The sequence below is a fragment of the Alligator mississippiensis genome, chromosome 2 (assembly GCF_030867095.1).
Source record: "Alligator mississippiensis isolate rAllMis1 chromosome 2, rAllMis1, whole genome shotgun sequence".
In the NCBI taxonomy this organism is placed as follows: Eukaryota; Metazoa; Chordata; order Crocodylia; family Alligatoridae; genus Alligator; species Alligator mississippiensis.
This window is the reverse complement of record NC_081825.1, coordinates 114,120,260-114,408,617: the sequence shown is the minus strand read 5'-3', so window position 1 is coordinate 114,408,617 and position 288,358 is coordinate 114,120,260. Positions and strand designations below refer to the sequence as shown.

At 41.5% G+C, this 288,358-nt stretch overlaps 6 protein-coding genes across 18 annotated transcripts; 5 read left to right on the top strand and 1 right to left on the bottom strand.

Annotated features, from left to right (window-relative positions):
* Nucleotides 1–5,564: 5,564 nt before the first annotated feature.
* On the top strand, nt 5,565–20,603 carry SLC25A31 (solute carrier family 25 member 31). Its single transcript, XM_006263427.3, has 6 exons — nt 5,565–5,805; nt 7,799–7,926; nt 11,469–11,586; nt 14,498–14,652; nt 14,948–15,073; nt 20,212–20,603. Exons 1-6 carry the CDS (start codon nt 5,589–5,591, stop codon nt 20,407–20,409), a joined length of 942 nt encoding a protein of 313 aa, XP_006263489.1. The 5' UTR covers nt 5,565–5,588; the 3' UTR covers nt 20,410–20,603.
* Nucleotides 20,604–28,902: 8,299 nt separating this feature from the next.
* On the top strand, nt 28,903–73,676 carry HSPA4L (heat shock protein family A (Hsp70) member 4 like). Its single transcript, XM_006263426.4, has 19 exons — nt 28,903–29,102; nt 33,854–33,911; nt 36,491–36,631; nt 39,656–39,778; nt 41,793–41,892; nt 44,840–44,973; nt 45,955–46,199; nt 46,277–46,353; nt 48,652–48,803; nt 49,752–49,858; nt 50,323–50,456; nt 56,287–56,489; nt 60,941–61,042; nt 61,695–61,835; nt 63,132–63,257; nt 64,575–64,682; nt 65,972–66,091; nt 66,607–66,768; nt 67,374–73,676. Exons 1-19 carry the CDS (start codon nt 28,996–28,998, stop codon nt 67,566–67,568), a joined length of 2,535 nt encoding a protein of 844 aa, XP_006263488.1. The 5' UTR covers nt 28,903–28,995; the 3' UTR covers nt 67,569–73,676.
* Nucleotides 73,677–123,174: 49,498 nt separating this feature from the next.
* On the top strand, nt 123,175–144,457 carry PLK4 (polo like kinase 4). Of its 2 annotated transcripts, XM_006274002.4 has the most exons (16): nt 123,176–123,383; nt 123,724–123,819; nt 125,337–125,432; nt 125,524–125,638; nt 128,712–129,708; nt 131,540–131,640; nt 133,257–133,630; nt 134,552–134,656; nt 135,255–135,357; nt 136,948–137,097; nt 138,085–138,215; nt 139,027–139,118; nt 139,627–139,762; nt 141,260–141,394; nt 142,372–142,478; nt 143,290–144,457. In XM_006274002.4, exons 1-16 carry the CDS (start codon nt 123,354–123,356, stop codon nt 143,387–143,389), a joined length of 2,868 nt encoding a protein of 955 aa, XP_006274064.1. In that variant the 5' UTR covers nt 123,176–123,353; the 3' UTR covers nt 143,390–144,457. The 2 variants fall into 2 exon arrangements, with proteins under 2 accessions (XP_059578061.1, XP_006274064.1); XM_059722078.1 differs by lacking the exon at nt 142,372–142,478 and having other exon boundaries at nt 123,175–123,383; nt 143,290–143,401.
* A 783-nt stretch (nt 144,458–145,240) lies between these two features.
* Nucleotides 145,241–165,851, bottom strand: MFSD8 (major facilitator superfamily domain containing 8). Its single transcript, XM_019494477.2, has 12 exons — nt 165,672–165,851; nt 164,917–165,008; nt 162,491–162,534; nt 159,609–159,849; nt 159,206–159,319; nt 157,829–157,973; nt 155,791–155,849; nt 155,107–155,215; nt 153,253–153,387; nt 152,490–152,593; nt 152,146–152,405; nt 145,241–149,178 (listed from the first exon to the last, which is right to left on the bottom strand). Exons 1-12 carry the CDS (start codon nt 165,752–165,754, stop codon nt 148,978–148,980), a joined length of 1,587 nt encoding a protein of 528 aa, XP_019350022.1. The 5' UTR covers nt 165,755–165,851; the 3' UTR covers nt 145,241–148,977.
* A 146-nt stretch (nt 165,852–165,997) lies between these two features.
* ABHD18 (abhydrolase domain containing 18) lies at nt 165,998–213,242 on the top strand. Of its 6 annotated transcripts, none has more exons than XM_059722074.1 (14): nt 165,998–166,115; nt 177,611–177,727; nt 179,649–179,757; nt 183,541–183,625; nt 185,037–185,137; nt 189,531–189,609; nt 189,689–189,775; nt 191,354–191,379; nt 193,837–193,975; nt 194,958–195,047; nt 197,854–197,955; nt 200,634–201,012; nt 207,531–207,693; nt 208,607–213,242. In XM_059722074.1, exons 3-14 carry the CDS (start codon nt 179,666–179,668, stop codon nt 208,641–208,643), a joined length of 1,380 nt encoding a protein of 459 aa, XP_059578057.1. In that variant the 5' UTR covers nt 165,998–166,115; nt 177,611–177,727; nt 179,649–179,665; the 3' UTR covers nt 208,644–213,242. The 6 variants fall into 6 exon arrangements, with proteins under 6 accessions (XP_059578057.1, XP_059578058.1, XP_059578056.1 ...); XM_059722073.1 differs by having other exon boundaries at nt 165,999–166,115; nt 210,502–213,242; XM_059722075.1 differs by lacking the exon at nt 189,689–189,775 and having other exon boundaries at nt 191,362–191,379; nt 193,832–193,975; nt 210,502–213,242.
* Nucleotides 213,243–216,619: 3,377 nt separating this feature from the next.
* Nucleotides 216,620–282,915, top strand: LARP1B (La ribonucleoprotein 1B). 7 transcript variants are annotated; one of them, XM_019494433.2, is made up of 19 exons: nt 216,624–216,956; nt 235,286–235,347; nt 236,216–236,275; nt 239,585–239,750; nt 242,530–242,673; nt 246,464–246,607; nt 246,907–247,075; nt 250,857–251,001; nt 254,232–254,406; nt 261,903–262,075; nt 262,763–263,137; nt 266,499–266,622; nt 271,765–271,967; nt 272,429–272,535; nt 275,100–275,260; nt 277,490–277,634; nt 279,260–279,369; nt 279,502–279,629; nt 280,832–282,915. In XM_019494433.2, the coding sequence occupies exons 1-19, from the start codon at nt 216,776–216,778 to the stop codon at nt 281,075–281,077; spliced, it is 3,018 nt and encodes a 1,005-aa protein (XP_019349978.1). In that variant the 5' UTR covers nt 216,624–216,775; the 3' UTR covers nt 281,078–282,915. The 7 variants fall into 7 exon arrangements, with proteins under 7 accessions (XP_019349982.1, XP_019349978.1, XP_006274063.1 ...); XM_006274001.4 differs by having other exon boundaries at nt 216,625–216,956; nt 271,765–271,973; XM_059722068.1 differs by lacking the exons at nt 216,624–216,956; nt 235,286–235,347; nt 239,585–239,750; nt 242,530–242,673 and having other exon boundaries at nt 271,765–271,973.
* The last annotated feature ends 5,443 nt before the right edge of the window (nt 282,916–288,358 follow it).

The window sequence follows — 288,358 nt, the reverse complement described above, 5'->3', positions numbered from 1 at the left end:
GTGCTGCTCAGTTTCAACTGCTGATCTATTATCTACTGTCCCCCACTCCTGTCCTCTTGCCAAACATGAATCTCTTCAAACAAGGAATAATGACATTTTAAATGACTTTATCTAAGGGTGAGGACAGATATAACACTTGAACCATTCCAAGAATGTTATTACTTGGGACCTGCTTTGCAGTTGTCCCTGGACAGAAGTGTCCATGCTGCTGAGGGTCCTAAGTAAACCCCACTCCTTTTAAGGATTGTACTGTCGTCAATACACCAACCGGGGGGAGTAGAGTTTGAAGACCATCAGGGGTCAGTACAGGCTCCCCAGAATTTCTCCAGAGGGAGAGGAAGACCGGAACTGGGGAAAGGGGTTGGAGTGGAGAGTTGGCCAGGTGTTGGGGGCCTGTGTGGACCCCTACTTGTGGTTCCCAGGTAGCTGGGTCTTCTATTCCCCTCCCCTCAACAAGAACTCCTAGCCATTCAAGTACTGTACCTTGCATTGCCAGCAATTGCATAGAGATGTGTGTGCAGGGTGAAACCTGCAGAGCAGGGCTGGCTGCAAGAGCGCAGCACAAGAGGTTGAAAAACAATTAACAGTCAAAGGGTTAATTCACTTCCCACTGAGCATGGAATTGACAGGCCTTCTATTCTATTAAGTGCCCATTTTGCAATGGCTTTTCCTCTACTACCACCACCACCACTTAGTTATTGATAGGGGTTTACTGCTACAGGCACAACCATTCACCCACCACAAGCAGGGTGCTACAAAGCACCACCTCCTTTCCCACAACCTGGATTTCCTGCTGATCCTAAATAAGCCTGTAGTCAGTAGATCTTTGGGCTGTAGAGTCCTGGTGGCATCCCAGAGCAGCCCCATTGCCATGCATTGGTTTGAGGGGGGAGGAGCAGTTCAGCTTGGGACACCTGGAGGACTGAACAGACACTAGGCACAGAATGCTCTTTCCACAGATAACATTAAACCAGTTCAAGGAGGAGCAGCTCAAAACAGTGACTGATTTTCTCAGTGTGCTTTTGAAATGTTCCGAGAAGTTAAAATCAATCTACAGTGGTGTACGCATCTAGACTCCTGGGGTTTAAATTGTATTTACGATGTTCTAAGTGTTATGTCTGTCCATTCCGTAAGACTCACACAAAAGAGATTGAGGAAGGCTATGGATAATAAAGAAGTATCACGTGTTCCTGCTGAAATCCTTGCTGCTGGATGTTTTATCTGCCAATGCAAACCTTCACTGCAGGAGTTCTGTAGAACTTCCATAACATGTCTTCCTGCCGTGCAGGAATATCTGTAAGCTGTGCGGCACAGAGATCTACCTTCCTTTTTTTCTGTAAAGTATGTCGTATACCATAGAAATAGTAATAAGTGGCATTAAGCTCATGAATGAATTGTCAGATTCTTGTAAACTTTTGAAAGAGAGATGCTTTGTGTGGCTTTGTCAGTTGAAGTTCCATAATCAAAGCATCAAGAATAATAAATTCAACATGCCTTTAGTTCAGTATTTTCCCCCCACTGTTTACATCTGATGTTAGTTCAGCATCTGAAATCTCTCATACAACTTAAGAAACAGATGCAGCAATTGAAGGTATGAATAGTCAGAGGTCATATAACTATATCTGTATACTGTCTGAGGTTGTGGTAAGCAAAACCATGAGATTATGTTAATTAAGGCTCAATGAATAACGGACTTCTATGAAGACAGAAACTGCGGAAAATAACAGTTCTCACAGTGGCTGGGTATTGTTAAAGTAAATGTTATACAGTGAACTAGGGATTGTTTCCCTTGTCAAACTATAAGCAACAGAGCTCCTAGATATCCTAAAGCGGGTTTTTAAACCTAGTGCCCCAAGAATTGATACAACATCCGGTTGATCAATAGCAGAAAGGCTTTAATAACAATACCACAACCAAGCTTATAAAACCAAATGACAGAAAAAGACTCCTTCCCAAAATAAAATAAGCTACTCCACAAAGTCCTAGTACACATTTAGCAGCAATAATGTTCTCTCACCAATGCCGGTGAAGGCAGCTGGTCCAGTCTTGCAGCTTTCACCAAGCAGGATCTGTTGCTGGTTAAGCTGGGTGCGATGTAGCAGTGATCTCTCTCTTCTTCTGGAGTGTGCACTTTGCTGGCAAATTCTTATTTGCAATATAGTTCTTATACTGTTTAATTGTATAACTTCAAAGCATTTTTCCTTGATAGTTGGCTGATTAGAGTCCAAACAGGGAGGTAAAGGTGTTGATCATCATATCATAACTATTAATTGCCTGGCTCCTGTTCTTGCATTGTCTAGGTATAAAACTTGTTTATCTCTGCAGACTCTGTAATTGTGGGTCAATTTACAGGTGATGGGCCTGAGCAGTCAGATAGGATACTTAGAGGTGCCACCAAACCTGTTTTGGGGAATTTGTATATCAATCCGGGTGTAGGTTGTAGCCGTGTTGGTCTAAAAATCATGGACTAAATATAGACATTGGATTTATGACACACCTGCCTGACATCTGACTCCCCAGGTATCTCTCCACTATTCATCCCCCTTCTCTCTCTCTCTCCCCACTCCCCCCCCAGCCTGTCTCTCACCCATTGACTCCTCAATCTACATTTTCACTGACTGCCTGTCTTGTCTGCATACCAGCCCAGCCACTGGCTTTTTTACTTTTCATTCCATCCAGGAAGAGCACACACCAACTGCTGAAACTTCCTTAGCCTGATGAAGGGTTTTGGAACCTGAAAGCTTAATAATTGTTTTCCAACTATTTAAGTTGGTCTAATAAAAGATATCAGATTCACCCAAAGAACCTTGTCTGTATATCAATCAGGCACATTTGCAGTAGCTTGTACAGGTGATGGTTTGTTTTTCAGACTCCAGTCATACATTGAATGGCTCAGACATTTTTAACACCCTGTATCAGGATGTATGCTGGGAGAAGTGTTTGTCACGTACATGATATCTTTTCTGTATCTTTTACAATTATCTCTTAAGATGCATAATTAGACTTTTGTTTCCTTTAGCTGCTAGGTCAATTGAAATGCATATGTAGTTTTCTTGCCTTTACTGGCTTCCAAGACACACACACAATGAGCGTGTCAGTTCTCTGTCGATCATTCTCTTGATTTGACATAATCTAGCACAGAGAATAAAACCAATTGAGGTTGCTCTATTTTGTATGGTCCCAGCTGCCACTTTGTACTTTTTGTGCAAGATGCACTGTTGTTTTGATTTGGTCACAAAGATTTTATGTGTAGGCCTGGCGGAGCTGCTGCTGCATTCACCGTTAACAAATACCCACCCTTACAATTCAAAGGGGTCTGAACCTCCATTTGAAATTTCCAAAGGGGTCTACACCCCCCATCTGTAATTGTTTAGGGGGTTGCAAATGAAAAAAGTTTGAAAACCACTGTCCTAAAGACAATTTTCTAGGTATTAGTGAGACCACAGAAAAATTCTGTTTACCCTCTGTAGCTTACGATGGATAAATGATAAACATAGATCTAAAATCTTCAGAGTTAAAATCAACTGATGGAAAACTACAAATAGGGCATAAACTTTTATCAACAATATAAAACAAAACACTGCAGAATTAGTCATTATATTTTCAGACTCATGATGGAAATGCAAAAACATAATCATCCTTTGACACTCGAGCCAGGAAAATACTTTTCAGTCAAGTGCTCTCATCTGAGCAAAACTACAGGACTGTGAAAACAGTAAAATGATTGAACGTGATCATAGTGACAACATCACAGCTAAAATGATTTATGACAGTAAACACAAGAATCACTAAAGAATTAGGCACCAAACTGATTTACTGACTCCAGTACTAGGCTTACTATTCACATTATAGCCTGTATTTACACTTTGCCCTACAATAATTCAGATCTGCTTAGCATATGCTAAGTGCTATTTTACCTTTTTTTTAATATGCACCGTAATAGATATTGCTCCTCTACCTCGAACATGGAGAAAATATGCTTGGGTGCTTCCAAAAATCCCACTGAGAACACTGGGCCAGATTTTTAGAGGTCCATCTAAGGATGTAGACAGCCACCGAGTCCATTTTGAAACTCCAACTAGTATCCCGTATTTATCTTGCCTGACACATTTAAAACAACCAACTCCTTGTGCTTCAGTGCCATGGAAGCAGCCAAAAGCTGGATTTGAAAAATCCCCATTTGTCCAAATGCCATTTGAACTCCTAAATAGGCACCCTAATGGCTACTGATGCTACTCCAAGATTTAGCCAGTGTTTTTGAATTTATTTCATGTTTGATTTCTACCACATCTCAGTATAGTGCTTTATTGGCACTTTTTAAAACCCATTTCCCTTCCCTCCACTATTTCTGAAACTCCTTTATTAATTCAGGTGCTTCTGAGGTTATTGTGCTTGTCATGACAGGCTGCAGGGTGTCCACCAAAAGCACTGGTGCAGTGCCTCCAGAAACCCTGGAGTACAGTGAGGCAAGGACATTTTGACACCTAGGGGTAATCTTACACCATTTACGCCAATGGTAATGTTTCTAATGACTTTAAGGAGCAAGAAGTTTCTTTAGGAAATGAGTAGCACTTACACAACATAGCATCATACACATAGGCAACGTGTAGGGAGGGCATGGGGTGGGGGCATGTGCCTCTGCCCTAAAATTGGCCTTTGCCAGCCGGGGAGTGGGGAGCACTGGCCAGTGACCCCCTGAGACGCGCCAGTGGCACTTGCAGTTTTGCTGGAAGCACTTCCAGGGTCAGCAATTGGCCGACTGGGGTATACCCTCCCCCCCCCCATGGTCAGCGATCGGCAGCTGGTGCCCCCCAGAGCCAGGAGGCATGAGTCGTCCATGATCATACATGAATGACTTCTTGAAAGCTCCCATAGCTGAGAACCCAGCTGTCCTTGCAATCCTCTAATGGAAACATATTTTTGAAAAAACAAACACTGTTGGCTGCTTTCAAAATTCCACTTGTTGTCTGAAAGGCCATTTAGGTAACATCTTGAAAGGTCATTTAGGTAACATTTAAATCCTGTGCACAACCTCCAAAGGAGGCCTTTGGAAAATACTATTGCCAGTGACACCTGGGGTGCTGGAGGCAAAACTCCTACAAAGACTAAATGTAACTGCAGCTCAGACGATTCTGCCCACTCGATTACGACTAGATCAGTGGTCAGGAGTATGCAGAACCGAGGCTGCAGAACAAATGGCGTGCCCCCTCGAGTCAAATATGTGTATGTATAATGTTGAAACTGTCTTGAGCTAAAAGGGTGCAGGGAAGTAGGCCCTAAAACAGGAACATTCATTCAGGGGCAGAGTTACGGTGACTGGGGTGCTGCCAGGCCTGAGTGGCTGGGAGTCCCAGCTCCTGCTGCAGCGCTGTGCACCCAAGGGTGTAATGCAGGTGGGTTTTCCCAAAATGCCCATGATCTCTTCAGCTGCTCCCAGCCCAGCCCCCAGGGCTCCCCCACTGTGCTCTCCCTGCCCTGGGGCTCCTGATGGGGCTGGCTGTGATTGGCTGGTGGCTGGCAGAGCCTGGGAGGTCATGTGACCCAGCGGGGCGGGGCCATGGCAGTTGGCGCCTCAGCCCTGCAGCACCATGCAGGCCTCGGAGGGGAGGCAGCTCTTCGACCCCATCTCCTTTGGGAAGGACCTGATAGCTGGGGGCATAGCAGCCGCCATCTCCAAGACCACCGTGGCCCCCATTGAGCGGGTGAAGCTGCTGCTGCAGGTGCAGGCCTCGTCCAAGCAGATCCGGGCCGAGCAGCAGTACAAGGGCATGATCGACTGCTTCGTCCGCATCCCCAAGGAGCAGGGTACGCGCCCTCCCCTGCCCCGTGCCTCTCACGCTGCCCTGCCTGCGTCCCTCCCCCGATGGGTCCAGGGCTGCAGCCATGTGTCCCGGCTTCCCCTGCACTTCAGCCTCCTGTGCCCTGGGGGGCTGCTGCAATGTCTGCTGCTTCCTCCTCTACCTGGGAGTTGGCAGCTGCAAGTGTGTGGAGCAGAGAGCAGCAGAGACACCTTCCTGGCCTGCTCTGTGCTCCGCCCCATGGCAGGACCCCCACACCTCAGGCAGACACCGATACCACAGGCACTCCTTCCCCCAGCCCACCATTCCCTCCCGGGATTTTGCCTTCAATGCTTCTTCCTGAAACAGAGGAACCCTCAGCCCTGTCCTCATTGAAGCAATCACTATGATTTCACCTTGGTGGTATTTGAGTATTTTATCAGTATGTTTTCCTCGAGAATGTGTTTGCTTTTGTTATCAATGTACTTGCATTAAAGTAGCTTCCAGAAGTCCTGAGGTATCATGTACACATGCTCAGAAATGGTCACTGATCATATTTTATGAAGCCAACAAATAATAGAAACTTGGAAGGGACATTTGTGCAATCCACAGATAGATATATTGTCCATGTGCTGTAACAGTAAGACTTACAGGTTGCATAGGACATTTCAGGGTTTGGTTTTTTTCCTTTTCATCGTCTCTCTTTTCCAAGAGATACAGCTATCTGACCTCTTCATCTTAATACCCATAGAAAGAACGTTTGAAATAAAGGAATTCCTTGCCTAAATATCTGAGGGTTTCCCTTTTTCTGAATGGACCTGTATCTCCACCTCACGCCAACCATTAAGTGAGACGCGTTTGAACTGGTACAAAATAGCAATGAATGTCAGTGAAACTGATAAAATGTCATGCGTTTCACTTGCCCCTTTGTTGACAAAGCCATAGCAACAGTTGAGGTGTCATCTCTGGATCTTTTAAATAACCTACCCATGACCTCCCAATGTTTCCTATGCATCTCTTAATAAGTTTGTTGAGCTCCCTTTCCATAGAGCAGACAGTTTGGGGGCTCAGATCTGAAATACCATAAACACTTGCTGAAATCCAGCAAAATACTTAAGCATATCCCTGACTAGGTAGACAGGGATGATCCTGCCTTAAACCAGGGGTTGGACTAGATGACCTCCTGTAGTCTCTTCCAGCTTGACTTTTCTGTGATTCCATGATGCTATATGCTTCACTTTTTAAGTCACACAAGTAGTCCCTTTAACTCCATATTGTGACCAACCAGCTGGCAGTAACGCCAGCTCTCCTGACCTTTGGTAGTTTTTTATGATCAAGCTGAAATGAAAAACCCAACTTTTACTATTAAGATTTTTAAGATAATCACATGAAAGTAGGTGGGGGTGCCAGCTCCAAGTATTTTTTAATGTTTGGGGCTTTAAATATATTGATGGCTCATCCCATCCCTCCATAAAATTTACCATATTGTCCAAAGGGATATTTTTAAGGTATAAAAGGAACTTGATTATAAAGTGTAATTATGCATACTGAGTTTCCAATGTGCTGCATAAACTACTTTTTTTATATGAAGCCTGAGCACCCCCTATAGTGACTACAATACATACATGGACACACATGAAGTAAAAAAACCCCAGTTGCTATGTTTATATCCCAGTAAAGTATGATGATGAGATTTTTATACATACAATGTGTTTATATCCCCAATCTTATTTGAGGTAAGAAAGTTAAGAACCTTTGCCATTTCTAAGCATTATTTATCTTGCTTTTATGGGTTTCAATAGTTGAGATTTCCCATCACTGACAATTTATGAACATATGTGTCTGTACGTATAAGAAAAGATCTAGATTTAAAATGCTAAATCATTAAAAAATACAGAAGAACACTTTTGCCCTTGTTACAGTTCATCTTACACAAGAAACAAGAGTGATGTTGTATAAAATATTCAGTATAATCTGAACTTCATAAACACAATGCAATAACCTATTTTTTCCATTTACAGGATTTCTCAGCTTCTGGCGTGGCAATTTAGCAAATGTTATCCGATATTTTCCAACACAGGCTCTAAATTTTGCTTTTAAGGACAAATACAAACAGATTTTCATATCTGGAGTGAATAAAGAAAAACAGGTAAGTGCACTCTAGCATCTGTTTAATAAATACACCAGTCATGGTGTGGCATTCTCTGGCTGCTCTCTTCCACTAAGGGTCTGTCTTTTAGGGCCTTGCTACATGTTCAAATCAAAGATATATAGAAACCAGCTCTAGAGTTGTTACACATTTTCAAGAACTAACTTTGTAGCTGGTTGGCTCAATAGTCATTTTTATGGTGTGAGAATTACTTTGTAGGTTGTAGTCAACCTACATTTATTGTGTAATTCACCGGTTAATTGAGTAATATATGTAACGTATAGCAGGAGCTTTAGTGTCAACGTGTATATATATAATTTGTTAAGCAATCTGTTTTGGATTCCCTCATGATGAAAGGAACTCTATAAAGCAAGCGTCATCACTTTGAATAGTAAATGAGGAACATGTACCTAATTGTTAAATGATCCTTCAAATCTGCTCACACTTATTGTTTAGAATTACTTGATATGAGCTGTTAAGACTGGGATTTTAAAAGTCTTTCTGATTCAGGCACCTCTGTCCTTCAGGCTCTTTTGACAATCCCAATGAAATCTCACACTTAAAGTATTAATTTAAACCCCGGTCCTCAAAACATTTATGCTCATGTGTCACTTCACTCAGGTAAAGTCTCACTGCAACTACTTGCATATGTAAAGTTGAATTTGTGAATACTCGTTAATATACACTATTAGAAAAACTATTTATGATTATAGCAAAGGTCATTGCACTTGATTAAGATAGTTTTTTAGATTTCTGTTTTAAGGTCTACTTTCTTGCTACCTACCAAAGCTAGACAAATGTTTACAAACTAGTTCAAATGTTTTCAAAAGTTTATTTTCTAAGTCCAACTTCTGGACCATACACTAGAAAGAAAGAATTAAGATCTAGGTCTGGGCTCAAAAGGGTTTTGCATTGCTAGATGACACAGCTCCATTACTGCACACAGGACGACTGCCTGTATTCACACACAGCTCCTTTGCAGGCACCCCACCTGGAACTAATACAGAATCGGGCCTAAGTTGTGAAAGGTTTATCTAAGTACATAATGTATTATACCCATGTATTATGTCCAGTTCAGCAATATAAAAAGCGAGTATTAGATATCTAACTTGTTTCACATAAACATAGCTAAAACATCCCATTGATTTATGTCTGTTCTACATCACTGTGTTAGGGTTTCTTAACAAGGCTGGTTATATACATAAAAAAATGGAGTTCCCCACTTCTCTTCCTGCCAGCTTTTTCTGCATTGCCAGAAACAATTCCTGCTGCAGGGTTTCCTGTTGATACTTACTTGCATGAAACCTGAGAGTCATTAATCTCCAATTCATCTCCTTGCATTCTATGTTAATTTTTAATCAGTTCTCATCTGTTTAAAGAAATACATATTTAAGCAATCTCAGTTTCCAGGTCTTCTTTTAGCAATGGGAAAAAGTGGAGCATGCTTGGTATAAGTAATTCTGAGTTTACAGTTCCTTAAATCTCTGTTCCTTCACACAGTGACATTCCCAACTGGCATACATTTGACTGCTCTTGCTTTACAAACATTCTGAAAATAAAAATGTGCTTCGTTTTCAATTCTGTGCAAATTAGGACACTTTAACAACCAGCATGTGTTTGTTTTTGAAGCTCAGCCTCTTGGGTTGCTCTCTGAACAATTACTGGGTTGCAGGAAAACCTGGAGGGAAGTAAGATTACAAGCTCTAAGCCATGTCTAGAACTCACATTTTACCATCCCCAGCAGCAACATCCTAAAGTTCACGGTGCTGCTGCGCTGCATGCATACTAGGCCCTCATCCAGGAGCGGAGTAGCTATTGAGAGCACTCTAATTAGCACTCTTTTCATGACAGTGTCAGTCATTTCAACCAGCGCAAAGCTCCGCTACTTCCAGTCGGGGCAGTATGCATGAAGTAGCACAGCTTATTTGAGAGCACTGCTGCTGGAAACTACATTTTGATGGTTAGACACAACTTTTGTTTTCTTGGTGGCTAAATTCTGCTTAAAATATTTACATATCAATTCAAAGTATTAGAGGAGGCTATGGGCATTAAAACAGCAGGTACTTAGCTGGTATGAACTAAGATAGGGTTGCAGCTCATATGGATATATTTGAGATAACTTAAACCAGCTACAGGGTAGCTACAGCAGCACAGAGGCAAGTGCAGGTTGGAAGACCCACCTGAAAAACTAGGGAAAGCACTCAAGCAGTTAGTCCATGGGGAGCTCTGAGGGTAAAAACAAACTTTAGGTTCACCTGGAGGCTGATTGTCCCAGGCTTTGAGTTGCTTTCAGACAGGTGCTGGACAGCTTGAATGGCAGTTAACTCAAATTACACCCCCACTGTCCTGGGAAAAAGTGGATACTTCACAGGTACTTTAAAGTTTACAATAGGCTTGTAGGTCTGTAGGACCCTAAAATAAAAGGCTTTGTCCCAGGACAAATCCTACTTCTGTTTTTACCCTGAGCTATTGCAGGTGCCACTGGTACCTGTGCTAAATTAAAGCTGTCTTGGGTATTCTAATATAATAAGGGGTTTAGTTCGTCTGTCTGCCTGTGCATAATGCTCTTGGAGCACTCGGACTGGTTGTCTGTAAACAGCCAATCAGAGTCCTCCGCAGAGAGAAAGGCGGCAGTAGTGGAACACTGCCATGATGGTGGGGATAGAGGGATTCGAGCGCTGCTGGCTTCACCATCCTCCCCTCCCCCCCGGCGGGGTGCTGGCAGAGGGAGACAGAGGGGATGGCGGGGCACACTTCCCCCCCGCCCTGCTCCTGGGAGGCGGCGGCAGCGCAGGGTGATGTCTCTACCACAGTGGAGCAGGCCAGGCGGATGCCAAGCGAAGGTGGTGGCAGTGCTTCATCCCTGCCTGTCCCCCTTCCCCCCATCATTCTTGACGGGCAATTCGCTAGTGTTTACATAAGCTGCAGTCCATGCAGTGATTGTAATGTAGATATTTCCATGTAAATCAATAGAGCTACTACTGAAGTTTACATCAGCTCAGCTGGGAATCTGGTGCAAAATGTTTTGCTTTCTTTCTTTCTTTCCTATTAGCTTCTTCCTACCCACTGAACACCAGTCTATTATTGGTGTTCATCTGTTGACTTCAAGTTGATCCAGGGGACACTATTTCCTTGGGGTATACCAGCTATGCACCATTAAGGTGATGCATAGATGGTAGATCATTAAAAAAGATCCGAAGTGAAGGCAGTGCCTAGGACCAGACTCTGATACACTATAAAGTCTTTTTTGTTTTCTGTTGGGCACTGTAAAAACAGAGCTAGAGAAGATCTTACACATTTTCAGCCACATTTATGATCTTACACATTTATGGAATGTGGTGACAGAAAGACAATCTTTTCAGATTGGTATGTATGAATTACATAGCTGCTTATTCTCTGAACCCTACGTAAACATATGTTGATTTATGTGTAAACTTTTCTGATGTGTTTTGTATGTTTTATTAATTCTGCTTATAGCCATAAGAAAAGTCAGAATTGTTATTCTATTTTCATAATAGTAAAAACTAATGTTTGTATTTCAGTTCTGGAAATGGTTTCTAATGAACTTAGCTTCTGGTGGAGCAGCTGGAGCTACATCCTTGTGTGTAGTGTATCCATTAGACTTTGCACGAACACGATTAGCTGCTGATATTGGGAAAGGTAGTAAATTATTTTAAATGTTTTTCCTGTATCAGCCTCATCTGTTTTTTCAGGGGGGGGGAGGGTTATATTTATCCTTATAACCAAATTAATACTCATCTGTTTGCAGTAGAATTCTTTCTGTTACTTAAAAGGTGGCTGTTGAATAGTTACAAAGTCATAACATTTTATTAAAAAGGTTGTATGATTATTAAAAAATTAAGAGTTAGGGAAAGGAAAGACTCCTTGGAGACAACTGTGCAATTTAATCCTTGGTTTTAAAGGGTTTATAGCCTTATATATTTGCTTAGTTTTTAAGTTTTAAATAAACTGCATTGGATTTGCCAGGTGCAGATCCCAAAAGTTGCAGGATTTCACTTCATAACACCATGATTCGAATGCACAGAGACTTCAGGGCCTGCTAGTCATCCTTTTTTCCAACAGTGGTGTTATGTCCAAAGGTTAAAGGTAAAATATGCCACTAGATATGGGTCTTACACATTCAAATTATTAAAATAAAGATATGTAATCAAATAAAAATGTTGAAACAAATTGTGTCTGATGTATATACCTCACTAGATTTTATTCTCAGAAGAAGATCACACACTTGTCACAGGGTTGTTTTTATCTTCATGTCCCAAATTATGACTTACTGTCAACAGAAAACCAAGAAAAATTCCTAAATAACACAGAACGAGCGACATCTTGTGTAAATCAGTTTTTCCATTCACTTCAGCGAACTTGTCATCATGTGAAATTTTAGAATTTGGTAGTGAGCAAAATGAACTCTTATTTAATGTGGTAAATGGCTTCAAGTATTTAAGAATTAATATTACTAATATCTAAATTAGTATTTTTGGTAGTGTGAGGATTCAGAATCCTGATAGAAGAAAGCTGAAAAGCAAACGCAATATAGCTATTTTTTAAATAAAGCTTTTTATATTGTATTGTGAGTTAAATTAAAATACCTGTAAGTTTGTAGCTTAGTGCTAGTATACCATCATGGAATAGGAAATGTTTGGGGTTCTAGTGAAGAAGTGGCTGGCTTCATTCCAGAAAGATTTCCCGAATTTCCTCTCTGCTTCATCGTCTTCACCTGAAAACCACTAGCTGTAGAGCAGCTAAGGGAATCATTTGTCTTCTGTGCACCTCCCAAGACTCCAGAACTAGGGACAGAAATTACTTTTAAACTGTTATAAGTGATTGGAAGCTGGTTCAAACTCTCACAGGCGTCTCTCGGCGAGGTCAGACTGCTGGGAGGGGCTTCCAGGGCGGCTCGGACTCGTGCGGGCACAGGGTCAGCCAACCCTCCTCCTCTGCGGGGCAGGAGGAAGAGCTTCATCTCCAACGGAGGGGGTCACGCGGGTAGGGGAGGTAGCCGCTTCGCCTGAACAGAAGTTTAGTGCACATTAAACATTAGACATCCGTAAGAACTACTTCACAGTTAGGGTGGCTAGGATCTGGAACCAACTTCCAAGGGAAATGGTGCTGGCTCCTACCCTGGGGGTCTTTAAGAAGTGGCTTGATGCCTACCTGACTGGGGTCATTTGAGCCCAGTTTTCCTCCTGCCCAGGCAGGGGGTCAGACTTGAAGATCTACAAGGTCCCTTCTGACCCTACTTCTACAATAAACTGCTTTCAAAATGGCCTAAATCAGTTTAAGATAAACCTGGATGGACACAGTATCAGATTTAAGTTAAACTGGTTTATTGGACTTCTGTCCCAGATCCCCTCCAGATTCAAGTTAACTTATGGCCCCTCAGCATCCCAGAATGCTTTGCACCTCCCCTGCAAACCCCGCTCCCTCCCCACAGGATGGGTGCACTAGCCTTGGACCAAGCTGTCTGTTCCAGCTAAGCAGAGAGGCATGCTATAGCACCCCCTGCTTTCTAGCCTGTGCCACTGCAGGCATGTGGCTGCATTTCCAGAATCAAAAGTGAATGTCTGTTGGTTCAATCTACACAGAGTAGACTAAACTGCAACAATTAAGTTGATTCAGCCTCAGGCTTTTTGACTATCTGTACTTAGCCCAGGTGACCAGCAGCCTTCTAGCTATCTTGTCCTCCCTTACCTGGTGTTGCTGGACCCTCCCTGGCCTAAAATTGAGGTGTTGTTTGAACCTGGTTTTCAATATGCCCTTGGTCTGACCAGATGGACTGTTTGGGAAAATCAAAGAATGATTCATGAGGTGTCCAGCAAATTTTTCATCTTCTTCACCAAATCCTGGAGGCCTAGTTTTAGTTTAGAAGGGAGTAAAGAAAGGAATTAATTAAATGTAAGTTTAGTAAGTAGAGTTAGGAAATTTTGTTGCAACTTGCAGTTATCATACAGAGCAAGTTAAAGACAGGAAGGGACCAGCTCTTAGGATAAACCTGGATAAGATTACCATGATATAACTGATGGACCCTACTACAGGGAGAAAAAGTGGCCTTAAACTTTTGTAGATGGAGCTACCCTTCACTTACCCCATCACATCATTTCAGACAGAGAAGGTCAGATGATTCAGAGGTAGACAAAACCTTAAGGGTTATGCTAAATGGGGCCAACCCTGAATACTAGTTATTTGGCATGTAGGTCATTTAGCATGATGCTGGGCACAAGTCAATGACTGTTTTATGGATGAAAGAGGTAGCTTTCCTATTCCATTATAGTTAAAAACTACCCACATTACTGCTTTGGTCAAATGTCAAATTTGTGGTGAAAGTAACATCAACTAACATGGAATAATGTCTGGGACATTTGAAGATTTTCTAGTTCTAGTCTCTAGACATGTCTGCAAAGTAGTACTTTTTCCTTTTCCAGTCAATGCCTCCATTCTATTACAGGCAAAAAAATGTGGGGGATTTTCCTATCTAGCAATGCATTTTGTCCCAAAATAATTGTTTAAAGCACCAATAGGAACATTAATTTACTGAAAATTTCTTTTATGATAGGTATGGCTGAACGGCAGTTCATGGGCCTCGGTGACTGTATTGTTAAAATTGCAAAGTCTGATGGACTTGTTGGTCTGTACCAGGGGTTTGGTGTTTCAGTGCAGGGAATTATTGTGTACCGAGCTTCCTATTTTGGATGTTACGACACCATTAAGGTAATTTATGAGCAAAGCACAAACTTGTCACATATTTAAAATCTACATCATGAGCTCATTAACGTGTAAATTATTTATCTATATTTTAATTTATTCCTTTATCTATATTTATACCATATTTAGGCAGCATAACTTATTTTAATTAAAGAAGACATATTCCAACTCTAATTAGATACTCCAACTAGATAATTTGTTAGATAATTCTAGCAAAGCAGCATTTTGCTGTACAAGTTTTGACATTAAAGTCAGATGATCAGAAATTGCATACTCATGTACTGTTTTTTTTCTTTTGCAGGGGATGTTGCCAAATCCAAAGCAAACCCCATTTGTTTTGTCCTTTCTCATTGCCCAGCTTGTAACTACATTCTCTGGAATACTATCTTATCCTTTTGACACTGTCAGAAGACGCATGATGATGCAGGTATGCAATGTTTTGCAATTCTTTTTATTTGAAAATCATATGTTGGATCAAAAAACATCTGAAATATCATGTAATGTGCCCTGTGTTCTTTTAGCATTCAAAAGTGCTCTAAACTTAGGGTGTGCTTGTACTTCTGCCGCTCTCCAGAATTTAGACATCTAATGAGTATACAGGGATTTCTGCCCATTCAGGATCCAGAGCATAGAGTCCCCTTCTAAGGATGGCAAACAAGAGCTCACCTTTTAAAGCTTGCTTTGATGGTAGTGGCAAGAGATGCTTGATGTCCTCTACCCTTTATAAAGGGAGTGTAACAGTTGATCACCTAGGTATAAGTGACTCTGGGATGGTTGATACCCTCCTCCCTCCTGTCAAATGCTAAGCCACTGCAGCCAAGAATACAGGATCAATAGATCTGCTTCTGTAATCTAATGGTTATGGCACTCAGGTGGAAAAGAGGATGAGCACCCAAGGACTGTCTAAAATAAAATGCAGAAGGCAGTCCAGGGTGGAAGTACCAGAACCCAAGTTGCCCCCCTCCATAATGAATGCCCTAACCAGTAAACTGCAGTCAGGCTTCCTCTTGGTCATCCACTGCCGCTACCAGTATTTTGGAGTGAAAGTGACATGTGCTATTTTGGAGTGAAAGATATATTTTGGAATGAAGGTGACTGTGGCTACTGCTTTTTTGTGCTGAATTCAGTGTTGCTGGTGTGCAGTCATACTCAGAGCATGCCTTCTGTTTTGGGCCCCTCCTGGGACTCTGGCAAAATTTAGGCTCTACCTTATATCTGCCTAGCATCAAGATTGCAACAGAGCTTTGGTGAGTGCCAGCCGGCTCGGATTGAGGTCTTGTATGAGTATGTGAAAGATCTTTGAAATCCAAAATGTGTAAGCACTGAATGAACTCAGGCACTAATGAGTTTTGTAACTGGTGGAGCAGGAACATTCTGGAGTGATTCTGGGTGCCTAAATTCTGCAAAATCCCATTTAGGTGCCTGGTTACCAATCTGGACCTGACCCTAGCATTAATGCAAAAAAAAAAAGAGAGATGAAAAATAATATTGTACAGAATGCTAATTGAAAAAATATTAAATGCTATAGTAACAATCCAGTGATTTTTGTCAAGGAAAGTGAAATAAGAACAGAACAAATAAAGAGATGATTAAGAAGGTCTGTGTACCTCCTGGTACTATATGCCATAAGACTCTGAAATAGGCTATTTATAGTGTTCTGGGTATTTTTTTTAAGGTTAATGGGGTTCTGCAGCTGTGGCTACAAGTAGAGTTGCTGCTATGTATGATTTCTGTGAAGGTGAAATTAACAGCATGCATACAGAATCAGTTTCTTATGGTGACAATCATGCTGATCAGGGAGGAAGCCATGCATCTGATGCTGTCTTTTCTGTTACTGAAAATAAATTTGGCTCTCAGGGCAACTTTCTGCAGTAAATGGGCACCATATGCATTCTGTTTCTAGTGAAAGTTTTTGTGCTAAAATGGGAAATCTTTCTCACCTAAGTTCCAGCCTCTTCTGCCTCATTCCTTTGAAGAGATTACAATAGATTCAGACCAAAATGCTGACAGTGCATTTTTGTACGCTCAAGAAGCCTCCAACAGTGACAATTCCCACCTTACACTGACACTTCTGTTAGAAGGAGCAATAGTGTTGCATGGTATGCTTTCCTAGTCAGGAAAACTGATCTTAGAAGATATACTGTGGGTGCAACTACATGTGCAATTAATGTGATGCAATAAAATTGAGAGAAGTGTGAGGCAGAGTCAGCTTCTCCCAGGCACAGGGTCTACATAAGACCCAGGACAGCAGCAATTTGAGCTGGGGCAGAGCAGGCCTCCAGCTGGCTGGGCTGACCAGGCACAACGTATACCTATGGTCAGCATCTACATGTTCATTTCAGTGCAGGAAAGTACTCCACCATAGGATAGTACTGGCCCTGACAGTACTATCCTATGATGGAGTTAATTTGTTTACTGCACCCTTAGATCAGCACACGTGTAGGCTGTAACTCATTAATGTGGAGCTAATTAGTCTACTCCACAATAAAGTGTGTGTGTTACTGCAACCGGTGGGCACATCTACATGAGACGTTTACTGCTCAGTTGACTAATTCGACTAATTACGCAGTAGGCCTCTTAGCATTTACACATGAGGTCCTATTAGGACTCACAAAACTAATAAACTCTGCAGCAGGGTAGGACTTGTAAATACAAGTGCTGCGGAGTTTTTTTGTGCGCAGCAGCTCACATGTAGATGCTGAGCCAGCTGGCTGGGGCATGAGGGTGCTTCAGTGTGAGGGCTGCCTGCCAGCTAGCCCTGCACTGAAGCACTCTCTTCCCCCAGCCAGCCCCCTGCAACACACTGAGCCCAGTCGGAGCAGCCCTGGGCTGGCAGACTGACCCCCACAGACCCACCTGCCATCCAGGGCTGCTGCAACCTGGCTCAGTGTGCTGCAGTCTGGATGCATGTTTAAACTGCATGCCCAGAACCTTTCCAGGAGCAATAAACTGCAGAGCAATTAATTCTGCATTTAATTGCTGCACATTAATGGGTCTTGTAGACATGCCCTGTGTGTCACAAAAATGTAAACTTAAAGAGAGATTTCTTCCTCTATGATTGTTATCTTTCTGCCATCTAAATCTGCCACAGAGAAGCATATCCCACCCACCCACCCACCCACTCCAGATGTGCACCTGCCATACCAAAAGTGAGGCAGTGAAGCTGCACTGAGACCACCCTCACTGCTGCTTTCATGCCTACCAGAGATGGGTATCTTGTACAGTCATGCCCTCAAAGTCCAGGGCCTTCTCTAGTCAGTGTCAATGCACATGATTATGTAACCCAGTACAAAGCAGGGGCAAAAGGCTCATATGTTGATTTCACAGCAGTTAGCCCTAACTCTAGCAGTGGATCCCTCAGCTCTGCCTGGCCCAAGCATAGGGGCAGCCCAGGCTGTGGCGTGTGTGGCCGATCTCACTGTTCCCAGGCATTCCTAGTGACCAGACTCCATTTCCCAGGCAGCCCTGGCAGTGGCAGCTCCTTCCAGCTGCTGCTGCCAGACCCAACTCCTCTGCCCCAGCATCCTTGCTCATCCATCCCACCACTGGGGATGGGAGCCACATGGGCAGAGCATGCAGCTGGAAGGTTGGGTTGGGGATGTGAGCCAGTGGAGAACAGTGTCCTGGAGTGAGATGGGTGGGTGGGGCTGAGATGACCTCAGGATTTTGGGGTGGTGACAGTGCAGGGCTGGGGCCAGAGCAGAGCCATAATCCACTGCACGCATGCCCCTGCAATGGGTGTGGGTTCTGTGGGAAGGGGTATGCAGGCAGCAGATCATGGCCCTGCTCCGGCCTCACCCCTGGCCCTGCACTGCCCCAGGATTTTGGCCCTGGCTTTAGATGCAGTTCTCTGCCTGCCCATGGCCCCATCCCATCCGTGGGGCTATACGCCCTGCCTGAGCAGCTCTCAGCCAGCCTCCATGGAGCCCCCGGGATCATGGGGTGGTGATAGCACAGGGCCAGGGCCAGGACAGAGCCATGATTCTGCAGGCAGGGACGTGAACCTATGACAGCTCAACCAAATTCCCTATGTGGCCCATGGACCCAAATAATTGCCTACCCCTGCTCTATAATACATCACTTGAGTACAGGGCAACAGAGAATCATGTCCCAATTCTGTTCTGAAAAATGACCAAGTTCCCTACTGAAAATGTATCCTTGTGCCCCCTGCCATCTCCCTCCAAATTGTTGATCCAGGAAACTCACTCTGAGTTTTAAGATTTGGTGATGTGACTGAATAAACTCAGTAAATATTGCAGAGTAGAGAGGTGCCATTTTTATACAGTCACTTCCTAGGATAACTGCTCCTTGAGAGTCTGTCATTCCTCATGGATTACTGGGAATGGAAAAAAATTGACTGTGACATTGTAGATAATAATTGATGGCATTACTGAAACTATCAGCATCAATATCATCAAATTCTGTGCGACCAACAATACTACTAGTTGTGTCTTCACTGCAAAAATAAATACACATGTAATTATATGGAGACAGCTAATTTGAGAAAGCTATCTCAAGGTAAACTTCTACTGGAGATAATGCATAGGTAGAATTGACATTAAGGTTTATCTCAGCACTGAGGGAAAGCTACAGGGCTTTGTTTTTAGCAGACTTTTATATCAAGAGAGCTATTTTGAGTTAGTTCTCTCATTATAAATGCTTATTTTTTTTATTGCATTGAAGACAATATCAGTGTTTGCCACCTATTTTACATAATCAAATCCAGAAAAGACTGCCCTTCCCTTTTCCTTTCCTTCAGTTGCAAGTACTTGTTCCAAACTCCAGGAAGGATGGGGTCCTCCTTTGCTTTGTTTGAATATGTTACAGAAACTACCCTTCTACACTGTATATCACATTCTGAATGTTCAGGGGCTGCTATGGGTCAGCCATTTCATGGCACACCCAGGCCCTCAGCCCTCAAAACTCACAGAATATGGATCATCCCCACTTTGGGTAGAGGAGTCTCTGCAGCACTTGAGGATAAGGAGTATGATGTGTTAGCTCAGTCTACACATTTTGAGCCACCGGAACAGAGGTTCTAGTCCTTTTTATCATCTTCATTGAGGTTTGATTTTATTCTGCGAGTCAGAACTCTGCCAGTTTTTAAATGATTTTTTGTGGCTATATATCTAATGGCTGAATTCAATTAATTACTGTTGCATTGAGGTCTATTGCTATAAAGACAATTCAGCAGTACTAAAGGAGGAAAAAGATGTATTGCACAAGTTTTGATAATGTCAGAGTGGTTCAAAGCACCCTTAGGACTGGAGTGGCCTCATTCAACTCCTGAGCTTTCAATTTGCTCAGTAAGGCTTAAAAGAAGCAACGCAGGATGGGTCACAGTCTTTCTAAATTTAGTTGTGAAGAAGTAGCTATCAGAGCATTAAATCACAGGAATATTGACGAGTTAGGGATCTGTTATTTGCAGGAGGTAAAATGAGAAAAAGGTGTTCCAAATAATTATCCTTAAATGTTCATCATTAGAGAAAAACAAATTTGCATTGTACTAAGTGTCCAAGTTTTGTTTAATGTACTGCCCTAATAGTTCTTTATATTTGCACACAGAGTGGAGAGACTGAACGTCAGTATAAAGGAACTATTGATTGTTTTGTCAAGATATACAAATTAGAGGGGTTTAATGCTTTCTTTCGTGGAGCCTTCTCCAATATCCTTCGTGGGACAGGAGGTGCCTTAGTGTTGGTGCTTTATGACAAAATTAAGGAAGTTTTTCATCTTGATGTTTCAAAGAGTTCATCTGACTAAAATACTAGGTGCACATCTATTTTGATGGTATAATGTACAGTGGCACAAGTCTTATTGTTTGGATAGCATGTTTTTCAGTTCCTCTGCTGTGTTTTTAATACTGTAAGAAATCACTTGGATGTGTTTCAGGAACACGCATGTGCTAAACTGAATATTTACTCTGATCTTTTAAAAAAAACTAAAGAGAGTTATTTGTTTTCCATCATGGAAAGGTGTACATTGTCTTCATTCCTTTCATTTTCAAATCGTTTTCAATGAGAAACAAACATCTATAATGCAGAAAGAAAGATAATCACCCATGACAGTGGTGCTTAACCCCTAGCCCGCAGACCAGATATGGCCCATGGAACCATATCATCCAGCCTGCGGGAATCCCCACAAGTCTGGAAACTTGGTGGTGGGGGAGATGTGGCAATTAACACTGCCACTGCTTCCTCATCACCAACTTTCCAAGACCTGCAGGTCAGATGACATGGCACATGAGGCCATGGGTGTGATCTGGCACGTGGTCTTATACAGGACTGGAGCTGGAGCACAGGGCTGGGGCTTCATACTGGGCCAGCCCTAAGTGCCAGATCAGATCCTGGATAGGTCAGCCCCATGGACCAGATTGTGCCCCAGCTGAGCCAGCCTCACACACTGGGTTGGGCTCTGGTCACACGTGTCAGAACCCAGCTCTTGGCCGGTCAGCCCCACATGCTGGAACGTGGACCAGCCCTGCATACTAGATCAAGCCCACAGATTGACCCCACACCACTCATCCAGCCCCTGGGGCCAAAAGGTTGTGTGACATATATTAGGGTACTCTTCTGACACTAAACATTACATTGAAAAATATAACCCCCCTTCCGGGGCTTTACCAGCAATCTGGGGATCCTGAGGGGGAATCCCCTCTCAGGAAAGTGGGAAAGTCTTCAGATAGAGGAATGGTTTGCAGTAGTGCAAATAGATCAGCCTGTGATAATTTTTGAAAAGGCCAGAGTTGGCTGGGATAACTAGTGAAATAGACAGGACCGTCTAAGAAGGGACATAACTGATATGCAGGTAAAGTGCTTATTCATGTTATCTCTTGGGCTGTTTGCAAAGCCTGAGAGGGAATTTAAAGCCACCCTTCCCTTAGAGAAAGTCTTCAAGAAGAACAGTCATAAGAGACCAATCTGCCATCCCCCTTCCAAGTGAGTTTCCCTGGCATCATAGAAAGTGGTTGGTGGCAGCAGCAGAAGCTCCCTGATACAAGGATGATTGTCAACATAGAACTTATTGGTAAGTCTGGAATGGTATCTTCACTCATAAGTGGATGATGGTGAAATTAGTTCATATGTACACAGGCAAATCAGCTGGACAAGATATGTTTGCTCGTTGGTGATACAATATTGCTCCTTGTGACATACTTCAAATACTACTGTCATGTTTATCTAATATAACCTAATACTTGTTATGATCCCATATTGTAAATTAAAAGATGCAACCAATTCCAACCAGTGGAATTCCTACCAGCCAAAGAAACCTGATCCAGAGACAGTGAATTAAGAGCTGTTAATAACAGCATTAAGTGAAATGTGCTCATGTGTATTATTGGAAATGGTACAATCAAACCGTCCATATTGTCACCGTGATAATCCCATACAAAGCTGAGTGCCTGCTGAAATCCTGATGCTAAAACATTTCCCTTGCAAATATAAGAATGGTTGACCTGACCTGAGCAGGAAGGGATAAAGAAAATAACCTAGCAACATATCAAAATAAGATTAGATGCATTTGTTCTCCAAAATAGATACTGAAGGGAATGACTGGCAAATATCTCACAACATGAGATTTTATATTGCTTATTTGAAAAAGAAAAAGCAACAGTTTTAGGGAGCACTTTTAATAATGAAACTTGAACATTTGTGTTGGTATCTAATTCATGTATTTGAATGCAGAACAAAAGTAAAAATGGAACCTGTTTAGGATCTTAATGCTTATTTAGAATACAAGTCAAGCTTATAACAAGACCTACAATGAGAAATCTAATGCACTATTCATGTAGGAAATGTACAATTTTCAATGTACAGAAATGTGATACTCTTCATTTGCCTTTTTAAATATTTTGATGTGATTTTCAGAAATTATACCAAATTTGTGAGGAGCTATGACAACTTTGGGACAAGAAGGAACAACCCACCAAAATAAACGACACTTGAGTAGTATTCATTTAGGTTATTAGTTTAATGGAGATTAAGGATAGAAGGGACTAATAGATCACCTGTAGTCTGATTCCCATGTATTACAGATAATTATGTTTCATTCAAGTACTGTATATTGTCACTGCCGTGCACTGCAGTGAAGGGTACAAGACCTTTGAAGGCCGTCAGGCGGGTACTTATGACGCTTGGAGTGGAATTAGGCACAGACGCTTATCGGTTGCAAAGCAAGATTATTTATTCACGCCGTTAAGGTGGTGAAAGATGGAGGTCAGAGATATTTGGTTAGTTACAGCTTAAGGTTTGAAGGTCGGTCTGTATGAAAGTCTTTCGTCGGGCAGATAAACGGAAAAAAATCGGGCCGGCAGGTCGGTGATTTACGTCTTAAGATTGGGTCGAGACGTGAGGGGGGCACTGGCAAGTGATTAAGTTGTCAGTTACTCTGATATGTGTGATCAGAGGTCTCCAAGGTTCGTACGGAGGTCCCCCTTCTTCATGGAAGTGAAGATGGGTTTTATTTGTATATTAGCCAATTGTTTTTCGCCACGTCATAAATTTAATTAGAATCGCCAATTGTATAGTGGTCTTCGCTAGGGTGTTATCATAGGAACACTCCCGGACACTCCCCTGTCATTCCGACCACTTATAATGATTTATATAAAGCAAAGAAGGCAAAAGTTTTTATCTCTGTTAGTGGCGCAGTAATAAATTTTTTTTTGACATGCGCAGAAAAAAACCCTGTTATTTTCATCTTGTTAGTTAACCCTTAGTTACCTTGTATAGACTAAAACTGTTTTGATTAATATATTTCTTGCTTGTGGCATGGGCAGTACTTAATTTGGTTGTGACATATATCAGGAGCAAAGGTTTGAGTACAAAAAATTAATGCAGTGGATGCATGCTACTGGCAGGTAACAGGAGAGATCAAGGCTGGGGAATTGGCTCCGTGGTCAGACCCAGAAGGTGGTGGTTGATAGAAGTCAATCGTCATGGTACCCTGTGACCAGTAGGGTCCTCCCAGGCTCTGTCCTTGGACCTGTATTGTTCAACATCTTCATTAATGATGTGGACATTGGAGTCAGAAGCAGACTGGCCAAGTTCGCCGATAATACCAAACTCTGGGGTAAAGCATCCACACCTGAGGATAGGAGGGCGATCCAGGCTGACCTTGACAGGCTCGGGAAATGGACAGATGAGAACCTGATGGTGTTTAACACTGAAAAAATGCAAGGTTCTCCACCTTGGGAGGAAAAACCTGCAACATCCTTATAGGCTCGGCAGTGCTACGCTGGCTAGCACTACAGATGAAAAGGACTTGGGGATCATGATTGACCACAGGATGAACATGACCTTTCAATGTGATGCCGCGGCTAGGAAAACGAGCAAAACGCTGGCTTGCATCCATGATGTTTCTCAAGTAAATCCTGGGACGTCATTCTCCTGTTGTATTCAGCCTTGGTGAGGCCGCAGCTGGAGTACTGTGTCCAGTTTTGGGCTCCACAATTCAAAAAGGATGTGGAGAAGCTTGAGAGAGTCCACAGAAGAGCCACGCGCGTGATCAGAGGTCAGGAAAACAGACCTTATGACAACAGGCTGAGATCTATGAGGCTTTTTAGCCTGGAAAAGCGCAGGCTCAGGGGCGATCTGATGGCCACCTATAAGTTTATCAGGGGTGTTCACCAGGATCTGAGGGAACAATTGTTCACCAGAGCGCCCCAAGGGATGACAAGGTTGAACAGTTATAAACTCCAGCACGACCGTTTCAGGCTGGACATAAGGAAGAATTTCTTTACTGTACGAGCCCCCAGGGTCTAGAATAGCCTGCCATCGGAGGTGGTTCAAGCACCTACTTTGAACGCCTTCAAGAGAAATTTGGATGCTTATCTTGCTGGGATCCTATGACCCCTGGTGACTTCCTGCCCCTTGGGCAGGGGGCTGAACTCGATGATGTTCCGAGGTCCCTTCCAGCCCTAATGTCTATGAAATATATTAAATCATCCCCAAATGCCCCCAGAATGGCAGGGAAGGATTAGGTGAGATGATCCCACATGATCCCAGCAGGTATATGGCAGCCCAAGCTGTGGAGGAAAGATAACCCCTTCTCTGTTCCCAGTTAATCTGACTTGGGGGAAAGTTTCTTCCTATCCTCAGATCTAGAAATCTGTGGGTGTGTCTACACGAGACGCTAAATGCACAGTAGACTAATTCTACTGTGCATTAGCTTATCACAACAAAAGCTGCACTATTGTGCTAATGCACAGTAGAATTAGTCTCCTGCTCATTAGCATCACTAAAAAGATGTGCAGTCACATCTGTGCAGTAGAGCTGGTTACTGCACATTTAGTTAGAACCTGTTATTATAGGTACTAAATTTAATGTGCAGTAACTATGGCACATTAATGCATGTGTAGACATTCCCAGTATGATTGTTAGCATGTGAGCAAAACAAACTAGCTGGGTACCTGCAAGGCTTCACTAAACTACTTCAGAAGACTGGCTCATTCTACTCAGTTTCCAGTGTCCAACCTGTGGCACCCCTTCTCTAGTCACAGCAATTATTACTGTGAAAGTCCTTTGGCATTTTCTTGTCAGTAACATGAATGTCTGCAAATACACCTACGCTGCAGAGCCCATTGTAAGGATACCCAACATAGTGTTAAATGAACTAGCTTGCCTAGTGGGAACAATCTAAACCTGGCATTACACAGCTCAGCATGAGCTAATTTACTCTGCTGAGAAGTGTAATATGCCAACACTTCTACAGTGATGGCTATGCCTCCTTTACATAGCTATATGGTACCCTCTGGGCTTGGCCTGGTAATACCATTCTGGATTACTTCACAGAAGACTTGGGTTTGATTTCTGCCCCCAGGTTGCCATCTCATGAATTGGGAGTACTGCAAAAACATTATGCGTAGCTGCAATGCCTGGAGTCAGGTCCAGTCTTACGATTTTTAACGCCTAAAGCTACCAGAGGAGAAAACTGAATTATGAGTAGTTTCCCCTTATGGTCCCGTTGCTAGAGACAGGATTTGACCTGGTTACTCTTTGTGATCATGATGCTAGAAAAGGAAATAGGTTGTGAATTGCTGTAGCTAACTATAAGCAGCAGCTTGTTGTGTTTGGGCTTAAAGCCAACCCTTGTGGCACTGCTCAACAATGAGCCTTATGGTTGCAAAGGGAGGAGTACTGAATAATTCTGAAGGAAGAGGTACCCATTGCTTCATGGCCAGAAGGATCCTGGCTGTGCTGTAGTAACAGGGATGATAGAAAGCAGAGAGAAATTAGGAGAGAATAACAGCTCTGACAGGAACACCAATTTATATTGTTGTTATGTGGAGTTTTTCTAGTGATGCAATAGCACATAACACCACATTGAAACATCGAATTATGTCAGACAATCAAGTTGCTATGTCAGAATGAAAACTGAAAGATATTTATGAAGCTTTGCTGTCCCACAAGTAAGTGTTGGAAAATGTGGGCTTGATCCTTTTCTGGAAAGTATCACAGAAAAAGCATAAATGGGGATCATAATAGTGTTACGCAGGTTGCCAATCACTCCCTATCTAAAAAAAAAGGAACATAGCAAAGAAAGATGGAACTTTTTGGCACTGAAATGTTTCCAGATTGCACTTAGCTTTACATAATTTCATGCGTTGTGATCAAAATGTTTTACTATGTGAGTGCTGTTCTGCAGCCAAAATGTGACATGAATTTAGTGCACAGGCAAGTGCAGAGATATCACAAAAGCATCAATAAAGGTGGCATTGACTGATGCTTTTGTTTGAAGTCTCAGAAGAATGAAATAAGTTAATATTTATGGAAGCCCATTCACCCTCAGAGCACAAGAATTTCTCAAAGCTGAAGCACATTTCAGACACAGACATATACATATAAAACAATGTGATGGGTCATTGTAACACATCTAGAATGACAATGTATGCAATGTACAGCACACTTCATATTTATTTCTTGAACTAGACATTGCTTCCAAGTAGTTGGCTTTTAGATTTTTATTTTACAGGGTTTATTATGAACGGAAGCTGGGACTCACACACCTGGATATGAGAGCTCTAATCACAGGCTGTTATAAAAAAGGGATGCCACCACTACCTATTCCTCCAACTATCCTTCGGAAGAAAGCAGTGGCCATGATTGCGTATCAGAGGAAGTCAAATCCTATTGTTGTATGAGGTGTGCTCTGAGAACACCTATCAAATAGAACCCATAGTTCTTAAATGGAAGAATGCTTATAGTTGCTAGATGCCAATTGGGCTTAAATGTGAACTAGGTATTAAATTGCTCAGCCCTGCCAAGGTTTGGACAATTCTGGGCATGTGTAGAGATGTGATTTTAGGAGTCTAGGGAAACTTAAAAGTAAAAAGTCAGGTTTAGGCACTCCCAGGGCTGGGATGCAATTAAGCAGATTAGCAGGAGCTTAGTTTTTTTTTGGACTTTGGCATCTAAATGCCACAGAAATCCAGCATTTGTTTTCTAAGTTGTTTCCTGGATGTGGCTCTTAGTCCTAAACCAACTCTCATTGGAATAGTTGGGAGGATGCTTAAAATCTACAGAACCTGCCCAGTACTTCGTAGATTTTGGTTTGTGACTCAGCTCTGTGTCCCACAGTAAAATAGGAAATGAGTACTTACCTCCTGCACTCTGCAAAGGTGCTGTGCGTATAAACAGAACTGACATTGTGTACGCACTTGGAGATCTCAGATGAAAAGCGGCTGTGTAACCTGAACCTATACATTACTCGTAATTAATGATGACATACAAAATTATATTAATCACACTTTACTTAGCCACCGTCACCCAGCAGTAATTATACAGGATCGCTGTAATTACAGCAAATTATATTATGTTGCCATAAATAATTATTTTTATTAAAAATAACCAGCTTACATATCACTGGGTTTCACATTATATAATGCATAAATAGTCATCTGGGTCACCATCCTGCCACTGGGACCCGCACTGCATAGTCTGCACAGGGTCCCCGCTTTTAAGTATCACAAATGTTAGATGCAAAAACAGAGGGGATGAGTCTCCCTGCCTAGGTAGGCAGCATCACTCAGGTCCATAGATTTGGCTTTAGGGAGTCCTGGTTAGATTGGTAAAGGGGGGGGGGGGTGCGGAGGGTTTCTTTCCTCTGAACCAAGGGGCATAGCCCTCTTACCAGAGACCTCTTGAGTGTATATCAACATTTCAAAGAAGCAGGACCCACTTTACCAGCTGCAGCTCCCACTCTACCTGTGGCAGGTTAAGGGGGTTAGGTCTATGTTGTGGCAGGGTTGATGGCAGGCTCATGTAGAGTTTATAGTTTGTAGGGATGGTTTGATCCTGCCTCAGGCAGGGGGTTGGACTAGATGACCTCTGCAGGTCGCAGCCTGACTTCTTTAGGACTCAACGACTCTATCCCCAGTGTTTTCTTTGCAAAATGCCAGAGGTGGGTAGGCAGAATCTTCTCAGCTGCACAAACATAAGTGCCAACTCCATGGGTGCTCTGGGGCTCAACCACCTACTGAAAAAAATTAGCAGGTGCTCACAAGCCATGGCTGTTTGGATTTTACATGTTAGAGCTCTGTGGCAGCTTGCAGCCATTAAAAAACCCAAAACCACGCTTTATCATTAAAAAAAGTGTATTACTTCAACCCAGCTCCACAGCATCTGTATAGATCAGGTGCTTCAGCAGGGATTTCGGGCCCTTTTAGCTAAAGCTGATTCAATCAGCTATTGGTAAAAGTGCCCCAAAAGCTCCACTAAAGCACACGATCTTGACAGACATCAGGTGAGCCAGGTTGAAGCAACACCCTGCCTCTTCTGGGGGTGTGCGGTGCTCCCCCGCAAATAAAAGCACCCGCTGGCAAAAACTGAAGTCGGGGCTTTATAAGTGTATATGTGTATAAGTATACGTGTGTGTTTAAGCGTATGTGTGTGTGTATGTGTATAAGTGTATGCAAGTGTATGTGTACATGTGTAGAAACAAGGTCAAGGTCCCACTGGGCAAGCCGGGATCCCCCGACACTAGCCCGGCTCCCACGCGCCCGACCCGCGAGAGCGACGCCCCGTTGCAGCAGAAAAAGGGCGGCACGAGCCGGTCCGAGCCCCGAGCGGGTAGGAGCACCGGCTGCGGCTGCCGCGGGGTGTCGCTGTGCAAGTCACCTCCCCCCGCCCCTTTCCAGATCTTTCTCGAAGGCCGGTCAGGCGCCGCCGCCGCGGGCCGAGCCGCTCCGGAAAGAGCCGAAGCCGGAGCCGGGCCGAGCGGCCTCCCCGCCCGGCACCCCAGCGCGCATGCGCCGCGCGCAGACACCGCCGGTTGGTGCCTGCTGCTCCGCAGTGGGGGAGCGGCGCGAGCAGAGCCGGGCCGGCACCAGCAGCACCAGCGCTTCCCGCAGCCATGTCCGTGGTCGGCATCGACCTGGGCTTCCTCAACTGCTACATCGCCGTGGCGCGCAGCGGCGGCATCGAGACCGTCGCCAACGAGTACAGCGACCGCTGCACCCCGTGAGTGTCCCCGCGCCTCGCCCGCCCGCGGCCCCCGGCATCCGCGAGGCGCCCGGGCGGGGGCGATGCCAGGCTCGGCTGCCCTTCGCCAGAGCGCCCGCCTAGGGCGCGGAGCCGGTGTGAACTGCGGCTTTGTCTCCAGCCAGGATTTTTGGGGTTGGGTTGTGGTGGGGGGTTCAAGCAGCACTTAAAAGCCGGTGTAAGAGACATACTTAAGAAGCAGCTCTTGTCTAGGGGTGGCCTCGCATAACCCTGCACAGCCAGCCCTGGCTTATGCTGAAATGACTTCTTCTTGCAGAACGCTTTGGGGGTGCTGTGGGCGCCTTGGCACTGCCCTACTTGTATGGGCATCTGAGGGGGTGAAGGCAAATGTTGTCCTAGCACAGAGAATTCACTCCGTCCCAGCCCAGGCCACGTTAGAGAGGGATGGGGGGTGTCCGGCAGGCACCTCTTACTGAGGCACGCTGGGATGCTTCCTATAAACTGAACTCGGTGAGCTGCTTTTTTGTAGAGGTTACAATCTCGGAGGTACAATGTTAGTATGTTCGTGCTGATTCTCGACATGCTTCATAAGTAGCGCAGTAAAGGTTTAGGAGAAACGCTTTCCCTTCAGAACAAAATAATAGAAAGCAAGTTCCCTAAAGGGGCAAATCTCAAACTGCGGAGGCTTTCCATAGCTAGCCTGAAACCTCGCTGAGTCGACTGACCTTGTTTTAGACTACAGCTCCTGGAGTATAGCTTGCCCAGAAAAGGGCCCTATGAATTTAGAAGCCCTCAGTGTCTCTGCTGCTTCTAAAGACGATTGAAAGGTAGGGTGTGAGCATGTTAGATAACACATGCTACCTAAATGCTTCCTTTAGGTACGTCAGCATCAGTTCCCAAATGAATGTTCCAAAACCGTGGCCTTTGTGCTTTACTTCACGGATTAGCAAGTGCTAAAGGGGTTTAAATTCTAGTGTAAGCAAGGCAGTGCAGGCTTGCCTTTATATCTCAGTGGAGGTAAAGCCCTAGTTTTGAAGATGTAAAGGAGTAAGTTCTTTATACTAGTGTTTTTCAACCTGTGGGTCACGACCGGAAAGTGGGTCACAAGAATATATGAAAGGGTAGAGGCAGGCTCTTCCATCCTGGATCTTCCCTGGGGCAGTGTGCCTCAGCCCCACCCCACTTCCTCCCTCACTGTGGGGGCCTTAATCTCCCCCCCACACCCCTTGCTGCCAAGGGACTTCCCATGCCTCTCACACCCACCCCCTGCCCCACTTATGGGGAGGGGGTAGTGGGCAGTGGGTCGGAAGTGAGGGGTACTGGGTCGGGACTGGTCATTGTTTCAAAATGGGTCCTGGAACAAAAAAGATTGAAAACCTCTGCTTTAGACCACAGTCAGGACAAATATTCTTTACCAGCTTGTCTCAAATTTTATGCTGTAACTGAGGAATGTGGTTCATTAGCATTCCAGCCATGACCTTATTGGAGTTACTACTATGTATGCAAACCTTCAGCACATACAGAATAGAAACAAGGATTGAAAATAATGTGCTTACCGATGATATGTAAAGCAGGGCTGTCATTAGCTCAACAATTTCTGCAGCATTAAGTCTTAGTGGGACTGGCAGCTCTTAGAGTTTTATTGCTTGTCTTGAAAATGTTCTGAATAGAGGTGCATCTATATATTGATCTATATTGTATCGGTGCTGATAAAATGAAAATTGACATTACTGGCAATTGGGGTTTTTTGGCTGATGTGGCCACCAGTAATGTCGCCAATAATTGCTGCGTGCATGTGCGCAGCTGCAGCATGCACATGGCCAGCTTGGAGAGCAGCATCTGGCTGGTAAGTCGGTTGGGGGGGGGGGCGCAAATCAAGACCCCCACAGAGAGGGAGGAAGTGGGGTGGGGCTGAGGCAGGCGCTGCCCAGCTGGGGCAGGGTGCAGGATGGAGCTACGAGTGGCTTGTTCGGTGGTGTGTGGGGGGGGTTCTGCCACTGCATGCACCCCCAGGGGAGACATGGGGGGGGGGGCATGTGCCCTCCAGATCTGTATGTGGGGTGAGGGTGGGCTGGCTACACTGGGTTCTTCCTGATGGGGTGGTTGGGCCGGGGTTGCACTCAGGGCAGGTGGTGGTGCTGGGAGTGGGGGCTATGGGCTGGGCTGTAGCCCCCACTCCTAGTGCTGCCACCGTCTGCCCCACGTGCAGCCCTGGGAAGAGCCTGGTGCTGCCTGCGGCAGCAGTCCACCATCCCCTGTGCACAGATCCAGGGGACACCCTCCCCCTTCATTCCTCCCCTGGGGGTATGTGCAATGACAGGAGCTGCCGCACACCCCAGATGAGCTGCTTGCAGTTCTGTCCTGTGCCCTGCCCTGGCTGGCCAGTGCCTACCTCTGCCCCAGCCCCACTCCCTCCCTTACTGTTTGGGTCTCGATCTGCCCCTCTCTCACACCCCTTCCCTCCCAACATCCTTAACAGCTGGATGCTGCTCTCCAAGCTGCCAGGCTGCATGTTGGCAATTGGATTGGTATTGGCTGCTATGGCTTATTAATCAGTTGTCGGTGTAGGCCCCAGAAATCTTTGTTGGCGCACCCCTAGTTCTGAACTGAATGCTTGGTAGGTGGGAAACGCACGCACGCATGCACACGCACGCACGTGCCTTGAATGCACAGCCACAGTGTCTCTAGGTGGGGAGCGGGGGACTTCCCCTGACATTGATCCAGTAATTTATGGGTGTTGTTCCATATCTCTGATACTCCCTCCAAACTGATTTGTGGGGTCTCGTGTATCAGCGCCACAGGGTCTTGTATATCAGCATTCCCATGCTAAAAATGGTAGCAGGGGCATTTGAACTAAAGCTCATTTGATGAGACTTAGCACAAGTGCCCCTGCCTCTGTTTTGAAACATGGGGACGCAGATGCAGGGGAGGCAGAGGCTGGCTGGAGCATGGTCATTACCATGCTCTAGCAGACTCGATTAATCAAGTCTGCTTTGTTGCACTAATTGCAGCGCATCAGAGCAGCCTCCATGCTCGTGTGCAGGTGCCCACAACGATCAACTCCTATACCAGCTCAGTACTGTCTGATTTGCAACTTTAAAGCAGTGTTTCATCACCTATGGGTTGCAACCCAAAAATGGGTCTCAAGAATATATGAAAGGGTTGCGAGCAAACTTTAAAAATGTTTTCTCCTTTAAAGAGAAAAACATGGGAAACTGGTTTTTCCCTTGCAAGATGTCAGAGTTCCAGCTTGCATGGGGCTACTTGCAGGGCCCCGTCCCCTGGACCACACACCTGTCCTCTGCCCCACAAACTGAAGGGCTGGGGCCTGGGAGTGGGGGGCAGTGAGGTGAACTAGGTTGAGATTGGTCATCAGCATTTATAAATGGGTCCTGGTACAAAAAAGATTGAGAACCATTGCTTTAAAGCTCATCCACAGAACTTGTTAAGTAATGCTGCCTCTTAACAGAAAAATGAAAATAATTTTTTAAGAATAAGTGCTATAATACCAAGAGTAAATCATAACTAATACCCATGTGTCCAGTTCACAATTGCCCTAAGGACTCTCATACAAGTTGTTTCTTTTCCATACTCAAATATGCCTCAAACATTTGTATACTAATCATAAACATATCTTCAAGACACATTGACTAGTTCAGTCCTAGTTCAAACAGGTAAACTATTTTTCATTGTTTAAAATAATAAATGTTAGTGGTATGTATGTAGGTACTCTGCAGAATTTTTCTTAAGCTTAATTATCACGTGGTTTAATACAGTCCATCAGAGGACACTGCGAGATAACATCACAGTGACATACAGCTTTCTCCTGAGAAGAAGCAAGAAGGCAGGAGAACAGTCACAGTATTGTTATTGGTAAAGCAGTGGACTGAGTTACATGACACCTGAGTTTTGTTCCTAGCTGCTTGCTCCAAGTCACCCTCCCTCCCTGTGCCCAAGTTTCTATATCTGTAAATGGGGCATAATGATACCATCCTTTTTTATAAAGTTTTTGAGGTCTGCTGGCAAGTGTTGGAGCCAAATATTTGCTAAAAAAAGGTGTAACAAATGCACATCTTAAAGAATATATTTTGTTACTGGAACATTAAATCTTTTAGGTTGATTGGGTGTCAACTTAAAGTTACTGCTACAAAGCCTTTCTTAGGAAGCAGAAATGGAAACATAACTTTTAGATTACTACATGTCAGCTTCCTTGTAAGTACTGTATTATTGGCTCTCTTTTTGAGGTCCCTATCTATGTGTTTTTCTTGATTTTGGCTGATTGACTTTGAAGTATGCTTATTATGGTTCTTGTCAGAAACAACATTTAAATTCAGTAAGCGCTGCTAATGCCTTTATACACCATGAAAAATTAACTTTACGAGTCAGGTTATAAGGTTTTATTTTGAACATATGGAATTGTCCTGAATCTAAACTAGCATCCAGAATAAAACTGATAGTTTACTACAAAGGAGGAGAAATATGGAATAGACTGACTTTTGAAAAACTCTTTTTAAAATTAATTTTAAGGAGAAGCAGATGGTCTGCCTGTTTGTAACCTCACTGAACTGTAAAGTGCCAAAAAATTCCATTGTAAATTTTTATGCGCCATGCTTAAATGGAACATATTTTTAAATATAAAAGATCAATATCATAGAAATGAACTGAAGTGTTTTCAAACTATTTAGGGAGTGCTACAAAATAAATATTTTTTTTTTTTCTCCCCAATACTACTTTTTGTTGCAGCTAAATTTCTTTCTTTTCTTATTTAGAGCTTGTATATCTCTAGGATCAAAAACCCGAGCCATTGGCAATGCAGCAAAGAGCCAGGTAAATGCATCTAAAATCTATTTTGTCAAATGACTCCTTTTTGAATTAAGAAAAGTAAAGTTTGACAAATCTTATTCCATTTTACATTCTGGGACTTTAAATATATAAAGTAACTCTTTTTCACTTGATTTTTTTTTTTTAAAGTTAGTAAATAGTTAATTCATTTCTGTTTAAAATTAGTCGTAACTTAGTCTTGAGTTAATGGATATCCATTCCCTCTTGAAAGGAGAATAATACAGGAAACAAGAAGGTTGCTGTCTTTCACTCCTCATCCACCCTTAGGGCAGGGGCAGGCAATTATTTCAGGTGGAGGGCCGCTTACCCAGTTTTGGCAAGCTGTTGAGGGCTGCATGGGTAGCCCCGCCCCTTCACAGGTGCCCTGCCCCCTGGTCACCATCTTGGGACCAGTGTCCGAGGGCCAGTGCCCTGCATGGGGCCCAGAGTGGGGTGTAGGCTAGCAGGGGTCTGTGGAGCTGGGCTGGGCTGCACCAGCAGGAAGAGTGGGGAGCTGGCCCAGCTCCATAGAGCCCCTGCCAGCTGGGACCCTGTACCCCTGCTGCCTTGCTCTGGGCCCTGCCGGCACACAGCCCTGACCCCCCCTGTTTGCCATGCTGGGCAGCGTTTGCCACTGCCATCTTTGTGCTGCCCAGTGTGTGAGCTCCTGGCAGGCAGCAGCAGCAAATGCTACCCAGTGTGGCAAGCTGGGGGCCCACAGCTGCTGCCGCCGTGCACAGCTCTGACGGGTGAGCCCGGAGCCAGTGTGGGGCCCAGGCTGGCAGTGGGGACAGGTTACAAGCTGGTGCTGAACGCGGGGAAAAGCGGCCTCTTGCCTGTCCTGTGGCTGGCACCCCGCGCTGCAGCTGCTTGCAGCTCACATGGGCTGCCTCTGCCTGCTCAGGACAGACCTGTGTGGGCTGCAAGTGGCTGCAGCAGGGAGCACGGGCCACGGGGCAGGCAAGGGGCCGCTTTTTCCCTGGGCTCAGCTTTTCCCCTGGCCCCTTCCCTGCCTGGGGTCCTCCCCCGCCCTCCCCCACCCCTTACCTGAGGTTGGGGGGGAGGGGCAGCCATGTGGTCCCAGGCCAGAAGCCCCTGCTGGGGAGGCAGGGCCGGGGAGGCCCTGCAATTGCAGTAGCCCGCCGGGCTTCCCCTGGGTCCTGCTACCCCTGGTTTCTGTCACATTTCACAAGAACCACGGACAGATCAATATTAATTTTCTTAACTTTTTAGGGGCTTGCGGCCCAGATGGAATGGCCTCATGGGCTGGATACAGCCCACAGTCTGTATTTTGCCTACCCCTGCCTTAGGGGATGAATATAAGTTGAAGTCCTCAAATTCAGAAAGGTGTTAAGTTTTCTTTTAGAGAAGTTTCTGCCCCTTACAGTTGCAAACACAACCTTTGAAATGAAACTGAAATAGCACTAACTTTGAGCATATACACCACTCTAATGTCTTGTGGTGCTGCTCATGGCTTTTCTAGGCAGCAGAATAAAGTGGACAAGACTCATCAGGTTTAGTACTGTTGTTCAGAATTCTGAACAGCAGTAAAACTAACATTTTTTGTAACGTTTTGTGGCTGATCCGGTTAACAAGAGAAAATCTTCCCTGGAACTAATTGCCGAGGAAGAAGCGCACCCTGCTTTTCTCCCCTCCTCTCCCCTAACCACCAAAAGGCAGAGAAGAGCCCCCTTACAGCAACCAATAATATAGGAAGTGGAAATAATGATACTAGAAAGCTGCAGGGCAAGGAGGAGTGATTTTTATCCTTCCTTTTCCTGGAAAGTGAGCTATCTATGAAAGTTTAACAGGTACGTCTGTTCCTAGGAGACAAAAAATTAGAGTTCATATAGGGGTGAGAAGTATTCTAGTAGAAGTGGCTGCTTTGCTCAGAGCAGTTTTACATAACTTAGCAGAACTCAGCTCTTGGTCTCTGCTGGAGAGAAGGGTCCTCTCTTTCATACTCATTTACATCTGTAAAGCTTTGGTAGTAAAAGGAAAGTTGAATTTATCAAGCTCTGTAATAGGGCACTTCAACTGGCCTACAACTTGATTCCAGGAAAACCAAATGAATCCATTCTTCTTTAAAATCTGTATTTCAGATTAACTAGGTTGAAATATGGGGCTAGAGGCTGGCTAAAGGGAGTGTCCATCCTAAATTGGATTTGCCCTCAAATGCAGCTTCTAACTTTGGAACTTACTAGAAATAATAGATTGATTTAAATAATCATTTTAAAGTAGCTTTGTGTAGTGTTGCGGTTAGTTATTGGAGTACTGTGTTAGGGCCTGATTAGTGTCTGTGTCCAAATAATGTTGTTTCATAGTGGCAGACTATATTAATTTTGCTAGTATCCTGCTTCTTGGTTTAAAAAAAAAATGATTTTGAGTCTTGAAGTGACATATATAATAATAACACCATGCTTAACAGACGTTTCATTGGGAAATGAGGAAAAAGGTACCAGTCCTGAACAATCTGAACTCAAGCCATCAGTTTTAAGCCTGAGCTAAGTAGATGGCTTTTTTTCCAGGTGGTCTTCTAGCATACATCTCATATCAGTAAATGAAAACAAATTTCTCTTCTGCAGATTGTCACAAATACTAAAAATACAATACATGGCTTCAAAAAATTGCATGGAAGAGCATTTGATGATCCTTATGTACAAACTGAAAAGATCAGACTTCCCTATGAGCTTCAGAGGATGCCAAATGGGAGTGTAGGAGTAAGGGTAAGTTTTACAGCTTCTGTGCAGTACCTCCAACTGTGATTATCATATAAGCACTTTTCCATTTGTGGCAAAATATGGCCCTTCATCAAACTTCCCATTCTGTTTCTTAAAATTATAAAGAGCACTAGATATTAGCATATGCATCCTGTGCTGTGGGGAGAAAGGAAATAGATGAGTTTGTGCTCTCTTACTGTTTGGTAACAAAATCAAATTGCTTGAAAATGAGGTTAAGAGCAAATAAACTTAACACATGTCCACTTTAAAAAAAATATCAAGACTATAGCTAGGTATAATCAACAGAAAAAAATAAGGAATTGGGTCATCCTTTTTTCCTTCTGAAATATGTGCATCTTTATCTCATTGTACTCTTTCAACTGATATGTAATACCTGCTACCTGTCTTGAGGTGATGATCAAAGACAAGGTTGAATGTAGTTCTGTGTAGTTAGAATTCCAGTCGCTGCTCATAGATTTGAATCTTAGTTTTCCAGCGTTAAACATAGTTTCCTTATGTTGGTTAAGTCCTCAAGTGTTTAGCTTTCTGTCTATATGTATTTGTAGGTTAGGATCTAGTGTGTATAGTGCACTGTTTCGCTTATATCATGCTGCCCTCTGTTTGATACCTAAAAGACTCTTCTATCCCAGCATCTTAACTACAGGAGTAAAACAGCTACCTATTACTGAGAGAACTCTCCTGCCAGAATTTTCTTAGTGTTGTATACATCATGTAGAGAGGGCCACTTCTTTATGTGGTCTCAATTCTGAACTTTTCTGGGTTGATGAAGAAAAGCTAGTTAACTGCACCAGTGCTGTAGTGAACTAAATAGATTAGATGCAGAGGAATTATCTAGGGTATTCCAGAGCCTACATACCTGTGGCTGGTTGTGTATGAGAAAAACAGGACTGATGGGAACCTCATGGGTCAGAGTCCACTCTGTTGCTGTCATAGATACCTTGTCTAATCCCTTCTTATAAATATAACCATTTTAAAGATAATTACGTGTTTTGCACCTGATACTGTGGAAGGTTGTTCCAGGACTTTATTCAGGTTCCGCATAAGCTTGCTATGTCATGAGGAAGATGATAATAACATTCTTTTTCCCTAATAGCTTTTGTTCATATATAGCAATGATTTTCAATGTTTATAGACTCAAGCTATCCCTCATTAGATTCAGGCCCCCTTTGAAAAATGCCAGGTCTAGGCTTTCATTTTTTTTTTTCTTTTGACTATGGAAAAACAGCAATTCCTGTGTTGCAAAGAACTCAAAGACCACAATAGATCAGAAGGGTTTTGACATATAAATTCCTATTTGAAATTTCTGGGTTTATTCTGTGGCTCCTGTTTAGTTGTTTGAACACTTAAAGCTAATACTGTATGACACTCCTCATCACTCTTAAAAGGATCTTATGGCACCCTAGTTAAGAATCAATGATATTAGGATCTTTGTTGTTTCACTTGGTTTGTCAATGGCAATGAATTTTATTTATATCTTTGAATAAAATAGGGTGCGTCTTTTAAAGTGTCTGACTTTTTTTAAACTCTTGGATCTACGGAACCCAAGTTCAAGAAACACTAGCATGATCATTTGTTATAAACCAGTGGGTGCCCATCTTCTTGTCAGACATGACCCAAATTAGCCCTGGGACCTCCCTGAGTGCCACTCTGATCCTTTCCCCTGCCCAATCTGCTGCTCTGCTTTCAGCTCTATGCTCCCTCCCTGATCTGCTGTTCTGCTTTTTGCTTCTTGTCCTATCTTCCACTGTTACCTGCTCCTTCCCCAGTCATCCATGTGCCCTGCAGGTTGCCTGTGTTACTTGTAACACACATGCCACAAGTTGGTCACCCCTGTTATAAACAAATTCAGCAAGATTGAAACCCTCTAGTTCAGTGGTTCTCAAACTTTTTTTGTACCAGGACTCCTCCTCCTCCCCCCCCCCGCCCTGCCAGAGTGTGGTGGCTGCAGCTGCTCTGGCTCATGCGGGGTACAGCAGAGTGAGTCCAGCCCTGGCACTGGCTGTAGGGAGGAAGGGAAGCCTGTGACACCCCCCCACTGCTCTAGGCTGGGGCTCCTGCTTTTGTCAGGCAGCCTGGTCACAGCTGCCTCCCCAACCCCAAGTAGCATTTGGCTGCCCCACCCCTGCGAATACAGGCACCAGCCCTGATGCCATTGCCCCCAAAGGGCCCTGATGCCATTGCCCCTGAAGGGCCCTGCTCCCTGACACAGTCTTGGTGTCTGGCCACCTTCCCCTAGTGACAGCAGGCACCCATCCCCTCTGCATCTGCACACCCACACACCTCCAACCCCCACTCGCCATACACTTGCATACATCCAGCTGCTGGGGCTGCTCCCACCACCCTGCTTGGCTGCACGCCAGTTATGTGCATGTGTGTGCGCAGATGCACATGCACCTGCTGCCTCCGTTCTCTCCAAGCAGCTCCTTGCAGGCTGGAATTAATTTATGAATCTGTGACCCTTTCTACAATGTATGACCCTTTCAAATATTATTGTGACCCACTTTCTGGTTGAGACCCACAGGTCTTCTCTAGTTTGATTGAACCTAGTGCTTCTCACTAGTGTGTGTGTAGCATGCAACCATTGTATTAGCTGATAATGAAGGCCAGCTGTGCTCACAACATAGTACAAAACATAAATGTTACTCCCTAGCAGACTTGAAATTTACATGTGCTGAAACCTGGAAACAATTTGTGACTTGCTAAAGATTCCACTTCCATTCCTTTGGGACAGTCCGGTTTATTTCATGACTTATATATGTGATGTATTTGGCTCCCTCCCATCTCTGAATAGGTGAGATTATTTTTAGCTCCTGTATAAGATTTTTGGGAGAAGCCCACCAAGAAAAGTGTAGACTAAAATTAGCAGAAGCTTTCTAGTTGATGCACAATGAGAATCTGGTTTCATTTAAGGTTTAATGATGACAAAACTTTGAGAAGATTTATCCTATAAATTGTGGCTTTTAAATGTGAAATTCACGTCTGTCCTGAAAATGTTTAACTTTGTTTTAGGTGCGATACTTGGATGAGGAGAGACCATTTGCAACTGAACAGATTGCAGGAATGCTGCTGGCCAAACTTAAAGAAACTTCAGAAAATGCTCTTAAAAAGCCAGTGGCAGACTGTGTGATTTCAGTAAGTCCTGTCATTTTACCAAAGGTTGTAGTTATGGATACATAAACATAGATTAGGACACCCTTTGTTGCACATTAACTGAAAAATACTGCAGTGCACAAAATATTTTTTTTTTTTTGTTACTCATTCACAGAAAAATTAGGTCTTTGCTAAAGTTTTTTCTTGTTGAAGAGAGTCTTCATTGAATAGTCCTTTAAAAAAATAAATTAGAGGTGCACCAATAAGTTGGTCTGATGTCAGATCAGCACTGATATAAAGAAAATTGATTATATTGGAAATCAGCCTGAAGTGGCTAATAATTTGGCCAATAAATGTCCGTGTGTGCACGTGCAGCACACAGGCAGTGAGGAGCACAGCCCGGAACCTTGGAGAGCTGTGTGCAGCTGGTAAGTCTGGTGTGGTGGAAAAGGAGGGGGGAGGGAAGGGGCATTGGTGGGGCAGATCAACACTCCCCCACAGTGAGGGGCTGGGGCTGGAGTAGGTGCTGCCCAGGCAAGGCGCGGCATGAGATGGAGCCATGCTCATCTTGGGGGCAGGAAGGAGGAATGGCTTCCACCTCTGCATGCACCCCGGGAAGGCACGGGTGGTGGTTCCCCTGCATCTGCGTGGGGCAGAGGGGGCTGCAGCTGGGGCCAGGGGGGCGTGCCGGGCTTTTCCCCGGGGAGGGGGCGGGTGCTGGGCTGTTCTGCACTTGGGGCACGTGGTGGAGGCTCTGAAAGAGGGACTACTGAGGTAGGGGTGGGCACTGCAGCCACCACCCATTTTGCTGTAGGTCCCACATAGCACCCTCTGCCCCCCCAGTTCCACCTCCTGCCCCGAGCACAGTGCAGCATGACTCAGCCCTATCACATGCTAGGAAGAGCCCAGTGCAGCCCCAGCCTGCAGCTGCAGCCTGCCCTTCCCCATGTAGATCTGTATTCTGTCCTGTGCCCTGCCCCAGCTGGGCAGCACCTACCCCACCCCCACTTCCTCACCATGGGGGGTGTTGATCTGCCCCCCCATGCCCCTTCCCTCCCCTCCCACCACAATAGACTTACCAGCTGCATGCAGCTGTACTGGAAATCAGATCAGTATTGGCCGATATGCCTCCTTAAAAATCAGCTATCGGTATTGGCCCCCAAAATCTCTCTTGGTGCATCTCTAAAAAAAAAAAAAAAAATCCAATGTGCTGTTCATTCATTCAGTACAAGTATGGGTTGGAAGATGCTTGTTTCTCAAGTAAAAAGTTTAGTGGACAGCACTGAGTGTTGGATTATATACTCCTAATTTCATACAGTATTATCTATATCTGAGTGGAGAAAACACCTGTGTCCGGGCATGGTTCAAGGGTTGGGGGTAGTCGTCTGGGTATCTTGTGGTTTGATTGAATGTTTAGTTTCATTCTTTATAGTGCATAACAGTACTTAAGAATAATATCTAAAACCTACGTCATGTATGTGTTTTGGTTCAATTTTTCCAGCAATGATAAATTACACTTGAACTATAATTGCTATGGAGAATTTTATTTGTTATTGTTGTAGGGGTTGGCGGGTGTAGACATGTGTTGGCTCAGATAAGCAAGCCTGGTGTAGTGATTTGCAGTTCTATGTAACTGTTGCAATACCTTCTTAAAACCTAAATCAGCTTAACTGCTTTCTAACATCTAAGCTTTAATGTAAGAATTCAAGAAACAACCTATTAGTAATTTTTAATGTTACAAATTTTTAAATCTAGTTCATACCTAAAATCCTTGGTTATTATGAGTCTGAATGTTAACACTGTATGTTAACATACAAGATTTTATGGTACTGAACCTTTCTCTCTTGAGAGTAATTGTGAAATGTTTTGTAAAAGTTCTAACAGTTGGAACCAGTCTACTGCATTAACTTAAATTACTTCTATAAACTTTCCCCAGTATTCACAATTTACAGCACTGTTTTGTGTTTTAATTTGTTTTATGGATATGTTTAACCCTTTGGATCAAAATTGATGTGCTATGAGATTAGCATAATGTACTACAATGTTGTTGAAACAGGTCCCTAGTTTCTTCACTGATGCTGAAAGGAGGTCTGTAATGGCAGCTGCACAGGTGGCAGGGTTAAACTGTCTGAGACTGATGAATGAGACTACAGCAGGTAAATTTGCTACTTCCTCAGGGAACCAAAAATAAGTTTAAATACTGTCTTAACAGCATAAGACCTTAAGTTGTAATGCTGACTCTTCAATACTTGTATTAGATAAATCATGTTGCAATAAAAGGTTAGTGGGTTTTTTTAACCTATCACACTATTCATAAGTTATTTGCATCTGTTTTTCCTCTTCTGAAAACCAAAGGAAATTACCTCTGTTAAAATAATTACTCCCTATGCTGGGTCCTCTATTTAAAGGTGCAGGGGACCTTTGAAGTACTAGGTTTTTCCATAATCTTTTGGACTCTGCAAAACACTCCACCATAAGGATGGGGGTTAAGTAGTGTTTTATTGCTCTGGTTTGAGATCAGCATATATGTCAGCTGCCTCCCCATGCAAAGTAGATTTGTTAGATGTTAAGGGTACATTAGTAATGGGTTGTCCAGCTAGTGGCTTGCGAGTACTTAAATTGTGACTCATGGGGCTTGTATGGGGTGGTTTCATCACCCTTTCCTTAGTGCTGCTCTGGAACCCACAGGTTGAATGCTGCCATTGTTTGTCTTTTCCACCATCTTGCCTGTTGCTGAATTTGGGGTTTTTGATATTATTGGCAACTAAAATCATTGGCAGTCCCACCTTTAAAGACATAATTAAACTTGGGTTCCTATATCACATTGTCTTAATCAGTTTTTGCATTTCAGGGGAACATAGCTGACTAAAACATTTGAGCTTGTTTGATTTTGTTGGGAGCTCAATGTATTAGAAACTTGGCTGTAAATACACAGTGGGCTTTTTGAATACCAGTTGCGTGTTCGAATGGATTGTTGCTTGTTGACACTTAGATTCTGAGAACCAAGAAAGGTTTGAAGAGCCAATCCCACCAAAATTAAATACTCGGTGTAAGAAATGTTAACAGCAAATTTAATAATAAAATGCCGAAAATGTACAAGGCTAAGTACAAATGTTCAAAAAGCTTCTGACAGAAGTGCTCTAGCTATTGTGCTTTGCTTAAAGCACTGTAAGAGTGGAAGTGAACTGAACAGATGTTCAGTGGGGCTAGGATGGGGGCCTTGGAGCCTGCCTGCACACTTCTAAGGAGACTGCTGGAGCGGACTCTCTCCCAAGCCCTCCCCCACTAGTGGACAGCTGTTAGCATTGGCTGGGGGCAGGGGACAGGGGAGGCCCTGTGACAGACCTCCTTCCCCCCACTAGATTGCTGAGTTGGGTCTTGGTGGGAGCTGGGTCGGTGCGTCAGGGGGCTCCGTTCCCTGGCCCCCAGTTGCCAGTGTGGTTAAAAGCTGGGGTGGGCAGTCTTGTGCTGCAGCTGTTGGCTGCAGCTGTCAAGAAGCTGAGGTGGGAATCGGGGGAGGGAGTCCCTGTACTGTATGGGTGGACCCACCTCCCTCTCATTGCTGAGCCAGGTCATGGTGAGGCCAGGTCTGCGTGATGGGGTCATTTTGCTGCTCCAGAAACTAGGGCGGTGGGTAAAGAAGTCACCTTGCTGCATGGACCTGACCCGGCTCCCTGAGACCCCTGCCAGCAAGCTTGGGGGAGGACTTACAGTAGTGGGGCTCTGCTTCCCCACCTCCTGCCCAGCTGTGCAGGGTAGAGACAGAGCCTTTTCTGTCTCCCCTCTGTGACAGCCTGGGGTTCGGGCTGGGCTGGCATTTGCCTGCATGAAGCAGACGAGCACCAGCTGAGGCTAGCAGACCACCCAGTGAGGGACCCCTGGGATGGCAGCGGAATGCAACCTGCGTTGCACGATGGATTGATGGATTGCACGATGGATGATTTGATGGATTTGATACAAATGTTCAAAAAAGCACTGTAACCTAAAATGCTTTATCGACCACATCCATCAAGAGTTAACTTTAGATCCACCCTTTTTAAAGTGTTTTAGATGTCATGAATGTCTGTTGTGTTATGGCTTTAAAGCACTTTCTGTGTACTTAACACATGTTAACTGTAACACCTGTACCAAGGTTTAAACAGTTTCTAAGTCCTAAATCTTAAAAAAACCTCTAACAGGTAGCCAATCTGTTAGGGAATTTTTATTTTATTTTATTTTTTTTTACCTAGGTTTCAAAAACTTAAGTTGCCAAATAGTGAGTGCCAAATACATTTGTGAGTGGACAATTCAGCAAGAAATAGTTTAACTTGAAGAGTAAAAACCCCAAAGTGGACCAAGTTTTTATACTCTGTTGCTTAGCTAAAATATAAAAAAAAGAAAATTTAGTAGATCTGGACGGAAAAGTATAAAAGCGTTCCTCTTAGGTGCTACTATATATGCTTAATCTTATCTAAAATTAATCTTGTTCTGAAATCACTAAATGTACTTCAGGCAACCTCCAACCTTTATCCCAATTTTGATCCATACATTTTACTTGAAATCCCTAAAATGGTTTACACTTTGACATTCTCTCACATGATAATTTCCTATTCTTCTCTTAGCAAAACTATTGTCAAGCAAATACAAGTAACTTTCTATACTGTCCTATCATTAAAGGCCCACTATAGTCTACATGCTTCACAGTAAGGTTGTCAATCAGACCATGGGTTCTTTTTATCCGAAGTGAGCCCGTTTCAGAATTTTCTAGTAGAGAATTTTTGTGTAATATTTTAAAGTCTACTAACAGGAAATTAATTGAAGAGGAAAAGTGAAAAATGCTCTGTAGCAATTCATGATTACAAAACAAGAAGAAAATAAAGAACTCAACCAGCTTCTTTTATTTAAAATGTTTTAACAATATGAAAACAATGAACTTAAATTCATTTTTACAAATCCTGATGGGCCACTTGAGTAGAGTTAATGTCATTGAAGTATATCCAGATACAGGAGGTGTTTTTGGGAGGAAGAAAATAGTCAAGTATATTTTGTCAATGCTATTATTTAAATATAAGAAAAAGTTTAAGGAAATGCTCTTAAGTTGTCTGTGATACCTGATTCTTACAGTTGCACTGGCATATGGAATATATAAACAGGATCTACCTGCCTTGGAGGAAAAACCAAGAAATGTAGTCTTTGTAGATATGGGACATTCTGCATATCAAGTTTCAGTCTGTGCTTTTAACAAAGGAAAACTGAAGGTAAATATGAAGCACTGTGTAGTGAAATTCCATCTTGCTGCTGTAATGATATTTTTAATTAATTGAGTCATTGCTTTGGAGGCTGTTCATTCAGAAATGCATTTTTTCTGGATAAATGTGCTATGTGGCATATACAAAACTGTACAGTAGAACATTGATTATTCAGAGTAGTTATTGTAACCATCATTTTGGTTGCTCAATTTTTTGGATAATCCAACTCTACAGAAGTGTTTAAAATTGTGCTTTTACCTACTGCTATGCAGCAAACATTGAAAAAAAGAAAAATGTATGGTACTGTGTAATGCTTTAAACTCTCAAAACACTAGGAAATAACTCAGACTCACTTGCAAGCAAAACCCAGCTGCGGGGTGATGGTTTTAATACAAAACTTTCTAGATAATTTTCTCTCTTCTGTAAATGGTTTTGAAATCATGGTAGACAAAAATAAAAAAATGCCTCTTGCTCAGGGGCCAGCAACCTGTGGCCAGTGGCAACATCGTATGTGGTCCAGCAGTGTGGGGCTTACCCTGTGCTGCTGCAATAGAAAACATTGCCGGTTGCTGCTCTAGCCATTAAATAACTATTCTTCATGGCATTGTTCCTTCAGATAACTGTAGAAGGAGCAGGTCTAGTTACACAACAAAGGAATCTCTCTAAATAGTTGTTGTTAATGAGCCTTAACATCCTACGTTTTCTACATGAGAATTACCAGTGTTCACTTCTGTTCCATAAACAGGAAAGTTATAGAATCATCTCCTCCATCTGACCTGATCCTTTTTTCCATCCATAGATGGGAAGGGGAGGGCAACTGACTTGAACTCTTTATGTAGGGAATTTAAGTTGGATTAAATCAGCAATTTTAAGTTTTTTATACTTGTTTTCCTAATTTGGGACTGTGTGTATAATATAAAATTACAAGAGCGTGTGTGTTTAAATAACAGTTAATACAATAAAACTGTCTGTCACTTCACTCTTACGTAGGTCTTGGCTGCTGCCTTTGACCCTTTCTTGGGAGGCAAAAACTTTGATGAAGTTTTAGTAGATTACTTCTCTGAAGAATTCAGGACAAAATATAGATTGAACGTAAAAGAAAATGCTCGTGCTGTTCTACGGTTGTATCAAGAATGTGAAAAACTAAGGAAACTTATGAGTGCTAATGCTTCTGACCTTCCACTCAATATTGAATGCTTCATGAATGACCTGGATGTCTCCAGCAAAATGAATAGGTACTGTGCCTTACTTTTGCTCCGAGTGAAATGGAGTACTCCCTAGTTCTGCTTGTAACATATCTTTTCTTCCACAGAACTCAGTTTGAGCAGTTATGTGCTCCTCTTCTAGCCAGAGTGGAGCCTTCCTTAAGAGCAGCAATGGATCAAGCTAGTAAGTAGAAGTTGTTGCATCAAGTGCTGTTTGTTGCTTGGCTTAATACAAAAACTGCTGCTGTGAATATCCTAGATGTTGAAATTAAAAATGATTAAAAGATTACCATCAAAGTTACAAATAGAAGTACTGACAGCTAAAATGTCAGTTGAATTTAGTTCTTTGTATATGTTATGTGGGGTCATATTAGAAACTACAGCATTCTTGATCAGATTTCTTCCTTATTCATTGTGCTGCACAACTCTGATTTACTGAGAACCTTTCATCCTGCTCAGTAAATGATGTATGGGTATTTTGTGGAGGAGGGATGGTTGCATTTTGCTTGGTTATAATGGGAATGTGCTCAGTGAAAAGCAAGCAATCTGAGACCTGGGGCGGAGATCCTGGTCTTACCATGAATATGCAAATAGCATTTTTTTCTGAGACTCTGTGTAAAACTAGGTAGAATTTTGCAGGGACAGCAAATGCTCCTTCTCTGACCTACTTCAAATGTCAACATAGTAAATAGAAAGAAGAAAAAAAATGTCTTGTATTTGGACTACATCAGTGCTACACAACCTTTTGGGCCAGCAGACCAGATGAGTGGCATGAGGCCTATCTGCAGGTTGGATCAGGCCCTGGGACCCAGTGCCACACCCTCTGTCTCATGCACTGAGATAGTACCTGGCCCTCAGAGCCCTGCTCCCTCCTATCCTCACATGCCAGGATTGGGTCCCAGGGGTGTTGGTATTGTTCCCTGCCTCCACTTCTTGCTGGGATTGGGTCCTGGGGTGCCATGCTGCCCCTGCCCAGCCCTGCACGCTGGAATCAGATGCCAGTGTAATATGCAGAGTCCCGGGCTTCTTGTGGATCCAGAGGTTTGGCAGTAGGGGAGCTGTGCCACTGCTCCCCACTGCTATATTTCCAGACACATAAGGAGCCCTACTGGCTGGAAGTTGAGCGCCCCTGGACTACATAGCTGAAGCAAAAAAATAAGACAAAGCATCTACTATAATAAGCTATAAAAGGAATGACTTGCCTGAGTTCACTTTGTATCAGTATGATCTAGAACTGCTACATTAGTAGCAGAAATATAGATTATTAATTGCTTATATCTTAATTGGCTTATATGTATTCCTGTGTTTCAGCCAGAAATTGGAAGTAACTTCATTAAAGAAGCTATTCCTTTAAAATCCTCCTTCAAGTGATTATCCATACAAGTTCTACTTTGTGCCCTGGGGTGGGATGGATGAGGGGCATCCAAGGTGCAAATGTGGGTCCAGCAGGCACTACTGGTCAGAATAACTTGATTTTTACATATGCACATAAACACAGTAGAGGTGGAATTTGTTGATATTTTATTTTGCTACTGTAAAGCAGCTCTCTTGGCTTAGTCTTGAGCTTTACACCTCTAGAGTAACAACCCAGAACTCCTTTAACCTGAGGAAGGGGCAAAGATTTTGTTTGGCAGTTCAGATCATTCCAACCTGCTGTGTAAAATTAGAGTAGTGACTGTTCAGAAGAGGATGGGATAAGTAATGAAGGTGGGGGTTTTGTTTAGTGATTTTGTTTTTCATTGCTAATCACAATATTTTAGGTGTTTTAGTTTGAAAAGGTTCTCTAAAAAGCTACTTCATTTACCAAGAGGTGGGAATTCCAACATGTATAATAATACAGTAGAACCTGGATACTTCATAGCAGTGGTCTCCAACCTTTTTGGGTAGGAGATCACTTTTTGAATTAAAAAGCAACCCAAGATCTACCCTACAGCGGCTGGCTGTTGTCCCATTGTCGTGGTGTCATCCGTCGTCTTCCATATGCGCCCCTCAGACTGAGATTTGACTGTCAGAAGCTCCACAGTCGACCAGTCAGCGGGGATCAACCAGTTCCCCTGGGTGCCCACTGCTTTAAGGGGGGGTGACCACTGCTTTATAGGGTTAGGTTCTGAAGCCTCCTGCAAAGATGAGGGCTTGTGAGCTGCCAGGGTATATAAAACCACAGCAAACAGTTGTGCTGGACTGCTAAGGTTCTAGTTGATTAGTGCAGCTTTTATTTCAAAGGGTGCCATTTCCTCAGTCAGCTATATGGGACTGCTGATGCTTTCCAGTTGAGTGAAGACACTATGCCCTTTGAAGTTAGAGCTGCAGCAATCAGCTACATGGCTTGTCCTTCTTTCTACAGACTGTGATGAAGTAAGTAGGCTGTGAAACAGCCCAATACAAATAATCCAGGTTCTGCTGTATTAAAACTGCATAGCAAAAAAGGTCAGCTGATAATTGAGGTTAATGTTTTGACTTATGGCTGTAATATCTTTTCTAGAACTGCAGCGTGAAGACATATACGGTATAGAAATTGTAGGTGGAGCTACTAGAATCCCTGCAGTGAAGGAACAAATCTCTAAATACTTCTGTAAAGATATAAGCACCACATTAAATGCCGATGAAGCTGTTGCAAGAGGTTGTGCACTGCAGGTATGGTCATTACAATCTTATTGTTCATTACAGTACTGATGGAAGCAGTTCACTAATCAAAACCAAGGAAGGTTACATTTTAAATAATCTCTTATGCCAGGGTTATAGTATTTGTATTAAGAATTCACGCTTGGCTGTCAATGATTATTAAGGAAAATAGCATGCCAGTAATCACAAGCTTGGGGTGGGGTGTATGTGTGTGTTTTTGTTCTGGTTTTTGCTATCTGAGCAGTAATGGATGCAGATTTGGCCTTTCACGTGAGCTCTGTAACAGACTTCTTTGATAACCAAGTGACTTAGCTATAGCTTCTTTGTACTAGTTTCTCTAAATTTGGAGCATGGGCCTTACACAGTGGCTCAAAAGCATCATCAGTGTTTAAGATGCATATTGATCATTGGTTAGCAATCACCAAGGAAATGCCAATCATTACTACTACTAAACAGATTTACCCCAATACTCTAGAGCAGAGGTGTCAGACTTGCCTGGGTCTGGATCTGGACCTCAGGGCTCTGTCCAAACTGGATCCATAGGTCTGATGGTAGCAATAGGGTCAAGCACGTGTCCAGCTGTATTTGTGTAGCCCTCTTTTGCACCCCTACAACTGAGAGCCATGTCCATTGGGACCTAGGGGCCCCAAATTCTGTGGCAAGCCACACCCACAAGTCCCACCCACCAACTTCAACTAGCCTGACAGGCTGGGTGCAATAGCTCTGTAGCCGAGATGTAACCTAGACCATATGTTTGACACCCCTGTTTTAGGGCTTTTCTAGCAGTTCAACATAATTGATAATGCTTAATATAAGTTACTTTCAGGGTTTGTCTGTAATTAATTAAAATATGTCTTCAGTAGCCAAAGTCGCCACGCTATAGGCTTCCTGTTCTTCTGTAAAACACAATGTACTTTTATGCTAGGCTATATATGTAATCAAATTCTGATCTTTTTCCAGTGTGCAATTCTTTCCCCAGCATTTAAAGTGCGTGAGTTTTCCATCACAGATGTTGTTCCTTATTCAATAACTTTAAGATGGAAGTCTTCTTATGAGGAAGGAACAGGGTAAGTTTATTTTGAAAGTAAAAGCCTATGAAAATTCTGTACCATGATGCTGAAAGTAATATAAACTTAATCTATCCAGCCTGTCTTTTGTGTTCTAATTTTGATGAATCTTTTCCTTTGCAAGTTTGACTGACTAATGCTGTGTATTTCCAAGTATCTTTATTCACTAGAAGTCCCATTTGCTCACAAAATTGTTTCCTTTTTCTTTAATGACATAACTTCAAAACCTTTTTAATGTATGTTGTTGGTGTACATTCATGACCATCCAGTTGTGGTCCACCTTTAGTATTAAATCTTCAAATCCAGTTTTAATTCTATTTAGTAATTTTCTGGGTCAAAGCAAATTCTTGAAATTGTTCATTTTATTAATTGGGTTGTATGTGCTCCCAACTAATATTTGTTGTAATAAACTCATTGGGCTCAGGTTGACTTAACACTCTTTTGCTTTCTTTTTTTTTCCTTAGGGAATGCGAAGTCTTTAGTAAGAACCATGCTGCTCCATTCTCAAAAGTGATTACGTTCCACAAGAAAGAACCATTTGATCTGGAGGCATATTATACTAACCCACATGAAGTGCCTTACCCTGATACCAGGATAGGTAAGGTTATACTATAGGAAAATAGTTTTCGTAATATTTCATGAATATTTTTTTTAATTATCTTGTAGTTTCATAGTTGGCAGGGTTGGAAGGGACCTGAGCAGATTATCAAGTCCGATCCCCTGCCATGGCAGGAAAGACTACTGGGGTCAAATGACCCCAGCAAAGTGTTCATCCAACCTCCTCTTAAAACCCCCCAGGGCAGGAGCCAGCACCACTTCACTTGGAAGTAGGTTCCAGATCCTAGCCGCCCTGACAGTGAAGTAGCGCCTTCTGATATCTAGCCTGAATCTACCCTCTGCCAGCTTGTGACTGTTATTTCTTGTCACTCCTGGTAGTGCTGGGGGGGAACAGGGATTCCCCCAATGCCTGCTGGTCCCCTCTGACTAGTTTGTAAACAGCCACTAGATTCCCCCTCAGCCTTCTCTTGTGGAGGCTGAACAGGTTCAGGTCCCTTAACCTCTCCTCGTAGGGCCTGCTCTGCTGACTCCTGATCATGCAGGTGGCCCTCCTCTGGACCCTCTCCATGTTGTCCACATCCCTCCTGAAATGTGGTGCCCAGAACTGGACGCAGTATTCCAACTGTGGCCTGACCAGTGTCGCATAGAGGGGGAGGATCGCCTCCTTGGACCGGCTTGAGATGCATCTGTGGATGCATAATAAGGTACGGTTGGCCTTCCTGACCGTGTCCCCACACTGTCGGCCCATGTTCATTTTGGCATCAATAACGCTCCAAGATCCTTTTCTGCCTCTGCACTGATGAGAAGGGAGTTCCCCAGCCTGTAGGTATGCTGCTGGTTCTTCCTCCCTAGGTGCAGTACCTTACGCTTTTCAGTATGGAAACCCATCCTGTTCTTATCCGCCTACTCCTGTAACCTGTCTAGGTCCAATTGCAGCCTATTCCTCCCTTCTAGTGTGCCCACTCCTCCCCACATCTTAGCGTTATCTGCGAATTTGAACAGGGTGCTTTTCACACCCCCGTCCAAGTCGCTGATGGAGATGTTGAACAGTGCAGGCCCAAGGACCGAGCCCCATGGAACCCCACTGCCCACATCCCTCCAGGTTGAAAATGACCCGTCCACCACCACTCTCTGGGTGCGGCCCTCCAGCCATCTAGTGACCCACTTGACTGTGTAGGTGTCGACACCACAGTCCCCTAGTTTTTTAATGAGAATGGGGTGAGAGACAGTGTCGATGGCCTTCCTAAAGTCCAGAAAGACTACGTCCACTGCTACACCAGCATCTAAGGATTTCGTGACCTGGTCATAGAAGGCCACAAGGTTGGTCTGACAGGACCTGCCTCTAATGAACCTGTGTTGGTTGACCCTAAGCATAATCTCCCTTGCTGGCCCCTCGCAGACATGCACCAGGATAACTCTCAAAAAGCTTGCCCAAGACTGAGGTAAGACTGACTGGCCTAGTTTCCTGGGTCCTCCTTCCTCCCTTTTTTGAAAATGGAGACCACACTGGCCCTTTTCCAGTCCTCTGGCACCTCACCAGAGCACCATGAGTGTTCGTAAAGCCGTGTCAGGGGTCCCACAATGACCTCTGCTAATTCCCTCAGCACTCTGGGGTGGAGATCGTCAGGACCTGCTGATTTTAAATACGTCCAGTCCCTCCAGAAGTTCCCTGACTAGGTCTTCACTGTCCCTAGGCCTGGGTGCGCCTCCCCCCTGGGACCTATGGGGGTCCTGTGGGGGGGGGTCGGTGACCCAGTCCCTGCTCAGAAAAATGGAGGCAAAGAAATTGTTGAATAGGTTAGCTTTGCTGTCTGGTGCAATGACCAGATTTCCTAGCATGTCCTGCAGAGGCCCCACATTACCCGGTACCTTCTTTTTATCCCCTATGTATTTAAAAAAGGACTTCTTGTTGTCCTTGAAACGGGTAGCTAGTCCCAGTTCCATCTCTGCCTTGGCCTTCCTGACCACCCCCCTGCAGCCCCGAGCAACCGAGGTATGGTCCTCCCTGGCAATGGGAGGACTATACCTCAGTATAGTCCTCCCAGCTGGGGGCTGCACAGGGCAAGGTGGCAGCAGGCTCTGCAAAATGACTCTGCTAATCTCAGGGCTGCAAGCATGTTGGGGGGGGGGCAGGCTGGGAAAACACGCACCCTCTGTTTTGTAAGATGAAAGTCACTGAGCCAGATGTTCTGGTATCCATTAAATGTAAGTTACGTAAGATTAAATTTGTAGCTCTTTGAGAGAGAGAGAGAGATTGGATATTTTCACTTAAAGCAGGTGTTGTAATTATGCAACTGCAGGTAGAACCTTCTTGTGGCAGTGCATGCTAAAGAGGTCTTATGGTTCCTGACCCACCCCCATCAAGCCTCAGTGCCTTAGTTAGAATAGCTTGTTAATAAAGTTACTGACTAGTTTTGATTCCTGCACTTTATGGGATCTGTGAACCAGTATCAGTGGAACTGAAATGGAAAAAGCTATATCATGATAGCTTCCTCCCGAGTTTTCCCATCACCTTTACATCTTCCACCAACTCTTCCGTGTTTGTCAGGACAAGATCTAAGGTAGCTGATCCCCTACTTAGATCCTCAGTCTTCTGGAACAGCAAGTTGTCCTCCACACAGATTATATCTGTGCTGTATCTTTTACTTTTTTAGATTCACACGCACAAATTCCAGTTTTACTACTGTCTTCCTCCTGAACCAAAGAACACGTCTGTATACATTTTTGACATGCAAGGCAACACTACCACTTTTTTTTCTCTCAACCCTGTCCTTCTAAAACAATATGTAGATCTCCAATGTTGACATTCCAGTCATAAAAACTGCCCATTAGGTCTCTGTGATACGAGTCAAATCATAGTTCTTTTCACAGGCTGACTTGCAGCTCATCTTGTTTACATATTTGCGTGCGTGCTTGCTTGTTTGCATACCTCTTTCATAAGTGTACAAACATTTGATTTACTTTGTGTTCTGCCTTACTTGTTTCCCGTTTGTGTCGCTTGTTGCTGTCCTATGGCTCTCTGGCCATTTCCCAGAGTTGAACTGCTGCTTCCAGTCCTTTCCCATCTGGATTGTTTGCTCTGTTGCTGCAGGGTTTTATTCACCATCATCTGTTGAACCTAGTTTTAAAGCCTTCCTTCCTAGGTTGGCCAGATGGCCAAAGATGCTCTGTCCATGTTTGGCTAGGTGGCTCTTGTCTCTCCATAGCAGTCTTTCTTCCCAGAACATCTATTGTGAAGTCTTTGGATTCATCAGTATTGACACCATAATCTCAGCCATTTGTTTACTTCTGTGATACAGTGGTCCCTGCCTGGGTACTTGTTATGTGGAAAGGATTTATGAGAACACCACTTGTGGTCCATACTTAATCCTCCTGCCAAGACCCTCATAGTCTCTTCTGGTCTGCTTATAGATTCATAGATTGTAGAGTCGGAAGGGACCACAATGGATCATCATGTCCGACCCCCTGCCCCTGGCAGGAAAATGGAGCAAGGTCAGATGACCTCAGCCAGGTGACTGTCTAGCCTCCTCTTGAAGATCTCCAAGCTAGGTGATAGCACCACCTCTCTTGGAAGCCCATTCCAGATCTGGCCACCCTTACTCTGAAAAATGTCTTCCTAATATCTAACCTAAATCCACTCTCAACTAGTTTACACCCATTATTCCTAGTCACTCCCTGGGGTGCCTTAGTAAACAGCGCTTCCCCTATTCCCTATTGACCTCCCCTAATAAATGTATAGGCGGCTACAAGATCTCCCCTCAGCCACCTCTTGTGAAGGCTGAAGAGATTCAGCTCTCTCAACCTCCCCCTGTAGGGTCTATCACGAAGGCCACTAATCGTGCAAGTGGCCCTCCTCTGGATCCTCTTGAGATTCCATGCGTCCCTCTTGAAGTATGGCGCCCAAAACTGGACACAGTACTCCAACTGTGGCCTGACCAGTGCCGCATAGAGGGGGAGCATCACCTCCTTTGTTCTATTAGTCATGCACCTGCTAATGTATGACAAGGTGCGATTGGCCTTGTTGATGGCCTCGTTACACTGCCGGATCATGTTCAGAGCTTAGTCATTTCTGGCAGTATGCCTCCATAGAGGAGCAGGAAAGGGTAGTGGTCTGAGGATGGGTAGCATCAGGTCCAGCATGCTGGATCTGGCTGGCAGGCTTGATCCAGCCAGTACTCGGGGCTGGTGCAGGAGCCCCATCCTACTGCAGGGGAGAGCACAACCTGACCCTGATCAGTCTGCTGGGGGAGGGGAGCAGCTTGGTACTGATCCAGATGCGTTGCAGGGGGGAGGACCCCAATCATGATGCGGGGCTGGGGATGGATGGTTCCAATCCAGGTGCACCAGGGTGAGGAACAGCATGGCCCTGATCTGGACATGTGGGGCAGGGTGGAGTAGCTTTGATCCAGACCTGAGGTGTAAGAGAGGGGAGGGAACAGAGCAACCCTGATTCAGATGCTGGGGGATGGGCAGGATGAAGCAGCCCCTATCCAGATGTGTGGAGGGCAGAGGGAGCAGCCCAGCCCCACCTGGATATGCAGGAGGGGGCGGCCTAGCCCTGTTTTGCTGCATGGCAATAGCCTGGGCAGGGCTGGACCATGCAGCGTAGAGCTTCCCTGCTTTCCATCTGCCAACTTCATCCAATCTGTGGGATCCCTTCAGGCTTTGTGTGCCAGATTTGGCCCATAGGCTGGAGGTTGGGCACCTCTAATCTAGACTGTTCTGCTCTGCTCTGCCCTCTAGGTCTTGCCTGCTGATCCAGTTTCCAGTTATGCTTCTTTTGCTCCCTAGAGGATACCTGGGCTTTAAAAAAAAAAAAAAAGCGGGGGGGGGGTGGGGAAGAAAACCCACTGACCATTCAAATCTGTGCATCCACAGACACACGATGTCCTACTCTCTAGCCCCCTCCTACAGCAGATTCTATAGCTCCACTGTTCAGTTAGCTAAATCAATCCCACTTGAAGTAAATCACTTTCGCAGAGCTGTGAATGCAAACCCTGTCAAACGTTCACTCCAAGAGAAGAAAAAAACCATAACAAAACAGGCAACCAGGTAATGTGCTGAAAATAGGTAGCATTTGTCTCGTATGCATAATATTAATCCCAGCAGCTGTAAGATCCAACTCTGCTCATTTGTGGTTGATGACCCTTTTTGGCATAATTGCAGTCATTGGATCTATTTGAAGCAACTATATCCATGTGGAATAGAGAGCATTTAAACTGAATTTGTAAATCTAATATAAACAATGGGTGTGAAAGTCTGAGGAAAAATCTGCTTAGCATTTTGGTAAGGCAGAATGAGATGGGAAATATTAATTCAGAATACTAGTGCACAAATAAAGCAGCTGATGTTAAACTTCCCATGGGTTATTGTGGCACTTTTGAAAAGAAAATAATACAAAATAAGCTACTAAAACTGTTTCAGTATACTGTGCTATAGACTATGGAACTGGAGTTGTAACACGGTAAAGACTGGAAGTATATAATTACAGATGAGTATAGTCTAAATCTATCATGTTTCAGAAAACACAGCTGAGCAACAATATTATGAAAATAGAGGTCAGAACACTGGCTTTACAGTAGCATAGGAATGCAGCTCTTCTTTCTTTTCTCTCTAAAAAGATCATAATATGTTGCAGTATTAACTCTTCTGCACACGGTGAATTGGATCATTAAGCTGTTACATGTTTAATGCAATATATGGTGTATCTTTGATAATATTTGTGTGTCCAACAATCACACTTTTTTACTTCCTGCCATTAATTTGAAACATACAAATCCAAAAACTGTTCCAGTTGCTGACTGACCGAATCTTTTGTGGAATGACTGGTCTTTTAAACTTAACCTAAGATTCTTATGTTGCTTGCCTAGGGCGTTTCACTATTCAGAATGTTGGTCCCCAGCACGATGGTGACAATTCCAAAGTGAAGGTTAAAGTACGTGTCAATATCCATGGCATCTTCAGTGTGGCTAACGCATCTATAATAGAGAAGCAAAGCATAGAAGGGGAACCCAATGATGTACCCATGGACACAGAATCAACATGTAAGAATCAACGCAAAGAAGACGAATTGGTATGTAAAACTGCAAAATTTTGATCCTGAGAATTTAAATTGTAAACATCTGGCTTTACTGATAACATCCCTATATAATACTTTGCTGCCAACTCACAGTAGTTTCCGCTTCAGCTTTCTTACCTGAGCAGCTTTTCCCCTTATGGGTATGCCACCCTGCATGACAACTCAAAGAGAAAAGGAGGATTGTTATGATACTAGATATATTTTGGTATCATGGTGCCATTATGAAATGGTGGACAGTAGGGCTGTGTGAAGCTTTGGTCCCTGATTCGATTCGATGGAGATTTGGTGGCTGAATCTGAATCGAATCAAGACACTCTTTAATCTCCCCAAATCGAATTGGAACCCTCCAAATCAATTTGGAAAGATTCGAAGATTCGGATGTAGAGACAGCTTTAAATGTTTTTTCTACATACTTCTAGGTAGCAGGAGCTCATGGAGTGTCCCACAGAAATACAGGGTGCTCCCCAGTGCGCTTGGCAGCAGACCCAGAAGTGGACCAGAAGCACTTCCGATCCACTTCCAGGTACACCGGGGAGTGTGCAAGAGGGCCCCCCCCATGCTCCCCTGACTCAGCGACTGGTGTCTCCTGGGCCTGAGGGAGGGGCACCCAGGGTCCCCCTGCGGCTGATTGCCGAGGCGCGGGGGGGCCTCCAGCACGCTCCCCAGCAGACCCAGCAGTGAATCAGAAGTACTTCCAGTCCACTTTCGGTTTTGCTGCTGAGCACGTGGAGGGTCCCCCTGCGCTCCTGTGGGTTGCTTCACGCGCCTCAGCATCACAGCGATCATGAGCAGCGCTGGCACCTCAAGGTATGTAGAAAACATTTTTAAAGCTGTGTCTGTGTCCAAATCACTGATTCTCCAAATCAGCTTTAAATCTTCAGATTAGGATTTGGCCGAATTGAATCGGTGACAGTGATCTGAACCAACTAATAGAATCACTCTCCCTGATTTGAGCCGAATCCGAATCGTATAGGGCCTGCTTCACAACCCCTAGTAGACAGGCGTAACTCCTTACTTCTGCTATGGTTACTTGGAGAAGGTGTCCCACAAACTATTTGCGTTATCTTGAAACAACTCAGATTTCATTGTTTACCTTTTTGTTTTTGGCGATCTACAGTCAGCCTTTGCAAATGTATCTTTTGATCCAGTGGTTCTCAGCCTTTTTTAGGCTTAGGGCATTTCTTGATAGACTTGAGGTATCCTGTGGAATGCCAGCTCTTAGTTTTCACTTGTTTTTTTGACTACACAAAAATTAAAAGCAATTCTTCTGTTGCAAAGAATTCAGTAAGACCACAACAGGGCAATATGTTTTTAACAATGTGGATTCTCTGGGTTTATCATGTAGATCTGTTACCCTTGACAGGATCTGCTGGGGCACCCTGGCTGAGAATCACTGATCTATTCCCAAAAAGAGTCCCCAGTGGATGCTAGGAAGCATACAATAGAGAGTGTTTATACTTCTTTCTGTATTACCTTAGACTAATTCTCGCTTTTACTGCCTTAAATCCCTATGAGTTTTCTACTGATATAATTAACTAATGGGAAAATAAAACACCTTATTTGCTGACTTCATTTAATCCTCCCTGGAACTTTAGTTTTTCACAACATATCACTATGACCTTCTTCATATTTCTTTACCCTTACTTTTGAATTTATTGGAGTTTAAATTGTACAGGATAAGGTTCTAACTAGTTTAGAAGGGACTTCCTAACCTAAACAGTTTTGATTTCTTCCACAGTATCCTCTTCCTCTTCGCTTTTGGATTATTGGGTTCTGCTTCCAATTAGATATCAGGCCACTGGTGACTACTCTTCAAGATGATGATCTAAGTGGCTACATAACCACCTTAACGTATTTAAAGGAGAAGGTTGTTAATTCAAAACAAATGGGACCAAAAATGCTGAATTCAAAATACATGAGTTTTAAAATGATTTAGGGGCCCTTTTTTGTCTTGTTAGGGCAATCTAAGTGCTAAACTGTCCTGTCAAACCACCCCCAGTTGGGATTGGGAGTAGCTTGTTGCAGTTGGGGGTTGATGGCATTGGCTAGTGCGATGAGTCAACCCCAGATCCTGCTAAACTGGCCCTGATCCAGGGCAGTTTGACAGGACCAAGGATGGTGGGTCTGCAGTGGACTTTGACAGGATCAGGGTTGTGGTTGATTGGCAAGACATTCTGGCACTTGGCTGGATCTAACAAGAGGAAAAAGGCCCCGTAGATCATTGCTGTGGCTCTGCATTAGGAACTCTTTGTGCTACATACCATGAAATCTGCTTGCTTAGTCACTGGGATAATGCCTCACTTTGTTATTATCATTTAGTAAGGTCTGCAAGTGGGTGAACTAAGTCTGTGATGTTAATTTGTATATGCACATTATTATGGATATGTGTATTTCAAAGTTGGTATTTTTTGGTCTTGTGTTTTTGAATTAACAAGGTTCTCCTGATCCAGGGAATCGAAAAAGGCGTTGCATTTCAAAGTAGCCATATTACAAATTGTCCATATCGTAAAGCAATACAAAAAAAAGTGTCCTGTTAGCTGGGGAGTGACAATAACTTTGAAGTATCCAATAATTTAAACTATTCATGATCAAACTAAGGAGGCTTTCCTGTATATCTAGACCAGTGGTTCTCAAACTTCTTAGACCCAAGGCACCCCTCAGAAAATGCTAACTTTTACTTTCAATCTTTTCTTTTGACTATAGAAAAATAGATCAGTTATTCTGTTGAAGAGAACCCAGAAAAACTGCAACAGGTCAACATGTTTTTGACACTGGATGCCTATTTGAAATCTCTGAGTTGATATTTTTTTTAATCACATGTGCATGTTTGCATACATAGTGCAAATATTATGTGGCAGCTTGCCACACCTTTAAATGGATATTGCAGCACACTGGTTGGGAAGAGAGAATGTAGATTGTATTTCCTTACACTAATGAGAATATCATGAGAGCATGGCTGATTGTGTTATCACTGAAGTGCTTAGAAACATTCCTTGATGACCTTCTCTATAATATGTCTATGTAGTGAGATCACACTGATTGCTCTGCAATTCCCTGAATCCTCCTTCTTCTTTTCCTTGAAAATGGGTGAGGTTCCTGGCAGCTCAGAAGGGGGAAATATAAATCTCAACCTCCGCAAGTTTTCAGAGAGACAAGCCAGATACTGGTTTAATAGATTCTAAGGTTGGAAGGGACCTCCAGTGGGCCATCTAGTCTGGCCCCCTGCCCCTGGCAGGCAAGAAAAAGGTCATCAAACCTAGGATCATGTGATCCTGCCAGGTGCCTGTCCAGTCTCCTCTTGAAGACCCCCAAGGATAAGGCGAGCACCACCTCCCTTGGAAGCCCATTCCAGATCCTGGTAACCCTGATCATGAAGAACTTTTTTCTAATGTCAAGTCTAAACCTACTCTCCAATAGCTTACGGCCATTGTTCTTTGTTTTTCCAGGGGGTGCCCTGGTAAACAGATCATCGCCTACTTTGTGTTGCTCTCCCCTTATGAATTTGTACACTGCCACAAGGTCCCCTCTCAACCTTCTATTGGAGAGGCTGAAAAGGTTAAGGTCCCTTAGCCTTTCCTCATAGGGCCTTCCCTGCAGGCCTCCAGTCAGACAATTGGCTCTTCTTTGGACCCTCTCCAAATAGACTTAAGTGATGACAAATAATTGTCTATTTCTAAGACTTCACATTTTAAAGTAAGGACTAGGTGAACTAAACATAAGCCTGTTACCCTAGGCTAATTTCCATTTTTTAAATTAAAATAAGAACATTACATTTTCAGCTACACTGCCCCACTCCCAAACTTTCAATAAGATGTCAATAACTTTTTATAATCTTGTCCAAAAACAGCTGTAATGTATTTTAAAAATTTATCAAAATCATTTATGGAATGTAAGACTTATTTTTCATATCATACCATGGGCTTTTACCATGGTGTGACTTTTCATAAGCCTAAAAGTTCCAATAGGGGACTGATAACATTGGAAACTAGTTTTATGAACTTTGGATTAGGCACAAGTCAGTGGAAATCTCTTGCAGTTAGATTTCATATTTGTGATGGTGTATTATATTTGACTGTAGCTCTGACTTCCAAAAAGGATATGTTCCTCCTGTCAGTGTCACTGTTGTGCATCTAGAATGGGACTATCCATACATCACATACTGTATTTAAAATAGACTACATAGCAAGTAGTGTACCTGCTATAACTGTCACAAAGCATATTGAACACCAGTCTGGTAACTACCAATTTCAGAATACTCTCACCTATGAACTTTTGTAGGCTTTTCTGAAATTTAAATAAAGGAGAATGCTATATCAATGCATGGGACTTTCATTATGAGTCTCTTAAGGCTATCCCTTAATGAATTGTTGATTATAGTAGTTTTCTGCAGTTGAAAAATACCTTGCAGCACAGCTTGTTTCAGTGATTAAACTTCTTCTTTTTAGGATAACATGCAGATTGACCAAGAAGAAGGCAATCAAAAAAACCAGGCTGACCAGCAGAGCCAGGCAGATGAAGAAACTGAACAAGTAGGGGCTGAAACAAAGGTTTGTATCAAGGGAAATGGAAGGTGAAGGGCAGTGCACAGGCAAAAACCTATGTAGCCATCACTTCTCCCTGCCCCCCTTTTTTATTGACCACTTACTCTTTCTTATTACACCAGTTACAAAGGCATGCTTAGGGGAAAAAAAACAAAGTAATTGTACCAATTGGGTATAGTTAAAAATACTAATTTTTCAGCTCTTTCCCTGTATCAAAAGTGGTTACTTGTATTAAATCACAGAAACAAGTTTATTTTAATATTACAGTATAGGGACATGCCAGAACAAGTTTTATACTGCTTATTTAAAATATGAGCTGAGTTCCCACAACTACTGCATGATCTTGACAGCTGCAAGCCAGAGAACTGTTAGAATTTTTTTAGAATCCCAGTTGTAGTATTTATCTCATTTTTCATTTAATATTTGTTACTGATACTCTTATTTTCCAGTAGGCATGGTTTTAAATAGATATCAGTGATAAGCTAGTACAAAGCTAATGTAGTAGTCTCTGAACAGTAGAAATATTTGACATACTCATTTAAATATGCTAGATTCTTGGCTATTCATTTTATCAGGTTCCCTTTCTAAATGATATCCACAGATCCAATTATAACAAACTAGACAGCATTTCTATTAAAATAAGTCGTTTTTTCTGCAGACAGCATCAGGAGACAAGCAAGATAATCCAGCACAGACAGCTAAAGCTAAAGCAAAGGTCAAGAGCATTGATTTACCTATACAGGCAAGTCTGTATAGACAACTGGGACAGGATATTATTAATAGCTACATAGAAAATGAGGTAAGTACATTGTACCTTAACTTCACTATTATTAATTGCATTCAGATTTCTGCAGTGAATTCCCCCTGTCCAAAAACAGTTGCATCCATAAACCTGTTTGTTTCTATGAATTAAATTATTTTAGATTTAGGCAACTTTAAAATCACTGTAACCTCACTTATTATTCAAATAAAAATTAACTGCTTAAAAAATTAATCAGTGCCATTACAGATTTGTTTAAAGCTTTTGTGTTTTCAAGGGCCATATATTCTTGCCAATAATTATTCAAAATGGGGAGTACCAGGATGTAAGTAGTGTCTTCCTTCTTCTGTTGTCCATTAATTGACTTCTAGTGGTTATTACATAGCTATGTAAACACCTGAGCCATTTTGCTGAGCATTCCACAGCCATCCTGGGCTCTGGGTAACTGCCACATTGCTCAGGCTGCTTGCAGCAAGTGGCTGGAAAGCTGCAAGCCCTGTTGTAAGTAGCCTGGGCTCTGGCTGGCAGCAGCTACCCTGAGCTCAGGCCAGCTGTAGTTGGAAGGCCACAAACAGCTGCACTGAACTCAGGAGGCCTGGCTGGGCCTGGCCAGGAGACTGCAAACAGCTGTACCAGGCTCTAGTTGTTCTCTGTGGCAGTGGCTGCATGCATGTCTCCAGGTGGAGGCTGGGGTGGGGCCAGGTTTGTGCTGCCTCAGGCCTCTGCCCCACTGTCCACCTGAAGGCAGACATGCACCTGCTGCACCACAGTCCAGCTGGGGCTCTGGAGCCTGGTAAAGCTATTTGCAGTCTCCCAGCTGCAAACAGCTGGCCTGCAGCTACCTAGCCACAGCAGGCTGCAAAAAGCTGCACCAGGCTCCAGACCCCAAGCACTGGCTTCATCCAATGGTAACTTCACGCATGCCTTCGGGTGTAGAGCGGAGAAAGAGCCAGGGCAGCGCAACTCCGGCCCCTCCTCTGCCATCCACTCGGAGACGCACATGCGGCTGCCACCAGCAACAAGAATTGGGCCCCTCACAGCCCCCCGCAGTCTGCCTCTGGCACTCCCAAGTTGAAGTGTGGGTCAGGGTTAGGGATGTGTTTGGAAACAGGTTGCCAACCCCAGTTTTAGAATGTTTTCAAAAAGCTGCAAACTGCAATTAAATTGAAACCGAGTTCATAGGTGCCTATATTTAAAAAAACTAAATAAAATGGTGGGGTGGAGAAATTTTCACAGATGATATTTCCTCCAGTGTAATAAAAACATAATAATTATATTTTAAATATGACAGCTTTACTATGCATAAAACTTAACCTAGCCTTTCTGTCCTTTTAGGGGAAGATGATGATGCAAGATAAGCTAGAAAAAGAAAGAAATGATGCCAAGAATGCTGTTGAAGAATATGTGTATGATTTTAGGGACAAGCTGTGTGGAGTCTTCGAAAAATTCATCACTGAAGAAGTAAGAGCCTAGATGTGCCTTTTTAACTAATTATTTATTGAACACTAGTGCCTGTGGGAGAAGCGGAAGTACTGCTACTTAATGACTGTTTCAGATTAATTTCTTGCATTAGCCTTTAGATCACTGATTTGTTGTCCAATTCAGTAAATTACTTGATCCTCTCTTGACAAATAGAAATAGTCCAGCTAAGAAACATTTTCCAGAGGGCTAAAACTAAGCAGGTATCAGGGCTGTATTATGCTGGAGTCCAAATATTATCAGGCTGAGTGTTTGCTTGTCTTCAGAGACAAAGAACATTCTTTAGTTGTGGGATCATGTTTGCTGAGTATATAGGAGCAATACTTCAGGTTCCCTTGAAGTATTTTAAACTTCACTAATTTCACTAGGCAGCAAATTTATCTTCATTCTGAAACTTCTTCTGGGCTTGGTATGTCTTTCAAGCGTAACTACATGTGGTAAAGACAACATTTTTGCTTTAGTCTAAGGGTGTCAAAGTGGCCACAGGCCAAGTGAGGGATGCACATGCAGCCCTGTTTTGCCTTTCCACCACCAACAGCCACTTTCATGGGGGCCAGGGGCCCTGAATTCTTAAGCAGGCCATGTTCATGGCCCCTAACACCTCTCCTTGATTTCCAGTTGCTCTCTATGCCAGGTGGGAAGGCACTGTGGGCTGAATCTGGCTAGTGATCCAGATGGAATAGCACTGCAGACTAGATTTTGACACATCTGGATTTCCAAGCCATTCCCTTGGAAACAACACTTAAAGTGTTTCTTGACTTAGTGTGGCATTCTTCTGTCCAGTAGCTAATTACACAAGTTGTCTATAACTCCCAGGCCAGCTATTTGGACTAATCTTTTAATATCTGTTGTTTGGTAAAGCCTGTTCCATTTGTTACTTAGTTATGTAACAGCCAACCCCATGAACTCTGTATTGTGCTGTAAAGAAACTCCTTGCTTTTCCTACCAAATAAAAGCCCAAGAATCTAATTTTTGGAGAGAGACATCTGAAACCAAATGTTGCTGGCCTGCTTTCTGTTATAACCATATTGTTGGAAAGCCCGTATTCCACAGTTGAAGGCTGTTAGCTGCATAATTATCTGTAGTCTAAATTCTTGCTGATCTCTTTTAAAATTAAGTATATGTATGCTGTCAAGAGAATTTGATAGTTTTCTTATACACAGAGAATAAGTGATTATTAGAAATGAAAAAATTAGCCTCAGAGTTGCAAAATGAATGTAAGTGTTGCATAAAGCGCATACTTACTGTGCTAGCTCTATAGAGTGGTCTTCTCTGAACTATTCCTCACTTCTTTTTTAGGATTCAAACAGACTGACCTTAATGCTGGAAGATACAGAAAACTGGCTTTATGAAGATGGAGAAGACCAACCAAAACAAGTGTATATGGATAAACTTCATGAGTTAAGAGTAAGATATTTCTTTTTCTAGAATATAATGTAAAAAACAGCTTGATTACTAATGGTGAAACTGTATGTATATTAACTATAGCAGACTTGCTAACACTATTAGTGACTGAAAAGTCTTGTTGAGATCTTGAACTAGATGCTCATATTTGCATCTGAATGGCTCCTATACAGTCATGCAGAATGGACAAGACTAAAATGTGGAGTCTAGATTTAGCAGCTGTCTAATGCTAGTTGTAGCTGTATTTAAAAACTGTTTTGTTCCTTGATTGTCAGGTCACTTGTAACAGTAAATTGGGGCAAGGATTTTGCCACAGGAATACTGCTGTCTATGAATTATTGGATGGAATGTACATTTTAAAAGGTTTTCTCAAAAACGAAGATTTCATTATTTTTGTTTGAATTGATAATGCCTTGTTTTCAGATGTCAGCCTTTAATTATGAAAGAGTAAAAGGCCATAATTGAAATCTTCATTAATGGTGCCAGTGGGGGTAGAAACCTCTATATTTCTAACACTGAGCAAGTTGTGTAACTTTCATAAAAATGAAACTTTCAGTACTTAACTCTTAAGTCTTACAGGCAGATAGTGAATTCTGAGAAATGCCCACGGCATTGAGTTTCTGTTGCATTCACTAGGAAACCAGATAGAAGTGTTGTGTGACTGTTATGTCTCAAAACTGGAAAAATCAAGACCTTTTAATGTAACTTTTTTACAGGATGTGTGTTTTTAAAAAAAGAAAAGAGAGAATCTGTAAAGATTTGGCTTTACAGCTGCTGGTCTCAAACCAAGGTCTTGCAGAAATAGCTACTTGAAATAAGCTAAAAATCATATCAGGTGCCCCCTGAGGAAGTTTGACAAGATTTTTGTGTCTGTCTACCTGTTGAGCAAATGGTTTTGTTGGAGATGGCCTGGATAAATACCTTGTAGCAAGGGTGAATGTATTTAAGATGCCATCTTGCACTGAGTAAGTGACAAATAGGGGAAACATCTTAATTCATCATAGGCTTCAGAGTTTTTCAGAACTTAGTTTTCCGCAATTTTTGAAGAAGGTGTAGGGCAGGGTGGCACCGTCGAAATCAAGTGGTTCAGAGACATGAGCTTCTGTAGGCAACAAACATTTTGTTAGATGCTAGCAGATGATGAAGTGGGTTATTGCCTATGAAAGCTCATGTCTCTGAATGAGTTAGGGCAGGGTGGCACCTTAGACTACTTCTAGTCTGAATTCAGAGTAACACAGCTAACCACCTCCCCAGTTTGTGAAGTATTTGTGTAAGATCTTTTTGTTTTACAGAAATTTGGTCAGCCTATTCAAGAAAGGTACATGGAACATGAAGAGAGACCAAAAGCTTTAAATGATTTGGGAAAGAAGATCCAACTTCTTATGAAAGCAGTAGAGGCATTCAGAAATAAGGTAGAAAACCCCTATTTGCAAGATGGAATACCCTTTCAATGCTCTTGACTAAGTTAAGCTGTAAAATGTCCAATGGCCGTTAAGTCCTTTGAAAATGGCACTTGAGTTGATCATACAAGTGCCTCTAAAAATACTGCTCTTTAGCCTTATAAAAAGTTTTTCCTTGTGTAATAAATAACATTTTGTTTTGTTTAATATAGTCTTATACCATTTTGAATTAAAATAAGTGCATTATTCCAGGAAGCCAGGCTTTGTAACCACTTCTATGAAATCTCATTTGATTTTTTTCCTCACAAAGATCAGAGCTGGCTTAAGCTAATACAGACTAGTTGGCCCTTCCCAATCATAAAGAAATCAAATTTATATCCTGTATATGTGTGTACCTTAACAACTGCTCGCCCTTGATTTATCACGCAAACTATGGCAGTGTTGTCTGTTGCAGATGGAATTCTTATGTGGGTTAGTACCATTAATTCGCTGTGCTGTTTCTTTTCTAAAAAAATGTTTTTCTTCAGGATGAAAAATATGATCACTTGGATCCTGCAGAGATTGAAAAAGTTGAAAAATGCATCAGTGATGCTATGAGTTGGTTGAACACCAAGATGAATGCTCAAAACAAACTAGGTCCAACTCAGGACCCAGTTGTAAAAGTTGCAGAAATACTAGGAAAATCAAAGGTAAAGACGCATAACAATATATACAAAATCCTTAATATAACCTGGAAACAAATATTTATGTCAGTCACGTTCTGAAGAGAATACAGACCTGGGCTGAAGCCTAACAAGGTGGGGATAGGTAACCTAGCTATTTCTTTCATGCAGCTAGCAAACCGTTTTCCTTGTGTTAGTGTAAAATCTGCAGGAATTTTTCATTTCAATTCCTTCATTGGAAAGACGTAATAGGGGAAATTGTATGTGTTCACATGCATATTCTTTTTATGATGTTCTATTAAATATTTCTGAATTGCCTTCATTGTTACAAATCTTAAATTACTGTAGTCATTTCACTGAGTCATCTGTTCTAGAAAGCTGATGGCTAGACGAAATGAAATCAGTCCAGAGTGTTTCAGCAAATGAAAATTGGGCAATAAACTTGCATTGCAAAAGCTTCAAGTAGAATAAGACACTGCAAAAGTGAAAAGAAATTCTATCTGAAGCCTCTCGTAGAAGAATGCTGAAATGTCTCTAGCAAGACTAAATTTGAACCAAGGAGTTCAAGTTTAGTCCGTTTCTCTACCAAGGCAGATTACTAATTTTTATTTTCTTAATTTTTGTAAAATTAGGAATTGGATAGTTTCTGTAACCCTATTGTATACAAACCCAAACCGAAGGTGGAGCCTCCTTCTGAAGGCCAAGCAAAAGCTAATGGTGAACACAATGGACCAGTGAACGGGCAGAGTGGTGCTGAAACAAAACCGGATCCAGCAAAGGACAGTTTTCAGCAGACCAAACCATCTGGGGAAATGGAAGTGGACTAAATTTTACATTTCTCTTTCACTTAATTAAAATAGTGCAAGTAACCAGAGGGTCCATTCTTCTTTTGTTTGTTACACCTTACAGATGCTCAGTTATTCTTAGCCAATTTTCTGTCATTTGCTCTTGCAGTAGTTTTGAAAGTGTTTTATATTGATTACACCTCCAGTGTTCATTTCCATTGATGCTGCTTATGTGGGGCTTTAGCTGAATGTAGATTGTATGTCAGTTTAAGCTTTCCCAATATATTTTATATCAAACGTACAGAATTGATATATATGGCAACGATCTACCTTATTTAAAGCTTTTATTGTGGATAAACCTCAGCTCCTTTATTCAGGAAAGGACACTGTATTGCACTATTGATGCTGAAGTGTAGATCTAATTGCATCTTTATTTTGGAAAAATATTGGAATTGAAGTGGCATAAACATTGTCACTTAAAGCACTGACCTTTTTCTAGTTATTGTACTGTTATAATTTAAATATTAAATTAGAGTTTAGCTGGCATACTAGTCCGTCTTGTTGATGTACCATGAGAACTGTTCAGTCTTTCTATAAACGGAGCATATAAAATTAGAAAAGATTTCTTAATTTTTAGAGTCTTGTCACGAACATAATTTTAGTTGTAATCAATACTAGTCAAATGGCTTTGCCATTTGCTAAAATTCAAACTAATGGTTTCTTCACACTTGTCTTGTACATAACCTACCTGTTCTCTTGATAAACTGCTGTAAAAGTTACTGTAGTATGAGAAGGTAAAGTTTTTGAGGACTGTTTAGATGGGTCTCGCTTCCAAACGTCCCTTTATTGCACATTCCTCCTGATTTTACTGGCTTGTTTCATACTGAATGAAACCTAAACTTGTTTCTTATCAACCAGCACATCTCTCACATTTACAGCAGAGAAATAATGAAAATAGAATATGGGAACAAACTGGCCTTCAGCTTACTTAATACTGAGGTCAGGTTTAAAGTTTATGGTTTGGGGTTTGAAACCTTTTTAAACAGGCAAAGACACCACACAAACGGTACAAGTGCTGTAGCTTCTGGCATATCCTATCAGCTGCAGAAGTAATGAGGTAACATGACATGCTACAAAATACCTGTTTGACATAAAACCAAGGTATGTAAATGTATATAACTAGTAAAACTACACCCTTGTCATATACTAGTAAAAGGCAAATGTGAGAGGATGACTATTTAAAAAAAAAAAAAAAAAAAAAGCAAACAATATGGAATCAAACAAAACACTTGTAATAATGAGAGAAACCATGCCTGTTAAATTAGGGCAATCAATTCTTTAGCTTTGAAAGTTTGTTCTGTAGACTTTTACCTGTTTAGTAAATAGATCTCTTACATTAAATTCCTAACTTAGTTTCAAAAGTATTGTAATTGAAAATGAAATAGGAGTAATATATTTTGTATCAACACTTGAATCCATCCCCTTAAATTGTTAAAAGTTCCAGCCATAACTTGGGTCCAGTTTGTGACGTTACTACATAGTCACTGCCATTTGTGGTAGTTAAATATTCATGGAACCTGAGGTTTATGTAGCACTTCCTAAACCAATACCAGTAGAAGGAGTTTTCCATAAGGAGCATTAAATTCTCCTGACTTCCAAATCCTTGCTGTCCCAGTACTGAGCTGCCTTTACACAGAGAGGTTGTTCCATTAATGACTAATGTTCATTCCATTAATGACTAAGATCAGACACGTGTTACTTTGACCCAACTCTTTGCCACCTCATCCCATTGTTTTATCCTGAATTCCAAACGTAAGTTATGGCACTTTTTATTCTGCAGGTTGTTGTGGATTGGATACTGGCAAAAATGTAAATGAATGTCATGTCCTGGCTGCAGTTTTAATTTCCTAGTTCTTACATTCCTTGGGATAATGAATTATGCACATCAAGATTTGCTATACTATGTAACTGATTGTAATTCTCTTTCAGGGGGACTAAAAATCCTATAAATATTGACTCTGCTCAGAATAAATGTTGAACAGAGCAAAAGAACAATCTCCAAGCTAAAAATATTAATGTGCATGCCATCTGCTAAATTTGGAGATGTAATAAATGTTGATATAATACAAAAAGCTGAAAATTTATTATATAGCTTGCATTTCAGAGATGTACACATCTTGTTTGCTAAAAAAAGGTAATACTAAGAAAACTGAATCATGTAAATATTTTATGAAGGGTAATTGACCCAGACTTAGAAGTGGAACCCCATCATTAAAGGGGGATGGTAATAGATTTTGTTAACTGTCTTGGACTTTGTTCATGTAGCTTTAAACAGCAAAATATTTTCCCCAATCATTTTGCTGAGGAGAGAATTTTATATAGTAGAAAATAAAGTCTAGTTCTTGTTATGAAAGAGCTACCATCCTTCTTGCTTTCAAGATGGCAAATGTTTGACTGCATAGACACTCCAGTCCTGTACTTAAAAAAAAAAAATCCAGCATGGTCTTAATACAATAGTGGTGACAACAGTTGGTGCATTCCAAATTGCTGGTGAGAAAGTGTTCATAAATCATGAACTGGTTATTGCTATTAACATTTATTATCTGATATATCACTACATTTTAATTTTGATTATAGTAATAAAATTAATCAAGGAAATAAATTCACTTAAAAAATGCCTACTAAGAGTAGTACTGGGTGGTTTCTGCCTTAGCCATAAATATTTGATAAAATACTGAATGTTATAGCATTAAAATTTGGAGACAGATTTTATGCAAAAAAAAAGGCTGAATTATCTAAGGACAATTAAACATGTGAAGTGTTGCATTCAAAACTTAGACATTTTCCAAATTCAGTGATAGGCAGAATGTTCAAATAATTTTTCTTGTCAGTTTAATGTAAAAGTCTGTCCCCTGGTGTCTGTCAATGCTGATAAAACTTCTAAACCAATTCTGCGAGTATAGATTTAATTTTTGCCAGTAAAATCATTATTCCCTTGGATACTGATAGTGTTTAACTAACGTTGCTGTGACTAGTCTTAAAGCAAAAATCTTTCTTTCTGGATTTCTTTGTACTTGTACTCTTGTCATAGACAATGTGGTATATCATTAGGGTGGTGCATTTTTCTGAACAAACAGTTACGTTTGTTAATTTATAGTCTAATATTTAAGACACAAATGCAGAAGTGTGATGACCACCTTGTATTTTTTTTGTTTTTCCAGGTATGTATCTGATCTCCTCCTTAAAAAATTTGAGTGCTTTCATTTGAGGGAAGAGGCAGTTGTAGCTACCTATGAATGGTATGATTTTTCTAGATTCAGTGAAAGCTATCTTTCATTGTTGGGGCCTTCAGTGGTCAAGGTCTTGGTTAAAGAGCTTTGGGTATTAAGTTAGGTATATACAATAATAACTTAGTTTTCTTTTATTGCTGTTTTATTGTAGCCAACTATGAACAGCAGAAACTATAATATTCTGGGAGGCAGAATTCCTGGTCCTGTATTGAACTGATCAAAGAAATCAGAAGCTTTGTTGTAAAATTTATTATGGAGTTACTGACATAGTTACTTAATTGATTATTTTAATTTTGAATTATTTCTTTACCAAATTTCATATTGCATCAGATTTTGAAGGTACTCTGCACTGATAAGATCTTTAAAAAAAAATTTTTAACTCTTACGTAAAAGAATTTCATGCTTACTGAATCTGTTTTGCAGACTACTTTTTATAGAAATATTTATAAATAAATGGATTCAGAACTAACTCTTTAAAATCAATTTTTAACTCAATTAAGCTGGCAAAGCTAATCAGAAGGTAGCTGAATACACTACCCTTCTCATTTTTTTTTCTTTGTAAACTGAATTTGGCACCCACCAGTCACAAGGGACTAACAAGAATTAAAGAGCCCTTCTTCTTCTCCCCTTTACATATCCTCTTAAATGGCAACAAATATTGTCCTTCAATGTAGACTTGTAAATTACAGCAGGAAACTAGGGCCCAGATCCTTCAAAGGGTATTGGATTACCATCTTCCACATAAATTTAGGAATTGAGTTGCCTGGTCTGAGTCTAAGTGTTCTCTAGACACCCAAATATGCTGCTGCTATTTGTGACACCAGATTTGAAGCTTAGTTGCAGATATTTGTGGCTTGCTAAATCCTTGGGTACCACTGCTACAGGTTAGTGCAAAGAATGGGTTTTGCTAGGTTCACTAAAAAGTGGGCGTTGCTAAATCTGGATCTTAGCTTTCTTGCTGTGGCCATTTACATTGCTCTTGCAGACCATTGGGTTAAACCATTAATCTTAGTTCTCAGTTTCATGAGTTTTTTACTGCAAGCTCTTTTTCCTAATAGTGCTCTTTTTTCCACCTATTTGTTATACTTGATATCCTCTATTTGAATTTATGAATCTAGCTCAAATATTGCATATTATTGCAATATTGCACTCCCTCTTTTCCTACTGTATAGAAATCATGTGAACAATGTCCTCTTCTCTTGGATTGGAAAAAATGCCTGGTCTGCCTTGAGACCCATTTTCTCTCTTTCCCCACCCCCTCCATTCCCTGTACAAAAGTATTCCTTCATTTATATTCACAAACCTCTTTCCAACCCTATTATGGGTGCCATGAATTTACAGTTTTACAAATCTTGAATTTGTGCACTGCCCTGCCTCCATTTCTTTCACAGATTACTCAGCCTTAACTGTAATTGTCTAAAAGGGGTTAGGGTTTATGAAAGGCAGTTTGTTGATTGTTTTGGAGAACCAGCATCTTCCATTGGGTTGCTGCTTAATTTCATTTGCAGCAACAGACAATGGTCAGGGTTGCTGTAATGCTTGTTCTTCATCAGGGCTTCTTCTAGATGGCCTCCAAAAAATGCCACTAATGAATCGATCCTTTACCTGAATTTCTACAAACACTTCAGAGGAAATAAGTTGATTTTTTTTAAATTTTCCACTACTTGAAGCTTTCCTTTATTATCTTTGTCCACACATTGTTACTGCCTTTTTCCTTTGACAATAAGTTCTACTTCATTCCTCTGTAAACTTTGACTTGTGTTTGAGCATGATAGACTCCTGTTCACAGTCTTTATTCTGTGCTTTGTTCTGCTTGTGAGACTTAAGGGAATTCTCTACTTTAAATGGCTGTCAATCCACTCTTAAAGAAGTAATCTGTTTTAGTTACAGACTGAAGGCAATATCTGGCAGTTGCTAATGGAAGCTTCTTTCTATGCTGCTCCACAGCCTTAATGTGGCTCAAACCAAGCCAGAGGAATTTTGCTACTACTATTCTGGTTCCTTTCTGAAAGAGTGTTATGCTTCAAAATTGAAAATGGAAAAACCTTTACAGAATATGAGAATATTAAACCCTGTTATAAATAGTGGAAATATGTTGAATATTAAGAACTTTAAAATTAAGTTATCTTCAATGCCTTTCCAAAATAAATTTCTTCCTTTAGGCTCATGAGGCAATGACTTAAAGCAACTGAGTTAGAAGAATATTTGATGTTTTTTTACCGAGCAATTAAACAACGCAAACCTTCCTCTTACTTTGTGTCTAATCATCTTTAGTTTCAAGTAAAATAACAAATTAGGATAACTTCTGATGATTAAATAGGAATTAGACTGCCTCATGAGTCACTTATTCTAAAGCTTGAGTTTTTTGTTTAAAGTCAGTTTTACCCAATGTAAACTAGAAATATTTTTTTTTTCTCTTGCTTTAGTTTGGTTTTGGGTTTATCAAGCATAAAATGGTGTTATGCAGGATTCATTGCAAAGAATGCATTTTTTTAATTCAGAATTCAGTTTGACCTAAGTACATCAGCTATCCACATTTAAGAGCTCAAAAGGTGTAATTAAGTGTGGTTTATTACAAGGTGATAGTCATTGAATGTTGCATATTTGGAATGCTGGTTTTGTTTACATATTTTAAACATATCTCAATGGGACAGGGAATGTGTTTAAACTTGAAGACTTACAGCAGTGTTAAAGTATGCAAAATGTTTATGTATGTATGTAAATGGCATTCTTAGTGACAGATCATGTGCAGATTGACAATACTTTAGTTTATTTTTGAATGGCAATGCAGATTGCCAACGGCAATGGTTGTGTATAATTATAATAAATCTATATATAAATATGCTACTTGAACCATAAATCATTACCACTTGACTTCATTTTTATATAGTGACCTTTTTAATTAGGTCATTCTTCAGTTTTTCTTCTTATTGTTTAACACTTGTCCTTCCCAGGATTAATGTTGGCAAAATAGTTAAGACTTGTTTGCGATCAACTTCATGGAACTTCTACAGGTGAAAACATGGTGGAAAGTAAAGTAGGATACTAACCTTTGTTTACTTATTATGTAATTTAGTACAAAATAATAGTGCTTACCTGGGCTACTTAAATGCAGGCTTTAAAAATACATTGGAAAAAATGCAGCTAATCTTATCTAAGACTGTACTAAGAGAGGTTTCATTTTCAGTCCATCTGCTGTTCATTACAGTATGGGGAAATCACTGGATATAAACAGCTTGATTTTTTTTTTTTTCTTCCCCTTCTTACATGCCTTTCTAGTGCAGTGGTGAGCAGCAGCAGGTTACCTGCACTGGCAGTAATATATCTAGGACCAGTAGCAGGAAGAAAGTAACTCATTTTGCTCTTTGGTGCGCTTGAAAGGTGACTCTTTTTTTTTTTTTTCTTTCTTCCCACTGAGTACTTCATAGGGCAGGGCCCTACAGTGGTTGAATAGCAAAGTGAGGTAGGGTAGCTCTCGGGTGCCGCAAGGAGACTCCCAAAGGCCACAAATACATGAAGTCTGCTACTGCAAATTGGATGTCTTCTGTATTTCACAATAATTAGCTTAGCTAAAGTTAATTTTGTGGAAGATTTACTGGTGCTGACTGAAAATATTTGAGACAAACTGAAGATGTGAGACACCCACTGTATGACCATCCCACAGCATACAAATGGCTGAAGTCATTCAGGAGCTTCCTTACCAGCACCAAATTTCTTGATCCCACATCAAGAAGACACTATTACAGATGTGGAACGAGAGGCTGGAAAAAAAAAATCTGACAGATTGGGGAATGAATATTCCAGTGGCTGAGTTCTTACCACCAGGGGCTGACAAACCATGGCAAAGATGGTCTCAACCACTTGCGCACCAGACTTGGATGCTTCAAGGAACTAATGAAGGAGTGGGGCTATGCCACTGGTTCAACCACCTGTGACTGCAGAACAGAGCCTCGGACTATGCGATACCTGCTGCAATGCCTGCTGCTTGAAGTCGCGTGTACAATGAAAGATCTCGCAAAGTACAATAAACCACCGCAAACGTGTAACAAAATGAACAAATGTGTAGAGACACAAAAAGAAGACAAAGTATTTTTGCATTGTGCAGTGATGCTTTGAGAAGACCAGGATGGTTGATCCTTACATGTTTTGTCTTTTTGTTATAAGGAACATGCAAACTTCTATACTGAAAGTTGGGGTGCTAATTTTTGTACATTTTGAGTCATACTGTGTCATTGACACCCATCTTTCTCTAAAGATGTGATTTTTACTTACCTGAATCATGGGTAATGTTTGTGGAATTAAAGGCTAAATTTAAGGTGGTGCCTCTTTAATTGCCTGCAATATTTTCCACAATCATTATAATTTGGTTCTTGCATTTTAAACTAATTTACAGTGCTTTATTGTCATTTTTAGGTTAGGAAGCAGCTGGCAAGAGAACCTTCCAACTGTAACTAGTATTTACTGACATTAAAATGGTTTGAGGTGCCATGTAACAGTTATGTTGGCTAGTTGGCTGTTTTTATAAGAACTAAGAACTGCATGGACATGGGATTAACCTGAATCAAGGCAAGTAATTGATAGCAGTTGACATCTTGTAGCTGCTACCAGTGGACCAAAGTAGCCAGTCTGCATTGATTAGAATCATAGGGTGTCTTTACATGTGCTCCGGGGTGGAGGGGGAAGGTACTTTAATTGGAGTAGCTCTGAGAGCTGCCCTAACTTAAAGCACCTGTAGCATCATGTGTATTTAGTGCCCCAAGCTTCAAAATGGTGGTGGAGGCACTTTAACTTTTGCTTGTTCTGAACAAATGCTGGAAGGCAGCTAGGAACTGGAGCCAGAGCCCCGTGCACTGGGGCAGCCTAGCTGAAGCTTCCTCTTGGCCTGGAGTAATTCAGTAGGAACAAGAAGAGCCGCTGCTGGAGGCAAGGGGAGCAAAGCAGCACTACAGCCGTACTGGGAGCAGCCCTGCAGGAAGCTGTGCACACTGGCTGTGGTTGGGCTGGCAGGTGCAGGCCAGAGCATAGTGCAGTCTGCTCTGCACGGGAGTGGCCAGGGCTCAACCCCATGCAGCGCACTGTGAGGACAGCCATGGGCAAGCTCTGCTGTATGTGCCCCATGCCCCTTCCTCCCTCCCCTCACCCCTGACTGGTACCCAGGCAGCTTCCCTCCCCCACAGCAACACACACATGTATGCGTGCATACCCTCTGCCCTACAGGCCCCCACGGGGCAGGGTCTGCCCCATAACCCCACCCTGTGATCCTGACCTCAGCTGCCTGTCTCAATCTTGAGTACCACTCCCTCCCCACCCATGGGCCCATCCCACACATGAGTTTTGGTGAGTTGTATTTGGGGGTGGGCAGTGCTGGTTTGGCCCAGAACAATTTGTCAAAACTCCTTATGTGGCCCCAGCTCCGAATAATTGCCTACCCGTGTTAGATTGTAACACATTTAAGTTAATGTCCCTGCTCTGATTTGAGCCACTACAGCAATGTTTATGCAGCTGCTTTATAGGTGTTTTGAGCAGTGCTAAAATGAAGACTATTTAACTTTGTAGTGGCTGGAGGTGGTATGCTTTGCAGGCCAAGCCAGCAGGGGCATTGTGCAGGGCTGCACAAGTGTACCACAGGGCCCACCAGCCCTCCCTGCTATTCTGAGCAAGCAGGTGCTCCACTGAACTGGGCAGTGGGGTTCTTCACCCCCCCCAACACACACATACAGACATGCACTCCTAACACTATGTTGTGCACAGGCATAGATGCTGTGGGCTTCTCTACTGTACTACACCAGTTTCCCCAGTATTACAAGCTGTGCTGCCCTGCCCTGCTCCTTGGGAGGGACAGTGGAGAGCTTCAAACTATTAACTGTACGTGCCATACAAGAATGCCAAGTGGCCCAATTATCTTTTGCTGTTGGTATAATAAGGAAACAGATACAAGGTTCTTTTTGAGGGGTGTATGCAGTAGCTGGGTTTTTTTAGACGGCATGCTATCAGAGGCAGCTCATAGGAGACATCTCCCTTAAGAAATGCAAAGGAAATAGATGCTATGGGGAGTCATGTCCTGTCTTGGACTCTACACTATTATAAAGTTACCTCCCCCCTGTTCCCCTGCACCTTTCACACATTGTCTGTTTCTTTCTGCAGGTTCCACATGTCCTGCTTTGGATCAATTTTTCTAGAAACTTGGGATGCTCCCATCGCCATGTTACCAGAACTGTTTCTGTTAACAATTCTCTCAGGGGTTTGCCTGCTCTAATTTACAGTTCATCTAGTCCCTTGAGAACAGTCCTGCATGCTTTGCTGCCTCATACAACTAGTAACCCCATAGCCCATCAGTTATTTAGAAAAAGGATTATTCACTCATCTGCACATGATTCTTCACCTAGAAATAACTATATTAAAAGCTCTTTACCTACTGGTGTATTTGAATTTAATTAGAGATTGTAGCTAGTGTCTGTTCAATCAAGTTACAGGATAGGATACCAAGCACTGGGAATATTGCATAGAAAGCAAGCCCTGTGCTTCATAGTTACATAGAAGCTAGGGTCAGGAGGGACCTGAACAGATCATCTAGCCTGACCCCCTGCCACAGGCAGGAATGAATGCTGGGTTCACAAGACCCCAGACAGGTGATCGTCCAACCTCCTCTTGAATTTGCCCAAGGTAGGGGCGAGGACCACCTCCCTGGGAAGTTGGTTCCAGATTTTGACCACCCTAACTGTAAAATATTGCCTTCTGATCTCTAACCTAAACCTGTTCTCCATCAGCTTATGACCACTGTTCCTCGTCACCCCAGGTGGTGCTGGGGAGAAAAGAGCTCTGCCTATTTGCTGTTGATCCCCCCTGATGAGCTTGTAGGCAGCCACCAGGTCCCCCCTCAGCCTTCTCTTGGTGAACAGGTTCAGGTCCTTCAGTCTTTCCTCGTAGGGCCTGTCCTGCTGCCCTCTCACCAAGCGGGTGGCCCTCCTCTGAACCCTCTCCAGGCTGGCCACGTCCCTTTTGAAGTGCGGTGCCCAGTACTGGACACAGTACTCCAACTGCGTGCTGCTGAAAGCAGTTTGTTATTTTCCATCTCAAGCAGGTGTCACTTATTAGGAAGAGTCCAGCTACTTTCATGGCCTTTTGGAGAAAGTAGCTGGGGAAGGAAGAGAATAGTAGGCAGGGCAGAAAGCAGTAGGACTCCAAGAAATAGGAGTATTTCCCTCCGAAAAAAGCCGGCAATAGCTTTGTATTTGTAAAACATATTTTCCTCCTGCCTTCTGTCAAACAAAGTCTTTGTTGTCCTTCTGGGAACAAACTGCACTAGGATGGACACAGACAAATTAAACATACCAGAACAGAACTTACACTAATAGAATTTTACTCCTGATTCCTTAAGAGTGAAGTCTGCATCAGATTGTATGAAATTAACCCTCCTTTAACGGTTTGCAGCACCTGCCTGCTATTTTAAAGTACACTCGGCACTATAATGCCAATTACACCAGTATAAGCATGTTATTAAGTTGCCTCTACAGACCATAGTGACCACCTTCCCTTAGTATGACAGTTTAATTTGGAGTCAATGAGCCAGCACCATGAAATCATTTTTGCCAAGTCTGTTTTAAGATTAGAGCAGCGAGAACTCAGCTTTTATTCAAGGAGGCATCTAATTTTCCAGTTGACTCTGTTTAAGCTTCGTTTCCAGACTTGTCAGTAGCCAAGCTAATCCTAGACCTACAGTTTTTAGTGCATGCGGTAAATGAACCCCTGCTCTCATTCCCATTAATTTAAAAAAAATGGTTCACATTAGTTTGGATCCTTGTCTGTGAAACAAATGAGGCAGTAAAAGGTCAGTGTGAATAATTTAAAAATGTTCCCAACTCTGCTGTTTGCCTCACTTTTGTCATATAGCACAGCTAGGGTTTGCTCCTGACTTGCCAAGACAGCTGACCTGGAACAAAGTGAAGTTTTAGTGCTTGTCTCCAGGCTATTTTATTACTGATGTTCTCTGGATCTTTTTGACTAAACATACCTAAAAAGGAACTCAGGCAAGACATGGTAAACGTCTCCCCTCTCAAGCACAGTCTATGCTACAGCTTCTACAATTGCCCTTAATCTTGCATTTAACTGATTTTGTTCGGAAGAGACCACCAGATCAACTAATCTGCCCTCCTTTATAATACAGACTTCAGACTTTTGCTTATTTACCTCCATATTGAGCCCTATAACCTGTTTGACTACAGTGTAATTTCCCAAAAAGGCATTCATTCAATCTGTGCAGAATCCAGTTTCCCTTGTTAGTCTTTTTCTGTGGTTGGTCAGTCTTATTGCTATAAATTGTGCTTTATGATCACTATTGGTGCAACTTAGAAATATGTCTGATTTCTGAAGCTTTTACTGTGGGCCAAAGAAAAGGAAGAGCTGAAATCCTGTCCAGCAAACAAAGAATGAATGCTGGAGCTGCATATTCCCAAACAGGAGCACTTCATGGTTCAATACAACATTGTACTGATGACTCAGATGCAAAGACCCTTCTCAGGGACTAGGCAATGGTCAGGTCCCCATTAGCAACAGTGTGATGGATCACTTCATCTGGATTGCCTTTCTAAGGGCCACAAGGATGTTCTCTCTGGCAATAGAAGGTCACTGTGGTGAGTTGGACGTTGACCAACTGAGCCAACTAGATGGTTGCATGCTTGTTGACTCTACCACCCCTCCCTTGCCCTCAATATTTTCCATGTTGTGGACTCCCTGCATTCCTCCTCCTCCCTATAGGCTCTGTATGGTGCTGCTCCATCCACTCTGTTTCAGGGACTCTGCAGCCCCCAGTGTCTCCTGCCAGGTTCTCTGTAGTAACATCATCCTTCTCCATTCCAGTCTGCTACTCTCACCTGTGCTTCTGTGTACTGCCATTCCCCACACTTTCAAATTAGTCTGCATTTCTTCTTTGCAAAGCTGTAGTTGCTGTGTGCTTCTATATCTTACGCTGAGGTCACCCAGGAGTTCACCCCAGGGATTTTCATGGAAACTCTTAATGGGTGCCAAAAGCCAGTTTGGTTCACAGACAACTGCACAGGTGTTTGAAGCTCTGTTAAAGCAATGGCAAGGAATCCACATATCTTGTATTTCCCCCCTTCCCACCAAACAACAATAGGGTTCTGGCTATTGATGCCTAGAACATTCCCTGAAATTCTGAAAATGATCAACATGGTGCATTCAAAGTTGCTGCATTACATGCATATAAAACACATTAGAAATACCAGAAAGGCTTTCATCAGCTTGGCCACTTAGAGAGACTTTTGAAGGATGTCCATATCTTTATTTCCCAAAGTTGATGGGAAGACTCTACAGCAAAAGAAGACAGGCCAAGCCAAAGTGTTTCCAATATTTTCTACATCTCTTAACTTTCTAACTCTGATGGTGGTTGAGCAGTGGAACACTAGAGAGGAAGAGGAATTTCCATCTTTGGAAGCAGGTTAGACAAACACTTGACTGCAGTGGTTTAGACAGGGATGATCCTGCCTTGAACAGGATCCTGAGGTCCCTGCCAGCCACACCCAGGCATTCTTGTCATCTCAAACTTTTTTTGGGATAAGAAATCTAAAAAAAGTATGTTAAAGAGAACAATGATCTCAGTTGTTCTAATTGCTTCAATAAAAATTCCAGCATGGGAACTGGTAGAAAAACTCTCCTTAAGCCTCCATATCAGTGTTACTACTTTCACATGCACTCAGACCTATTCCTCATTCAATTTATCTATAGCCAACATGTAGATCTAAAATACAACCCACCTGCCAAATCTGCCTCCCAATATTGCTTGAGTTTGTACTCTGCCCACTGCAAGTTCTCTCATCTCTTTCTGAATTTTTTAGGTAGCAGCCCCAAAAGCAAGGTATCTACAAGGGACTCATTAAAATAATGCTAACATAGCCAAATCATCTTTTGGGAGGCAATTCTGGTTTCTTGATTCAGCCAGATTTAATGGGACTGAAGAGTCAGCTAGAAAAATAATTATCTGGTCAATTTGTTGGTACACAACAATCCTGCAAGTACCCTCAATAAGCCAACTGCTTATCAAAAAGGCATGGGAGGTCATTCTCAGCAGTTGCTCCTTAGCTCTGAAACTCATTCCCTCTTGAGGCCTTTCAGAGCCTGAGCCTGAAGTGCTGTAAGACCTTCCTATTTTCAGCACACGGTTAGCAAGCAAAGCTAAGCCAAGATCATGTTTAGGGGGGCAGGGGGTCTCTGTTTTATGTTGTTATTCTAGTTCCCTTTAAGTTGTTTTGTTCTCTTGTCGCTCTCTTGCTTTATAAGTTATTCTTTTTTCCTATTGTAAGCCTTCATGAGCCTTTGCTGAGAAGGGTGGCATATAAATCAAATAAATAAGAATAGTAAAACCCTCAACTGTATCCTATTATGGAGTCGTCCATAAAGGGCAGGGCATGAGCATCATGGCTTGCAGTCCTTAAAAGACAGAAAGACAGTGGATATGGGGAGGAGTGAGAAGCAAGGAGAAATTGATAAAGTAAAGGAGTGGCTATTGCTTACATTTGGATGTATTTGCATCACCCTCAGTCAACATATATTTATAGAGGACCTTGTAGCTCACTACTGGAATATAGCCACCTCTAGGGAGGAACATGGTTACTGTTTAACAGTGCCCAGCAACATAACAGAAGAACATGGAAAATTATACCCGTCTTGCACAGCAGGAGGAATGTAGTAAGCAAAGTATAATCAACTAACTAGAAACTGACCAGAACACCAATTTACAGCTCTAACCTTGGGAAGAATGCATGAGATCTCCAATAGCAGGTTAGCTCTATGTTTCTGAATTAAAAGTTATTGATACATTTATGCAGCTCTCAGTAACATACAACAATGTGATACATAGAACTATGTGATAAAGAGGCACTGTGATTGAAGAAGGAGCAAAATGCCACTACAAACTGGCAAGTCCCACTCTGGTCCATGTCCCAACTGTAGATGTAAACCACACAGAAGGGAATTATCCTCACTGACAGCCATGGCAAACTGACCTTATACTGTAAGGACAGAGGGAGAGGGAGAGAGAGAGGAGGGGGGAGAGGAGAAGATGCAGTGAATATAAGTACCACAGGTTCCTAGCAGGGCAAACCACTTTGAGTAGCAAAGGGTGCATCTCCTTCCCAACATGCACAGCAAAACAGATGTTATGGTAACTGCAACTGAGGCTATAAGCAGACATTGCCAAATGAAGTGGGTCAGCTGGGATGTGTCCGGGCACAGTTGATCTGCTTCACTGGGTGACACAGACATTACCTCTTGTCCCACAGGGTCAGGCTCCTAAAACATCTGGGGCTTTAGGAGTCTGATCCTTACAGGACAACAGCAAATTGAATCCCAGGTTCCTGCTTCCAGAGATGTGCCCTGGGAATCCCCTGGCAGGGGATTCCCTGGGTGCCCCAACTTGTGCCTGTGCAAAAGGAGAAAGCCAGACAGGCACCTCCTGAGGCTTCAGAAGCCCAATATTGTGTGCCCTGGGAATTCCTATTCCCAGAGAATAGAGGCTTGGGCCTCTGAAGCCCCAGAAGTGCCTGCTCCTGGCAGTTAGAGAGCATATGCAGCTCCACGCTGCCTGCACTCTCCTACCATAAAGCAAACAAACATCCACTGCAAAAAAGCACAAATGTATACTATCTATTGTCATAGCCACAATCTTGGGCATTTGTGGTACAACAAGGGGTATGGATGTCTTTTTGCTTGGCCTTTGTGCTGCTATTTTTTTTTATAGTGACACATATGCAATATCTATTTCCACCCATAGGAGAAAGGGTTTGTATGAGAAAACAGAGGTCCTTACAGAGCAGAGGAGGAATTTTTATAGTAGCTGCCATGAATAAGACATTATGAGACCTTTTTTCAAATGCTACACTAAGATAAAGAATTATAAGGACAAATCAACATATTTGTTGGCTGGAATTACTAACCTCTAATACAGTGGTTTTCAACGTTTTTTCATTTGCAAGCCCTTAAACATTTTGAATGGAGGTGTGGACCCCTTTGAATTGTAAGTGTGGGTATTCACATACTTTTGACTGGTCAGTCATCTTTTACAGAACCCTTAAACAGCCTGAGGCCTCCTGGGTTCCACGGACAACAGGTTGAAAACCACTGCTTTAACACATGAGCATGTTAAATCCAGCAGTGGCCCAACCCTACAATCTGGTCCTCAGGGCCCATGGGTCTCTTCATGGGGCTGAAAATTTGGTGGCAGAGGAATAGCAGCAGCACAAATTTCTGCAGCTTTAGTATCTGTCACAGTAGTTAACACTGCCAAAGCTCCTCTTGCCACCAAATTTCTGGACTCTTAGGGAGCTTCATCTGTCAGATGACCTGGCTCCGTGGGCCAGAGGTTCAGCACCAGTGGTGTTCTTGAGAGTTAAAACTGCTCTACATGCAGCTGAATAATCCACTCCTGTCAATTAGTATTGACCCCATTTGACAACTATGACAATGAAGTCAGAGCAGTGAGATACTTGAAGAAGAAGTTTTTGTCATAAGAGGAAGTTTGTGGCATAAAAACTATAATAGTTTTTGCCTCTGAGATCAAGTTTCTGAAGTACAATAGTTCAGCATGACCTGTTCCAGCGTAAAATCTTGGAAATAGTCTATAAAGGACTGTTATTATTTTCAGCATTTCAAAGTCCTGGTCAAGAGCCCAATGAAAATTCATTACATTTGGTTCAAAGTACTTTCATTACAAGTTTACAAAACAACTTGCCATATGTATTTAGACTCCCATGTACTTCCCTAATTTCCTTCAGAAACCTTGATTTGATGCTTTTTCTAGAAAACTTTTTTTCCTCCAGGCTTGTAAATCAGTGCTTTAAAATAAATCTTTGATAAGTAAAATTGAAGTTTAACTCTAAGTTTACAGTATAATACTGAAATATTATTTAAGACTATTATGACACTAACTTATAATGCAATTTGTAAGTATCAAGTCTAATGTCTATCTGCTATATGATGGATTTTTATTTAAATTTAAAAATATCAGCATTTTCCTGTATGCCTTGCAATTTAAATAACATAGTGCACATAGCATAGAACTCTTGAATATGTCCCCAAAGGATGGACAAAGGAACAAATTTCAAATGAGAAACACCATGCTTTGCACTTACAGTCATTTTAATCCCAGATTTTTTTCACAAAAAAAAAAAAAGATCTAATGTAGTCTACTAATTTCTGTGTGATAGTTAAGGGACACAGAGGACTTTGTTGACTCAATGAAACACTCAACATTGCACAGTGCAAAAAGCAAAGGGACAGGAAGTGGAGAATACTGTTGCTAATTGAAACTACTTGGGGAATTTAGGAAGGCATATTTTTTTAAGAAACCAAAAAGCCAGGATAGTTAAGGTTAAGTTTTTAATTTATTATATTGGAATAGTGCCTAGAAGTTGCTCGTAGGATTAGGGGCCTACTGAGCAAAGCACAGTAAGATCAAAGCAAAGCAGGTTTGGAAGGGACCTCATAAGATCATGTAGTTCAGCCCCCTGCTCTGAAGACAGGATCATCCCAGTGAAGCATCTGTCTAACCTGCTCCTGAAAATTTCCAGGGATGAAGAGCCACAGCCTCTCTAGGTAGTCTGTTCCAATCACTGCCATAGGAATGAAGTTTGGCGCTTGGGGCAAGCCCTCAGTGACAGTCTGCCCTCGCCCTGCATACAGATCCGGTGGGGGGAACACATCCCTCGCTCTGCTTGCCCGGGAGTGCACTTAGCAGTAGGAGCTGCCCTTCCCCCATGCCTGCGCTCCACCCCGGTTGGGCAGCACCTGTTGGCACCCCTTCATTTCAGCACCCACGGCAGTCACCCCGCTTACCTGCTCTTGCTATGGCACTAGGTCCAATGCCTGACCATAGTGAGAAAGTTCTTCCTAACCTCCAATCTAAAATCTCCTCTGCTGCAGTTCAAGGCTCCTATTGCCTTACCTAGAGCACTGTGTCCAGTTTTGAGTCCCACATTTCAGGAGAGATACAGACAGATTGGAAAGAGTCTAGAGAAAAGCAACAACAAACATGATTAGAAGCTTGGGACACATGACTTATGAGGAAAGGCTAAAAGAACTAGGACTGTTTAGTCTGGAGAAGAGAAGCTTGATGGATGGAGTGAGCAGGGAGGGGGGAAGAGGAATTGTTTTGATAGTCTTCAAATACCTGAATGGTGATTATAAAGAGGATGGCAATAGACTATGGTCTATGATATAACTGTGGTCAGAGGAGGCAGGACTAGAAGCAATGATCTCATAGTAGTGTTACAGGTCACTGGGAGCTGCTTGAAATAGTATGCCACAACTTAAAATAAAAAGACTCATAGACATTAGGGCTGGAAGGGACCTCAGAAGATCATTGGGTCCAGCCCCCTGCCCCAGGGGCAGGAAGTCAGCTAGGGTCAAAGGATCCCAGTAAGATAAACGTTCAAATGTTTCTTAAAGGAGTCCAGAGTAGGTGCTTGCACCACCTCTGGGGGGACTCTATTCCAGGCCTTGGGGGCTCAGACAGTAAAGAAGCCTGAAAAGACTTTCTTGCCATTTCTACAAAATTACATGTATTGGGAATGAACAAACTGGAAGCTGGGTTCTGGACCTGGGGTAGATCCATGACAAGATTGCTTTCTTGAAACTGTCTACAGAAATAAGAAGCTGGAGAGCCACTGCCCCACTGAATTGTTAAGTTGTCTATGCCTGCAGCTGGTCTTGCAATAAGTTGTTCAGAGGTCAGAAGAAGATGCTAAGCGGTAAAAAGGCAAGTCTCTCACCACAGCATCCTCTCTGAGATAAGTAACAGTGACTCTCCCTCCTCTTCCCATTTCCTAACTACTGCACTGCCCCAAAGTAAACCCTGGTCTCCTGCATCCAGTGTCCACAGACTGCTGCAGCAGGTCCTATAGGGATCCATGTTGTCACCTCTTTCACCTGGACTTGCCCGCTGAGAGACTGGTTTTGATTCAGTTTCAGATACATTCTCCCTGAACTGTAATATTATATTAATATTTAAACTGTTTTTATTTCACCTGTCTCTAGGGACACTGGACACTAAAACTACAGTTCTCTTCCCTTCTGCCCTTCATGAAAGATGACCTTGTTGATTATTCAGTTCTGGTGGGGAGAAAAGAACTGAAATAGCACCTGAAATGTGCTATACTGGATTCTAGCAGTTTGCTTCTAGGGAGATAGATAAATAAGCATGTGTCAAAAGCATTGTGATACCATGTCCTTCAAACTGACTTAAGTGACCAGGTTCAGTTTAATAAAGCACATGTAGATGTCCTGCCTGACAGATTCATCCAGCTGTAGTTTTATATTGGCAGACAATTTTGGGTGCTGCAGAGAGTGAAATAGTAGGCATAGTATTCATTATTAGTACAACTGTGAATTTCAGAGGGTCACTTTATTGGGCTTTCGCTCTCCATTTTATCTCGGCCTCTACTTTTAAAGCAGTTTTTAATGTAAAATGAGCAACACTCCCTTGAGATGGGCAACTTGCCAAATGTATTCTCATGCCAAAGGGGTGTAGGTTGTTGCCATATTGGTCTAAGGACATAGGCAGACAAGGAACCTTGTCTTCTCATGCCAAAGGTGTTTAACATAACACTTTGCAAAACCATAGGATTGTGGAGACATAGATCTAATGTAGGTCTTAATCCTGTAAATGCTGTAGGACTGGGGCCCTGAAGCAACACCACCATATCTCCAGTCTCTGAACAAATAGTGTCTGAACAAATAACTTGCATCAAGGCAAAAGACAAGAAAAAAAATTAACACATTTGGTTAGGCCAAGAGAATCCACATTTCTTTTCACCCAGACATCCTTACATCACTATCAGTTTGTAGCATTGCCCTGAAAGTCAAAGACCTAGCATCTCTCCCCCACTAAATTGAAGGGCTTCAAATGCATCCTCCCAGGAGAATGTTCTTATCGCCCAACTCACTGTTAAACAGTAGGGACACTGTCAACCCACTGGGTGTGGGTGAGGGTGTGGGTGTGTAGGGTCCTCCAGCCCAATGATGAGGGCATATTTGGGAAGAGGGAATCAAGTTCCAGTCCTCCTCCTAACGTAATTTAAATGTTTAATCCAAAACTCTTTAATGCTAAAACAGGAGTAGACCACTAAGCAGGGATTGGATTTCCCCTTCCTCACCAAGTGTCCTAATTACCTGGCTAGACAATCATGCTCTGCTCAGCTTGCTTTCTCTTAGGCTGTGACCTTTTAATTCCTTTATGCACAGTGGTCCAAGCTTGAACAGGTGAGGCAAAGTGCTTAGAGTACCCTCAGCCTACCCTGGCTATAGTCTGGATGTTTGTTTGTTTGTTTGTTTGTTTGTTTGTTTGTTTTAAATGCTTACAAAATGAAATCCTACCTAATGATAAATGTTCACTTTTTTGTACTGCACTGAGGGAGAGGGAAGAGAAGCTATCAAATGAAAAGCATCAGCCTAGAATCAATTCTGCTCTCAGATATTTCTGTCAAATTCCAGAGAACTCACAAGCAGAATTTGGTCAACATTGTAATTCCCATTTTCTAAGCAACCAATGAGCAAATAAAATAATGTTTTGGTAAAAAGTCTAGATGTCACATAAAGGAGATGGAACAAACCCACATAACAGAACAGTGATTCCCAACCAGGGTGCCAGGGCAACTTGGGGTGCCACCAGACCCTTTGAAGGGTTTCACAAAGTGTGCGTAGATAAGTAAGGTGCGAGACTATAAGATAAGATGATGCTCAGATTTGTCCCTGCCTGGCTGATCCCCACACCACTGCCTGGCCTTTCTGCAAGGAGGTAAGCACTCTAGTATAGGCAGGGGGTCAGAATCAATGATCTGTTGAGGTCCCTTCCAACCCTAGCATCTATGAATCTATACGTTCTTTATCAAGTACAAAAATTGCATATTTTATCAGCAGATAAAATTCTGCATATGAACAAGAGACAGATTTGTTGAAATAATAAAACCATGCTTTAAGTGCTGCTTATGGTAAAAATCCAGCTGCTTAGCACAGTTTTAGAGCATGAACCATAGGACTTCTGGAATACCCTCTACTAACAGACAATACTACAGAGACAGAGATAATCTTACTAGCAAAAAGAAAATCAGAGGAGAAGATGTAAAAAACTAAAATGATCTCTTTAGGGACATACAATTAAGTTGGAGCACGGAAAGCCTATTATAATTCCACTGAGACTTCATTAGAAACTATTTTCACAGTTAGTTATATAATAACTAAAACACATTTTTCTTCTTTTTCCTTTATATTTTTTTTTACTCACGTTAACTTTGCAGAGTCAGCACAAAAGGAGTTGGAGTCTAATTTCTCTTCTTGGAAACCACAAACAAAATTACTTGCTAATCAGCTACCCCTGGACCCACAAGCTGAAGGCAGTGGGGACTGCACAGCTGTAACTAAGGGTCTAATTTGGCCTGCAGCATTTTTATTGCCAGTCATAGAGGGAACAGAGTCAACTTTACACTCTCTCTCAGAGTCCAGGGGGAGTCTTCAAAGCTTATGAGTAGACAACGCTTTTTTTCTTGCAAAACAAGCACATTTGAGATGGAAGTATCTCAAATATTAATGCAGATACTTAAGTTCACAGGCTGCAAGTTGTACGATTAAATTTAATGGCTTTATTCACACCTACATAAAATGAAACAAGTGTGCATGTTTTTATAAGCCTGGGGATAAAGAGACTGAACAAGGAGTTCCATGGTGCCTTTTCTGCAGTTGCTTTTCCGAGCAGAACTGTATTTAAGCCTCTCATACTCCTGTAATTTGGACTCAATACACAGTTTTTAGTCTAATACTCTACATTCCTTCTTTAACGTCTGAAAAATGGCTTGAATATTGTTGATGCTAACATGAATAAATGATACATGAGAATGGACTCATGGACTTCAGCCATTCAGCAACCTAGCTGGAATAAGGATTCCAAATGCAGCTATACCAGTCTGAATGGCTGGTATAGGTGATTACAGGACTAGTATGTTCTTTATTTCTTTCCTTGACCCTTTGACATACATTTACCAGACATTCATCATAATCAAAGCACTTTGGAGGAAAAGTCCCAGCCAGCAGGGAGCATTTGCTTTAAAAAAAAGCTTTGGACTCAGCTGAAGTCCATCATAATCTTTAGATGATGCTCAATGTTTTCAGTCTTGTTGACCTAGTCAGGGCCAGAAAAATCAGAGAAAAGAATACAAGATTTAAAACTTGTTCTTTTAAATTGTGCTGAAAGTGAATTACAAAAGCCCCACTTGCAGGGTTCAAGTGACGCAGGATAGGGACCTATGTTAAATGAAGCAGAAAGTCAAAACTGAATATTTCTACAGGTTGCATTCTAAAGTAATTTGGTTGAAAGAGCATTTCTTTCCCTTTCTATACATCTCAAAGGTGAGTGAAAAATTAAGTGACAGCTGATGGCTTCCCTTTGAGTCTTTTGATTTGTCTGAAGGCCAAAACTTGAGAGCAAAATGTATAGTCCTTTTATAGGTTTTTTTCCATGTCTAAAAATCTTGCCCTCCGTGTCCAACTAATTCCCATATTTACTCATAACCTGAGTACACCCAAGGGTGTGCCCTATTCTCAATTGGAGGGGATGGGTAGGCAGGATGGGGTGCTGTGAGAGGGATGCCAGAATTTCAAGCAGATCCCTCTTTCGTCTATAGAGTTAGCCCAAGCCCAAAGTTCTTAACTATATACAATTTATTAAGTTATAATATACATAAAAATAAAACTAAATATCATATACATATATTTACACAGTGAACACTAACCAATAACTAAGGTCAAACCCTAAATAATACTATTTACAACATCACAATACAACATTTCGATTACAAAATATAAGGCACTAACATGAATAATCTTAGTATTATCTATTCCTTAATATAGTCCCTGACCCATGGCAAGAGATAGTCCTCCTTCCAGTGGGGTCCCTTGTGGGGGGGTGTCCAAGAAGCATCAGGGGCTCCTTCTCTTAGGGCCTTGACTAGGCGGGGGGCTGCTCACACAGCCCATCTCTGAGTTTGCCCACCTCAGATGTCTTTCCCCTGTGGGCCCCAAGGGCCCAATGACTCTCACTCCCTCAGGTGGCGGTGGTCAGGGTGCAGCTCAATGGGGTCTCCTCTGCTGGAGCATCTCTCCAGGCCTCTCCTGCACTGCTGGGCTCTTCTCCACCCTGTGTCCTGCTCTGGGCACTGAGGGCTCAGCTCCTCTCTGCTGCTGCACCACTGCTGCTGGCTCCTGGGTGCTGGGCCTCATGCTACAGCACTACCATTTCCCCATGCCCTGGCTCGGCACCGAGGGCACAGGCTGGGTCCTTCAGGCTCCAGCCAGCTGTCCTCATGCTGGGTGTTTAACTTAAGCAGCCTCCGCTGCTCCCTGGCTCCCAAGGCTCGGGCCCGTGCACTGCCCTGCACACTGTGGGACCTGGCTGCTTACTGGGAGATGGGGCCTGAGCTGCCTCACTGTGGCCCACAAGGCCCTGCCGGGGTTGCAGGCTCAAGCCGCCGCTTGCAGCTCCCAAAGCCTGGGCTCTGTGCACCGAACTGTACACCGTGATGGGCCCGAGCAGTCTCACACTGCTCCCAGGGCCGGATCTCCGTGCACAGCCCCTGTGCGCCATCAACAGCCCGAGTGGTCTCTCACTGCTCCCAAGGCTGCTGCTCCAGGGGCAGCTTCAGGAGCCTTGGGCCTATTGCCCACTAAGGGAGAGGTCCTCAGCTTTTCTTGGCCCCGCTCTTCTCGAGTCCCTCGCTGCATCTCCCCTTGTGCTGGACACACAGCTCCTTTCATACACTCCAGGGCTCCGCCCCAAAGTCTTCCAGACCTGACAGTTTGCAGTCTTCAATCAGGTCTGGGAGAGCTCTGAATTTTTTTGACACCAGGCAATCCTGGGTGTCAAAAAAAAAAAATGCTGCTGAAAAAAAGCAGTGTGGCACACACAGCAGCAGCATGCCCTGCCAGAAAGGGAGCCTGGCCAGCCAGAGCCATGCTTTGGCTGCCAGCTCAGCTCTGAGCATCCAGATTGATGCTGCTGCTGCCTCAGGAAACCCACAGGAACCCAGGTAATGCTGCTGGGGGCAGTGCCAGGTGTTGGCCCCAGCCTCCCTTACCCTACCCAGGGCAACTTGCCAGGCACCAGAGCATGTGTGCAGGGGCATTCCCCAGGGAGAAGTAGCAGCGGCACAACTATGTGCTGCTGCTATTTGTCCCCAGGTTAATGCAGGTGCAATCTCGTCTGGACATGCCCTGAGACTGCATTTGGCTACTTTTTGTCAGTTGTGCCTTTTAATCCAAAATCAAAATAATTTCACCATATGCCTACTCTGTTTCTTTGCTCATGAGGAAATATAACAGGGATATCTGTTTTACTAAATTACCAAGCCATTGCAACTGAGCCCAGATTACAGCCACATTGATTTTGCTATACCTTTTCCCTCAGATCACAAGCCATTATGTAGGTGTTTTGTTTCTGCTTCCTGAATGATGTTGAAAGAAAAGAACATTATTATTATTGTCCATCTCCTAAAGAGGGCATTGAGAAATTTCACTTGTTTTGGCACATCAAAGTATTGATGTAAATCATTTGTAAATGATTTACATCAATACAAAAAGTAATTTGTGTCCTTACGCTCATATGACTTTATGTTCTCAGGAGGTAATGTCAGTAATCCAATTTTAGAAGTTAAAAGAGGCAGACACAAACTCAGATGTCACTGAGATGCCTGGTACAGTATGAACTGGAAAAAGTAACAAAATTGCAATTGGGGTTTCAGCCATGCATAGTATAAAGTAATTGATACTTTGTTCAGAGAGCTTTCACTGTGACATACTGGTGCTCTTCCAACTAGCTGATTGACCTCTGTTGACCTCTATTACATTACTAAATCTCCCCTATTACATTGTCTCAGGATCTAGATCACTAGCAAATTCAAAAGCTCATAAAAAAAATTGAAATAGTCCATAGTAATTTTAAACCAATATACATAGAGTGAATCACTGCTTAATTTTTCTTATAAGCATTTTGGAATGGCATCAAACAAAATTTTAGCACAACAGTTTAAGAAATACTGAATAAATATTAATTGATATAGCCAGGTAAAGCCAAATATTCAGAGTACAGTTCTGTTATTCAGAGAACACTGCCTTTCATAGATTCATATTTTGTAGAGTCGGAAGGGACCCCGAAGGATCATCGTGTCCGACCCCCTGCCCCAGGCAGGAAAAGGATCAGGTCAGATGACCCCAGCCAGGTGTCTATCAAGCCTCTATTGAAGACCTCCAAGTTAGGTGATAGTACCATCTCTCTTGGCAGTCTGTTCCAAATTCTGGCCACCCTTACTGTGAAAAATATCTTCCTAATGTCTACCCTGAATCTACTCTGTACCCATTGTTCCTAGTTACTCCTAGGGGTGCCCTGGTAAATAGCACATCTCCAACTCTCTGCTGTCCTCCCTTGATAAACTTATAGGCTGCTACAAGGTCTCCCCTCAGATGTCTCTTGTGAAGGCTGAAGAGATCCAGATCCCTCAGCCTCCCCTCATAGGGTTTTGCACGGAGGCCACTAATCATACGAGTGGTCCTCCTCTGTACCCTCTCCAGATTCTCTGCATCCCTCTTGAAGTGCGATGCCCAGAACTGGACACAGTACTGCCACTGTGGCCTGACCACTGCCACATAGAGGGGGAGCATCACCTCCCTTGATCTGTTGGTCATGCACCTGCTAATGCACGACAAGGTGTGATTGGCTTTGTTGATGGCTTCGTTACACTGCCAGCTCACGTTCATCTTGGAGTCAACTATGACTCCAAGATCCCTTTCAGCTGCTGAGCTGTGGAGGAGGTCATCCCCCAACCTATAGGTGTGCAGGGGATTCCTCCTCCCTAGGTGGAGTACCTTGGATTTGTCTTTGTTGAATTGCGTCCTGTTTCCTTCTGCCCATTGTTCCAACCTGTCCAGATCTACCTGTATCCACTCCCTGCCCTCCAGTGTATTAGCTTTGACTCATAACGTGGTGTCTTCTGAGAACTTGGACAGGTTGCTGTCCACACCCTTGTCCAAATCACTGATGAAGATATTAAACAACACCAGTCCAAGGACCGAACCCCACGGGACACCCCTGCCCACCTCCTTCCAGGTTGAGACCCATCCACCACCACTCTCTGAGTGCGGTCCCTAAGCCAGCTGGCCGCCCACCTGACTGTGTAAGTGTCCACTCTGCAGCCTGCTAGCTTCCTTATTAGAATAGGATGTGAAACTATATCGAAGGCCTTCTTAAAGCCCAGGTAGATGACATCTGCCTCAGCTCCAGTGTCAAGGCAGTGTGTTACCTGGTTGTAAAAGGCTATAAGGTTTGTTAGGCAGGCCTTGTAACAGTTGTTTTAGGACAGGGGCGGGCAATTATTTTGGGCAGAGGGCTCCTTACTGAGTTTTAGTAAGCCATCAAGGGCCACATAACAGGCAGCTCAGGGCAGATAAATATTAATTTTCTAAAATGTTTAGGGGGCCCCACGGGTCACATTTTGCCTACCTCGGTCTTAGGATCTACCTTCCTACCAGCCAAGAGACCAGCTGTATGGGAACACAGCACAGGGCCTACCATTACAAATACTTGGACTTCAAAAATGAGGCTGATCTACATTGGGGCTCTTAAGAAAATGCTGTTGTTTGAAGCCAGACTTTCTTCTCATGGAAGTTATTTCAACCTTGTGACATGAAAAGTTGACATCAAATGGTAGGTTTAAAAAAAAAAATTAAAATAACCTTAATTTGATATCAAACACTATTTTTATGACATTTTAATTTCCAGCAACTGAATGGATATATTTAAATATTTTACCATCTGGATATTTAGAATATTTAGAATTGTGTTTAACATGCACATCAGAATTAGAAAATGGGACAGTCAAGAAACATTTAAGGGCATCAGCAGACCTTCTCCCTTATCCACCTTCTAATATCAAGCCATCACTCCAGATCTTTAGCCCATGAACGACAGTGGCAGGAGCATGGCGGTGGTGAGCGGGGAGCTCCCACAGACACTGCCGGCACTATCGGTGGGGTGGAGGAGGGGAGCATGGCAAGCACTGACCAGGGGTCAGTGACCACCAACAGACACCGCCAGCTGTGTTGGCGGCAGGGTGACAAGCGGTGACCACCCGCACAGTGGCGCCTTTTTGCAGGGGGTGCACCGCCATGCTCAGGGGGTGCATGTGCACCCATTACACATCACCCCTGCTTTAGCCTACAGATCACAACACCAAGGAGAACGAGATAGAATTTGCTTCAGTAACCTACTTCTTTTTTTAAATTTTTTACCAAAGGGCTCCTGCTCAATTATGAGCCATACACCTCTTTCCACTTGTGGTCCTAGCTTCTCCCTCTGCCCTGGTCCATCACATTTTAAAAACAAAGTTTTTTCACTAATTATCAAATAAATCCAAAGAGCTTTTAAGGAGTAAATTACTGCTCAATCATTATTGTCATAGTTATTGGCAATAATTTAAGTATTTACAGGTGCCTGCATGTTGTCTGCTAGCCAGGGCCAGGCACTCACTCAACAGTTAGAGAAGTCCATCACCTGACATCAGGATTTCTTATGGCTGCAACCTGCACATTAGTACATACTTAGCAAGGACTATGAGCAACTGAACTGAAAAGGCTGTGAGAAGCTTTGCCTTCCTTTTTCTATGTATATCTGCAGAACAAGTTACATACCACAGTGATTCTCTCGTAGAAGAGATCTTATAGGAAAAAGTACACATAAGGAATTGCTCAGAATGAAGAGACTGAGCAGGCTTTTGCAACTCTTTGTGTCCCATCTCAGCTATATCATCTTTTAAAGCAGGGGTGGGCAATTATTTGGGCTGGAGGGCCACTTAAGGAGCTTCCCTGAGCTGTTGCAGGCCTGGGGGAGGTGCTGACTCAGCACAGCATGGCACGATGGGTGGGGTGCTGAAGTGGCACTGCAGGTGGGGGTGCTGACCTGATGCAGCAGCAGAGGTGAGGAGTGCTGACCTGGCACAGTGAGGGGGTGTTGACACAGCCCCATGGGGCTGGCACTGCCTGGTGTGGCAAGAGGGGGCAAATTGTCCTGTCTGGCCCCAGTCCATCCACTCCGCACCCACCACTGGGGTGCCAGACTGAGCAGATGGGGTCTCCATGGAGACCAACAGAGGACCCCCATGGGCAGGGCGTACATAGCCAGGCAGATGGGATGGAGCTGGAGCAGGCAGGGAGCAGGATCCAGGAGCAGGACAGGTGGACGGAGCCAAGATTGCAGTGTGGTGGTGGCTCAGGACCGGGGCCTGGAGCAGAGCAGCAATCTGTTCCCCTCATGTCCCTGTGACTGGTCATGCTATCACAGTTTCTGTAGGCAGGGATGTGAGGAGAGCTGATCTGAGCTGTGCCCTGGGCCCTGGCTTTGCCTATCACCACCCTGCAGTCCCAGCCCCTGCCCACCCCTCTCCTGGACACCACTCCATGGCCACCAATGGCTCCATCTACCTGGCCAAGAGCGACCTGCCTGCAGGGGTCCCAGTCCAGTCTCCATAGAGACCCTCCCCACCCCCTTGCTCTGTCTGGCACCCCCCTGTAGTGGGTGTGGGGTGGACTGGCAGACGCAGCTGGGCAGAGTGAACTACTACCACGGGTGCTGGTGAAAAGCCCAGTCTGGCTGCTGTGCTGCCCCGACCCTGCTGTGCACCGAGGGGCAGTGGATCCAGCAGGACACACCATAGTCCGGGTTGCCCCTGAGCCTGGGCCAGGCAGGCCGAGGGACCTGCCATGGGCCAGATAAAATCCCTTAGTGGGCTCGATTCAGGTGATGGACAGTATTTTGCCCACTCCTAGTTTGAAGCATATGTCTGGTTTCAGATTTAAAGAGAAGAAAACAATTATGTTTCTATCACTGAATCCCCAATCAAAGCTTTCCTACTAATTTTAAATTTTGGATCCAATTGTTCCCAGACTAGATAGATTCTGCTTTCTGTGTGAGTAGTCACACAGCTGCCCTATAAAAAACAGCATATATCACCTTAAAACATCTATGGGCCTGATGACTAGCACAGAGCTGGTCCATGGGCCAGATGTGTAGTGCAGGGCCCTCAGGGAATATCTTTAAGTGAGACAAGCTAATTTGTGACACTAAATTAACATTTCTTTTAAATTAACACAGTGAACACAGTATTTACAGTACATAAATACAGTTGCCATACTTGTTCATGACTGAATATTATACATTCAGCTTTCCTTTAATTATTTAATAAAAGAATAAGTATATTTATAAGGCATAAGACAAAAGCTGAAGATTAAAATATGTGAAGAAAAAGTGGTGAAACCAGATGAATTTTATACCCCTTGTTTAAAAGAATTGCGTATGCTGTCTACTTTGATTATAACTGACATAAGTATCATATCATACCTATAACTGAGGTGCACAGGCATTGTTTCATTGTTTGGTCTGGTTTGCATTAATGACTTCTTGAGGTCTCTCTCAGCTCTCCTTTTCAAAACTATAGTAAAGGTGGGAGAATTCAAAGAAACATATTTATCTCTTTCTAAAAATTAATCCTTCAGAAAATACCATGATTTTTATTTACCCAGCTAAAAGGCATTAAATATTGGCTATTTAAGAAACATTGATTCTTTACCCAACTATCAGACCTTTCACTTATATCAGTAGTAGTAGAAGTAGTTTACTTACAACTTTGTCAAAACAATACAATAAAATGAGCAATAAAAATTATATGAAATAAAACAACATTTATATAATGTATAGTTTTTGCCAAAAATATATAATAAAATTACCCATTCTACAAGTTTGCACAAAATTAAAACAGAACATAGTGTATGATGATATAAAAGAAAAGGTAAAATGAAGTAATGGACATAAAAAAAAGTCAATGAGATTTCCATTTGATTTTGGCCCTTATTCTTTGTTCAAGTAATAAAAATACACCTAAGGATCATAGGACAGGTTCTGAAGTGTTAGAAAGAAGACTGATTTTTTAAAAACAAAACCCATGTATCTTTAGGGATATACACACTGCAGCTATCAGTTCCTTCCATAGCCTCATTTGATAATGTTTCCTTTTTTTGTCTATTAAGTTTTTACAGTCTATTTTAATCTTCTTGATCTGTTGAAAGCTAGCACAGTCATTTTTAGATGTGTATTCCTTCAAGGCATCTATTAAATTATATTTAACTTTAAAGCAGGCCTCATCAAACCAGGTTTTGTGTCACCGACACTATTCTCAGCAAAGATGCTCTCTTTTGTGAGGAACATCTAAAATAACCTTGGCTGTCTCTTTTGTGAGAGCATTTTCCAACTATTGGACAACTGCTTCATATTGGGTAATTGCTTCTTCAGGTTTTTTGTACTTTAAGAATATGAGATAAGTGGCCTGAGAAGGTATCTTTGAATAGAGCAACACCTTTGTCTCGTAACTCATTGCTCCATTGAATTATTTTTTTATTGACTACTTCTAATTTGGTAGCTATTTATATAGTTTTTGGGGAAGGCTCTCCATAAGATTTCAGTCCTTTTGTGATCAAATATTGGAATAAACAAGAGGTTCATATTTCCTACAAAGTTAGGTTTGCCCTTTCTGATTCTGGCACCTTTTTAAAAGAAAATGTTTTCACCTGTTTAACAGGCTGTATTTCTTTAATTCCAGAGCACTTTTTAACTGTGAGTGCTTCCTTTATTCAGGGGTGTAGGTTGTAGCCGTGTTGGTCTAAAAGTCCTATGAAATGCTGCTTGCCTATATCCCTGTGGCTGGGAACAGACATTGCACACATCACCTTTTCAATCAAAGCTTAGCAAGCAGCTGAATATACTGCTGCATTTTTGCCATTGATCCAATTATGCAATCCCAGGATACTTGCTCAGACATATTTTCAGATGTCCCAAGATACACTGTACTTCCTATCCCATGAACCTTTTTTAGAATCTATCCCAGGACAACTGACATGGACATCTGAATGACTATACTTTGTCCCAGATGTGATATCTGTTTGTAGCCAGTGGGCACGTCTACACAAGACACTACTACGCAGCGGTTACTGCACTTGATTTAGTACTTGATTATACTACAAGCATAATCAAGTACTACATAAATGCACAGTCACTGGAGTTACTGTGCAGCAGCACCAGCAAACGCCTTTTCAGTGACACTACTGCACAGTAACCTAAGAGTACTGCACAGTAGCCTATTAGCACTGTTTGTGCTGTGACACACTACTGCACGCTATTATTCGGCAACTGTGCAGTTAGTGTCTTGTGTAGACGAGGTGTGTGTGTGTGTGTAAAGGACAAATGCTAACTAGAAGAATCAGATAAAAGCATGACGTCAGTTATTTTAGTGGTTGCTCAGTGATATAGGACTTAGTCATGTCATTAAGGAAGGAATTTTGCTTCAGGAAATTATATGAAGTCCTGTCTATGCTAGCCTTTAAACTAGTGTCAGCACTAATGCAGTTACACCCATTACTGGCAAGGACATACACAAGGTGTGTCTAGAGAAGGCTATGAGAATGCCTGGGCAAACTAGGAAGCCTTGCAATATGGTCTGCAGGACAAAAAAGAATTCAGACTGTACAGGCAGTCCTTGACTTAAGATGTTCTGAGTTACAATGAATGGCACTTATGATGTTTATAAATTAACACCTCGTTTTGATTTTCTGATGTCAGTTTTGACTTTACGATGCTTGATCTGATGCAACACCATGCCAGTGAACAAGTTCGCTGCGTCGCCCATCTCCCTGGAGAACATCTGTCCAAACTTCCTTGGACACTTTCTTTAAGAAAGCAGTCAAGACTCCAGAAAAACCTGCAGCCAAGACTCCTGAGAAGACTCCAGCCAAGAACCCTTCAAAAAGTCCAGCAAAGTCACCTCAAAGAAGTCCTTCCAACTCCTCCAAGACCGTTTCAGGCTGGACATAAGGAAGAACTTCTTTACTGTCCGAGCCCCCAAGGTTTGGAATAGACTGCTGCCAGAGGTGGTTCAAGCACCTACTTTGAACGCCTTCAAGAGGCATCTGGATGTTAATCTTGCTGGGATCCTATGACCCCTGCTGACTTCCTGCCCCTGGGGCAGGGGGCTGGACTCGATGATCTTCCAAGGTCCCTTCCAGCCCTAATGTCTATGAATCTATGAAACATGATTGCTATTTACAGTATAAATACGTTAATGTAGCTATATGATTGAGTACAAAATTCTGGGGTATTTTTGGTGAAAATAGGGTATCAGGTCTTGGTTCAGGAACCAATCCCCCATTTATAACATTGCTCCTATGGGAAAATCGGTTCTGAGTTACGAAGTTTTGACTTAAGATGAAGTTTTCATGAACCAATTGTGTAGTAAGTCTGAGGACTGCCTGTATTAGACCAAATATAAAACTTGGATAAGGTGAATTCTCAGAGACCAAGCATTTATTGAGAATCCATTTGCTGACTTGTACATTTGTGGACTGGTACCTAAATAGTTCCTGCTCATTCAACTCTCAGGGCCAAGAACAGAGACCTGCTTTCTTTCAGATACTCAAGAAGAAATGATCAACCTTCTTAGCTTTCAAAACCAATGATTAGATGCACTCAGATATGAACTGCAAATCCGTTCAGTCTTTGGAGCATGGGGGTAATCTGTAAACGAAAACCACTGCTAGGTAAATGGGTGGTGTGCAAGCATGTGCTCAACTGGAGTGCATTGCAGTAGCTAATGCTACCAATCTCAGTCTTTTCTTTGAGCATTTGAGCAGACTGAGTTAGAGTAGAAGAAGGGCACTCAGAGTTCCTGGCTGTCTTTTTATCTTTTACACAGCCAAATGAGTATAAGCATGGGATGCATGGATGAAAACTGGAATGAAAAGCCACAACCCTAACATCCAGCACTCAGGAAAAAAAACCAACTTGGATTTGGGCCCAAGTAAAGCGTGTCTAAGCTGCAAAGGGCAATGCTTTTGTTCCTGCAAACACTGGGATGTTGCCTTTAAAGAAAACACAAAACTGAAATACATATTTAGTGCAATTTGTTATGCTAATATACAATATAAACCAAGAACTGCAGTATTAAAAGACCACTGTTCACTACAAAATTCCAACAGTATATTCTAGAGTTTAACATCAAACCATAAACGGCCAGACTGAGACCATCCTCAATTAATGGGATTTACAGGCAGAAGCAACTTTTCCGTCACTTAATATTTAATGAATCAACAGCTTATTTATGAAATATTAAGTGATGGAAAATGACAAAACAAGAAGGTTGAGTTTTGACATTTCAATTGTAATTCTAAAAGATGTTGTATGTAAGGAAAGAGAGCACTTGGAGGGCATAATTCTTTTTTTTACTTTAATGTTCTAAGTGGAAACAAATAATTGTCTAGGTTTAATGAGGGAAGGTTTCTCACCAAACATATATTTTTCCTATAATAGCATTCTTCTTTTAGAAAAAAGAAAACTGTCACAAATATAGTCTTCAATTTTATGTTTCTGATCTGGATAAAAATAAAACAATCTACCTTGCCTGACAGTGTAAAAGAAAAGGAGAAGAATGGTTCTTTGTGCAGCATGTGTTGGACACTGCACCTGGATGCTTAAATGATTCTTGGTTGATTTCTTGACTGACAATCTTCTTCACAACACTGGCCAGCTACATGTGAAAACTAAAACTCATTCATGTAAGAAAAGTAACAAAACCTTGTGACAGATATTCTGATCATGGTCCTATTGAGGTGAGAATGAGTTCTATAGAACTGGATCCAGTTTCTTTCCTTTGTTGCTTTTACATAAGGATTCAGTAATACAGAAGTTTAGAACACTTTGAATTCCTTGCTGCAGTTACAGTGCTGTTGAAATATTCTTATCATTACACAAGCATGTTGCTAATTAGCTCATATTCATATTGCCATAAGAAGTTCACAAAGACATGAAGACCTCCTTTGAAATTCAGGATGTCAAGCTATCCTGTTAAGCAGGACTGAATAGGGGCCCTTCAAAGCCCTCACCTACCACACCCTACTCGGCTAGATCTTGTGAGTGTTGCATTAGAAGGTGATTCATTTCCTCCCCTCTCAGAAGCTGAGCATGTTACTTCCAGTATCCTTGCATGAGGATACAATGCCATATGCTAAAGATTGTGCAAAAGAAAACCTTAAGCCATGAGAAACCTGAAAAGCTTTACTGAAATGTCTGTGTTCAGTTTCTTCAAGGGCTAACTAGCTTCCCAATTTTTCAAAGGGTGACCTGATGATCTCATTTTGCAGTTTGTTTGGGTCTTTTTCTAAGGGAATGAAGGGCAACTTGTAGTCTGATGCCCCCTAAAATGCACAGTGTTACACCTACCATGTAAGAGGAATAAAAAATGTCTGATTTTTTTTAGATCACCCTGACCCAAACCGCACAGTAGGAATAAGAGATCAAGCTATGTCACCGCACAAAAGACAGTTTCTACAGACTACGAGCTGGTAATGAAGACTCCATCATTTTTGTTTAACAATCAAATCTTCCATTATTTTTATTCCTTTTCCAGACATGTATATTAACCCACCCAATAAATAAGACAGCAAGAAACATCTAGTGATCCTGAAAATATTCACAGGGACTAGGGACAGACATTACACATACACCAGTTTAAGTGATCAGAAACTGGCTTAAACCTGTAACAGAACTGACGTTCAGTGCACATAAACCAGTTTGAAAATGGCTGAAACCGGTTTGAGATAAACCTGGTTGAATGTAGGATTAGACTTAACTGATTTGGGTCAAACTGGTTTATGCAATGTCTGTCCCACACCCAACCTGGTTTAACTTAAACCAGAGTCCCACAGCATCCTAGATGCTTTCCAGCCCTGAAAGGCAAATGGATGGTCTTCCCTCTCTCATGGAAGACTGTCATCCTCATATCAAGAAACTGCTGCTACCAGCTCTAATAAATGGTTATCACCTCTGGAGCAAAAAGAAGTTACTGGAGGGAAAGGTGAGTTGTAATAAGCCTTAATAAAGACACTATCTTAATGAAGGCTTAATAATAATAAGCCTTAATAAAGCCAACGGTCAATGTTAAATCTGCGGTTTCTGGTGTCTAGTAAAGAGTTCCCAGGCCTGTCTTCTTGAATTATGGAGGTTTCCTTGGAGGACAAAGACTGCAAAGTCAGGGATGGAATGGTTATTTTGGGAAAAGTGTTCTCCTATCAGTGATAGATTTTTTTCTGTTCTTTATCATTTTTTAATGTTGGGGTTCATTCTGAAGCACAGTAGCTATTTGATTTCACCAATATTGTTTCTGTAAGGACATTTGATCCACTGGATAAGCTTTATTATGTGTTGTAGCAGATTAATTTTTGAGAGCCTGATTATTTTTTTGTGGAAAATGCTGACTGGTGGCAATGGAGAGATATAGTGGCAGGTTTTGCATTAGTTATTTTGGTAAAGTCTGGTTTCCTTTGGTAGCTGTTGGTCAATAACTGAAGTAGTTATAAATAAATAACTAAAAAAACCCAAGCATCAATAACTGGGCAACTAAAAAATCAAAGTATTGGAGTATCTCCTAAACTAGAAAATAAAAATGTAACCCATACTGCATATCAATCAAATATAGAATCCAGTGCAACCCTACCACACTCACCAGTACCAAAAATATTGAAGAAATTATCTGAGTTGTTGATGCTAGTATTTAACAAATCCTTGAGTACTGTGGAAGTCCCAGACAACTGCTAAAAATGTCAAGATGGAATAATATTTAGAAAGGGAAAATGAGATGCCCTGGTTTACTATCGGCAAATTCTCCTGACAATAATTGTGGTTAAGTTTGACCGTACCTGTCAAAATTGTGGTAAATTTGAGAGAGACAAAAAGCAGTACATAATTAAAGAATGGGTGCATGTACATGTGCTCTTAGTGTGCAGCAATAAACTCTGGTGCGTATCACGCTAGAATTTATTGGTCCCGAGTGCTGCATTTACATAAGCATCCAGGACCTCAGCATGTTGAGCCAGGTCAGAGCAGCCCCAACTGCTAGGGGTTTGGGGGGTCAGCCTGCCAGCCCGGGGCTGCTCCAACCCAGTTCAATGTGCTGCAGAGGGTCTGGCTGGGACACAAGATACTCCAGTGCAATGCTAGCCATCAGGCAGCCCCTGCACTGAAACACCTTTGTGGCCCAGCCAGCTGTGTCAGCGTCTACATGTGCAGTGCTGAGGAGTCAAAAACTCAGCTGGAATTTCTGGTGCTCAACAATTTTGAAGATCATGTCCAAAAGATTTCAAAGCAGGCAATGAAAACTGAACTACCTCAAATCAGTAACTTCTTGTGACAACACTGACCTAATCCACACTCATACATCAAGTTAGTACCACAGGTGGGTTGAGACCTCTCATTTCCCAAATCCCTTCTCTATTCCACTGAATAACACTGCCTCCCTTCATGATCATGCATCATTTTGTCATGTATACATTTATAAAAGACATAGTGAGTGTGGGACGTCTTCTAAGACTGTTATATATGTGATGCATTAACTTAGAGTCTGTTGTCTGAAAACACTTTGGTCTTTTCTGTGGTTTAACTGCCCCACATGTTTAAAAATGGTATTTTTTATTTAAAATATTGGGAAAGTATATATTGAAATATGGTATCAGCATTAATATATAAAACTATAAACAATCATACATTTAAAAGGAACAATTAGCAAAAAGTAGTCTAAGTATTAATCATATTCCTTCATTTTCCATTTGAGGTTTGTAAAAATTATATTATATCCCATGCCAGCCTGGCCACTTCTTGAAATTTCTAATTTTTTTTAAGCAATTGTATTCTATACAGAATACTAAAATAAAACCTGAGTGGTTTACAATTTAACTTGAGGACATCTGTCGTTTAAGTGGCTCATTTAAATTTTTTTTTTAAAGTAAATCTACTGTCTATTAAAAGTTTTTTGATCTTTAGCAGATTGATACCCCACTAGCTAGTAAGTCTTACTGAGAAGCTCTCTTACTTTTCATTGTTCAGAGAATCAGGAATTAAATCTTCAATACAAGTATATTTGAAAACTATAGGATGCTACTGTTTTGTAGATGCAGTGCCACGTATACTAGCATTAATTATTCACAGCAGCTTTTGCCAGAAAATCTATTATATTAATAATTCTAGCCATAGATCCCAATCTCCAAATTGCATAAATCATCAGAACTCAGATGAAATCAATAGAGTTTACAGCATGTGGGGATTTGGTCCATAGGCTTTGTGTTTCTTTTATGGATGACTTACTACAATTAAGTTTTATTAGGACATGATTTGCTAAAGAGACAATGGGCTAAATTCATCCCAGGAGTAATACCAAGGATAAATTTGGCCACATTTGTGACTATATCATACTTACCTGAATCCAAGATGACATCAAATTTAAGATGACCTCCCGAATTATTAGACTCTATACATGGAAAAATTATAATTGTTATAATTTCTTATGTATAGAATCAATTACTGATTAGATTCTGCCTACCCTATACTCAAATCCAAGATGAGGGTTCCCTCCATATTGAATGGGGGAAAAACCTTATCTTGGATTTGGGTAAATATTGTAAATTACATAATTTTATGTTCCTTCCTTCTCATGTTAATATCAGTGAATGAGATGCACAAATCCAGATCATTTCAGTACCTAGTTCTAATTGTCAGATAAAGACAAAGTTGATGGAATTGTATTGTCCCACAGTTTATCATTTGCCATTATGCCATTATTATTTTGGTTTGCTGGCCACTTAACAAGTTTTGGTGAGCTGTCAAAGGCTGCACACATCATATCTTTCAGATGGCATTTTAACAAATTAGAAATAAAAAAAAATCATATACTAAAAATAAAATCCTACTATAACATATTTTAATTTAATTTAAAAAATAATTGTTGTCCTGGTTTATTTTTTTGAGTAGTGTATATAGATGGGATTGCATAAAAGCTCAAAATAAAGTCTTATTCTTGTATATTGTGTGGGGAAGGGTGTGGTGTGTGCGGGGAGGGATGTGTGTGTAGGGGGCTATCTGAATGCTAGATCCCAGGAGCCAGCTGAATGCTGAAAGAGGGGAGGAGTGGGGGCAGGGACACATGCACCAGAGCTTGCCTGAGCGGTGTGATGCAGGTGTGATTTGCTCCCTCCTCTGCCCCCAACACACATCTGGCTCTTGGCTGTCTCCACAGTGCTCCACATGGGGCCGAGCTCTGCCCACTGTTGCCTGCAGTAGATTGCACTATGCTTCCACCTGCACCCACCCCCTGCCCACCAATCACACTACCCTGGCCTGGCCCTGGCCAGTGTGCAGAGCTTCTCCACAGGGCTGCTGTTACAGCTGCCTAGGTACTACTTGTCTGCTCCACCTCCAATGGCTCCTCCTTTTCCTCCTGCCCCTGCTGGGCCACTGTGGGCAGCAGGTAACACAGGGAAGCTGTGGAGATGTGTGCCAGGCAGCAGATGCCCAGCCAGGTGAAGGAGAAGCTGCAGCCAGGTGGCTCCTGCACCAGTGCATGGGGCTCCAGCTCCAGTTCTTGCTGCCTTCTACCCTCCCCACCCACCTGACATGATGAGCAACCACCTGCTTGTGGCTGAGTGGGCGGAAGGTGGCCAGAAGCCAGAGCCAGAGCCCCGCATGCTGGGACAGGAGCTGGCTAGTTACAGCTTCCCCCTACCTGGTTGGGCATGTGGTGCCCAGCAAGTGTCACCATGGCCGTTGCTGCTTCCCCATACTACCTGTAGCCTGGAGTGGCTCAGCATAGGCAGGAAGTAGAGGCGGAACTGCTGGAGGTGGGGGGAGTTGAACAGTACTCAGATGGCTGCAGCCGCACTGGAAGCAGCCCTGCTGGGAAGCTGTGTGCCTTGGCTGGGGCCATTGGCAACTGCAGGTAGGAGTGTGGCTTGGGCTGTCCCAGGCCGGAGACAATCAATTGGAAATTGCCTGCCTGCAGCCTAGATCTAATCAGTTGGTGGGCTGGATCTGGCCCATGGGCCATGTTTTGCCCACCCATGAAACAGATTGTTTGATAATAAGAAGTTAAATTCCTGGCAATCCACTGATTAAATAGTTACAAGTCTGTCTGCACCAGGGGATATAAATGAGATAATTTTCAGAGCATGTATTGTGTTTGGTGTCAGCAAAAGCTGCTGAAAATTCTTTTCTGTATCTGTTAAGACCAGTGAGTAATAATAAACAGGGAATAAAACCATATATACGCCAAATGTAAGAAACTACATACATAATAACCTTATTGTCACAACACAAGAAAAGCTGCATAACAACTAACAATTACAGATTGCCACTTGTAAAACTTAATTCAATGTTTGACAGCCAGTCCCTTCACAAGGGGTTTCTATGCTCTCAGTGTTGGTGCTTAGGATATTTACTGTAGGATCAAGTGTTGTCTCCATTGCGAAACCCCCACTGTATACTGATGTGTTCTATACCTGACTCAATTTTATTTGTAGTACCTGACTATTTCAGATCTTCTAGTAATAGTTTAATCTTAAAGTGGTTTGTTACTCTATAAATAAGAGTTTCAGGAAGAAAAAAAGTTTCAGGAATTTAGTTGTAGTAAACCCATAAAAAATGCTGAAATTATACGATTCTCAAACAGTCATAAATTATTATTACTGTCGAGTCTACTCCTTCAAGGTTCTTATCACCCTTTGTACCTGATAAGTGTATGCCCATTTTTTTGTATTTCTATGACCTCATATGTGTAACTCCTAATTAACAGGCATATCAATGACAAGACCCTGATTGCTTACAATGTATATTCTGACACACACACACTACATAATTAGTTATAACTAAATATTGAAACCAGTAGACATAGAAACATAATTAACTTACAGCAGAGACTTTTTTTACTTAATTTTTCAAATGAGATCAAGTTTTAGGCTATTTGCAAGTACCAGATTATGCACTGATGTAAAGTAGCATTTTTTTTAAAACAGGTCAATTGCAAGCAATTCTCAGCCTGTTTCTTGTATTTTAATGTTAATGAAATGATGACCTAGAAACTGTATATTTACTTGCATGAGACTGAATAGGCATGAAAGTGTTACTTGCAAGTCCCTCTTTCTAATCTATGTAAATGGCCTATAGCAAAATCACATGTAGCCTTAGTGCATTATAGTGTTAATTTATGACTCTACTCTTTGGCTTATAAAAAAAAGACATATAAAGAACACATAATGCCAAAATGTCTCCATTAAATTACATTTTACCTAGATTTCCACCAACCTTTTTGTCTCCTCATTTATATGTATCCTAAGAACCTGTAGTTCTTGTCAAAGAAAATCAGTTTTTCAATCAGTGGACAGAGGGCGCGTCTACACGAGACACTACTGTGCAGTGGTTCCTGCACATTTATTTAGTACTTGTATAACCAAGTACTAAATAAATGCTCAGTAACTAGAGTTACTGCACAATAGCACTGGTGAATGCCTTTTTAGTGATGCTACTGTGCCATATCCTAATAATACTGCACAGTAGCATATTAGCACTGTTGGTGCTATGACACGCTACTGCGCAGTATTATTTAGCTACTGAGCAGTTAGCATCTCATGTAGATGTGCCCAGTTTGAAGAAAGACTGACTTAAAGACTCAAATTCTGCCCATGTTTACATCTATGCAACTATGTTGACATCAAATGCCGGTGCAGTGATGTGAGAAAAGATTTGGCTTACAGCACTTGAAATACACACATCTGGTTTATTTTATACTGGAAGACTGAAACAATTTTATTTCCCCAGCAAAGTCTCTGTACTGCTGAATAGGACCCAGGGCTTGAGGTTGCACTGGAAATTGGCCAATGCAGCTGAAAGACATCAGACTTCCAGTGGGTTATTTTCACAGCCCAGTAATGCATGAGAAAGGTAATGTTCAAACGTGCAGCCAGTGCTAGCCAACACAGGAGCATCTCAGCCTTGTACCTCTTACTACGATTGTTGGCAGGGCAGTTTCTGCCTTGGAAAGACCCACAGAGCTTACAAACTATCTGGGAGGGGAGAGTTATAGTGATAGCCAAAGGAAGGTGGTAGAGAGCAAATTACCTATTTTATTCTCCTTGCCTTTTTAATTTATTTTTTCTCTCTGTTTAGCTAGTGCACTTTTTTCCTGTGCTGTCAAAATCACTGTAGCTGAAAAGACCCTCTAAATATCATTACAGAGTAGGAAAAATATTAAATAATTTTAAAGGATAAAAAAAATGCTTGGGCATACTATTTAAAGGCACTTTTAGAGAAACTGAAATGTTTCAAAATGAGTCCTTTCAAAGCAATTCAAACTGACATGTCCCCTGTGATATTATGCAGGGGGAAAGGGACTAGATATATTTTTGTTCTGTGATGCAGTGAACTACTAGTGGGAAGAGCCTCTCAGAAGGCCTCTAAAGCAGCTTCTCTCCTAGCACCAGAGAAAGAAGCCTGGTCTTGCCCTGATGTTTCAGTTTACATGCTGAAAGTTGGCCAGCAGAGGAAACTGTATTTTTGTTTATAACTGCAGCTGGACAAAAACTTCTGAAGGGGCTATGTGAAATCAGCGTATTTCTGCTTTCCAGGTTACAACCCTTCCCTAGCCAGAAACACTTTTTAGGAGCACTACTTTTCTGGAATAGCAGCTACCTTCCACAGTTTCCTACTCCTGGTACACTTCCTACTCTGGGCATCCTTGTATACCAGGAGTGTCAAACTCATCTGATCCGTTGGGCTGGATCCAGACTGGGACTCCTTGGAGGGTGGATCTGGCCCCACTTCCAGTGGTGGTGGGGTGAGTGGCATTAGGGAGCTGCAGGGTTAATGCAACTAGCATGTGCCTCTTACTACTGCTACATGTAGCCAGTGGGGCTCCATTCCCTGGATTTCAGCAGTGGGTCTTGCTCCCCTGTAGGAGCACTACAGGTCTGATAATGACACAGGTCTGCAGGCAACATGAGACTCATGGGCCATGTTTGACACCCCATCTTAATATAAATAAACCTAGGCAGAATTTAGCCTGTAGTAGGATGTTTTCCCTCTTTTTTCCCCCCCATCATAGATTCATAGATGTTAGGGTCGGAAGGGACCTCAATAGATCATTGAGTCCGACCCCCTGCATAGGCAGGGAAGAGTGCTGGGTCTAGATGACCCCAGCTAGATGCATATCCAACCCCTCTTGAAGACCCCCAGGGTAGGGGAGAGTACCACCTCCCTTGGGAGCCCATTCCAGACCTTGGCCACTCTGTGAAGAAGTTCTTCCTAATGTCCAGTCTAATCTTCCTAATGTCCAGTCTAATCTTCCTAATGTCCATCATCCAAGGAAAGTACAAGTTATTCTTGCTAGTCACAATATCCATTTCAAGACACTGGAGAATAAATTAAATCAAAAGTAAAGATGTGCTGACGAAACTTGTAACAGACATTTATGCTGTAGAAGTGTGTTCTCTGGACTTTCTGCCATACACATGAGTTGAATATTTTTTTATCCATATTTAAGCCCCAGTAAGTTTTCAAATCTTATGTGCTTTCCTGTACTATTAGCAAAGCTGCAAGGTGGTAACTCCCAATTGGTGCAGCTTCTCTAGTGATATCATTGGTGGAAGTGCTAAAGTAGACTTCAGTTACAGCAACAAAATTTGTAATACATGTACTAAGTGAGAAAAAAAAAGGACCAAAGGCACCAGCAGTTTAAAACAGGATATGAAAAGCAAATGCCTCTCTCACAACTGAGGTAAAATTCACATCTGGCCAAAGAGTCAACATAAGACCTAGCCACAAATTAAATCCTACTTATATAACTCACAAGGTTGCTTGCATGCCTTCTAGCCACCCATCCACCCAGCCACATTCTCTCTCTCTCTCTCTCTCTCTCTCAACCTTTAATATAGTAGCTAGGAATGGCATAGTCCATGGGAATATAAACAAACTGACAAGATAATAGATCTTTAAAATCATGCATCATGTATTTCAATACTGTTTTAACTCTGGAAAGAGAAACTAATCAATGATGCATAGCATCTGATGAAAGCAGACTGCATGAAAAAGAAATTTGTTACAAGAACATAGCTGTTTGCAGCATCAGTGAGACAGGAAATGGATTAGTGAGCTGTGGTAGACTTAATTGCTACTTTGACATACACAGAAAATTAAATGAACTACTAGAAGAGCACAGGCTATACAGAGAAACTATATAGATAAATGTGGGGGGAGGGGGAAGGGGGAATAAACATTCATGATACATGGCTGAATGACTTTCTCTATCATCTATGCTGTGAGACAAAACCTGCCAAGAATACTAAAACTTAAGTTCCAAGTCCAATTAAAACACATATGACAGATGGTGGATTAGTAGTTAACTCTTTGGTGTAATAAAAGAGGAAGATCAGATACGCCACACATTTTCTATTATCTCTTTGCTGTCTTATCAGAAGGACCCCATGTTCTGCTAGGGTATGATCTTTCCTTGGAACCTGAGGCTACAGAAGGAGAGCAGATGTAGCTCCCAGTCTTTCACCAAAAGCTCTCCCTACTTTTTCTGGCTGAGTGAGCAGCAATGGGGCCTCATGTCCCTCCTGGGCCACGAGCGCCCCCTTCTGGTCCAGTAAACTGCAAACACTACTCAGGACATATAGGTACCTTTCACTGAGGAAATTTATCTTTGCAGAGACAAAACTATTCCTCAATACTGAGTTTTTTATACTAATTTATCTTTAAAGCCTGTTACTAAATTCACAATCATATTTTATTCTAGTACCACAATCTGATTGTCTCAAATCATCCTACCAATCATCACAACAGAAATGTCATGTTCCTAGATACAAAAATGTAAAAATATTCTTGGCATACCATTCCCTTATACTGCATGTTATGTTAAAATAATATCCTAATTTCTGTCCATAATCAAAGAAATTATGTTTTATTTGCCGGGTTTATGGAATATAATGAGGAGATACAAGGAATGTGTCTTGTTCTGTTTATGAATTGTTAGAGTATTGCAGAAACTTACGTTATACTGTGGTGTTCTGTGTAGGGCAGTATGGTACTGTCCTAATCACCATTGTAGCTGTGTGCCAAACAACATATCAAATATATATATAATAACTCTTGTGTGTGGTTCATTTTTTCTCTCATCCTGACTCTCAGTGAGGAAATTGCTTGATATGTTGGAGTGTATCCAGTTAAAGACTCAGATGCCTAAAACAGGGTTTAGGCAGATGCATGGTCTAATTTGGTAAATCTGAGGGTGCCTATATGTGTACAGCAAGGCTTTTCCAAGGCAGTGTAATTACAGCGCGTTGGAGCATACATGATTAATCAAGTCTGCTGGAGCGTGGTAATTACCACGTTCCAGCAGACTCCAGTGTCACATGTATCAGCAGCCTTGCGCACGCTGAAAAATGGCAGTGAGAGTACTTTAGTTAAAGTGCCCCTGCTGCGATTTTTCAGCATGGGGACACTGATACACGTGATGCTTCAGGGGCTTTAATTAAAGTCTGTGCCCCCCCCCCCCCCCTCCCCAAGCACGTGCATAAACAATTCGAGATTCTAAAAACATCTGCTTAACTACTGATTAATTCTGGAGGGGATTATATTCAATAGCTGTACCCTGGCTTAACTGCCAAACCTTATCAGGACCGAGAAACTAGGCCTATGATCCCTGAGAATTATACCCATAGTAGTTTCCTGCTGGGTTTGAGTGTGCCACTCACTCTACATCCATCAAATTCTGAAATGAGCCACCAAAGTCCCTCTTGAAGCACCCCCTGGAGATTTCTGGTGCTGGGGCATTCTCCATGCAGCTTCCCTGCCTCATTTCCAAGCTTGCTGCAAGTGTGGCAGGAGCACATGGGCAGGCTGTGCAGCGGGGACCTACCCGGAGGGATTTGAGGTGTTCTCAGAACACACTTTATACACACTGACTGGATCGGGCTACTCCCCAGATTCAGTTATGGCAGATTGCTTCAGCAAAAGTAGCACAGCTGCAGTTTTCCGCATGAGTCTAGAGAGCTGAATTTGATTCCCTCCTGTTTGAACCTGTGGTGGGAGAAACCTCCCTAAGGTTTGTTGTCTAGCTGTAATTTGATTGACAGACAACGCGGGTAAAGAAAGACAGCTGTTTATTTGTTCGAGCAAAGACCATAAAGCCAGCAAAAGGCAAAATGGCCCCCCCTCAAGGGTGAGGCGATTTTTTATATTTATTATAACAAGGCAAGACTATATGGTTAACAAAAAGCAATACTTGGGCTGTGTTTTATAAATCTTTGTAACAGCATATTTTTATTAAGCTGAACTAGCACTTTTTAAAAGCTAAAAGTTAAGTAACAGTAACATTATAATATGTTAGCAAAACCTTATATAGTAGTAGATATTTTTTAAAGACACAACCAGTGTACCCAGAACAATGGTTTTCCTGTCTTATCTTATTTTTTGTTGTAGCTGATTTTTTAGCACACAGACACAGATTCACTTTTTAACTCAGAAAATGTTTGGTATAGTTAAAATGATTATATGACACAAGCAAAGGCTTATCTATTATTCTGCCTTGTGGTCAGCTGCATTGCTAGGCCACAGGTCATGCCTTGTATTTAGCTGTAAAGCTAATATTTTTTAATAATCCAAATTATTGTAAACCTAACAGTATGCTGTCAGGAAACTATTTTATTTCAGGGTAATAACAAACCTGCGCACTATAACTTTTTTTTTTTGTTTTAATTTTCCAGAGGAAATTTTGGAACACACTTTTAGGTATTTAACTTTTTGTGGGGTTAGGTTTTGATGATTGATGTTGGATATTTGTATAAACTGACCGTATATTTTTATTTGTCTTTGTATAAACTGTTGTCCTAGAGAACATACACACTGAAAACAGCACAACAGGCAGACTATAGTTATAACAATTCCGATTAAGCTTAATATAAAAGGTCTAAGCCATCTTGTAAGGGAAGGCAACCAATTAGTGAGCCAACTAAGAGATGTATCTTTGGGGATTTTAGCTATATCTTCAGCTTTTTGGATATGGACAGCTGTATCATTGAGGTGGGTTTGTATTATTGTGAAAGAACTGTTAACCCAAACGCAACATTTTGGTCCGATAACTGTATAAGCTCCCCCTTGAGCAGTGAGGAGAAAATCAAGGGCTATACGGTTTTGAATTATTATTTGTTGGAGTTTTTTTTGGGTGTTAGCCAAGGCAGCAACAGCCTTCGAGAGTTCTTTGTGACCTTTACTGAATTTATGAGCCATGATTTTTATTATAGCTTGTAAGCGTAGTGTAAATCTTTTAAGATAAGCAGTGTCTATTCCTGGGAGTATACCTGCTAAAGAACATCCGACTAATGTTTTTTTGGTAAGCGGAGTTTTTTGATATTTGTCTATTATATCATGGCTTTTTTGTAAATCTCTCGTTTTGTCACCTGCCCCGTGGAAGGCGCGTGGTGAAGGACGTAGAGGGTTTTAGCATTGTCGGATAGCAGATACCTTTTCCTTTGGCAGGGATTTTATGGTAGGCGTGGGAGCCACAGACCCAGTATTGTCCTTTTAAAGCAGCGAGGTTTGAATACTTAGGAGGTATTCGGCCCCCGTTTTTTAATCCTAGCACCCCGCGTTCACCCTTTGATTTAAAGGAAGGATTTGTAGTTTTATTGAAGAAGCATTGTCCCCGGGAGGTATCAGTGTATAAACAATATCACAAGGTATTATTTAAAGAGGAGATGGGGGTGTAGATAGGATTAGTGTCCTTGGTTAAATTTTTGTTGTTGTAGAAATCATTGTAAGAGCTGCAATAGGTAGGAGTTGCTGTGTTATTATTACGCCAGTCTCCTCCACTTGAACTAGTAAAATAGTGGTGACATATGCTTGTGTCTAAATTAATGTAGTCTGATATTGAGCAGTTTATATAGAAGCACCAATTTTTAACAACAGGCTTTATTAAAAGGAACTCCTGTTGACTTTGGTTTTAAGCTTGGTTATTAGAGGGGTTTAAAAGTGACTTGATGGGGCCCAAGGGGATGGGAGTCATGGGAATGCCTCCTTGGGTGTGGAGAGGAAAATGACTGCACACCCAACAATCACTTTGGTTTTCTGCTTTAGCGGCTCTCTCAACATATTGGAGGTATATATTATTATTAGAGATATGGGCAACAGTAGGTTTAAGAGTAGTCTTAGTCTGAGGAGACTCTGCAAATTGTCTGAAAACTGGGTGGCTAGGCTTTACGCAATATTTTGTTTTATAAGTAAATACTCGAACTTCTGCTGAACTATAGCAATGTGAGGGAGGATATCAACAAGCAATGTTGACCTTCCCGTCTATATCAGAGAGTTTGATTGGATCACTTATCTAGACAGGAAAACCTCGGGCACCAGGATTAGCACATCTGCAGCAACTGGCAGCTATAGCCGACCCCTGTGAGAGACTTATTTCTCCAGCAAAGAGAAAGATTAGAAATAACATAGTTATAAAAACCATATTATAACAAAAATCAGCACAAACAGTATGCACAACCCTGTAGCTCCAATAACTGATCTTCTGGGACATGTTATAGTTTTAAAGTGCTCGGTTTTAGCTGATCTAAAAGTGTCTAGAGGATGCAGTACTTGGAGTTTGGTGCTTTCTGGGCTGGGCAGGACCCCAAAAGGGTGACAGTTTATTAGTGGACCTTGGTTAGTTTGAGTTTTATATTATCTAACGGGCTGCAGGTCCAGGAGGTGTTTGTTTTTATTTTTTTTTTCTGCTTTTGGCTCACCCTTGTCGCGGTCAGGTGGGCGTCCAGTGCTCTCACGAAGTCCGCAGTCGTCGTCTTCTGGCTTTTCCTTTTTTAGGTTAGGGAAGCTCGCGTTGGAGCCGATCCTGAGCTCTGGTGAAACTTCTGTCTTTTTTGTATGAGTATAATGAATCCAGTTGTCCTTTTCTGCTACTTTTACGGCAGTGTGGGAGGTGAGGAGGACTTGATACGGTCCTTGTCACTTAGGCTCAAGGGGAGACCGTTTTTAAGTTTTTACATACACATAGTCTCTAGGCTGGATGTGATGTGCTGGGACATCGGCAGGGAGGGGTTGGCTTAAAGCAGCATATCTATGGAGAGATTTTAACTGAGACTGTAGAGATAAAATATAAGAGGTGAGTCCTTTATCGCCTAAAAGAGAAGAAGTGTGAGCCGGTAGTAAGGGGAAATCTTGGGGAACAGGGTGTCTAAACAGCAGCTCGTAAGGGCTGAGCTTTAGTTTTTTTCTGGGGGTGGTTCTGATGGACATAAGGGCCAGTGGGAGAATCTTAGTCTATTTTAACCCGCTCTCAGCACATAGTTTTTGAATTTTTTTTTTTAGGGTCTGATTTATTCTCTCTACTTGTCCTGAGCTTTTTGGGTGTCAAGGGGTATGGAATTTTTATTTTATTTTTAGGCAGCTGGCCAGTGTTTTGTTTATGTCAGCAGTAAAATGCGATCCTTGATCGCTTTCAATGATATGTGGAGGACCAAACCTGGGTATAATTTTATTAAGGAGTATTTTTATTATTTGTTGTGTTGTAGCTCTTCTGGTGGGGAAAGCTTTTATCCACCCTGTGAGTTGGTTAACAATTATTAGGAGGTTTTTGTACCCATTGTCTTTAGGCATATCAGCAAAATCTATTTGTAGTCTTTTAAAGGGAGTATAAGCCCAGGGGCGGGCTCCAGGGGGTCCTGATTTTTGTTTTTTGATATTAAACTTTTTGTATATATTATAGTGTTTTAAAAGCCTTTTTGTTTCCTGGTAGACTCCGGGTGTTTAGAACAGCCTGTTAGTGATAGTGGCAAGTTTTTTATAACCTAAATGCTCGCTTTGATGGAGTTGTTGTAGATAGGGTCTAAGGGCTGCTTTAGGTAGCACTATTTTTTTATCTGGCAATCGCCATATTCCATCTTTTTCACAGGTGGCTGCTGTCACTTTCCATCTCTGTTGTTCTAAAGGTGGTGTAGACTCGTATATTTTTGGCTCTAGCAATATTTTCAAATATGCCTTTGACTGAGGAATTTGAGCTTGGAATGCTAGGGCGGATAGTGGCTGTAAGGCTGCTGTTTGAGCTGCAGCATCGGCCAAGGCATTGCCTTTTGAGACTTGATCTCCCTTTTTGGTATGGGCTGGGCAATGCATTACAGCTATGGCTTTTGGCAACATTATAGCTTGTAGGAGATCATTGACTTGTTTAGCATTTGATATTTTAGTTCCAGAGGCTGTCATAAATCCCCTCTGTTTTCACAATTGTCCAGTGGCATGACAGATTTTAAAGGCATATTTAGAATCAGTTTAAATATTTACAGAGTGGCCCGATGCTAATTGACAAGCTCACGTAAGGGCAGTAAATTTAGCCGCCTGTGAGCTCAACTGCCCAGGCAGTGGTTCAGCTTTAAGTATTTTAAATGGAGTTATTACTGCATAACCAGTTTTTTTAACTCCATTGACTAATTTTGAAGAGCCATCTACAAAAAAATCAAGTCAGGGTTGTCTAAGGGTAAGTCACTAAGTTCTATCCTGGGTTTGTCTGAAAATGTTGCAACTTGAAGGCAATCGTGGGAGTCTGGTTTTAAGTTGCTGGGTAGAGGTAATAGAGTAGCTGGATTTAGGGTATTGCATCTCTCTATGACCAGGTTTGTAGCCATTAAAAGTGTGGTTTTATACTTGTTTATTCTCTGATGAGAAAAATGTTGAGTATTTTTCTGGAGGAGGAGGAGGGCTATTGCATGTGGAGCCTTTTAGGATAAGGGGGTATCCGAGGACTAATTCCTGGGCTTTCTCGACTATGGTTGCAGCTGCTGCCACTGTGTGAAGGCAGCCTACTCCCCCCTTTGCCATTGGATCTAATTGTGTAGAGAAGTAAGCTACCGGGCATTGGGTGGTGCCTAAGGGTTGAGTAAGTACCCTAGAGGCTACTCCTAGTCACTCATGGACAAAGAGCGTGAAAGGTTTTTGATAATCTGGTAGCCCTAGGGCAGGGGCAGAAGTTAAAGCAGATTTTATATTATTGAAACTACGGGTGGCTTCATGATCCCAAAAGACTGGCTCTTCTGCCTCTTTTGTAGTAAGCTGTACAAGTGGTTTGGTTAACTCTCTGAAGGCTGGAATCCAGGAGCGACAGAACCCCACCATTTCCAGCAGACCCCGAACTTGACGCTTTGTTATAGGCTTGGGAATATTTAGGATAGCTTGGATTCTGTCATCACTCAGGCGTCTTTGGCCAAGCTCTAAAATGTGGCCCAAGTATTTAACAGTGGATTTATAAAACTGAAGCTTAGTTGGTGACACCTTGTGGCCTTTGGCGGCTAGTGTAGTGAGTAAAAGGATGGTGTCTTGAATACATGCTTCTGATGAGGCAGAGCATAAGAGTAAATCATCTACGTATATTAGGAGGGATGAGGAGTTAGGAAAAGTAACATCTTGTAAATCTTTGTGAAGAATTTGAGAAAAAATGCTGGGAGATTCTATATATCCTTGGGGTAACCTTGTCCAGGTCAGTTGAGAAGAACCCCAGGTGAAGGCAAAAAGATATTGGGATTCAGGATGCATGGGGATGTTGAAGAAAGCAGAACAGAGGTCTATTATGGTATAAAAAGCAGTGTCAGGGGGTATTGTAGTTAAAATAGTATTGGGGTTAGGAACGACTGGGTGTCGAGGAATGACACATTTATTAATTTGTCTGAGATCTTGAACCAGACGATACATGGGTTTCCCGTCTGGACCAGGCTTGGGTTTCTTTACTGGAAGTATAGGTGTGTTATAGGGGGACTGACAGGGAATTAAAATTCTTTGTTTAGAAAAATCTTTAATTAAAGGCTTGAGTCTCTCAATAGCTTCTGCTTTTAAAGGATACTGGGGTATTTTAGGTGGCTCAAGATTGGTATGAATTAGAATTTTGACAGGATCTGCAGATTTTAGGAGTCCCACCGAGCTGGAGGTGAGGCCCCAAAGCTCTGGGGGTACCCTTTTTTTTTAGAACAAGGGGAAGAGACTGCAAGCTCAAGTCTTCTGTAATTGCAAGCACTGTGGCTATCATTGGGACCAGGGAGGACGGAAATGTTAGAATAATTCCGTCAGGTGAGCACTGTATGGTGGCTTGTAGTTTGTAAAGAAGATCCCGTCCAAGAAGGTTAACAGGGCCAGTTGTTAGAAGAAAAGAGCATTCTGCTGAGAGGGGGCCAATTTTTACGTTCGTGGGTTGAGAAAATGAGCAACGGAAGGGTTTTTTAAAAATTTTTATAACAGTGACTTGTTTTTCACTTGGTGAAAGATGTCCTTTGGAAATACTGGAAAAAGTTGTCCCTGTGTCTAGCAGGCACTCGTAGATGTGTTTTCCTATCTTTAAGGGTATTAAGGGATCTTGAGCACTGCAGTTTAGGGTGACTTCTTTAGGTTGGACAGAGGATAGTTGCAGAAAGTGGCATGTAGAATTTTCCTCATCACGTCAGTCATCACATTGGTTTTGAGCAAGATCTGGGGTAACAGCAGTGAACTGAGGGTTCTTGAATTTTTGATTTTCAGGGTTATTACTTGGGGATCTTTTTGGTCTTAACTTGTATTCTCTTTTTTAGTGTCCTTCCTGTTTACAGTAATGACACACGTTGGGCCCATACGGTTGGTGGGTACGGCCCAGTGGCCTAGGCACAAAGGGCCTCGGGCCACGGGGCAGATTGGTTCTATAGGCATTTGTGGGCTGTATTACTGCTGTCAGCATGCGAATGTTGGACTGATCTTTTTTATTTTTTTTTATTTTTATTTTTTATTTTTTTTTTATTTTTTTTTATTAAAAGTTTTAGTAGCAATGGCTAAGATTTCTGCCATGGATTTATCCTCAACACCCTCAGTGTTATGTTGAAGCTTTTTTCTAATATCTTCGCTAGCCTGACTTATGAACACAAGTCTTAACATAGGCAAAGTGGCAGGTGTCTCGGGGTCCATGTTTTTATACTGACGTATAGCTTTACAGAGTCTTTTAAAGTAGTCTGAAGGGTGTTTTTTGGGACCCTGAACAGTAGCTGTCACTTTGGACCAGTTTGTAGTTTTATCTCCTGCTTTTTTTAATCCTTCTAAAATGTTGTCTTTCAGCATTCGTATTGAATTTTGCCCCCTTTCCTGATTGTAATTTTAATTCGGATTTTGCCTGGGCATGCCATTAGGCATGGGGTGGTTTTTATGGGGCTGATCGGCTAGAAATTGGTCAGCATGGCGTAGTACTTGAGTCTTCTCGTCTGTAGTTAAGAGGCTTTCGAGAAGCTGCATGACATCTGACCAGGAGGGGTTATGAGTCATGAAAATGGTTTTGAAGCGCCTTAGAACTACTTTGGGATCATCTCTGAGCCTGGGGGTGTTTTTTTGCCAGTTTAAGAGGTCTGTGGTGGAGAACGGAGCGTGTGTCCAGTGACTGATAACTTTTTCATCCTCACCAGGCACAGGGTATTCTCTTAGAGGTAACTGAAGTGCAGGCTTAAACAATTTTTGACGTGTGCGATTTGAAATCGGAGTGGAACTGGAATCTGGAGAGGGATCTCTGGATCCCTCTCCAGATCCGGGACTCGGGGATTCCGAGAGAGACAATCGAGGTGATGCCTTCTGAAGACTTCCCAGTCCCTCGGCCGGCCCGGGGGCAATGTTTTGGGGTTCAAACATTGGAGGTGGTATCAATGGTAGGTTAGGGGGCCTAGGCATGGGTCTGTAATCATCTTCTGAATATGACGGTGGTGCAGTAGGTTTTGGATATAGAAGGGGAGCTAACAGATTCAGGAAAGATGCAGGGGTCTGGGAAGCTAAAGGTTTTAATTGCTTGCTAGCAATGTTGTCCCATAAATACCAATAACTAATTTGGCCAGGGTGGAGGTCCTCCAAGATCTTTCGTAAGGCAGCCAGGAGATTTAGGTTAAATGATCCATTTTCTGGCCATTGTCTTCCCAAATCTAACTGGGACGTATAAGACGTCCAATTAGTTAAACAGAGTTCTGCCATATGAGACTTGGACAGTTTCGCCCGTCCCTCCAAATGTTTTTAATTCTTAATCATAAAAATCAAGGGGTGAATCGGGAATAACTTTCTCTAGACCAGAACCCATGATTATATCCAAGCACAAGCAGTCTTATTTCTCTAAGTTCTACCTGCCTAGAAGCTGTTTCGTCCACGTACAACAACTAGTGTTCTCAGACCTCACTGGATTTCTCCGTGAGGAGGGGCGTCTTGAGTCCGAGACCCTAGTCATTGGCCGTTATAACAGCATTTCTACCTTATATCTGTGTCTTTCGCCTTTCGGCTAGGCTGCTGGCTCTAACAGCGTTTAAATCAGCAGACAGATACCGTCAAAGACTGCTTCCAGAGACCTCTAGAGGTAAAACCAGAAAACCAGAAACCAGATAGAAACCAAAAACATACCTGACCTGAGGTACTCGCCGGTACCGTTCCTTTACCCGACTTGAGGATCCCGCCTTATTGGTCCTGAGGGGACTGTCCACCTCCCGAGACTAACCCAATAGGTGAACTCACCTGGTGCGCGCTGGGGTGTCGGGGGATGGAGGTCTCCAAAGGCGCCAAGCTAGACATGTCCCATCTCGGGTGCCAAATTGTGGTGGGAGAAACCTCCCTAAGGTTCGTTGTCTAGCTGTAATTTGATTGACAGACAACGCGGGTAAAGAAAGACAGCTGTTTATTTGCTCGAGCAAAGACCATAAAGCCAGCAAAAGGCAAAATGGCCCCCCCTCAAGGGTGAGGCGATCTTTTATACTTATTACAACAAGGCAAGACTACATGGTTAACAAAAAGCAATACTTGGGCGGTGCTTTATAAATCTTTGTAACAGCATATTTTTATTAAGCTGAACTAGCACTTTTTAAAAGCTAAAAGTTAAGCAACAGTAACATTATAATATGTTAGCAAAACCTTATACAGTAGATACTTCTCAAGGACGCAACCAGTGCACCCAGAACAATGGTTTCCCTGTCTTATCTTACTTCTTGCTGTAGCTGATTTTTCAGCACACAGACACAGATTCACTTTTTAACTCAGAAAATGCTTGGTACAGTTAAAATGATTACATGACACAAGCAAAGGCTTAGCTATCATTCTGCCTTGTGGTCAGCTGCATTGCTAGGCCACGGGTCATGCCTTGTATTCAGCTGTAAAGCTAATACTTTTTAATAATCCAAATTATTGTAAACCTAACAGTATGCTATCAGGAAACTATTCCATTTCAGGGTAATAACAAACCTGCGCACTACAAACCCAGACTTTACAGGACAATGTCTTCAGGACTTTCCCACCTCCCAAATGACTGGGAGGTAGGAAATGGTTTGAGCCCTTTTAGCTGAAGGGAAGGTAACCCACACTTTTAAAAATTAAAATATATCTATCTATCTATCTATCTATATTTATACACATCCTCTGTCATAGACTTCCATTGCACCTTTTCTTTTCCAAAACACCTTAATAAGCCCATGCACCTGTTACAATAAACACGCCTGTTTGTTGTAACGGGTATGTGGGAGATGTGGGAAAAGAACCCACATCTCCCACATTTTAGGAAAGAGCTCTACCCACCAGGCTATCATACCAAAGGTAAGAGGTGGCTGCTTTCTCTCTTCCAGCCATGCTGTGGCAAGAAATGGTGAACCTGACTCAATTCTTCGAAAAAATAAGTTTCTGGCTTGTGAATGGACAGTGGGGCTTGCCTGCAGCCCTGACTCAGGCACCAAAGCTCAGGAAAAGGAAGGGGTTGAAGCACGCTCCACTGCTGGCCAGCATGAAGCTGCTCCCCTCTCAGCCTGCAGGACTTCTGGGTCACCTTCCTGAGACACCTGTATCCTTCAAATCCCACTCTGGCTGGAACCAGAGCTGTAGGGAAGGGGAGGGGATTGGGAGGATGACAATAGGAACTCCATGAACGTGGGGAATTTCCCAGCAGCTCCTAGCACGCACTGCATGGCATGGCTGCAGCTGCACTTCAAATAAAGCTCCATGTACAGCTCCTGTCTCCTTGCCCTGCCTGGGGGCCACCTGGGAGCCTAGTGCTTGCAAATGTGGGGCTGGAGCCCCTAACCTGGCTGATACTTCACAACCCTTATGAGGCTGAGTTGGTTCCTTATTCCCGGTTTCTTTCTCAAAGCTTCACACAAATACAAGTTGTTAGCCATGTATCAGACATGCCATAGGGAGAGAATTTAATCAAATGTATAGTCATGAATAAACACGGAAAATACATTCTAACATAGCAGTTCCCAAACTGTGGGGTGCAACCCCAAATGGGGTCACGACATCAGCAGATGGGGTTGCAGCTTGGTGCTCTCTCCCACCCCAGGCCCTGCCTGTTTGGCTGCAGAGGCTCAAGGGAAGGGCAGCAGGGTGGGGAGCCCCAAGCCCACAGTGGGTAGCCCGCATCCTTCCCCCCGCAACCCACAAGCCCTGTTCTGCCTGAGCTGCCTGGGGGGAGAAGGTGGAGAGGAAAGGACAAGGGTGGTGGGGCAGGGAGCCCCAAGCCCACAACAGGTAGCCCATGTCCTCTCTCCCCACCCCGTGGGCTCCATTCTGGCTGTGCCACCCAGGTGGAGAACATAAGGGTGGCAGGGCAAGGAGTGCCAAGCCTGCAGCTAGCAGCCTGCATCCTTCCTTTCCATCCCTCCACGGTCTCTGCTCTGGCTAGGCTGCCCAGGGATTAGGGTACAGGGTGGGAGAGTGGGGCACCAGGCTCCATGGCACTGAGGCTCAGGTGGTGCTGGGGTGGGGGGCAGGGGGCTGTGGACGCTGGGACACCTGGGGGGGGGAGGGGCTACAGATTGGGAGTGAGGGGCAGCACCAGGGCCCTGTGGGTGGGGAGTGAGGGGCCCTGCTGAGGAAAGGGGGTCATAAATGGGATCACGCTGAAGAAAAGTAAGGGAAGCAGGGCTAGAACATGTCCTATTCATGACTAACGACCTTTCATTGTGCGGAGCTCTGAGAAAGGAACCGGGAATAAGGAACCAGCTTCAGCCTGGGACTCCCCGCTCTGGCTTTTTTGTGTGACTGCAAACACGTAGCCTGGCACGTGCCACTCGAGACGCACACGGCTCCAGTAGGCAAGAGCCTGCTCCGCGCCCCGCCACCCATTCACTTGCCCATTCCCTATTACGCCACGCCGCCCTCCCGCACATTGTCTCAGTGCTGCTTCTCCACCCACACTCCAGCAGCAGCCTGGTGGCGGTGTTCCACCCTCGGCACTTGATTGGCCGGCCGTTCGCTTCTCCCAGCGCATGCGCAGAAGGCCCGAACGCCTCTGGCTGCCAGCCCGCCACCCTATACACATGCGCATCGACCCCACCACCCCACCCCCTCGAGCTGGCGTTAAGCGTGGTGACGTTAGCCGCAGCCTCATTCTGGGTAACGGCGCGAGTTTTCAAAATGGTGGCGCGAGGGGCGGGCGCTTCCCGCTGGGCCCCGCATCGCTGCCGCGGCCTGGGGCGGGGCGCGCGGCCGTAATGGCGAGCTCGAACCGCCGCCGCCGCCGCCGCCGCCGGGGAAGGAGGAGGAGCGGCAGCGAGGGCCGCGGGCGGCGACATGGCGGCCTGCATCGGCGAGAAGATCGAGGTGCGGCGGGGTCGGGCGGCCGTTGGCGGGGGTGGGGCGGAGGAGAGGCGAGGCGGGCCGGGGGCGGGGCGGCAGTTGGCGGCGGCGGGCTGTGGGGCGGGCGTTTCCATGGCAACGGGGGCCGCTGCGTATCCCCCGGGGGGGCGGGACGTCCCCTTGGGCCGGGCCGGTGCCGCTGCGCTTCGTGGAAGATGCCCCGGCGGCGGCGGAGTACCCCCGGCAGCGCCCGTGGCCGGGCGGGGGACAGCTCCATCCAGGTAGGGCCAGGCCGGGCCGGACCCATCGTGTCCCATCCCCGGGTCCCCCATCCTTCCCTGACGCGCGTGTTTCTGTGCTCCAGGACTTCCAGGTGGGGAACCTGCTGGGCAAGGGCTCTTTCGCTGGTGTCTACAGGGCCGTGTCCCGCAAAACTGGCCTGGAGGTAGCTATCAAGATGGTAAGTGCTGCTTCTGGTCTGGGGCATCCACACCGAACCCCCTCCTGGTGCAGCCTGCGCCTCCCAACTAAGCGGGCGGAGCTGCAGCTAGTGAGGGGTTAGGTTTGCGCGGTGTCGGGTCCGGTCTTGTGTGGGGCTTTGGTGATGGGTGTATGGGGTTGTTTGGAGAGGGATGATCCTGCCTCAGGCAGGGGGTTGGAGTTAGGTGAACTCTGGGGGTCCCCTCCAGCCAGGCTTCTCTGACTCTAAGCCAGCAGTTCCCAAACTGTGGGTCATGACCCTAAATGGGGTCACAACATCAGCAGATGGGGATGGGGGCTGTGAGTTTGGAGTAAGGGGCCATGCTGAGGAAATGGGGCCATAAATGAGGTCATGCTGAGGAAAAGCGGGAAGGACAGCTCCAAGCACTGGTGGTGTCCCCCTCCCCAAACCACCCCTTCCCCGGCTTTCCTCTCAGTGGGGTCCATTCAAGCCTTCTGTTGGGATTTGGTTTGAGAGTCAAGGATTGATTAAGGTGGTGTTACTGGACCACCTGGGTAGTTGAAATAGAGTTAGACCAGCTTTTCAGTGCAACATTTTCTTCAGGTCTGCCCATAAGAAGCCAGGCCAAGTAAGGGGTGAGGTAACACGGAGGGGTTCCGGTCTCCTTGCGTCTTCATCCTACTGAGCACGGAGCAAGGGTGCAGAGGAACCGGGCTTGATCTACAGCTGGTGCAAGCTGTCATGTTTTCATTTAAATCCTTTTGAGCAAAGACAGCCTATATCAGTTGAAGGTCAAGCTTTTAACACTGGCCCCAAAGAGTTCTCGTTCGAAAGACCTGACTGGTTTGATGCCACAAAGGTCTTGCACAGAGCAGCTTGCACATCAAGACTTCAGTTCAGGGTGGGCTGAAAAAATTTCATCCACCTTCAGATAATAACCTCCTTGTGATCCAGCTAGCTGCTGCTTTTGTCCTTTCTTGACTGGTTTTATTTTATGGGGAAAAATACTTGTTTTTATTTAATAATCTTTACCTGTTCATATTACTTTTTGGCATATTGTATGCCAAAGCTTCTAGTAGAAAATGTGCAACCTGTCAAGGTTTGTCTGCCTAATTTTTTTTTCCAGAGGATTTTTAGAATTATATAAATATGTAACTGAATGTGCCTAAATATTTACCTATGCTTTCATCTCTTTTTGTTGGCTTATCTTGATTTGCTTGTATAACTGCTTTTTTAAGTTACATTATTCCAAAGTGTTTACTAGGAGCAGTAAGTAGTTTTAAAAGCTTAAATCATACCATTATGCCAAGTCAAAGTAGAATTGTCCTTCACTCTTTTTAGCCTTTTATGAAGGCTAAAAAATCTAGGGAAAACTTACAAAAACCTTGTAAAAGTCAGTATGTTGCAATAGATGTGTAGTGTTTAATGGTACCATTCACAACGCTAGTTAAGTTCTAGAATATGATTTTAAATTTACTGGAAACTACATTAATTTGTGTGGAAGCACTATTATAAAATATTTTTTCCCTTTTCAGATAGACAAAAAAGCCATGCACAAAGTTGGAATGGTACAGAGAGTTCAAAATGAAGTGAAGATACATTGTCAACTGAAACATCCATCTATACTTGAGGTAAGAAGGGCCTTGAAGAGAAGGGAAGACTGTACAGTTTTGTATATGTTACAAAATACTTTTACTTTTTTACTCTGCTTTTATGTTCTAGCTGTATAATTACTTTGAAGACTGCAACTATGTGTACCTGATACTAGAGATGTGTCACAATGGAGAAATGAGCAGATATCTGAAGAACAGACAGAAACCTTTCTCTGAAGAAGAAAGTGGGTTTGTTTTCATGTAGTTGCATTTTGCTTATTGAGTACATATTTAATTTTGGTGCAAGTTTTGTTTGTTTTGTTTTTAGTTTTTGTTTTTTTTTTCCTACTTATTTCCTTTCAGACAGTGTTGTGTAATTTGTCTGCTTGTATAATGAAGTACTTTAAAAACAAGCATACATGCTTGAAATAAAAATTGACATAAGATCTTCAAAGTCGATCTTATAGTTTTTACATTAATTTTTGTTAAGGTAGAATGTGAATTGGTGACTGAACTGGAACCATCTCACTCCACAAATGTACTCACTGTGTGTAGTTGTACTTCTTCATTTCTAGTCTGTCTGGTACAGCCTCAATTCTAAGGTGGATGTGAAAATAAGGTGGCTGTTTTTGTTACTGAGGCCCATGTTTTAGCTACTGGTAGAAATCCTTGCTACTGGTGTTGAGAGAGAAGGGAGAGAGAATCCAGCTTGACTCAAATTTCAGGTTTCCAGGGCTGGAAGTTCAAAGCAAGCAATCTCCACTACATTTGTACACACTGTGCACACTGAATTAAAAATCATTGATGTTAGTTTTCATGTTGTCATTCCCAGAGTTGCTTGTTTGAATAAGTTTATGCCTTGGCAACTACTGTTGTTGTTGCATCTATTTTTAGACACTTCATGTTCTAGTTGTGAGGATTTTTTTAAAGTACCAGAACACTTTTAAGTCCAGTTTATTGTTCTTATTAAATCACTGCATCCTTACTTAGAGAGTTAAAGGCATAGCCCAGGGGTTCACCCAGTTACTTCCCTACACAGGGAAGGAAAGATCCTTGTCTAAACTATTCCAGCCAAATTTTGCCTGTCCTTCATTTAAAAATTCAAAGGGTGGAGATTCCACAATACTTGAATAGTACAATCTAAGATCCAGAATTAAATTAAATTAAATTACAACATGCTTTAACTAAAGTTAAAAAAAATTCAGGAACAACTGTCCACAGATATAAAGTAGTTTGTTCCATGGAGTGATAGCTTTTCCAGCTACAACTTAGTTTTTATATGATCTTTGTTCTCCACCTCTTCCTAAAATAGGATCAGAAAAAGAAAAACAGAGCATACTTGGGGGATGGGGCTGAAGTTCAAGGAAGTTGGTCACTGGGCTGGCTACTTTGTGCAGTCCTGAAGGGTGGCAGCTGGCGCTGCTTTCCAAACTATTTGTCTTTACTTTCACTGTAAGATGGAATTCAGGAGCACAGAAGAGTACAGTACCATATAAAGAAGATGTTACTAAACATTCTAAACTTTGGAATGGACTGTATTTTATCTTGTGGTCTAGAAGAATTGCAAAAATGCAAGTCATTCAATCTTTTAAACAGCTATTCTGACAAGCAAATAGACACCATTTCTTCTTAATTGTGTTGGCACTGCAAAGGCAGCTGAAATTAAGGTTGGTCAGGCTTAGTTCAGGGTAGATTTGATTTAAATCAAATATTTTAATCATGATTTAAAGCACAATTGAAATCATTGATCAGGAAACCTCAATTTAATTGTTGTTTTCTACAAAAAGTGCATTCTTGTTGTTTGATATCCTCTCTTCGCTGAACTTCTTGAAACTTTGCACTCTTGGAGAGAGGTAAGGGCTTGACTTTGTGTACACAAACTTGCAGAGAGCCAAGAGGGCTGATCAAGTCTGTTATCTCGTCTCCATGTACTGTTAACAAGGATGTTATCTGGAGACACATCCACAGATTGAGAACTGAAACTAAGCATCACAAAGATGCTGAATGGGATCTTTTACACTGAGCACTGAGTCCCATTGGGTAGAGTAGTTTTCTTTAATCTTTACTAATCTGTGGAGGAGCCTTTGGGAACCCCATAAGATTGGGCCCCTAATATAGTCCCTGGCCCGTTGTGACCTATTTATAAAACTTTTCTGAAAAGGTTACATGAATATATTGTCTCAACTAGTATGTAATTAGAAGCTATAATCCCTATTCCATGATGATATATTTGAGCTTTATCATATCTTAAATTTAAAACTATCTTTACAGAGGTTAATTTTTTTAAACAAAGCATCTTAAAAAAAAATTAAAAAAATATGATTAAAAAATGCAAGTTTTTAGTTTTGGCTTAGTTTTAATCAGACAAAATCATCTTGGACACTAAATAACAAAGGGTTAGATTTGGCTAAGATGGTGCTTTTACATAGCCAGGTTAACTGTACTTAAAAGTGGTCTAATGGTAAAGTTGAATTGTATTTCACATACTTGGGAATAATCCTGGGTTGCTCCAGATAAGTTTTTCTACAAACCACAGTCTTGCTGTATTCTGAAGTAATTGGAAACGTTTTCTTCTTTACGCTTTTCTGGCACTTTGCCTCACTTGCACACTAAGGAAGTGTCAGTTCTCATAGCCAAAATATATCATTATGATATACTACTTCATTTTGGATGAGGTCTGAACTCTTGCGTATTCCCTGCATTGTGTAATTACACATGAAATTGTAAAGCAAAGCTGTCCTAACTATGCTAGAATTAGCTTGTAGGAAAAGGGACTTACTGGAGATAATCACAGTTGTCACATTTCCAGTTTATTAGTGATATGTTACAGTGTGTCCAAATACCTACTGCCCTGCATTTATAAGCTGTATGTAACATGCAATAAATACATAAAGACCAGACTTGTGGAAACAATATTACCTTCCTGGTAATTTTTTAAAGAAAAAAGAGGAAAATTTTTAAAGAGTGCTGTCAATTTGGGGTTAGGTGAAGATACTTTCAAACTATACTCATATTCTACCATCACATTTTACTCTTCTGTGCATAAATACTAGAAATGTCTGTGCATAAATGTGAGAAATGAATAAAGATATGAATAAGCAGTTAGGTTTCATAGACTAGTAATTAAGTTGAACAGTACAGTAACAGCAAAAAGCTTCTACCTCATTAGCATAACATTTCCTTACAGTCAAGTCATTACAATAAAATTTGTAGAACATAACGGCCTAGGGCAGATAAGAGGCTATTTACAATGTCATTGTTGCCAAACCTGAAGTTAATAGCACTAAGTAACATATTATTTTTCCTGTATTTTAACAGCTCGACATTTAATGCACCAGATTATCACAGGGATGCTGTATCTTCATTCTCATGGAATACTACATCGGGACCTCACCCTTTCTAATCTTCTACTCACTAGCAACATGAACATCAAAATAGCTGATTTTGGACTAGCAACACAATTGAAAATGCCACATGAAAAGCATTACACGATGTGTGGAACTCCTAATTACATTTCTCCAGAGATAGCCACAAGAAGCGCGCATGGACTTGAATCTGACGTGTGGTCTTTGGGGTGCATGTTCTATACTCTTCTGATTGGGAAACCACCTTTTGACACTGACACAGTCAAGAACACGCTGAACAAAGTAGTATTAGCAGATTATGAAACGCCAGCCTTTTTGTCAGGAGAAGCTCAAGATCTCATACGCAAGTTACTTCGCAAAAACCCAGCAGATCGTTTAAGTCTTTCATCTGTCCTGGATCATCCTTTTATGTCCAGATGCAACTCAGCACGAAGTAAAGATTCTGGAACTGTAGAAGATTCCATGGACAGTGGCAATGCTACAATTTCTACAGCTTTTACTGGCTCTTCTAGCATCAGTATAAGTGGTTACATGAAGGAAAAGAAAAGATTCTTAGTGGGACAGCCACTTCCAAATAAACTTACTTTATTTCCTAAAAATAAGAATTCTAGTGATGCTTCCTCTGATGCTAGTAGCTCTTACAATATTTGGGGAATTCAGGGAAAAGAAACTGGCGTGACTGGTAGAGGACGAACAATGCAACTTGCTGAAGAGAGGCCACATTCACGTTACCTCAGGAGGGCCCATTCTTCTGATAGGTCTGGCACATCTTCCAGTCAGACTCAAGGAGTACCAAATAGTGTTGAGAGGTGCCATTCCTTGGAGCTGCTTTCAAAACCCAGAACAGGAATGATGGAACATATAGACAGCTATTCATCCACAAACAGCTACGGTGATATTCCTTCTATATTTAAGGAGAAGACTTCTAGTAGTTCCGGCATCCAAACACAGTAAGAATATCTAACTTGAAATTGGTAGTGGTCCTGAGAGAGAATTTTCAAGTTAATTGTTAAATGTATAACTTAAAATATGCTGTAGTAGAAAAGTGCATCAGCTTGCTGGTGCAAATCCATTTTCTTCTAGCTTCCAAGAGATGCCTCCTGTATGTTCTGGTGTCAGCGGCATGGTGCCATTGTAGTGGGAGGGCCTGCTCAACTGTTCCTGAATGTTAGAAGCTCTGCAAGCAGGGCCCATATACCAGCAAAAGAAAAGTGTGGTCTCTATCCATGTAGCTTGTTGAGGGGAGAAGGCAGGTAGGGGAGCAAAGCCTTGTCCAAAATCAATTACCATTACACTGGGTAGTGTTCTACTAACTATTTGTCCCTAGTACTCAGCCACTGATGCATGAGTGCTTTTGTTTCTTCAGAAAGGTCATGGCAGAGAATCTTCACTTCTGGAACTTTGTAGAAGACAGGAATGAGGGAAAACATTCATCCCTACTTAGCTTACATAATGCTCTGAAAAATGTATTTATAAATACTAAATATTGTCTTATACAAAGGATGTCAAACCTCAAATAAGCTAATGGGCCATAATACCTACAGCAGCTAGGGCAAGAAGTGAGAAACCTGGCCCAAAGGTTTCTTGTCGTCTGAGCAACCCACCTTTTGGCTGGCAGTTGTGGGGCTTCTTGCTGCAGCTGCTAGTTCTACTTTGTTGGCACTGCTAGCTCCGAGGGGGTTAATTCTGCTGCTCAACTCCCCCCACCTCCCTTTCCCACTGCCAACTGCTGGCAATTTTAGTTGCAATACAACTGAAACCCAGAAATTTGGCAGAGTAAAGAGGGGGAGGTGAGCAACAGTGGTGTTAACCTCCTATGTCATGGCAACCGGCCCACAGGCCAAATATAAACGTGGGTTCAGCCTGTGAGAAGCCCCATGGTGCAGACACCCCTCTGTATGTTTGACAGCCTTATCTTAAACAATAGTTAGCACTTTAGTCCCTATTTTGCTACTCACTTTTGATTTTTGCCTATTGACTATTTCAAAAAGAAATTAGGGGAACAGTTGATAAAAGTGCAAAAACTTTATTTGAGAAAAGCTGAAACATTAGTTTAGAAAATATCCAGTCAAAGTTAACTATGTGTAAGAGGTAAAAACACTCTTTTGGGGAAAGAAAAATTGCTGCCTCCAGTGCTTTGGGCTGCACGTTCAATAATAATATTGTGTGAACATGTCACAGGTCATTTTGATTCAGGCATAGTCCCTCCATCATTTGAGCCTGATTTGTGCCATTTGCCATAAGACTTTGATGGGAACAAGGGCAACAACTGTCCAGAAATAGGACCAGCGAGTGGCCTCTCTCATCTATGTGAGAGTTTCAGTCTGGATTAGTATGAGTCCTACCTGGCTTGAATTTTTTTAATTCAAGTATATCAGTTAGTTTTAGTATATCAATTAGGTTTATAATTGTATAAGACAGTTTATTTTTAGATTACATTCTTCAGATAGTGGTAGTCTTTACTAGATTTGCTTAGTGCACCTTGCCATGAAAATAGTCAGAATCTCCCTTGTTGAAGTTCCTGAATGCCACATGATTTCCTTAAACTGTACCAAAATTTATGACCTCTTCAGCTGGAAAGAATATGGAAACATGAGTGCATACAGTAAACTAGATTATAAATTCTGTGGCCATTCTGTGAAATAAAACAGCGTCATATTTATTAAGTGCCTTCTTGCACAAAGGGGTGTAGGTTCTTGCTCACACTTATTTTAATCTGGGCTTAATGTGTTTATATACATTAGTGCTTCTATAACAGACCAGAATTGTTTGTTTATTTAGATCAAATTATCTCTGTCCAATGAAGTCCAGTGTTGGTTTGTTAGAACAGAAGACCCAGACTGAAACAATGCAGCAATGGCTTGGAGGCATGCAAACAAATGGTATGCACTTGTTGAATGTCTTCTATATGTAATCCAGCATGGGCCTTGCCCCAGCCAAAGAAATACTGTTATTAAGACATGTTAACAGCTCATCTCTACTTTATAAATTAACTTATTTACTCACATGATGAAAAGATATAATTAAGCATAGTTAAATAATCCAGGACAGTGAAATATAATGATAGTATAAATGAAAGAGAGAGGATGTTGTCTAGCAGCTATGTTGCAACCAAATTCTTCTTCCTGGAGGAAAAGTGTAAGAGGAAATTTAAAAATGGATATGTCAAATCATATGGAGGGGTGGGGGGGCACACAAGGGAATTCTGCTCTGTACAGGTTTACTAATTGTAAATTAACAGTAACATACTATTTAAGAATAACTGCCTACAATGGAGTAAGTGGAGTTTTATAGTCAGGTTTTTCAGCATTCTGAAATGGTCTTTTTTCCCCCTGTCATTCAGGTTCCCAGTTTCTCTTTGGCAAGAATTGTTAGTTAAGCTTACTAGAAAAAATACAATTTTTTTTTTAAATTCTTTCCATGTTCAGTGCTGTCAAGAAATAGAATAGTTCAGTAGACTTTATAAATGGCTCTGACTGACAAATGGAAGTTACAAATCTTTTAACTGACCTAAGCTCCTAAAAACCTGTCTCCTACTTGGAAGTGGGAGATTTAGCATTTTTTTTTTTTTTATATATTTTCTTTTTACCCTAATGTGACTGTTCTGAGGATTAGTCAAAGAATGCCAGCTCTTATTTCTTAAGAGTCCCATTTATTTATGCAGGGGTTTAGGTTGTAGTTGTGTTGGTCTAAGGACATAGGCAGACAAGGTTCCTTGGGTGAATTTGATATCTTTTATTAGACCAACCCATTTATTTATGAGCATATGACATGAGAGAAACAGATGATGACTAGGGCTGCAGAAGGAAGGGTGGAGATAAAAAAACAAGAGACACAGAAGGGAAGGAGGAGTTCTTTGCCATGTATTGTATTACATCATGTACACAGACTGTACATAATAAAGGTGTAATTTAATCAGGGGTTTTAAATAACATAAAACCCACTCCAATTTTACTTTGTTCTGATAGTACTAGAGTCCATCCCTTCTAACCCTGGGGAATTGTAACCATATGATGTATGCCTGGAACTGCAGTATTTTTAATAAAAGCCAGCTTCTCTCTGCACTTGTTCTGTTTTCAAACCTGTATTGCTTTTATATTGCGGCAGAAGGGGTGTAGTTAATTGTTCTGACTTGGTGGGGGATGAGGTGCTGGATTCAATATCAAAACTAGAATAGCAGTTAGGTCAAATTTAAAAACAATCTGTTTCATCAAGTTAAGGTGGAAAAACAGCATAACTGCAATGCAAAATGTGAATAATCTTACTTGCAACTTACATCTTACTGAGATATTATGTATTAAAAAGTAGAATATTGTAGACATTCTAAATTAGAGCTGCAGCCTGTTCAATTATTATACGTTTAACCAGATAAAATTAAATTTCTTCTTAAAAAGAATGCATTACGGTGGTAGATTATATATAAAGTTTGCTCCATTGTTACTAAAGTGAAACTGACCAGTATTTCATTTAAATACACTGTATGTTGTTTTGTTTTTAGCTCATTTAAGACAGCCTGCAGATTCTATCAGTCTCGGTATCCAAAAATTCCATTTATGTGACCATCTAGATGTACAACAGGAAATGTCAAGAGACCTGTGGAACGATATAAAAGATAAAAAGAATCCTGATGTCTCCCTTGACAGTGCATGTCCTATAAATCAATTCAGTGCAAAGAAATATGCTTCCGGACTTCCATGTAAGCGGAGCAAAGCTCAACCAGCATCCACATTTGTTCTCCATCCAACTTCAGAGCAAAAAAAAGCCTGGGGCAAAGAGCCATTAGGACATCAGAAGCCTTCACTACGAAGTATTCTCTCTCCTCTCAGTGCTCATAGATTAAAACCAATCAGACAAAAAACAAAAAATGCAGTGGTATGTGTCACTTATTTCCCTTAATCCTTAAACACTCCTATCTTTAAAATTTAATTACAGTAGAAATGCACAATTTTTTTTATTAAGAAAATACCATAGCAAAACAGGAAAAGATGTACATGTCCATTGCATACTTCTAGAAATAATGACAATTTCCCTTAAGTCTTAGTCGTAATGCATTGAATTCTCTTACTGGTCATTTTTTTTTCCACGTGTGTGAAGGATGGGTTTTTTAATTATGATAACTAGAACCATTGTAAGTTGGAAATATGTAACAGATCTATTTTCTCTGTTTTTCAACAAGGACTCCTGAATTTCAATACACCTCCATTTGACATGCACATCAGGCTTTAATTGTATCAGATTTAAATATATGTAGCTTGTATGTGTTTGCAGTGCATAACAAATGTTTTAACTTGAGCTATGTGCAACTGGAAGTTAAGAAAATAATTCTGTTTCCCCTTGTGAATGCAGTAGTTCTTTCCCCAGTGTTTGGTGGCTTTTTTGGGTTGGTCTTATATCAAACAGTGCATTTTCGTAGTTTCCAACTTTTATCTTTCTGGCTTCCAGTTCACTTTCTCCTCCTTTTTCTAGTATCTGAAAATGTGTTAGGGATGACGTACCTCCTGGTTTCTGATTGGTTACTTTGGGAAACCACATATCTGGGTATAACTCTTTGTTCACATTGCAGAAGTATTGGAATTGTTCCACTTAACAGCATTACCAGTAGAAGTTGCTTTAGGGAATATGAAAGCAACAGCTTAATCTGTCATACTGTTGTTTGTTCATTTTTATAATAGATTTGTAGTGGACATGAGAGAAGCAAACGTTTTTCTGAAGTGTTGTGAAAGTTTGGTGTAGACCTATTCTGTCAAGAAATAATTAAATTTTTCCAATTTTGTGTTTTTGTTTTTTCCTTAGGTGAGTATTTTAGATGCAGGAGAAGTGTGTATGGAGTTTATAAAAGAACACCATTCTCAAGAGTTCGTAAAAGAAGTTCTCAAAATATCTTGTGATGGAAGTGTGGTAAGTAGTAATTTAACTTAAATTGTCATTCACTTGACATAATAAAAGGAAATGTTTGTTTGTTCGGTATGTCAAAAGCAAAACAACTATATTGCTAGCCTGCCACCGGAGGTGGTTCAAGCGCCTACATTGAACACCTTCAAGAGCAAACTGGATGCTCATCTTGCTGGGATCCTATGACCCCAGCTGACTTCCTGCCCTTTGGGCAGGGGGCTGGACTCGATGATCTTCTGAAGTCCCTTCCAGCCGTAATATCTATGAAATCAGTTTGTTCTGTACAACTAATTTTTTATTTAGTGGTTTGTATGAAAAGATGACCGAGAAATCTGCAGAGCTCTTTTTTCTCTAGCAGTAAAGCCTTGCATCTTGAAGGTAGAAGACCATTTTATTTTAAAGAATATGGATCCCTCCTTTTGTTTTTGTGCTAAAACAGGCTTGGCTTTCAATTGAAACCCACTGAAGTAAAATAATTGCATAGACAGGAATATAATAAGTGATATTATGTTTTGGATTATGAAAGAAACATTCCTAGCTTTCAGGTAAGGCGTATTTTAGTATATTGTCTAACGATATTAAGTGTTTGGGTTTTTTTGGGCAGATTACAGTATATCATCCAAATGAAGGAAGAGGTTTCCTTCTTGATGACAGACCACCTTCTCCTCCTGAAGATGTCTGTATGTACAGTTTTGACAACTTGCCAGGTAATGTGAACCTTCTTTTGCAAGAAATTAGGGAGATAAAAGAAAAGTAGTTTATAGTAAGCTTTGTGTACAATAAGTGTCAGAATTAATATTGGCTGTATTAGCTAGTCCTACTAGCTGCAACTGAAACTGGATGCATTTAAAGCTTTCTCTCTTGAAACTTAATAGGAATTATAAAGGTGAGATGAGAGACTGGTCTTTTCAGTTTAATGATGTCCTTACAAGAAATTACCTATTCTAGTTCTACAACGTTGGAAAAGGGGAGAAGAGTTTTTTTGGGTTTTTTTAATAATTATTCTTAGCGTTCAGTGTTAAGGTTACTTAAAGTGGTGTGTCAAGATTTTTCTTTAAAACTGGCAACTGGGACTTCATGGTAATTCCAATTTTTAAATATAAAACCTTAGATATCTCTTACAGAACTTATTTTTATATACATCTTGCTTGCACACTTTTGTTCACACACACACACTAAGTAGTTTTTACAGTTTCCTTAAAGGTGCTTATTAGTACAGCATCCTCTTGTTATTTTAATTGTAGGTCATTCACTGACTTTCTAACTTCAGCTGGAAAAATATTTTATATAAAAGATGTGTGTATTGATTCCTTATTAAACAAGTTGCAGCTCAAGATGAACATGAGCCGGCAGCGTAATGAGGCCGTCAGCAAGGCCAGTCGTATCTTGTATATTAGCAGATGCGTGACCAACAGATCAAGGGAGGTGATGCTCCCCCTCTATGCGGCATTGGTCAGGCCGCAGTTGGAGTACTGTGTCCAGTTTTGGGCGCTGCACTTCAAAAGGGACACAGAATCTGGAGAGGGTTCAGAGAAGGGCCATTCGCATGATTAGTGGCCTCTGTGCAAAACCCTATGAGGGGAGGTTAAGAGATCTGGATCTCTTCAGCCTTCACAAGAGACGTCTGAGGGGACACCTTGTAGCTGCCTATAAGTATATCAAGGGAGGACAACAGGGAATTGGAGATGTGCTATTTACCAGAGCGCCCCTGGGAGTAACTAGGAACAATGGGTGCAAACTAGTGGAGAGTAGATTTAGGTTAAACATTAGGAAGACATTTTTTACAGTAAGGGTGGCCAGAATGTAGAATGGGCTTCCAAGAGAGGTAGTACTATCACCTAACTTGGAGGTCTTCAAGAGGAGGCTTGATAGTCACGTGGCTGGGGTCATCTGACCTCGGTCCTCTTTCCTGCCACGGGCAGGGGGTCGCACACGATGATCCATTGTGGTCCCTTCCAAATCTACAATCTATGAGGTTATTAACATATGTGCAGCACTTTCCTGTAATGCATTTCATGTGGGCTGAACTAGTCAATACTGAACTACATTATAAGATAAGATAAAATATCCATTCCTAGGTGTAAATACCTAACTGTTGGAATGACTCTTCAGAAATATTGTGAGTAAACACACTTTTTAAGTAACTGTATGAAATAATCATAAAGTTTTTTTTTTTTAAAAAGTCCTCATCTTATTTTCAGTTAGTGGTAGCCAGGCAAACCTTGCAAACTGTAATGGAGTCAATGATTGTTTGGGTGACTTTCTGATGAATTAATACTAAAAATTCTTTCTCTCAGAAAAGTACTGGAAAAAGTACCAGTATGCAGCTAAATTTGTTCATCTGGTGAGATCAAAAACACCTAAAGTTACCTTCTATACAAGATACGCAAAGTGCATGTTGATGGAGAATTTCCCTACTGCAGATGCTGAAGTTTGTTTTTATGATGGTATGTATTCAACACGGTGTAGTCTCTCTCCTGTTCTACCAAAGTTAAGCCTTTTTAACAAGGTTTTGCAGAAATACTGGTGATCAAACATTTTGTGCTTTTTAAAAGAATTTTGCCAAAGAGAAGTGTTTACTATATGTTCCAGCATTTTTGTCCATTAGCCTTTATACTAGTTTGTGCACAAGCTATTTAAATAGTGTTAATAGGTACATTAGCTCTATGCAAATATTATGAGTGTGTTTAAGTGGATGCTACAAGGCAAAATGTTAACCCCCTTTCTCTCTAATTTGTGGACTTCCTTTTATGAATGCCTGTGATTCCACACTAGGTAGGTGTATATGCCTTTGCCCTTAATTCCACCCTCATTATCTAAAATTCTAGTGTCCTTACTTAAAAGATTCAAGCAAGGGAGTCAAGGGTCTGTCTGGACTGTTGTCATCAGAGTAATCACATCCCACGTCCACAATGAGCTCCGTGATTCTACAGCTAGATTGCTTCAGATAACCAACCAGGCTCTGATACCACTATAGTAATACTAGAATTGCTAAGTACTTTGAGCCTTATTCTTTTCCATTGTAATGGGCGCAGGGGTCCATTTTTCAAACATTGTGAAACCTGAACTCCTGCCTATGTTTTGAAAGAACTCTTCCTTTCTTAAAGATGGCGTAAGTAGCCAAATAGGTCACTCATCAATCAGGGGTTTTTTTGGTAATGCTGCTGAGAAGTGCCTGTCCTTTTGGTCATACTTCAAGCAACACCTTTCAAATAGCTGCATATGGCAAATAATAAATACATTCCTGAACGGTTTCAGTAATTTGGTTGTAACTGGAAAACATTTGCCTAATACCTGACTTCATTATTTAATGTCTTTCCTTGGAAATGTGTTAAAATAACAGAATATTTTAAGGAATAACTGAACATAGATGCCATAATATGCTGACTTGGTTATTATGGCTATTGTAACTAGCCTTTTTTTTTTTTTTGCAGGGGCAAAAATACATAAGACAGCAGGTATAACTCGAGTGATAGAAAAATCTGGAAAATCTTACACTTTAAAAGAAGAAAATGAAAGCGTCTTGAAGAATGAAATGCAAATATATATGGATCATGCAAATGAGGTAATAATTCTTTTGCAAACACTACACACATGCACACAGTGCCCTGCTCAGAACTTGTATACTTTCTCACAAAGATTCTTGGCACTGTATTCTTCCCTTTGCTGCTGCTGGTGATTCCTGGTATAGCCTCCCGGAGCCTGCACCACTCCAGGCTGCCTGCATCTGCTCTGTACTGCTACCGCTGCCCTGCAGGGCAGGCTAGGGGTGGTGGTAATGCAGGGTAGATGCAGGGCAACCCAGTGCAGGCTTCGGGAGGCTACATGAGGAAGCACTGGAAGTGGCAAGGAGGAGGGGCTGTTTTACCCCATGTTGGTTTTTTCTGGTTTCAAGATGACAAACCCCCTTCCCAAAAGGAAAACTTCTGGGGGCAAGGGGAGGTACTTTCAGTGGCAGAGGTCAGGAGTTAGGGGGTGGGGCTTTCAGCCCCAAGATGGCGACCCAGGGGCAGGGCTGTCAAGGGGTGGGGCTACCCTTACAGCCCTCTAGCTCACCAAAACTTGTTAAGTGACCCTCCACCCGAAATAATTGCCAGCTCCTGGTGTAGCAGCTTAATGTCAATACAACCTTGAATCTCTTGGGAACCATCTAGTTTTGGTAGTGAAGGTAGTTTCCTTAGCTTTTAAAGCTTCTAATAGCAATCATGCAACTGCTTTGGGGCTGCTAATACCATGTTAATGACATTGTTGTTTAGTTACTTTGCATTGCTTACCATTTCTTTGGGTAAGAGAAGAGCTGGGCATTTCAAGCAGAGTACTTTGAAGTACTTTTTTTTCTGAATATAAACTAAAGCAACCTTCTATTTTTAAATAAGGGACATCGCATTTGTCTTGCACTGGAAGCTGCTGTTTTGGAAGAAGAGAAAAGGAATGAAAATGTTCCCTTTTTCCCTATAATAGTTGGAAGGTAAAAGTGTTGTTTATAGTAAATTTAAATAACTGAGTCAATACGTTCATTTAAATGTACCAGTACAAAATATTTGGGCTGACTTATTTGGTTAACTTCTTTAGAATCAAGGTCAAAAGGACAGTCAAAGTACAGAGTTTTTTAACTCAGGTGCTTGGTGTGTGTGTTTTCGAACACAGTGGGAGTATATACACGTATGCCTTACTGCCCAGTAGCCTATTTTACTGCACATTCAAGTGGCACATCAAAAACTGCTGTTGCACAATGTGTTACCTAAAAAGTGCGCGCTTGCGCTACTGCACATTATGGCAGCCTAAAGAACATTTAGTACCTCACATTGGAGGTACCAAATTTAATGCGTGTTAGGGAAAGCGCATTAATGCATATGTAGACATGCCTAGTGGATATCAACTGTGAAGAGAAGTTAGTACTTCTGGCTCAACCCTCCATACTTCATGTAATTAGGATACACAGATGCTTTTATTCTGAGTTCCTAATCTATTTCCAGAAAACCAGGGAACACTGAATCGCCGAAGGCCCTGATGCTGCCTTCAGTGGATGCAGATAGCACAGGAAAAGCTACCTCACTGGAAAGAAATAGAGCTGTCAGTTCTCCTAGTCAAGCTCCTAACATCAGTCCTTCTGTAAGTATACCAGTGTATAAGATTTGGTGATGCCTGCTTAGTAAGAATTTAAAATAATACAGATTATGTCCAAATAGGTGCTAAGGCAAACAGTTATAAATTTACACTTTAACTAGTTTTCATTCCCAGTTCCTTTAGGCTGAAATGTTCTTTGAGACCATTAACAAATGATCTTAAATTTTAAACTCCTAATCTTCAACTAATTTAAGTGTCTGAAAAGTGTATATGTCCTGCCATACTGACAGCTCCAAACCTTTCTACAGGCAAACTTGCTAGACTTGTTGCCTTAGATTTCCTTAAGACTGCTTTCTGCTTGAATAGGAACTATCAAACACGCCTGTGTTCCTTGGTCTTGTAAATAGATGATAGCATTATGACAGTACACAGGTGACTCCTCCTATATGGAGGGATTGAATCCTTCAGCAATTTTGTAACTTCCTTGAGAATTTGTAGCATCTATATAGACACAACTCCAAAATTATTACAAGCCAAATCAAGCAGTTGCATGCTTTAATTATCTGCTAGCAATTAATAGTTAAAAAAAGATTACTTTTTCTTTTTTTTTGAGACAAAGAATAAGAGTAGCATACTTGCAAGTAGTGTGGTCTGAGGCCTGTTCAAAGATTCTACAATTAAGCTGTAATGGTAGGGCAGGGTAGCCTATGAGCTGCCGAACATATAGCCCATGAGCTGGGTCTGGCCTGCGAATCATTGCATCCCAGTCGTTGGTAGTCCAGTGGGCTACTAGAAGTGCACTGCCCCTTGGCTTTACATTGTAGCATAGCCCTTACACTGCTGCCTGGTGGCACAGCTGTGGCCGGCCAGCCAGCAGTGCCAGGGGCATGTGGCAGAATGGGTATAGGGATGGACAGTAGCATGGAGCTGCCTTCATGTAGTGTGGGGCTGGGGGCATGTCTTTGAGGAGGCAGGACAAAGCTAGAACTGAGTGCAGTTCAGTGCTGCTGACTGGCCAGAGCTTGTCATCACCATGTGCGCCCCACTCTGTGCTGCAGAAACACAGCTTTGTGGAGCTGCATGTCCCTGGATCTATGCTGCTGCCAGTAGATCCACACTACTGCCTGAATGTGGCCCCACAGATTTGGCCTGTGGTCTGAATCCAGCAGAGGGGTGAGTTTAAGGCCTCTGTAGTAGATTCTGGATGAGGAAACATGAATAGAAGTAGAAAGGAAAGTATCTTTTATTTGAGAGACTGGAAATCTCAAACAGAAGCTGAAGAAAATTATCTTGCCATTTTGTTCTGGTGTGGAAAAAGATTTTACATACAACTTACCTATTTTTAAACCATGAATCTTGTAGAACAATTAAGTGTCATATGGTTTCCTAGGGCTCAAATCTCACTTTAACTAGAAATAAAGGATCACAAACTTCAAGTTGGAACCAATCAAATACTTTTATTGCTCAAGACAGTAAATAACCACAATCCATCTTATTTCTATTAAGGACAGTAATGTTGTGTACTTGTGTTTCTCTTTCTAGATGGTATCTTATGAAGGCTCTGCATTAACAACTGCTGTTGCTGAAACCTGTTCCTCCAATCAAAAGGAGTGCAATTCAAATTCAGCCCAACTAGTGAAGTCTGTTTTTGTGAAAAATGTTGGTTGGGCTTCTCAGGTGAGTGGTGAATCACTAGCCAACTAGATAAATACACATTTATTACTGTTCATTTTAAATGGGTGAAATTTAATTTTGGCTTCACTTGCAATCAGGGAATAAAAAGTATATTTTTAAATGACCATTTTAGATGCACATATTTGAAGACTAGTACATTGGAAAGTGCAGTATAGGGCAACAAGTGATGGAGGAAGCCTGATATGAAAACTGGAACTTAGCTCTGACAGAAGATGAAGAGGTGAACTGATTCAAGTTTAAAATAAGTAGTTGAGCTGAACTTAGTACTACTTATCTGACAGTTGAACAGACTAGAACATCTTATAGGGCATAGATGAAAAAAGCCTCCAATAGGGGTGGCAATGTTCACTGTAAAGTTGTAAAATTTAAGGTTTAAATGGGTAGTGTTAAACTTAACAGTTTTTCACTTGTAATTACCCAGATGCTGTTTTGGAGAAGGACTTAATTTTCTTACTGTTTCCTGTACCATAGGCTATGCATGTCTTTGGATAAGCTAGATACAGTTTACACAGGGTGGCAGAGGCAAAAGAGAAAAACACTGTTTAAACTATAAGTCTAAAAAATTGCTTTCTACAGTGCAGATATAACAAACTTATGGCATGTTCCTGGTTTTAAACTACTAGGATACTGAGCCAATCAAACAGCTCCTGTTATTTTTGTGCAGCTTCTACTTTACAGTTCCTAGCCACACTTCTGAAACTAGTTTAGTACTAAAGTGACTAAAGGGCTAGTTTGTTTTGGTTTTTTTAATATTCATATGTGTAGCTCCTGTTCAAAAGTTTTAAATAGAAATTGGGACTGTAGTACCAACCTATAGATTTCTTACAACTGGATTAGCACTCCTAATCACTTATGCATTTTTTAAAGTTGTAACCCTTAGGAGGTTAAAAAGAGAAAATGTAGGTTTGCAGTCCTACCTTTTTGAAAGTCCTTATGCTGTGATAAAAATCTCTCGTTAGTTGACTAGCGGAGCAGTATGGGTTCAATTCAATGATGGATCCCAGTTGGTAGCACAAGCAGGAGTCTCCTCTATCACTTACACATCTCCAAATGGTCAGACAACTAGGTGAGTGTTACTGCTATAAGTATATGGATTCTATTTCTACTTGAGAAGGCTTCTTACCTTATATTTAGCTTCATAATTAGTTTCTAATTTTGCCCTTTCAGTTACACAGTGATTGGGGTTTTTTTTGAATGACTGAAGTTTTGACATGGTCAACAAGGGATTCATTTTAAAGATGGATACATGATTAGTGCAATTAGAATCTATTCATATGTTTTGGGGTTTGTTTGTTTTTTTTTTTTGCATTATACTGAACTACCTCTAACTAATCAGGCTATAGGTTCTTTGGAAAAATTGACTAAAAGAAGCTTTAATGAAAACTGTCTTTTCAGGAGAAGGTGATCAAAGTTTGGAAGTTCAGGGACTATGGCAGTAAATAACACTGTTATAGCTAGTACATGGACTTGAATATGGCAGTTAATACTTAGGTTATACAGATTTTAGCCTACCTTTTGATGCATTAGAACTATTCTTTTTAATACAGAGAACATCAGGAACTTAACACTTTAAGAATGGATGATGCAATCAGTTTAAGTACTATAGTTACCTCTCATTTAAATAGTTTTTGTAACAACTTGCTTATAAAACTCTAATCCAGAACAGTTGAAATATCTTTAGAATTTATTTGAAGAACAATGCTCAACTGTAATTTAAGCAGTAACTTGATTTCAGCCTATCTTTAGTACCCAAGTTTGAAAATGCTTTATACTTTGTATTGCCACTATCCATATACTGAAATGATAAACTCATTCTAAGCATCTCAGGGCATAGCATTTGTGGTTTTTTTACTTGTGTAACTTCCTCGTTCCCTCAGGTATGGAGAAAATGAGAAATTACCTGAATACATCAAAGAGAAGTTGCACTGTCTGTCTTCCATTCTTGTGATGTTTACCAATCCAGCTGGTCCCCACTGACTAAAGCAAAGCAACTTTTTGGGCATAAAGGCTTAATAAATGTTTTGCTAGCATTAAAAGTGACTTTATTACTCTGCTTACCAGAAACTTAAAATTCAGAAATTCCATTTAGAATAAGATCTGGTACAAATGGAAGAGGAAAGGGTTGGTGTACTTACACTAATCTGATCAACTGTAAAACATTGTAGAAGTATGTGGTACTTTAGGCAGCTAAAGATCAGAGATTTGTCCACATAATACCAGATTTACTTGAACACAAGGCCTTGCATGTAAGGTGAGCCCCTAATCATTAGATTCTACACACAAAAAGTTTAAAACTTATTATAATTTTCCATGTATGAAATAGGGCTGACAAGCCAGTCACTTGACCAGTTAAATATTGTCCATTGACCCTTACCCTGCTCTGCGCTGGTAGGCTCTGGTCCCTGTTGCAGTGATGCATAGCCAGCACTGCTGTTCCAGCCCCAGCCCTTAGCTGCAGCAGGGACAGAGATTGCCAGCATGAAGCCAAGTGCAGAGCCAAGGAAGCAGTGTTGCAGGGGAGGAGAGAGGGAGACGCAGGGGGATGGGGACTAGGGGAGGAGTGACAGGGCATGCAGGGGGAGGGGGAGAAGCAGGTGGCAAGCGTAGTTCTGGCTCCAACCCCAACAGCTGTCTCCCCCCTACTTCCTTGTGCTCAATTGTAAGATGGGGGGCTTTTCCCACCCATGTTAAATGGGGGAAAAATCCGTGTCTTCTAATGGAGTAAATACAGTAAATTCTGTGTATAGACTATCCAACATTCTTTGTTCAGGAATTAAATTGAAATGAAAAATCAACTGTATATAGCTTCTTTTTTTTTCTCTCCTCATTGCTCAGTCAGTATTGACAATCAAAGAAAATGCATTTGTGCTGTTTAACTGTTTCTACCTGTAAATAACTTGTATTTTTATGTTGCTTACACACAACGTATGTAAAAAAAAAAAAGTGTATATTTGTTTTATATTTGCTTTTTTATGTTTTATTTTTGTAGCAGCAGTTTCTAATTTCCCTGTACAAGCATTTTATAATAAAAATAAATGCAGTGGTGATTGCCTTCCCTTGATTCTTTTGAACAAAAGAGTTTTGTAAGGAGTTATCAAGTAATGATATATTAAGGCTACTTTTTTGTAGCAGTATATGGAATAAGTGTGGTTGTAATACTCCAGTTTTTAATGATATTTATGAAAATACAGCCTCTGAATTTTGCATTAAGCCCCAATGTATTACTACACTTGCAAAAAAAAAAAAAAGTTATACATTAGCTTATTACCTTAAGTTACACTACTGCATGATGGAAGGTTGAAACAACAAGGATTACAAAACTGGTATAATTTACACTTCGAAAAGTTTACACCTCTTCAAAGTATAGATCCCTTCTGAGTTTCACCCATTACGTTGGCTTAAAGCTTGCTTACTATTGGGGAAATAAACCTATCACCTTGCATAGTACTTTTAGACGCTTGGTAAGTTGCTTTCAAAGCTGTCCATCCACCCAGTATGGAAAGCACTGAGTCTGATTAGCCCTGTATGTCCATTTTTGTCTTAACAGTTTCCAGTGTTTTATCAGAATTCTAAGAGACTTCCTAGGTAAAATGTATGTTTACAAACATGCTAAGTAAAGTGTTTCTCTATTGTAATAGTAAAAAATGCTTAAAACTAAAAGGCTATACACAACACCTTAAACTTATTGCTGAGATAATATGACACATGAACTTTTAAGGTAACATTTTTTTCAAATAATGCATTGAGCTTAAAAGATGAGTTGCTGCTGCTACCTTAGAAATGTGATTTTAAACAGAGCTTGGAACAATATAAAAGAAAGAGGAAGTATCAAGTTGTTGATTTTTTTTTATTATTATTATTATTATTTATTTTTTTTGCAACCTCTATACTAAGTGGTCTTAAGTAATCCTATTCATTCTTGCTTTGTACTGTATTAGGCCCTGGTAGTCCGTGGGGCAGAACAAAATAGAGAAAACTAACTGACCTGACTGCGCTAAATGTGTATCTAATTAATTTGGTCTCTAAAAATGAAGATTCACTGAGCTTAAATAATCTGCCAGGCCAGTGTAGTTAATGCTAGGGTTGTACTAATAAAGATTTTTTTTAGCCCATACCAACAGGTGATTATTAACCAACCATACTGGCCAATATTGATCTGATATGCAGCCTGGCAGCTTGGAGAGCCGTGTCCAGCCAGTAAATCTGGCAGGGGGGAGTTGGGGACAGATTGAGGCACTGATGTTAAGGGAGTAGGGCTGGGGCAGGTGTTGCACAGCTGGGGCAGGGGGGACAGATGGCTCCCACCATTGTGCATGCCCCTGTGGGGAAGCATGGGGGGCATGTGCTCCCCTGAATTTGTGTGCAGGGCAAAGGTGGGCTGCTTGCTGCGGCCTCTTCCTCGTGGGGGTTAGACCAGGGCTGTGCTTGGGACAAACTGCAGCCTGGGGGGGTAGGGGTTCAGGCACTCCAAAATTCACTACTGCCTGCCCCAAGTGCAGCCTCCGTGCCAGGAAGAGGCTGGCATAGCCCCCAGGCTCAAGCAAGCAGCCTGCCCTCACCCTGTGCACAGATCCTGGGAGCACATACCATGCATGCCTTCCTGGTGGTGCATGCAGCAGCCAGGAGCTGTTCCCCTCTGCACCCTTCAAACAAGCTGCCTGCAGGTCTGTCCCATGCCCTGCCCCACCTGGGCAGTGCCTGCCCCTGCCCCAGCCCCACTCCCTCCCTCATCGTAGGGGCCTTTGATCTGCTCCCTACCGCCCTCAAACTTACTGCCAGGAGGCTGCTCTTCACGCTGTTGGACTGCACTCCTGGCTGCATGCATGCTGCAGGTACGTGCGCGCATGTGGCATCAACAACATTAGCCATACCGGCCAAAAAAGCTGACTGCTAATGTCAATTTTCCTTTTATTGGTGCCAATATAATATGGGCTGATCTATATCGGTGCACCTCTCGTTAATTCACGCTACTTTCTGTAGCTAACTATACACAAAGGAGCAATGTGGCTAGCAATAAGTCTAGCTGTATTTTAAACTAAAAGGCCTGATCCTCTTTTAAATGTTTGTATAGTTGACCTGAACGAAGAAACACAAACTTTATAACCTTCCGATTAGAAAATGTTTGCAAGCATGTTAGCCAGGAGAGATTTGAGTCTCATATTTGTATCCATTTATGTAAAACGTTATCTATTTTTTTTAATTTCAAGTGAAATTGAAGCCATGAATACTTTGGTTTTTATATACACATTTGTAATAATTATCCCTAGAAGAAATAGCATTTCCTAGACCCTATTACTGCCCCTATGCTCTTCATCCTGTAAGGTTTTCATGATCAATGAATGGCATCTGATGTTTTGAGATCAGGGCAAAGGGGTTTAAAATGTAATTCTAGAACAATATCTTTCCTCATTGGTTCACTATGTCACTCCTTTTGGTAGTAATAATTTACTTGGGAATAAGAATCCCTATGCATACTATGGCTCATCATGCTTTCAGACGTCTTAATTTAGCATTGTTTTATTCTTCATTTTTTAAAATTTACTCTGTGCTTGATTCAGACTGAAAAGGGAAGAAGGCTAGTACTCAGCCTCTCCATCTGTTTATTTTTAACCACTTTTCAGATCTAAACAACTTGACCCTTGGCTATCTTAATTTTCTGGTTTAGTTGCTTTGGCTAGCTCAGGTTGCTTTTAGCTTTTTCTTTAACACAGTAGATCAGTCTCCTACAGCTGTTAAATGAAACTGCAATAGCCTTCATTTTAGAAAGCATATGTTCTAAAAAAACTAATCTGTCTACTGTTCTAGTAAAAAGACCCTTCCATGGGTTTGCATCACAGCAAATTATATACTTACGTGTCCTTCATTTTTTAAGAGCCAACTTACAGCACTGAAGCATATGTAATATATAACTTACTAGCCATAATGCAAGCCCTAGAACCAACTTCTAGAAGACAAATTAATTCATGTGTACCATTATCAATAGTCATTTTGGAAAACTATTTGACTTTAACTTTGGTCACAAAGATTACTAGAATGTGTTCTGGCTTTAAGCAACAAGGAGATTTGCATTATAATACTGTTTTACATCAATCATTTGAATACAAATATTTTAATATTAGCTTAAGTAAAGTTAAGACCGCATGCTATAATATGAAAGCAAATATCGCTTCTCTGTATATTAAGTGCTTCTGCTTCTATAGCTTAAAGTCCTGAGGGGCAAAAACAGAAGACTTGATATTACTTTTAGTCAGTATTTGAAAATTAACTTTTTACTTCAGTAGTCATTTAAATATGAGAACTTAACGACAAATACTTAAATTACAGGTTGCATAATATACAGAGTTTAGTGCTATTAAAAATATGATCAATTCTTAAGATGTGCTAAACAGCAATTACAGGTTTTAGGTTATAGTTGCTTCAAAAATATGAACAGAAAAGGGATGTTCTCTCTTGTTTTTGCAATACAAACATTACACATACCTTATAATTATAAAAAAATTGTTAGTGAATTCAATCTCTTTTTTCCCCACATTCTTACTATTATTTATAATTACATGTACATGCTTAGACTTAATACATGATCTGCAACATTAAGTGCCTTGCACTCTAATTATACAGAATGAATGAGGAATTTTAGCACTACTGGTTCAGTGGTAGTGTGCCTGCTTCTACAAAAGAGGACTGCTATTCTTCATAACAAAGGAATCAGAATACTAGTAAAAGTGATGCTTTGTCTTTTTCCTGTTCAATTAGGTAAAGGTGGCATTTGGGATTGGTAGTTAATGGTCCTGCTACTTCAACTGCTGTTGCTCATGTAAAAATCAACTGGCATATCATTCATGGAAACATAGTTTTCAAGCAGCACTCATTCTAGGCTGGTATTTTCTTCCACTGAGGAATCAATGAAAGTTAAACACCCAAATCCCATAAAAATGCACTGAGAGCTTGTCCTCTAAACTCCTTTCCAAATTCTAACCTTAGTAAATATATTCCTTTTGAAGTCTCAGATAAGCTCGATTTTTCTAGTTTTAAATTATCTATTACACAAGTGATGAGTGTCTTAGAAAATTTTTGCTTGTTAGCTGTTGATTAGCCTGTTGAAAAAATTAAAATATTCACTTAAGAGGTAGATGGTTTCTTAAAGAATGCACAGAAAGCTCAATCAACTTTGTAGTTGCAAAAAAGATTTTGAATAATCCTGATTCATAGAATCAAGGCAACATTTATTTCTTTTTAAAAAGGGTGTACCTGAAGCATAGCCTTCATAGTTCTTTTGTAGATGGGTGTAACACCTATCCAGCCTATATTACTCTAATATGCATTACTCTTGATAGATCATGTCCCTATCCTTCTTCCTAGTATTAGAGGCAGCAGGTGTAACTTCCATTAATCAAGGAACAGTACATGTTAGAATATGCATTCTTCATAAATCTCATCGCTTGACTGGAAAAACAGCTCTATACTTTCTAGTATGCTGCCAACAAGGCTCTGGGTTTAGGCACCCCTTGTTAAAAATAAATAAGTATTTTTGTGGTTTTCCCTTACACACAGCTAAAATTCTACTCTTACATTCTCCCATATCTGACTGAAAATGCAATAAGTCTTTTGTATACTACTTCCAAAAGTGAGAGAGAGAGAACAATTATTCCACAAATCAAGCTGAATGCCCAACGTGGTCCAAAGTAAGTGTATATCTGGCTCACAAACACTGGCCCAAGAATGCGTGCTCCACTTCCAGAAGCAGTTAGCCAGCCCATATAGACACCCTAAAATAGATCAAAGTACCGAGGTTAGGAATAACAGCAATTTGACAGCTGATTGTTCTCACAAGAAACTCATAATGACTATAGAAAAAGAGAAGTTACCAGAAAAAGTCACTGCTCTTTTCTTCACCATTACTAGATTAAAAAAACCAAAACACAAGTAGTTAAAGTAAAAATTAGAAGACAAGCTGATGATGACATGAGATGCTGCAATACAGCTTCTGTACTTGTGGAAAGTTACAGCTCCATCATATTACACTATCTGCTGTTCAATATATTTCAAGTTGCAACACATGAAAACTGAAGTTAAACAGCAATCTCAGTTTATCACTTGGTTCATCATTGTTAGTCCCTACTGTTTTGTTGGCATCATGGCAGAAATTAGAGAAGTACTTGAATATCAGACTAAATTAAATCTCGATGGCTTGGACATATTCACATTCATTTTTATTCCTTATGTACCTTTGTTTGACAACCCCTACATTGATGATCTTAACATCTATCTAACTTGGCTATCATACAAGGGCTATCATACCTAGCAATCCAAAGATACACGTCAGTCCTGGGATTAGCACATTAAAGTTCTCACTTTTCAAAACCTGATCATATTTTAATAGGTAAAAGTTTTCAGGACTGAAAGCATATGATAAAATGTGATTGGAAGAATATGCAAATCTTTTCCTCTATAATGGCAAAAAACTATTAACATTAAAAAAACAAATCTCCCCATAAAAGAAACATTTATTGTGTGAAAGAATAGTAACACAAGGCTTTCTTTCACCATTATTTAAGTATCAAAAGATTTTAATACTACTTTGTAGAAGACAAGCTTACTTTTGATTCAGCAAACTAGTGTTTTGTTTTCCCCCCTCACATACTACACCTAACCTGAGACACCTTAAAGAAGACTCATCATTTTCTGAATATTTGAGCCCCTTGAAAACAGCAAATCAAGTGCCCAAAATGGAACCATCCACAACTAACATTCAGTTTTGAAAACCCCAGAGCACTGTACACACTAGGAATTTTCACTGGTGCTATAACACTCAGAGTTCTAGTATCTCTTGTGGCTAGTTTAACCACGAACAAAGAAGTCTCATATTTATAGTCACACACATTTCAGCACAGTCTCTCCTCCCTCCCCACAACCTTGGGGGAATACAGAACAAACTATACTTAATGCTCTAGGAACAGGTTTACAGTTCTGTAATGGCTCCTCATATTCTGTCCCTCCTCTGTCTTTAGGATTATCATGTTTATTTTCTGCTTTACATGCTGGCATACACAACATGTATACATATATATATCTTTTTAAGGATAAAAGACATTTAATAACCCAGATAAATAGTTTAATTACCATACTCTCTCGCACATAATGTATAACCTTGCCCTAAAAAAGAAAAAATCAGCACCCCAAAACTAGGGTGTGCAGATTAAGCAGGGAAGTTGATATTTTGCTTGGGATAGAAGCACCCTGCTTTCATTCCTGTTCCACAATACAGCAGCTGTTGTATTACTATTCAGACAGCTGAGGGAATCAATTGACCTAATGACTCACTATTCCTCAGTCCACAAAGGTTAATGCCAGTATATACTTTTTAAATGGTCTTGATGTTCCACTAATTAAGATAGCAAAGTTAAGTTTAAAGGGTTATTTGCTAGCTGCTCCTGAGCTCTCTCTCATTTCACAACTCTGGAGACTCTTTAGCTCTTCTCCAAGTCATATATCCACCCATGGAAACCAGTCTTCAAAAGCAGCTAGGGTTTTAGCTTTAATTAAGCAGGAAAAGGAGTGTGGAGTCAACTGAAGGTTAGATTCTGTCCCTGCTCTATACAGCCCTAACGCTGGAAAAAAATCTTCATTTCTTCATTCTGACTTTCAAAAATATAGTGTGTACTAAATTCATGGGCACGTATGCTTAGGATATGTTGTATTTTCTTCACGAACATTTATCTTTTTACCAAAAAAAAAATCAAAAAAAATCAATCAGTCTCCTTAGCAGTTCTGTGCTGTTCTTGGACTCTGAAACAGATAATGTCAAAGCATACCTACAAACAAAAGATGCAGGTCACATTTACAAGATGACACCCTGTATCCTGGAAAGCAGCAATTCTGAAGCCAACTAGGGAACATGCTGGATAACTAGCTGAACATAAGCTTCCAGTGCAAGGGGTTAAGAGGGCTTGTGCATTTTTTGGATGCATAAGTAAAACTATAAAGAAATAAACAAGGAGGCAATAAAGATTCTGTATCCAGCATTGGTGAAAGGAGTACTGGCACAATATCCCCAGTTTTGTAGCCATGCTCCAAAAAAGGATATTGACAAAACAGGACTGCATTACATTTAAAAAAAACGTGATTCGAGGTGTGGAAAAACTTGTCTTACCATGAAACTTCTAAGATTGTATTTAGTTAATTAAAAAGGAAAATAAAAAAATAAAGATGTAATGTGATCAGTCTATAAGTAAGCACTCATTGTAAGATTTATAACTGTAATGGGGTATTTAGGTACAGGCAAAAAGGCATAACGAAAACAGGCTAAGATATGGTGCACAGTTTTTCTTCAAGTGAGGATAATTAACTATAGGAACACCGTATTTAGAAGTGTGGTGGATCCTCCACTGCTTGAGAATTTTAAATTAATGTTTTATGACATTCTTAAAAATACTATACTTGACCTGAACCACCATGGGAAGATCCAAATGTACGAATTTCTGGCTCAAGTCACACAATGTAGACTAACTGATCACAATGGTCTATTCTTATCTTGAAATACATGAATCAATTTGATTTCTGTCTTTTGCAAAGATTACTCCTAGCAGATACATTTTTATGATTTGTTTTTAAATGTCTAACAAGGAGAAGAATCATCCTATAATAAAAACCAGCTTTGATCTAAAAACCGATTATGTCAAACATGTGTGGCAACTACCACAAAATCTGAATAAGTCCCTAGGTCTTGTGCTTACCTGGGGTTTTGGTCCGAGAATTTTTGAGTATAACGTATAGGACATAACATGACAGGCTGGGTAGCCCAACCCTATCAGTACATCAGAGGCGATATACTGTGAGAGATAGATCACAGGTGTGTACAGGCACCAGGACTGCACAACAGGACATCCCGTTGGCTCTTCTGTGTGATTGAATGGTAGCTGCATTGTTTGCGTATTCCATAAAGGTGTAAACATTTCACTGAAGGTTGCTCTTGGAATGGAATTATTCTTTATATCTGTGAAATAAAACAAAGCACACCATTTTAAAAAGTTTTTAACAAAAGGCTTAGACTGCAGTTTTACATTAATTATGGTTATACCTTGCCATTGGATATTTGGTAATTTTTTCCCCCAAGGTAATAAAATAAAGAATCCAACCAAGACAATTATTAGGCCTCCATGGAGTAGTGCACGCTCACCAGTCCTGTTGAATAAAAAAACTGTAACTAATTGTGACCAATTAGATTTTTAAAGCAGCATCTAATATCACTTACTATGCACAAACCCTGATTTCTCACAGCTCATTCATACGGCTGAAGACAACCTCTTAAATGTAATTATTTGATAGAGTACAATAGAAATTAATTCAGTCCATGAAGAGTATGTTTACAAACTTCTGTTGGCATACCTCAAAACTATACGGGTTAGAGGTGTAGAGAGGACTGATACCCGACCAGGATACTCATGTTTACTGTTGCCCCTATTTTTAACATAATTTTGCTGATATAGCTATGTTTTCTACTTTTTTTCCTCCCCTGGTTGTTTTCAGTAGCATAACTGGGGCAGGGAAGGAGGGATGTGGGGAGGAAAGAGAGAGGTGACCAGGGCAGTAGCTCCAGGTCCTACCTTAGGGAAGGGGGAGAAGAAGCAGAAGGTGCAAAAATGGCAGCCACTGCTGCACTGGGTTCTCAGGTTGCAGAACTGTCGAGTATTCAAACTAAGATTACTAGGATTCCTGCACTGGAAAAGTGCTCTTAGTGTAGTGTAGCATAGCCTTGATAGAAAGCTCTCTAGACATTTGTGACATCTCTTTACAGTAAGTTTAGCAAAACCAAAAAAACCTAAGCAACTCCAATGACTTACTTTTTAGAAATTATTTTAACCACCATGAAGACAATGATTGATTCAATGCCCACTCCACCAAGGATTATTCCATTATAAAAAACAGCTTCTTTCCTGGGCCAGGAATACATATCCATTGTCAATGGAGTAGCTATTCTAGGTAGTAAAAAAGGAAAAAATCAAACAAAGTAAAGGGAAATGAACAAAGACTGTTTAACAGTAGCCGCCAGATATTTGCTCCATAACAGCAGTTCCCAAACTCTAACAGGTTGCGCACCACCAATTTAAAACGATACAACCTTAAGTACCACCAGCAATTTTTTGTCATAAAGTAATTATAATAAATCTGCTAACGTGTACCACTGACAGGCTGTCTGTGTACTGCTGGTGGTACCTGTACCAGAACCGCTGTTCTGTAACATATCAGATACAGGCATACAAAAACTCTTCCTTCCTGCCAGAGCCTAGAATGTCTCACTGCTTTTAACTTAATTTCATCATCCATCACTTTCTCAAAAAAATTCTATAGACCTGATTCTCCATTGAACATTTCTGTACACTTTATTTCACGGGATTTACAAAAGCATTATATACAGAGTAATAAGGAGGAAAAAATCAGGTCCTACGCATGTATACGCTTTATTTCATCTGTAAGAGATTTTTCAACATAGCTACCATTAGTGTTAATGGAATTTACGAATCTAGTTTAGAGGTTCTCAACCTATTTGCCAAAGTGGGCCACACTTACAGTTTTAAAACATGTTTTAACAGCGTGTCACATAGACTGCAGAGGCGTGCTAATTGGCCACAAGTTGAGAACCACCGATTTAGTTCTGCTCATATAATCAAAGTTCTGCCAGGTACATTATAGTCACTAGTGCCCTTGCGAGTAAACAGATGTTCATTTGCTGAAATCCTTCACTCCTTTTCCCAGCTTTATTCCAACTCACTAAAGGATTTTATACTGTAGCAACGTAACAAGAATGACTGGATATTTCTCCATTTAGAATGATGCTTTGCAATTCTTCCAGTATCAAAAGCATTTGCAGCTTCTACTGGTCCAGGAAGTGAAACACCCAAGTGAATATCCCATCCAAATTCTATTGTAGGCAGCCATATATATTAATCTATGATTGATTGTTTTCTGATCCAATTTAATCTTGCACAGGGGTAGACTAAATTGCTACATTTTTACCAAACTAGAATTTGAATAAATTCAAATTGTTTTATAAAAAAGCATCTGATGTGTAAGGCATATCAAATAAAGTCACAAGAAACATCACATATTATTTAAACCCCTGTAAAAAACTTATTTCTTAAAAATGGTCAGTTTATACATTCAGATTTAGAAGCAAGTCACCCCCATACTAAAAGGCATAGCTTATTTTATTCTTCTGAACGCGTATTAAATCCTATTACTACTACAACTACATTATAAAAGTAACAGAGATTTAAATCCTAAGAAACACTAAATTACTTTGAAAACTATATTTTATTTTGTATGTCAAAAAACTATTGAAATAACCACTGAAAGAAAACCTCCACTGGAGTGGAAAGCAATAATTATGCAGAAGTGCACTGCAATGATATACCAAAAGTTTATTAACAGGAAGTAAAAGAACAATGCATTTAGTTGAAATGACTGAAGTTGGGTCAATAGGATTCAACGATCTGCATTCAATTTGACTAGGACACTAGGAGTATGCATCTGTAGTTGTGCAAGGAACACAGCATCTTTAATGACCACAAATGATGAGGAATTCTGTTTTACGTTACGTTCAAAAGTTGAACCACCAATTCCTTTGCACCAAAGTACTTTATACCAGGCACGTTTACACCGAGATGCTTACTGTGCGAGAAATTGAGTAGACTTACGTTTCGAAAATGGCAAAACCAAACAAGATGACGAAAAAAATAAAGTTGATTGCTACTATAGCAACATGGTCAATGTTTCCTTGAATGTCCTGACTCACATCTTCACTTTCTGTGTAGAAACATAATAATAAACTGCAGAATTAAGAGGCTGTACAATGCATTCATGTGCTCTAATCTTATACTTTTTATGAATTCATGTCTGTAGCTAGTAGAGTATAATGCACAGCCTCTGCCAGTTTGGGTGCATACTGCTAGACAAACTTACTTAAAAAAAAGGTTGTTTCTTAAGAGAGAAATGCAACAACATGTTACCTATAATTTAAATTTCTTTGCAACCCATAGACTTGCATAACACTGATATTTGAAAAATATGATATGAGGTTTTACAAGGTGAACATTTTGAAGGTTCTGCACTGATCAATAGCTTATCTCATGCATGCTGTCACAAAACAATCACTAGATTAGAACAATAATTTTGATTCAATACTGATTTAAATCATATCTGTATCATAACCTGAGGACACATCATTCTGTTTCCCAATATTAAGGATGAGTTGCCTAATCCCCTGTAATATTACTAAATGAAAGGTGGACCTTAAAATAGAAAGATGTTATTTGTAAGACAGTGATAATAAATTACAGTATCAAAAAGCATCAGTTTTCAAGGAAAAAAAATGGTATTACCTTCCACTTCAAAATTGATGCTTTTACATTGCCTTCCCATGTCATCCACTTGATGTTCTCTAAACAATGAAAATGGTTCTTGTTAACATAGTACACCTACTTCATTTTTTAATTAAGCTGGTTACAACATTTCTAATAATAAATAATTGGTAAGATCTTTCCTCCTAATTAGCTTCAGTACTTTTACCCAGTATTTCTATCATCCACCTATGCCCATTTCAAGTTGAGCTTCCATTAAATTAATATGTTTTTTTTTTTGTTTCTACAATTCAAGGCATGTTTAAAACATAAGCTGAATAAGACCATCAAATTAAAAGAAAAACCTCTGCACAACAAAGACAATTCAGATTTAAGGTCTTAAAGTGATTAATAAACTTAAAGCTGAGCCTATGTTTAAAGGCTTGTTTGAACCACAGTTCAAGTTTGGCTTAAATGCCTGAGTTAACTCTGTCAGACCTATGTACTGTAAAACAGGATCGTCTCTCAGAGGTGCACAAAACAGCAATTACACAATGAATCTACACCTTGTTCAATGGTAGGAACAGTCCTAAGGAATCAGCCTTTGGACTATGCTGCTCGTTTAGCCTTTTAAGATTGATATGGATGCACCGAAAGGATAAAACACAGAAAGCAAGTTGTGCAAATGACAGACATTCTGAAATGTGATTGCTATTGCACATTCCAGGGACTGCTACTGCATATTCCGAGTGCAGTCCCCTTCCAGTGCTTTTGAGAGTTCTTATAGGACTAAACGTGGGAGTTACTCTCCAGTATAAGCTGTGGCAAGAATTAGCTGCCCACACATGCCTGTCAAGAGAAGAGAAAGTGTCTTCCAATCCTGCTAGACTTGCTATTATTATGCTAAACAAACCCTGTTTTCAGGTCTGTAGTTAAAAAAACATTTGTTTATAGACAAGAGACCTAGTCATTTGTACTTGCAGAGCAAGCAAGTAGAAAATAATCTGTGGGGTGCACTGCACCTCTTCATTTTTACACACCCTTCCCAGGTTCTCTTTTACAAATAAAAGCCACTAACTGGTACATCAGGCCACAGTGCTCTTTTAAAGTTCTTCCCAAAGTAACTGACATCAATCATCTAGACCAGTGAGTTTCAACCTTTTTAGACTCAAAGCACCACTACAAAAATGCCAGGTCTTAGCTTTCATCCCTTTTTTTCCACTACAGAAAAGTGACATTTCTGCTTTTAAAGAGGAATCAGTAAGACCACAATGAATCAGAAAGCTTTTGGCACTACAGATTCCTACTTGAAATATCTAGGTTTACCTTGTGAATTGTGCTTTGGCACCCTGTTTGAGGATCACAGATCTGAACTCACTTTTGGAATAGACTCTCGTGTTTACTGTCTCCATTCAGAAAAACATTTGTAGCATTGGAGTTTCCTATGCCTAATAAAGAATTCTTTCCATATTAGGAACACATAAAACAGACTGCCATAGAGGACAATGTGATTGGGTGAACTTCACCTTTGGAAGTGGAAAAATTGTTTATGGTTGCAGAACAAACTGTAGTTTAAATGATCTGTTCATTGTAAATAACATGACAATACATAAAAATGAAGAGACTCCTGCTTGAAGAAGTTCTCATTCTTAGAGACAGATGCACACAAACATAGCATCTTCGATGCCTAGCAGCTACAAAATATAATGCAAGTTAGACAGTAACCTACATGCAAATATTACATGCATCAAGTCTAAGCTGATGACACTAACAATAATTTTTTAACTTTCAACAAACAGTTTATTAACACTAAGTTTTGTTTAGCAACATGTGATTGCCTTTTACACCACAGAAGCTAGAAAGTTTGAAAAATAAACTAAAAACATTAAGTTTGATATGTACTGCAGGTTGTCACTACTATTCACACTATTGCTAAGTTTGAAAGTCCTGTCTTGTACTTTAAAATTGCAGTGGATTTATTTGTGCTAAATACGGAATAGAATCTTCCATTATATGCATAAATATTTCACAAGCCATTGACAATCCTCAAACAAGAATACTTTCTTTTTTATCTGATTACCTGAATACGGCAAAGATTAAAATAATATTAATAACCCCAAGAAGAGCTCCCAACAGAACTGGTGCTGTATACATGTTCAGCTGGAGATGAATAATTTTCCACGTTACTCCTTTTTCTCCCATAAGAGTAAAGCAGGTCTGAAAAACTTAACATAAAAACATTTGAAAGATCAATAGAACAGCATTTGACAGAATAAACAGGAAATATTAACATAATCAATGTTTTATCATTCTAGGAATATCCAACTCAAACCAATGGCATCCCAACTTACTGGAAGCACATGTAGCGTTGCAGTACGTAATCTCTGGAAAGCCACGTGAAAATACTGGATACCCAGCAGTATAATGCTCAAAACCAGTCAAACAAGTGCACAAGACCAAAACAGGAAAATTAACTACCACCATATTCAGAATTTATTTGCAGAATTCATTACCCATGAATCGTCTTGGTTATCACTACTTAGTCTCCCTGTTTTGGAAAGCTTTAGCTCTACAACTCAAAACATCCCTCTTGCTAGACACCAGAAAAAGAGAAACAACTATATTAACTCTTCCCTTCTGTCCCCCAACCCCACCCCAAAAAAAGAAAAAAACAGGTAATAAATGAAAGTGTGTTTGTATATTTCTGTAGTGCTACCCTTTGCCTGTAACTGCCGGGAGGTACATCAAGTTTTCCTACCAAAATGCAGAAGCATGTGCCAGAAATCCACATTTTTTATATGCAAGTCATACTGGGAGATACCCTCCTTGCCTGTATGTCCCCTTTAATGATTTTCCAAAGTTGACTTCAGAACCAGACAACCATCCAGAGAAGACCCTCCAGCAAGGAATTACCAGGGATGTGCTACATGTGTTCTATAATGCCATTTCCAATGTTTGGGGGAATCTGGCTAATCAAGGGGCAATCTGTAGCTATCGCTAGAATGGAGTCAGGGCTGCATGAACATGTCAAACTACTCTCCCTAAATAACTTGTAGCCAGTTGTAGAGTCTTTAGTGGCTCCTAGCCCAATCAGGCATTTTGGAAATGTTTTTGTCAACCAATTAGTCACAAAACTATGGCCCAGATTTGCTACATAAGTTTAGGAGCCCTTAGTAAACTGCCACCAAAAATGTAATGAACAGAGTAATACTTGAAACATTTAAATATGACTTATATAGTTGTGTTTTTGTAGGGGTTGGTGGTGGGAAGAGAGATATTTTGTTTAGACAACATCTACAACGTAACTTATGGATACCCCAACATACTATGCTAACAAATCCAAAGTTTTGTTCACAATGCTAGTGTTGAAATTCCCAGTCACAATGTACATTTTCCTCCAAGACGGCAAAGGAATGGGATTTGTTTGAGAAGCGTAAAGAAATAAGACACACTATACCTGGTCCTAGTATGAAGCCTAAAGCTTGGCAAGCACTAGTGTTGGCCATAGCACTAGTTCTTTCTGTAAGAGAAGTAGCACTGGCAATGTATGATCGAACTACTGCTACGTTACCTAAAAAAGATAAAAATTATTTACATAAGTGCAAAGAAATTATTCTCCAGTCACAAGCTGTTCAATTTTTCTTTCTTATGTACCAAACAACCAGTTTGCTCAAGGTACTCACTGCTTTCCCAACACAAGAAAGTGTTTAATTTGCAAGCCTTTGCACAGGGCTAGCCAACTCCTTATGTTGTCATATTAATTGCCTAATAAACATGTAGTTAATCATAAACCACGTGTTCTCTTAAGCAAGACAAAAAAAGCCATCTTCAAAAGTGAAAGTTGCACTGTAATTAATTACCTGCTCCAAACCCCACGAGGGCACGAGCAACTAGCATGTAGAATTTGTTGTGTGAAGCAGGTACATGGACATAAGCATAAAGGCAGTTAGCAGCTACTGAAATAGCAGATGAAACAACAAGAGGTTCTCTTTTTGGTCTGTAATTGGACCATAAACCAAACAGGGGAGAGGCTACCATTTGACCAATGCTGTATGATGCAATAACCCAGCCCAAGAAACTTGCATCTGCTGTCAGATCAATCTGCAGAAACAATAAAGTGATTTTAAGAAATACAGTATGACATTTGTATTACAAACAAAAACAATTTTGGAATCAGCACCCCACAATAAGTAAAATTCTCTTCTATGTCTCTAGACACTGGGCACGTCTGCATGTTACCCTACAGCAACATAGCGATATGCTACATCACCGTATGGCGCACTATAGCAACCACACGTGTCTACATGTGATCACTAGCTATGTTGCAGTATGGCGATCACACTGGTCTACATGTAAATGCTAGCTATGTTGCTATAGCAGCACGCTCCCTGCTTATAGTATACCACTATGGCAATGTAGTGGGGAAATTTAAGCATGCATCACCTGTATGGCATAGTATGGGCAGTTACTGTGCTGTTTTAGTACTTCCAAAAGCAAGTACTAAAGCACAGTGCAGTAAGATTGCTGAATGGCAATGTGTAGACACGCCCACTGCGTAGAAATAACAGCCGACTCTGCAGATTCTGGTCTGCTCCAAGGTTGGAGAGAGGCTGAAGCAATGACAGCCATATCTTCAGGCTGCCCTAAGCCCAATAGGTTTCTCCTAACTTTACCTCTACCTTAACATACCTCATCTTTGCTCAGGCCTGCAAGGTAGTCTACAGAAAAGAGACTAACAAGAACCATCTATTATTCCTAGACCATACGGATCCTACCCAAAACCTGTGTATCTAGAGGCTACTACAGCTTTTTTAAAACCGGGCTGGAACAAGTGAGAATCACCTTCATGGCTGTGTCCACACAAGTGTGGACATTTGTTTCCGTGGGGAGAATTGGGAGCATGTCGTGCACCACTGCTAGTTGTCCTCAGGGAACACCTCTGTCACACTCCCTATGGTGCGTAGCAGGTAACGCTGGGCAGGGTAACCAGCACTGGGCTGGCCCCAGCAGCCTTACTTGGGATCCTAGGGGCCTCCTGGGGCTGCAGTGGTGATCCTGTGGCTCGGAGTCTGGCCAGCCAGGATCTGGTTTTGAGTAGTGTGTGCTGCCCCAGCATGCGTCGCTCTACTTTTATTTTTTTGGCCCCTGGATATCCTGGGGTCAACCCCCTACCCCATGCTGATACCTTGCAGTGTGGAAAACAGCTGAATGTGTGGTATGTGCCACCACAGACATGTACCACATACCGTATGGCCACGCTCATTTGGACGTAGCCCATGAGTGCAAACATTAGCTCTAGTGTAATAAACCTGGATATTTTCATAGGGTTTTTTTAATCTTTAAACTCTGAACATTTTTTTAAGTTATAGCAACCTGTCCAACATACTAATAAATAGTATTCTGTGCATTTTATTTCCAGTACTGCTAAAAGAATTTCAGAGAAAAACAAATAATCTTAGGGTCACAATTTTCTATGAACTTACTGTTCACTGCTGAATTTGACTGCCCATATACAAGTAAATCTCTGGTTCCATTTTATCCCCCTAGATTTCATGTTACATCTTCTTCTGAGGTGTTTATTTCCAGAAACTGAAACTTCCATATATGCCTATCTTATTTTTTCCAAAACACACAATTTCAACTTTTTTATTTACTCATAGTCTCTTCTAGGTGGAGGTATGCTGTTGTTTCCCTCTTCTCCTCTTATGTCAGCCTTCTACCTTGACATTAGCACTTTTAACTCTCCATCTCTTTCCTTTCTTCCTTCTTTCCCTCTCTCTACTTAAACCATGAATTTCAATAAGCTTAGTGCATGCTTATACGTAAGAATATAATTACACATACCATCACTTATTACACATTACATTTCCTTAATGTAGTGATCATGGCATAATACAACAACTAGGAACAATAAAAAAGACTGGGGAACCTAATCTTTTAGGATTAATAACCTAAGCCTCTATTGATTTAGTAAACAAAACAACCAATTTATATGGAATGTTAAAGAAGCTGTCAAAGAAGACTGGGAAAGGGAATTTTCAGTTTAGCCTTTCATAACTACTTTCTAACAATAAATCAAAACTGTTTTGATTTATTGTTAGCTTTATTTCCATTGTATACTCCCCAAGAAAGGATCGTGTCTCCTTTTTGTCTATTCTGTATATAGTACAATGGGAATATAATATAATCCTGATTGGAATTTCTGGACATTTTGTCAATTCCATTTGCAAGTAACAGGGCCTCTGCCCAGATCCACAATTTTATTCCAATACCGTTAAAGAATACAAGCTAATATACTGTATATTACATATTACTTGTACCACGTTTTAGAAAATAGGGTACATCAAACAATCTAGTTCAGAGTAAAAAAATAAAAATATTAACACTTTGTACAAATTCTTATGTGGTAATGCAAATTTGTGCTGAGGATGGTCATTGATCACAATTTTAGAAACTATGTTGCTATTTTGAAAGTGTGCAACAGGCCCAAACAGATTCAATAACATATTTCAGTTTAAATAAGACAGCTTTAGTGTTTGTGGAATTAACATAACAACAGGAGTACTTCTATTTAGGAGTTTCCTATTTCCTAAATAAGCCTTCAACCCATCAGTGGAGATCTGAGCAGAATCTTGTTGAAGAATTAGACTTCAGCAGTAATGATCCCATATAGCAGAACAAAACTTTTATTGTACTTAATTATAATACAGATTATAATAATTCATCATTAGGATTTACAAACCTTTTGGAGATATGGCCATATTGACATAATTACAATTGAAAAACCTGTGATGCATTAAAAAGAAGAGAGAACTGGAATTACTTTATTTTACATTACTCCATTTGATATACATATACATCTATATATTGAATCAAATATTTTAAAAACAGATACCACAAGCTAATTCTTGTATTTAAAAATGCTATATCCTCAAGCTGAAGTTCCAAGTAGCAATAAAAAGTACTATACATGCCCTGCCCTGGAAGAAAGAACAGTAATTTTTCTCACTGAGAAAACTCTTAAAGAACTTTAAAAAAAAACAAAAAAAGACACTGCAGTATGTGTGTATGAAACATTTTTATATGCCAAACACCTAGACTATAATGATGCTCTGACTGAACTAACTCAATGCAAGTTTGCCCTACATGAGAATAAGGTCATTTCCCCTCATAAAAAAGGATTTTCTTGATATCAAACAGTACTTTTACATTTTCATTTGTGTTTACCTCATCAAATCCTAAAGCCACCCCAATATCATTGTTAACCAACAGAAAAGTGAAATACCACAAAAGCAGTTAAATTAAAAGTTGAAAAGAATATGGGCCTGAAATATGAAACTATTCTGCAGTTAAATATAATTTTACTATATTGAGTAAAAAATATTGCAGTTCCCAACAAGTAAACATTAGTAGGTAAAAATACTTCCAAATGCAGAATGCCAACAGCATAAAAAATGCTCATTCTTAAATACTGTCACGGTTAATATTCATTGATTTCACTTTGTATGTTATATAGTAACCTTAGCTTTGGCATCAAGTTGGAAGTATGCCTCACCTCAATTCTGAATAAATATGAGCACCTAGCATGGCAGTTTTCAAGCTGGGGTCTGTGGAAACCTGGGATTGTGTGATACAGCATTAGGGGCTCCACAAAGAGATCGGGAGTATTGGTAGAGTGCGCTGCAAGGCAGCATGCTTCTCATGTCAGGCTGGGTCACCTGACTCTGGGCAGTGAACCAGGGGTAAGGTTGCACGGTAGAAGTGATATGAAAGGGTTCTAGGCAGACAAGGTTCTCTGGGTAGACATGATCTCTTTCATTAGACCAACTAAATAGTTGGAAAAAATTGTTCTTTGCAAGCTTTTGGGCACAAACACCCTTCTTCAGGCATAGGGAGAGTCTGCTGGTGTTTTGTATGCTCTCCTGGGTAGAACAGAAGCCAATATGCAAAATGCAGGTCTGTGAAACCACCCATCCTGGCCTTTAAACAAGCACCAAACCTCACCATCCTCATCACCAGAAGCAAGCTTCTGGCCCAAAGCATACTGAATGGATTCAGACCACGATGCAACAAAAAATGTAACACCTGCCAAAACACCTCCACCAGTCCCACAATAACTACATCCCGCAGCAGAACCATCACTATTCCTGGATCTTACACCTGCATCTCCAGAAATGTAATCTCTCTCATCCAGTTCACTAAATGCCCTGATGGAAAATATGTAGGAGAAACCAAACAACACCTGCACACCAGAATGAATGCACACTGGAAATCTATCAAAGAAAAATACCCAATTACCTGTGGGTGTACACTTCTTACAAGACAATCACTCTCTCCAATCTCTCAGTTCTAATCCTCAAAGGGAATTTACAAAACACCTTTCATAGATGAGCCTATGAACTTCACTTCATAAATCTACTGGATACAAAAAATCATGGACTAGATATAGACATTGGATTTATGGCACATTATAACCTGCCATCTGATAACCCCAGGTACCCCTCTGCATTTTGCCAGCTACATTCTATCACCAGCTCAATCTCCCCACTCCTCCGCACCTACCTGTCTCATACCTACTGTCCCCCATTCCCTCCGATTCTCACTGCCACACATTTGTATTTTCACAGACCTGCATTTTAGCTTTTATTCTACCCAGGAGAGCACACAAAACACCAGCAGACTCTCCTTATGCCTGAAGAAGGGTGGTTCTATCTATGAAAGAACAATTTTTCCAACTATTCAGCTGGTCTACTAAAAGATACCACATCTGCCCAAAGAACCTTGTCTGCCTATGTCCTTAGACCAACAGAGCTACAACCAACAAGCACGAAAGGGTTCTATGGCTTAAGGAAGTTTGAAAACCACTGAAGACTGCTCTGTTTTTCCAGCTGGAAGCATGACTCAGGTGCCATGTTATTGCCTCACAATTTTCTCTCAACCATTTTGCAACCTATTACCCAGAAAACAAGATGGAAGATATTTTGCAGATTAACCCCACAAGAGGTACCCTCCTTTTTAATTCATTGGCTTTATCTTCTCTAGCCAACAAATTAGTCATATGAAAGAAGAACAGGTGGATTCAGTTTTAAAGCCTTGACTGCTTGGATTTCTCAAATCAAACCAGTCATAGTCTGGAAATTCTGGTGTATGAATGTCAGGTTTACTCACCTATGCTACTGAGAAACATGGTTATGTACATCACCCAAATGGAACGCCATCTACTCTTATAATGCTGCTGGGTTTCCACAATGTCTCTGTATCTTAAACCAAAAAAATAAAAAGGTGAGAAAAAGAAAGGAAAAAAAAATCCGATTAAAAAAGCCTTGGCAGTCTTTGAGGAGACTGGACAGACACTTTGCTGGGATCTTTTGATCTCAGCAGCATTCCTGCCCAAAGCAGGGGGTTGGACTCAATGATCTTTCAAGGTCCCTTGCAGCCCTTATTTTCTATGATTTTGTTGCATTTTCTTTGGTTCTTAATTCAACATTTCTCAACCTCCAGGCCATCAAGAGCATGTTGTGCAGGCAGTCTGAACCTCCTCTAAAGCCACACCTGCCCTCAGTGGGCAGCTTTTCCTTTCACAAGCAAACCCAGGGCTCACAATGCCAAGCCGAGATGGCGCTGAGCAAAGAGGGAAGCGAGCAGCCAGGACAGGAGGTAGCACCACAAGTTAAAAAGAGGCGGCTGGTACTGTTCAAATCCCTGCCCACAACGTTGGCTGGGCCGGGCTGGCCGCCGGGGCAGAGGAGTGGGGCTAGCTATCTCTGCCAGGCGCAGCCCTCTGGGACCCGGCTGCGGACAGACGTTCAGGTGGAAGCAGTACGGGGCGCGGCCCCTCGCGCCTTCAGCCAAGCCGCAAGCTCCCGCAGCAGGTGCCATCGGGCCCGGCCCCGTAGTGCAGCCCGCTCCGCCACAGTCCCTACCTGCCCTCCCCTTCCTCTAGCGGCCCGTCCCCGGCCGGGCTCAGCAGCGGCTCCCGCTCCCCGCGGCTCCGGCCGGCGGCCATATCGCTCCGGCCCCCTACTTCCAGCACAGGGTAACCGCGCGCGGGGCCGAAGGCGGCGCTAGGAAGGTCCCGACCACTGCGTCACGGGGCACACGCCGACCCCGCCCCCGGCCCCGCCCCCCCGGCTTTTCAAGTGCGACTTCCAAGCCAGCTGGGAGGGGGGACAGTTGCACATGCGCAATACGGAGGAGGGAGACAATGCGCGTGCGCCGCGAGAAGGAGGGGCAGGGGCAGGGGCGGGGCGGGGCGGGGCGGGGCTTGAGGCGACCTTCAGCCTTTTTCCCGTCCCGTCCCGCGGGCGCGAGCGTGGTTGTTTTGCCCTACTTCAGTCTCATGTGTGCCGGTGGGGGCAGCGCCAGCGGTGAGGAGCCTGTGGGAGGGGAGGGGAGGGGCGGGGCTTTGTCCCCGGGGTCTGGCTGGGCGCGGGGGGACGCGGGAGATTCGCATAGCCCAGCCCAGCCCGGCGGGTACACGGGGGTCCGTGCGGGCAGCGCGAGGTTATCGCGGCTGAAGGTCCCTGCCTGCCTGGTACAGGCAGCTTCAGGCCGCCAAAGCGTGCAGGGGTGTGTGTGTGTGTGTGTGTGTGTGTGTGTGGGGGGGGGGAGGCGTGTGTATGTGTACGTGTGTGGGGGAGGGGATGTATGGGTGGATGGACATAGGTGTGGGGGTGCACGTGTGCCTGGGAATGTGTGTATGTGTGTCTAAGTGTATAGGTTTATATACCTGAAACTTATACACACACACATATATGCTGCATAAGTAGACAAGGTTCTTTGGGTAAATATGGTATCTTTTATTAGACCAACTCAATAGTTGGAAAAATTGTTCTTTGCAAGCTTTTGGGCACAAACACCTGTCTTCAGGCATATGCACATATATACATACACATACACATATATACAGTAGACCATAAATGTGTGTGAGTGTGTGTATATACTTATATATCTATAGATATATCTGTTTTAGTTAGTTTATAAAATGTAAACCTACCATGCCTTCTACTTTAATCTTCTCGTGGTTTATTGTGTAACGAGAGCCAGGTAAAACTAGAGGTGACTGAGGGAGGTACTTAAGCACATTAGTCTGTGCTCAGTCAGGAGGCAGGGTAGATTGGCCCCTTTATTGACCTGCTACATGGGAGAGATGCAGCCTAAGCCTTGATAAGCAGAGGGAGGAGGGTGTCACTTGCTCTGATGCTGAGGGGACTGCAGGGATTTTAATACAAGGGGCAGAGAAGGGGGGAGGAATAAGAAAGGGACTCAGCTGAGTAGAGGTAGAAAAACAAAGCAGTCAACCCCTGCGTTCCTCAGTGGGTTATTAAAACCTAATCCAGGTAATGGGATAAGAATCCTTAGTCTTAGTTTAGACCATGCTTAATACAGTCCAGTTCATGGATGACTTTTTGTTCTGTAGTTTCATGTTCAAGTTTTTCTAAAGTTTTTTTGTCTTAGAGCAACCACTCTGAGGTCAGCAATGTAATGTCTAGGGAGGTTAAAGTGTTGTGCCATAGGCTTGTGTGTGTCCTTTTGGTATGGACACTGTATCTGCATTCATTCGTCCTTTCACGTGGAAACTGTAAGGATGGAGAGTGGAAACCTTTATACGTGAAAATCTCTGAGGCTGGAGAGTCCCATCTGTTCAATGTAGACAGCAGAACGGCACTGTAAGCATGTGATGGCGTAGATTGGGGTGCGCAAAATACAGTCCACAGGCCATATCTGGCCTGTCAATTGATCCTATTCCAGCTGCTGGCAGAAATCTGAGGAAGGAGGGCTGTACCCCACACTGCTCTGTTCTGCAGCTGGGGTGGGCCACGCCTGGCTGTGCAGCATGCAGACTGCTTTACCCCCTGCCCATCTCCCCTCCCTCCTGCATCCATGCTCCTCTGCCTGGCTTCCAGTTGGCACTGTGGCTGTGCAGTCATGGCACTGCAGCCACCGACAGCCGGACTTGTATGTGATGGGGTGTGATGCAGCGCATACGAGTGTTGCAGCGCCACTAGGAGGTGAGTCCATGCGCCTAACTTTACTGGTGTGGCACAGTGGCAGCAGGTCATTATGGTGGTTAGTGGGATGGCTATTTGGTACACCGCATCATACCCTGCCCTAGCTTTTGCAGTGCTGGAACTATGAAGTGCTAGCAGGAAGCTGGAGGGTGGGTGAAGGTGGAGGAATCTGCATGCTGCCCTGTCCAGCTGTGGCTACAGCTGTGGCAGAGCAGAGCAGCGTGGGCACAGCGCTCCTTCCTCAGGCTCCCAGCAGTGGTCTGCAGGCCAGATAGTATCAATTGGCTGCACTCCTCCTTCCCTTGTTCTCCTTTCTCTCCCCCCTCCAGTCCTTAATAGTTTACAAAAGCTCATTAAGTGGCCCCCCAGCCCAAATAATTACTCAACCCTGGCTTAGATGATGTTGGTGGATGAGCAGGTGAATGAACCTTGAATGTTCATTCCCTGTTACTTGGTCCAGTGATGATGCAGTCTGTGGTGATGAGGGGGTACAGCTGGCATCTGGGTATGAAACTGTCAGAACCAAGTAGTTGTATGCCTATGGCACAGTGGAACATTCCTTTGGTTTGATCCATAGTGGGACATTCTGCTGTCAATCAGTCTGCATGCCTGTGCCATAGTGGAAAATTCCATTGGTTTGGTTTGATACATATGGCACAGGGAGAAAGTGGGTCACAGCAAAAAAGTAGGTCACAGTGGAAAATTCCGCTGGGCCAGAACTCAGTGACTATATGCTATGTCATGGAAAAGTACAGCTTTAGAAAAAGTTCCCGCCAACTTCATGCAAATACGCACACCACAATTAGCCGGTTCCAAATTATTCATATTTAGTGACTAGCGATTGGCTTGTTAGTCATATAAAAGGTAAATCAGTTTCTGCCCACAGTAGAGAACTCTGGATATTTCCGCATGTTAGAGAACTCTGTGTATTTCTCCACGTTGGAGCACTCCATATACATCTGGGAGAACTCAGAGAAGTCGGAGAACTCCGCATATACCTCAGAGTAGGGGAATTAAACCCGGCGAACTCCGCACATATCTCAAAGTGAACCTGATGGACTGATCACCCACCAGTGACTCCCCGTCACACGACCATCCTGATGTACCTCAACCCCGGTACCGCAGTAAGCCGATTAAGAAAACTTCGCCGGTTACTTCTCTCGCGTGTTTAAGAGAGTCTTTGTAACACGTTTGTAACTGCAACTAAGCCAGTCAACTCTGCCTGCGCCCATACATCCGTGGTGTAAGTAAACAATCTATCTGTTACCAATACACATCCATGCCTAATTCCGCTCCATCGGTCAAAAGTACCCGCCTGCCATTTCGGGCTACTGGCCACAGCCTGGCCTACCACTCGACCGCCACAGAAACAAGGTCTAGTTAGAATAGAAGTTGAGTAGTTTCCCTGAAGAGATGCTTTTTGAGGCTGAAAACCTGTCTGTAAGCCAGGACAGACTTGTCCACCATGTCGGCCTGGGGATGATTATCATTTTTTCAGGAGGGGTTGGAGGTCATTAATGACATTTTGTGTCCAAACTGGGGGCTCTGGGTGACAAAGGGATTCTGTTGTCTTTGTTTCAGGGTTGCCATCTGACCTTTTATATGGTGAGTGCTATGCAGATGTGTGTATATTATAGGAAATTTGGGTTGGAAGGGACCTCAGGAGGTCATCTAGTCCAACCCCCTGCTCAAAGCAGGACCATCCCCAACTAGATCATCCTAGCCAAGGCTTTGTCTACCGGGGTCTTAAAAACCTCCATGGATGGAGAGTCCACAACCTCTCTGAGTAATCTCTTCCCAGGTTTTGCTACGTAGCCTCCTAGTGAGAATTCTTCCTAATATCTAATCTAAACTTCCCTTGACTCCATTATTCATTGTTCTGTTATCTGCCACCACTGAGAACAGTCTAGCTCCACCTTTTTTGAACTACCCTTCAAGTAGTTGAAGGTTGCTATTAAATTCTCCCTCAGTCTTCTATTCTCTGGGCTAAATAAGCCCAGTTCCCTCAGCCTCTGCACAGAAGTCATGCTTCTGAACCCCCTTTCATTGCCCTCTACTGGACTCCCTTCAATTTGTCCACATTCTTTCTGTAGTGGGGAGCCCCAAACTTGGACATAGGACTCCAGGTGTGGCCTCAACGGTGCCAAATAGAGGAGAATAATCACTTCCCTTGATCCTCTGGCAGTGCTCCTACTAATGCACCCTGTATGCCATTAGCTGCCTTCGCAACAAGGGTACACTGTTGGCTCATATTCAGCTTATTCGTCTCTCTAACCTGCAAGTTATTTTCTGCAGAGTTGCTGCCCAGCCAGTTGGTCCCTAGCTTGTACTAGTGCATAGAATTCTTCTGTCTTAAGTGTAGGACTTTGCACTTGTCCTTGTTAAGGTTCTTGTCCATGAGGTTTCTTTTGGTCTAATCCTCCAATTCATTGAGATCTCTCTGAATCTTAGCCCTATCCTCCAGCATATATACTGCTTGAGGTCATCTGCAAACTTGCAGATAGTTGATGAAAATATTGAACAAAACTGGCCTCAGGACCAACTCCTGGGGTGCTCCACTTGATACTGGCTGCCAACCAGACTTCCGGCCACCGACTATTGCCCTCTGAGCCTGATGATCCAGCCGGTTTTCTCTTCACTTAACATTCTGTTCATCGAACCCGTGCATGCTTGCTTACTTGATAACTTGCTTGCAAGAATGCTGTGGGAGATTGTATCAAAAGCCTTGCTAAAGTCAAGACGCATCACACCGGTCACCCTGCATTCACAGAGTCAGTCATCTTATCTTAGAAAGCAGTCGGGTCGGCCAGGCACAACTTGCCCTTGGTGAATCCATGCTGACTGCTCCTAATCCCTTTTTTTCTCCTCCAAGTGTTTAGAAATAGATTCCTTGAGGACTTGCTCCGTGAGTTTTCCAGGAACTGAGGTGATGCTTACTGGCCTGTAGTTCCCTGGATCCTCCTCCTCTTTCTTAAAGATGGGCACTATACTTTCCCTTTTCTAATCATCCAGGACCTCTCTTAAACACCACAAGTTTTCAAAGATCATGGCTGCAATCATATTGGCAACTCCCTCAGCACCCTTCAGTGCATCCTGTCTGGCCCTATGGACTTGAACCCATCTAACTTTTCTAAGGTGTCCCTAACCTGTTCTTTCACCATGGAGAGCTGTTCACGTCCTCCCCAAACTGTGCTGCCTGGTATAGTAGTCTGGGAGCTGACCTTGTGTGTGAAGCCTGAGGTGAAAAAGGCATTGAGGCATTGACTTCAGCCTTGTCTACATCCTCTGTTACTAGGCTGACACCTCCCCACTCTCCTCCCTCCTCATTCAGTAAGGGGGACACACTTCCCTTGACCCTATTCTTGTTGCTAATGTACTGTTAGAAACCCTTCTTGTTACCCTTCACATCCCTTGCTAGCTGCAACTCCAGTTGTGCTTTGGCCATCCTGATTTCATTTCTATGTGCCTGAACAATACTCTTACACTCCTCCCTAGTTGTTTGTCTAAGTTACCACTTCTTATGAGCTTTCTTTTGGTGTTTTAGTTTACTGAAGAGTTCACATGTGCACATATAAAGAGTATATGCACCAGCAAAAATGTGCAGAATAGTATTAGTCTATATATGTGGATGATTCAAACTGAAAGATCTTTAAAAGAACCCTGCAATAGTTCATTATAACTTACCTTAAATGCCATTGCCTTTATAGGCATGTCCACACAAGCAAGCACATGCGCTTGCAGCAGCTCAAATAGAAGCTGTGCAAATTTAAGCCAGGGCTTTTTTTCCTCGGCGCACATGCTTAGACATGCACTTTTTGGAGCAAATTGTGCCACTTGGGGCAAAATAACCTTGCCTGGCTCTTCCTGAATCTGCAGCCAGGGGGAGCTAAAGCCCAGGGCCAGCACCTGTACTGACCCCATCAGTACAAAAAGCCACCCTGGCAAGTAGCTCAGGGCTGTTAGCTCTCAGGAGCTTCTGGGGCCCAGCCAGTTGGTACCTGGGGACACTACCCCTTGTGCCAGCTGGACTGCTGAAGCAGCCCTGACAGTTCCTTGCACCCTTTACCCACTGCAGCAGTCTGGCAGTGGGGGTTGCTGCCTGGCTGTGACCTGCTGCGCACCTGCCAGACCTGGATGGGACCTGCACAGCCAGTAGAGGGATCTTCCCCTCTGGGCCAGCTGCCAGTGGGCTGTGGCTGCAGAGTTGGCCTCTGTGTGGCACTACTGCCACATGTGCCTGCTGCCCGGCCATCTGGGCAGCTATTGCCCGGAAGATGTTCTGGGTGTGGTGGCCTGCTTTTAACTATCAAAGCATGTCCTCCTGGCCCCATTTGACCAGGAGGCCAGCCATAGCCAGCTGGGTCCAAGGTGCCAGCTCTCAGCAGGCATGGTCCTGCCACTGGCTTCCATAGCAGGAATTCTGGTGTTCCCTATTGGAAAACTGAAAAATCCCTGATTTAAAAAAAAAATCCCAAAGTCACTCTGTAAAATACCCCCAAATCCATGTTCTCCACAAGTAAAACAAAAGACCACTATAAAGAGAGGGAGAGAGAGTGAGACAGCAATCAGTTGGACAATGTTTTATTGATATATCTACAGTGTTAAAGCAATGTGAAAGCTGACCAGCATCTCTATCATAATAATAAAGGGAACTCTAAATACATGTTTCATGAATATATATTTTGTTGCCCCCAAACTGGCGCTATGGCCCCCCTAACAGGGGCTACCACCACCCCCTGCAAGGCCCACATATCCCACCCTAGTCCCCTGATTGCTGTCTCACCTGGCCCCATCCCCTGCCAGCTGCTGCAGCCCCCCAATGGCGACCTCACCCAGCCCCACCCCCACTTACACTGCTAGGCTCCTGTGGCTGCCCCGCCCCCAACCCCAGGCACCGTCACTTTAAAAACAAACCAACAAAAATGGAATTAAAAAAAAGCCTCTACTTATCTTAGTAGCAGGGGCTGTGGGGGCTCTGGGGCCTCCTGACTGATCCTCCCCCTCCCCCCGGGCAGCAGGGGGCAAGAGGGCCCAGGCTGGGGCTGTCCCTGTGCCTTGTGCTGTGCAGGTGGGGCCCCAGCGACCCTGATGGCAGCTGGACTGCCGGTAAATGCTGGGGTTTTTTTATTTGTTTGATTTTTTTTCTGTGGGGATGGTGGGGTAGGGGGCAGGGATTGGGGGCCTCCAGAGGGGGGCTGGGTAGGGATTCAGGGGGCTTGGGAGGCTGGGGGGGGGCAGGCAGAGGGGGGGAGCCAGATGTGGCAGGGATCAGGGGCCTTGGGGGTGGGGGGGCAGGTGGGAGATGGGGCTGGGTATGGGAGGGATCGGGGGGCTTGGGGGCAGGTGGGGGGCAGGGCTGGGGGAAGGGGCAGGCAGAGAGTCTCTGTGGAGGACCCAGTTGCCATTGCCTCAGGACATGGTCTGTGACTGTGCCCTGGCCCGCTTTTTTTAAACTCCGTTTGTTTGTTTGTTTTTAGACCCCTGGATAACACTTTTTTTTTTTTTTTTGTCAAAGGGGTTTGAGACGGGGCAAGGGGCATGTGCGTGATCGTCTGGACGTGCCCTATGAGTAGAAAATATTATTAAAGCTGTAATTTTTACATCCCCATAGTGTTTTGTAGTAGTGTCCTTTGTGAACATAGGCTTTCCCTTCACCAGCTCTGTTCAGAACATTTGACTGAATTAAATTTTTAAGTATTAGATAACTTCAGTCATTTTAAAATGCATGAGAAATATTTTAAAGCAGGGGTAGCCAATCTGTGGCATGGCAGACTAAGGAAAGGATGGGTACTGCAGTGGCAGATAAGTCAAGGACAGAAAGCAGAGCATCAAATTAGGCAGGGAGCAAAGGCAGAAAGAAGAGCTGGAGCTTTGGCAGGGAGCAGAAAATAGAGTATTAGATCAGGTATAGGGAGGGGGAAAGGGATTGGAGTGGTATTCAGGGAGGATGCCAGGCTAATTTGTGGCACACCTGCCAAAAAGGTTACACCTCCTCCCTCTTTGAAAATGTTGTTCTACTCTAAACGTTGCTTTTGATGAAGGTTTTTGTCAATCAGTTGTTCTTCATCAGTCACTTCTTCTGTCCTCTTTAAACTGGAAGTTTTTCTTCATATCTTAGAGTAAGCTCATGGGTTTTAAAACCAAAAGGGACCGTCATACAGGAGGTCAGACTCAACGATCATCATGCAGGCCAGAGAATCTCACCTGGTAATTTCTGCATCAAACCCAAAGTTCAGTTTGACGTGTAATATATCTTTAGCTAAAGTACTAGACTGCTAGTAATGGAGAATCTGCTACAACTTGAAGCAAGTTGTGCAGATGTCCAGCTACCTTTGCTCTTCAATCTTGTGTTTTATTTTCAGCAGAGATTTGGCTAGTTTCAGCTTCCATCTGTTGGTTCCATTATGTCCTTTTGTGCTTTCTTAGTATCAGCAATGTCTTCCTTACTTAGGTTTCAATTAGATCATAAATACCAATCCTTTATGATCACATTTGTTTTTATGATCAAATTGTAACCTATCCTTATTTAAGACCTGTTTATCTTTTCAGTGTCTTGCTGTATAGGTCATATTTTCCAGACTGAATCATTCCTGTTGCTCTCTTTCTTGAACTTTTCTAGTAAGAATCTTGTATTCCTACTGTCTACCTTTTGACTTCAAATAGTTAATGGGCATTGAGAGAGTTATATTCTTAATTTGTATTTAAACATGCTTCAGTTGTCCAGAAGATTGTTTTGGTGTGTCAACCTTCATCTGCTACTTGTTATACTTTTCAGTACCTTGCTTTCTCTCATTCTGCCCCATATAATTGAATGGAAGTCCCCCTCAACACAGCAAAACTTAATCTCATCATCTTTTCCATCATTCATTAAGAATCTTCTCTACAGGTTTCCCTTGCTTTTATGTGAGTTCTGTAAGTGCAAATTTTCTCTTATGAGATGACCCTTTTAATACCAAAATTCGTTATATGCGAGGTAAATTCTCTCTTATGCGACTGATGTGGTGGAAACCCATAGTCAGCTGCTTTGTGTGGTGCATTATGGGAGTGACATGCACCAAAATACAGTCTCCTGTGTGGATCTGTGCTCCTCGCTCATCGTCTGCGACATGCGTTTCTGTAGTTGCCATCCCCATTATGACAGTGCCGTGTGTTTGTGTGTACTGTCTGTAGTTGGCGAGTACCAAAATTGTCTTGTAAAAGTGGTAGAAATGAGTCTGGGGGTCAGTACAGTCAGCCTTGGAACGTATCCCTGTGTGTTACATTGTAAAGTGGGTTCCCTTTATGTGGGTTTGATTTGTGCGCCGTTTTCCAGGAACTCATGTACGGCATAAAGCAAGGGAAACCTGTATTGTGATGGTTACAGGAACCTTAACCAGTGGTAAGGTAGCTCATGTTCAAGGCTACTGCCCTTTATATTGGCCAATATTTCTTCACTGTTTCCATCCATTCCCCTGGCTGTCTGAATCCATGCATTTTGTTTCTTGTGTAAGTTGTTTGGCAGAGGCTATCACTTTATTCTGTGTTTGTACAGTGTTGTGCAGGGTAGATTTCTAGTTCATGACTAGTGTCCCAAACACTATGAACTAATAAAAGTAACATGGACCTACTGCCTTGTTTTAGTCCTCTTCTAATGTGTGTTATCACAATCAGATGGGTTCAGAGCAGTTCTACTGATTCACTGTAGCTAAATTTCACCAAATCTCAGCCTATTAAAAGATGAGCCTCTAGTGGTGACATCTAATTTACCAACTATGTTTCTTTTATGAAAATGTATTTGTGCAACTTGGTGGATATCCATGTTGCCTCACATTCCAGTCATAGAATTAGTGATAGCTTGTCATTTATGGTGTGAATCTCTTTTTTTTCTTCACTTGTAGCAAATCTGTTGGTATCTCTTCTTTCTCTGGATAAGGAGAAAATCTCCTGGATTCTGAATACATTTGTGTTGGTGAGCTAAAGTAGGTTCTTAGCCCAGGCGTAACGGAAAATTATTAATCTAAACTGTGTGTTGTTCTGATGGCTCTCCATGTACACCTTGCACTGACTTCTGCGATACCTGAAGTAAAATGAACAGATTTTGATCTTATAAAATAATATGTTTTGAAAGGTATTTGGGGTGGCGGTTAAAAAAAAAAAAGGTGTGAGGTGCAAGAGGTTTGGGTGAGTTAACCAAGCAGGATTCTGATCCAAACAAAATAATTTTAATGTTTGCTACTTCAGATTGTAGGAGCTAATGCTTCATAAAGCTGGAAAGCAGGAATTTGATTTTTTGTCTTTCCAGTTGTTTAAATATTTTTGCTCCTTCAATTTTATGGTGGAACTTTAAATTTGATGTTGGTTCTCTGGCGTAAGTATGCGTTTGTGTGCACATGGTGGGGTTTTTTTCAGTTTCAGGATTCTTATTATAGCAAGAGCATTAAATATTTTAGGTTTCTGTGCCTTGATTTGTAATTTAATATTTATATTTGCAGTCCTTGGATCACAACATAGTAAAAATGCAATATATTGTAATATGCTTATGAGTGCGTTTCAATTAATTTTTTTGTTTAAAAGAGCTTGCAGCTAGAGTGTGGATGGGGAAGTTGAGTTAGCTATACTTCAGTAAAGACCAGGTAAATAAAGGGACTACAACAGGGGCAGGCAATTATTTGGCTGCACGGGCCACAAAGACAGTTTTTGGGAACTGCCACCAACAGGTCAGCAGCCTCCCACCCCCTGCAACAGCCTGGAGCCTATGTGCCACTGTCAACAGTGCACAACTCTGATCCTGGCTCACCCCAACTTTCTAGGCAGCCCAGACAGTGGCAGTGGCCCCTTCTGGCTGCCACTGCCAGTGGCCTCAGCCCCATGGTACTGGCAGGGACCTGCACACACAGCCCCAACCCTGGCCTTCCCCACACCAGCTGTGGACTTGGCTTGGTGGAGCAGACCAGCTCTGAACCAGATGGAACCTCTGTGCACAGCCCTGACCTGGCCTGCCCTGTGCCTGCTCTGGACTGCCTGGCCATGCTGAGCAGCAGCAGGTAGGCAGAAACTGCTACTGGGCCTGGGGAAAAGTGCTTCCTCGCCCACCCCCACCATTTCCAAGTCCTTCTTGCTGCAACTGCCCAGAGCCCATGCCCAGGCTGCCCTGCCACTCTTCACTGCCATGACCACCGTCTCTGAGTTGCCCAGTGGGGCAGCAATGGCAGTGCAGAGGAGTGACAGGACAGCCCATGTGGAGGCTCTGGGCTGCTGCAGCAAGAAAGACCTGGCAGCAGTGAAGGGGGAGTGGGGGCGCTTTTCCCCCTGTACTGAGCAGTAGCTTTTGCCTGGCTGCTGTTACTGCTCAGTGTAATAAGGTGAGTTTGGAGCAGGTGTGGGGCAGGCCAAGTTGGGACTGTGCGCACAGGTTCTGGCTGGTCTGCTCTGCCAGGCAGTCTGGAGCAGGCGCAGGGTGGGTCAGTGTCAGGGCTGTACAACTGAGTCCCTGCCAGTACCACGGGGCTGGGAGCAGCTGGAAGGAGCCGCCATCACCTGGGCCGCCTAGAAAGGCAGGCCAGCTGCAGAGCTGTCCTACCCTGCTGTGTGCCCAGAGTGTTGCAGAATGTGCCATGGGCCAGATTGTGCCCAAAGGGTCTGCTGCAGGCTGTATTTTGCCCACCTGTGGACTACAGCCAGGTAAATACATTCTGTCTTGGTGTGTAGAGGTTGTAGGTAAATAATGTGGTAGGTACAGATTTGGCAATGTTAAGTGGGAGAGAGGTGAAGTTACCTTTATTTACCCTGTTTACATTGATACCCATTTCATATAATAGCATGGTATTATAAACTTGTCCTATAATTAATTGTTTTTGTGTTCTTCTGGATAGGAAAAAGCCCAGAACTTCTGCTGGAAGAATCTGTTTTCCTTTGTGAGAGGTACATGTCCCAGACCTAATTTTTTGTCCCACTGTCAAGAGCATAGAAGTGGCTCCCCATTCATTTCAGTAAGTCAAACTGTATAATCAGGTTTTTTGTGTGGTTTTTTTTTTTTTTGGCAAACTCTCTGCATTTTACTGATAATTAAACTATTTTGGGAAAGCATCCCCATTTGCTCAAAGGAAGATCATGCTATAAAACATTTGCATGACATGGTTTTCTATAGAGAAAGCTTTGTTTTCGGAAGTGTGGGAAACATTGCCCTAGAATGTGAGAGAGAATCAGAAATTAAAGGACAGCACAGAGTGGTAGAGAGGGTTAGGTTCTAAAATACTGATACAAATAAATTGCGGAATAAACTTTCACACCATCAGTGACTTCAGTTTTTAAATCTTTTATGGAAAAATAACTTTACTTTAGTTGTTTTCCTAGCGGTTTAAAATTATATATATATTTTTTTTTCTGTCTTCCAACTTGCACGGGTTTTTTTATTAAGCCCTGTTCTATAGCTATGCAGGCAAAACTTGTGTATTTTAGGAGCATGAAAAAAGTTACAACCCAAACTAGTGTAACTGTGCCAACACAAGTGCCAGTGTAGCGGTGGTAATAACAGATAAGATTTTTATTATCATTAGGAACAAGTTTAAATTATACCAGCACAATAGTTCTTTACAATGGCAGCACTACAAAGGCTGTTAGATTGTACAGGTGTTCAAAATACGATCCTGCCTTAAGGTTCATGCAAGTTCTTCAAGCTTAACTTTCTTTCAGTGGGACTCTGTTTTGCTAGGCTTCTTGGATTTAGACTCTTGATTTGAGGAGAAGGAAAAAATAAGTGGTGGTAGTCTCTCAAAACTCCATGCAATTGTTCCATCCCACGTGCAAGAGTTTGCATTTGTCCTTGTTGAATCTCATCTGATTGATTAGAGACCATTTCTTTCATCCATTCATGTCATTCTTGCTGTCCACAGATTTGTTAAGTGTGTACTCGGTCTCATCCTCCAGATTATTAATGAAGATATTAAACAATACCAGACTCGGGACAAACGCCTGGGGAACCCCATTTGATACCTGTGCCCAACTGGACATTGAGCTATTCATTGATTCCTTAGTCCCAATAAAACCATTAGAGCTACTCAAATTCAAAAAATTAAATATGGGTATAAGTGATTTTTGAATTGCAGTAGAGGTGCACTGATATATCAGTTGGGTATTGGATTGGCACTGGTAAAAGGGAAATTTACATTACCGGCTGTTGGCTTTTTTTTGGTTGTTGTAGCTGGAATCCTTTTCTGATAATTATGCCTTCTGGCCAGGGCCTTGGACACCTGGGTTCCCTCCCACAAGCTGGGATGACCCTGGATACACACAATCCCCTCACTGGTGGGCTGGGCTGGTTTGGAGCAGAGCAGCTGTTGCGGTGTCCTGGGTGCTGGTGTGGTGTGGTGTGGACTGCAGGCAGGGGGCCAGGGTGGGTGATGTAAAAGGTGCTGAATGCCGCAGACATGACTAGGGCAAGTGGGTAGGCAGAGCCAAGCATGACTCAACCTGCATTATGACTGAACCCAGTGTTAATATCGGTTATTGAATTGGTATTGGGCAATATGCCTGGTTAATAATTAGCTATTAGTATCAGCCAAGAAAATCTTTATCAGTGCACCCCTAAATTGCAGCCTATCATTTTCTAGTTTGTGGTTATACCAGAAGATTCCAAATGCTAGCTTTCTAGAAACTGGCATGGAGCTTTACATAAAGTAAAGGCCAAAATGTATATTAAATGGCTTTATCTTTATCTAGAGGTCATGATTAACCATGTTGTCAAAATCTGTTTAATTTGTTTCTTACAAAAATGAAAACTAATGTTTATTATGATTGAACTGTTGCATTCAAGCCAGGATTTCACAGGTGAAGGCTAGTATACTTTAGCTTGAAATCTGCAAAGAAACCCTTTTGTAGTACTGCTTTGCTCATACTTTTTTTTTCTTCTAGATGTCAGTTCACTGCTAATGGGTTTGAGTAAACTAGATGTTTTATACAGACGCCTTCTCCTCACAAAACTTTTTATCCAAGGATGGGGAAAGCCAGAGGACCTGAAAAGGTGACTATTTTTTTGCTATGAAATATTCTGTTACAATTAAACAAAATTGTTAAAAAATATTTCACAGATATTAACATACGTTTAACTATTAGACAGATACATCATTTTAGTTTTAGGTTTCCAGTAATGCATAACACACCACTGGAGTTATTGGACATCAGAAACTTAATATTTGTATTGATTAAAGTGCATTTACCAGTTGAAATTTATTTTGTGTTAAGGAAAGTCTATACATCTATACAGTCTAAAATAATTAAACAATGCATTCTTTATAAAGGAAGAGTCCAGTTAATGGTAACTTCCACATAGTAGTGCAAGATAGCTCTTTTAAAAAGTTGTACTAGCCAAGGGCGATGTCTGTAAAAGTTATGCAAAGGAGACAGCTCTCTTAATTACAACTTTTCTTTTTTGTTTCTCTCTCTCTCTCTGTCTCTCTCTCAAAAATAAATTAGTTTTCTCATATAAATTTTGAAATGGATAATTTAGGCTAAAGGTGTATCTTGTTTCTCCACTTGGTAAGTGACATCGACTTGTTTAAAAAAGTGATTGTTTTTTTTTTTTACACTTTTTTTTTTTTTAAATAAGAGCTTTTTCCAAAGAGATTTTTATCTTGCTTTATGGTGTTTTTAAGTTCCTTAAAACTGTGTATGGAAAACACTTAAATGTAATGGAAATTTCTTTTAATATTAAAAATCTGAGTTGATTTACTTTAAAACCTGCTCTTAAAAGGGTAGTAATTTGAAGTGAAGTGAAACACTTGGTTGTAAAGTTTAAATAATAAGCAATTGAATGTGTGCAAGCTTGTTAACATTAAGAAAACAGTTTAAATTACTTCAAAAATTCAAGTTTTAATTTTGTGTATAATTTTGCACTGCAAGCAACTTGGTATATATCATCTTGAATTTAACCTTGAAGATCTGCCTGCAGCAAAGGTTGGTGGGATGTAAATTTTTGTCTGGGACTTCCCAGGAGAGCTTTATAAGTAAACTTTCCAGTTGTTCCACTTCTAGAAGCAACTTCCCAGGGAAATGATCGTCACCTCTACTTTGGGCAAATTCAAGAGGAGGTTGGATGATCACCTGTCTGGGGTCTTGTGAACCCAGCATTCATTCCTGCCTGTGGCAGGGGGTCAGGCTAGATGATCTGTTCAGGTCCCTCCTGAACCTAGCTACTATGAAAATGGGGAATTAGATAATGTTGCTGCTTTTTGTGGGTAGGTGGGTATATACAGTGTTAGCTTTAATTTTCCTTTTTGGAGACCATTGCAAGAAGTGGATTCATTTTGCAGGAATTTCTTGTGTTGTTAAAAAGATTTGTTTCAAATTTATTTTTAAAGCACCTTGTTTTAAAACATCTTGATTGCAATCTCTTAATATAGTTTCTACACTGTAATATCAAATACATTTCTGAATAGACTATTTTGATCTTACCAACCCCATTTAAAATGTATATCAGTCACATTTGTGCAGAAGGTTTGGGTGATGAAAAAGATTTTTTTTTTTTTTGACTAGCTCTACTATTTTAGTTGTAAGCTTATTGAGATGCTTTGTCTTCTTTTACGTGGGTGCCTAGCAAAATAGTTTCTTAATCTGTTGCAGCTACTCATACTATTAATTCTGGCATTAATAGTATAAGGTATTTAAAGGGTTTTTGTATTTTCTCTCATACAGTACTCACCTTTCATCCCAAATTGGGTGGTATGTGTTCAGCAGGGATGATTGGGGAGATTGGAGCAGGAATTAAAGCAGGGTGCTTCTCCATCCTTCAGTTTTGGTGTTACTATACAGGTAGCTGAGGGGGTCATTGTCCCAGCTTCACACTTTACAATCATCTCTCCTTTTTAACAGTTATTCCACTAATGAAGCTAATCTTTTTAGGGCAGTTTTGCTGTCTGCTAGGGTTTATGGTCTCCTGTTGGATTTCATAGCTCTTTAGCTCTTTTCAAGATCACAGGTTCACCCAGGGAGGCCAATCTTCAGTAACAGCTGCTGTTTTAGTTAAGTAGGAAAGGGAAGATGAGTATGAGATTAGGCTCTGTCCCTGCAGCCGTAACTATGGTGGGTGAGGGAATCTTCATAATACCTTTCAAACACAATGTGTTAAATGCATGAAAATATGGTATATTAAGTTCCAAAATAAAGGATTTTTTTTTTTAGTGCGTGTGTTTCTATTTTCTAACTCTGAAACAACATTCAGAGAGAACAAATCATTGGAAATCAGGAGGTTAAAATTACTTTTAACTTGGCATTCTTGGTGATTTACTTACCTTCAAATTCTTCTTGAATATTAAGACTGAGCTTTCTTCATACTGTGAATAGTTGTTAACAGATTAAAGATACCGGGCTAGATTCAATCCTCATTAAATCCCACTGGAGTAAATGACAGTTTGTGTTTTATATTGGATAGCCATTAACATTGATTTGTAATGGGCAGTCTTGCCAGTATGTAGTCTAAAGGGGTGTTGAAAGTTTTCTGATCTCAACTTTACCTGTCTCATTCTGAATTGAAAAAATATGTACAAAACTTATACAGCAGTTTGGTAGCTCTTAAATTATCCCAAGTGCTATAAATGCCCATTCTTAGCTTACTGAGTATTTCTTAACAGTGAAACTCAAGTATGTGGTTAACACTCACTTTGATTGTTGGTTTGCTGTATAGCATAACTCTTTGAGAATTTTGGCACAGTACCAGCTAACTTAACTCTCTTCAGCCTTGTCAGTCACTTTCTCTATCTGGTGTAAATAGAATAGAGAAAAAATTCAGAGATGTGCTTGCATGCAGTGGAAAAGATCATCATCCTGAAAGTCAAGGTCACTATGACACAGATGAATGAGGAAAAAAGTCCTTATGAGAGCGTTTATTTTCTACGTGATCTGTGAACACTGTACCACCTTAGTAAAGCAGTTAGTTTTTTGTTTTTTTTTTTTACTGAAACAGAATGATGTCTCTTTTCAAAATAATTTTGAATAGTAAACTGAAAAACAGTCAATAACATTGAAATAGCTTTCTACTTTGAGAAAAAGCCACAGAGATGTTTGAAGTTTGGAGGAACTTGCCTCTGAATCACTTAATTGTGAGATGAGGCCAAGACTCTGAAACCTTTTTTCAGAGTTTTCCAGTTATAAGTATCTGAAATAATCATGCAAAATGGTTTGTATTATAATACATCTGCAGTTTTTGCTATCATCCAGATCAAAATTGTATAACAGATTATAAATATCAAATCAAAAAGAAATATTATGCTATGGATTAGAAGTTATATTGTCTTCCTCAGCCCTATTATTACAAGCTCTCTGAAGATTCAGTTACTCATCAGTTACTCATGTAACATGTTCTTATTGTTACAAAGAAACATAGGAACTAAATAATCTTTTATTTGTTGAAGAAAAATGAACTTCCGATGTTGTTCTATGGGTCCTGGAGCTGGGGTCCTCAGTACAAGCCTGGAATGCCCAGACAGTCTTAATCTGAAGTTGTTTCTCATAAAAAAAAGCAATGAAATCATGCTTAAAATTGTTAAACCCATATGTGTACTTGAAACTAGTTCAGCAGTCTTTCTAAAATAAATCCTTTCAATAAAGTAAACAGATATAGTTCATGCCTGTCTGGGTTGTCCAGAAATGACAAACTGGTAACAGATTAAAAGATTTAGTGCTTTGATATCTTAGTTTAACCTGTAACATGTAAGGAAGTACAGCAATTCTGAGATGGGTGTATCTACTGGTGTCATAACATTATTCAGTGATTAGGCCTGACTCTGTCCCATATTTTTCTTTTTAACAGAATATTTGAATTCAGAAAGATTATTGGAAACCGGGAAAAATGTCAGAAGTTGGTTTCAAGAGATTATCCAGTGTTCATTGACAAGGTATTCAAAAGCAAAGAAGTGCATCTGGAATTAAAAAAAAAAAAAAAAATCTAGATATAATATGGGTGAAAGGAAGTGAGCCTTTAGAAAGCTCTTTCTATTGAAAAGCTACATTTTCTGTTAAGTGAATCTTAGATCTATATATTTATGGAAAGCTATGCTGGGGGGGTTGTCCTAATGCAAGGTACAGTGTGCTGTCAGCTTGAGATCAGAATTCAGGTCATGATTTTAGCTATGAGGTAACAATTGTGAAGGTAATGTGACGGGAATAAGTAGAAGTTCCTCTTTACTGCTTTTACTGATGTATCTGCTCCTGACTAAGGTGAGGCACTGAGTTCTTTCGTGTAAAAGACCAAAGAAATACAAAGGAAAAAAGTAAGTAAAAAAAACTGGATTGGATGTGGAAAAGATACCGCTAGTGCTGTTATGTAGGCATAAACATTTCCTTCCCCCAGGGACTTTTACTATCAAACTGGCAGGGAATAGTATACAAGCAAATAGACCTAGTGACTAGTTTGGTTCAGTAAATAAAGGTATGAGTCCAGAAATGAGTTACAGCAATATAAGCTAGGAAGCGAGCTTGCAGCACTCTGTGGTAATTGTCCATGTGCATGCTCTTATTGTATGGTAAGTGTAAGATAGCTCTTTCCTCCTGGGGAAAAAAAACCCTACCTTTATATTTACTCCATGCACACTTATCTCTCTGGTAAGTCATTGACCTCAGAGTAGCTCACTGGCTGCAAGGTCACATTCTCTCTTACTTCATGGTGATTTGTTTATGTGCCTGTATCCCTAGAAATATTTAATTGAGGGTATGGATAGAATGAGGGATATGACTGCCATATGGGAATTGTCAAAGGGAAAAAGGAAAGAATGGGGAAAACAGTAGATTAATAGTTGAGCAGTTATACCTGCTCATCAGCAGGCTTTAAAAGACCTCACAAAAGAGTTGAGTCTTAAGGGTGAGATTTGACATCTTTATAGCCATTGTCTTATTATTTCAGCTTGAAGTTACCTACCTATCTATCAGAAACATTTTTTTGTAGGGGGGGAGATGCACGCAAATGTCATTATTGAATAATTAAAAAACAGATGGGCAGAACTTAGTGTCTTAAGTTGAATGTTTTTTGTAAATTACCTGATTTTTGTTTTAATAACTGGGTGCTCAAGTGGAAGTGACTTATGATTAGATTTATTTTTTTTTTATGCTTGTATAACATGATACTTGAAGTGATGATTTAAAAAATATTAGAAGGGGGTGGGTGGGTGTGTGTGTGTGTCTTTCAGGCTAGGGCATGGATCTAGGGTCGGGTTATACAGTATATGGGTTAATGAATGCTCAGCCTTCATCATATGAGGTAGATTAAATGCACATCTCATTTCCACTTCCATCTCATTTCTTCTGCCATAGGTTGAAGAGCAATCAGACTGTAAGATCCTTAATGGACACTTCATTTCCCCTTTGGCTCATTATATTCCAGGCATCTTGCCGACAGAATCCATCATAGCAAGGTAAGGAAAGGAAGTAATTCACATTTTATTTCTAAAATTGGTGCCAAAAAGTATGTTATAGAGAACATGGGGAGTAATTCCTATATCCATTCAATTAAACATTTCTTGAAAAATGGTTCCAGCTATAGTCTCTGTAGTAAGTCATCCAAATAGATTTCAAGGTTGAGAGAGAACTGCTTTTGTTCACAAAAGTCCATCTTTGCAAAAATGGTTTACTTTTTGAATGAGCTTGTTCTAAAATTGGGAGCGATATTAGCAAAAGCCAGCCTGTGCTAAGATGCACAAAAGATGACATTTCTAGAAGTGGAATTTGTCAAGCTTTTATAGCATTTTGAGTTTACATACCGAACTAGCCAGTATCTTCCTAAGTAACCACAGCTTAACTATTCATGGTGGAAATGCTGGAAAGCAAAATAATTCAAACAAATATACTAGTTGTTCTCAACCACCTTTTTAGGAACAGAGAAAAAATGTTACTATTTTACAGTAAAAATAATGTTTTGACTAATTTCTCTTCAAACATTTTTTTTTATAAGTGTATACAGTTCATTGTACGTCTAAGATGGGGGGTGCATATTTGCATTTTGTAAAGGCCAGCAGTATATTGTTACCCGGATTGTGGGTGGACTGCTGATAAGTCAGAAATGGGTCATCCAACGTTTTATTTGCTTGCACCTTTAAAACATGAAAACAAACATTTATCCTAAAATCTATCTGGCTACCTGCAACAGCACAACATAGATTCTCACCTGTACCAGCTGGGGAGACTTGAGAAGTGGGAGGAGTATAGCATGCAGATAGGCAGCAGGTCTTCTTGAATTTCCTGAGTTCTCCAAATTTCTCTCTGGTTCATGCCTAATATTTATAGATGGCTGGTTTTAATATTCTAATAAATGATCTCTGATTGGTTTTATTTACATTTCTTTGTTTCACTGAAACTTTTCGAACTGGACTGAACCAGATCTTTTGTGGACTTGGAAGGTTATCAATTGGTTGGGATTTATATCCCTAGGAAAGAGGGTATCTTGTGTCCTTTCCTTCCCCATTGTGGATTACTGTACCTTTTTCTTCTTTACTTTACTTTATGGTCTTCTCTGACAAGGCTTTTTTTATTTTTACAAATGTATATAAGCATTTTAACAAAAATATATCTAGTATAGCAAAATAACATCTGATACGTTTGGTTGCATTAATAGTATATATGGATTATTTAATGTGTGGTCTTTCATTTTCCCCTTTCTGGCCTTGCCAGCAACAGAACCTGGGCTTGCCAGCTCCCAGCTGGCAGCAGCTACCCAGAGCCAGGGCTGCCTGCAGCTGGGAGGCTCCAAACAGCTGTGCCGGCTCTGGAGCCCCAGCATCAGCTCAGTACCAGTGTGTGTACCCGTGTGTTGGATTGGGCAGTGGGGGTGGGGCCTTAGGCAGCACAACCCTGATCTCTCCCCTGCTCCTGGCACAGAGCTGGTAACTGGTCTCCGGAGCCTGGCGCAGATGTTTGTAGGCAGCCTGGGCTCTGGGCAGCTGCAGCAAGCAGTGGGAAGGCTGCAAACTGTCATGACCCAAAGGTCTGATTTTTTTTGTGTGCTTCGGCACTAAGAATTATCCCCGCGGGTTTACAGCTTCATTGCATGGAGGAGTTCTGCTGCGCAGAGAACCCGCATGCAAAGGAGTGTTCCCGCCACTTTGCAGCGATCTTTGCAGGGTGCATTTCCCTTTGCCACACAGAAATGCACGGTGCAAAGATTTCCCACTCGTCGCATGCAAATTTGTGCCCTGCAATTGGCTAGTGCTAAATTATTCACACGTGGCGGCTAGCGATTGGCCTGCTAGCCGTATAAGAGGCTTGAGCAGTTTCCGCCTAAGCTGAAGAGGACTCCGCATCCATCTCGTGGGGGACTCTGGGTGTGCGTGGCAGGGTAATAGAAACCCTGTGTGTTGCTCAGAGGAGTTTGGCGGCCTGATCCACCGCCCACCTCTTCCTGTCTTCGAACGGAGCCTACTATAAGACGTAACGACGAGTTTTATGCACGCTTGTCCTGGACATCCGGAGTTTGTCTGCGTGGAGCCTAGCAAGCTCCATGTGATTGTTCGTGTTCTGTCTGCGTGGAGCCTTGCAACCTCCACGTGTGTTTGTGTTTTCTGTTGTAACCGCAACTCAAGCAAGTTCTCAGCCTACACCACGACCATCTCGGTGCAAGTAAAACAATCTTAAAATGAACCGTTACGTGTCTGTGCCTAATTCTAGCTCGGCGACCTCCCTCTCCGATCTGGCCTGCCTGGGCTGCTGGCCACAGCCCGCGTGCAGAGCGACGAAAACGGCCCGGGGTCAGACCCGGCCCGCACACAAACAGCTGTGCGGGGCTCCACAGATCCGGCATCAGCTCCATGCAGGCGGAAACTGCACCCGCATAGAGCTGACTCCAGAACTGTGGAGCCTGGCACAGCTGTTTGCAGCCTCCCGGCTGCAGCTGACCCTGGCTCTGGGTAGCTGCTGCCAGCCAGGAGCCCGGGCTGCTGCCAGTAGGCAGCTGGGACATTGCAACCTCTGCTGGGAGCTGCCCGGCTCTAGCAGCTACCCAGAGCCTGGGGTAGCTGCTGACAGCCGGAGCCTGGGCTGGGGGGGCGCAGGGCTGGGAGGCACAGGGCTGGGGGGCAAGGGGCACAAGCAGGTCATCCTGCCATGTACCCCCTGCCCTCATTTTGTTTTTCTGGCATGCTGGCACTCTGGCACCTTCTAAGGTAGGCATTATGGTGTTTTTTGGCACTCTGGCCAAAAAACATTGCCTACTCCTGAGTTAGAAGAATTAGACTTCTTGTCAATGGATATCTGAAGCTTTTCAAACTTTGCTTAAATTTTGTTTTGGTTAATTTTGAACAGTTATCTCCCTGCAAAGGAACATAATGCTATCACATCAATAGCTCCAATGAGCCAATATTATGCGTCTGAGATGCCATGCCTTCTAAAATTGCATTTAAAAAAAATGCAGTCCCCCCTGCCCCCCCCATGCTAACTTTTCCTCCCTCTTCTTGATATAAAAGCATTGCTACTTAAAATTCCTGTCTTGATTGATCCCACAGCTGAACGTGCACTATACTAAGTTTCTGTGGGCTTTCACATACTTGCAAAGTGGCAGTTATTGGTGTCATCTTTTATGTACTCCCTTCTATTCAACTTGTTTAAGAAACCTAGATTTGCTTTCAAGATAACATTTTTTTTATTTTTTTATAGATATATAGATATAGATGTATCTTACTGGATTTAGTTTGAAGTTTCTGTTAGGCAGTACTTTAATAGCCCAGATGCATTTCACAGTTTTTGTTTAAGTTAGCTTGTAAGTGACTGTTTTTTCCTGGGAAGCAACACTTCTTATTGCAGCAGTGCCCCACTGTGCGGTGAAAGACTCAGGGGCTCAACAGTTGTTTGCTTGAATAGGGCAGATAAGCTGGGGGGAGGGTGTTTAAGGGAAAAAATGGTATTTTTGGTGGTTTTGTGTTTTTTGTACGTGGGGGGGAATTCAACCAGAGTATAGGGAAGCTGGGGGTATTTTAAACCAGAGTACTGTATAGGGAAGCTGGTTTAAATGCATAGCCTTGTAACTGGGGAAAAAAAAACCCTCTGTATTTACCTGGAGTATGCATCTGTTCAAGCTCAACCTGAACAATGTTCATGAACTACAGGAACAGTCTTCATTAAGCTTTTAGAACCTTATTAAAGGTTTTTACTTCCTGTTCTGCTCTGGTAGCAGTCTTAAAATGAATAGGGTCTGCTGGCTGTTTTACCAGGCCTGAGTCACTTTCACCAATAGGCTGTTAAAATATAAGTACTGTTACATTGCAGAGCAGACAGTGAAGCCAAACACAGCAGTAATGTGGATAATCAATGCCTGCTAAAGAATGCAAGCAACAGGGAAAAAACCAGGACTGATGTATAAGGTTAAGTAAATTATGCACTTGATATAGATGTAAGTGAAGTACTCTAAACCTGTTTTGAAAAGTCTAATTGTATTTTTTTTCTAATTTATCTCTTGCTCATCTTGAATCTTCCATTTTAGCTGGTCTCACTTAAAAGGAAAAGTTTGTTGCTTATGCAATCCACATTTACTTTGTTACACATCTTTGTTGTACATCTTACCTTCTCCACCTAATAAAGTAATCTTGTTTGGAAAATAATCTTTAACTCCTTGTAAGCATGTTACTTTAAAAAAAAAAAAACACAATTATTTTTAATGTGTTCTTCATTGGATTAATAGAATATGAGGATCAGTAGACTGATAATTGTTTGCTAGAAAATGTTAAGGACATGTTTATTCTTTTTCAGTATAGTGGTCACTTGGAAGTTTCATTTAATTGGTGCGTTTATCTTGATGGATGAAATGGTATTTTTTTTTTCTAGGTTTCAGTTCATAATGCCCAAGAAATGGAATGGCAATTACAGACCTGTGTGCATCCATTTAGCAGGCACTGGAGATCATGTAAGTTTAGAAGACTTAATTTTTGCACACTACTTGTATCACATTCATTTTTTACTTTGATTCCTCTTATCCTCTTTAGTACTACTGGAGAAGACGCACACTAATGGCCCGTCCAATGATCAAAGAGGCCTGTATAGCTTCTCTATTGTTAGAAAATCCTTATTATATCCTTTTGTTTAGAGCAAAACACTTCAATGCTTTTCAAAATGATAACCAAGGGGGGATTATAGTGCCTTATCTTCTTGATGCAGGCTGTGTACATCAATTGTCAGATATACAACTGTTGACTATATAAGTACACCTTGGGGAACTATGGAATTATGTGCCTGTGCAACTTTGTGCATAAAAGGCATGCCCACACATAATTGCATAATTTTACATAATTTGAACTCCAACTGGCAGCTCCATGATGTGGAGGCACAGAGCTGCGTGATTAGCCACCTGATAAGTGGGGAGGGGAGCTCCTGCCTCCAAGAGTGGGGTGGGCGTGGGGTTTGTGGGGTTGGTATTAGCCATGTCCCATTGGGTCAGGTGTGCTCCACGCCTCCGCGCGGGACTTCCAGCACTCCAGCAGGAAGCCGCGTGCGGAGGCAAACAGGAGCTTACCTGACCTGATGGTGCTAGACTCCATGTCTCCATGTGCAGTTTCCCACCGGAGTGCTGGAAGTCCTATGTGGAGAGCTGGCCCAGCCTAATGGCATGTGGACTGGAAACCATGCACCATTGGGCCAGGTGGGAAGCCACACATGGAGGCACAGAATTGCATGCCATCGGGCCGGGCAGGCTCCTGTTTGCCTCTGTGTGCGAGTTTCTGCGGGAGTAGTGCTGAAAGCCCCATGCGGAGGTGTGGAGCCCACCCAACCTGATATGATGCACAGCTCCCTACCTTCATGTATGGCTTCCTGCCCAGCCCCAGATGGCGTGCGGCTCCTGGTCTATGCACCATTGGGGTAGGCTTGTCCTACACATGGGGCTTCTAGCAGGAAAACTAAAAATACTTCACTGATGAGGATGCAGAAGGGTCAGTATCAGACAAGTACTGCGATAAAGCAGAGAAACTGAAAAATGATAATTATATATTTTTTTTTAAAATCCAGATGAGCAACATTTTGTGAGTCAGTCTTACATATCGCCCAAATAGTCTTCCATGGCTCTATGCTTACTGACAATATTTTGGTTGGTAAATTAGTTTGCTTCTTATGTACTTGTCTGATACTGGTCCCCTCTGCATCCTCATCAGTGAAGTACCTAACGGACTTCACCTCCTAGCCCTAGTGGATTGAAAGCTGTATATATGTTCCTTTTGGCTTGGCTAATAAAATCTACTTTTGGAGGGGAAGGTGTTGCTTGGCATGTCTTCCCACTTCATGTATCTAAACTGTTGTACACCAGATGCTTTTGTTAATTTTGACTTGTTTTATCACTATATGCTCTTTCATGTTTTCTAGAGTTCTCATTCACTCTTGGAAAACTGCCCCCAAACACCTTCATCTTGTTTCACTCAAAAGAATTTCACTCTTTCCCACTTACTTTTTCTCTGTTCCACCTCATTAGAGTAGTCTTAAATTATGATTGACTTCATCATACTGCAGTTAACTTGATGTAATGCCAAATAAAATAGTTTAAATAGGTAATACCTGAATTCAGAGTTGAATTTATCAATATGCTTTTTTATTTTAGTCCCAAATTAATTTTTTTTATATATAACTAATCCATTTATTTTCCTTAATTTGACTTTTTACATGGCTACAGAAAACCCAAGGACCAATTGTAAGTATTATGATTATATTACCTAGCTGTATTCTGTCCTCTTAAGACATTTTGGTTTGCAAAAATATAGTAGTAGTATAAAATCTTATTAATATTTTTTATAAACATTGGCAAGCTTGGTTCAGCCATACCTTGTTTATGTAAAATTACAGACATTTTGCTTGCTTGATTTCTGGATCATGGTGCTTAAAGGAAAGCTGAAGTGTCTTGCACCCAAAGTAAACAAACTGTTTATTTTACCATTCATAAATCTCAAATTCTACAACAACTTATTTTTCTGTAGGAAAAAGAACTTTTGGGAAAGACTTCTTTAACGTGCCTAAGTTTGCATTTCTAAGTTAGTCACTTGAATATGTAACTTGATTTTTCATGAACTAATGAGAGCTGCATAGGGCTCAATATCTTTGAAAATCAAGTCTCTTCCTTTCCAAATTCCTAAATGGATTTAGAAGCCTATCACAGATACTCTTTTAAATCTTGGTATTCCCATATACAGGTAATAGATTATAAATAGAGTTTAACAATTTTTACGAGTAGAGAGAGGTAGTTAGTAACGTTAGCTTGAAGGTAGGCAGAAGGCAGGGCAGTGTGGCACCTTATAGATGAACTCCTTTAGAAAGTCATGAGCTTTCATAGGCTGTAACTTTTGTAGGCCTGTGAAAGTTCACATCTCTTTAAATCAATTGGTCTACAACAGGGGTAGGCAACATTTTTTGGCCAGAGTGCCGAAAAAACCACAATGTGTACCTTGAAAGATCCTGGAGTGCCGACGTGCTGGAGTCCGGAGCAGCTGTTTGCAGCCTACCACCTGCAGCTTACCCAGGGAGCCTGGTCGGCTTGCAGCAGGGCTTGCAGGCTCCCAGACATCTGCTGGGAGCAGCCTGGGCTCTGTAGCTGGCAGCAGCAGCTTAGAGCCCAGGCTGGCAGTGGTGTGCCAAGCAAAATGGCCTTGCGTGCCATACTTGGCATGCGTGCCGGGGGTTGCTGATCCCTGGTCTACAAGGTGCCACATTGCCTTGGAATCTGTATAAGCAACACAGTAATTACTTTAATTTGCTAATATTCCTGACAGGGCAGTTATAAAAATACGAAGTGGTTGCCTAGTCTTTTTTTAAACCAATTGGCTTCTTACTGGGCCGCTAATGCACCACCCCAAAAATGGAAAATCTGTTTTTAATCTAAAATTCTGAGCTTGTTTCACCAACACTTGTTATGAATAGAACAATGGGTTTTCAGTCTAATAGATAGTTGAGAAAAGGAAAAAAAATCTCTGTTCAAAGAATAAAAATATTAGTTTGAAGTACCTTTTAAAAGTACTCAATGAATTGTATTTGGTCAGTTTAGAATTATAATTAGTGGTTTCTCTTATTGGGCTACTACTCAGCAAATTCAGTGTTCTGCTTTCGGATGACAATTTGACAGCCTAATCCCTCTATCTTTCAGACGATAGGTCTCTGAAAAACAGAAAGTGTAGAAGAATGAGCAGCCTTAATCAAAGGACGCTAAACAACAGGGAATGAGAATTCTAGTATCAAATAAGTATTGCTCTACAAAAGCCTAAGATACTTTCGTTGCTCTTGTGGCACTAAAATAAAAATTATTCATTGTCAGACTTCAAAATGTTCCCAGGAGTAGTGATGCCTAGGCAAAAGAGACCTGTAATCTTTTGCACCTTGACAGATATTGAAAACAGACACAGACCCTTGTCCCAGACAAGTGCTATTGTTGTTCTATAAGCCATCCATTTGCTCCGAATGTTGTCCAGCATTTGGAGCAGCTGCATCGTTGGGCTGTAATTTTTTTGTACAAGCAACCATTGTGGTTATTTTGAAGTTCAAACTGAATAGCTTTCCATTTTTCTTTTGTTTTTTCTTTAAGACACTACATGGATTTCTCAGTACAGTGACAAACTTACACTTTCAGTCAGACAGTGGTACTGATGATTGCTCCCAAAGCTGACTTACTGATTGCTCTTCAAATATTGTGTACAATTTTTCAATGATATAAGGTAAATAAGAAAAAAGAAAAGCGATTGTCTTTGCCAATAGGCTCTTGTACATCTAGCCTCATATCAGTTAGTTGTCACGCATCTAGAAAGGCCCATTGTTACTTGGCTGCATAGAACATTACTGCTGATTAGTTTCCTGGCTCACAGTATCTCATTTGAAAATATTAAAATCCATGATCCTATATTTTCAAATTAGCACATGCATACTCCTAGTCTTTTTGTGTAGATCTGGATCACAAAAATATGTAAGGAAAATTAACCTTGTGGGACTTGAACATAAGGGCTGAAGAGTCTGAATTTGCTTCTACTCTTATTGAATTCCATAGGAGTTTGAGTTCGTTTGGATATCACCAGAATGTTTATAAGGATAAATACAGATTGATGAAATAATGAGTGGGTACAATTGATGCTGGAAAATAAATAGTTTTTTTCTTTTCTGGGGAGGAAAGAAGGTCATGTTTAAAAAACGTTTCGGACCTATTTGTGATGGGAGGAGCTCTTGTTCTTGAATCAGCAGCTCTTTTGCACTGGCTGGAGAGAGAAGGCTATGGACCTCTAGGGATGACTGGAATATCTATGGGAGGACATGTAAGTCTTTCTGTTTAGGTAACTGTTAAGTATTTTGTTTTAACTTATTACTTGATTGTCCAATGTACAGTTAAAAACAGGGAGACCTGATAATTGTACACTAATCCTGTTTTCATTATTTTAGGGTAACTGGAACAAGTTGATAAAAATGCATGACACGTAGTATGAGAGTGCAGAAATTCCCGCTGTATAGATGCCATTAAAACACACTCCAACAATCTGAAAATTCACCCATAGTTCTCAGTAATTTTTTTTGCTGTGCTACTTAATCTATTTTACCTACTTAAATGTTGGCAACTGTGGAGTTCTGCAAGGTTAGCTGATATGATGTTTAATATACTACCTGCCAATAACCATGGTTTTCATAGTTATAGTAACTTCCTATAAAACTCCTTTTGGGTAAAGTTCACTTTTAAAAACCATTTTAAAAGGGGTTTAATTCTCCAACTTCCACTTATTTTGTATGAGACATCTTGTTGATGCATACCTTTTGCTATGTTATGGATGAGATTCTTGGTGTGTAATTTAAAAAATATGCTTCAAAAGCTGAAGAATTTTTAAAGTCTTATTTGTTCAGATACATGATTTGGAAGTGTCCCTTCCTCCGAAAGCCTCCCAACTACTTTAGAAGCATAGAAAAAGACATCTTGAGATGGTAAACGAAGTTTTCATTGTTGGGAAGAACTCTTGATTACGATGAAAGTTTTTTGTTAATCAGAATTCTTGTATTTAAAACACAAATACTGGTAGGTTTGAAACCAGGATATGCCCAAAGCAGTGTCTGTCAGGAAGTCATAAAAGGAAGTCTAATTTTTCAAGTTTTTGCAGATGGATGGAACTAGAAGTGCTGTTAAGTTTTGATATACTACTTACTTTGTCTTAAGGATAAGTTAAAATTACTTAATGCTTAACTTTGTACAGTCCTATGAAAATAAGCAGTTTGTCCTTCTGATATTCTCTAGATATTCTTTTTATCTAACAGATGGCTTCATTAGCAGTGACAAACTGGCCTAAACCATTACCACTGATACCTTGTCTTTCCTGGTCTACCGCTTCTGGAGTCTTTACTACGGTAACTAAATTCTGTTTTGTTAATGGGTTTCTAAAATATGAACAAATCAGTTTGAGGTTTTGAGATAGTCACTAATGCCTTTTAAAAAGGCTTTTTTTTCTCTTAAAGGCACAAATGAGAGCTTGGCACCTGCCTGTCATCGGGGCCTTTGAAAATGTATCCCTTCCTTAAATTTAGCTGTGTGTTACTAGAAATAATTGTAAACAGAGTTTTTAGTGGTGTAGTAAATGAAATATCAGTGACTACATTTACTGTAATATTTCTTTAAAATTATATATAATTAGTAATAAAAAAAAGACTTTGCATATAAATAGTAATATGTAGCATAGAACAGTATTATTGTTTAAACAAAAAAAATTCTGAGAATGTTGAAGCCTCACTAGATAACTGTTCTTACCCTTCCTAATTACAACTCTAGTTTTGAATAGTGAAGAACGTTCTTGGGTTCTCAAACTGTAACCACTCTTTTGAACATTGGCTGTTTTTTTTCTCTTGAATCTCAAAAGCCTTTGTCTTCCAAACTAAATCTAGAAGTTACTTTTTATGAAATACTTTGAAAGTCTTTTTTTTATTTTTTGTAATCTCTATCACTCCTTAATATCACTTCTGAACTTCTTTCCTTATTCTTGTTGTTGATTATTTAATGTGTTCTTGATCTATATTTTATTAGTTACTGCCTTTTATGTGTAAAATTGTGTTCTAATTAAACTTTTCCAAGCATCTTTTTTTTTCCCTCTTGAAAACCCATTGAATACTCTATCCATCTCTTCTCCACTGTTAGTAATTGTGCATCTCCAGACAATTAATATCCCTTAACGATGGACACATGAGATACAGCAAGCATCTCAGTGAATGGAACATACTAGACAAATGTGGTATTATGTTAGCCAGAAGGCTTGCTTGTAATTCTGATTCTTCTGGCTGGTCACTGTGGCCCTTCAAACACTGGGGTAGTGAGGGCTGAAAATTCTGAGCAATCCTTCTAAAAATGGTTTTGGTTTCTTTTTTGCCACAGATGTAAGACTGCCCCTTATAAAGGATCCTCTCCTGCCAGTAAAACTTCAAGGTTGAGTGCGAGAGAGGAATTTTGCATCTCCAACCAAAAGAGATCTAGGGCAGTGGTTTTCAGTCGTCTTAGTCTCAAGACATTTCTTGATGGACTTAAGGCACACCTTTTAAAATGCCGCCCCTTAGTTTTCACCTTGCATACAACAATGATAAAGCAATTCTTGTTGTAAAGAATTAAGTCCACAACAGGTCAGAATGTTTTTAACACTATGACATCTTAACTGCCTTTGAACTCCTCAGAATGATCCCTACCAAAGTCTCACTTTCCACTTTTTAGTTCAAAATTACTGACATTCTCATCCTCTGTAGCTAGAGGATCTTTCCCCAGTCAGGAAGCCATCTACTCTTTATGATGGCCTAGTGGTCAAGATTTAGCACTTTTTCACCATTGCTGCCCAGGTTCCAGTCCCAGTCTTGTTAGACTTTTGTTTTTAGACTGGTTTGGACAAAAATGGGCCTACCTCAAGCAAGGGGCTGGTTTAGATGACTTTCCAAGTCCCTTTTTCTCTGATTGTGTTTACAGTATGCATGTTTCCATTCTTTGAGCCACTACTGACAGTGTTCTTTTTTCTGTCTAGCTATCAAAGCAACCTTCTTAGGAGCTGTAAAATCTGCTAGATGATTTAGGATACTTTTGGCTGGATCTCAGCACACTAGGTCATAAGCACAGGGGGACTTTGAGTCTTTACCCAGAACTCTTGCCAGGAATAGTTTTGTGTTCTGTCTCACCCAAGAAGCATATCTGCCATTTTTCTCCCCACTTTAAAAACATCCTTTCAAAGTTTTAGTCTACACCACCAGGATGCAAGCAGCTTCTGCTGCCTCATTGAGAAGTATTTCAAAAAGAGGCACATAGGATATCTTACTAGGGTTTACTGCATACGTTTACCCAACTTTGCTCCCTAGAAGAAACTTGAAGTTCTGATGCTCATCTTGGGCAAAGCAGTCTTGAAATCATTAGTGCAGATAAACTCCTAGGGTGTCTGTACACAAATGTGGAGGCTGCTCTGATGCGCTGTAATTACAGCATGTTGAAGCAGACTTGATTGATCCAGCCAGCCTCTGCATGGTAATTAATGTATTCCACCCAGCCTCCAGTATCAGCATCCCTGCGCTTCAAAATGCCATTTGGGGGGGGCTTGAACTAAAGCTCGTTTGAGTAGCCTTAGTTCAAGTGCCCCTGCTGCCATTTTGAAGCATGGGGATGCTAGTACATGAGATGCTTCAGCACTTAAATTAGTCCCCTAGGGATGGCTCTGAGTATATGGGCATAAGGCATATACAAACCAAAAGTAAAATATATATGAACAGTACTTTCCAAAGGACTGCAGCTACTGTAGGTAGACAGATTTCCTTTTGATACAGTAATCATATGGTGCTCCAGGTTCTCTGTTACAATTAAAGATTGGATCATATGGTAAGGCTTTTAATTTTTAAGATACACTTTTCAGTGTGCAGTAGCGTCGTTATAATGGGGAAATGTTTTATTTTTTATTTTAATGTGAAGGTGAAATAAATATGATTTATGAATACTCCTGTCTAGCATGTATTAGGAAATTTTATTAAAGCTCTCAAGTGGACACTGACCAGAATAAGTTGGAAACTGCGACTTTAAAAGATGGTTATTATTTTAAGGATCTGTTCTTTCTTCTGTGGATATGGATTCTTGTAATTCCTCCAAAATGTTTGTTAGTATTTTTTTTTTTTTTGCTAACAGTTTTGTTTGTTTTAATTTTAGGGTGTGTTGAGTAAGGCAGTGAACTGGAGAGAGCTAGACAAACAGTATTATACTCAAACTGTTTATGAAGAAGAAATCATTCAAATGCTTGAATACTGTGGAGTAAGTATATAGTTCCTATTTCCTAGTATTTCTTTTGGAAATAAAACTTTCGGAACGTTCTTTGGCTTGGTGATAGTGGTGGTGATGCAGGTGGGGAAAGGAAAAATATTTCCAAGTGTCACAAAATTGGGCCTGAGCTTGGAATAGATTGCTTATAGTCTAAAAAAAATGCAGCTGCTGATTCAAGTATTTTAAATTTATTTATGATCCCATAAAGACATGACTGGAACCAAGTACATTGTTTTTTATTTTTTCTAAAAGAAAAAGAAATCTAGTTTGTGGAGATTTTGTATTTTGGGGGTGACTGTGTCCAAATGAACACTACTGTAAACTATACTATGATTACTTTTTACTATTGTCCTGGATTACTTTCCTTGTTTAGGTAACATCATCTGTTCTTCTGTGTCTGGACAGGTCTCTCACTTCTGTGAGAGTATTGGACTGTTAGAACTCCTTTTAGGGGTAGGCAGGTTATTCTGTTGAGGACAATGGCAAAGGGGTAGAAATGTGAAGAACTTTTACTAAGAGGTAGTTCATTGCCCTCTACAGAATATAAGCAATGAACTCATGTGGTTTTTTTGTTTTGTTTTGTTACTTTCTTTTGCTAGCTTATTTTTATGCCCTGGGTCCTAGGTTTGATGCTTGCTTTTCTTAGTGTTTTGATAACATACCCAGTGGCACTACTTTGATGCTTTGCTTTGACATCTTTTGTTCTGGTAAACCACTCTGAATCACTAAGGTGTTCCGAAGAAGAGAAATGGCAGCTGGCTTCTCCAGCCTTGCTCTCAAAAGATAAAAAGACCATTTATATTTAAGTATCCACAGGCAAGTGGATTTTTCAGACTATAGCCTATTTTTCAAACGCGCTATGGGACGGATGGGGTCAGTAAAGCAGACTAAATGAATATGTGCCAAGTGCCTTAATGATGCAATGGGATTTGATCCCAGATCCCAACAGTTGCACCTCCTGCAATACCACATGTGCATGCCAGGAGGCGTAATTTGGGGACTGAGGATTAGATACCAGTTGCACCCTTTTCCACTTGCCAGTGCTGGGGGAACCATGGCTCATGATCATGAGCTTCCCCTGCATGTTGAAAGCTGGGTGCTGACAGGTCTAGGACTGGGGTTAACAATAAGCTGATTATCAGCCTCAGCCAGGGACTTCACCAGGGTCTTTATGGAATCAACTTGCAGCTGAGTCAACTGGGATGTGGCTCGTGCTGCCAACACACCCCTGCAAGGAGAGGGAGGAAAATAATGTTTGCAGAAAAACTCATCAGACATGCTTATCACAACAAGACAGTAACTGTGCCAAGTGCATTTTCCTGTGGGACAGGACTGCCTTGTGAGAGTTGCTTTTTAATAAGCTAATGCCCCTATTCTTCCCTGTAGGCCAGCATCTGTGGCTGAACTATACTTCCCATAATCTCCTGTATTCTCTTGTGTGGTGGAGTGAGAAGGGCATCAAGAGTCACAAATGCTTCAAATTCACTATCCCTCTGACATATTGTAGCTTTATCAATAATTTGTCACCTTCCTCATTTTCTTCGTCTATGCAAAACTATTACAGTATTACTATTTTTTTTCAGTATCTTCTTTGGTTTAATACTGTTATGGCTATTGATTTTTAACACTGTTGTGTAAAAGCTGATCTCTTTCTCCCTTTTTTGTGCTTGTGTTTTTGGATACAAAGCTTATAATGTATTTGTACCAAAATAGTGAATTTTGCAATACAATAAAGTATGGGAATTCAGGTTCTGGTGTATAGTTGTTTGTTGGATCCCAGTCATTTGTATCTCATCTGTTTTACTAGTTATTTGCAAAAAATGAATGAGTTAAGAATGAGAGTGCCATAAAGAATGGGAACAGAAAAGACTTTATTACATGAAGGTATTTTTCAAGTACTTTCTTCATTTAAAAATTTTCCCAGTATATTGTCACTTTAAAGGCTGTTAATACTACTGGCATTTGCCAGTTTCGTAGAGACTAAAACTAATTGAGGTCTAACAATTGATAATCTTTTATGTACAGTAGTTGCATTTTTAAGTGGACAGATGCCTGCAGCATAACCACCACTGTATTTTGAATACTTATTGCTGCATGGTTTTCTGTTTGGGAAAGACACCGAATATCAAGAGATGGTAAGGCTTTCATTCATTGACTGAGCTGCATACTAGACTTCGGATATTGTCTGTGCATATATCTCTCTACTTGGAGCTGTTTTCATAATTTTGTGAGCACTCGTCATCCCACTTGGAATTGGGAAAATTTAACCCTTTAGAATTAAATGGGAGTTTAATGGATTATGGGAGTTTTTTGCCTTCCTCTGTAGTAGGGGGTGTTGGCCCTCTTTTTTGGATCACTCAGGCATATTTTTAACAAACTTTGCAGCATCAAGATCTTGGCTGTCATTGTCTTCCTGCTTTGCAAATGTCAGGTTAGGATGCTATACTTTGTGGTTGTGGGGCAGGGTTGCCTGTGTAGTTCTAGGAATAGGAGTGGATAGACATGCATTTGCTTGGGATGGCTTGGGTAGGAATGATCCTGCCTCAGGCAGGGGGTTGAACTAGATGACCTCCTGAGGTTCTTCCAGCCCTACTTTTTTTCTGTGATTCTATGAATTCTCTGACCAATCAGTCTAAGAGTCCCTTAATAAAAGACCTGTTTCTTTTTAGACAGATTCTTTCAAGATGGGGCAAGACTTCGTTAAAAATGCCCCCAACAGCGTTGACAGTCTGAACCATCTAGATGTATCTTCCCAACTGTTCGACCTGAATGCTACAAGCGAAAGTGTGCCTAAAGAAGCTATTCATTGCCTTAGCACAAGTAAAAGTACTGTAAGTGCCTCCTCGGAGAGACTCTTGATGCAAGACGCTCCTAAAATACAGTGTATAAATCAAACATTTTCAACTAGCAGCCGTAGCAGCAATTACTTCCCCAACCAACAAGAGCATCAGTTGTATGGAAAAAGAAATAGAGATGCTTTACAAAGAGAATCATTAAGGTTCATGAAAGGAGTTATGGATGAATGCACCCATGTAGCTAATTTCTCAGGTATTTGTTTGTTTGTTTTAATATAGGGTATTTGAAATAGTCTGCAACAGCGCTTTTATTTTAATGATTTCTGCATATACGCGTTCATAGAATTAGCATCTTTTAGTGCTGAGCTGTGGTGCTGACTGCAGAGGAAGGTTGAATGCTAGTTGCTATACTTCCATTCTTGATTCTGAATATGTGGGAAAGGGAGAAGTCCTAATCTCGACTCATTTCTTTTTCAAGATGCAGGGAGCACAGACTACATAGGAAGGTCAGATTCGTTCCTCTTTCATTTTTTTCTTTCAGTTCCTTCATGGTTGTCTTTTTGTTTTGAGTTATTCCAGCTCTTTTATTGAAAAGAAAAAGAAATAGCAGTTGACTCTTTTCTGGGACTGAATGATTGCCTCAGCCTGCTGTTGGGAAGGCTTTTCAAGGCCAATGAGACAGATCTGGTAATGCATAAATCCAGTAGTGACTTAGGATAGTCATTAGCTTAAGTGGTTGTATGCCTGACTTAATCTGGTTAAGTCCAGTGATGAGGTTCTAGCACAAAAGATGTGGCATGGAAGTTTCTGGATCTCTTCATAATTTGTTGTCGAGGTTCTGATATCATTGACTAGTCAACTAAAGTGGTTTGGGTGTCCACAAGATCCCTCAATCCATCTGGGTCACTGCCAGGGTCATAAGGCTGTGGTCCCTGGTAAGCAATTCAAAATAGTCTATTGCTCATCAACACTCCTATAGTCTGGATCCTCTAAGTGTAGTAAAGCTTGTTACTACAGTTCACTGTAGTCTTTGCCTGCAGTACCTCCAGCTCCATATATATATATATATAATCTCAGTAGTATAATCCTGAGGATCTAGTTGACTGCCATTTCCTTGAATTGTTTTGGTGCATTGTGTGAACAGCTCTAAATTTTGGATTAGACTGCACCCTGTTCAGGTGGCAGTAGGATTCTCTGATTCATCTGAGTTGAGAGAGAAAAGCAATTTACACAAGTTGGTTCGGTGCCAAAGATGAAGGACTATTAAGAGGTGTGGTATCCAGTATCAGTAATATCGGGGTCCCTTGTTTAACCCAGGTCAGCTAAATCCCATACTAGTATAACTGACTATAAAGTGTTATATGCCATAGTTCCCTGAAATAAGATCTGATATTCTAGCTGTAATGGTGGACTTAACTATATATGTAGCTGTCCAGCGCTCAAAGTTTAGCACTCTGGTCAAGAGAATCACACTCAGGAAAGCTCTCTTGCATAAGTACCTGAGGTCTTCAATTTATGCAGATTGAGGGTGGTACTGAGAATCACCAAGACTTTGTGTAAAAAAAAAAAGAAAAAAAAAAAGTATAGTTTCCTGATTCTTTTGTTTTACTGAGTGGGCGTTTGTGAACATGTTTCATGTCCTGTAGTAGAATTTGGATATAGATGAATATTTAAATCGGGTAGGCTAGTCCATCTGCACTCTGAGTTTTTGCCAATGGACCAGAAGGCCACCTGAAAATCATAATTCATCTGCCTAGTTAAACCATTTATTCCTGTGATTGAGATGGTCTGCTTTTGGTTTTATAACGTATAGGTGTGGTGGTTAGGCAAGTACCTGATTATCGCTGGGATGTTTGCACCATTGATATTTAGGCTCGGAACTGTGCTAGCAAATTTTCTGCCTCAGTAGTCAGCTAAGATGGGGTGGTGAAAAACTCTCATGGTGCACTTGTCTGGACTATCCAGCATTGAGATGAATCTGTCAGTGACCCACAACACCTGCCAACACTATACGGAAAAATCTTTCTTGAAGACTAGTGGGCCGAAGGAACGTTCGGTGGCACCTTAAAAACTGACTGGTTCAGAGGTACTGTATTAAGGTTTCATTGGCAACAGCCTACTTTGTCAGATAGCAGTTGACTTTAGACTACTGCAGTGAACTCTCTCTCTCTCTCTCTCTCCCTCCCTTCTTGAACTGTTAGTGAGGCAAACAGTTGGAATGTTTATTCCATTGCTTGCAGTTGGGGACCCTATGTGTGCAAAGCCTTTTGACCTTCTTGGAGTCCAGAGTCTCAGGAAACTTAGTCGCATATGTGCCATAAATGGCAGCACCAGCAGTAGAGTTGCCTTGTCTTTTTTAAAATTAAAATTTACTTTTCATAAAAATTGTCTGCTGCTAACTAACTTATCCTACCCCCTAAGTATGCAAGGCAGCTTCAATTCATATTAAGTTTTCTGTAAAAAGCTGGTGTATGCATGATGCAACATCAACTGCAGAAAGCTTGTGCCTTGAATTGGAAAGTATATCATAGGTTGTCTTTGCATAATGAAATGTATTTGGGCTGCCTTCTAAAAAAAAAAAAATAAATAAAAAATGGATGTACATCTGATATAGATCGTCTAGTTTTCTTTTTAATGCTCTGGTTCAAAATTATTCTTGATTATTTTAAACCTGAAATGTATGTAAATGAGAGCTTCAGGAACTCCAACAAATCTTTGAGTCCTGTTTGGAACTAGTTGAAAATTGCTGTATGCCTCCCTGCCCCAAGTGGCATGTGCAGCCACTTTTGTGTGGCATGCAGAAGACTTGGCAGAGAGCAGGGGGAATAGCAGCAGATAAGGCAAGAAGGAGAGAGCAGAGCAATGATCAGGCAAGGTTAGGGAGTCGGAGAGGCGTTGGGGGAGGAGACATGACTTTCCTTGTGGCATGCCTGCCAAAAAGGTTGGCTCCCACTACCCTGTGCTGTGTATTTAGGTTCTTTCCTATCAAGAACTAAGGGTGAATACTTCCACCAAGCAAGACCTGCTTTTGGCTGTAGTTGTTTGATATAGTTGAGAGTTAAATTTTAAGATGTTTCTAGATCATCAGCCAACTCTGTAACTGCATACCCCAAACATATGTAATGTTGGCTAATAGGAATCTTTGGATTTTTATGGGGACTGTATTTTAAAATATTATTACTGTTTACAAATATTAGAAAACCTCAGAGCTTAAGGAAGAGAAGACGAGAGAGAGCTGTGTTGAACCATTGCATTCATTTAGTTTGTTGTGTGGTTGACTCAGTGATAATTGTGGATTAATAGAAGCTATCTCATAGTAGAAGTTGATTTGTATTTTTTCTTTTATAAAGTTGGATTTTAGTCTAAGATTCCATTTCAAATTTCCATTTCAGATCCTTTTTTCCCCTTCTCCTGTGAAAAGTAAAGTTGTTCAAAGTGTAGTCTTATTGCTTAAAAACTTTTTCTTCTAACAACTTTACTTGTACACTGTACTTTAAAGCAGCCTTACTGAGGGCACAGGAACAAACCATCCTGATGCTCAGGAAGACTAGCAATTATGACAGAAGACCAGCTTGGCTTAGCAGGGAATGTGTGAATGAGATAAAACTAAAAAAGGAAGCTTACAGAAGTGGAAATTTGAACTGATGACTAAAGAGGAGTATAAGAGTATTGCTTGGGCATTCAGGGATGAAATCAGGAAGACCAAAGAACAATTGGAGCTGTAGCTAGCAAGGGATGTGGAGGGTAACAAGAAAGGTTTCTACAGGTATGTTAGCAACAAAGGGAGGATCAGGATAAGTGTGGGTCCCTTACTGAATGGAGAAAGCAACTTGGTGACTGATAATGTGGGAAAGGCTAAAGTACTTGATGCCTTTTTTACCTCAGTCTTTACAGGCAAGATCAGCTCCCAGGCTACTGCACCTGGCAGCACAGTTTTGGGAGAAGATGAGCAGCCAACAGAGGTGGGTTAGGGACAGTTTAGAAAAGCTGGACATGTGTACAAGTTCATGGGGCTGGATGTGAGGCACCCAAGGGTGCTGAGGAAGTTGGCCAATGTGATTGCAGAGCCACTGGCCATTATCTTTGAAAACTTGTGGTGATCAGGAGAGGTTCTGGACAGTTGGAAAAGGGCAAATATAGTGCCCATCTTTAAGAAAGGGAAGAAGCTACAGACCAGTCAGCCTCACCTTAGTTCCTGGAAAAATCATGGAGTAGGTCCCCAAAGAATCCAAGTTCTTAACACTTAGAGAAGAAGGGGATCAGGACAGTTGGCATGGATCCACCAAAGGCAAGTCATGCCTGATCAACTAGATTGACTTCTATGAAAGATGACTGGTTTTATGGATGTGGGGAGAGCATTGGATGTGATAATACCTTGACTTTAGCAAGGCTTTTGATACAGAGTCCCATGGCATTCTTGCAGGCAAGCTAAGGAATTATGGGTTAGATGTATGGAATGTAAGGTGGGTAGAAAACTGGCTGGATGGTTGGGCTCAAAGGATAGTAATCAATGGCTTGATGTCTAGTTGGCAGCTAGTATCAAGGTAGAGTGCCCCAGGGCTCTGTCCTTGGGCTGGTTTTATTTAATATCTTCATCAATGATTTGGAAGATGGAATGGAATGCACCGTCAGCAAGTTTGCAGATGACACTAAGCTGTGGGGAGTAGTAGATAGGCTGGAAGGTAGACCCTGGATTCAGCTAGACCTAGATAAATTGGAGGATTGGACCAAACCATATCTCTTGAAGATCAGTAGGGACAAATGTGAAGTTCTGCACATAGAATGGAACAATCCCATCTGCTGGTACAGGCTGGCTAAGTAGCCACTTTGAAGAGAAGGACCTAAGGGTTACAGTGGACAATAAGCTGAATATGAGCCAAGTGTACCCTTGTTGTGAAGAAAGTTAATGGCATATTAGGCTGAGTTAGTGGGAGTATTGCCAGCAGATCAAGGGACGTAACTATTCCACTGTATTCTGCACCGGCGAGGCTACATCTGGAGTTTTGGGGCCCCTGCTACAGAGAGGATGTGGACACGTTGGAGAGAGTCCAGTTTAGGACAGTAAAAATGTTAAGGGGGCAGGGACATGACATATAAGGAGAGGTTGAGGGAATAGGGCTTAATCTGCAGAAGAGAAGTGAGGGGGGATTTGATAGCAGCCTTTAACTACCTGAAGGGTGTCTCCAAAGAGGATGGCTCTAGACTCTTCTCAGTGGTGACAGATGACAGAACAAGGAGCAATGGTCTTAAGTTGCAGCAAGGGAGGTTTGGAGTGAGAACATTTTTCCTAATATTCAATAAGATGGTGGTGAAGCACTGCAATGGGTTACATAAAGAGGTAGTGGAATTTCTATCCTTGGGGGTTTTTAAGGCCTGGCTTAATAAAGCCCGGGCTGGAATGATCTAGTTGGGGATGGTCCTGCTTTGAGCAGGGGGTGGACTAGATGACCTCGTGAGGTCCCTTTCAACCCTAATTTTGTATGATTCTATGGTACCTGAAGTGTGGTTCCAAAGAGGATGGAGCAAGGCTGTTCTCAGTGGTGGCAGATGACAGAGCAAGGAGTAACGATCTCAAGATGCAGCTAGGGAAGCTAGGTATTAGATATCAGGTTAGATATTAGGGGTGTGCAAAACAGGTCCTATTTGATTTGTTGATTCAGATCAATCCCTGATTCTATTCAGCCAAATCTGAATCTGAAGATACGATGCTGATTCGGAGAATCAGTGATTTGGCCATAGACGCAGCTTTAAATGTTTTTTCTACATACCTTGAGGTACCAGGCACGGCTTGTGAACGCTGCAATGGTGGGGCAGATGGAGTGTCCCACAGCAACACGAAGGGGGGGGGGGGGGGGGGCACATGCTTGGCAGCAAACCCAGGTCTGCCGGGGAGTATGCAGGCCACCCCCCCCCCCCCAAGCATTCCCCTGGCTTGGCAATGGGCCGCAGGGGAACACTGGGTGCCCCCTAGACCCAGGAGGTGCCGGGAGGGTGTGGGGAGGGGGGCCAGTGCACTCCACGAGGGACCCAGAAGTGGACTGGAAGTGCTTCTGGTCTACTTCAGGGTTTGCTACTGAGCATGCTGGGGACACCCTCGTGCTCCTGTGGGACTCTCCATCCTTCCCACCACTGCAGCATTCGCAAGCCACCTGGTACCTTGAGGTATGTAGGAAAAACATTTAAAGCTGTGTCTATGTCCAAATTGCTGAATCTTTCCAAATTGATTTGGAGGATTTCGATTCGGAGAGAGTAAAGGGTCTCCTGATTCGATTTGGTTTCAGAGATTCAGCCACCAAATCGGGCCGAATCTCCACCATATCCAATCAGGGACCGAAGCTTTGCATAGCCCTATTAGATATTAGCAAAATTTTTTTCACAAGGAGGCTAATAAAGAACTGGAAATAGCTACCCAGAGTTTATGGAATCTCTGTCTTTAGAGGTTTTGAAGACCTGGGTAAACAAATCCTTGGCTATGATGATATTGTTGGGGATGGTCTAAATGACCTCCTGAGGTCCCTTCCAACCCTAATCTTATCTGATTCTGTGATTACAATAAAGAAGACAAGTGGGAGTGGAGTAGAACACTGAGTGGGAGCAGGAAAAAATTACCACTTATTGGAAAATGCAGTTAGTTTTAAATTGCTACGTAAATTGTTAAAGGTATTTCCTTACAGTTTTAAAGCATCTTCATTATAAGAACCTTAAAGTGAAGTATACTGTTAACCTCAAAGAATTTGGTTTTCCATTTTTTTTTTTTTTCTTTTTACCTAGTTCCAGTGGATCCAAGCTTAATCATAGTTGTTCAAGCCAAGGAGGATGCATATGTCCCACGAACTGGAGTGCGTAGCCTTCAAGAAATCTGGCCAGGATGTGAAATCAGATATCTGGATGGAGGTCATATCAGTGCCTACCTCTTCAAACAAGGACTTTTTAGGTGAGATAAGCAGTCCAAACATGTTTGTGGCCTTGAAGAAATCACAGGCAACCATGTAATTTTTTTTTTTTTTTTTTTTTTTTTTTTTTTGGACCCCCCCCCTCCCATTTTAGCCATAGCAAGAGGGCAGGAAAGCCAAGGTTGTCACCAATACCTTAGCCCCTGCCATGGAAGGAAATTGAGAATCTGAGCATATTTTGCTTAGGAAATGGGTGATGCCCCAACTCATGTTAGGATAGCTGCATTGGTGATTATGAGTATATATAAAGAAGACAAAACCCCCAACAGACCTTGCAGAGTTGGTCTGGGAAAAAAATTCTTCAGACTTGACCATTAGTTAATCCTGAGCACATGAGCTGTGTCCACCAGCATATCGTTCTTTAAAAAAACAAACCTGCAATTATTCTAAGAAGGTTGATATCCCTTTCTTTTATATAGTGGAAATCCTCATTAGGTTTTAAGGCACTATTGTCTCTACCTTAAAGTAAATTGAGGCACAGAAATGATTTGGCATGCCTAAATTCATCCAGAAAGCCACTGGCAGAAGCAAGAATGAAATCCATGTCTTCTCCGGTAGTCCTAATTCATTACACACTAGAATATGCTTTCTAGATGGTAATAACTTGTGTTCAGTAGACAGTCTGTGTTTTTTGCTAGTCTCATTTCTGTGGGAATGAATAAGCAGGTAAAGTCCAAATTTATATTTAGCTTGCCTGCCAGTTGAGCAGTATGCTGTAGCCCTTGATTTAACATTGCAATGTCAACTTTTCTAAAAAATTGTTTCTATTATGAATGCAATTCTTAAATTGTTTAAAAAGTTAGAATAATGTTTGTCTTAGAATGAACTACTGGGTTGAGAAGATTCCCCGTGCTTGAACAAAGGACGTACTCACGGTTGTTCTCACTCTTGCAGAGCTTTACTTAAGGATACTCACAGAGGCAGGCAATAGGACAGAGCAGAGAGGATGATCACTTCACATCAGTTCTAGGCAGCAGCTGCTATTCCACATAGTTTCTCTGGCCCTGAAGTGACTCAATCTCGGGGATGCGATAGCCTGCGCTGGGCTCTGCGCAAGTCAGGATTCTCGCCAGAGTTGAGGAACTACTCGTAACTTAAGAATGTATAGCTTATATAGTCTGGAGTGAATAATGTTATCTTGAACTAGGGATTTGGTTATCTCAAGCTAAGAATTTGGGGATGAATCGTGATCTAACACACCTGGTGTTTACCACATTCCGCTGTATTACAACGTTCTACTATCTAGGTTCATGGTTCGGTCACTCTCACAGAGCAAGAAGCTATGTGCTATAATACTGGCCTACTATGGAGTCAGTAAAAGCTTTGCTTAATGCTCATAGCAAGAGTTTTGTATGCTATTACAATGTTATATGATTGACTTGCACTTATTTAATACCCGACTATGCAGATCTCCAAGAGTGCCATTTGTGAATGACCTTACAACTGTGATCAGATCTTTCCATGTAGTTTTGCAATCACTCACTTATGTCACACAAACAATTGAATGATAAGCTAATGAAGGCTCTGTCACTACTGACTTGGATTGGAGCCAGTATCATGGAAATATTCAGAACTTCTTTGAAAGAGCCATTATGTGACTACTGAATCCTCCCCTGAGACATGTTCAGAATAACTGAGACTGATCCTGTGACTTGTTTCAGTTGTTTTTGCATTGGTGCAAAGCAGACATAAGCCTACCATGTGCTACTTTCCTGTGTTGGAACTCCTATACAGGAGACCCCTTGAATGGCATAGAAGTTACTGTGTACTTTATAGGTTAACTAAATAAGATATACAAGCATAAGCTTTCATGAACTTGAATTCCATTTCATTCAGCTGAGTGTAGTACCATTCATTAGCAAAGAGAAGTAATAACCCATGTTAGTCTGAAGTCAGGCAGAAGGCAGGGTAGATATGCACTTTATAGACTAAATAAACAAGATTACATAGAAACAAGTTCTGAGTTCACAAGTTCTTCTGCTTATATGTATAAAATATATACAGTATAACCTTATGAATCTGGCATGCTTGGGACCTGCCAGAAACACTAAAATTACGGATTTTTGAAATTGCGGGGGGGAAAATAGCGATGGCTGGTCCTGGAGGGTGCCACCATCCAGCTGGATCCAGCTGCCACCATCGTGGGGATGAGCACCAGCTGTAGACATATTCCCTTTTGCCATTGTGGGGAAAAGCAGCGTTTTTGCCTGGGTCCCAGCACCTACAGTCTGCCCTCCCACCCCCTGCCTCTGACCCAAACTGGATCAGTCTGGCCCACACCCTGAAAAGGTTGTCAACTGCTGGGTTTAGTCTATAAAGTGCATATTTACTGTGACTTCAGACTAACACAGCTAACCTGTCTCTCTCCTCTTAAATGTTACTATACCATGCCTCCTAACTACAGGTGTGAGGCTGAGTTTCCTATGCCAGTTTCATTCCCAGGCTTCTGTAGCTAATTGGCAGCTGGAGCAAGTTAGAGAAGGTGGTACTGGATTGGGGTTGTCAGTGGATCAGGGAAGTTGTTAAGGTGTTGAACCTTCTTTTAGGGTCCTGTTTGAGATTTGCTGATGGCAGGTATTTAGCAATATTTGCAGATTCATTAAGACTTGGACAGTGCCATGACACGAGCGTTTATGCTATGGCTTTTATGGCAGTTAGAAGTCTCATCTGCCCCAAGAACTCCTCAGGCCATACTTTTATAAAGTAAAGAATTACAATTAGCAGCTTATCTCTTCCTTCGCAAGTTATACTAAATAGCCTATGATTATTCTCTCCATTCTCTATTTTAGGCAAGCCATATATGATGCATTTGAACGCTTTCTTCAGAAATATGCTTTGTAGTAATCTTCATGAATATACTCAATCTGGTATGGTGTGAGCTTTCCCAATCTGGAATTTCAAATTAGACTCCTTTGTAAAGCAAGCAAATTCCATCAACATTAAATGAATGGACACCGATTTTGAATGTTTTCTACCAGTTACCAATGGTAAAACATAAAAAATAGTAGTTTCAGTTCAACCAAATGCCAGTCTAAGATGTATTTGCTTTAATTTTAATGGTGAAAGTTTTGGCAACATTTGTTAATGAATGAAAGATCCTTCCATGTTTAATCTGTTTTTATCACATATATGAAATGACTTGATTTTTTTTTTTTGAATGGCTTGCATATCTGTTGAAAAGAGACCAATGTAATGTGAATGACATTTTAAAAGTTTTCTTTTAGGACTGTAACACTTTTCTCTGTTTAGTCTTTGCTGTATTCCTGTTAACCAGATTTTACTACCTGCCCTGTCTATCTTTGTTTCCTGTGCTGTTGTTTAAGGAAGTGGTTTTACTAGTACTCCCCTTACAGGCTGCTCTTGTTTGGTTAGCATTGGGACTTCAAAGTGCAGAATTACATATGGGGAGGGAGTCTTGGAAAAAAATGTGGCAGCTAAAGGAAAAGAGAGATTAATAGATCCATCTTTATATGATGCATTGGAAATCTCTTATTAGTTTTTTTTGTTTTGTTTTTTTTAAAGTTGCACAGTGTTCCAGGCATTCACTGGTTGGTATACAGAACTGAAAAAGTAACTGACAGCAGAGCACATGATGAATAATTATTTAAATATATACCTTTGGGGAATACGTTGATCCCAATAGCATTTTATAACAGTGATTTAAAACTGAACATGTTTTGTTTTCATGGCAGTAATTTAAATGTATATGATAGCACAACAACTCTTAAGTGCCATATTTTAAGACTCTTGAACAGAATTCTTTTTTAAAGTTCAGTCAGTACTTAGATGTTCAAAAGGGTTGGGTTTTTTTGCACATCCAAGTTCAGGTTACCCAGAGGTCTAAGAATTATATGAAAAGTAGAAGATGAGATCAGCCTTTATTTGTAACTTTTAAACAATAACAAGTTTTTAATTGTATGAAAGAGAAATATTTAGGATTCTGAACACATTGTAATAAAATTTAGATCCTTGTATGCCATGAAGTTTCACTTCTTAAACTGTTAATTTATCTATTCCATGAAAGCACTCATCCATGACTTTTTTTTTTTTTAAGACTGTGAAAGAGTCTAGAATTTAAGCATGTTTTTAGTATCTTTTTGATTTATAGCAATTGAATAGCATTTAGAAACCATGTTTGTCAGTTCAGGTTAATGCAGAAACTGCAAGTCTGAATATGTGCCTTTAACTTTCAAGTAGAGCATTTTAACTTATAGGTTGAAATTGCTGCTTTATATATGCAGAATATGGATCATACTGCTTGTATAAACATGCCTTTGAAACATTTTAATCTGAAAAGTGAGAAGTGTAGGGACCAGACTACAGTCCATCCATAAATTAGATAAGTCCAGGAAAAACTGGAACAGAAGAATTTGTAAATTTATTTTTAAAGGTACAAATGTTGTAGAAGTCACTGAATACTTTTTCTTTCAAGTTAAGTTGTTTGTTTCAAATAGAATTCCATTCCCTTGATATACATTTTTATTAAATACTATAATGTTGTAAGCAAGTGAGAAGGTTGGTCCAACACATTTAATTACATTTTAAAATGCTGAATGTTATGTTAGTCAGAGTATAAAAAGTTTTGAAAATTAAATGCATATCAGATTAACTTTGAAGTGTGATTACTGGACTAAAATTTAAGGACAACTATCTGACATACTACTTTCTCATTCCTTTGTCTACTAAAGTTACAGAAAACTTTGGTGTTCTTGACTGATCTTTCAAATCCAGCCCAACGGCCACATTCTAAACTAGCTTCTGCATATTGCTGTGTTTGTCATTGTTCCTTTTATATTTCTGAAGGGGAAAGATGAAAATTGGTGGTGAGAGAGAGAGAAGGGCTTGCTTGTTTTGAAAAGAGTAAAGCAATTTGAGGGGATTCAAGAATGAACTCCTGAACTGCAACCTATAAAGTAAATATTTTCAGAGAATACAACTCTAGAAATTGCTTACCCAATGGAGGCTTGGCCTCTCAAATTCAGTATTCTGTCAGCTTCACTAACCAGATTTAATTTCCCAAAGTAGCTTACTCATGCAAGCAAGATCTTTTTTCTAAAGACCGGACTACTAAGATAAGGAGTGGTTGTGCTGACTCATAACAAGAGCCAACAACCACATTCCACTTATTAGCACTAACGAGTGTTGTCAGTTGAAAAGAAGTATGTTCAAGAGAACTGTTGAAATTTTTCTTAGATTGGAAACAAAGATTTATGAGGACTGGCAGAGGTAAACTGTTACTTAATCCCTTGTGTGAAAATTACTTTATTAGCCTGGCTGCTTAAACGGGTTCACCCTTGTTTGAAATCAGTTTTCCAATTTTTATGGTTTTAAATTCCTGAATTATACGTGTTATAATGTTACTCTAAAATGCGATTTTCTTATAATGGTTATATGAAAATAAGTTAGGTAAGGTTCCTGCTCTAAAATTGAGTAGGCAGGCCCTTAAACTTACGTATATTTTAACTTTGTCATAAACTTGTCATTAATAATTTTTCTTGTTTTTGTTTTTCCAATAAAAGCCTACAAATAATTTCTGTGTCTTTCATGAGAACATATGCTTGACTACATCTCATTGTCATTTGTTATTGCAACTTGCAGAAGAAGTAGTTCAGAAAATAAATGGTTCATGTAATACTAGTGATATTCAGATGTTGCTTTTTAAATGGTTTTCTGCTTATTATAACCTAATAACAAAAACCAGTTAGAAGCAGCACAGTCATAAATTATACAATCTGGAAAGAAATCATATGTATTTTCCAGTTATGTAATTCAGTGTGCATATAAAGGAATATTTGAAATGACAATAAAATGTCACTATATGTAATTTAGAGTGAATGTCACTATGATATGTAATTTGCAGTGGTGCCCAAAATGTTGGTTGCTTTTCATGCAGAAGTAGAAAACAGTTTGTATAAAAACTAATCTTATACAGGGGATACAAAAGCAAATAAGAAACAAGTTTCTTGTACAGCATTCTCTTTACAAATATATGCATATGTTTAGTAATTATTAACAAGATATGAACAGCTTGAAAAGAGTTCAGCGAAGTGACAAAAATGATTGGAGGCCTGGGAAATGTGATTTGTGGGGAAAGGCTGAAAGAAAGGGAGTTATTTCATTTGGGGAAGAGAAGGCTGAGGGGGTGGGGATTTGGTAGGCTTTCAAACACCTAAACATTAATTATAAAGGATGGAGATGTGGCCACAGGGGACATGACTAGGAGCAATGGGTTCAAGCTGCAACAGGGAAGATGTAGGTTGGCAATAAGGAGGAACTGAGTATGAGGGTGGTCAAGCATTGGAACAGGTTACCTGGAGCGGGGGTACCAACATGGCCTGTGAAGCTAGAGGGCTTTGGCTGCCATCCCAAACCTTCCATCTGGGAGGAACTCAGTTGAATCTAACTAAAGCTGGTTTAGATATGAAAGGGTAGCGTCTTAGAGCTCCTTGTATTCTGTGACAGTTGTTACTCCTCCTCTCTCCCCCCACCTCAATTCTGTATATAGAGTCCCACTATAACCATTGGGGATCTGGAGATGCTTTCTTTCTGCTGGGGAAAAATGACTGGACATTGTGATTTTTTTTTTTGAAGTCATAGTGCCCCTCCTCTACTTTTTGAATGTGGCAGGATCTCCTGGCTGAGAACTGCTATTGGTCAGGACCAATAGCAACATACTTCAGTGCTTCTCAACTAAGTTGTGCTGTGTCCTGATAAAGCTGCTCCATGCCTACTGCACATCTAGGGAAGGACTGTGGCATAGACAGCAGCAGTGGGCACAGGGTAGTTTTACCTGGCTGCTGCCACAGGACCCCAACTGAAAACAACTGAACTTAGGAACCATCTCCCAATTCCCAGCTTTCTCAGTATGCTCTTTTAGATAGCATCGCTTTAATTATAACTTTTATCACTACAAGTGTCAGGCTGCACTCTTACATGATGCTTTTGTGTTAGAACTGTCTCAGCCCAGATCACAGTTTTTTTTTTTCTGGTTTTTACTAAGCTCTTACACCAGCAGTATTGCCTGTCTGTTGCTTGGAACTTAAACCAAAGGTTAGTATCCTATTGTAAACCAACGGCTACCAACCTTTTTGGCCAGCATGCCACATACACCCTCCCCAAGTGTTGCTGCTAGGATTTTTTTCTCCTTCCCAATCTGCTGCTCTGCTTCCTTCCCTGCAAGTCCCTGCCTGATCTGCTGCTTTGCTTTCTGATTCCTGCCCTTTTTGCTGCTATGCTGCCTGTCCCTTCCTGACTGCCATGTACCAGGCATGGAGGCAGCCTGTGCCACTTACGACATGTATACTACAGGTGGCCCACCCCTGTTGTAAGCCAAGGACAGATGGCAGATATCCCTCACTTTCCCATTCTCAAAATGAGAGATGAATCCCTTAGGTAAGAGGCAAGGGCATTCCAGCACTTTTAATACATTTACCTAGCATACATACAGTATTGTACAAAATCAAAGTGTGCTATTCCTCTTCATAGAAACGAAAAACATTTCTGTCACTTATATTTACACACACAGCTTTTGAAAAATTTGAGAGTAGAGACCATCTGCTGGAATTTCACTTTATGTAGAATTACATTTTCACCAGGTTTAAAAGAAAGGTATCAGCCTTCCTTTGCTATTTTTCCCTTAGTCATCAGAAATGTTTCATTCTGGCAGGGTAAGGAAGAAGTTATTAGTTTGGGAGGAACAAATGAATAACTTGGGTGGGTAAAGCTAATTGTTGAAAGGCAGGGGAAGAAAGCAGAGAACATCATGCTGTGTTTATCTGCTCGGTCTGGCTCAAATTTCCTGTTATCAATTTGAATTTTGGCATTTACGGTATTAAATTGAGTAGATGGTGCATAATGCCATCTATATGGTCAACCATGAAAAAATAAAAATGACAGCATCTGTATAGGCAAAATTTGTTTATAGGTAATTCACATGCAAGGAAAGCCAGAGCTGAACTTTGTTAACAACATCTCTGGCACGGTGAAGAAAAATATGAAGAGGTACTGTTTTGCAAAATTAGGAGAGTTTGGGGAGAAGATCATTCTAAAAACAGCATGGGCATATAAAAGTGGTTTTTCAACTTGGTTACTGTCTTAACACAGAATAAAGACTCTTGGTCACTGAAGTTGAGCGTAGTGGTAACGGATGTTTTCCACGGTGGGGTGGGTGCCAGGTAGGTACAGTACTTGGGAGGCTACAGTGGTCTGTGAGGGTTTCAGAGGGGTTGCATCAATCTCTAAAGCAGTGGTTCTCAATCTTTTTTTTGCACCTGGACCCATTTGTAAACATCAGTGCCAAGCCTGATCCTGTGCCCCTCACTCCTGCCCTGCTTCTGGGAGGTAGGGGGCTTGGGGGGACCCAAAGCAGCCCCTTGCAGGCTCCAACTGCCCACCTGCAAGGGAAAAGTGGTGGTTTCCCTTTTTCTCCTTTGAAGGAGAATCCGTTTTTGAAGTTTGTTCTAACCCTTTACAACCCCCTTTTGGGTCATGACCCACCCGGGTTCAGAAACGTCTCCTGACAGGGTTACTGCTGGCACAAACAGGCCGAGCTTGAAAAAGGAATGGGGGGGAGGTCCCCCAAATATTTCTTTGTTTAGGTCGCATGAGGTCTGGGCTGACTCCATTCTAGGGTCTCAAGCAATGAAGAATAAAATATTACAAGCTGTGACTAGACCATCGTTCTTTTAAAACCTACTATAGAACAACTGTTCCGAGGGCCAGGGCGCCAGCGCGCGCAGCCCTCGCCCACTGCCAGCCCGGGCTCCAGCACGCGGCTCCGCGCTTGGCGGGCGTGGGGGGAGGGGCGGGGCAGCGGGTAACTGCCGCCTGGAGGTGGAGCCGCGCCGCCCCCTCCTGCCCCGGCGGCCGCCGCGACGTCATAACGCACTCGAGTGTTCGCAGGTCCCGCCCGCCGCGTTACTGTTGCAGCCACCATCTCCCTGCCCCGCGTTGTCCCTGCGCCCGCCGCCGCCCTGCACCCGCGGGTCGGGCCGGGCAGCGGTCGGAGGCGGAACAGGGCAGGGCCCCGCGCGGCGGATGAGCGGCGGCCGCTGACCCCGCGGCATGTCCGCCGCCGGCTCGGAGCCGTCGGAGCTGGAGCCGCCCGCGGGGAAAGGCCCGGAGGAGCCGAAGCGGCGGCCGCCGGGGCCAGAGGAGGCGCCGCCGCCCAAGGAGAACCCGTGGGGTCGGCGGAGAGCGGCGCCGCGCAGTCCGTCTCCCAGCGCCGCCGCGCCGCTCCACGCAGGTGTGGGCCGGGGGGAAAGGGAGGGCAGGAGCGGCGGCGGAGGCAGGGTGGTTGCCATTGACTGCCCCCCGCGGCTGCCCGCCAATGGGGGCGCGCCGAACGTTGTACCCCCCTCACGTGGGGGTGGGGGGGCGGCCGGGTCGGGTGCGGGGGAGCAGCCACCCGGTGCCACAGGTGCAGCTTGGTCTGCTCGTGGCCTGCTGAGCAGAGCCAGCCCCAGGCACAGGCAGGTCTTGTGATCCCTGCCTAGGGAGTCACCACAAGAGGGTTAGCATCATAGGATGTGTCAGTATGTGTGCTTTAATGTGCAGTAGCCTGTTTTACTGTGCCCTGAAGTGCCAGGTAAAAAATGGTTTATGTGAATGTGTAGTAAAATAGGCTTCTGTGCGTGAAGCATCACTTGAAAACCATTCACATTCATTACTATGCATTAAGGCAGCCTAATGTGTATTTCTTTAGTACCCCACATTGGAGAGCTAAATTTAATGAGCATTATGGGCGCATTTACACATACATTAAACGGCTTTTCCTAGAGTCCTAGAGAAGTTAGGCTGGCAGGGGCCTCCAGAGGGCATCTGGTCCAACCCCCAGCCTGATCACTCATAGCCCAAACATCCTGTGCAAGCATCATTTTCACTCTACATAAGCGTCCCCATAACCAGCTGCAGATGCTTCCTCAGCCTGATGAAGGGTGTTTGTACCTGGAAGCTTTCAAAGAAGATTTTTTCCAACTATTTGAGTTGGTCTAATAAGATACCACTTTTACCTGATGAACCTCAAAAAGAGGTGATCACCTGTATGGGATCTTGTGAACCCAGCATTCATTCCTGCCTGTGGCAGGGGGTCAGGCTAGATGATCTGATCAGGTCCCTCCTGACCCTAGCTACTATGGAGCTAAGAGACCTTGTCCCCTCAACCCTGACACAGCACAGACTGAACAGCCTACTCTGCCAAAGGTAAAGCAGGGGATTGTCCAGCCTGGGAGCTGGATTTCTCTTCCCTGCCTGTGTAGGCTACCTAGCACCAGCAGTTTTTGGTCCCACAGGACTGCGCCACGAGCAAACCAGTGATGCAAAAGGTTTTTCTTTAGCTTGATTTATCTGTTTTTTTTATGATGGCTTGATTTCTTGCACAGTAGCTGGGGACCCTGCCCCTTTTTTGTGCCTTTGCAGCTACGTTTCGCAACTGTTTAAAACTTGCGTGCATGTGTGGGTAGTGGAAGGGGGTCGAGCAAACTGCGGTCAAATCTGCCAACTAGGCGGGGATGGGGGAGGGAAGCTGTTTTCTGAAACGGAGGTAGCGAGAGCTTAGCAAATCTTTGGAGACCAAATAATCTACCTCATTTAAAACGGCAAGATTTGGTGACACTAAATGGCTTAGGCTTGAAATGCGGTATGCACAAGTTTTCATGCAGGAAAAAAATATGGTCCGTCTGTCTTGGGTTTGAAAATTACTATCCTTAAGTAATTTTCAACATCAGAAGTGAGAAAAGGGCACAGGGACAGTAAATGTGTGTGCATATTTCCAGGATTTAGGTCAAGAAAACATGACACACAAGGAGGAAAGCTTGGAAGAACTGATATTATTTAGTCTGGAGAAGACCAAAAGGTTATTTGATAAGGGTTTTCAAATCCCAAACCAAAAAAATACTTAGTTTTCAGCTGGTGGCAGCAAAAATTTGTCAGAAGGCAGGGTAAACTTGCATCTTATAGGCTAGGGGCAGGCAAAATACAGCCCACGGGCCAGATTTGGCCTGCCAGGCTGTTTTATCCGGTCCGTGGGGCCCGTAAACATTTTAGAAAACTAATATTTATCTGCTCCTGGCTGCCTGTCAAAGTTGACAAGCCAGGAGCAGTAGGACCCGGGGGAAGCTGCCAGCAGGATTAAGCGGCTGCAGAAGCAAGGCCCTGTGGCCCCGTCCCCCCACCCCTAGCTAGAAGCCCTGTGTGGAGCAGAGGCTTCTGGCCTGAGTCCCTGGGGCTGTTCCTGCTTCCCTGTGCCCGAGGGAAATTCAGATAAGAAGGCAGGGGAGGGCTGTGGGTGATTGCTGCAGTCCTTAGGTTCGGGCCAGGCCAGGCCGGCTGCTGTGGTCCTGGCACTGCAGCCAAGAGACATGTAGTGCCAGAATGGCTGATGGGAGAGCAGAGAGGAGCGGTGGCAGCTGCAGGCAGGGAAGCTGTGAACCCCTCTTTCCCTGCTGACGCAGCCCGGCCTGGCTCCATAGAGCCCCTGCCAGCCTATGCCCTGCTGCCCTGCTCTGGGCCTCAATGGCAGGCACTGACCCCAGTGTACCGCACAGGCCTTGTGCTCCTGCCCAGCTGTCACTGAGCTCCATGTGCCCACTTGCTGCCGCTTCCCCCCCACCTGCCACAGCTATTTGCCTGCTGCTGCTCCCCTCCATCCCCTCACCAGTTGCTCTGGCACCACGTTGTTCCTGGCTGCAGTGTCAGGCCGCAGGACAAAACGGGAGCTGGCCTGGCCCCTGTGATTCTCGGTTGACCCCGGTGCGGTGCCGGCCGGACCTGTAGCATCCAACTCCTGCTGTATCCTGCAGTCTTGGCCATGTAGCGGGGAGATGGTGCTGGAGCAGCGAACTGGGGGGCGGGGGTGGGTGGACAGGGAAATGGCAGAAGGGCAGTGGTGGCAGATGGGGGGGGGAAGTGGCTGCAAGCGGGAGCATGGGGCCATGCCAGTGCCTTGGGGCCAGAAATGTGGAGCCTGGGCTTGGAGGAGTGCTGCAGGGGGGCTCTGCTTGCCACAGAGGGAAGGAGCTGTGGGCAAATCCTCCCCCTCTACACATGCTACAAACCTCCCTAGCCACCCTCCCTTTACACACTCACAGCCCCTCACAAACCCCACACCCATCCATACCATATATTCACACCCCCCCACATGCTGTCCCACCCCACATACACCTACCCACAAACCCTGCACCCACACCCTCTGTAGCATCCCACATACCCACACACCCATAAACCTATACCCACCCACCCATACCCCCCTACAATATACAAGACTAAGATTTCATTTTACGTTATTGTGCAGTCGCCTCTGTGTACACTACACAAATGCATGTCAAGACAAAAATATTTTTTGAAATCAAATTAATGAATGTTGTAGTAAATGTTTGATTTTTAGACTATAATTTGGTATTGTTCTGGTTCTGAGATGGCAACCGCTTGCTGAAAGGAGTACTTCTGTGGGGGGCAAGGGCAGGGACTTCCAGTAGCAAAGGTCAGGGGCTAGGGGTGGGACTTCTGGTCCCAAAATGGCAACCAGGGAGCGGGCACATGTCAAGGGGTGGGGCTCCCCTTGTGGCCCTTGACTGCTTGTCAAAACTCAGTAAGTGGCCCCCCGCCTGAAATAATTGCCCGCCACTGTTCTAGGCTAACTAAATCAGCAAAGCTCTGGGTAGACGAAGCCTTGTTTGGAATGATCTAGTTGGGGATGGTCCTGCTTTAAGCAGGGGGTCAGGCTAGAAGACCTCATGAGGTCCCTTCTAACCCTTATTTTCTGTTTTATATTTTTCCTGTAAGTATTGATATACAAAAGGACCCTTCTTTCTGGGTCCTTTTTCTTTTGGGCAGACTCCCCATTTCTCCTCTTTTTCTACAGCTTGCTACCTTAAATAGGTTGTGTACCTGTGAGAGACAACCTGTCAGTCATTTGGGTAGCTTGCTTGCTTAAGCTGTAACAGGAAAACTTGTTGTTTTTATTGTATTCATTTCCTGTGGCCCCTGTAGGGATTGGGATGATGTTCTAACAAGGTTCTACAAATACAAGGATTACTTTTTCTGTGAAGAGTTTATATAAAATGAGAGCAAAGGAGAAGAGAGAATGAATCTATAGTGAGGTCATACTTAATGTGTTATTGCATTAATTGGAAACATCAAGCTGCGTACATTTAAAATTGCAAAAAAAAAAAAAAAAGTCAGATGTCACTGTCCCTCAGATTAGTGTTCGTTTGAGTGGCAGAATTGGAATGGCTTCTCCACTATAAAGCATGTTTCATGTGAAGAGTACTATGGAATATTTACACCTTATTTTTGCATGAATTAAATTTGGAGCACGGCTGCTTCTTCTCAGGAGAGTGTCATTCTCACTAGGCTGCCAAATCAGACTCCATCTTGCATGTTGTCCTCTGGCTCTATGAATCTTACATTTCTTTCCATCTAGTCCAGCTTCAACAGGAGTCTGGTCTTGCCCAAAGACTGGTGGTTGAAGTAAGAAGCAGGAAGTGAGAGATGTGGCGGAGTGGGGGGCCTCAACCTCAGGTGACCTAAGTTCTGGGCAAGTATCCTAACTCCTAGGTTGTTGGGTAGAAGATGGGTGGGTTTTCCTCCTCCTTGTACACTGAAGTCTACCTGATAGAGTAGCACTGACTCACTAGTTAAGGTATACTTCCAAGTGAGATGGATTCCAACAGGTTGGAAGCACTTGACACTGCCCTTTGAAAGAATGGGAGAGCTATGTGCCTTCCCATGTAAAATTGCCCTTTGGGATTACATCAGGCTTCTTGTTGCCAGAATAGGAAAGCTGTGCATCTTTGCAGGGTGAAAATAAGGTGGTGGGGAGGTTGGGGGTTTTGTAGAAAGCTGGCCATTGACAAAGTGAAACATATGTGTCTCCCTAGGTGGAATAGGAAGATGTGTGGTTTGAGTCAAGATAACTAGTTGTCAGTTTGTGGAAGCAATGATTTGGCAGATGACAGGGTAGATTTTCACTGTATAGGCTAACTAAATCAGCAAGGATTTGGTGGCAGAGATGGGTTAGTATATAAGGATCTCTGTGTGAATCTTTCATGATGTCATCAGAATATTGTATAGTTTGGTAGCGAAGTGTTAAAACCATGTCAGAATTATTCAGGTGAGGCTTTTAAGGAAATAAAGAGTCCTGATGCACAATTTGTTCTTGGTGGGCTTGCACTGACATGGAGTCTCTCTGAGGTTAATAGGCCTCTCCCTGATTGTAAGGATCTGCCAACACAGGAACATGGCCTTCCAAAATAATTGTAAATGTTTTAGTTTAAATGTGTTCATTAAAACTAACCTGTGACAATGGCTAAATTGTTTCTAAATTATATCTAATTTACTATATATATATATATATATATATATATATATATATATATATATATATATATATATATATATCAGTGGATGATTAAGATCTGTGTTTTGAAGTTGTGTATTTCATGGAAGAATGCTTAGGAGTAAGTCCAAGCTTTACAGTGCTGAAACTGAGGAACAGGTTGATCTTGTACCCCTTTCCTTTCCATTCTTTTCCATTATTTTATGTTCTCTGTTAGCCCATTCGAGCAGGGCTAATAGTTCTCTGTAAAGCAGAACAGTGGTTCCCAATCTTTTTTTTATACTGCGGACTGGCAAACTCACTCAAAGAGTTTTGGCGGGCCAGGTATAGGAACAATCTATTTTACATATTTAAATTGTGGTTATTTAAATATGTAAATTTGTGATAATTTAAATTTGTACCCAGGTACAGGTTGGAGCACTGCAGCTGTGGGCACCAGGGGTCCCTGCAGGGGAGGGGGCTGTGCAGGTGGTGGCCTGGGGGGACCAAGCTGGGGGCTACCTGTGAAGAAGGGACTCCACTGCCTTTCCTAGAAGCAAGCAGCAGGGCTGCCTCCCTGTCCTCTGCCCTGGGCATTTCCCTGCCCACATCTTGCTCCCAGCTGTGGGTGAGGCTGGAGGGTCCTGTTCAGCCCAGCGCGGGCCCCGGTACCTGCTCCATAGGCAGTGCCTTGCGGGGCATGGCCATGGCAGTGGGACTGGAATGGGGCTCACTGAGCTGGCTACCTCCTTCCTGGGGCTACCCCGCTGCACAGCTTTAACCCCACACGTGACTGCTGGCAGCAGAAGCCACTTGCCCAGGCAGACAGACGGGGGTCCAAGCAGGGGGCTTGTGCCATGGCCCGTTAGCCAACCCTTTGCGGCCCAGGGGTTGGGAACCTCTGAAGTAGAATATTTTTGTTCTACTACTACTACTGCTTTACAGCATACTTCACTTTTTCCAAGTAATGAATAAAATAATCTGTGTAGTGAAAAAAGGCTTCTCTAATATTATAACATAATCACTCTTGCATCTTTTTCATAGAAGTCTAATAGACCCTCTTAATGGGATATTTCCTTTTGCATATATTTGATAGGAAAAAAGGAATACAGCTGATAAGTTGTATATTTTGTATAATTCTCTGCCACCAGTGATTTATTAGCTAATTGTTCAAAATAATCTATTGAAACAGTGAAAACATTTCAAGAAGTAATTTGGACACCTATATTTATCAAGTGGTTTAGTTTTGTGCTTCATGACATGCTTGAAGCCTGTACGTAATTTAATAGAGCTGCACATTTAATTCTGCCTTAAGTTCTGCTCATTTTAGTGTAAGTGTACGTAAAAGAACTCTCTTCATCTGATGGAAGTTTCTGTAGAGGAACCAGTTGGTTGTAGCACCGTTGGAAAAATGGCTTTGATTTGCTTATGACATCATTTGTATATTGAAGTCCCAGTGCAAAGTTTCTTAAATGCCATGTTGTACTCTTTAGGGAAACAGGTTTGTACTTTTTTATTTACAAAGCGAGGGGCCATGCTAAAGAATGCAAAACACTCCTATCAGCATGAGCTCTTGTAAGGTTGTTAGGTGTTAGAGCAACCTAACCTTCAGTGGTTTTAAACCTCAGAATTCTCAAGGGACACCATTTTGACCATTATCCTGACCTTAAAGAAATTGTAAGTATTTCTTAACAAATCCATTCTCAGCTTAAGATTTGAGTGTCTACAAATGAAGTGTGAGTATGTGAGGAGAGTTGGCTCTTGATCCGCTGTGATAGGGATTCTTCTGTCCTCCGTTGAAGATTTAGCATGAATTTGTCACATGCTAGAGAATACTGTCTTTCTGGAAAAATGGATCTATGGTTTACAGCTGCTTGTAAAAAACTGAAAAAAATAAAGTGAGATGCAAAAAAGAAGGTAAATAGTTTTGTAACGAAATTACCATATAACCAGATTTTTTTGTGCTATGGATTGTTGCCAAATTGCTTTTTCTTTCTCTTCTTTTTTTAAAGAAAGCTGAGTCACTCTTTTTGAATATTGAATGTGAAATCAAGTAGCATGAAGAGTCAAGTCAATGAGTGTTGGCTTGTTGCCAATTCAGAGTGTTTCAGTTGTTAGGTGGAAATAATGTTGAATTAGTTGACTGTTTTGCTCCTGTTCCCCTTCAAAGTTAGGGAAATATTTTAACCTCTGTTTTAATCTTGAACTAGCTTTTTAAAATTCCTCTGGAACTTCTTTGTTACTCCTTTTAAATTCTATTTAAATCTTTCCCTACATAAAAATTTATCACAGCTTTTTAAAAAGATGGGTTGGATGAAATTTAAGCTAAAGGTTGAAGGAAAAAAACATTCATCCTTATGGAGAAGCATATTCTACTGAGAATTTTTTAGAACTATTATTTTAGGGCAGGTGTTGTAGAGTCTCACCTTGAGGTTTATTTTTGTAAAAGCAGGATTGGGGTTTTTGCACCTCTCACTTTGCAATTAATTTACACTTTAGAAGATTTTTCCTTTTTTTTTTATTTGCAAATTATTATATCTAATCAGGAGAGGAAAAGTAACTTTGACGGGACAATGCAAATGTGTGTGGCATCATTTCCCCCTTCCTTATAATGGAAAAAAGGTTATTTGCGGTCTGATTGTGTTAAGTTTTTCTGGCATTTGTTCCAAAACTTTGTACTGTTTATTTAAAGTCCCACTGATTTGAGCTGGCCTATATAGATCCTTCCTTATTATGCATTTGGTTTCTGTCTGTGTTCAACTGCTTGGACATCTTGTCATTAAGATGAGAAAAATAATCTCTGGGATATCAGAGGCTGCTGCTTCATGCTTCTTCTGGAATGTATATCATCATTTTAAGAATTATTTTCCTTTGTGGCTTGGTTTTGCTATCAGCAAAACTGGCTGTTCACATCCTTTTAGAGAAAATGACTTTTATGGTTGGGCCCTGACTTACTAAGGAACTTGGCAAAACTGCATATTCAGGAATTTGGAACTGTTTAGAAGAAGTTTCAGTTTTGATATGGACGGCATTATCACTGTAGTTAAGTGCGGATTAGGTTATTACGTTTCTGCATAGCTTTGCAGAATCCATTCAGACTTTTGTTTTACTCTCCACCTTGCAGAAGCCCAACAGTAACTGAAAACAAAGCCAATGTCAACATGACCTGATGAGTTGGGTCAAACCATTTTAATTGTTAGAATGGATCTAGGAACAAATGCCATAGTTCTTCTGTGGAACTGTAATAATAGAACACAATAAGTGTAAAATATGTAAGTTGCCTTTTGCTAGTATCCAGGAGTGGTTGAGTGATGGATAATGGATAATGTTAAAAAAAGAATACAAGTTTCATGCAAATGCTCCCAGCATGAATTTTGTACAAACATTGGTCAATGGCATGAACAAGATTGTAAATTTAACAGACTCGATTTGGTCAGAATCTTTAACTTTCAGTCGGTCAGTCATCTAATGCCACCCAGTTTTTATATCCTCTCTCCTCCCCACTCAGCAATAAGTTGACCCTACTGTAGGTCCCAGACCATTTTAAACCTGGTATTGAAGAATTTTTTTTCTAGGAAAAATAGTAACTTGCAGCATTAAGTGCATACATTGAGCAGAGCACCATTTGGAAAGTCTTGGGACATGTACCCAAGACCAAAGCAATCCCCTCTCTTGCTTAGGAGGCTTGCGCAACTTGAGTTGTCTGTTTTGTATCAGTTCTCAATTACTTTCATACTGATAGAAGCAGCTCTTCACTGCTGAAGAATGTGCTTCATTCCTAAGCATATGTAGATTTTCTGGTATTCTAGGAGTTCAAGTCAATTTAGTTTCCTAGGTTTACAGTAAGCTGCAAGAGTAAACCAGTTCCCATTTAAGATTTTTGTACCATGGAACCTTATTCAATAACTGTTTTCTTGACAGTAGGTTTTTAAACTGCTAGTTTAGCCCACTGGTCAGCTCGTAGAGCTGTGACATTCAACCTGTAGGGCTCCCTATGGGTTCATAAATTTGGTGGCAGGAGAGCAGTGGTAGCATTAATTGGTTCTCCACTGCCATCAAATTTCCAGACTTGTGGGGAGCCCTGCAGGTCTCGCCTTGGTGTATAGCTGGTTTTGGGTGCGTGGGGGGTTACCAGCTGATGATGCCTTCCAATCCTCATCAGCCCAGGAGAGTTCTAGTTTTCATGAAAACAACAGTACTGTTAATAAAATAGGTTACATAAAACCGTCAGTAGATATGGGGGTTGAAGGAAGAGTTGCCAATAAATTTATGGACAATCAGTAAAAAATCAGGATAAAGATGCCTGTCTGTAAAATCTGTTAAAAGGGAGCCATCTGTAAAAACACGAAGCAATCAGAGCTTGATTGACACTCCAAAGTTGGAAAGAAGCTGAAAAGTGTTGAAGGACAGAGTAGAGCACAGCAGAACCACCTGGTGTCTGAACAGGAACATTGAACCTTGCCAGGTATCTTCTGTAAGGATTTTAGACCTCTCTACCCAGCCACCTGCTGCTGTTGCTGCTGAGTCCTGTCAGTAGCTTGTAATATTGTTGGCTGGCAAGTAGACCTCTTTGGAGGTCCATGCTGGGATTGTGACTATTAGGGCCAGGAGGGTAGAGGCTGTGGGGGACAATATGGTGTGGTTTGTGGTTGGGGGCATCATGGTGTTTGGGTGAGTAGGAGACCCCTGAGGTGGGGGCAACATGGTATAAAACCATCACTGCAGTCGAGCAGGGTTACCAGCCTAAGGAAAAAAAATGAACTGCAGACTTTTGCTGATAACCAAACTTCTTTACTTTTTTTTTTTTTACTGGAGTTGGTGTTAAACTGCCAAATTTGAACCTCAGCCCTAGTAACTAGGGTATGGCAGGAGAGCAGGTTCTAGAAGAAGTTACCTTTATATTATGTAAAACATATTGGTGGCAACTTGTGTTGGTTTAAAAAAAAAAGTGTGGAGTGTGGTTGTTAGTAAAAAATAAATAAAAATGTTGAGTTGGCAACCCTGGTTGAAGACAATTTCCTATCCTATTTCAAGCTACTAAAATGCGAAAACTGTACATCTTTTTAATTTAAAAAGATTTTCTTAAAACCATGGCTAAGAAAAAATTAAAGTGGTGTTTCCCACTTGTCCCTACCTTAATGGACCCAGGGTTGGAAGGAGTCCTTTGTGAACTTAAAACAAAACAACATTCAAAGATTTAAAATGTAGCATAGCTGTCAGATCACGTGAAAAGATGGTACTGTACCAGATTAGGCCTATGGTTCATCCATTTCAGTATCCTGTCTTTGAGAGTAGTCGACATTAGGTGCTTCAGCAAAAATTTAATAGTTAAGAAATACTGTTGTAGATTGGTGTTGGATAGTCTGATTTCCTATATTCCCATAAAGAGTTTGTCCTAATTCGTAATATTTAGATTGTTTTAAAACCTGAAGAGTTAGAAATTGTGTGTGTGTGTGTGTGTGTGTGTGTATACACACACTAATATACGGGGGGGTGTGTGTGTATGTGTGTGTATTTGTGGGTATATGTATTAATAAGCAGTATAAGTCTGTGCGTGTGTGTGAGTAAGAAATGTATATATTTTGTGTGTGTGCTATACTTATTTATTTATTTAGCAGTAACTATTGTAACTTTAGGTTAGCATCTTATTCCTCTTTGAAACTTCCTCAGCCTGCCTTTGTGACATCCTGGTTGCTTATTTAAGAATGTGGTTTTTCTTTTAGTAGTTTTGAATTTGCTAACTTTGAGTTTCATTAAATGTTCCCTTGTTATTGAATCATTAAACTAAGGAAACAGAAGTTGCATCTTCTTTCTGTCTACTTTTATCATGTCTCACTTGATCTGCTTCTTGTGGCGGTCAAGTGGTAGGCCGGGGCTATGGCCAGTAGCCCGAAACTGCAGGTGCGTACTTTTTGACAGACGGAGAGGAACTAGGCACCGAAGCATATTGTTTGAACAAAGATTGCTTTACTTACACTGCTGATGATTACAGTGCAGGATGAAAACTGACTTACATTACAGTTGCAAACTCAAGGTGGCAAACGGAGGTTAGAGATACTTGGTTTAGTTATGGTACAGAATTCGTTAGGTCGGTCTGCAGAGGTGTACGGGCCGGCAGTCGTCGGTTTACGTCTAAACTTGGGTCGGTGACGGGGAGTCCTTGGTGGGTGATCAGTCCACCAAGTTCACTCTGAGACGAGCGAGGAGTTCTCCACAGCGTGCTCAGAGGTCTCCGAGGTTTGTATGGAGCACTCCAACTTGGGCAGAAACTGCTCTTAACTTTTATATGGCTAGCAAGCCAATCGCTAGTCGCCAAATATGAATAATTTGGAACTGGCCAGTGGTGGTGTGCGTGTTTGCATAAGGTTGGCAGGAACTTTTTCTAAGCTGTAATTTTCCATTACTGTGGCATATAGTTACATAGTGGAATTTTCCTCTGTGCCATAGCATTCAGAATGATTGACAGCAGAATGTTCCACTATGGCGGGAGATTCCACTGTGCCATAGGCATACAACTACTAATGGGTTCTGACACTTCTAAATGGTCTTAATTCTTACTTTCTTTTTATGAGTTTTTCCATGTGCCTAATCACTTTTTGTCACTTTTCCATGAAACATTTCTGCTTTTGCACTATCCTTTTTAGATAACCAGTACTGTATACAGTATTCCAGATGATTGGCTCCGATAATGGCATGATACTTTGTGTTCTTCATCCCATCTCTGAAGCACAATGTTTGCTTTTTTTTGACTGCCAGTGCACAGCATATAGAAGTGTTGAGCTGTCCCCAGTGGGTATGTCTGCATGGTGCAAGTCTGAACTTCACAAATATGCTGTGTTTGTGAAGCAAAAACCATAAGCAGTATGGTTATAGTGGAGCACTGCTGCTTGGCTAATTAGCAGTGCTAAGGGGGGAGTCTATCATTTTTGGTCCTGAATCTACTTGGGTATTTCTATGTAGTCTTACCTTGCACTATGTAGATATGGTTGCACACTTTTTACTAGCTCAGGGTATCACTATGCAGCACTTCATTGTGGTATGTAGAAATAGCCACTGATACACAAAACATTTTGTTCAGTTGAAAGTTACAGTGTAAAGGTTTAAATTTTTTCCTTCCACTCTATTACTTCGTGTTTGTAATGGTAAACCTCTGTCAGCGTATTACCATTTTACTTATGTGAAGTTTCTTGAGTGAGTAACTACAAGGTCGATCATTTGAAACTCATCCAGTACTACACCAGCTAATATAATGTGTTAAACAAGATTCTTCCATTGACATTCTAAGGCATGCTACAAGGTTGCATTGCAGTATAATACTTCTAAGAAGACTTCTTTAGGAGGCCTTCGGGACTCTTGCTGGAAACTAAGAATATACACACTCAGACAGTTGCTCCTTCACGCTTTGGGACATTGTAGCACACTACCTGCTATGAAACTGGCCTGCTCTTCAGGTGGTCTGGAAGATGTGAGGAGGGCCTGAAGTGTTACTGGTTTCCAGGTTGGACATTTTCTGCCAGGGTAAAAGGAAAGAAGCAGGTACATTTTCAAGCAGGAATTTGAGTCTCTGTGCATGAATTCTGGGGAAGGGTAGGATCGTCCTTCTCTCATGCCTCTTGTGCAACATGTAGGGGTTGGGCAGAACCCAGACCTTAGTTAGAGATTAAGGGAGAACAAATTTATAGCAATGGCTCTTCTTTGTATGTGTGGAACATGACACCAGTCCTAGTAAAGACGTATCTATGCTAAATGAATAATAGATCTATGCTGAATTATTATCATCATCATCATTATTATTATTATTATTAATAATGATGATGTTAAATTAAAATATATAATAATGTATATTTTTACATACATAGGAAGATGGAAATTGAAAGAGTTTGATTTACAAACTTCATCTTAACCTTTCTTTGTTGTGCGTCAGTTGGCTGATTTCAGTCCAAACACAACAATGGAACTGTTCCAAAATGTCACTGATTGGGAACAGGTTCACAATTGTCAAGTGCTGTGGCTCCGACACTAGGGGGTAGGGGGTGAGTATCCAGCTCAGCATGCCTCCTAGTAGATGAGTTGGAGGTGAAGGGAGTGCTTGCACCTATGCTTTGGGGCCTGCGGGGAGTGGGTGACTTATAGCTGGTGTTTAATTTCTCTGCCTTTATTTCTCCCCTAAACATGAGTTCAAAACACTTCAATAGACTATAGTTGATTCAGGTCAGGCAGCATGCTTACCTGACTTCAGGGTGGAGGGGAGAGGAAGGGAATGAGGATGGGCAGGGGAGTGTTTGGGCCTTTGCCTTTGAGTTCCCAGGGGCTGAGATGGAGGGCTGGGGAGGAGATGAATGAGAGGATGCAGTTAAGTAGGGAGCAAGGCCCAGCTGGCTCTTAGAATGATAGGTTTCATTGAACAAGTGGACAAGTGAACTCGTTTAAAAAGTGCTAGCAACATGCAAAAAAGTGGGGCAATGAAGTTTGGTTGCATGCCAGAGTATCCAGGTGCAGTAGCGAGGGGAAGATAGGGCTGGAGAGCAATGTAGGGTTTAAGTGTGGGATGCCTGGACTGACCAGATTTGTCGCAGCATGCTTGATGCCCACACCTAACGCCAACTCAGTTCACAGTGAACCAGCTGAAATGCTTTTGAACTGTTCCAGGTGGCTTTAAATTAGTTTAACAGGTTTGCATGTCTGGCTGCTTCAGGTTTAAACTATATTTAAACCTTCCAAGTGTTTTGCTTGTATGGAAGGTTTAAATCACCTAGAAGGTGAACAGTTGGAAAAAGTGTAGATTCTGTTTGTTAATCTTTTGCTGAGGCAAAGGATAACCTGAAAGACCTGGGATAATCATTGGTGTATTATTTTGTACAACGCTGTATATTGAACAAACTTCCTTCCAACACTAGGGGAAGTTGTATCTATAGCAGTATTGAAAACTATGTGACTATGGAAACTTGCATTCCTACTGTCTGAAAACTAGATGAATTAACTAGAACTTCTTTTTTAACCATTTTTAACTTAGGCTTTGAGTTTTCAGTCTTGTCTAAAAGCGTAGCTCAGTGATACTCAGCCACGGTGGCTGCAACACCCTGGGGTTTCTTGAGATCCTTGTAAGAATGCCATGTAAAGTTAAGGTTTACAAACATGATTCAAAAGGTAAACTCTGAGATTTCAAAGAGGAATCCATACTGTTAAAAATATTCTGACCTATTGTGATGTGACTTTGTAACAGGAGAATCGTTCTATTATTTTTCTGTAGTTTTTACTTGGTTTTTGACTAAGACTCGAGGCACCCCGTGGAAAATGCTAGCTCTGTCAAGGGGTATGTAGAATTTAAAAAGGTTGAGAATCACTGGACGAACTGTTACTTAACTTTTGTATTTGGATCTTTATTTTTTAGTGGCTTTGAGTAACAGTTTAATTTATGAGCTCTTACCAGTTAAGAGCGCTCATATACTGTTTAACAAAAATTCTAAGTTTAGAACTTTTGAGAGTGGCCAGAGAAAGCAGATTACCCAAAACCGATTAAAACTTTTTATGTAATCCTACACTTTTAGAAGGCATGCTATCATATCAGATATAATTTAAATATCATACACAGTATTTTCAGACTTCATTAGAATACTAATTTAACTTTTTTAACATCAAACATTTAAGTTACAAAAATGTGTAAGAAAATGATTTCTTTAAAAGTAGATACTGTTGATCCTTCCAATTTGATTTGTAGTTCCTCTGCCTCAGGTCAGTGCTTTCAGAGACAACTTTTGGATTACATGGGTTTTTTTGCCTTGGAAAATAGGTGAATTTGGGATTTGCAACTTGTCTGTAAAATAGAAGTTACAGTTTGTATATATACTTTCCCAATAAGAAATATTAAATTTTTTTTTTCAGATTGTATTCCGTACATGTATGCCAATTAACTAAAAAAAGGAAATACTCTAGATTAGCTTTATAGGACAGCAAGAGTTATATTTTTAAGTAAGTTGCATTGTTTAGAGAGCAGATGTTATATGTTCTGCCTGTAACTTCATTGTCTGTTTCAAAGCACCTCTTGATAGTTGTTAGTTTTTCTACACTAGCAACCTTTTTTGCTATGTGTACACGCAAAAAACCTGTCAATGGAGGAGCAATTGAAGAAGGATCTCAAGAATTCATGCTAAAATATTTCCACTTCCAGTATTTCACAGTCCTAAAGACTGAGATGCCCTTTTTAGGTGTGTGACATCTCAACACCTTTTATTTGGATTGTGTGGGCTGGTTTGAAGTTCTTGACCTATAAGTTGCTTCCTTTCACATCGGTTTAGTTGCACTGCATGGAAAATATTTAGTATCTACTCAGAATGTCATACTGGCAGTGGAAAGTGTTGCTTTTCAGCTTGTTACAATTCCAGCTGTGTTGATCAAGGTCTTTGCTGTTGCTGCAGTATACCTGAAGAGACAAGAGTATCAGATATAATCTTATCTATATAAATAGATGATAGTGGTTTAATTCTCATAACAGCTTGCTATGCAAAACAAATCGACCAGGAAAAGATCCAGATCTTCACTCTGCTAAGCTCCAGGGTCAGAAAAGTCAGTGTTATACTGGCATGAAACATTGACCATGGGTAGATCCCAAAACAACAGGTGCTTACCCCAGAGATTCTAGGGAAAGGTATTATGCAACAGGTTTGAGCACTCCCCATCACATGGGTAAGGGCCTCTGAAAAGTCTGGGACATGCTGTGCTATGCATGTGCATGCAACTATATGCCAGATTTCACTGTGGGTGCTTGCAAAGAGCTCATCTGCTCAACAGATAGAGAACATGGTGAAGACTCACTACAGAAGTCCAGTCATTAAGTCAGTCAGTTGCCTACCAGTTTAATGTATGAAATGGAGTTCCATTCTCTGAATCCTGTCCGGTAGTTAAGGTTACCATCTGGCGGGTGTTAGAATCTTCTTTAGAGTAATGCCTGAGAGACATAAACTTGATGCTGTCTCCAGAGAGGAGCTGCCCTGTCCCTGTCAAGAGCATCTTGCCTTGTAACAAAACAGACCACTCAATCCAAATAGAAGAGATCATTATTCATTTCTGTTAGGGACTATTTTACTAATACTGGGTTACCCAGGGTTGTGAGGGAGCTGAGCCCATGTCAGTGTGCGCTTCCTATCCACTTTGCCTCCAGTTTTCTGGAACACTTGCTTGCTGGAGCTCTGAGAGACTAGAGGCCTAATCTCCTTCCCCCTCCCCTGTTGGAGCCAGGAGAGTAGACATGGATAGGTATGCAGGGTTTGGGTGCTGGAGACCAGGAATACCACTGTTGGCAGGGGAAGGAGAAGAAAAGCATTTTAAGATGCTGAAGGCCCCAGGGGCCTACTTTTATGCTTTGTAGAGCATGCAGATGTAATGGGGAAACTTTCATTTTTGGAGTGCTTCAAAAAGTGTGTCTATCTGTCTGGCTTGCCCTTTCAAGGACTTTTGAAGTGATTCAAATGTTAGGTCTATTCCCACCCTCAGAAAATATGAGATCTTTGCATGTGTGAAAAGTAAATAATAGTATGGAGATGATATTGCTCTGTGATAATATAGTGAGGTCACCATGGGAACAGTGAGTCCATTTTTGCAGATAGGAGATGAGTTAATAAGCATTTGTGATTGGTAAATATGCATTAGAAGAAGAAAATTAAGACGCCAGAGAGAAAGTTAAGAGATGACTTGAACATTGACTAGAAATACCTATCGTGACAAAATACATCTACTATTGGTAGGGACCTACTCATTGCAATTTTGCATTTTTTGCAAAAACCATGATTTGAAGTGGTTCCCGTGGAAAGTGGCGTTCCTTGTGATTTTTGGCAGAATTCCCCAGGAGTGAGGGGTGTGGAAACTTACTGAAAATAAAATCCTGGCTCCCCGGTAGAAGTTAGCAGTTCATATAGCCACCAGCATACAGGAAGGGAGCCAAAATGGTTGTCCTCTCCTCCCTCTGCCACTGATTGGTCAAGAGGGCTGCCTGTCACGCAACCCCACTCCTCTCTGCCAACCAGCAGTAAGGGGTAGAACTGCATGAATGGCAGTCTTCTTGGCCAATAAGTGGCAAGGGACGGGGTGCTGCTGGAGCCCCTGGGCTAGTCAGCAGCATGTGGGGCGGACTCTCTTCAACAAACCACAAAAATGGCAGTGTGCATTGCTATTGGCCTGTGAAATTGCCTGTCTCCCTTCTCAATTTTGGTAGGGCCCTATTAGAGGCCTTTTCAACTTAGCAGACAAAAGTGTAACATGATTGGAAGGCCAAAAGTTGAAACTTAAAAAGAAACTCAAACTGGGATGCAGCTTTTTACCAGTGATTTTTTTTCCAAACTTTTAAAAATAGTTCCCTGCAGGCATTACTGGATGCATTTTATGTTCATGCAGAAGGTCAGACTCGATTATGCTTTTGGCCCTTCAATCCAAATGTCTTGATTCAGAAAGCTGCTTAAACTGAGTTTCAGGTACATGGATTGTCTATCAGTTTCAGCATAATAATGGTTTTGTATAGATCCTTTCCTCTGCCCTCTAATTTGGCCCCATTTTACTGATTTGTGGTTTGGTTGTGAACAATATGGTTAAATCATTTCCACAAGACATTTGATGCACCCTTAAATCTTTGAAATAGACATTCCTATGTAAAACTCCTCTTTAATAATGATTCAGTTGCAGGCAGTGTTCAAGCTACAAAACAGTATAAGGGTATTATCATGTCTGCAGCTGACAGAACGAGCATTAGCGTTATTATGGTATAAAAGTAGATTAGTATGGATTTATGGATATGTAATCATTTCTATCATATTTCATGAGCTGATACACTTATGTAATTGTACCTATCAGGGATAAATCCTATCCTCAGATATATAGCTTCTGATAAGGGGGTGAATGTTTTGTTGCCCTGTGTCTTATCAGCATTTTATGATTCAGTCAGTAACTTTTACTTCACAAGATACAAGTTTTATAGCAGTTTACAGAATTTAGTGCTTAAATTCCTCAAATTCATAGACTAAAAAGCGGTTTAAAGTGGTACATATCTAGCATTGGATATATATAGTATCTTAAATTTAAGCAGATTAAATAATCCCATGTGTGGAAAAAATACTGACTTCATTGGAATTGTTTACACGTTTGGCTGGATTGGGATTGCAGGAAAGAATCTCAGCATTGTCTTAAGGATCGCTTTTGTTTGTTTTGTCTCAATATTAAATTACAACCTAAATCTAGTTTCTTCTCTGAAAATATTTCTCTCTTCTCTCTAGAACTGCAGAATTTTGCTAAAGTTATAAAAGCAGGACGACCCAAGCCGAGGAAACCCAGCAAGGTTTGTAATTTCTAGAGAAATAGCTTTACATATGAATCTCAGGATTGTTTTTATTAAAAGAGACTATAAACAGTTTAAAGTATTGGTTGTATCTGAGAATGGTGTCCTTAAACAGGTTGGTTCTAGTGACAAATCACCTAAGTTTTAAGAGAGAGAATGTTTGAAGTAGACTATATTCAGTACTGGTTTTGCTTCACATTCTTTTATTGGGAATGTGAGATTTTAAAAAGTGTGTGTTAATTTTTCTTATGACTTTTGTCTTACATTCAGGAGAGATTTAAAGAGGGAAAAAATATTTTTCTTTTGTTTTTTAAACATTTAACACACTAGCTGGTTCCCTTTTTGAAAGACTTGTATATCTATACAAATGATATATACTTGTCACATTTACAGTAAGCTACAGGACATGCAAAGAGAGGTAGTTAGCTGTGTTAGTCTGAAGTTAGGCAGAAGGCAGGGCAGAGTTGTTGATGTATATAATTTCAGAAGCAACAGCTTACTTTATCAATGCTGTGAAAAGACTTTCAGGGAGCAGCTTGCTGGCAGTGTTTAAGCATTAAGAGGTTATGCTGATAGTTTTCCTAACTGCAAGCTGGAGAAGTAGCCTGTCGTGTAGGTTCCTTTTTAAAACATAATTTTACTTTACGGCTTATTTAGTGTTGGATAAGGCTTTGCACTGGAAGTATCTACTGTGAATAACTGACCAGGTTCTTGTTGATTAAAGTGCTGCCATGTCTGGTTTATGTTAAAATTCTCACCTTTAAAAAAAATAAAAAAAATACCAGTAACATAGTTTGTTTCTCTCTAGCACTTGCACATGCACTATTCTGCATTGATGCATTCTGAAATGTATCTTGTAACTTTGCAGACTAGTGACTTCCGGGATATCACCAATTGGCCAACACCAAGTGAAATAGCAAACAATGAAGTAAGTAAACTATGCTGTTCTTTATGTTTGTACGTAGTTTGTAAATTACTATTTTTTTTAAACTTGTCATGAACTTCTCTATTTCAACATGCTGTCTGGAGAATTGGGGTAGGTATTTCAGGATTTCAGCAGAAAAAATTGCAAAGGATTTTCATGTATGAGTAAGTGAGCTTGGAGTAAAACTTCATGTGATTTAAGTGTTACATACCATTTCACAGGAGCAGAATTAAAGCCAGTTGTGATGATATTGGGTGTCTCCATATGGATATATGGAAGTGTGCTGAATGTATCTCATAATTGTAAACTTTGTTTCCTTATTCAGTGTTTGTCAGAAGAGCTTTCCTTTTGGGCTATACAGATACAGAACAGCAATCCTGTAAAATGCTGAAATCTTTGGGGCTCCTAAATACTTGGTGCAAGGTTATGTAAGAAGCTAATGGACCTGATTTCATCTAAGTTCCACCAACTGCTTCAGGAGAGAGTACTGCGTCCTTGTTAATTTTTATTTCATTATGCTGTTTTAAGATTTTATTAGACCTTATACTGTGTCTTTCATTGTGGTTGTCTTGAGTGCTTTATCCCCATCTCAAGGCCACATTGTTAAATATAATAATAATTTGTTGGCCTTAGATATGCTTCTTGTCTGTTTTGTGGTCCATCAAGTGATATTTCAGTCTTTGGTCCCATTCTTATAGTTACCTTATTCCCATTATGTTCTTCGATTGTTTTTTGGGTGGGTTTTCAAGTGACATTCCTGCTGAAATGGCTTTATCTCTTATTATTATCATCATTAGTGCCTTCTTTTTGGAGCCTTGCACAGACCTTCTCCATCTGTCTAGTAATGGTTCTTAAAGTGTACAGGGAACATGAGTTTCATGCTTCACATGCAGCTTTCATCTTCTAGGGTCATTTCTTTTTGCCCAAATTAAACCAAGTGTGTTGGCAGCGGTGATTACATTGATAACTTGTACATCAAAACTTATGCAAGTATACAATAAAACCCACTGAAGAACCATTTCCTAGATAAAAAAAAATCAATGAACTTGGTGTTATGGAATAAGAAGTGGAGTATGAAAAATTACCAATACTTTAAGTTCTCGCAGATCCAGTTCAAGATGGAAGAAGCTTATAAGCAGGACTCCTATGTTATTGTGCAAGTTGCCTGTGGAATTTGCCACAGAACTTACTTCCCGGCTCATTCTTTGCCATCTCCTTGTTTATTTATTAAAACCCTTTTTTCTAGCATTCAAAACTCTAAGTGGCACCTTGAAAACTTGAACAGTAAATCCATTCAGTAATACCCATCAGAGAAACAGAAGCATCTTTAAAAGGTATATATTACCTTTCAGTCTATTATATTAGCTTGATTTTTTTTTAAAGTATTTTATATACCTGTCCAACACCAAGACACTCTCATTAATTTGTTGAAGATGGCTTTCTATCCTCTTTGATACAGAGGTCAAGATGATGGATTTAACTGTGTCAGAAGGCATACTTGTTACCAAGTTAGTAGCCCACAGTTATACAGCGCCAGCAGCACCTGATAAATTTGCAACTGTCTACTTTGCAGCAGTATTCCCTTTGCCAGAGTATCTTTTGTAGCAGCCAAAAATAGACACACAAGCCACTGGTAAGAGGATCAGAAAAGTGGCTCATCTAAGTTTCTTTTAAGTCAGATGTGAAATTCAGACCATCCAAGTGTGGAACGGTCTCTTAATAACTGGAAATTTTCTATTCCCAGAGATCATAAATTGTTGAATCTGGTCAGTTCTACTTTTCCCTTTTATCTCTCCAGAGGCATCTCTTGTGATAGAGATGTGAAATAATCTTCCTCCTGCACTGAATATAAGTTCCTCACCAGCATTTGACAGGAGTTCTGTCATCCTGATTCCAGGAAAAGAGGCAAATTGTTTAGTTTGCATCTACGAAATTGGATAGATATAGGCTGAGAATCTTATTACATTATTTAATAATCCCTTTTTAAATGCATATGATTGATTTAGAGCTCTTAGTCTAAAGCAGTACTATATCTGTGTCCCTTCTTCTGGGCTTCTGAAAACACTTAAATCAGTAAAGTTTTTTTCATGTGCCCTAAAGCATTAAAGATCTTTACCAGGTTTCTGGTTGTAGTGGCAATTTTTGAAGTATTAGGGGTTGTTATATCGGCCAGAATAATTTTTTTAAGTACTCTATCAGAGTAAGTATATTACAGATTGATGAATTGGTGGCTTTTTCCTGAATAAATCTGCCTACATCCCAGTCTCTTTCCTAAGATCCTGAACTAGAAGGCTAGTTTGCATAGTGTACTAAAATAGTTCTTGGCTCCTTTATGAATAAGACAAATAACTGTATACAAGTCTAAATTTATCAGGGTTTATCAACAAATTCAGATGAATTCTTTCTTCACTCAATCTGAAGGATTGACTTTTTTTTCGAACTGTTATACAGTTGCAGTACCTAAAGCACATACTTCAGTGGATCCAAAGCTGTTTCCATGACCAAATGAGAATTTTTTCTGATTGGATATTTTCAGGGCTTTATTTTGCAGGTGGGAATGATGGGCAATTCAAGAGAATTCTTCAATCTTGCTTGCTTTAACAGTTGAACTGTGCAGGTTCCCAGTTTGTACTTAGTAGGGTACAGGCAGTGCTCAAAGCCGAGCAGTTGTTGGTAAATTTCCTAATCTGAATTTTTAAATTTTATAGGCAGACACTTTCACACACTTCTTCTGATCTGTATTTTGTTTTCTGATCATGTGGGATGGAATTGACATAGTTGGGGCCTGTGGTTCTTTATAACTACAAAAATGTAGTGCTTGACTGGATAACATAATTAAAACTCCAGTGATTAGACTTTCTCGGGTAGTCCCATTCAGTACTTAAGCATATGAGCACCCTGTAGGTAAGGCTCTATAAAGACAATCAGTTTGAACACCGGTTATCGATAAGTAACATTTTCTTACATTGCAATAAACAAAATAAAGTTTCTCTTGTTTTCTGCTAAAATAGAATTGTACATTTTGCAGTGTTACATGGTCAGTACAGTTAATTATTGCAACAGTTTGCATTCTAAAGGTTATTTTTATAACCAGGCAGAACTGTTTGTAACTTCAGAACACTTTAAAAGTGAGAGTTTAACTCTCTGTAAAAAATTTTATGCAACATTAGTTTGAGAGCTCATCATGGCTCAGAATTCAAGAACAACTAATCTTAAGTTAGTTAATCAGTAAGGAAACATTGTTTTTAGGTGTAGCTTTTTTTCTATCAACATCCATAGAATCATGAAAAATATTTAGCAATTCTTTTGCAGTGCAAAGTAAATCAGAATAAAAAGCCACCAAATAGAAAAGAAAAGGAAGAGAAACATGAGAAGAGAGCTAGCAACGAAATCAAAGAAACCCTGGAAGTAAAGCCAGGTGGTCTTGGAGAAAATGTTAGTGAAGATGAAGCTCAGTGTAACAGTCAAAGGAAAAAAGGTTAGTCTGTGCCCTACATAAGGTATGTCAGTATTGCTCTACTACAGATTTTGAAAAATACACATTCTTCTGCATGTTTGAATGGGGAAATAACTGAAATACTCTTAATGTCTTCTAGTATATGAGAGTTTCAAACTTGACAGCACAAACTAAGTTACTTTGACTTCCTTACCTAGTGAAGTATTGTGAATTGTCAAAGAGGAAGTTCTGTGAAAGGGTGCTCCATGAGCCACTGATCTTTCAAAGAGCAGTTTAGAGTAGCAAGATCTACTGAATTTGGTTCCTTTCTTTTTTTTTATTCTGGATATAAAAGTTAGTTGGTGGATAACTCATTTTATATTCTTATTTATAGGTCTGCAACTAGAACAAAAACCCAACTTCATATTAGTACAGAATTTAGTGTATTTGAATAGATCTTACTTTGAATATGATAAATGATGCATTAAAACAATAGCCACTAAAAGAGGATATTAATTTATCTCTCTTAGCTTTTTACAAATAAACTTTTGTACTGGATTATAGCATACTCTTTCCAGAAGGGACCCGAAGAACTTAAATATGAATGATCGTCAGTTTCATTTTATGGAAATAAATTGCGCCTCTGTATTTATGTTATCATTTTATAGTTGGTAGGGTTGGAAGGGACCTGAGGAGATCATTTAGTCCGACCCCCTGCCATGGCAGGAAAGAGTACTGGTGTCAAACGACCCTGGCCAGATGTTCATTCAGCCTTTTTTTTTTTTTTTTTAAAGACCCTTAGGGTAGGAGGCAGCACCACTTCTTTTGGAAGTTGGTTCCAGGTCCTAGCTGCCCTGACAGTGAAATAGCGCCTCCTAATGTCTAGCCTGAAACTACCCTCTGCTAGCTTGTGTCGGTTGTTTCTTGTAACTCCCGGGAGTGGTCGGGGGAACAGGGACTTCCTAATGCCTGCTGGTCCCCCTTGACTAGTTTGTAGACTGCCCCTAGATCCCCTCTCAGCCTTCTGTTTTGGAGGCTGAACAGGTTCAGGTCCCTCAGCCTCTCCTCGTAGGGCCTGCCCTGCTGACCCCTGATCATGCGGGTGGCCCTCCTTTGGACCCTTTCCATATTGGCCACATCCCTCCTGAAGTGCGGCACCCAGAACTGGACGCAGTATTCCAGCTGTGGCCTGACCAGTGCTGCATAGAGGAGGAGGATCACCTCCTTGGACCTGCTTGAGATGCATCTGTGGATGCCTGACAACGTATGGTTGGCCTTCCTGACCACGTCCCCACACTGTCGGCCCATGTTCATTGTGGCATCAGTGATGACTCCAAGATCCTTTTCTGTCTCAACACTGGCGAGAAGGGAGTTCCCCAGCCTGTAAGTGTGCTGCTGGTTCTTCGTCCCCAGGTGCATTACCCTGCACTTATCAGCGTTGAACCCCATCCTGTTCTCATCGGTCCACCCCTGTAACCTGTCTAGATCCGCTTGCAGCCTGTTCCTTCCTACTAGCATACCCACTTCACCCCACATCTTAGTGTCATCTGCGAATTTGAACAGGGTGCTTTCTACCCCCTTGCCCAAGTCACTGATGAAGATGTTGAATAGTGCGGGCCCAAGGACCGAGCCCTGGGGAACCCCACTGCCCACATCCCTCCAGGTCAAATAAGACCTGTCCATCACCACCCTCTGGGTGCGGCCCTCCAGCCAGTTAGTGACCCATCTGACCGTGTAGGCATCAACACCACTGTCTCCTAGTTTCTTACTGAGAATGAGGTGAGAGACCATGTCAAAGGCCTTCCTGAAGTCCAGAAAGACTATATGCACTGCGACACCTGCATCCAAGGACTTGGTGACCTAGTCATAGAAGGCCACCAGGTTGGTTTGACAAGACCTGCCCCTAATGAACCCATGCTGGTTGCCCCTGAGCATAACCTCCCCTGCTGGCCCTTCCCGGACATGTGCCAGGATAATTATTTTGAAAAGCTTCTCCAGGACCCGAGGTAAGACTCACGGGCCTATAGTTTCCTGGGTCCTCCTTCCTCCCTTTTTTTGAAAATGGGGACCACATTGGCCCTCTTCCAGTCCTCCACCACATTGCCCAAGCACCATGAGTGCTCATAGAGCTGTGCCAGAGGTCCTGCAATGACCCCTGCTAGTTCCTTCAGCACTCTGGGATGGAGATCATCAGGACTTGCAGATTTAAATACATCTAGTCCCTCCAGAAGTTCCCTGAGAAGGTCTTCATTAACCGTAGGCCTGGGTGTGCCACCCACAGGGCCCTCGGAGGTGCCAGTGGGGGAGATATCTAGGTCCCTCCTCAGAAATACGGAGGCAAGGAAATTGTTGAATATGTCAGCTTTACCGTCAGGTGAGATATCTTACCAGAACTCCTTAAATTGTCAGGGAAATTAATTTCCGTCACATTAACCTGAAATCTTTGTTTTGTTAAATATTTTCATCTTTTGGGTCCACCTTTCTTGGTACTAAACATTAAATTACTGTGGAACACTGATATAACTATAAAAAATGGTAAAGCCCACCAACCCACTTAATTTACTAGATTCAAGAGTTAGTTAAGATAACTTCTAAAACTGTAACTGAAAAGTTACAATTACCTTCTATGTGTTATTATAAGGTAGCATATATGATTAAACAGCATGTATGACTAATGCTAATCCCTGCTGATTAAACTTTTTAGGAAGACTGTTTAACAGCTATTCTTCCTTTAAAGAATCCTTTTCAGGATATTGTAAATAGTTGAATCATCTTAGCTGCACTATAGTTAAGATTGAGAACAATGTTTTTACTTTTTAAGGTAACAAGCAGAAATGGGTACCACTTAATTTGGATGATGTAAAACCTGATAGCCCAGAAAGACCAGGATCTCAAAATAGCTCAAAATCTCAGCCTGAAACAAATAAATTAGCAACACCTACCAACAGAAGAACTGAGACAAGAAGTAAGTAGTTTTTAGTCCCGCCTTTCCTTATATTTTGGAATGGTTCTCATCTTTTGTGGTAACTCAGCACATAACTAGTTTAAAATTTCTGTTGTTAGTGAATCTTAGTGAAAGTAAAATACTGTTTTTGAGTTTAATACCTGTGTATGCTGACATGTTAAGGGCCCTCCTTTAGAGTGCACCGATACATTGATCCGATATATCAGGTCAGCACTGATATACAGAAAACTGATTGTATCAGAAATTGACCTGCTGTGGCCAATAATTTGGCCGATAAATGCCTGTGCATGCATGCAGCCACTGTGCGGCACACAGGCGGTGAGACTCACAGCCCGGTAGCTTGGAGAGCTGCATGCAGCTGGTAAGTCTGTTGTGGTGGAAGGGAAAGTGCATCGGGGGGGCAAATAAATGCCTCCTGCAGTGGGGGAGGGAGTGGGGCTGGGGCAGGAGGTGGTTCTGAGAAGTGGGGGCTACAGAGTGGCTGTGGTGAAATTTGGGGTGGCTGCAGCCCCCCTGTAGGCCCCTTCCAGCGCTGCAGCCACACCTCCCAGCCCTTGCCAGAAGAGCCTGGCACCACCCCAGCTGCAGCCTGTCCTGCCCCCCCCCCCAATGTAGACTGGGAGGGCACATGCCCTCTTCCCCATGCCTTCCCCCCCCCCCGGGTGTGCATAGTGGCAGGAGCTGGGTGGCCCTCTGCAGCTCCACCCAGCCCCACTCCCTCCCTCACTGCAGGGGCCTTGATTTGTACCCCCATGCCCCTTACCTCCTCCCTCCCCTTCCACCACAACAGACTGTTTCCTGTTTTCCAAAATTTTGGCCAAATTCTGAAAAGGCATAAGAGGCACTCAGACTGTACATAGCTGTATCGAAAATCAGATCAGTATTGGCCAATATGCCTCCTTAAAAATCAGCTATCGGTATCGGCCCCCTACCCACTTTCTTTCTAATGCTGTCTTCTGAGCATATGTTATGAGCTTGGTCTTTTGTGCAAAAAAACTGACTTTGACATTAATAAAATTTGATCGTAATAGCTACCAAAAAGTTACTTGAAATTAGTAATTGAAAGATTTACTCTGAATAGTAAATCAAAAGGTCTTTTTTAATGATAACAGCATCTTTTTTTTACTCCATTAGCAAATTTTTTTTAAGTTGCTGCAAAACACATTAAGGAAAATAAAGGTAATTTAGTATTGCCTCTCATGCCTTTTCAGAATTTGGCCAAAACTTTGAAAAACAGGAAACAGTATCAGTGATATCTCAACCGCCAGACCCTCTTGCAATCCTCTATATGCTGCCTTTGAGTAATCACAGGATTACTGAACATCAGGAAGAGAACAAGGAGTGACGATTAATGTGAGGGGGGAACTCTGACCTTTTTTTTTTTTTTTTTTTGACTAGGATAAAGTTTTGAATGAAGTTTGGGCTTGGTGTACATGTGTAGGTCAGGTGTAGCTGGCTCTTGACCCCTTTGCCAATTTGGGCAAATATTCAAAGATTGGCTAGAAATTAACACTTGTTATTATTACCTTTAGCATGTCATTTTCAGCTAATCCTGCTTCAACCTTGTGGTGCACTTGCCTGAATAGTAGTGCATCTCATCAATGTCTGATGGTGTGTGAATGCCAGTGCTTATAAAAGGTTTTGATGGAGACTGAGAACATTGGAACGAGTTAAATAGGGTGAAACTGTGTATTCTACTGTTGTCTTGAAATATAAGTCTCTGGAGCAGATTGTAGTAGCTGTACTGGTGGTCTTTAAAACTTAGTAGACATTTTAAAATTCATATATTCTTATTTTTTGGGATCATGTACCACTTTGATGATCATCCACTCAGAAATCTTGTATAACACAAATGTCAGAAAATAGATAACCCTGATTCCTTTAGTTGTAGCTGTGCTTCTGTGTTGGTAAGCTCCTAAAACTTGTTGCAACCAATTTTTGGATCTGTGCGGCTAGACCTAATAGGGTCAGTGAGTATATTGAAGAGTAACGATAGGTACTTTTTGTTTCGGCATCATTCAGTTTAATTCAGTCCTAGTACCTGTTCCCCAAATTGCCAAGGGGTGGAAGGCAGAGCTAAGGTAGTCTGAAATGGGAGTTGTCTTATTGTTTCCCTTCCAGGGCAGTCTGGTGAGATGATATGGCCTAGTCATCAATCACCAGATCTACAGCATCTGGGCAATCCACCACACAGTACCAGTTGTAAGATACAGTCCTCTTGATAAATTAATAGAAATCCACCTCTTCCAGGGTTATCAGTGTGTTCGGGTAGAATCGGGCATTACCTAATGTTGCATATGTGCCTTCATAAAAAAATTTCCGATGGCACAAATGGTGAACGAATAGATGGCCCTACCCTTTGTTGCACTACATCAGTGGCTGTGACAACAAGTAGTAATAAACAGTGCCACTTTATTGTGGCCAACATCTGTTTGCTCCCCTTGCTGAGGCTGAACAGGTTCAGGTCCCTCAGCCTCTCCACATAGGGCCTGCCCTTTTGCCCTCCAACCAAGTGGGTGGCCGTCCTCTGAACACTCTCAAGGCAGGCCACATCCTTCCTAAAGTGTGGTGCCCAGAACTGGACGCAGTACTCCAATTGAGGCCGGACCAATGTTGTGTAGAGGGGGAGTATCACCTCTCTGGACCGGCTTGAGATGCATCTTTGGATGCATGACAAGTTGTGGTTGGCTTTGCTGACTGCGGTCTGGCATTGGCGGCTCATGCTCATCTTGGAGTCAATAATGGCTCCAAGATCCCTTTCCGCCTCTGTGCTCTCAAGGGAGGAGCCCCCCAGCTTGTATGTATGCTGTGGATTCCTTCTCCCTAGGTGCAGCACCCTGCATTTATCTACATTGAACCCCATCCTATTACCATCCGCTCACCTCTGTAGTCTGTCTAAGTCTAATTGTAGCCTCTCTCCCCCTTCGAGCATGCCTACCTTTTCCTACATCTTGGTGTCATCAACAAACTTGGACAACATGTTTTCCACCCCCTCATCCAAGTTGCTGATGAAGATGTTGGACAGTGTAGGCCCCAGGACCGAGCCCTGGGGGACCCCACTGTTCACATCCTGCCAGGTCAAGTATGACCTGTCCACCACCACTCTCTGGATGTGCCCCATCAGCCAATTTTTGACCCATCCAACTCTGTAGGCATCAGTGCCACTGTCGCTCAGTTCATTAATGAGAATGGGTTGAGACACAGAGTCAAAGGCCTTCTTAAAGTCCAGAAAGGCTACATCCATGGCGACACCATCATCCAGGGATTTAGTTACCTGGTCATAAAAGGCCATCAGGTTGGTCTGGCAGGACCTGCCTTTGAATCCATGTTGATTTCCTCTGGGCATGATCTCCCTTGCTGGCCCCTCACAGATGTGCTCCTTAACTATTTTTTTCAAGGATTTTCCCCAAAACTGATGTGAGGCTTATGGGCCTATAGTTTCCCAGGTCCTCCTTCCTCCCTTTCTTATAGATGGGGACCACATTAGCTAGTTTCCAATCTCCGGGCACCTGGCCTGTGGACCACAATCGCTCGTACAGCCGGGCCAGGGGCACAGCAATGACCCCCGCCAGCTCCCTCAACACCCATGGGTGGAGGGCATCAGAGCCCACAGATTTGAAAACATCCAGCCCTTTCAGAAGATCCCTAACTACTTCTGCGCAGACCCGAGGCCTCTAGAAAGGCTTACATATGTTTCACAGTGCAATGACATACCTGTGGAAAAACTCTACAAAACTACTTGGTTAAATTTGATTTTAAATTAAGTACTTTTTTTTTTTTTCTTTTACAGGCTGGCGCCGTGATAGGGAAAAGAGAGATGACCATGATGAAGTTTCCAGTGTGAGAAGTGAGGGTGGAAGTGTTCGAGGACTCTTTAGAGGCCGAGGAAGAGGTCGAGGCCGAGGAAGAGGGCGTGGCAGAGGAAACCCTAGAAGTATGGAAGACTAGATACTTGTTAAAGATGAAAAATCTATTTTGATAGTTAAGATCACATGTTTAAGTTGTACAACCCTCCCTGGTCTGAAAAATCAAATCCTAAATATTGGTCCATATGATTTGCATGCCATCTTAGTAGTAGTAGAGTTCTGACTTCCTTTATTGAGATCTGGTACCAAATGCTTCTTGTCCAAAAAGATAATATATTCCTATTTATATCTCTTAATGCTATTTTTCATATTAGATTTTCCTGTTTATCTTTTCCTTCCCCTAACCTCCCAATCCATTCTTTTTAAGTGAACTATGAGTATTCATATGGTCACCAAGAATTGTATGGTGAAAGGACTGATCAGGCATTTCAACCAGAACTTAACACTAGTATGATGTATTACTATGATGATGGAACGGGAGTGCAGATGTATTCTGTGGATGAAACACTGCTCAAAGAATACATTAAACGTCAGATGTAAGTACATGAATTTTTAGAGCAAATTCTGGGATCTGCGTAAGAAATTAATTTCAGTGTTTGGCGTAAGTTTTTTCTATGTATCGGTGAAGTAGTACAGAAGTTAGTTGCTCCTAAGCATCCACGATCTGCCCATTGCTAGTAGTAAATACTTACTTAATTTTGCTGAGTAATGGAGAATTAGGAACTTTAATTAAGATCCTTAGCCTTTTGGCATTATAAACTGTTTTTAATTCATGGCGCACATCCTCCTTTATTTGTTCTTGTAATTGAAGATTGGATGTCTGTTTGCTACTGAGTACTGCAGATCTATTTGCATGTAGGACTCTTTCCTGGGTAACTTAGCTGAAGTTACTGAAAAGATTTTTCTCTTACTTGCTCTCAGTTTCATTTTAAAAAATCTTATAGGTCTGTTTTACAGTATGTTTCACCCGAAAGTACTAAGACAGTGTTTGAAATATGCCATATACTTGATTTTTTTCAATAATCTGAATTATTTGCTCTTTCCTATTTATACCATTAGGGAATGAAAAACCATTTGGAAGACTGGTTATTGCAAGTGGCATATCAAACAAGATCATGGAACCCACTAGGTCACTAATGAATGAAAAAAGATTTTTCCACCACTTGCAGCTATTTCATCTTCTGTGCTTTCAGCGGCATTTTCTATGATGCCTTTGCCTTTGTGGTGGATTATGTTGCCCTTGTGTTCCATAAAGCAACTTGCTCATTTTACTCTTGCTTCTTTTGTTACAGTTGACGCAAAACAGGAAGAAAAAGGCCTATTTAAGGGCAGAAAGTATCTGGCATGTGGCTTCAAACCTCTATTGCAGTCTTTTTTAACCCCCTTGCTGTCAGGCCCCTCTGAGACCTGACAGTGGACATGCATCTCCATGTCAGGATAATCGGCCCGCACTGTCCTCAGACAAGTGAGGGAGGAGCACAGACACTTCACTGTTGGCCAGATTTCTGGGCATGCAGTGTAGAATCGAGATCTTCTAAGGTAGGACATGATGATGTCCCCCTCTGATGCTCAGAAAAATTTCAGTTAAAGCATTGGTCGCATCTGACTTCTGATTGTATTTGTATTTTATTTTAGCAACAAGATGTTGGCAGGTGTCAATAAAAGGCTTAAGATGGCTGGTTAACCAGATTCATTGGTTGCTTGGTTTGTTGGAAATCCCTGAGACTCCTTGGTTGTGGAGTTTGCCTTTCACAAGAGAGACACTGTTGAGCAGGTTTAGAACATAATTTCTTTTGGCTTTTCTCCTTTTACAAGATTCTTGGAGGCTCCATAATTTTTTTTTCAGTCCTCATTGCATTTGTGTCAAGTCACGGGGAATCAGCTTGCTGCTTTGGTTATCCATTATATCGCTTCTAAGTGGAGTTTATGTTCTTATTTTAATACTTCATAAGTATAAATTATGAAAGGTAGAATGTCAGAAGAAGAAAGTTGATTGTAAATAAACTTGTACAGAATGCTCATTCCTCAGTGGAGTCAAAGATAAGTGAGGCTATTTTAAAGCACGTAAGGGTTTTTTTGAACCCTTATGTATTGAAGAGTTTTAGAGATACTAGCCTCTTTCATAAGAAAAGAAACTTTGATAGGATTTGTGGCTACAAGAACAATGCCAAGCTAGTTTCCATGACCGATACACATTTCTCTAACTTGAGTGAGAATGAGGGTTACTCCATAGTAGTATACAGGTTGATGCACGTTAATATGCAAAGTAAAAATTATTTAAAATAAAGTATAATTAATAATGCCTTGTACTAGACCTATTTCAAATTTTTGTGTTTGTTCTAAAATTGGAGTGCACTAAAAATGCTTCATTTTGTATCAGAAAATAATTATTTTTTCCAAATGAAATTTTATTTAACATCGGCATACACCCAAACTTGCATCCTCTTAAAAATGATTGAAGAACTTCTGGAAAGACAAAAAATAATTTAAAAATTACTGTCTTCTTTGGACTAAATTTTGTCATTTTTATGTCTTCATGATCATTAATGATATTGCAATTTCCCTCTCTGTAGAATAGTGGACATCAGTAAAGCGGTTTGCATCAACTTCAGTTTCCACTTTTCATTCATGCTTGTGGAACTTGTATGACTAGGTGGAACTTATCTGAGATTTTACGTTAACTAAAATGTTACATTTACAGCTATAAAGTAAATAGTATCTGTATGTATTCCTTCTTGTCTGCCTTTCAAATGAGGGATGGAGAGGATTAAGATTTCATAATAGCATGCAGAATAGCTTTGAAAGAAACCTGGATCCTGCTTTTATAGAAGGACTTTACTTGTTAAAGTTTACTCTGCCTGCAGGATACTGAACAAGATCATGCTGCTCAGACAGTGTTTTACCTTCTTCTGTGTTGGCTCTGGCCTAAAGGGAATAGCTATCATCTCTTGTAAGTCCCTTCTAACTTGGAAGCTTTGTATTTGTTGTCTGTAGAGTGTTGACAGTATGCTTAGTTTTTGTTGGTACTCTCAAGGAAAAAATCATTTGCTTTCTCCTTTATCTGCCAGAGACAGTGGTGAAGTCACAGTGCTCCTTATGGCAGCTTTTGCATTGAATCAGACTTCTCTGGAGGCTTTTAGCTTAGACTTTGATTCTCTGTTGAGACCTGAAATTCTATTTATTTAAATTAATGACATACTTCCCTTGGTATCCAGATTTCCTCAGCATTCTTTTGTGTTGACTCCCTCCATTCCATTTCGTTAAGGTTTCTTGGCTTTTTATAAAAGGCTAAATTGTGCCTACAAAGTGCTTACGTTTTCAACTCCATGATAGTGGGGAGTGCACCCTTTGGCTGCTTACGTTCGGGAACGTAATCCAGTGCATGGTCTGTCTAAAAGGTCATACGTTTTTTGTCCCATGATCAGTTGAACTTGCTGCATCTCTTCCTAGGATCTTTTCTAGTTTACATCTTATTGTAGCGTGTCTCAATTACATTTTTTTTTCATTTTCTTCACCCCTTTACTTAGTCAAGATGTCAACAGCTACTGTTTCATAAAGAAACTTAGTTGCCATACCGAATCGCTTTTCTGTGTTTTACTCTTTTATTACCCACTTCATTCTTGAAGAAATTCCCTTTTTCCAGGTATAAATGGTGGTACAAAGTACTCTTTAGTGGCTCCTGGTACTCACACCTCCGTTTCTTTAGCAATGCAAAGCTATGTTTTTCCACGTAATACTTCTCTTGCTTCCTTATCTTTCCTTTAGCTTGCATGAAGAGTGCTTGCATATATATTTTTTCACTCGGAAATAAGATACCTAAGCATTGTAATCTGTTGGGAACTTCAGCAAGAAAAAGATAAATGTGAATGCGGAAATTCACTAAGAATAATATTTGCCATCCGTAGTCAACAGTACGTTGGCCTTAATTAATATGAATGCTAAGGGAATGTCTTCCTCTACTCATGTAAGAGAAGGGAAAGAATGATTGAACAACAAAAAGAAAAGTAGTATCTTTTCTGGCTTGCTTTTGTCATTCATGTATACTAGTTAGTGAATGCAATAATGAGGCTTTGACTATACCTGTGTTTAATTTGCTGGACCATAAATTACAATGTATGCATTGTTCTATTTGGCTTCTTTGAATACTTGTGCCATTTTGTAACTTCTGGTCCATAAATAACAAACTCTAAAACATTCTTTCTGACAAAATGTATTAAAATGTGTGATGGAAGGCTTGATATGAATAATTATGACTTAAAACTAAACCTAAAGAAACCAACTTGCAGTGGGTTCACGTTTACATGTTTCTTTCTCCAGTGAGTATTATTTCAGCACGGAAAATTTGGAAAGAGACTTCTTTCTGAGAAGAAAGATGGACCAACAAGGATTCTTACCTATTTCTTTGATTGCCACCTTCCACCGTGTGCAAGCTCTGACTACAAATGTTAACCTCATCTTAGAGGTAAGGTAACTTATGTCTATGTACATAAATGTGTAGTTAACTTGTTTCAATTTTAGAACTATCATCTAACCCAGGAAATTCTACCCCGATTCCAGTCCTCGGACAGCTGTTTGTTTGTATGTAGTTGCTAGGGCTGCGTGGAGCTTCGGTCCCTGATTCGCTTCGGCGGATATTCGCATGATTCGGTGGCCGAATGTCTGAATCCAAATTGAATCAGGAGACCATTTAATTTCTCCAAATCAACTCAGAGATTCGGAAAGATTTGGTGATTCAGACATAGACAGCTTTAAATGTTTTTTCTATATACCTCAAGGTACCAGGCGGCTTGTAAAAGCTGAGATGCTGGGGTGGATGTAGCATCCCATAGGAGTGTGGGGGGCTCCCCAGCATGCTTGGCAGCAGACCTGGAAGTGGACCAGAAGCACTTCCAGGTCCCTCTGGGGAGCATGCTGGGAGCAGCCCCCAGTGGACTCACAAGTGGACAGGAAGTGTTTCTGATTCACTTCTGGGTTCGCTGCTGAGTATGGTGTGGGGCGGGCCCCGCACTCCTGTGGGACACTCCATCTGCCCCAGCATTGCAGCATTCGTGAGCTGTGCCTGATACCTTGAGGTATGTAGAAAAAACATTTAAAGCTGTATCTATGGCCAAATCACTGATTCTCTAAATCAGCATCGAATCTTCAGATTCGGATTTGGCCAAATCAAATCAGGGACAGTGATCCAAATCACCTAATCGAATCGCTGTCCCTGCTTCAGGCCGAATCTAAATCGAATATGGCCCATTTCGCACACCCCTAGTAGTTGCCCTAAGTTAGTAGCTCCAGGCTTTTGTCTCAAGTCTTCTTGGCTTGGGGTAGACACCATTCATGGAAATGTGGCCTTGGAATCCTAATTGTAATCCCGGACCTGGAGAGGTTGGTGGAAGGAATTGAGGCAGTTTTTGTACAAACTTGTCCCTCAGGCAGTTCAGAGAGAGTTAGGAGAAAAGTAGGAGGCGACAAACAAATTTCCAGTTAACATTGCGATCAGAAGGTTTTATTGGCCACATCCTAAGGGCATAAATGTGTACAGGCCTCTTAAGAATTCCTGTTAAAGGTAGATATTTTGCAGTTTCTTTAAAAAAAAAATAGAAGCTCATAAAATTAAGGTTGCAGTTTGGTTTCTAGAGATCCTCTGTTTAAACTTGAATATGTTCTGAAAACCTTTTCAGCTGAAACTTTCTATGTCACTGGAGAAAGAACTGCCAGTTTTGAACTATATATTTTTTTAACAGTGTATCTTTGTAATTGAAATTTGCAGCTTGAACTCAATGAATAGTATTGTCTTTGTAGGTTTCAAAGAAATTCATTTTGAATAGGTGTGCAGTCAGCTGGTTAGCAGGGTGGAAACTTACTACCAATAATATCTACTTTGAATGATTTACTTTCAAGAGCAAATTTATATTTCAATAAAATTCGGAAGTTACTTCGCTGGTCTGAGTCCTTTTGTCATTTTTTTTTTAATTTTGTTTTATAAGCACATTTATATTTAACATATTTTTAAGAGTCAAATGTTAAAAAAACAAAAAACGCTAATGAAAAAAGAATTAAAAGCATATAATAATATATATTGATCTTATTGTCAAACACTTTGTGTATTATTTTTTTAACACAGCAATTCCGATTTAAGAAATAAGAGAATTTTGGAGTCGCGGCAGTATGGGGAAAAGCATTTTTTATTCTCTTCCCTACCTCTCCCACCCCACCCCATACAAAACAGACAGAACTTTAAAAGATCACTTTCCTATGACATGTAAAGGGCTTTTATTTTAGCCGTTAATTGTAGGTTCAGTTTGGATCACACTTAATTAATTTGGCCTTAAGTTTTGATAGCAATATTAAGCTGGGGGGGGGAGGGGGGGGTGTGGCAGTTTTGTACTTGTTTATGGAAGGGTTTGTTTTGCCAAATGTTCCTTAGAGATTGAAGAGTCAAATAAACAACACTGAATTATTAACTCTTTATTTCCATGATTTTTAGCTGCATTTAATTGTGCATTCAACTAAATGTTATTTATACTGTCTTTACTGTTGTGTCTTACCAGCAGAGGCAACCCAAGCAGGGTGTGGGACCTGGGGCAAATCAGGCGATGTGGGGCCCTGCCTCTGCTCTGATCCCATAGGCCCCGACCTGCTAGTGGCACTGGCAGCAGGGGGGAGGGCAGGGGGGATAGTGAGCGGCTGGACATGGAGCCCCCCGAAGCGCTTCCCCCCTGGGATGGCCCTACTTACCAGAATTAGTCTGCAGTAGGAGTATCAAACTCATTAGGCCCTGCAGATTGGTTGAATAGTGTGGGACTGGTCCACAGGCCAGATGAAGCCCACAGACTTGGGGCTCTGTGCCAGATCCAGCGCATGTGACTAGTCTAGTGCAGGTGCTGCATGAAGCGTGCTCCCCGGACCAGCCTTACGAAGTGCCTGCTCCTGACGGGGGCTTATGGTGCATGGGCCCAGTCTGAAATCCACCAGTAGTACCCCAGGCTAGGTGATTGGGCTCTATGGGCTGGATCCAGCCTCTGTCTGCAGTATGCCAATCTAGTCAAACTAATATCTTCCTTGTACAAATACAATTATATCCATATTAAAAGTATACCAAGTTTAAATTCAATTAATCAAAATGAAATAAGTTACACCATAATAAAGTGCCTTACACTTGCAATTGTCTATGCTAGGGAACTTGCTTGCACAACTGTTGGTAAATAACCATCAGCCTTTAGGAGGAGAAAAAAAGTTATGATAGTAAAGCTTTAAATGTGAATTTGGCATCAGACCAAGTTTTAAATGTAGACCAGGCTTTGTTATGTGATGTTACTTACCTTAAGTCATTCCTGAAAGTTAGTTTGAGTTAATTGGTACTTGGAGTTTAGGCTTCAAAACCATAATCAACAGCTAATGCTTGAAGCAGTGCCACAATGATAATTCAGAATTACTGTAGTGAAAATATATGGTGCTGAGTCCTAGATTGACTCTCTTCATCCAGGTTTATAATTAAAAATGTAAATGATCAAAATGGGTATTGAGAGCTTCATGTTCATTTACATGAAAAGTTTTTTCTAATTACACTGGAAAATTACATAAAAATGAATTGAGGTGTTTCATTTCACTGTAAAGTTCACTGGATCTGTGTTTATCGGCAGTATAGCGCTGGCTATGGATATGTGTTTTTCTTAATGATGCAACATATTTGACACACAGGCTCTAAAGGAAAGTACAGAAGTGGAAATAATAGATCAGAAGATGAGGAAAAGGATAGATCCAGAAAAATGGCCAATTCCTGGTGCCTCTCCATGTAATCTGCAACAGACTGACTTCTCTCAGCTCATCAACTGCCCAGAATTCATACCAGGCAAAGCATTTGGCTCTCATACTGGTAAGATACTTATTTTTACAAAAGAATAATAAAGTTTAGGAGCGAAACTTTGCAGGCTTTAGTATGCTTAAAGTTTATATAAAGTTGATATCAGATTTCATATAAGAAACGGGTAAGGATGTTTTAGCCAGTTAGAGAATTGCAAGACTGATAGAGGTACAGACAGGAAGGAAAAACCCAGTAAACTTGTTTGTATTTCAGTTTTTTTCTTTAACTCAGTGTCTTTTTCCAAAAGATTTCTACTTCTGTTTTGAAAATTTGCCTCCTGTTTTGGTGGCAGGACACTGCTGATAGAATGACATCTGTAATGTATGAGGGATGATTTCAAACTGTCCTTTGAATAATTGTCCACTTATACATTCTGTAAGTATTGGTGTCTTTCATGCATTGAGCCCTTGATTAGTGACTTTTTTTTCCCCTTAGCAATACCCAAGGAACACATTTTAGCTTAGGGGTGGGCAAAATAGGGCCCATGGGCCTCATCTGGCCCTCCAGGCAATTTCAGTTGGCCTGTGGGCAGCATGGTCCAATTAATTGTATCCTGCCTAGCCTGCAGCTGCCCCTGCTGCACTCGCATGCTCCCATTGGGGCAGTGCACTGTGCTCCCACCCTAATGTGGGGGAGAGCCCCAGCCACGGCTCTGGCCAGCATGGCCACTGCTGCTGCTTCTGGGGGAACTTCTAGTCTCCCCCAGCCTCCAGCAGCTCCTCCTTGTGTCCTTGCTGTAGCGCTCCAGGTAACAGGTAGAGAAGTGTTAGCAGGCAGGGAGAAGTTGCAGCTAGGTGGGAGTGCAGGACTGGGGCCTGCACCCAGTGGGCTGCAGGAGCACAGCACCTGCATCAGCCCTGTTCCATAATGTAGGGCTCCCCACAGCTCATGTGCAGCTCTTGGGACATGTGCGCCACTGGGGGGAAACCATGTGATGGAGCTGGCGGCCTTTGCTGCTCTAGGCTGCCACATGCAGTTTCTGGAACCCTGGGAAGTAGGGAACAGGGCCAGACCCTGTGTGATGGAGCCAGGCTGGCTTGGCCCTGTTCCCTACTTCCCAGCAGAGTCCCGGAAGTTGCATGTGGTGACAGGGAGCAGGGACAGCTGCTGGCTCCATTGCGTGGGGCTCCCCCCTCCCGGCGCACAGCTCTGGCTGGGTCCCAGGAGCCGCACATGAGCCATGGGGATCCCTGTGCAGTGGAGGCAGGCCGGCTTGGCCCTACTCCCTGCCACCACATGCAGATCCCAGAAGTGGCCAGAGCCATGTGCTGCTGGGGGGGCTCTGTCTGCATGGGCCATAAGCACCCCAAGGGCCCCCTTGCTGCTGCTGCTGCTGCTGCTGCTGCCAGTGGCAAGGGCTATGTACCAAGGGGGAGGGGTGGCGGGGGGGCACACCCCCTCACACACCACCACACCCTGTCCACATACATAGTCACACCCCCATACATGCCAGCAACCCCCCACACCCCACACACTCCTGCACTCACCCCACACACAATATGCAAGAGTAAGACTTTATTTTTCAGCTATTATGCAATCACCTCTCTATACACTATGGAAACGCATGTAAATCAGGGCAAAAATATTTTTTTAAATAAAATTTAAAGTAGGTTTTAGTAGATGCTTGATTTTTAGTATATGATTTGTATGTTTTTTCCCTTTCCAAGATGGCACCTTCTCTCTCCCCCCCTCCTCCCCCCACAAAAAAAAAAAGGGAAAAAAAAAAAGAGTACTTCTGGGGGCAAGGGGAGGGACTTCTGGTGGCAAAGGCCACAGGTTAGGGGGCAGGACTTCCAGTCCCAAGATGGCGACCAGGGGTAGGGCACCCATCTAGGGGTTGGGCTACCCTTCTGTCCCTTCACAGCTCATCAAAACTTAAGCAGCCCTCCACCCAAAATAATTGCCAGCTCCTGTTCTAGTTCCACATATCTTTCTGCCCTATACTGATGGTAGGGGATGGAGGGTGTGTGTGTGTGTGTGTGTGTGTGTGTGTGTGTGTGTGTGTGTGTGTGTGTGTGTGTGTGTGTGTGTGTGTGTGTGTGTGTGTGTGTGTGTAATGTACTTCCTGGTCCTTATTTCCTACCAGCTACTAGTTTGAGGCAGTGGGGTGTTAAAATTCCTGGTTACGTTTAAGAGTTACCCCAGAATATTTCTCCATTTGTATTAAATTTCTGTTTTCCTTACTACGTTTCTTTGCTGCTGTGGGGGAAAAAAAAATATCTTAGGGCTCTCTGGCTGTGTCCACACAAGCGTGGACATTGTTTTCCCAGGGATAAGAAGCAGCAGCACACCTTGTGCTACTGCTACTTGTTTCCGGAGTATGCCTATGCTGTGTGCCTTCTGGCGCATGGCAGGTTACCCCAGGTGGGGTAAGGGAGGCTGGGGCCAGCAGTGGGCTGGCCCCAGCAGCCTTACCTGGAGTTTTGGGGGCCTCCTAGGGCTGCAGCAGCGGTGATCCTGTGGGTCAGGGCCTGGCTGACAGCTGGAGCATGATTCCTGCTGGCCAGGCTCTGGTTTTGGGCAGCACGTGCTGCCCCTGTGTGTGCCACTCCCCTTTGCTTTTTTTCTTTTTTGCACAGGTTTATTTGACCCCAGGATCTCCCAGAGTCAAAATCTCCCCGCCACGCTGCTATCATGTAGCACAGAAAACACCTGAATGTGCGGTATGTGGTGCTGCAGACATGTCTGCAACACCACATACAGCATGGTCGTGCTAGTCCGGATGTGGCCTTTGAGTGTATAGCTTAGTGTCTGTGAGTTGGTACTTTTGCACCCCTTTTATTTTGAACAATGCCAGAAGGTGCTGTAATACTGACACCATCACCCTTTATCTCTAACCTAGCTCTTATTCTTTGCAAGGTCAGAGTTCACAAAAGACTCCTGCTGGTATGGGTTCCTCAACTGTTCTAACTTGTTCTGTTACAGGGATATAGGTTATAGCCATGTTGGTCTAAGGACATAGGCAGACAAGGTTCTACTGGCTCCTCAGTTTACATCTTCACTGGCTGCCTGTCTTGCATGCATACTAGCCTCTGGCTTCTTTACTATTCATTCCATCCAGGAGGAGCGCACACCAACTGCAGATGCTTCCTCTGCCTGAAGAAGGGTATTTATACTCAAGAGCTTACAAAGAAGAATTTTTCCAACTATTTGGGTTGGTCTAATAAAAGATATCAGATTTACCAAAAGAACCTTGTCTAACTTGCTTTGGGATTTCAGTTCTGTACTACAGTGAGACAGCTTGACAAACATGAGGTACCTCTCTTGTGTATTTGAGACCCGCATTCCTAGTTCATTTTTGATGCATTGGTCCTTCAAACCTAGGATCTGTTATGCTGAGGTGAAGCTAAGACTCTTCTTTGGATAAATCCCTTAGTTTATCTTCTAACCTTGGATTGAGATTTTCCACATGATACTGCACGCTATGTAGTGTACTCTATACTCTATTCTGCAACCTGAAGAGGGCAATAGAAGTTTTCAGAGCTTACCAAGTCAAATCACCCAGACTTCTAACAACTTGTTAGAGAACTCTGAGCCACTTGATTTTTGTGGGCCGTTTATGACAGGAGGGTCCTTCCAGACTGGCTTTCCAAGTCAAGGAGGTCGTAAAGATCCTGTAAGAAAAGTGTGGCAAGCTCCAGCATTGTGCCCTCCACCTACCACAAGCCAACAGGTGGTGGAATACATGTATTTCTCTCTGTCTCTGCTTACTGGCAGTAACAGTTGTCGATGAGTAGCTGAACTAGTTTAGAGATGAAAAGGACTACTTAAGATGTCCTTTTCATCCATGAGTCTACAATATAAGATCACAAACTACCAATTCTGGATCTGTGAGCATGTCCTGATTTTGCCTGCTACTTTATCCATGACAGAAGAAACCTTAGGCTCACATCAAAAACTCTTCTCCACCTAGCAGTGAACACTGCCTCCAGATAAATAGCTTGTTACATGCCATGACTCTTTGCTCCAAAGTTTTGGCATCCTCAAGATGGTGCAAGTGACTGTGGAAGACTTAGTTCTAGGACAGGTGCGACTGCGCTCTTAAAAACTCCAGTCACATTTAGATCTCTGGGAGTCTATTTTCTCTCTTACAAACACAAACAAAAATTCCAGCCTTTGCACAGAAGAAGCTCCTAGCAGCTGACAGCTTTCTGGCATGAGTATTCTGGTCTACCCAGCACACGTTCAAGCCAGCTAGAAAGCATGGGCGTGCATACAGTCTTCAGTGACCTATTCATGTTCTTGCAGAATTAGAGCAGGTTAGTGCTAAAGCCTGCCAGTCTAGCCAGCAGCTCCGCTAATGTGCATCAGTGTCTCAGCATTTCATCTATCAATGAAGAATCAGTGCATGCTACCCCACCCAGAAGCCCTTGGATTCCTTAAGAACTTGTTTAAAGTATTTTTGCATATCAGAGATCCTGTTCCACAACAGAATTTGACTCTAGTGTTCATGTTAATGAAAGCATTGTTTGAGCCAGTTACAACATACTTTCTTCAGCACTTGTCCATAAAAGTAGCCTTTTTGGTGACAGTTACTTTGTCAAGAATGGTTGAAGCTATTATGGTGGATCCCTGTGCCTGATTTCCTATCCTAAGGTGTCCTGGAGAAGCTCATTGCCAAAGTGATTACAGATTTTAATCTGCCACATCAAGTTAATTTATACCCCCCCCCCCCCCAAAAAAAAACAACAAAAAAAAAAAAAAAAACCCAACAAAAAAACCCTCATTCATCCCAAGCAGAGGTTTTACTTCATTCTCAAGGTCAGAAGACCTTATTACCTTCACTGGACCCATCCCTTCCTGAATTCTTCAAGGCTGTTTGTCTCCTTAGTAGAGGAAAACAAAAGTACAGTGATCTCAGCCCAGAGACTTACCTAATTGGGTATAAGGCTGGGAAAAGGTGTAAATGCCACCTGTAAGTTAGGGCATATTCACCAAAGCCAAGGCCACTTCCATGGCCTCCCTTCACAATGTTTCCATAACATTGGCAGCTACCTGGAGCCTGACACATTTACCGAGTACTATGCAATTGCAGAAACCTCCAGGGCAAACACCATGCTTACTAAGAATATTCTATAGGCACTCTTTGCTTAGGGGACTCCAAAGCCCACCTGAAGGTATGTGGGTGTTTGTTGTATTGGAGTTGCCCCCAATGAGAGTATGTGTGTGTACAAACATTTATCAGTACCCGAATTTTGAGATGCATTGTTACTTACACATTCAAACCTTACCTGACTTCTCTTATTACTTGGAGTTGAAAGCAGTTTGGAATTCTGTGACTTAGCATTGGGCAGAGACAGGTAGAGCTAGAGCCTGTGAGTATTGCTGGGCCAAAAAGGGTGCGAGATTTGCCCACAGTGAGAATGGGTTTACGAACAATTCACAAAAAAAGAACACTAGTTACTCAATAGCCAAATAACTGCTTTTCTTTCCCTTGCTATCTAGATAGCTTTGAATCTTGTTTTTAAATAGTTATATGTGAAGCTTATCATATAATCGAAATCATATTTGCATGAACGATTAGGAGTTCTTTGCCTTAGTTTGAAGATATAGTCATGATCATCCTGGAATAAGTCCTCCTTTGCTCCAGAATCCTAGGTTACAGAAGTGCTACTCAGAACCCCTTGATAACTGTGTTTTAGCATGCTGCAAATCCTATTTATTCCCGGTGACCTAGTGACTCATTAAAGCAACTTTTCTTGTATATCACATCTTTGATTCCTTACTTTCCCAATTCAGAATTGGTACTTTGGTTATTGGGGTTGTTTTTCTAGAGGGCCAGAGACCTATACAGCACAGCCGTTTCCCCATCCTACCCATCCATATTTTCTTGTGTATATATGTATGTGTGTGTATGGATGTGTTTGTATATGTATATATGCATGGCAGATTCTGCCCATCTGTCAAGTTTAATTTGAAAGAGTAAAATGAAATATGTTACCATGGCAACATTGAAGATGCATTTAATGGAATGATGCAGTCTAGATTAATTGAACTGTACTAGCAAAATCTTCAGTGGGTGGTGCTTTGTTACAAGCATAAGTAACAAACAGTATTTGAACTCAGAAGGTTTGAATTCATTTTTATAGAATTTCAGAAAGTAGGTCATCCTTAACCACCTTCTAGTCTGCATCCCAAATTCTTCAGTTTCTAGAGATCAGCCATATAAATGCAGTAATCTCTGAGCAAAAGAAAGACCTAGACTATGGCAAAAAGCCAGGGAATAGCATCTCTTTTAAAATGTAATTTATGAGGGAACAACACCTTGACTTGAAGGAAATTGATAGGTAATGTTTATGGTATGTGAGCATAAGTAAGCAGTAAAATGGAAGTAGTTTCTGTTTACAACCATAGCAATTGTCAAGTTATAGGTAGGGACCTACCAAAATTGTCATTTCATGGAAATCTTGAAATATGGCATTGCCTGTGAAATTGACATAGCAGTTGGCAAAATCCACAAATAAATAATATATAAAAAAGAAGAAAAACTTACTGGTAATAAAATGCTGACTCCCCAGAGCGAACCAGCAATCCCCGTGGCACTGCAGCCCTGTCATGTAGCCCATGAGAGGTGAGGGGGGTTGCCGGCATGGAGGGGAGCCCAAGATGGCTGTTGCCCTCACTCCTCACAGCTGATTGGAAGAGAGGGTTGCCTGTCATGTGGTCATGACTCTCCACCAATAGATGGCAAGGGGCAGAGCTGCATAACGGACAGCCCTCAGTCGATCAGTGGTGCGGGGGTAGGACCATATGACAGACGGCCCTTGCAACTAATCAGTGGTGATGGCCAAGGGCCTCGGTGGCCCCACCCGTCAGAGGTGTGTGGGTGCCATGGTGCAATCAGCCTACAAAAATGGTGGCCGGCCACACGATTTCCCTGCAAAATTGGCTTGCTGCCTCGAAATTGCGTAGACCGCTAGTTATAGGCATTTCTTGAAAGAAACTATGGGATCCAAATGGAATACTACCCTCTTTTGCATTGTATGGTGATATATGACATAACTGTCTTAAGGTTCTGGTAATGGAATAAAGTTTTTTCTGGTGAAAACTGGCTTAGTTTGGTAATAACAGAAATATTATTTGGTGATTTTAAATCTATGGGAATTGCATTCACATTTCTAATAGAGAGATGGTCTCGTATGCTAAAAACCTTACCATTGCAACTGTGAATGATTACTGTTCTTATTAGGGATATTGGGGTAAGGATAGAGTAAGAGTTGATTTAGTCATTTAACAATGAAGTTGGAAGTTGGTATGGGAAAATATGTCTCTAATTATACTGTGCCTGTGGATAACTTTTTTTCCCCTAAAGCTTTCAGAAATGTATGCCTTTAAAATATTACTTTGACTGCTCATTATTGAACTTTACTTCTCTGATTCTTTTCTAATTCTTCTTTTCTGATCAGTATAATTTAATGTTTGCAAGAGAGACGTCTAGCAACAATGAAAGGAAAAACTAATGCAACCAGAATGGAACATAAATTATTTCTTGTTAAAACTAATTTCAGAGTCTGCACCAAGCTCTCCCAGAATGGGAAGTCCAATAAGTCCAAAAACAAGTAGTGAAACAAGTAACCTTCAAACAATATCTAAAGGATTGTCTACAAGTCTGCCAGATCTGGACTCTGAACCTTGGATAGAAGTAAAAAAGAGACATCATCCATCAACAGTTAAATTAAAGGTAGCATAAGTTATCTTGATGAATGTGTTAAAAAATGTATTTCATTTTGGGCATATTTTTTGGACTTCATATAGTACATTGCTGTTTATGGAATGAGAGTGTAGATACCTTGATATGAACACTACTAAGGCAGTTGAAGATAACTGTAGTTTCTATGAACTGACTGAACAAAACTTATATCAGATCATAAAGCTGGTCATGATGATATTGAAGAGCTTTTCATATTCTAATGACTTGCACTCGATTGTATGATATATTTAATATAAAAACTACTTGAAATTTAGAAACTTAAATGTGACTCTCTTTTTATTTTAAAAATATTTAAAAAGGCCGAACTGCTGCTCATTTTGGAAATGGGCCTAATAGCCCAAATTGATGCAGTGGAAGATGAATGGGTACTCGCTGAGAAATATTTTGCCCTGTGGTGTGAGAGAATTTAGTCTTAAAAGATAGTGTCAGGATTTTCTATTACCTTTAGCGCTGTGGCTTTCCCTTTTTTTAATAAGCTTAAGAATCTTTGAAAGTAGATGGAGGTTAGGTAACTAAGTTATTCATGCTTGGAAAGTGTCACTCATGATTTCACTATTCTCTTTGTTTAGTTAAACTTCTCATTTAAAAGAAGTATTGAAGTAGTAAGGTATATTTGTTTCTCAATGGAAAGGTCAAACACTTTCTTTCCTCATGCAGGAATCTGCACCTCCACTTGATCAAACAACAAATCAGCAAAAGCAGCCCCCACCTCGAGAGGAACAAGAGCAAGAAGAGCTTGACTTTTTATTTGATGAAGAGATGGAACAAATAGAAGGTCGCAAAAATAAGTTTACAGATTGGTCAGACAGCAATTCGGATTATGAAATTGATGACCAGGATGTAAACAAGATTTTGATTGTAACACAGACACCACCTTACATGAGAAAACATCCTGGTGGAGATCGTACTGGTAATCATGTGTCTCGTGCAAAAATTACATCAGAACTTGCTAAAGTCATTAATGACGGTTTATACTATTATGAACAGGATTTGTGGATGGAGCAAGGTGAGATCAATTCAGCAGCTATGAAGGTAATTTTTTTAGTTACGTTTTAAAAAGTTAAAAAACCTAAAATGAATATTGATCACCTAGCATGTGTCAACTATCCAGGTTGTAGCTGTATCAGTCTAGAGGCAAAAGGAATCAAAAGAGGTGATCAATGTTGTTCACCTGCCATTTACGCTATTAAAGTAATTGGGGGCGAGGGGTAAGAATTGACAGTGTATGTCAGGGTTGCCAATTGTTTGTAAATTTACAGACGGTCTGTTAAAAAAAAAAAAGCGGATGGGGTGGGAAGAAGGGTTATCCATATAAAAAATCCAAAAACCCCAACAAAACAAAACAGCTAGGAAAACATGGGCTTGATTGAAGATCTGTCATCAGAATGAGGCTGGATGCAAGAAGTGTGGAGGGACAGACAGAGCAGGGCAACACTACCTTGCGTCTGAGCAGGAGCACAGCACCCTGCAGGGAGCTCTAATGGCCTTGTAACACATGGGAGACCCCGAGGCCCCCTTCCCCACCTAGCAATGTGTTGCGGCTTCATTTGCCTGTTTTGCCTGTAATGGCTGCTTGTCTTAAATGTAGGCACAGTTGCATAGCCCCACACAGTCTAAGGCACCAGACAGGAAGGAGAGGGGTGTCTGGGAAGGAGCTATGGAGTTAGGAGGGAGAAATTACTACAGTATAACTTCATGAATCTGGATATCAAAAATTTGGAATTCTGAAAAATCGGGCACATCAGGGAGTAGCGGCAGCCGGTCCTGGAGCTGTAGGTTCAGCTTTGGTTATGCTCTGCTATGGTGACTGTAATCCTGCTTTGCATACTTTCCTTAATATGCAAATTGGGAGGTTTGAGGGTTACTTGTGCCTCTATTTCTGTTTGTAGGCCTAGGTCTTGTTGTTTGGGATTCTCTTCTGGCTGTGTAGGTGGGATTGCTCCTAGAGAACAGCTCTGGGTGAGTCTCCTTTCACCATGGACTGGTAGCTCCCCTGAGCTGGTTTGCTAGTGACTGAGAGCATAAAATGTTTGGATTTGCTTAAAGTTTAATAATTAAGGTTTTCTCTAAGGTTCTATTTATTCCTCCCCCTCCAGTAAATCCTGTTTCAGTAGAGTGTTGATTATATGTGGGGAAATGTGTTCACTTTGGAACACCCAGTTAAAATTCCCAGGTTTCTGGGTGGGGGCCCAAGCCAGATATAGTTATTATTAAACCCCTACATTTGAACTCAGCCCTTGCTATTGCCATCCAGGGCTTGGGAGAATGGTTACATTTACGTTATGCATAATGGATGTCAGTAAAACATTTGCACACTCTCAGTAAAGAGAAGAAAATTCTTGGGTTGGTGACCCCAGTGTACATAAAGGTGTTGCAATTTTTTTAATGTTAACTTGTGATTATGACATAAGTACTTAAAAGTGGAACTGCATATCATCTGTCAGGCTTCCTATTATAGATACAGAATAGCAGAGGTTGCTAGATAAATTCAGGATAAAAATATCCTTTCAACCACAAACTGACCTAAACCAGTGAAGCAATATTTGGTTTCAACTTTGTTTTATATGAATTGCTTGGGTAATGTTTAAGTTCTTTCTAAAGTAGGCGATTAGATTTTTTTTCAAGTGCTTTCTTGTGCTGTACAGAGCTTGCCTACAGTTTTGTTATTTTGTGGGGAAGATGAGTAGAATTATCTTCTCTCCAAAAAAGGAGTTAGTTATAAAAGTGAAGATTTTGCTTGAAAATAGTTGCATTGTGAATGTTTTATGTTTCTTTAAATATAAATAGCTTGTGAGTATAAAAGATTGAACAGGTAAAATTCCAGTTTTAATATCCACAACTTCATTTTTTGCTTAGAGACAGCTTTAACTGTTGATGCATACAGGTCTGTGGAACTGAAAGTAGCCTGTTAATGCTCAGTCTGGGTTCCATATTTTGGAATATATCTAAAATGACCCATGTCTCTATTGTAAGCATTTCAAGGGTTATTTCAAATTGTGGGGTTTTTTAATATGGAAGGGGGAGAGAAAAGGAAATGGATAAATGGAGAGAAAAGAGGAGAAAGCTGTTAGAAATTGTGCGCAGAGAAGGGGGTTTCCTTCTCTAGCAACACAAGAAGCACAGCCTGCACTTTCAGGTGCCCACAACTTCCCCCATAGTAACTAAGCATGATAGACAAGCTTAACGGCAGACCTGTGCCTTATTTAGTAAATTGTTTAAAATTGTATTGTGATTGGAGTTTACAACCGCAGGTTAAAAAAAAGTTATGCAATACTAGTAATTTTCCGCTAAAGTTTTGCGCATGCGAAAAATCTCATGTAACCAGAAAATATAAATACATGTATAAAAGTGCAACTGGGGCCCCTCTGCCTTTCTAAGGTCGGGGAACCTTCAGCCGAATAAACTGAAAAGACCACACCCTCGTCTCCTGCTTATTTGAGTCTCAACTGGGAAACGAGCCCCGTTGGAGTCAGGAGTATTTGCAGGTGTTCCCTTACCAGGTTGAGAGCTTAAGTGAATAATTTCTCCAACACATAGTTTGTGAAATATGTTTCACATAGCTTTGAAAGTGTCTTCTGAGACAACTAGGGGATAGCAAGAAAAAAGTGGGGTACAGAGCAGTGGGTGGATTATTAGAAAGGAGTTGGGTCTGTAGACAGAACGACAGTAAACTGGAATTGAACAATTGAAAGAATACAAGAACGATAAATGTTTTCTTCCAATCTGTCCTTTAATTAATTATTCTTATTTCCATGGCTAGGACTTCAGAAAGTCCTGAGGTCCATCCCGTGCCACACGCCGCCGCCTCCGCCCCATCATTTGTTAACCTGAGGTGCCTTAAAGGAGGGTTGCTTTAACACCGGTCCTCTGAAAAAAAAAAAAAACCCAAACAAACCAGGCCTTTTTAAAGGCATCTTACCTACTTCAAGAATGTGGACCATTTCTTGAAAATCTTTGCTTTATTTTTGTATTAAAAAAGAAAGTGGTCATTTTTCTCTCCTTATTCCAACACTGACAAAACTCTTTCGAGCGTACCTTACCGCAGAGGAAAGGAAAGGCATCTTTGCAGCTTAGGCCTCTTGAATAATTTTGGGCAAGTCACTTAATCTGTCTGTTCCCCAGGTATAGATTTAATTGCTTTTCTAGTTGTTATGAATTACACTATTTTACACACTTCATTGCTTGTGTTGGCTCTTGTATATAGGACTCCTTGCATCCCTCTTTCCTCCTGAAAAGCAATGAGAAAAACTTGTAATTGCATAGGCTCAATTCTGAGTGAATTCTAGTTCATGTTTTGTGTTGGTATACTTCTGTGCTTATGAATTTGTATCATTTCTGAGGCTAACATAACAGACAACGGTACTACATATATATTTTTTTTCTTTAAACTCAGCAAGAGGTTGAAAACTTTAAGAAGCTTAATCTCATTAGTAAAGAAGAGTTTGACAATCTTGCACCTGAACCAATCATTGATCCAAACCAGGAAGTTCCTCCAGGGCCTCCAAGATCACAGCACGGTATATATGTATTCTTTCTTTATGATTTCAGGCAAGTGCATATGCTGAAGAACATATTTGCTCTCTAGTGGGAATTGTTGATATTCTGGATAGTTCGTTGCATCAGAAAGAGCAGACACAAACTGACGAGTCTATTTCGAAGTATGTAGATCAGTCTTGATAACCATGAGCAAAGTTCAGGTGTTTCATTGTTACTGCATACCACAAGAAGGTCTTTGGTATGACATGAAAAGTATAACGTGAACAAGATAGTAGTTCATGAAACAAGGCATTTATTTTCTAGGGACCAAAGATCTTAAGCAAAACAGTTTAGAATCCAAAGACTTTTCATCTGAAATCTGTATCACATGCAGGCAATACAGCACTTAAATTTTTCCTGGTATTGCTTATACCAGGGTTGGGCAATTATTTGGGCTAGAGGGCCACTTAAGAAGTTTTGGTGAGCTGTTGAGGGCAGGGAGGGAGGACACCAATTGATCCTATCTGGCCTACCAGCCACTTTTGGGAGCCTGAGGAGGGAGGGCTACGCCATGCGCCACACCACTCCACTCTGCCACAGTCAGGGTCAGGCTGGGCTGTTCAGTGCAGACTCCTCTGCCCTATCCCAGCTTCCTGTTGGCACTGCCAGTCCTGGCACTGCAGCTGCTGACAGCGGGGCTTGCACGGGATGAGGTGCAATGTAATGTGCCAAGTAGCTGTCCCATCTGCTCGCTGGGATGAGCTGCTTCTGCGAGCCGAGCCCCTACATGGCTGCTACAGACTAATGGCACCACAGCAGCTTATTGTGACAGGTGGATGGGAGGGATAGCTATTTGGCAAACTGCATTGCACCATGTCATGTGTGGGCTTGACTGCTGGCAGCTGCGGTGCCAGGACTGCATGGTTGTAGTGTCAACAGGAAGCCGGGCGGGGGGGCGGGCATGAAGGAGTCTGTATGCTGCGTGGCCCAACCTGGCACCAGCTGTGGCACAGTGTAGCATCGTGGGGTACAGCCCTCCCTCCTAGGCTCCCAGTGGTGGCAGGATAGGATCAGATGGCGGGGCTGAATATGGCCCATGGGCTGTATTTTGCCCACCCATGGCATATACAGTATATTAAATAGGGTGCGTCTTGTGTAGTAAATACTTATGTTCACAATATCCAGTTTAAAGCAGTTTGTTAATTTTTAGTTAATTAACACGTTCCTTAAAGGAGTCCTATAGTGTTAACAAAATGTCCTTTGTTCTACTAATTTTTCCATGAAATTGATACAGAAACTTTTATAAAATGTAAAAATCAGAGAAATAGGTGTGTTGGGTCTAGTAATAAATATTTCAACATATACACTTAGATTTTTGGTATGTATTTATCCACTTTGAACAGATGATCAGCCTAACTTTTAGTGTTTTTCTGACTTAGGGGGATGGGTTTAGTTATTTTTGGTTCTGTTTCCGTGTAGGTGTTGGACAAGATCTTGTCCCACAGCTCTGTTTCTCTTAATCTTTGATTTCTGTGTAAGGGCTCCTTTACACGTGCAGGTAAAGACATGATGGGATCTAACGCGCAATGCTCACAGTCGTGCCTCCTGCCATGTCACATGTGCATGCCAGGAAGTGTGATTGTGGGACCACATTAGTTCTCATCACGCCTTATTGCGAGTGCAGGGGGATCCTGACCTTGAGCTCCCCCTGCTCCAGCAAGAAGCAAGCTTCAGTAGTTGGAGGCCTAAGAGAGATCTGAAAGGACTCCCTCTACATATTGCAGTTTGTTAGCAAATAAAAACCTAGAATTTCGGACTAGCCCAGGGATTGACACGATGCCTCGTTCGATGAGCGGCAGAAAGGTTTTATTTACTCCAAGTGAGCCCAAACCAAATCAGAGTCCAGTAATTATCTGTAAGGTGATGATTTCTCACCAAACAGGTGATGAAGAGGCGGTCTGTTTCTCTTCAAGTTCTTGAGTAAGTTGGGCACATCAGCAGCTGGTGTCAGAGATTTCTCACTCTTGAAGCATGCACGCTGTTTGCTGTTTTACTGCCTTTTTATACCCTTAGTTTAGCATCTTCAAAGCATTCTTGTAGTTGTGTAAATTAACAGAGTCCCAAGCAGTAATTGGCAGGAAAAACCTGCTTATTACTGGTTATCAGAAATTTCTACTTTGAATGAGTTACCTTCTTCAGTGACAAGAGCTTATCCAGTTTAGAACATATTAAGAAACTGATTAACAACCAGGAAAAAAATGCATGTCCTTGGACTAAATCAGGAGGAGATATCTATCGCACATGGAGAATATCTCTTCCTACATATAAACACAGGTTACTCGCAAAAGAAATATTTACCACACCAATTAATCAAGGATAGACATTTCACATGGTTACACACCAGACAACTATGGGCCTGCCTGAAGTCATCCTCAATATAGCAAGATAAGCTGGAAGAGAGGCTTCATTTTTCCTTCTCAGATGGCTTAGCCATGAACTCGCATCCTCTTGCATTATGCAGTTAGCATCAGTATTCTGTATTTTATCTTCTGTGAGTAGACCCAAGCTTAGCATGAATTTGAGTCATCAAGTTACTGTGCAATTAACTAGGACCAGCTACCTGTACAAAGTACCTATCATGCTATAAAAAGGTCCAACCAGCTATAAAGCTAGACCTCAAAAATATGTACTAACTTTATAGCACCATATGCAGCTGAGTCTGGGAGTTCCACAGTTGAGAGGATTCTCAGCCCCAGCATCTGCAGACTCTGGGTCTTGGCAGCCGTGGGACACTGCTGCAGTCTCCCACTGGGATCTCCCAGTCCCGGGGGTGCATGGAATACCCTCCATAGCTGGGAGATTGTAGCAGCTGTGGTCTGCCAGCTGTGGGGGTGCCCCATGCACCCTTTGGGCTGAAAAATCACAGCAGCACCCTGTGACTGCCAGGACCCCAAGTCCATAGCTGCTGGGGTTGTGAGTCTTGTCAGGTGGTGGAGGTCCCTGCCACAGAGGCAGATGCTGTCACACATGCAAATTGAAGCCGGATAGCAACCAGCTATGAAGTTAGAACACGTTTTCGATGTCTGGCTTTATACCTGGTTAGACCTTTTTATGGCTTGATAGATACTTTGAGCTGGTCTCAATTGTGCAATTAATCAGTTAATTGCATAGTAACTGTAACATGTAGAGGGGGCCTAAGAGAGGTCTGTAGGTACCCTAGCTGCCTCTGGACAAAGTTAGACTTAGAAACTTATGAAAATATTTCTCAAATTGACTTCAGTACCAGACCGCTGCTTTCAAGAGCCTTGACATTGCATTGACTGTTGATTGAATAGGTTATGCAATTTAAAGTAAATCAGGCTTTTAGGCTGTATTAGTACTCTCTGGGCCTGACCCTGCAGCCAGTTCCCCACCCATCTGACTGTTGAATTGTTGAGCCTATAGTCCCTTTTACCTTGAGAGCTTCATCGGACACCAAGTCAAAGGCCTTCCTAAAGTCCAAGTAAATGATGTCGACCTCATCTCCCTTATCCAGGTAATGAGTAACCTGGTCACAGAAGGAAATGAGGTTACTTACCCAACCCACAACAAAACTCTGCTGGTTGTCATTCAGAATTTTGTCTTCTACTAGCTTACCACGTATGGACTCCTTGAGAAATTGTTCAAGGGTTTTTCCTGGAATTGAGGTCAGGCTGATTGGCCTGTAGTTTCCTGGGTCTGTTCTGTGTCATATTTGTAGTCGACAGGCTATCACTCTTAGCCTGGTGGAATACAGATGCGAAGTACTCATTTAGGAATTCAGTTTCTCCTTGGTTTCGGTGATCAGATGTCCAGATACATTGGTTCCACGTTTCCACTGGTTTTCTTCCTGTTATCTATGTACCTGTAGAACGACTTCTTATTGTCCTTGATTTTGGTTACTAATCTGAATTTGGTCACTGTCTTTCCTTTTCTAATCTTCCCCCAACAGGTATGGCAGTGAGTGGAAGTGAGGTTGTTGCCTTGTTAATCCAGAAAATAAATGAGAGGCAAGAATTCTGGTGGGCAATATCTTATTGGACCAACTTCATAGTTGGGATTATCACAGATGAGCTTTTCGGTATCACAGTACCCTTCCTCAGGTCTCACCTGGGATAGACATAGATGAGCTCTCAGATATCTCAACGATGCAATAGGTTCAATAAAAGATATATAGCCTTTAGGCATTTTTAACAATTTTACTTTTATTTAGAACAATGGTTTTCAACCTTTTTAGGCTTGAGGCATCCCTCCTTAGACTCAAGACACCCTTTGAAAAATGACAGCTCTTGGCTTTCACTCATTTTTTGACTATGGAAAAATAATAGAGCAATTCTTCTGTTGCAACAAGTCAAAAACCTTTTGACACTATAGATCCTTATTTGAAATCTCTGGGTTTATCTTGTGAATCATGCATGCTTAGCAGTGCTAATATTGAGTGGCACCCTAAAGAATCCTTTGACACCCTGGTTGAGAATCACTGATTTAGAACTATGATCATGTTGCCATCTAGTGGTTGCAATTTAAACAATACCGGACCGGTTTCTCAATACGTACATGCCTAAAAATGCAGATTGGCGCCTACTGGGGCTCTTAGAAGAACTTTTACCTATTAGATACCTCTTTGAAATAAATATTGTTCAATCCAATAAAAGGAAAACTATATGTATACATATTCTTTCAGCATGTTACATAAGCAGTAATGGACGGGGGGTGGAATAATTGGCAATGTTTTTGTTTGGTTAGCTGAACTATTTTGAATAAAGTGGAGGTAGTTGTGTGGACAAAAGTTTACAGTGATTAAGGTGCAAGAGATTTTCAAGGAGGTGTTATTTTGGCAAAGGGATGTTATTTGTGCTGTAAAATTTGGGAGTTTTACACTTTTCCACGCCTCACTTTTCAACCACGAAATGCATGTCTTGATGAACAGGAGATTCTTATAAATGAAAGTGGATAAATTAAATTCATTTGGAGTAAGATACCAAGAACTATAGGCTTCATAAGTAAATCTCCCTCTTCTCATTTGTTAATATAATATTTTTTTTTTAGGAAAAATGTGCCTGATCCTTAGTAGTTATTTTGCAAAATAGAAATAAGTTTTAAAGATCTCCCTTGTTTCCGTTCAAGGTGCATCTTAATAATTTTGGTATTTTTTCTGTTTACAGATTTAACAGATGAACTGTCTTGTAAACTGTTTGTTGTAGAAGTACCTCCAACAGCAATGGCTCGTTCACTGCCAACAGCGGTCCCAGAATCTCCAAGAGTTCATCCTGCCAGAACACCCAAAACGCCTCGGACCCCACGGCTCCAAGATCCCAACAAAACACCAAGATTCTATCCTGTGGTTAAAGAAGCAAAATCCATTGATGTAAAGGTCAAGAGAAAAAATTTGTGTATAAAGCTGTGTCCTGAATAACCATGTCCTAATACAATGCAACAGCATTGTTTAGTTAATTTAACTATTTTATTTACAAGAAATAATGGCTTAACTACTACGTATAAAAATTGTCTTACAGATGTTTTCTTTTGTCCAAAAAATTGCATCCTTGAGGTTGGTAAATGTTGTTAAAAATCCATAATGGAAAGTAATATATCTAAAGATAATGAATTTGTTAGTTAAGACCAGGTTCTTGGCTTCTGAAGCTATTGCTCCATGATTTCCTAGGACGTTTAATATGCTACATAAAATATACAGAATTTTATGAACTTTGGTGGTTGAAGGTAACAGTGATCCTGAAAGTATTTTGTGAACTTTTAGTTTCAGTAAAATGAATGTATTCATATCAAGGAAATATATGTAGTAGCATTTCATTTATTTATTTTTTTTAGACTCTGAGGAAGAGGAAAACACGACATAGTACAAACCCTCCATTAGAAAGCCATGTTGGTTGGGTAATGGATTCCAGAGACCACAGGACAAGGACATCCTCTGTGAGGTAATAAATCTTGTCACGGAATGATTTGCTGCGATACCTTTCAGTACATAGTCAGCAGAAAAATTATGGTGAAAAGTGTAAGCATTTGTAAATATATTTTCTACTGAAGAGACAGAAGAGTAGAGGACAGCAGGAAAATGGGAAGAAAAGGGAAAGGGGCTATAATAGAAAAAGTGAAAATAAATGAACTCAGAATAGCAAGGAGGAAAGAGAAAAGAGAATACAACACATTGTCAAATGATAGAAGTAAACTAATTTTCCTGGGGTATACAATTGTTTAAATACCAACTTAAATATAAATATAAGTGTTTGGGAGTATTTTTTGGTACTGCTAAACAAAAGGAAAATGTATTTTTGAGTAGGGAACTGAGCAGTCCACAGTTCATGAGAAATAAGTCATTAATTGAGTGAAATTTACATGGTTCCAGAGGCTTTGATATGAACTTCTAGGTGCAGTTTTATTTTGTCTGAGGACCACCTTTCTGGAAAGCAGTAAAAATTGTGATTTAATAATCGCATATAATTTCTGACTTGTAGTGTCTAGAAATACTGACTACAATGCAGTGTGTGGCTTTTTTTCTAACAACAGGACTCAGCCTGTCTCCCAGAGTCTTAAGCCTTGTTCTTGGTGGTTCAAAAACTGCAAACAAATGTTACTTTTATATCTAGATATCTATATCTGTCTAAATAGATATCTGACCCTATGCAAAGTATCCAGGTAGACACAGTGGGTCAAACTTGTCTCACTACCTAGCAAAAGATGTTTTTCTTTCCAGTGACAATTGATAAAACTTTCAATCAAAGGAACCAAGTTTACAGTAGTTCAACCTAAATGTTACGCATCCTGCATCAGAGAGATTGTATCAGCTGCAAGTTATAATGAAGCTAAATAAGTATTAAAATGAACGTTGCATGGTATAGTTTCATCTACTTCATTAAATTCAATTATTTTGATGTAGAGGTGCACCGATACATTGGTCCGATATCAGATCGGTACCAATATAAAGAAAATTTGCTGTACCGATATCGGCCCAATGGGGCCAATAATTTGGCCGATAAATGCTCATGCTGCACACAGCACAGGAAGGATGCTGCATCCACCCCAAATTTCGCTGCAGCTCAGCTCCCAGTGCTGTCCTGGAACTTCCTGATGCGTGGGTGGAAGCAGGGTGTGGAGGCAGGGCTGTGGCTGGCAGTGGTGGTGCTGGGAGCAGGACGGCAGTGAAATTTGGGGTGCATGCAGCATCCTCCCAGCACCGCTGGTGCCTGCTCCGAGCCCAGTCCTCACTGAGAAGAGCCCTGCACAGCCCCAGCTGCGGCCTGCCCCATGCAGATCTGGGGAGCACATGCCCTCCTGGGGTGCAAGTAGTGGTGAGAGCTGCCTCTTCCTCCCCCCCCCCCCCAAAAAAAAAAAAGCTGTGGCTCCAGCCCTCTCCCTGCCTCACCTGAGCAGCACCTGCCCCTGCCCCCCTCCCTCACCCCTGCCACACCCCTTCCCTCCCCCCTCCCCTTCCACCACACCAGACTTACCATCTGGAGGTAGCTATATTGGAAATCAGATCGGTATTGGCTGATATACATCCTTAAATATCAGGTATCGGCCCCAAAAATCTCTATCAGTGCACTTCTGATTTTATGTAGGGCTTATTGTGGGTTTTAAGAGGTAAATTAGATGAGTATAACAACATCCTTTGTGTGTTACATTGAGTAATCTGTATAATACCAGTTGTGGTATATGCTGCGCTCATCTCGTATGCCAGATGAGTAGTGCAGGGCCAGTCTGTGGGCTGGACTTCAAGTGTGAAGCATCATGTCACCTGAATTCCAGCAGGGCTAGAATTTGGTGGCTGCTCCCTTCGTTTTTGGCCCTGTGGGCCAGATGACATGGCTCCACAATCTGAATCTGGCTTGTTGGACTCTCCATGGGTCCAGAAATCTGGCAGCAGGATGAACAGGGGCTGCGTTAATTGCTGTGGCTCTACAAGCCTTTGCAATTAATATGGCTGCTGCTCACCACGCTGCCAAATTGCTGGACCCATGGGGAGTCCTGCAGGCTGGATGACGTGGCTCTGCTGGTGGCGTCTTAATGGCAGGTTATCTTGATTCCCCCATGAAAGAGTCCAGTCTGGTTCAGTTTAATTTTCTGATTTACAAGTTCTTTTCCTAATCTGTTTTCAGCAAAATTGTGATAAAGCTCTTTTTAGCATTCTGTATTTGAGCCCAGTGTTTGGATTATATGGTCCAAACTAATTTACTAGTACAAAACAAGAAAAATTTCCTCTTGGGAGGTGACCTCATGACATATGGTTTAGGGTAAGATCTTTGTATTGTCAGCATTCTAGATTTCTTTCTATGTACTTGATCTCTCAGAGTCCAGCAAAGACTTCTTTTTTTATTATTAGCGCAAGTAGGAAAAGGATGCTTGGGGGTAATAGTGGTACTCCCATAAGCTGCTTCAATAACTCAGGGTAATTAAAGCAAGATAACTGAATGCCTCCTTAATGTGGAGTTTGAACAAATGTAACCTTTTATTAGACATCAAACACTTGGTTTTATTTCCACAGCAGTTCAAATGCTTCACCCTCAGAAGGTGCCCCCCTTGCAGGAAGTTATGGGTGTACTCCTCACTCGCTTCCCAAATTTCAGCATCCTTCTCATGAACTTTTAAAGGAAAATGGCTTTACACAACAAATCTACCACAAATACCGTCGAAGGTGCCTAATGGGTAAGACGCTAGGTATATCCATAAAGTTTTAGTTGACAGAAATCAGTTGTTATATAACACTACAGGGTTTTTTTCTACTTTTTTTTTCTTTTGCACAATCTCCTGAAAAAAGCAGATTGCCATAATTATATGCTACCTACTGTAACCTTACCCTGAAATGTATGTCATTTTTTATCTTGGATACATTTTGGGACTATTTGCTTTTCATGTATCTTGGATAAACCCTGAGAAAGAAATGGAATTCTTCAGTGATTCTCAACCAGGGGTGCCTTGTGATCCTTTCAAGGATGCTGTATATTGCTAATTAGGGCCGTGCAAAACACCATTGTTTTGTTTCGATGTCCGCTTCACCATTTTGAAGGGACAAGAGTTTTGTCGAAACTGTTTCGCTGTTTCGACGTTTTGCCCATAGGCTATAAAGGGGAATCATGAAAATGCCTAAAATGTTGTCATTTCATGCCTGATTTGGATGATAATTGCAGGGATGGTAGCCCCTTCTTAGGGCATGAAGCCTGCCAAGTTTCAAGGAGATAGGTGCAGAGATTTCTGGGAAACTGCACCTCAAACTGTTCAAAGCAAAACTGGTGACACTTGGCAGCAGCAACAGATTCCTCTCATCTGGCATGCAGATCCAGGGGCCTGCACCCCCAAGAGGGCTGCAGGGCGGTGCTGGATTCCTCCCATGGGTGCGGGCCCTCAGATCTGCGCTAGAGGGCAGAAGGCTGCTGCTGCCACCTGGGACCGGCACTGGCCACAGCCCATGCCCAGTGCCGGGGAAGACTGATGCTGCCGCTGGCCCCAGGCAGCAGCAGCAGCAGCCTCCTGTCATCCAGTGTGCAGATCTGGGGGCCCACACCCCCAGGAGGAGCCCGGCAGCACTGGGAGGGCAGGTTGAGCTCTGTGGGGCTGGCGGAGCCCGTTTTGAGTGCAGCCCGGAGGTGGGGAGAGCCAGGGGTGTGCTCTGCCTCCTGCCGCCAGGCTGAGCTCCATGGGGCTGCAGAGCTGCTCAGACTACGGTCCTGGCTGTCCCCTGCCTGCTGCTTTGAAACTTGAAACTTTTGAAACTTTCAAAACATTTAGAGTGCTCTCATTTAGTTTTGAAGCTGTTTTGAAGCTTTTTGTTTCGTTTTGATTCCGCTGTTTCGAGCTAGAAATGTGTCAAAACAGCTTCGAAACGAAACACTTGGCGAAATTTCACACAGCCTTATTGGCAATCAGTATTATCACTGCTAGGTGTGCAAGCAAGATTCACAAGGTAAACACAGAGTTTTCAAAAGGAATCCATAGTGTCAAAAACATACTGCCCTGTTGTGGTCTGAGTTCTTTGCAAAAGAAGAATTGCTCCTTTATTTTTCTGTAGCCAATTAAAAACAAAAACCTAAGAGCTATAATTTTTCCCAAGGCATGTACAAAGATTGAGAACCACTGGGATAATTAATGCGTATTTGTTGATTTCCTTTTTAAATTAATTGACAAGATTCAGGAAAATCGCCATCTATGCCTCTTATGTACTCTGCATTATTTTGTTCCATTTGTGTAAGTGGAAGAAACTTGGTGAGATTTTTAGCTTTTGAGTCTGGGTTTTTAAGGGCTCTGGCAGACATTACATTTCTAGCTTTCTTTAAACATTACATTTATGGTGCTCAGCTGAATGCAAGGATAGCAGCCAGGGTTGGGGGGACAGTTCCTTCCCGTCATCTCCTCTGCTAGATCCTTGGGTTCCAGAACTGGTGCTGCCCCCTTTCGAGTCACCAGAGGCAGCCCGTGACCTTTAAGGATCCAGGTGCTGGGAACCTGGCATTGGGGACTTGGGTCCCTTATGCTAGGCTCCCTGCACCAGTTGTTGCATGAGTGGGACCTTAGGAATTCCTATTTCAAATCCCAAAAATGGTGTGTCCTTCTGTTTGCATATGGCCCTGTAAATTAATGTGGATTTTGGGATGAGGCATAAAATTCCTCAGATCCCAATACCTGATAATATTAATGTCTGCCAGGGGCCCCAGTTACTATTTTTGAACAGCATTGATCTTGTTTTAAGTAGGCACCTCAGAGGATGTATTTAACTGATTTTTTTTAGGTGAATTAAGAAAATTGGAATTGACTCAGAATAATTTGAAATACTTTTTTTTAAAGTTTAAATTCACACTGAGCTTTTACTGTGCATTACATAAATACTGAATTAAAATGTTTAGTTGTTTTGTCACTGACTTTATATTCTTTTTCCTTTAGAAAGGAAACGTTTGGGAATTGGCCAGTCCCAAGAAATGAACACACTTTTTCGTTTCTGGTCCTTTTTTCTCAGAGATCACTTTAACAAGAAGATGTATGAGGAATTCAGACAGCTTGCTCTAGATGATGCAAAAGAGCACTACAGGTAGTACATTTGTTCCATAAGTTAGGATTAATTTTGGTTTCTACCTTCCATTTAAAATGTCCAATCCATGTGTGTAACTGAAAGAACCTGACATTTTTTGTAATGGTATCAGTTGATGCTTTCAAAATATTGGTCTATGTACTTCACTTTAACACCAGGTGCTATTTTAATGTACCCAACAAGAATGGAGAGAAAATGTGGTTAGTCAGATAGGAGCTGGTGATTGTTGCCACATACAACATTAGGCATACAGTATTCTTGGATCTCTAATTATAGTTCATCTTAAACTCTATTATATTAATTTTTGCCAATGTTAATTTAACCCCGTATTTATTTGTGGCAATAAGACGTTACTTCTGCAAGTCAGAATATTCTTCCCTCAATTAAAATTAGGGGAAATGTTTCTTGTTCTGCAACTTGACCACAAATTGCCACTCCCTTTTTTTTTAATATCTCCTGTTTTAGAAAAATGGTCTTTCAGAATTAAAATGTTGATCATCATCTCTTTATTTCCATGATCAAATCAGGAAGCATTGATATGTTTAAGTCCTGACATACTGTGACTGAATGGACATTTTGTCAGGAATGCATAGTACAATTCAGTGGAAGGAATGCAAATGTGGCTCTAATATACTTTTGTATTCATATTTCTGATCTGTCTGTAGTGATTGTCACTAGTTAGGAGACTGCCCCAGCCATGTCCTTTTACCTGGTTAGTAGTATGTTACTATACCTGTTTCAAAGCATATGGTGTGACTTGATCTGAAAAAGATCGAAGGTTTCTTCATTAAATTGTATGCAGATTCACAAACTCCTGCAGTGTCTTACAAGCTGCAAACCCATAAACGAGTGAAATTATTTAGGTACGTACCTCTGAAGTGAATATGGTTTTGAGCCAAAGATATTTTGCAAAGGGGCATTCATCCCACAGCATTTTTGCTGGATGGAGCTCTATTAATGGACCAGACCTCATTTTTCTAGGTAGTGTACATAGGATGGGTATCAAGGGGCTTTGCTGTAACAGATGCATGTTCAAGATCCTTGGGAGGTGGGGGCGTGGGAAGTCTCCCAGCAGTCAAGGACTACAGAGAAGCTGAAGGCTTTGCTTAGCTTTTACAGATTCCCTCTTACGTTTTCAAAAGCAAGTGACTGACTTGCTAAGAGCGTGGATTATTCCACAAAGTGGTTGTCTCAAACGTGGAGAAGAATCTTTAAAGGATGATGTCAACTCTTGGCATCTTATATATTCCCCATATTCCTTTACTTCAAAGTTAAAACAATCAATCCTGAATTATATAAGGAAAACAACAATCTTCTGCGTCTTCCTTTTTATGTATGCACAGTTGTGGAGACTGAGATGACATCTCAGGACCCACTGTGAACAAAGTTCTTTTCAAAAGAACATTCTTTTTAGCTCTTGAATATTTGTATCATCTAGGAAAAACTTAAAATAAGTTAATGAAAAGTGTTGGGAAAGAAATGATCAGATGGATGCCAACTAATTAAACTATAGTATTTTAGTTTTTCTTAATGTGTAAGAAGGACAGAACATGTTGTGAATCCTTTGAGAAATATAATGTGCATTTTAACATAGATTTCTTGAAATCATTGTTCTCTGTTCACAGGTATGGATTAGAGTGTTTGTTCAGATTTTACAGCTATGGTCTGGAAAAAAAATTCAGGCAAGAGATTTTCAAGGATTTTCAAGAAGAAACAAAAAAGGACTATGAATCTGGTAATTCCCAGTTCGTATGAGGTGTTTAAGATATGGAAAATAGTGTCAAATTTACCCACTTAAGTACTTAGCTAGTTTTTCTTTTAAAACTTTGTAAAACTAGCAACAATTCTCTTTTTTTTTTGTTGTCAGGTCAGCTGTATGGCCTAGAAAAGTTTTGGGCTTATCTAAAATACTCTCAATATAAGACTCCACCCATTGACCCCAAATTGCAAGAATACCTCAGTAACTTTAAGAGATTGGAGGACTTCAGAGTTGATGTAAGTTTTACATTTTGCTTAGGAGATTACTCTATATAAGTGTATTATTTCTAAAGGATTCAATTATTAAGCTGCTTTGGCACCATGCTTCAGGTTTTGTGGATATAAGATTTTGAGAGTCCTAAAATCAACAGACAGTTAACAAATGTGTTTTAAAATTCAAATGTTTTTGGGGTTTTTTTAAATATTGCTTTACCAAGTTTCTAGCAGGGTGCTAAAGCCTGGAAGCCATAATGTGAAAGAAAACAATAATGAAAGATTAATCAATTTTCCTTTCTCGGTTGAATAAATATTAATAATAATAAATACATTTGTTAAACAGTGAAAGTTTTCTAATTTAGGTTTCTAACAAACATGGATGACAACTTTTTAAACTACCTGTGTAACTTTGATTTTAGTGAAGATAATTCCTAAACCCGTAAAAATAGGAATTCAGTAAATAATGAATGTCCAGTGAATTTCACTGACAGCCTTTGCGCACTTCCTGACTTTTATTTTCTGCTTATTAAAGTGTGAAATAGGTTGAATATGAAGTTAAACTATACCATTTTATGTAGATGTTAGTTGCCATAAATGACTAGGCATTTAAAGCCTTGTTTTGGGAAGCCACTTAGGCTAAGTACAAACATTCAGTCACCCCTTGCAGGCTGGAACTCTGCCAGCCTGCAAGGGAAAAGCCAGTTTCCCATGCTTTTCTTTTTTTTCAAGGAGAATCCATTTTTAAAGGTTTGTTCATGACCCTTTCATATATTGTTGTGACCCACTTTTGGGTTGCAAACCACAGGTTGAGAAATGCTGATCTAGTTCAGCTCCCTGCTCAAAGCAAGACCATCCCCAACTAGATCATTCCAGCCAGGGCTTTGTTGAGCCGGGTCTTAAAAATCTCCAAAGATGGAGAGTCCACCACCTCTCTAGGTGACCCATTCCAGTGCTTTACCAGTGAGAGTTTTTCCTAATAACCAACCTACACTTTCCTTGCTACAACTTGAAACCATTGCTCCTTGCTCTGTCATCTGTCACTACTGAGAACAATCTAGCTCCATCCTCTTTGAAACCACACTTCAGTAGTTAAAGACTGCTATCAAATCGTCCCCCCCAGTCTTCTCTTCTGCAGACTAAATAAGCCCAGCTCCCTCAGCTTCTCATCAGAAGTCATGTGCCCCAGTCCCCTAACAGTAATAATTTTGTCTACTCATTTTCAGCCTCCTATCAGTGAAGAATCTGGAAGAAAAAGACCTCCTAATGTAATTGGTGAGGAGACTGGTCATTCTAGACACCAGTCTAATTCCTCTACTAAGACACTGCTTGCTGCTAGACCTTCAGCTGCCAATCAATCTCAGGTCCCAGGAAACTTTTCCAGTAGGAATACTCTACAGGAGTCTAGTGACAACATAGGCCACAACAGTGCTGCCACAAAATCAGTAGATGGTGACATGCCTGAGAAATAGACATAAGATGTGCTTGTGCCCTTGAGATCATCCTTTACATCAGTGTTTAAGTATAGCATCTTCAGGGGAGCTGTTACAATGCACGATTAAAAACAAAAGTATAGGAAGACAAAGGATTGCATTTTTCTCTTTCACAAGATTAAGTTTGAAATACTTTCCCTAAGTGAGTAGTTCTTTGTTTTGGGATCATCAAAGATCCAGATGAAATGTCTCTTTGGTTTCAGTATTGCTTTCCTCAAGCTGTTGTTTACAAAACCTGCATTTCTGTACTATATGCAAAAAAAAATGTCTGGGGATGCCTTACATTTCAGCTCATACTTCTTAAAGAAGGTGTGGTATATCCAAGTTACTTACTGAGCTTTCTTCACCCAAATTTTCCCCTTGTTGGTTAATATTTTTACTTATCAAAGCCAAAAGATTACATATATGTATATTTTTAAAATATAGAGAAAGAATCTAAGTTGGTAGGTTCACTCTTAAATATTTAACTCTAAAAAGGAAATATTTTATATGTATGCATAAAGCACACTCAGGATGTGCAACTGTATGGAAGTGTGAGCACTTGTGGAGTCTGTTTCATTATTTTGCTTTCTACTTAACCTTCATAGTTAGTGTTGTGAGTAGGCATGGAGTTTTCTGAGTGGACATCATCAACTGGTTTAGTTTTAGGGAAGTTTTTATTCAAAGGTAAAATACAGGGAAGAGAGGGTATGTTAATTTACGTATGGTCCCAAATTAACTACATATAGTTGCTGGTTGTGCAGGCTGATACAATTGCAAATAACTTTCAAGTTGTTTTCACTTTCAGAGAGGTTCTTGTTTTGTTTTACTTTTCATTTAAGTTTGCTTTATTTTATACTTGTAAAGTGCTGTTCAAGAGAGTTATAACAGATTTTTTAAGACTTTATTTTCATTTCAACTAATATAATATTTTAGTTCTGAGGGAAATTTAAAGCACTCATAAATTTATATTTTGCTCTATTTTAGAATCTGTTTGAATGAAGTTGTAGTTTTAAATTCTGCTAGTTAATAAAAAATGGAATTTCAAAAACAGGTCTAAAATATAATTTCATAAAATGTAAATGTTTAAATGCTAAGCATTAGTTACTATTGATGGGAGGTAGGAAAATTATTAGTTGTATCACCTGTACTTTCCTTATTTCTTTCATTTATTTTGATCCAGAAGATTTAGTATTCCTGCGGAAATGAATCCTCTTTCCTAATGTAGGGGGGAAGATGGGGATTATTTCATTTTTGCTATACTAGTTAACTGCAGAAAATCCTTCGGTTAACTGTAAAGTTAACTTTCTAGAAGTTATGTCTGATGCCTTAAATGTTGGGAATATCCTAACTGGTTCAACATCCCTACATTGAGTTTTAAACTTGTAATGGATGTCAGAGGTTTATGTAACTCAAATCTGTTTAAAAAATCCACTCATTGCCTTGTGAATCTCAATAGAACAATTATGAATATGTACACATTTGTAAATGAGCATATAGCAGTGGCCTTCCCAGTAGTTAGTTTCCATACAAAACTGAGCTGTTTAGAAGTGTCTTAATTTAAAAGGAAAATAGGTATTAACATTAATTGTTACCTACAAACATTTTAAATAGCATATTTTCAACATGCTGAAGTCATACATCTCAATCCTGTTTAATCTATGCCTCCTATCCATAAAAATGATGCAAATGTAAATTGGGATTGAAACTGTATATACAAGTAATAGAATTTTTGCTTTCACTTTTTCATTGAATGATATGTGTGCATATTTAGCTTTTAGCGTGTGTAATTTGTGGTATATCTTTGCAAATTTTATAAAAATACCAAAAAGCTCCAATTGTGTTGTGGTTTTTGTGTTAAAAGATCTTTTCTCTGTGTCTCCTTAAAGTAACCTTTTCCAGATCACAGTTCACAACTCGGGCTTCAGATGTGGTTGTGAACTTTTTTTTACATACATGGATGAAAATAGGTACTACGGAATCCTGTTCTTTCTGAAGTTACAAGTTTGATTTGTGAAAACAGAGGCTGAGCGTATCCAGGCTTTCGGCAGTTTTGACTGAGTCATTTTCGTGAGAAGTAAACTAAAGTTTTTTATGCTGCGAGAGGACAAGTCTAGCGTCATGTGGATTCCACTTTTGGTAAATGCTCCATACATGCAAGATCTGAGGTTTTTTTGAATAGTGGTATTCATGCTTCATAGTAAGTAATGTAAAGAGAAGAATCGCAATAACTGCCTTTAAATTACTTCTTGCTCCCTGTGACACTTAGATGGAACTTCTGCATGGGCTGTACACACTGGTTGCATCTACACTTGCAGTTTATTACGCAGTAGATTCATTTACTGCACAGTAAAGCATCATTGTCTACACGTGCATGGCAATTGGGACGGTGTAGACTAATTTACAGCACCACTGGATAATCCCATCAGACACAGGTACTATTTGAAAGTGGATAGTATCTGACTGCACTTAAACACAAATGTAGGCAGTGATGTTGGGATTAGTTTACTCTGGCTTAAATTGTTCCAGAGTTTATTTAGTTGCATTCATTACAGACGTGGACGTGCCCACTGTGTGCTTGTTTTCTCTGGTTAGTAGGTTATAGTGGTATGGTCGATTCTTAGCATAGTTACACTATTAAAAGAGTATAAAAGAAAAGTTGTTCAGATCCAGGTAGTGACAGATGCTACTCCCTTCCTTCTGTCATGGCTTTGTGTGGTTGAGATAACCAGGATTTATGTTTTGCTTCTTCTGTACTGGGTAGCTGTTCTGGATGGACACTTGGGGCATGTCCAGACAACCGCAGAGGTGCGGTATGTGGTGCCACAGACCTGTCTGCGGCTCCACACACTGAACATGTAGGCATTTCCCAAGCTGCTACTTTGCAGCACAGGGGGGCTTTTTGACCCTGGGAGATCCTGGAGTAAAAAAAAATCCACACCAAGAAAAAAGTGGGGCAGCGCACATTGCGGCAGCGTGTGCTACCCAAAACCCTGACCAGCCAGAGCCACACTTTGGCTGCCGCCAAGGCTTCCTGCTCCTGCTGTGGCTATAGCTCCTGGAGGCCCCCAGGACCCCAGGTAAGGCTCCTGGGGCCAGCACAACTGCTGGCCCCAGCCTCTCCTATTCCCCCCTCCCCCCCGGGGTCCAGAACACACATGGCACAGGTATTCGCCAAGGACAAGTAGCAGCAGCACAAGGTGTGCTGCTGCTTCTCATCCTCAGGGAGAAACCCGTTCCTGCTTGTCTGGATGCACCCTTGAGGTGCCCTCTTCTGCCTTAGTCAAGTGTTATACTTAGTGCTAAGAGAGGAAACAGAAACAAGGAAATTGCTTCTTAAACTCTTCCTTTTGGAGAAATCCATGAGGACATGACAATTACCAGACTTTCTCTGTGTGCTCTGGTCAACTGTGGATCCATTCCTTACTCATTTGACTTCAAGGAATTCTTCCTCGGCCATGAGGCCTGAGCTAAATTTGAGTCCCGTTGCTGTCATCAAACTTTCTGAAATGGTGCCACAGTTATGCCTTGAACGTTATTAAAACAAACATTCTCCCCACCTCCCTTTTTTCTTTCCTCCTTCCATTTTATCTCTCTCGCTGATACTGTGTGTAAACATGAGCCAGACAGTTTGTCAGCAATCAGTACTGCCCCTGGATAGTGTAATGAAATCAGACAAAACATTTGGCACTGATGTTGCTGTTATCTTCACTATTTTTTGCTGTGCCATCTACTGGTAAAACTCAGTGTTGCTAAGTAAATTATCCAGTTCTACTAATTTTGTCTCAAATAAGCACATTTCTATCTCAAACAACCTACAGAAGGAGCTTACCCTGCTTCTCCAAATAGTCTTTTTTCCTACACAGCTGCCTTTTGTAATTTTTTTTAACTTTTTTAAGATGCAATACAAAAATCAGAAAAACATACCAACTTGTACACTATAAACTATGTCACAAACAATAAGCAATGAAAGGAAAAAGAACAAAAGGAGGGACAGAAGAAAAGCATACAATGAGCAACAATCTAGAGTCCTCCCAAAATTTTTCACTAAACATGAAGGAATTAATCCTGTTAACCTTGACTCTCCATAGATGCTAGCTGTGCCATCTCCAACTGTACCACATTTTAGCCTTTGGAGATATCGCTACACTGAAAAGTAGGACATAATCCTACATGTTACTAATGAGGCCTGCTATAGGTATGCAATTTTATAAGGATTCAATCTTAATTCCTTGAGGATAGACCCAAGAACATACATATTTGTCAAAGGTATCAAGTGTTATGTTCAAAACCATGTTAACTTCAGTTATAATTTCTTTCCAAAAGTAATTAAAGGGCATGATCAAAATGTGACCAAGGGTCGCCTGCTATGCATCACATCTCCAACATGTATCTATTGGCAGCATATTTAATTTTTTAAGCTAGGAGGAAGCCTTGTGCAGATGAAAACATCTTTGATTAAGTCTAAGATCAATTGTTAATGTTCAAATGTTGTGAATTGCTGATTTACATTAAGATCGTCATCTGGGCTGCTTTCAAACAAAAACGCCCCTGCAGTGCCTTAAATTTTGCGCCCAGCACATGGCCAGACGAAGCAGCATGTTAGTTGGACCTGGCTCACCCAACATCTGCATAGATTGGGTGCTTTAGTGGGGCTTTTCTGGTACTTTATCTAATAGCTGATTGAATCCTCTTTGTAGAAAAGTACCGAGAAGCTTCACCGAAGCAACCAATCTATACAGACACTGCAGAGCCAGATCAAAGTAACCTGCTGCCCCTTTTGGTAAAGTGTGTTTTTTGGGGGGTTTTGGTTTGCATTTTTTTTTAACATCTGCAAGCAGGCTGGAAACCTAGGTTTCCATTCCATTTAAGTCTTAATTAGTGACTGTCTCTTCTATTTGGATGGTAAAGCTAGCACTTCTGGCCTGTTGGTGTCAACGGCAAGAGTAACATGATAGAACTGTAATTTAGCTGTCCTACAGCTGATTAGACCTTATCTATACACAGTAGCAGTAATTTAACTAAACTAGTGCAATCCTATTTGTGTACATGTAATGGGTGCTTAAGGTTAATTATGTATAACTCTATTACATACTCCTTTATCTTGCCAGATTTTAGTTTCTTCCATAAATTTTCTGGCTTGAGCCAGATCACTTAGAATAATCAACAGAGGTTTGGTTATTTTCAACTGCATGTTGTTCGTCTTTGTCTCAAGTAGTAGAGTGTAGAATCTGTTCTGACAGTATTACATTTTAGGAGACTCATAGCAGGAGTCAGTGCTTTCACTTGTAGAAGGTGGGGACCTACAGTCTGTCATCACAGGTGTAAATAAATAGCCTCTCTCCAAGATTCATTCAGCCTGTATCCTACAGGCTATGGCTACTGCAGTGTTTTAAGTTCTTTAATGGGCTAAGTATCTGACTTTCAATAATTGCACATGTAAAGTCATTCTTTTTTACATGCTATGGGACATTTAACTTGTGCAATCACTTAAGTTGTTAGGATAGAGTTAGGTTGCAGCTATCTTTTCAGCTCAGTTACACAGCTTTACTCAGTTGTCCATGTGAGAATACAAATAATGCAACCTGTCAAGAAGAGGAGAGAGAGGGAAGTCTGTACTACTCATGCTGATTGGTGGTTAAATGTACCATAGCCACTTGAAAGTTGGCATCTTACAGGCAGAAACATATCGAGATAATTAGGCTAAAACTGGAGGTGAAATTTTACTTTCTTCTCTCATTGAGAGAATGAATGTGGATAGCCATTAGCAGAAGCCCAGGAGAGTCTATCTTGAAGGTTGTTGATTGGCTTGACATGCATTTGAACCTCAAATATATAGGACCAATTGGAGGCTTTTCTTTTTTCCTCCTGCACTCAACACATTTCTCTCTACAGTTCTAGATCCACTATCCTTCACTATATCTGCTACACTTCGAGCTTCAGTGTCTTGTCTTACCTGTGCTCTAACATTTGTTTAACATCTCTCCCACTTAGAGAGTTGGTGCAATAAAAAAAATGATGCAAACAATACTTGTTTCATATATATTCTGGATGGTCACTGCTCCAGCAACACTCCAACCTTACTGAAAAATGTTTTAACTTTTATATCTTAAAAAAAAAAAAAATAGGACTTAGTCTTCCATTCTTTGCGAAGGGGGAAAAGAGCTGAAGCCTAGTCAACTTATGTCAGCTGGCGTCTTGATGCATTTTCAGGAAATTATCATAAATTTATAATCTGAAATAAATTCATAATTATTATCATAATCTGAAATCCTATAAACATATTTAGTAGAGAGTTTTGGTTGCAATTCGTAGTATTAAGTGTTTAGGATGTAATGATCAAAGCTTTTGGAGAGGTGATAGAAGAAAGGGTAGAACAATGGCTGCAGCCGTTGTCCTAGAACTATAAAATAATTATTTTAATTATGGGGAAAATAGTAGCAAAGAAAAGGCTGCTGAAAACTGTTTTTTATTTTAGTCAAGTTCTTATAAATCCTAGTATCTGAATACCTTGAAGTATGCGCTAATTGTTACTGTACCTGCCAAATGTGTTTCCATCCTCTCTTGGGAAGAATGTGGTATAAGAAGGGTTTTTTGTGTTTTGTTTTCTGTTTTGCTTGGCTGGGAAGGGAGGGAGGGAGGCAAGAGGGTTGTTTTTTTCTTTTCGTAACACATTAGTATGTGTTGGGGAAAAAGCAAAGAAATTTGCACTATAGTGCTGAGATTGATGTTGGGCCTTAGTCCCTGGGAGCATTTGTTAGGCAGTTTTAGGTCAGCACTGAGAGCTGTCTTCATTGTAGCATCCCTTATGCCTGAGGAGCATAGTTGGACTACAGTGATCATCCCAGCCCTTGAAGTGATGTAGCCCCAAATTATGTAGTACTTTGTAAGGACCAAGAATTTGAACTTGATTTAGAATTTTATGGGAGGCGGTGTAGAATGGAGGGCTGCTTTCTCCCTCCACTGGCTTTTGTTATGAAGCTGATGCTGCCCTCCAGCCTTCTACTAAGAAGTGTCCTAGGTGCTTGTGGGCTTCCTGCCCAGATGCATTGCACTATGTTACTATACAAGGCAAGATGAAAAAGACCTGACTAAGAGAAGCTAGTTGGTTTATTCACAGCTGATTCCATGTGAAAACGTACCCTCAACAAGAAATGGCAGAGAATATTTAGAATCTATGGATTTATTTGACCAGTTGTGGGTGTGTACTTTCAATCAAGGGCAGACAGGGTTCTTTGGGTGAATCTGATCTTTTATTAGACCAACTTAAATAGTTGGGAA

Bases quoted from the DNA above. Each gene is read 5' to 3' on its own strand.
- MFSD8 (XM_019494477.2), bottom strand. From the start codon at position 165,754: ATGGCCGCCGGCCGGAGCCGCGGGGAGCGGGAGCCGCTGCTGAGCCCG. The intron at 165,009-165,671 runs GTAGGGACTGTG...TTTTGGTTTAAG, and splicing joins CTAGAGGAAGGGGAGGGCAG to ATACAGAGACATTGTGGAAA. The intron at 159,850-162,490 runs GTTTGTAAATCC...TTGTTTCTGCAG, and splicing joins TATGGCCATATCTCCAAAAG to ATTGATCTGACAGCAGATGC.
- LARP1B (XM_006274001.4), top strand. From the start codon at position 216,776: ATGTCCGCCGCCGGCTCGGAGCCGTCGGAGCTGGAGCCGCCCGCGGGG. The intron at 235,348-236,215 runs GTTTGTAATTTC...GTAACTTTGCAG, and splicing joins AGCCGAGGAAACCCAGCAAG to ACTAGTGACTTCCGGGATAT. The intron at 262,076-262,762 runs GTAGCATAAGTT...TTCCTCATGCAG, and splicing joins CATCAACAGTTAAATTAAAG to GAATCTGCACCTCCACTTGA.
- PLK4 (XM_006274002.4), top strand. From the start codon at position 123,354: ATGGCGGCCTGCATCGGCGAGAAGATCGAG. The intron at 131,641-133,256 runs GTATGCACTTGT...TTTTGTTTTTAG, and splicing joins TGGAGGCATGCAAACAAATG to CTCATTTAAGACAGCCTGCA. The intron at 139,119-139,626 runs GTAAAAGTGTTG...ATCTATTTCCAG, and splicing joins TTCCCTATAATAGTTGGAAG to AAAACCAGGGAACACTGAAT.
- SLC25A31 (XM_006263427.3), top strand. From the start codon at position 5,589: ATGCAGGCCTCGGAGGGGAGGCAGCTCTTCGACCCCATCTCCTTTGGG. The intron at 11,587-14,497 runs GTAGTAAATTAT...CTTTTATGATAG, and splicing joins AGCTGCTGATATTGGGAAAG to GTATGGCTGAACGGCAGTTC. The intron at 15,074-20,211 runs GTATGCAATGTT...ATTTGCACACAG, and splicing joins GAAGACGCATGATGATGCAG to AGTGGAGAGACTGAACGTCA.
- HSPA4L (XM_006263426.4), top strand. From the start codon at position 28,996: ATGTCCGTGGTCGGCATCGACCTGGGCTTCCTCAACTGCTACATCGCC. The intron at 36,632-39,655 runs GTAAGTTTTACA...ACTTTGTTTTAG, and splicing joins ATGGGAGTGTAGGAGTAAGG to GTGCGATACTTGGATGAGGA. The intron at 66,092-66,606 runs GTAGAAAACCCC...GTTTTTCTTCAG, and splicing joins TAGAGGCATTCAGAAATAAG to GATGAAAAATATGATCACTT.
- ABHD18 (XM_059722073.1), top strand. From the start codon at position 179,666: ATGGGTTTGAGTAAACTAGATGTTTTATACAGACGCCTTCTCCTCACA. The intron at 185,138-189,530 runs GTAAGGAAAGGA...TTTTTTTTCTAG, and splicing joins ACAGAATCCATCATAGCAAG to GTTTCAGTTCATAATGCCCA. The intron at 189,610-189,688 runs GTAAGTTTAGAA...TATCCTCTTTAG, and splicing joins TAGCAGGCACTGGAGATCAT to TACTACTGGAGAAGACGCAC.